Below are 288358 nucleotides of genomic sequence, written 5' to 3' on the forward strand. Positions count from 1 at the left end.
CCAGGACAGACAGTGCAGGTGTGGTTTGCACTGAAAGTACTGAAGTGCCTTAGTGGGGGTTGGAAAAAGCCAGCAAGTATTCATGCTGTACACCAGCATATTCCTAAATCCCAGCTTTTTGAAAATAAAGTAGTACATCCCTTGATCTTACAGTCCTGATTAAAAAAAAAAAAAAAAAAAAGTCAGCAATGTGAACAAAATGTAATCAAGGCAGAGAGGGAAAAGGGATGTCAGGAAGAACAGCTCTGAAGGACAAGAACTGCAGCAGCCAGCACCTAGCAATGGCTCTGGGGTCCACATTTAATCAGACCCTCTTTTAATGGGGGAAAAAGAAAAAATAAAAAGGGGGATGGATGGGTATATTTTTGTGACAATTTCATTCGTTCACCAAAATGAGGGAGAGGTTCTACTTCACATAGCAATCCCAATTAAAGGCAACCCCACAGAAGTGCACAGAGCCTAAGGGCAAATGAAAGAAATTCAAATTCAGCGACTTCTCCAGATTCCAGGGAGACACTGTCCTGCTTCAAGCACTCTTCCTCGGACTTTACAATCAGAACTTGGGAACCTTTGGGAGAGCACTGCTACTTTTTGTTCCCCTGAGTAGACCCTGCTGATTTCTGTTCTCAACCAGAAATGCAGTCATATCTATCAAGCATTTATTAACTCTTCATAAACCAATAAACGCATTCCTCTCATAATGTGATTTTAATGTATTTATCCTCTGTGTGGGTCTGTAGTTGCAGTGCTTGCATTTCTTGAGGAAGCAGCATCCTGGTTGTGCTTCAGTGGAAGGTGATGGCCACTGCCATGACTTAACCAGCCTGGGGAAGAGCCATGCTGGGCGAGCCCCTGGCACTTGTGGAAATCCTCTGGCTGCCCCTCCTGGAGGCTGGCAGAGCACAAGAACCCATCTGGCTCTGCTCAGGTTTTGGCTCCGCTGTTAAATCAGGAGATGTGGTGCTCAGTGTTCAGGGCTGGGACAGCTGAGCTCAGAATGGAAACAGCACTTTCAGATGGGATGTGAGAACAAGGGGGTGTCTTATGCTACAGCCAGCTCAAGCACTGAACACATTTCGTGAGCAGGAGCCCAGCCCAGCCTGCCAGCACGCCCTATAAAGCCGAGCCCAGGCAGCCCCTGCTCAGATGGCTCTGGGTGGCCTCTCTCAGAGCTGCTAAAGGGGATCTCCTCAAGCTCCCTCTTAGGGTCTTTCAAAGAGACATGGCACAAACTGGACTTAGGATTCTTCTACTCATAAGCTTACTACTGCTGGATCAGACCATCAGCCAGGCCTCCAAATTCAAAGCCAGGAAACACAGCAAACGCAGAGTGAAAGGTACTGGGTCTGAACTGGGAGGGATCAAACCTTATAGACTGTGCAAATTTACTGTGTACTCTAAACAGCACTGCATGAACCAAAACTAACATTACACAAATGTTTATTTATAAAGGACACTTGAGTCTATATTATATCTGTCTTTAAAATATTTTTATGTGAGTTAGCAAAGTCACAAATAAGGTGCGAAAATGAATTATGAAAATAGAGCTGTGTAACAGCTGCAAATATATTGCTTTGTTCTGGCTGTTCACTCTGTCAACATTATTTAGAATTCACAGGTACAGCTGAGAGAGGACTCTGGCTGATCATTCCTAGTTATGTAGCTATATTGAGTAAGATCAGAAAAATGGATATTTATGTATATGGGGGAAACAAGCAGAAGTATTCAGGCTGCAAGGATTACTGTTCAGAATTTTGTACCATTTCCTAATTTTAACAGAAGACCTGTCTACTCTTTGTGGAATATTACTCCACTTGTATGAAAAGCACTGTGAAAAGAGCAAGTCAAACTAATTAGCAGGTCAACATCAATGAATTAGCAGAAGATAAAGCATCAGTTCCCACAGCAAAGCTTAAGAGTAAATACAAAACCACGGAATGTTGTTTAGAAATGTCTGTGTATTCAATTTAAAGACTAATTTATAATAAAAGCAGATATGATGGAGGCTCACTGATGGAGAGTATTTGAACACCTATTTAATTTTAAAAATGGTGGCTTTAATTGTACAAGAAGATTGAGCTGCTCTGGAGCCCCACAGTTTTAAACACTTCCTTCTGCTTTGGGGTCTCTAGGTTTTTAAGCTTAGGTGTCCTAAGGACAGACTGCTTATAAATTTTTTGTGTCAGCACAGAGTAGCACTGATTGGAGAAGAGAGAATTCTGCCTTGGGGAAGCAGGGAGCCCTGAAAGATACTATGATGATTTTTTAAAAAATGGAAAAGAGGACATGAAAATGGAGTTATGTGCAAATTAGCTTCTTTTCTTGTCCTATCAGATTCTTGGTGCTTTTTTAAGTGCTACAAAATGCTGATTCTGAGTGACTATGTGTGACTCAAGTCCCCAGGTCCTCTCTGTACTGAGGGACAGAGGAAGGCTAATCCTGGGGAATAGAGATTGCAGCTCAGCAAGCACATCTGCAACATTCAGGCTGTCAGGTCAGGTTTAATTTGTTGTTACTCCCTGTGCTAAAACAAGAGCTGTGTGAAACTTTCACACTCACAGAAATAACATTTCTTTGAAGAAATACAACTTGTGTCCTGCTATGTTTTGTATGTCATGCCCATTCACCAGAGTGTGCAGTTTCAAAAGAAAAAGGGACTTTTTCTGTAAATTAGATACCAGCTCACTAAGTAATTATTAGCTGCAACAATCTATGATTTTCAAACAGTTTTTAGGGCAACATCCATGATAAAATATGAGAAGGAAAGGTAAAGATGGGTTCCTTGTGTTTTTTATAGAAATTCTAGAGGTATGTTTTCATTAAGAAGAAATCTTTAAAAATAAAAAGCATTACAGCCATGCAGCAATATCAGCATGATATTTTGAAACAGATTTTAATACGTAATTTTAATTTTTTTTACTGTGTACATATTTGTTAATTTCTATATATTCTTTTTGTGTAAGAAAAAGATGACCTGAAGACCCAGATTGACAAATTGTGGCGAGAAGTAAATGCTCTGAAGGAAATACAAGCACTGCAGACAGGTAAAGCAGCTTATGCTGGCCAGTGGATTCCAAAAGTTCCCACTGCCTCTCTTCTTCACTCCTATCCCTCTCTTTAATGGGATTTTATGACTGAAGAGTACAGCTCCATAAAACCATGGTGTGCCATAGCTTTACCAGACAGGCAAATGTTGAAGGAAGCATTCAAGTAAAATCAGGTCTCAACTACTGGGGAATGAGTGGTGATTCTTCACTGAGAGCAAGAATTACTTTTGTCTTTGCTATGCACAACTTCAAGCTCTGAGTTTTGTATCATCAAAGGCAGCAAAATGAGGGCTCCTGGGTCTGAGAGTTCAGGTGGTCAGTGAGTTAAGTGCCCAGCTTTGATATGAACATATATTCAAATGTGAATATTGTCACAAAACTGCAAAGTTATATCCACTGTGAGTTCAGAAATATTCTGGACCAACTGCAGAGTCCTTTAAGTATTTCAATAACCAGATGGAAATTTCCAAACAAAATAAGAAGGGTAAATACACATGCACCTATTAGACAGTTGTGCTTTTTCACAGCTGTTGACATAAAACCTGGCATTTAAACACGTACAAGAGGACATTACAGAGGAAATGACATCATTCTCATGAAACAGAATGTATTTTCCTTAGGGATGGTAATATCTGGGTTGTTCAGTTTTATGTCTTGGGTTACATAGAGCTTTTGGGGCTTTACAAAATATTTTTATTTCAAATGTCTTATAAGAAGGCTTTAGAAGTTTCTTAAAAGAGGGAGCCTGTGCTAGACAAGTAACTCTTGTTTAAAAGTAATTCTTGTATTGCTTCCAGAAGGAGCTTGAGAGGAAGCATACAGTGGCTTAGAAATGAAACCAGAACTGGGAGACTTTCTCTCCTCAAGACTTATTTTGAGCTTTATTCTAAATTTATAACCCACACTGTGCAACTGGAATCCAAATGTGGCAAAAGGACACCTATCAAACCCCTATCTCTGACTGTCTTTGTTAATGTCCTTGTAACAAGTGAAAAAAGGAGCTCCATTTTTAGCTTATGGGTGTTTCCAAGACACACCATAAAAATCTGATTTCTTCTTTTGCTTGAACATCCTGGGCCTCCTTTCTACACAGAGTGAAATGGGAAATGCTGCCACACACCATTTTGCAGCACATACTTCTTCCCTAAAGACATCCAGTCCTTGTCATTGCTGCAACACTGCTGAAGTCTCTCTGATCCTTCCCATGAATATAAATTTGTTAAAGAGTTCCACATTTAATAAACAGGTTCATTTCTTTGGCCATTTGAAGGATTAAAATTTGAAGAGTAAACCCTAATAGAAAATTATGACTCTGAAAATGCAGCTAAGGAATGCAGTGAATACTACAACTGGAAATACTAAAACTTGAGACATAGGATGTGGTCCAAAGTGACTTTGATATCCTATTGATCAAAGACATAATTATTTTTTTACAAGAACAGATGACAGGGATTAAAAACAGATTATAGAAAACATCAGGAGACAGAAGATGTACATAAGTACAAGATGATTTTAAGGCTATAAATGAAATAATCTGCAAGTAATAACATGCAGGATTCTAAAAATAATTTTTACAGGAGTCTATTCCAGGCCTTTGGTACCTTCCTCAGCTCAGAAGAAACACTCCACCAAGGAGGGTTCACCTTGCCATCATTATTTTTCTTGGGAGAATCAGTTTTTCACAAATCTGCATTGGGAGAGCTGGAAGGCAAAGTTTAAGGATTCCCTCCTGTGTTCCTGCCCCCACAGACCTCGGGCTGGAACAACCCCAGCAGCAGCTCTGCAAGGCAATTCCAGTGACAGAGCAGCTGCCAAATTAACCCTCTGGTCCATTCAGACTTTACATCAAGACTTCCCCAGCAGAAGTAAAAGGAAACAGATTTATAAATTCAAATGGTTAGAAGATTTGGTCCAGGTTGTCCTGTAAGCTCAGTAATGTGTGCACTTTTTTAAAGCACTTATAGATTTAAGTCACTTTACCTCATTTGGATTCAGAGTTTGAAGGGGGAGACTTTGCTGGAAAGAAAATAAATTAATACCAAGGGAGGTGAATATGCAATCTTCTACAGGTAGAATTACACTTTTAGTAATCACTCAGAGATTTGTATTACAAATTTCAAATCAATATTTTCCTGGTGAGCAGGACACATTTAAGACAGCGCATTTCTGTCCTGCCTTTGCTTGCTAGAAACTGAGCTTAGATAAAATGCAAAAATTTTCTTTACTTAAATATCACCAATATTAAGACATTTAGATGTCTCCACTATAAAGCCAAATACGGATTTCCCAATAACCAACTTACATCTGGCAACAAAACAAACCTCATTCGTTCCATCAGTTTCAGGACTGCTGAAATAAGGTAGAAAACGTGTGAAAGCAGCACTATTTGGTAAAAGGGGCACTGAGAACAGGCCTGGGTTATATTTCAGCAGTCTGTTTCCAAAGGCACACTGACATGCTGGCTGCACACAGGGTCCTACATGGACCACCAGCAGGTAAGTCTGATCTTACTCCAAATTTCAGGCCCACTCTGTGGAGTCAAGAGCCTTTCACTTGCTGAAGGATTTGCCTGCTCAGGTTTCAAGGTGCTTTTGTTAAATTATCATTTGGAGAGCCATTACTGAAAGCTGAGGCCCACACTCGTGCTGAAGTTGCAAACTCCTGTCTGTTCACAGTGTGTCTTCGTGGGACCAAGGCCCACAAGAAGTGCTACCTCATGTCAGAAGGCACCAAGCATTTCCATGAAGCCAACGAGGACTGCATAGCCAAGGGAGGGACGTTGGCTATCCCGAGGAGCAGCGAGGAAACGAACGTCCTTCGCGATTACGGCAAGCAGAGCGCGCCCGGCGCGGCCGAGTTTTGGCTGGGTGTCACCGACATGGCCCATGAAGGGAGGTTTGTGGATGTCAATGGCATGGCTCTGCAGTACTCCAACTGGGACCGTGCCCAGCCCAATGGGGGCAAGAGGGAAAACTGTGTCCTCCTGTCTCAGCCAGCCCAGGGCAAGTGGGTGGATGAAGTGTGCCGCACTGCCAAGCGGTACGTTTGTGAATTCCTGATCCCGTAATTACATGCACAAAAGAACATGGCCGTGTTTTGGGTTATCAACACACACTTCTGCTTAGTAACCCCTCCCTCTCAGAGGGTGGTGAGTTAAAACTATCCCTCTCCTGCCTTGAACTCACTCTTTCCTGAAACGCAAGTTTTCTCTGTTAATTTATTTTCTACTTGTATGCTAAAAATGTTTAGTGAGTACTCTCATTATGTACAGGGATATATATTATGTTTTGGCCTACGTTGTATCATATTTTGGCATATTACTTCTGTTTGGGTTGCTGGATTTCACCTCCTGTTTCTGTACTTTAATTAGAAAATACTACTGCATGGTAATGCTTTCCAGTACAAGCAGTAGGGATCCTCTCTGTTATGAAGTTTAAGAGGGAATTTGGGATTATGTGAGCTCCTGTGAAAAACAACCATCATCCTTTACAGAGTTTAACTGGAATAATCTGTGGCCAAAAGTTTTACCTATGGGTTAAGAATGCTGAATGAAACAGAAAAATCTGGTGTTAATTATTTAACTACATGCAGTTCGCAGTGATACACTCCTAGAAAAAGGGGGAGTAGCTGGTTTAAAACATCAGTTAGTCTAGACATGTTCGCCTCTAAATGTCTCAATTATGGTTAAATATTAGATGTCATTTGGAACATTCCCATAGAAGAAACCAGCCTGGGACTAGATCAGACTCTGCTGTGTGAGGCTTTGCTAAGCCTTGTCCCCAGCAGGCTCAGACAGGCTCTGCCATTCACAGGGAGCTCCTGAAGCTCTGAGAGGGAGACAGGAGCTCCTTTCTGCCACAGCATTCCTTCCTCTCCCATGGGAAGGGCAGCACACCCCAGGGGAACAGCAGAGTGTGGCCAGAGCACATACAAATGTTCCAATTTAACACCTGGCATTTGAAAACAAAATAAAACATTCTGTTCATGCTTTTGGCTGTTCAGAACTTCACAATAGAGATTTGCCTTCATGTCATAAATAGCAGTTTCTCTCATTTTGCTTAAATATTTAAATATATTGCTACTTGGAGGATAATTCCTATTCCTTCTCTATTAAACCTGAAAGATTTTCTTAAATAATGCAATAAATCTGCAATTACCATTATTTAATTGTTGTAGTATTTTTGACAGCTTATGCACCCATGTGAAGGCCATTCTTTTCTAGGACTTTTCTTGAGGATTCAAAAAGGGTAATTTTTTCTACTATTGTACTTACAGGCCACAGGATAAAATTTGGATCCCTGCTGTAAAATGCAGCCTAGAAGCTCTATAAGATCTAACTACTCAAGGCATCTGCAATGTGCTGTGTTTAAAATAATTTTCCATCACTTAATGTATTTCTAAAATAACCTGATTCTGAATTCTCTTATTTATTCCTGAGTTAAAACAGAGCAGCCGAAAGGACCCGAATATATGCAATTTTCTTTCAAAATCTACCAGCATTTGATATGGTTGGGGTAAAAATTTTTGTTACCTATATTTGTATATGATTAAAAGTCTGTATGGCGCCTTAACCTCTGATTTGTCTGAAGTAAATCAGTATCTCAGCACATCCCTACAGCAACAGTCAAAGTGAAAATTTACCACAAATTCCACATCTTGTGTAACTGGCACAGGACTACTTTTTCACAGGCTGTTTTGCTGGTGTACCCATTATAAAGAATGTGAGCCACTTCATGGAGTTTCCCTACAAGGTGTAAAATTATCACATAAAAATCTCATTTTTAAAAAACACTTTCTGTGTGATCCTGTAAGAAAACATTTATCATCTTCAGACTGGCAATAAAAACAACCCTGTGACAGTGGATGGTTCTCGTGGAGAATCCAGCTGAGTTCTTGGGATCAGCCCTGATTACACTGCAGAATCCTGAAATGCACATGGAGCTCTTGAGATCAGACAGGTAATGAAGAAAACATCTTCAGCTTCCCTTTCTATCCTCTGCTGTAGAAACACTGTGATAAACAGAAGACAATGGGCTCATAGAAATTTTGTAAATATATAAACCTTCTCAGAATTTTATCTGCACCGCATTTTTAGAAATTAAAAAATATTAAATATATTTGCTAACACATGGTAATTAAGTAGCATCCACTGCATCTTGCTAATATACCAGGGGCATTAGGAGACTTGATGTAGTCCTTGCCCACCAGAAATAAGCTTTGATGCCTTTTCTTCACAATTTTAAATCCAGATTTTTCAGTCTTCATTAGATGCCCTATGAAACTCGAATTTCTGCTAGTGTTAAAATAAAATCAGACAGTTTCAGAATGTCAGAACTGTACCTGCTCACACGTGTGTATATGCAGCTGCTCGGTAATATTAATGACTACAGCCTAAGTCCATGAGGGCACTTCTAGGAAGAGTAAATGAAGTTGCTAATAGCACCCTACCTGAGCAGTGCATACCACAAATCACTATACCTCAACCTGAACTCTGATGGTTTGCCAGACACCACCAAGCAGGCTGCAAAATGGTCACTCCCCTTTCAAAAAATCAATCCTATGCACATGACCAAACAATTAAGAAAAAATAAAAAGATATATGTTACTGTTACTATGAATAATAAAAATGTAATAACCTCATATAAAGGATTTTATGGCAATGAGGTACAAAATATTCCAATTCCACAAGACTAGGCAATCAGCATGTTGCTCAGGATAGTAGGTAACCCTTGGTTTTCAGAAAGGTTGAGAAGTACTCTAAGCCCAACAGAAAAGCTTTTTCTAGGTATGAGCAGTTTATTGGTTGGCTGGTCCGTGTAGTAACTGTTTACTAAGGAATACATTAAGCACCCTGTTACCGTTAACAAATTATTTATAAGTGCTAATTAATGAAAAGCATCCTTTTGTTAGCATGCTGTCAGCATGATTAATCTGTTCTCAGTGTCATGGAAGACAGATGCCCCCAATAGACCCATTTGGCTTTCTTGGCAAGTGGGAATAAGTAGGAGTGAATAAATAAGGTTACATAGGAAACACTGATTAGAAGGAAATGATTACCATATGAATTGGGTAATTCTGCTGAAATATTGATGGAAGGTGATCAGAATAGAATGTCCAGGAGACTCCACCAGGTTTCTTTCCCAGGCATTGAGTTTATAGTGCTGCATTGAAAGAAGAGAAAAAGGCCTTTGGTGAATAGGCAGGGAAATGTCAAGCTTTACTCAAGGTACAGATGTTCTTCATTATGCAGGGTACAAAACTTCAGAAAAAGAAGCTCATTAGTAAAGCTGGGTGAAGAATGGATTGTCTGGTTTTGTGGTCAAACCAAAAAAAACAAAAAAGGAAAGAAAATTGATCACAAGTCTACCTTAGCTTCCATGTCAACCACATAGCATTAAAAGGTGAATTTAATACCTTCTTTTTTGTCATGATACAATAAACTTCACTGCAGTTAAGAACCCCTGCTTCTCTTACCTGTGCTTCTTGCCACCCCCCCTGCTTGGCAGAGTATTTACACCCTACAGACATCTCTGCTTCCCTCTTGTGTCAGGAAACAGGGCTGGGTCCTCATTCTTCTGTAAGATCAATACACAGCTGACTTTTACTGAGGAAAAATTAAATAATGCCTTATCAAGTCCTTCACACAGAGGGATGACACTTGATATTAAGAGCTAATGAAACATTCAGGAATATGATCTTTAGCTGAGAGGGCTGAGATCTGCTTTTTAACACTTTTACATGCTACTCCCTGAATATTGTATGCAGTTTAGGGCTACAAAAGTGCGTGTTTGGAGATATTTTATAGCATACTTTGGGAGTTTCTTGTTACCATCAAAGATAGAATAATTGTGAAGAGTTATATGAGTTTGATCAAAGAGTTAAAAGGTTGGATTCTCTCCAACTATGGAACAGGGGTCCAGCATAGAAATGTTTGTGCCAAGAAAAGCAATTTAGAAATGAGTAATGAGAGCACATTGTTAACCATTACTCTTAAAAGAGCTATTTTTCATTTTTAAAGGCTTCACAAGCACAGACTATTTTTGGAAGTAACTCTCCCTTTGGTCCCTCTTAAAACCCAGAGGAAAAAAATAAATATATTCTTATTCAGTAAGGAAAGGTTAACACCTTAAATCAAACATTGTGTGCAGTCAAAGCAAGACTTTCAAGGGAACTCATGACCAGGTTTCAAGGAGTATATTCTGACCCAAGACCCAAGGTCCAACAGTGTTCAACATTCAATAACTGAGCCTTTTGAAAGTTCAGCTACTTGGTGCCAACATGATATTCTAGCCATTAGAAATTGTTTTCTCTGATAATCATACCAGTGCACCGTGTTTTCCAGGTCATTATGTACCAGCTGAAATGAAATCCAATGCAGCCATTAGTTTGTACTTCCATAAGTGCTTTATAAATGCTTTTTTTTTTCTTTTTAGATCATCTTTAAATTAAGTTAGTAGATTAGGCAACTGTGACTGATTTTTTTGTTACTGAATTGCAGGATCAGTAGATATCAGGAATGTAAATGACTGTAATGGTAGCCTCTTACTGAATTCAAACTGATTTTTAGGCAGAACAAGAATTAGCTGGAGGTCCATAAAATAGTCCACTGAATTGTACGTCACATGCATAGGGGAAGAATTCCCACAGTCTTACCAAGGAAACAGAGTTATGACTACAAACCAGATGTGATGTGCTTTACTGGCATCACAGAGAGAGATGGAAAGAAAAACAAGATCAACAGATAAACATGCACAGTGATCCAAAGGGAAACAAGAGAGGGTGTAGAATGACCCATGCAAATGCATTACTTAAATTATTTGAAAATACAAGGTGGATTCAAATCCCTCACAAGTGCAATGTCACCATGTCAATTGTTAATAGCAAAATCAGAATCAGGTCAAGATTTTTCAGAGTATTTAAAAATAAGTTTACTACAGTCCATACTGCACTAACTTCTCTGACTTTAATAAGTCTTGTTTTCCTTGACATAATTCAGCAGCTAGCCTCTGGAAAAATAAAAACTCCAGTAAAGTATTTTTGTAGAATTTATCAGAAATACTGTTTTTCTTTGTAGTAGTAAAAAAAATTCACTGGACTGCTACAAATTCACCAGGATATGGAGCTGACAAGCACATCCCATGCTATGTTACCTGATTTTGTCTCGAGACTGCTCCAGCCTTAGACTTGGCAGGTTTTGTGCTGTCAGTGGGTAGTAAAGCCAAACTCTGAACACACAGATGAGGCTGCTGTGACACTGCTGCCCAGCTGCAAGCTGCACTCTTGAAAGCAGATGGCAAGCAGAAAATGGTCTCAGATAAACCCTGCCAGCTCTTCTAAATGGTTACATGAAAACTTGTAGTCTTGAGTCTGGTTGTGTTAATTGGTAACCCTAAGTGCATTAGGGTCTTTGAGAGAAGAGAAATTCTGATAATATGAAACAAATATTATGACATTTCTTTATTATGTGGTGGGTTTGTAAATGAAGTTGTATTTTTTTTCCCAGAGTATTTTCATATGTACTGTAAACTACCATCTTCAAAGAGAAATGTGTCATAAAGCAAAGCATTCTGCACTGTAGGCTGGGCACCTGCTGAAGGGATTTTGAAAATCAAAATGGATGAAAATGGTTTGTTAAAGAAGTGAAATACAAAGGGCAGAGAGAGGGTGCTGCCAGACTGCTTCTAGTCCTCAGGATCCACACTCTCAAACCAATTTTGCCATGTATGAAATAACTCCTCCAGGAGAGTCTCCAAAGTGTCTGAAGTGTAAAAAAAAAAAAAAAAAAAAAAAAAAAAAAAAAAAAATTACAAACAAGCTACAAGAGGATCCAAGAGCCCAGGCTGTGCCAATTCAGTGCTTGCTGACAGTGAAAGATGAACTGAGGTGAACCCAGGAAATATCTGAGACCTTGCCTGGTGCTACAGCAACTCCACTGCAGAAAACCTCCTGAGTTTCAGCTGCACTTGGAGACGCAAAACAGAAGCAGGATAGAAGTCAGGTCAGTGACTTTCTCAGTGGCTCTGGAAGATCAACAGACCCTCCAAAGAGGGTCTAAGGGCATTGAACTCTGGTCAGAAATGCCTCATTATCTGCTGAGACAGAGCAGACAGTGAGGTGGGCACTAACCCAAGGTACTCCAGGAGTCAAAGACACTATTTCACCTTAGAGCATCCTCAGGGATGGCTGGGGAGCTGGAACACCACCCAGGGAGCACAGCCTGCCCAGCATCTCACAGGATGCACTGGCTGCTGCTCCTGCAGGAACAGGTTTTGCTTCTATTCTGCTTCTAGCCTGCATTTAACAGCTTCCAACCTAGCAGCACCCCAAACCAGACATAACCCTTGGACCTTGGCTGAATCACCTAAATCCAGGAACAAACCCCAAAACCAAACACACCCAAACTCAGCAGCATGCATCTGACCCACAGAGAAACATCTCTAAAACCAAACACACCCAAACTCAGCAGCATGCATCTGACACACAGAGAAACATCCCTAAAACCAAACACACCCAAACTCAGCAGCATGTATCTGACACACAGAGGAACATCCCCAAACCCTGAAGCTCCCCCCATAACTGGCAGCACCCACTACAGTCAGGCACATCCCCAAGACCTGTTGGCAAGATCCAAACCCATAAACACTCGCAAGCCCATGGACACATCATAAACCCACCAACAGTCCTGCATGCCCAGGAAGAACCACCAGAGACATCACTGAACCAGGCACCTTCCCCCAGGCCAGGACGCACCCCAAAGCTGGCAGCACTGCCCAGCAGGCTGAGGCTGTGCCACGTCCCCCAGCCAGGCTCCCCAGTCTGACAGGACAGGGAAGGAAGGCACTGTCAGTCCCAGGGAAGAAGAGAATCCACTGGTGCCATGAGTAATACTGACCTCGAGAAAGGCAGAGGAGGATGACTGACAAATGGGAGTGGGATCACCCAGTGCAGATGAGAAGACTTTATTGTGCTGGGTGAGAGGGGCCCAGCCCTGGGGCTGGCACACGGCTGCTCCTGGGCTGGATTTCTGGACGGCTGTAGGGCTTCTTGTCCCGCCGCGCCTGCCGCAGGACGTGCCGGGTCCGTATGGGCCCAAAGCAGGAGCAGCTCTCCTTCCTCATGGCCCTGGTGCACGGGGAGCACCCCCAGGCAGGGTCCTGCTGCACCATTGCCCAGTGGCCAGGGCGGTGAAGAGAGCTTGGAGAGCCTCTGAGGACAGCAGCACACAGGCAAGGCCTCAGAGCCCCTGCTCTCAGCAGCCCTCTTCCCTCAGCAGCTCTGGGGAAGCTCCTTCCAGGCTCCCATCACCTCTGCAGGGACACTGACACCAGCATCCTTTTAGCACTGCCTTGGGTAATGATGTCACAGTGGCCACTCTGACATCACCGCTGCCCACCGGGGTGCACACAGTGCCCCCAGTTTGGGACACAGCTGTACTTCAAATCTATTGATTCCTTTTTAATTGGTTTGTTCTGTTGTACTCCCACGTTCTCCCCAAACTTATTCACCCCTGATTGTACCCTCCCTCAAAGCTGTCCCTCAGGCTGATCCCCAGCCTCAGTTCTAGCTCCTTCCCTGCCTGTCAAGGCAACCCAGCCCCTTTTGCTCCCAAATCTTCCCTGCCACTCTCACCTTGGGCCAATCCCTGATCGTGCCACCCCTCTGGAGTTCCCCTATTCCTCGATGCCCCATGGGCCCATGTGAGCCATCCTCTCCACCCTCCTACCCCAGCTGGCCCCAGACGCTGGATGTCATCCCCTCACTCCTCCGCTGAGGATTCCCTCTTGGCTCCCACCCCCGCGTTTGTTGCTGTGTGAAATCCTGTGCACAGAGGTGCTCGGGACTCTTCTGCCTTGCTCCCTTCTCCTGGCATAAACCTGTCCCTGTGGAGACTCAAGACAGAGAGCCTCCATCTTTCTCCTCTGCTTGGTCCCTGTTGCTGCTTCTGTATCTGGCACCATAGAGCAAGCAGCTCAAAGGTTCTGCCTCTGGTAAATCCCCATCCTGAGGCCGTTCCCCACATGGTGCCGAGTTCCAGGAGCTGGCCCAGCTCCGGTGGGTGCGTCAGGGCAGGAGGCTGTGCATGCACTGGCAGGGACCGTGGCACGGTTCAGTGGGGAGCACAGGGACAGGGACAGCTCTGGGGGATATGCGGGCTCCTAGAGGGGAACCGGGATGTACCAAGCAAGGAAGCGAGAACCTTGAAAAACTGGGGCTTGGTGATGTCAGGAAAATCCACAAATGCCAGAGGTTTACGTCCAAAAAGGAAACAGAGGAGTCCTTTTTTTGAATAAAGGAAGAGAGTCTATCAGGCCGCATGCATGAGTCGTTTCCCCTGTCCAGGTTTCAGAGCACACCACCTTCCTTTGTCCCAAACTCCTGGCCACATGTTACTCTCTTCCTTTCCCCACTGGCCAAGGTACTAGGAAGGTACCCCATATTCCTCCTTGAACTTACTGTTCTACCCCAAAATTCAGAAGTTCAGGCTTGTACAGACCCCCTTTACCTACTCTAGGAGCCAAACTGCCAGTGCCTGATAACAAACCCGATGCCCAAAGTCAGGAAGACATTAAGACCCATTTCAAAGACGTTAACACCCATACCTTCACCCATCTAATTATTTGTAAAGATATTAGGAAAGGTGTGTGCTGTCGGAGACACGCAGGTGCCATGAGACCATACAGCAAGCAAGGGACCATGCAGGCAAATACATTCCCCGTGCTTGGTGAGCTTAGGGGTCAGCATCTCTGCGAGTCGGGAGCTGGTGGCTGCTCTCTGCAGCAGAGGCGACAGGCAATGGCGACAGTCGCGGAGGGGGCAGGGCGGAACGCGGTGGGGCAGGGGCAGGCACTCGGCAGCACCGTGCTGGCGGGGCCGTGCGGACACCCGCGGGCAGGAGGGACAGCGCGTCCGCCCGCCGCCCGGGGAACGCCGGCCCGAGGAACGCGAGCGGCGACACGCCGCGGTCGCGACAGGGCTGCAGCAGGCGAGGCTCGGGGAGCGCCGGCCCCGGGGCTGAGGTCCCCGCCCGGCCCGGGATGCCCGGAGCCCTGAACCGTGCCCTGCCCCAGCCCCGCAGGCTCTGCCCCAGGGTCGGCGCTCCCGGCCCGGGCCGCCCCCAGCCCCGAACCCCGCCCGGAGCACCCTGCGGGCGCCGCCGCAGTACCGGACAGCACCACACGGGGGCAGCACCGCCTACGAGACACCTGACGCTTAGGCCGTAGGCGACTCCAAAAACTCACCGAAGTTATGTAATTAACCCAGAGGGATCTTTTCTTATGTTTCAAAGCAGATTTTTGGTTCATGTGTATGTAGAAAATTTGTACTTGTATTTTGGATCTAAGAAGCACTGACTATTTTAAACCCATGTATATAATAATGTATGGGGGGCTACTTTGAAATCAATTTATATATAAAAATGCAAGTTTATGGTTTTATTTTTTTTTTTTTTTACACCTCTGTCAGGGATCACAACCTCCCTTTTTTTAACAGACTCTGCATGACACCCCTTCCTCTCCTCTCACCTGCTCCTCCACCCTCTCATTCCCTCCCACTGACATTGGGGTGCCCTCCCTGCCCTCATCAGGGAAGGCTTAGAAAACTATTTCACTGAATTCCTTAGTGCAGGAGAATGGTAAAACTCACATATGTTCCAAAATGGATAACTGCACTTACGCAAGGCCCCAGGAAAGCTCTTCCTCATGAAAACCCTGATCAAAACATGCTTGAGGGCAGATCAATGTTCTTGGACAGAAATGGTGTTATTTTTTACACTCTTCTTTACAGACTAGTGCTTTGCATGTATGTATGCTAAACCTAGTTTTTGCTTCTACTTCAACAGAAGAGGCCTTGGTTTTTGAACAAAAACTAGAGGTAACTTAGACCTCTTAAATAACCCACTAGAACCTAATCTACCAGCCTGAAAAAACCCAAACACCTTACATTGTTTAGTTATTAAACAAGTCAAAGAAGAACAGAATAAGCGAAGGAAAACATCTGCTCCACAGCTGATTTTTTCAAGTAGGTAATTTCTATTATCATCAGGATGCAGAGCAAGACTAAAATACAGATTACATCAGCTCTGAAGTGTTCTTACACGAGGTACAGCTTTGCCAGTACCTGCTCTCAGGTGAAGGTTATAATTAAGCACAGTTGCTGTCAGGTTCTAAAGTCACTAATGTTTTTAATTAACAATTACAAGAACAAGCCAAAATTACATCAACTATCAACTCAAAAATCAACAATTACATCAACTATTTAACAACAGTACAATTCTCATCAGAGAGGAATTTCTCCTCTCCCTTATTCATCACTTTCTGTATCACTGTCTTCTGAGGACTCAAACCAGTCCTCAGATCCCGCAGGAGGGTAGCTCACTTTTGCAGAACCTGGAAGTGATTAACAAGGTTAATTGAGCTTGGAACAAATACATGGTACCATTAAATGACCCAACTCAGCAAGCCCCAGTGCTTTTGACTACAAACTAGACCACAACACTCAGAATCACTTCTATCTGCCCTTAGTCTGTGCTGAGCTGATAGCAAAGTGCTCTGCTGCCTCTACTTTGCTCTAGAGATCCCCTCAGCTCTTTTCAGAGAATCTGAGCAACGTGCTAGAATAAATTAGTATTTCAGATAAAGCCAATGCAAAGAGAGAATGCAGATCATTTTATGTATTATGAACACAGACTTATTCAATCCTTACCAACTGTAAAAGGCCTTTCATCTTCAGACTCTTCCCAGTGTTCAAAATCTAAGGACACGTGAGGATTCTGTTGACAAAAACACTGTTTGAAATACCTGCTCTGATGCACAGCAAATGTGTTCAGAACATTCAGTAGCTGTCAAATTAATTTTCACTTCACCTTGTTCTTCAGTAATTTGCACCATGCTCCTTTTTTCTCTTTTACCAGTAAAATTACAGCCTCTGTATCCTTAATCACACATGTGGACTTCTCTGCAATTACTGACTGATACAGCTCCAGGTCAGCCACATAAAGTTTGCCTTCTGAATAAGCACTGCAATATAAATTAAGTTTAAATACAGTAAATCCAAACAAAGCCATTTTGCTGATTATACTGAAGTGTCTTAAACCTACCTGAAAGTTACCTTTTCTCTAGAGAACTCGCATTTACTGTCAGTTGCCTTCAGTATTTGTACCTTCAGTGACACACTCACATCATCTTGAAACCACTTGATTGGTGGATGACAGCTGAAAGAAAGTTCACTTAATGGTATTTTCCAAAGCAGAAAACCACTGAGGTTTAGCCAGGCTGTCTCACACTGTGGGAATCAGAGCTGAAGGTAACAGAACAGGGATGCCTTGTGGGAATACTCCTATGTTAACTTAGGGAAATAAAGTGTAAAAACTTCCCAAGGTCCTTCCCTCCCAGATGCAAATTGATCCATGTCAATCACCCAGAGTTTACACCCTCAGTCTGGAAAGTTCTGTACCCCAGCCTCATTGGTCTGTTCACTACAGACCAGTGTAGTTTATTGGTTGTTCATGCATCATACCTCCCCTGGCCCCTCCTACCTTCCCCCGGTTGATAAACGCTGAACCCACCCCAGTCGGGGCTGTTTCTCGCTACTTGCTTTGTCCCTGGCTCCCTTCAACAGTGGTTGAGCTCCTGCCCCATCACCTCCCTGCCCTCCCACCTTCCTCGTTCCTCTCTGGACCCTCAATAAACCCTGCTGGCTGCTACAGGCTGCACTCTGGTCATTTCTGGTGAGGTGGAAGATCGCAACACCCAGGCATGGGTGTCTGGCTGCCTGGGGGAGCTGCTCACAGAGCCTGAGGTGAGCTGCTCTCGGGTCAGCGGGCACCCCAACAGGACCTGCCCGGGGCACACAGAGCCAGACTTTGCCCATCAAGTCACAACTCAGCCAAGGAGCCTGGGCCATGCAGACCTGACACTAGCAGCAGTGCCAGTGAAGCAGGTGATGGGACACCTTTCAAGCTTCCTACAACAGCATCATACTTCAAATTTCTGGAGGAGCACATCTACAAGTTCCATGGGGAGACACACTCCACTGACTTGGATATCCACAAGAATCACACCTGCTGCCTCATTTCAGGATGCCACCATAATCTGCCCTCCAAGTGCCAAAGGAAAAACTAACAACAAAACTGACCTCTGACAGACAAAAAGAACTTTTCAGCTGACCACAGGAGACAGAACAATCCTGTCTGGTAGTTCACATCAAAGATGGGAACGAATCACTATTTTCTTACCTTTTCTGCTGATGCACAGTAGAGTCTTCTGCTTCTTTTGTTTGAACTGCATCATCTGAAAAGAAGACATCCAGAAGTATCTTTTTTACTTCCCAATACTACAGAAACCAGGTATTCCCAGAATTTCCCTATACCATCACAAAAATAACTTGCTAGCAACCATATTACTGTCTTTGTCCTTTATACTGTGTACTTCCTATCCTGAAAGATTTCATGAAGTTAGTAATTCAACTAAAAATGTTAATTATCAAAAATACTGTAGTTGATGTTAGAAGATTTTAAAAAACCTAGCCAAACATGCTGTTTTCCAGGTCAGGTAAAGGTTTTCTCCAGTTTCAAAATGTTATTTATTTGACACCTGAAACAAAATTTTGTGAATTAGTGGGGAGGTGCAAGAAATGAAATGACTAATAGTGGTGTTAGCACCACAGCTTGAAACATGGCGTAAATGTGACTATTAACGGGGAAAAAAGCCATTCTACAATAAGCACTCCAGCCTTTTTATCTGCTAGAACTTCTTTACCTTCCACTGCTCTAAACTCATGTGTCAGCTGCTAGCAGGTAATCTGGTCGCCCTGCTATGCCCAAAGCATTTCTAAGGCTCTACTGACAGAAAAGTGAACACGTCCTTGAGATTAGATGAAAAAGAAATGGGAGCGGGGGAAGCACTATTTTCTGCCATCCTTGGTCTTGGGGAAAAAAAATTACCCTGTGCAATGAACAGCAAAGGTGTTGCCCACTCTACAGCAGAGATATCCTGCTCACATGTTCCACTCACAGCCAAAGAATTCCAGTGTCTCAAGGACAGAGCATCCCCCAGCCAGCCCCACAGTCATAGTAGCAAGAGTCACTCTCTCAGCATCTCCTGACTGCTCACTGGAAGGCAGCTCTGGCTGCCTGCAAACATCAGCCACACAGTGCTGCTCTGTATACCCTGAGCAGTCTGCAGCTGCCAGGGTGACTGTTAGGTGCTTCATACCAACCTAACTTGAATTCACATTTGAAAACTTCTGGAAAGGATTGAAAGCTTACTGCTTGGAGGAGTCACAGGACTGTTAAAGCTTTCAGCAGTGTTTTCTTGTATTGATGGAGCCTGTGGACTGGATGCTTCCTCTAGACCAGCTGTATCCTCTTTTGTGCTTCTGAACACAGGACAAAGCAGTTTTAAAAGAAAACCCACAAATGACAGTCAGCTTTACCTTACTTTGCCTCCCCCTACTTTAACCTGTACCTTACTAACAAAGCCTCTACTGAAGTTCCAAATTTTTCAACAGTAGTCTCAGGCTTAGCAGGTCTGTAAAAAAAAATGATCCAAACAGTTGCATTACACACATTTCAGCACACAGCACAATCATAAAGTTGTCTGATACCTAGCATTATGTGCTTTCACAATGACATGGAGGTTCCCAACCTTCCTTTCCCAGGAGAAAGGAATAAATGTAAACATGTTGTGCCTGAGATACCAGATGTTTACTGACTGGTAAGCATCTAAACCAGCTAATGAGCATCATGAACTGTAACAGAATCTGAATTCAGACTCCATACTAACTACAGTTAGTAAGTTACGAGTTATGGAGTTAGGCAAGTTACTAACTTGCCTGTCTGCATCAAATTCTAGGTTAACATTTCCTAGATTTAGAATTTTCTTTTCCTTGGTGTTATGGGGCTAAAGAGCAGTTAATGGAAAGTAGACACAGTACAAACACAACTGTTTCTGCATTTCAATGAACATCACTGTCAGCAGTATCATTCATATTCAGTTAAACAGAATTTTTCTCTTAATAAAGTATATGCTGAAAAAAATTTGCAAACACTTACAAACACTCCAAGCTCTCTGCATGATCCAAAACTGGCATCTGTCTGCATAGCTTCTGAATTGCTCCTACATGTTCAGGATTGTCGGTTCCCAAACCCGTCGACAAAATCTCAGACCGAATGTTGTACTCATTGATCCACATCTTGATTGAGGGAAGACTGGTAACCCCAATCTTGAATTACACAACAATAATAAAGGGAAAGCACAGCTCTTCAATGGTCTCTCTCCAATTCAATGCTGCTCTTTTAGTCAAACTTCAAGTGTAGCCCTACTGACTTATGCCTGCAGGCAATTTAGTTTTCCTGATTTTCAGACAGGAACCTCTTAATGTTTAATAGTTTTCCAAGTATCACCATTATTTACGTTGTAATAATGGCTCAAGTAACTGGCTGTTTGCACTAACAGAACCAGGATGGCAATTAAGTAAACAGTGCCAAACCTGATCATGTAAGTGACACCCATAATATACCTCATGCAGTAAAGAACTTTGAGTCCCAAACAACCCAAGAACAACTGAGGGGGGTGGGGGGCACAATAAAAAACCCCAAAGCCTAGAAATCGATGAAAGGTTGAGCTACACCATATGAGAACAGAAACTACTAAAAAGAGTAACTTCCAGATCATTTTCTCTTTCGAATCCATTTTTCACTTGACTTGCTCCACAAAATCAAGGAGTCTGCTGGATGCTAATGGATGTGAAACAAAAATAAAAAACTCCCAAAATCAAGAGCATCCGTTTTTCATGTTCTGATCAAGACAATGAAGGAGAAAAGCTCTGATGTTTTTTAATTTGCAGAAAAATTTATATTAAAACTGACTGCAAACTAGTGTAAGGGCTGTAAGCCTGAACTGAGAATTTATAAACAAAATAAATTAAATCTACTTTAGGAGCTCTTGGATATCAGCAAACCATCTTGGAGGATCCAAGTTTCATTCTTTCAGTGGAATGTGACAAACTGCAGAACTGATTTCACAATACGAACTATTGAACACTAGTACTTCACAAATACACTTTTATGACTAACTTTGTAGAATAGTCTTGGACCATGTGCAAATATATTAGCACTTCCCAGTGCTGCCATGCTATACCTACCATTGGGTCAACCCAAACTGTCTTTCCCAAGGCATGTATCACTTTTGCATGATGAAGTTTTCCTTTAATTTTGCTACTAATGTGATCAGTCACCTAGGAAAAACAAGTTATCACTGCACTTGAGATGTATGGATACCAACACAGCTTTACAGTCACTTTCACTACAATAAAACATTACCTTCTGAGCTTAACAAGGAAACATGTATTCAACAAATAAATACAGTTTATTGGAGTAAATCAGTGGAACACTAACTTAAGTTAGAACAGTACTAGCCTTCAAGGATAATGAAAGATGACTCAAACACAGGTCAATTCAGAGAGGCTACACTTCCCCTGTTCCTCCCCCAGAATCCAAAACAGTGAGAACCTATTCTAAAAAGACATTTAAATAAGAGGAAAAAAAAATCCCATTAACTTCCCTGTATTATTTCATAGAAAAACAAAAAAAGAAAACTGACCTTCTTAGAATCTGCCCCAATTACAGGTATTTAGTGTCAATACCAGTAAGCAATGCAATTTGGTACTCAAGTTTACAGTTTATAACTGATTTCTTGTAGAAAACAGAAAGAGAAGGTAAAGAATGTGAAGGAAATACCATGCAAAACCTGCTTGTTACCTTTGGATTCCATTCAGCTTCATTCTCTACGGGTTTTACTCTACAAACTATAATTTCCACAGCCTGAGGTGGCAGACTCTGGAACTTCAGAGGTAAGTGAAGCAGCTGATCACTATTCACTTGACTTGTCCTGCCTTCATCTATGTATTTAACTGTGACCTTGTAGACATTTTCTTCATCTTTTGCTGGATTCTCTACCACCTGAACCCTTCATATAGCAGGAAAAGAAACACAAAATTATTACTCATGTAACCAGTTGTGCAGGGTATTTTTTTAAAACTGCTCTCCTTTTAAGACTGGTATTTTCACAGCCCACTCAGTAACCGAGTGCATGTGTGAGGAGTCATCTTGTTTGCCCTTTAGGAACCCATTGTAGTCAAGAACTTTTTAAAAGCATTATTGGCATAGCAGTGGTTTTTTTGCTGCTTTTGAGGATGGGCTAACTTTTTTCTTTATCAAACAGTAAATACATGCACATTAATAAAATAAAAAGCCAACAAAATTTTACCTGTGGCAAATGGCTCCCTCACGTAACCCATAGAACACTGACTTCTCCATGGTGTTAACAGAAATCCTATGTCCTGGTACCTTGAAATAATCATTCATTTCTTTAGCAAGAACTGCATATTGGTCCTTTTGTTTCTTGACTATTCGACCAAAGTAGTTTGTTGCATGTACAATGAAGAGAGGCAGGATCTGAAATGATCAAATAAATCAGCAGAAAGGAGGGGTGGATGATTCCTCAAACCAATGACATTTAAGTCCTTTATATATAAGTCACATGCCTATTTCCAGACCCAAAAGGTGACAGATGTTGCTGTACATAGATTTTTCAGAAAACAATGAGTTGTTATTATTCTCAATCCTAACTGCCCATCGTTCAGTCAGCAGTGGACAGCAGTGTATGGAACAGGAGTTGCTGCATGTCAGGGGATGATATTCTACCTCAGTAAACACCAGTGAGTTCTGCCAATTACCTCCTAGGCTATTAACCACTCACACATTCTGCACAACTCCAGCTCTACTGTGAATGTTCCCCAGCCTTACAGGGAAAACTGACTGCTTTTTTACATCAAAAGGACTTAAAAAAAGGACTACAAACACGCAGCTGTGCACATCAGTGCACAAAATGCTGCTCTGAGAGCACCTCAGATAAAAGCCCAAGTCTCAAAGGGAGCTGGAGACACAAAGTCAAACTCTTCATAAGGGATATGAAGAATCACTGCAGCAAAGTCAACCTTACAGCAATGAAGGTTTCATGGATGTGAACTACGAAGTCTAACTAAAACAGCACTCTGTAGCAGAAGTCTTCCAAAGCACTGGTATTTTTGAAGGAAATGTTCTACCTACAAGAGAGGACCTCCCCATTTCTTGGGCATACTATAAATGAAAATACATTCTCTAATCCCAAGGCCAGAAAATGCTCAGTTTTTTAGCAAGTTTGCATGAACATGTCAGCTAAGAAAAAATCCTTCCACTTCAACTTCTCTTCACTCCCACAGATTACTGTGTTTCCTTCACAAGAAGTATAAGTTTCTATAAACCTCCATCTTTGTTAATTTTGATATATAGTATCCAATTATAAAAGGAATGAATACACAGAACACAAGTCCTCTTCCCACAAAATGTGAATCTTCAAAACAGAAAAAAAAAAATGAGGTAAACTCGGAATTACCTACAAAACAAAACACAAATAACATCTGGCACATTAATCCTACGGCAGTAGGGTTAATGGAATAAAAAAAAATTAAGTAGCTGTTTAAGATCTGTCCTCTTGGTAAACAAGCCCAAGGAAAAATAACTTACTGTCACACATTCCAGTGTTTCTATCATTTCATCTGCAATATTCTGGGCCATGTCTATTGATAAATTAATTTGATGACGATCTGGACACTCTGTTCTGTTCCTACATTAAAAAAAAAAATCACAGTAAGTTTAGAAAAAAGCTCCTTGCTTTCAGCTGTAAACTACTGTTAAGTGACTTGCAACAGGCAACAGAAAAAAAAAACACAAGCAAAACATGTTTTATGTAAAAGCATCCAACAAGAAAATTTGTCAAGGAATCAGCAGCAATCATTCAGGGCACAAAAACCTGACATCTCCTTACCTGCAAATCCCAAATGTTTTAAGAGAAGCACAAAGGGGTCTTGAAAATTTCTCGTCTTCCTCAGATTCTTGCACCCTGGCAGTCAAATCATAGAGTTCTTCTGGAATTTCAGCTTCTGCACGCTTTAAATAGTAGAGAATCTCAGGTGCATGACAGGAACTGTTCTCTGTCAGCAGAATGACTGACTTGGCCTTCATATCTTCCTGATCTACAGCAGAATCCTAGAAGTAATGAGAAATATTTTGGGAAAATGTTTATGTATCCACCAGTAATAACCCAACGAAGCATTACCCAGTCAAGGTTCACCCAAACCTTTATGCCAGTGCAGAAGTTGTCACTCATGCTTTGCAGGCGCTGCCCAAAGACTGCTGGAGATGGGAAATTGAAATGGATCACCCAAGTTGCATCTGTGATTCCCAAGGACTGCAGGCAGTCATCTGTTAAAACTAAGCACACGTTTCACACAGATATGTAACTGTAATAAATCAAACATGGGAAGTATCACATCACACACACAGCCGATTTTCTTTTCCCGACTGGAAGATGAAGATGGATTTTTTCCCAATACGTTCCTGTAAGGCTTTTTATTTCTCCAATCAATAAATTCATTAGCATACGGCAGACACAGCATTTCACGCCAAGCTCACAGAATTCTCCAGTTCCTGTCAGCACCACAGAATACACAGAATTGAGCACCACTCAGTAATTCACAGGAGAAAGACAGGAGACAGCTGAAATAGTGCAGAAATTTCCACAGCTCTGTGCAGAGCTAAGTCTTCTTGTTTTTATAGAACATGAAGAACAAATTGAGTTTGAAAATGAATGAAGTCCTTTTTTACTAAAAAAAAAAATTGAAAAACAGCCCTAATGGAACTTACAGAAAATTATGACAATAAATCTTTGTAGTCTGGTAATTATTTCAGACTTAGTATATCCTCTGTACAAGAGACAATTGTGAAATGATGGAAAATCTTTGAAAACACTGGTAATTCTTAAAATTAAGCAGGGAAAAATAGTAACAGGAGAAAAAAGAAGAAAAAAACTAAAGGGCTGTAGCATTAATAAGTAAACAGAGAACTGGAAATGGTTCATAGGGATCTGCCCCTGTGGAAGGGGTGAGATAACCCAGTTTAAGTGCTTGGTGCAGATCTTAGCTCTGCATTAAGATACAATCCCAACCAGAGAATCCTCACCTAACACAGCAGGAGTGCCAGAACTGTACATTTTTCTCCACCTCTCCAAGACACATGCAGCATTACACCTGCTCTCTCTATGCTTTTTCATGGAAACTATTGAGTGGCTCTTCAGTGCCTGCATGGCGAAGTGGAAAGTTACACATTCCTGCAATGCTGCAGTACCTCTTCTCCCATCAAGTCTAATAGGCAGCATCTCTTACTAGAATTTAACACATCTTACTGCAGAGATACAATGGAAGAGCTAATTAAATTTAGGTTGCTTGTATGAAAAAAAATTGTATTAATAGAGATAAGGTTCATTAATTTCCCACATAACAAGAAAACTACAAGCTCATGTACTCATATTTTAATAAATTAAGACATTTAAGAAAATAAAAATGTCAAGCTTTTCCTCTTGTTGATGTTCCCTCTCTGATTCCATGATCTAACAACACACAGATTTATGTTTCAGTCTCTCAGAACAAGTACTCTTCACCACTTGAACCCTTGAAATATTTTCAAAGGCCATGTAAAATATTTGAAGTTGGTGTTCAAAGAATTCTTGTTCAACAAGAATTACTATAAACAGATTCAATCCTACTTTAACATCAACAAGCACTTTTTTAAAGTGGTGGCGGAGCTGGTTTTGGTACGCTTGAACCCTCAAATATTCAAGGGAAATGTGTTAGAAAGATACAATCCCAAACCAGATTTGCTCCTATTAATACTCATTAAAGAATAAACATTCCAGATGCACTAATATTTACATCAGAAATTAATTCATTAAGTATCAGATAATCTATGCCAGCTATTTGCTGACAGTCAGTCTGGAGTTACTTTCAGCAGGAACTACTAACTTCCAAATTCATATTCCTCCTTTATTCTCAGAAGCCAAGATATTTTAGTTTGTTATTACTTTAAAATTAAAAAAAACCCTGCTTATTTAAATTTAAACTCTTTCATACCTTATGAATCATCTCTACTTCAGTTATTGAGTCAGTGAAGATCAGCACTTTCTGAAAATTCTTCTGGGTAAAATCTAGGATTTTGAGCAACTCGGCAGTTCTGTTGCTGTTCATGCAGGGTTGCACCACCTAAAAGCAAATACAGAACAGAGCTGGTAATTCATATAACGCATAGGTATTTTACTGTTTAAATCTTCCTAATCCTAGCCTTAATGCATCCACATGGACACTTTCAGTTTTGCTTAATCATTAAGGCTTCTCACAACTTTTATTTTCAGTTTCCTTACATGCTCAGAGTATCTACTTTTGGAGATTTTCCAACATCTAAAATCCACATACAACACCATACTGAGACACACTGTAATTCAAACCAAACTTAAACCATTTTGTGTTATTCCTCAGGGCTATACCACATTGACTGAAAACTAAGTGAAAAGATACCTGAAAATATGTAGCAGGCCATCTAGAAATTTGAGGTCTAAAGTTTGGTATTGTGTGAAAGCAGCAAACCAAATGCTTTACTTCATTTGCCTTGGCAGTGCTTACCTTGTAGTTCTGCTAGTCACAGCTAACAACTACAAAAACATTTTGGTAACATTCTGGTCAGAAACTGTACTGTTTGCAAATGTATCTCATCAAATTTAGACTAACTTGCACTAACCATGAAACAGTCAAAGGACTGTCTTCATCTCAGTCCTATAAAAGTTAAGAGACTTCCAGCTCATTTAGTGACTTGGCTGCACATGATTTCTAACAGACACTTCAGCTCACACTGGGAGGCAGCACTACCTGCTTCCAATAAACCAGCAGCAGCCACATATCCAAGCAGTGAGGTAGTTTCCTAAGTTTTACCTGTTGCACATTTCCAAAGATGGCAGCTTCTTCGATAACAGTTATCACAATGTAAGGATCAGTCAGGAACTCCTTTATCAAGGGTGTGATATGCTTATTCCACTGAGTTCCCACAGCAATGATCTGATGTGGTAGATTCCCCTGCGCCTGAGCAGTGGCTTTCTTGTAACAAGTCAGTATAGTAAACATCTAGGAAGAAAAGAGGTTTTTCTCTCTCATCATATTCCAGCAAGCTCATGACAGCCCAGAAAAATACAGTTTGAGAACACTGTTTTCTCCAGTTACAAAGCCACTACCACAGCAAACTACAAGTTTCACCCCCAGTTTGGGATGTACACTTTTACCCTATCCTTTCTATGACTTCAGAAGCAAGAGAAAGCAACAGGACAGCATATGCTTGTGCATGCAGGATTCTGTCCAGAGAAGATGGAAATCTCAAGAAAAAAATCTGTTCAACTCTGCAATATACAAAAAGCCTAGACAAAACAGACCTGAGAGGGCAGAGGCATTCAGCAAAAACTAGGTGGTAACTAGGAGACAAGCCCAACCCACCAACACAGTAATCTACAAAAAAAAAAAAAAAAAAACCCAACACGGAAATAAAGAAAAAAAAAAAAAGGAGGGAGTTCACCATAAACCCACTTCCAGTGTTTGTTTCCTCAGTGTGTGCCACTGTTTCATACACATGCACAACTAGAACAGCACTTTACCAAGCAACTGCATAAGTCACTTACCTGTTCAAAAGTGTCAGAGAACAACACCTCAGTCTCATCAAGAACAAGATGGCAAACCCTGTACAACAACCTAGTGTTATGTTCCAGCAGTCTCTGGAGGTTGTATGGTGTAGTCACTACTACTTCACCTACAAGTTGGAAGGAAAGACTGTTACCATTACTACTTGGAAGAGTATTGCTGTGACAACAAAGGACATGGTAGCTTTATTAAAAAGGGTCACACATGTATTTCAGATTTATCATCTCAAAGCTGAGGAGTTTGTATTTTTCTACCCCTGCAAGTTTTCCAACTCATGAGTGGGTGAGGCTCTGATATTTTGAAATCCAATGAAATTTCTGAAGGTTACCAAGTTTACAAAGCAGGAAGTCATCTCATTTTCCAGCAAGCTTCTGGAAGTAGAGGTAATAAATAATTATAAAATAAATATAAAATTATTAAATAAATAAATAAAATAAATAGACAAAAGGGAAATATTTGTAAATATATGCAAGAGCCATTTCAGGAAAGCTTGGTTTCAACAGTGGAATAAAGCACACATTATAGCTTAGGAATTTACATAGATGTGTGTGCATGTGTATCTATCTACACACAGAAATAAAACCACACCAATCTTCACTGGTGCAAATACACCGAAACAGCTCTGCTGCTTGAAAGTCTGCATTCACCCACCAGGCTCAATCTTGAATGATAGATGAAAAAATACCAACTGCTGAAATGAGTTTTACACAATTCCTCGTAGTTTTATCCATAGCTCTTATTCCCCTGGCACAACAAAAGCCACTTTTGAAAATGCAGGTATCTACAAGAGCTCAACAAAGGCACCAAACCAGAACACACCTAAATGTTTTAACTACATATATTAAGCAGGGCAAGCGTCCCAACAGCGTTTTTATCACTTCTATGCTGCTTCTCTGTGGAGCACCCTCTACATGCTGCTGAGTTAGATGCACAAAGTACTGAGCATTTATTTTAACAGAAACTGTAAACCACCATTTAAACAAACAAAACCCCCCAACTTTATTTTATAAACCAAGACCTTGAGAAGCAGAAATTGTTCTTTCACATGCTTCTGCAATTAAGGCAACCCACACCACCTTTAAGCATAACTAAGATGACAAAATTTTCTTACAGCCTTGCATTTCCATTTGGCTGGCTGCCTCCTTGTTCTGCCCAAGAATTATCAGCATCGGATGAAGGGGTCTGCAGCCTTTCCCGAATGTGTTCAGCAGGTCAAAAACAAGTTGTGCCTTCTTCCATCCAGGACATACAATCAGTGCTAGTGGCTACATATACAGGTACAAAAATTGACAACACAATATTAAATAGAAGTACAGAACCTTAAGAATCTTGTCTTACTAGGGTTGCACTGGGACACTTCCAGAGGTTCCTTACAACCTCAGCAATTCTATTTCTATGATCTAATACAAGCTAGAAAATGCATTATAATATTTAAAACAGCTAATACCCATTTTAGTTTAGTAAGTATATACTAATGCAGAAACAAAGCTCCATTGTGTATGTAAATGCCAGGGCATGAGCCATTTGTTGGGGATTGCTTTAAAATTAAATTTGGGACTCGCTCCATTCACAGAGTCCATCCAAGTCCTCTAAGAGGCCTTACAGAAACTGGCAGGCATCAAAAACATACACTAAGATGACATTAATGTATACTTTCCAAACATTCAGAGTAGTAACAGGTTCTCTGGTCCAAGATATACATACCCCACTCATGTTGCGCAAGGCTTGGTAATCCTTTTCCTGCAAAAGTGTAAGAACTGGTGGAATATATAATAAGGGATCATTTCCCTGATGGGAGATGGCAACAACATCACATCCCCAAGCTATTGCTGGCCAACAGTAGGACTGTGTGAAGGTAGGGCCTGAAAACTTGCTGCAAGCAAGTTCCTACAGAAAGAGAAATTAAGAGTTTCCATTAAATCTCTGTACTTAAACACCAACGAAAGACAAAGCATAGTAATGAGTGATTTAAAAACTTTTGACCCACTACATAACAAATATCCTTAACAGGTAATATGAAAAACCATCTTCTGGGCTGAGCTGTTCAATAACTGTATCAAAATTCAAATCCACTTGTAGTAGTGGCTAATATACTAGAAAGAAAATGTGTAGAATTCTTACAGCATTTCTCCAAAGCTTCATTTACTCAATCACATGAACAATCTTGTACACATTCCTCAAACTGAAGTACTACTGTAATTACTATGGTGATTTGAGGCATGAAACTTAAAAAGATAATCAATGTAGTATCATCACTGCTACCTTTTTCAGACCATCAAAAAGTGGTGCTGTTTCCAAAAATGATGATGGTTCAATTTTCTTGCTCAGGAACACAAAATTTTTTTCTTTCCCAACATTTTGAAAACTCTGAAACCATGAGACAAAGAGATGACAATGGCAACACTTAACAAAAGGTGTTTAGCTTACATAAAACTCAGAAGCACTCACTGTATGGCATTTTTATGTAGATGAATCAAATTCTAAATTCACTTTAAATATGATTCATTCATACTGATAAGTTACACAGACCAAGGCAGAGATAAAAACTTGTTATTCCTGAAGAAAGACTTTCAAAGATGGCCTTAAGTGTCTTAAATCCCCCAAGAGATGCAATGGATCTCTGCATACAGCTGGCCCTCAGTCCCACAAGGAGCAGCATGAGGCAGGGACAGCAGTCACCATGCAGATGGAAATTTCTCTCCATCACTCCTTCTCTCATCTCTGCTCCAGTGCAGGTCCTCCACAGACTGCAGCCCCTTCAGAGACATCTGCATGGAGCTCCTCCTAGTCCTCTGACCCTGGCATTGCCTGCTTCTCACTTTTTTTTTTGGTCCCTTCCCTCTGTTTTTGCCTTTTCTTAAATTCAGAGAGGCATCCCCAACTTGGCTGGCTGGCACAGCTTTAGCCTGCAGAGGCCAAGGTAGGTGCAGTCAGCCCCTGACCTCCTTCCACAAAGACCCAATGCTACCAAAATGCTTACACAAGAGAAGTTAAATGTTTGAAATACCTGTTGGTCATCTTCAACTATGTGTGTCTGAAGGGAAATGGAATTTAAGAACTGTGGAAGCCTGAGAAACAGAGATATTAAATCCAACATAAATGCAACAGAAAAACATGATTTATAAACACCACCAGTATTTCCCAAGTGTCATGAAGCAATTCACTTTAAGTATTTCTGACATATCTATCCCAATGAAAAAAAACCCTCAATACAAGAGGAGATATCAAAACTCACCACCTGAAAAGCAAAGTTTAGTGAAAATCATCTTTCAGAATCTTTTTCAAAGTGAGCTGGTAAGTTCCCTGACATTAGAAGAAAAATAGATTGTACTGTAGAAAAAAAGGCATCTTAATGTTCCAAAATATAAAACATCTTTCCATTAGTTTGAAACCAAAAGAAGACATACTTGTGAAGTTTACTACATATGCATCAACTGATCTGCAGCACAGTGAGAGCATTGCACTAATTGGCCCAGTCATATTTCATTAAATCTGAAAACTTTACAAATCACACTAAAAATAAAATAAAGTAACACACTTATTGTGCAGAAGAATACCTCCCCACCACACCCCTGCTGTCAAGCTTCTGTTTAGAAATATCTAGTATTCTTCCAGAGTAACTATCAGCAGCTTTGAAGTCCCTTCTTCCCCAAAAGCACGTGTATGAACCTTCCCTTTCCTTCTGCCCTTTAGAGGCCTAAGAACAGTAACTGCAACCATACTACAGCTTCCAACTGTCTGAATATGGAATCATTCTGAACATTTAACATGCTGCAGCACACCTCTCTGTCCAAACTGCTTTATCTTCCTTGGAAGGCAAACCTGGCACCATGCTGGCCACCTAGAAAGAAAACACATTTTATGCAGCAGCACGGCAGAAGCTGCTGAGATCCCTGCCTTGGGGAAAGGCAGACAGCTCAGGACGAGCACCAGCTCGTGCTGCTGGCTGCAGAGTCCAGCTCAGCGAGTGACAGAGGCAGGAGGGGTTCCTCCTATGAGGTTCCAGTGGCAGTTTAGTGACTGCACACCAAAGGGGTTCAGGGACGGAAGAACCAGGACAAAGGAAGGGCCCAGGGGTTATATATGGAATGGGAGAGGCAGAGCATCAAGTCTCAGGGCCAATGAGCAGAGGGACCAGTGGTGGGGCAAAGGTGGGGCCAGGGGAAAACAGGGATACACAAGAGGCGTTGCATGGAATGGGAACCAATGGGAAAGTGGGAACAGGGAACATTCTAGAACTGGGAAGAACAGGGGTGATGTAACTGGGGCCATTAACATAAGCAATCAAGGAAGTGTGGGAGAGTGTCACACTGCGTCACCCAATCTCAAAAGTAAGCATCCTCTCAAGGCATCCCAGTATCTGCATCTCCCCCGCCAACCTGGGATGCAACAATTTTAAGCACTAAAATACTGTTCAAAAACAGTATTTAAAATACAAGTGGTTTTCTTACTCAACTGTGGGATTCTCCAAATATTTCGCAGCATTCTTGCACAAATTCTAAATTTCTTTGACTAAGGCAACAATTTTGATGAAACAAACTTCAGAAAACTAAGAATAAGAAGCTGGGTGACTACAGCACTCCTGATCTAGCTTATGTATGTTTACATTAGTTTGTATTTCACAATTTAATACAAAATTTAATACTTACAGGCATGATACTGTCATTTAGATCTGTGTGAGACCTTTGGGATGGCTTTTCAAGAACAGAATTACAACCAGCAAGACCTAAAAAGGTAAATGAAATGGAGATACCAATTTCTGATTATCTGAACATATAAAAAGCCAGAGATGCACACCACATGTCCCAATCACTGGGATCCAAACCAAGACAGGACATTCCATTCCACACTTCCAACTAAACACACGAAGTGCTGCATGTAGGACTGTCTCCCCACTTGTGGGTCCCACCTGGCCCAAGATGCGATGACATCTCTTCCCCAAAGGGCAGTTTTGGCCTGGCAAGAAACGTAGGACCAACAAACTCCACTGGAACACACTCAGGATCTAACAACACTTCATCATCAGAAACATCTGAAGAACTCTTGGCAGGCCCTTCACCTTCCTTGTAATGAGCAAAGTGCTTTGCAACCAGATCATCATTAACACAGATCTATAAAAAAAACCCAAACAAGGTATTTTCTGATCAGTGTCAACAAGCAATAAGCTACACCAGCACATCCTTGTTTAGGATTTATGTGAAGCTTTAAACAAAAGCAGTGCTTTTATAAATGAGAAAAAACCTCCCAAAATCCAACTAAGCAGAACCCCACATATATAAGAAGTATCAGTGAATGCTTTGTGTCAAATATGAATTCTAAAAAACGCAAATTCCTATCTTCCTCTATGTTCTTTCAACAGGTGTTAATTAGTAAGTTTCATGTGTCTGGCCAAAATTCTGTACTGAATTAACTGTTTCAATGAGCTCTACACATCTAAAAGAACCCTCTAATCCAGCAAAGCCTGTTTATTTCTTTTGGATTCAGCATACATCAAAATTTGGCAGGAAAAAAAGAGTAGTATTAGGCCTAAGACTTCTTGTGTGTACCATACAGCTGCTTAAATCTGGCAGAAGCTACAGCAGAAATTTAACACACATTACACATTTTGGCAAGTGGAACTAGACTGGATGTTTATCCCAGCTGCTTAAGGACTCATCTGTATGCAAGAGTGTGAAGTTTTAGTTATTTTTAGTGTTATGCAGCTGCCTTACTGAAACATCTTCAAATATGATACCACAAGAAGTACACCAAATAATGCATACAGTTATCCACTTAAATACTGTCTGGACTTCAGTTGCTTGTCAATAATGAAAAAGAAAAAAGGTTCATGCAGAGAAAAATACAAGTTCTGCCTCTTGGAATGTCTCTAGAGGTTTACAATGAACAGCACTGTAACAAAAACCTCTAATAAGTGATTTAGCTTCTAATGTATCTAATTGAAACTACAAAACTCACAACGCATGCTTTCTAGCCTTAAACTAATAGCAAAGTACACCAGAGTTGAAAATATGAAAGTATCTCACCTTTTCATCTCTTATAGTCACAAAAAGAAACACCTCTAACACTTTATCTTCTACTGTCTGTATTGTGGCTTTAACCTCGGTAGCCTCTAAATGTAGTAATAAACACAAGAAAAAAGATTAAACCCTTATCACACTACAGCATTCTTCACTTGTACTTTCTGAGACAGACAAAAATAGGCATCACATTAAAAACATGTAACACTTATTATTTCACCTAGTTAAATGAGGAAATTTAACAATAAAAACTTAAAAGCTCCAAAAAGGAAATTGTCCTTAGTCTTTGGAGGAGGATTGTGAGTTGAAACAGATTAACAACTCCTGAGACAAATCACTCTTAGTTCTACACCGAAAGTCTTGGCTCTCTCTTGGGCTCTGACAATCTGGAGCACCACCAGCACGTGCTAAGTGCGACATTTCTTTTTCTAGAAAGAAGTTGTAGTTGCACATCTCTACAGCTTTGTCACACTTTTCACTCAAACACAGCCAATAAAGTCCTGAAGCACCTCTGCTAATGCAGGACAGCTGTGATGCTGATTCAGAGTCTCATGTTGAATACAGAATGGTTCCAATGTTCAAAACAAAGGTGACATGAAAGCTCCCTCAGTTAGCCTAATCTAGCCTAAACACAATCTATTTAATTACCAAAACTTATGCAGCATGGAAGTCCAGAGTGCTCAAAGTACAGCTCCACAAATACTTGTGCCTTAGTCACTCCATACTTAGGCAGATCCTTTCTCATTGTTTTTAACTAACAGCACTTATAAATATTATCAGGTATACTCATATATAAAGAACTTGTACACAAGTACTACATTTCTCTAATAACTGTTTTTTCCCAAAACAAGTGCTATTTACCTTCAAGAAGCTTTCGAAAATGATCGACAGCAGCAGTATCCCATCTTTTGGCTGGTCTAGGAATATGAACACAACCAGTTTTTCCACATTATCAAACATGAAAGTGGTAATTTAAAAAAAATTCTATACAAGCACAAAGCTCTATATCATGGAAATTCTTACAAAGTGCACAGCTACACAAATCAGCAGAATCTGTATACTTGGCACATTACTTTAGTCTTGTATTGTTCCAGCTCATCAATATCATGAATTCACCAAAACGAAAAGATACTGTTTTGTCAAGGTATCACAGCTTGCACCCAATATAAAATATTAAGAAATCATAGAATCATTTAGGTTGGAAAAAAAAAAACAGGATCATTGAGTCCACCCACTAACTCAGTGCTGCCAAGGCCACCACTCAACCACGTCCCTTAGTGCCACACCTTTTAAATCCCTCCAGGGATGGGGACTCCACCAGTTCCCTGGGGAGCTTTGTCCTCTCAGCTGGAAGAGAGTTGATGCTCCTCTTAGTAGCTGGTACAGCTCAGTGTTCACTATGAGGATACTGTAGGTTTCTACTTGAAATATAATCCCTTCTAAAAAAATTCTGCACAAAACTCTCACACTTCAGAAATGCACACACAGAATGTATTTACTAGCTCTCCTTACCCTATTTTGGCAGTGTTTTCACAGTAGTCAATATGCAGTGTCAGTGGCTTTGTGCAGTGCAGCCGACACTTCTTTGCCCTATGTGAGATCTTTGCAAATGCTCCTACTAAAACTCGAATGCTGCAAAACAAAATGGAAATTATTTCACTTTACAGGGCAGAATTTCTTCTCCAGAAGTCACTGGTCTCACAAACCATCTCCTGACAACACAATTCTTCCTGGAGTTTGGATTCCATTGGCTCCCACCTTGAAACTACCATCTTACTCTAAGAGATGCCATCAGGACCAACTGGTGAACAGGACTGATGTCTGTGCATTTAGTAACAATACACATCCTCGTTACCTGGAATCTTTCTGATCCTTTGCCACTGCAGTTTCAAGTCTTCTTGCTATTCATCATCTAAATATCTTCATGGTATTTAACCCACTGTCAAGTGGTTTCCAACAAAGTAACAGTCAACTTAAAAACATAGTTTATGTTAAAATACTTTAAATAAATTCTAATTTTGTGGAATATTATCAAAACAATTTGGTGAAGTTTCTTGTGCTCCGAGTTGCATACTTTAAAAGAGAAACAAACTTTTAAGAGCCAGACTAGCTTGCTCAAAAATATTTTTCAATATTTTAAAAACACAGGGTTTTATGTTCATTTCATCAAGTACTCAGAACCTCTGAAAAATCACCTTTTTTGGCACCATGAGAAGACAAATTGTCAGCTCTTAGTAAACAATTGGTCAACTCTAGTGGGAAAACCCCCACATATTTATGTTTAGACCTCAAGAGCTGTTGCAGCAAGTGAAACCCTGCTTCTATAGTGTTTGCTCCTGAACTTCACTGGCCATAATTTTTTTTTAGTATACACCAAATTATTAAAGAAGAAAAGAATATAAAGGTAAGTTTTAACTGGCAAGCACACATCTCAGTCACAACAGACTGACATTATTTCTATTCTGAATCTTTAAAAAAGCAAAACCTAAATTGGAAAGCATCTTTGAAGTATGACAAATTAAGGACTGGTTTGCACTTAGGTTCTTTAAAGTGTATAATATTGTTAGCAGCTTCTTGTGGACACAATCTACACCTCAATTAAACCAAAGCACTGACTAAATAAATATCAATAGCATCTGTATCTATTAACAAATTTATTGTATGTGATGTTTTAACAAATACATCACAGTGACAGAAACACATACTTCTCTGATGCAACATAGCAGTACTTGGCATAATCCACGAGGAAACACACAAGCTGGAAACCATCTATATGGCACCGGACTGACTTGACCAGAGCCCTACACCAGCACTTCAGCTCCTCACTGAAAACCACATAAACCTGAGGAAGAGAGAAAAAACAAAACAGCAGGTTCTTTCAAATGGCCCCAATTATATTCAAAGGTTTTTGAAAGGCAAGGACATGGTATTTATTACACAGTCTTCCATTTTCTTTGCAAAATGCAAGCCTTATTGCTTATACAGTTAGGAGCCTTACAGATGAGAAACCACAACTCACACAGATGCTATTTCTGTGTAAAATAAAAAAAAAAGAAAACAACATATATTTGATACCTCACCTCCGAAAAGATTCAAATAATAGATTATTTCAATGCAGAGCAATGACCTTACCTGGCCTTTTTCTATCTCCTCTTGTTTTACTTCATCTGCATCTTTGGAACTATTATAAAACTGTTCCATTTCAGCATTCAGGTTTTCATACACAGTTTCACTGGCTATGCCGGGCGCATATTCTTTCACAGCAATCCAAAAGCAACTTGGATCCTCAATCTGGGACAAAGAGAATAAATACTACTGAATTTTAAGAGTATCTGAGCAGCAGATGTAAAAATTAAACTTGATTTTTACAGGGCAACTTCAAAATTATGGTGACTGACACCGAGATACAGAATGTTAAGTAAAACATCTTTCACCTTTACAGCATTAGTTCATTAAATGGCTTCTCAGCTTCCAAGTTTCTTTAGCACTGCAACAAACATCATGGGGTCTACACGGGAGCAGCATGATCTAAAAAGCTGGTTAAACCATACAGTGTGAAAATGCAAAGACAAAGCTTTTTCCTTCCATATAAAGTCCTCAGGAAGTACATAAAAAACCCTGAAAACATTATAGACTTCACCAAGGGGCTTTCTGCTCAGAGTGTCAGCATCACAGCCCATTTCTTTAGAACAGGGTGACAGCTTTCTGCCAAGCCTTTGTAAACTGTCACATTCCAGTGCTCCAGCTGATGTGGGTCCCCAGCTGTTGTGGCTTAATCCCAGTGGGCAGCTGAACCCCACACAGCTGCTCTCTCTTACATCCCTGCAGCAGGATGACCAGACAATCTGAAGGATAAAAGTGAGAAAACTCACAGGCTGACTTTAGAACAGCTGACTAAGCAAAGCAAGAGCTGCACGTGCAACCAAGGCAACACAAGGAGTGAACTGAATTCACTGTTCCCCACTGGTAGAACACAGAGCTTCATCACACACAGGGCTGCTGGCTTGGACAGGTAATCTGATGACCATAGATATTACATACTTACAGCTTTTATTGCTCAGCATAACATCATGTAGTAGGGACTATCCCCTCAGTCATCTGTCCTGGCTGTATTCTGCATTTTCTACACTCTCCTGTGAAATTCAGGATAATCTAGCACTGTATTACACATTTTTTAACATTGTGTTGCATACCCTCTACTTTAGATTTTAGCTGCATCCCTACTGCTGGGAAGAAAGAACTATAAGTGTAGAAATAGTGAGGAAGGTGGTACAATAGCTCAAGAGACACTGCAGCTGGGAATGCCAAGGCCTGGAGAATATCAGGGTGGGAAAGCCTATCTATTATGCCTACTGCTGTTGATACTCTGTTTTGAGACATAGAATTTCTGTGTAGAGGTAATACATGTGTTTGGAGAGGCTTGGAGGCACTCTCATGGACATGCTGAGCTCTGTGTTGGGAGAAAGATCAAAACCTCAGATCATAAAAAGCACAGGGGAGCTCACAGGGTTCTTGATGAATCCTGCTGGGATGGGCTGAGCCTGCCACTGTCCACCTGGGTGTGCCCCAGATCCTCCAGTTAGACAGGCAACTAAATAAATTTACTCCCTCTATTTCAGCCTGTGGTTTTTCTGGCTGACAGCCTGTGTTAATTCACACACCTACTTTACAATAAAAACAAAAAAATAAAACCTAAAACAAATGACAATATATATATAACCCGAATATGACTCCACAAGTGCAAAGAAATGCTGGTGAATGGAAATACACAGGCAACATCTTTTTTGTAAATGCGACCTCTAGTCACATAGAAATAGACATCAATCCTTCAGATAAAAAAAAAAGCAGCATACCTTTAATATCGTGACTTCCATGTTTATCTCCTGTGTCTCCCTTATCACTACTGTAAAAGAGAAACATTTCATGAACCATTTTGATCACCACCATTTTTTTGAAGCCCATTTGAAGAGCATACACCTAAAGTAAGCCTATACATTTTTACTACTCATGTCAGAAGTACCAGTTTAAGCAATTTATTTCTTATGATTTACGTTTCAAATGGTTCAAACCAGCTTTCTTAATGAGGGACTATGCCAAAGCCTAATTAGGATTTACCATCCATGCTGCACCTTTTCCATTCAAAGGCCAGCAGAAATAGGCTGATCACAGACAAGGGCTGCTACAACTTACCTGCATGATCAAATGAACAGAAACACTAGAGGAGAATATTTACAACTTTTAAAAAATCCCTCAGCCTAATGCAAAAGAGGAATCCCAAACTTAGCAGACAAGTTTCACATCACAGATTTTTATTAGTATTTCACATTACATCTATCTGCAACGGTACATACCAGATCTACAAGTTACAACAGAATAATCAAACTTCCATCGAGTAACTGGTATTTCATTTTGGCACAAACCAAAACGAAATCACATCGTGGTATCATCACCGCAAGGTCTAGCTTACAACTTAAAGAATAAACAATTGAAGTAGGTGCCTAATTAAGTATTTCAGAATTTTTCTTTCGACGAGGAAAATTAAGACGTTGTCCTTCCATTTCCAAAGGTACTGCTTAACAAGCCAGAATTCAGCAGCAACAGAGCTACCCTGAGGCGACAGACGGCGACGAGCCCTAAGGACAGCACCGAGCATTCCCGGTTTAACATGACAATGGAACAGCTGGAACAACTGCAGAAGCTTCCCCAGAGATCATCCAACAAACAAAGCTCCTGAGTTACTCGTTTCTTACCTTGCACCCTTCTACTGCAACAAGAGATACGCAGTGCTGCCTCGGACTCTTAAAGGAGAAAATTATTTACTTTCAGCAGTAACACGTGAGGGGCATAACTTCAGCTGAAGTCTCAGGTTAATTAGTGCAAACCCACTAAATGGCCCATCAATGTGGCGGGGATGAGGCACACTCACGGAAAGGACCAGCTCTCCCAACTCACTCCGCTTTGTTAAGAACGGGCTAGAAAACAAACGCTTGCTCAAATCCCGCACTTACCACTAGACAGAATTTAACCCATAAAAATGCTGCACGCCACCGAAACCCTCGCCCCAAGCCGCTGCACTAGCACAGACACAGCAGGCGGCTCCGCAGCCACGGCGGCGCGCAGGGAAGCGAACGCGGAGCTCGCCGTCCCTCTGCCCCGCTCCCCCGGCGCGGCCGAGCGAGGGAACGGCGGCACGGAGCAGGGCCGTCAAAAAACACTTTCTTCCCCTTACTCCCTCTCCCCAAACCCCGTTTCCCCCTGTGCTGCCACAGTTCCACGCGGTACCCGTAGGAACGGACCTGGTTCGGCAGCTCCACAAGCCGGCGGGCGCTCCCCGCAGAACCCTCCGGAGCGGCCCGGGCGGTGAAGCCTCTGTGGCAGGGGCGGGCCCGGCCCCAGCGCAGCCCGCTGCTCCCGCCACTGAAAACGGCGGGAACCTGCGCGACGGCTGGCCGAGCTTCTGGTACAACATGGAAAACAAACTCATAGTGAAAGAATAAAAGCCTTGCTGCAAACAACTTGAAATCAAGAATATTCTTCTGGGACTTGAGGGAGTTATGACAATAAGCCGTTGGGATTTGGAATTTATTTCAGGTTTAAAGTAGCAGAGGCAATGGCAGAATAGTTCTTTGGACACACTGGTAGTTCTTAACTAACCCAGGGACAACAACCACAGGAAAAAAGAAAAACACAAAACAGCTGTAGCAGGAAGAAGTAAATGGACAAGTGGAAAGCGTTCACAGGGATCTGTCCCTGTGGAAGTGGTGAAATAACTTAGTGTAAGTCCTTGGAGTAGTTCTTCGCTCTGCAGGCAGATACAACCTCAGCCAGACAGAGGGAGAACCCTCACCTAACACAAGTGCCAAAACTGCATTTTTCCACACACCTGGCATCACCCCTGCACTCCTCCCCTGCCCACATTCCCATACCCACAGTCCTACTGTGCCCAGGTGCTAAACAATTTATCAAAAAAATTCTCTCATAATACTTACTTTCTACCATAAAAGTAAACTGGTAAGAGGCAGAACAATAAAAGAAATCTTTTGTGTATTTGAATTTGTGATCTCGAGGTATATGGTCCAGATGGATAAAGTGAAGGTTCTAGGAGAGCACACTGTCACTTGTTGAAGGAATTACTAGATGAGAACTCCTGGAAACGGCTCTCAGAGATAAAGGAGCAGGAGGGAATAGAGCTGTCAGCTCTTTAAACATCTTTTCCTTGAAGTACAAAAACTCTCGATTCTCATGTGTGATGAATCAGACAAGGTGGGCAGGAGACCAACGAAGCTGAGCAAGATCCTTCCTTCCAGTCTGAATGGAGTGCAAGAAAGAAATGCACAGGCACTGGAAGCAGGAATATGTATCCATATATTCTTTCTGGAATAGGAAGGGGAGGCTATAGGGATGGTGCTAGGGGGTATAGGAATGGAATCAGGAGAGCTAAGGCACAGCTGGAGCTGAATGTGACAAGGGATCTGGGGGAAAAGGTATATTGTTTAGAATATACCTATTATATAATTATATATAATTTTCTGGGAGAAAAGAGGTATACTGATTAGAAAAGGAGAACTTAAGCAACTGTACACCCCCACCCCCAATACTTCAGTGATAATGCACATAGAGAGGACTGCCAGGGTTTCTTTGACATTTGAAATTTTTTTTGGCTCAGTTTTTGCTGCAGTCATACTTCCCACATTTCCCATGTCCCTGAACTTCAAGGTGAGGAAATAAAGTACTTTTTTGTTGGAGAAAACCAAGATCTGAGAAGCCTGAACATAGACAAGTCCTTGGGACTTGGTGAGATTCATCCTGGGACTGAATCTTGCTGAGGGAGCTAGCAAGGGTGGGTCCTATTATTTGAAAAGTCAGGGCAGGCAGGTAAAGTCTCCAGTGACCAGAGAAAAGGGAATGTTACACCCAGCAGAATATTCAGAAGGTGTTCTACTGCACAATACACAGTGTTCTGCTTACGTGGTCACTGTTCAGCACAGGTTTACAAACCTCAACAGGTTTACAAAACTAGCACCCGCCTCGGTGTGTTCTGAGGGACAAGAGAATGATACATCTTTTTTTCAGTATTTTTTTTAATCCAAATGAATGCTACAAATCAAATTTAGCTAATTGTAGCAACAGGTTTTAATTGAAACAGAACAAAAGCTGGAACAAAGTTTTCTGAACAACTTTACTGATTAAGCTGAAGTTATCATTCATTCTCCTTCCAGATAAAAAATTTACAAAACTGCTCCACCGACTCCACTTATTCCACAAAAGAAAAGGCAAATCCAATCAAACAAAAATTCAACCCAAAAATTAAGCAACCATCTTTCCTCTGAAGTTCTTAAATCTCAGTTATATTAGTAAAGTAGTTAAGAAACAAAAAGTGGCATGTTAAAATATAAAAGTGGATATATCAAGGAGGAATATTATTCCCTTAAGTTGTTGATAATCTTTTTGGAGCTAAAAAATTAAACTTTTTTTTTTTAATTGCTTACAAGTTGAAGATAAAAAATATATTGATAAAAAGAATGCACTCGATTCCATAGAAGACTTCCTCTAAATTAGGTCTACCTTTGAAAATTATATTTTTGAATTATTACCATTAGTAGAAATAATTTAAGTATATCAAATATAAAAATTTACTTTATAATATTATTTTAAAAAGTGCATTATAGTTAATTTATGTACACATCTATATTTATATCTATACATCCATTTCTTGTCCCCAAATTAAAAAAGAGAATAGAGTGGAAAATGTCAACAAATATGTAATGGGAGATTTTATCCATTTCTAGACACACATTGCAGTTACCTAGCAGGTAACTTTGGGAAGCATAGTAAAGGAATCCTTCAACTCTTCTCTGTTCTGAACATAACATATATTTAAATTTTCAGTGAGAAGAGGATCTCTGTGACCCAAAGCAGCGCAACTGCTCTTTTTAAAGACTCAAGAGATTAGATACACAAGGATGTGACACCACACATACATACAGACATAATACTTTGGTAGGACAGAGAAATATTTTCATTACTATTTGGCAACAGTTAAAAAGCACTTAAAACCACAGTGAGCATATATGCAATTAAAAATATTCTAGATTTAAACCAAAGACATATTATAATCTACTATTGTAATTTGAATTATCACACTTTATCATCAGTGGATTTATATGCTTATATTTTGCTTGAATATTAACATAGACAGCAAGATTGTTGATGTCTTTTATTACTATCCTGTGAAATATCCCACCCTCTTTCATGAGATCTTCAACCTTCTTATCTGTTGACATAACAATTTTCTTTTCTCCAGTATAATCTGGATCTTCCGGATATAACTCATCTCCTGCGGGTAGGAAAAAAGATTTAGTTATAGATTGCCAACACTATTGTTCAGCCTTTTCATTCAGTGACACTGGCAATTTCTTAACATTTATCAGACATGTAAATCAGTGGAAATGTGTTTTGCAATGCAAAAGTAAACTGACTCTAAAAATCTTCATATTTAAAGATAGAGCCATACATTTGTGAAATACATCAGTGATGCTGCAGTGCACACTGAATGTTCCAGAGCTCCTGATAATATGCTATTAATATGCTGTAATGACAGCCTGGGCAGACAGGAGTGTATATAATAGGAGGAGCACAGGACAAGCACTTCTTCACATCTATAAAGACAGACTAAGAAAAGAAATGTATTTTGATCTATTTTGTTGAAGGAAATAAACACTTTGCAATGTTAAGGCATTATACTCTTGTGCAAGACTGACAATAAAACACAAATATAGAAATCCTAGAGGTCAATTGTGACCAAAAGAAAAAAAAAGGAAAGCATAATGAACAACAAACTTAGAAACCAGAAAATAATAAATAGTATATGCAGTTTTTCTTAACACTGCATGTACATGATTATGAAATGGGGGAGACTTAAGTAGAAGAAAGGGAAGGAGGAAGATGGCTCAGTGTATAGTTTTAGTCCAGTGCTTTATCACTGCAGCTGGGAGTTGTGATACTGCAGCTGTGCTTCTCACAAAATAACACCTGAAGTAAAGGAGAATTCCCACTGAAAAGGACTAAACAGAAGGAGTTTTTAAACATTCTTCAGGTTACACAAAGCTGAAATGTACAGAGGAGTACAATTTCTTCACAAATACACATATGATGACAATGGTGAAACAATGAGATAATGAGTAACTAAGAAATAACTGTGCTGTGTAATGTCCTGGCTTGTCTCTGACTGCAGCCACTGTCACAACTGTAGCAAACAAGGTGGAAACAGCGTGCACGAACTTGACTTAGAGGAGTATTTTCCTTACAGTTAAGGATGGTTTATGTCATATGGCTTCAGCACACAGCATTCAGGAGACGCTGTGTATTTAAGGGAAACCTCCAGTGTGTCCTTACCCGGCAGCAGCTGGATGAATCCATCTGCAGCATTCAGCATCACGGGCATCCAGCGCTCACAGCCCTCCAGAGCACGTGCGGAGCTGAACTGCTGCAGCTCTTTGAGGGAAGGGAAGTTGCACAGCCTGCAGAATTCATAAAACTGAGGTGGGGGAAACCAGATCTCTTGAGACTTAAACCGTTCAATGGCTTCGGGAGGTGACGACCACTGGAAGATGAAAACAAGTCTTGAAATAATAGTTTCAGTAGCAGATAGAAAGTCTGAATAACCTGAAAAGTCATTTAGCAAGGAAGTCTATGCAGCAAAGGAGCTTGCAACAGAGAGTATCTTCTGAACACAATAAAAACCATGTATAAACTGCACCAAAGTAATAACAAAGATTCTTAAAATTGAAAAACAAGCGATAAAAATTACTCTTTTTTTTCCCAATTAAAAAAAAAAAATATTTTACATACAGACATGCCAGGATTAAAAACTGGCATTTGTTTTAGGGGCATGACAGAATAGTTTACTGAAACCAACAGAAAACATTAAACTTACTATTACCAGAGGTTGCCACTGATGCTTTGAGCTTTAGAAGTACCTCTAAACATCTGCTTCTTAGAAGCATTGTTTTCAGAGCATGAACACCCAGCTATTCATCATAATTCTGCATGTTTAAACTATTGGTAATCTTGATTTTATCTCACATTGTGACTTTAATAATATGTACATAATTGTTTGCAGTAGATTTATACTGTTATTGACAAAATTACAACATGAACTCTTGAAAGTCAGGTTTCAGGTTGAAACCTGAAATTTAAATTTCTGTAGCAAAATTTCTTAAAACAAATAAATATAGCAACATCAGTAATGCCAACATTGTTAGGTAGGCTTTTACAGAACTGTCTGGTTTCTCATCCACTTCTAACTTGTAATCAAACTTCAGAATCCCTAGAAAAACTCAAGGACCCTAATGTACCTGACCTTGAGCTCTCTTAAGAGTTTCTTCATGAAGTTTGTTACTTTTACACTCTCATATTAAAAAAAAAAAAAAAAAAGTTATAACTTCAACATTTTTACTAGACTATTTCAACAAGTTTGCATATTACTTACAATCTTCCAAGTAAATCTGAAAGAAAAACTACGAGCATCTCATGCAGTCCTGGAATATACCTGGATATACCACATGCATGTCTCCCAGAATAATGAGGAAATGTGACAACCCTGCACTATACTGCAGGAATGAATGTAAAAAAAATGGTATTTGTCAACTGCCTTTGAAAGAGACAGTAATTCACGGTGAGAAGGGTCTGATGTGACACGGATCATGTACAATCACCTCACAAAAATCCCTCTCCCGACAGCTGCTGCAGCTGCACCTGTGGCGATGGTGACAGCTCCAGGTGCCCAGGCGAAAGGGGCACCGTGCAGGTAAAACCTCCCTCCCCTTTCCTCACGTCTCAAGGAGCTTTATCGGGAGGGCTTGGATTGCTCTGGAGAAGAGACAGTTGTGTGGAGACCTCACAGCACCGTCCAGTGTCTGAGGGGACTGCAGGGAAGCTGGAAAGGGATTCTTTGTCAGGAACTGCAGTAACAGGACAAGGAGTACAATGGGTACAAATCGAAAGAGGGGACTTTTAGATTAGATATTAGAAGGCAGTTTTTTTAATGTAAGGGTGGTGGGACCCTGGTGCAGGTTGCCCAAAGCTGTGGATACCCCTGGATCTCTGGAAGTGTGCAAGGCCAGGTCGCAGGACACTTGGAGCTTGGAGCAACCTGCTCTGGGTGGAGGGTGTCCTGCCCATGGCAGGGGTGGGACACGATTTTCTTCAAGGTCCATTCCAAGCCCTCCCATTCTATGATTTTACCCCTGTTCGAAGTGCAAGGGCACAGTCTCGACAGAGCCAGGGGCCGTGGGAGAAGGGCTCGGGCAGGAGCTGCCGCTCCCATCGCAACACCCGCCCGGCCGGGCTGTGCTGCATCGCGGCACGCCGGCGCCTCTTACCAGGACGGCTGTCACCTCCTGGTCGTCCTGCGAGACGTGCGGCGGCCGCTCCGGCAGGCAGCACAGGTAGAAAGCCGTGTCATAGCGGCGGCCGCCGCGGCCGGCCCTGCCCACGGGCGTCAGCCAGTTGCTCCACTCATGCAGCGCCCAGATGTTGGGCGCGCAGCCCAGGCGCCGGCACAGCCGCAGGAAGCAGGACGCGTCCTCCCGCACCCGGCGCCGCCACTCCCCGAGCTCGGCGGCGGGCGGCAGGCGCCCGGCGGGCAGCGGCGGGGCCGGCCCGCGCCCCGGCACCAGCAGCAGGATCCCCGCCTCCTCGAAGGTCTCCCTGAGAGCGCAGATGCGGAAGGCGACTTCACCCGGCAGCGGCGAGCCCAGGCTCTCCCGGTCGGCGGCGAAGAGCGGGGCGCGGCTGCCGCCGGGCGGCGGCGGCTTCACGGCGCCCAGCCCGCAGTGCGGCGAGGCGGGCAGCAGCCCCAGCCACTCGGCGGAGAAATCCGCCGGCTCCGCCAGCCCGCCCGGGAACACGTGGGCGCCGGGCATGAAGCCGCTGCGGGAGCTCCGGCGCAGCAGCAGCAGCTCGTAGTCGAAGGGGCCGAGCGGCGAGCGCGGCGGCCGGCCCGGGCCCGGCGTGCCCGCCGCCAGCAGCAGCGTGGCCGCCTCCCGCCAGTGCCGCAGCCGCGGGTTCATCTTGGCGAGGCGGAGGGCGCCGGGGCAGCCGCGCTCCCGGGGTGCCGCGCTCCCGGGGTGCCGCGCTCGGCCGGGCGGCACCGCCGCCTGCGCCCCCGGAGGAGCCACTGCAGCCCGCAGCGGGGCGGGCCGCGCCGGGGGAGGCCCGCGGGAGGCGGGACAGCGCCGGGATGCCTCAGCCCCCCTCTGCCCTAAGCCGGTGAGTCGCGGGTGTCCTCAGGGGGCGAAAGCTTAGGGAAATACAGAGGGTTTAAGGCAGCGATGGCCGGGAGAAACGAGGCGATGGCTTTAAGTGGCTTGGGAAGCGGTGGCTTGGGCTGGCTGGCGTTTCCCGGGGGCTCGCAGCACGGAGTGTATTTACAGCACCACAAGGTGTAAGTGGCCAGGAGCTTCCTCGGGGCGCAGGGGAAGGGTCTGTAATTCCAGCCCCGGGAGCCAGCTCGGGCTCAGCAGCCGAGGACTCGGATTTGTGCGCCTAATGCTGCTGCTGACCCGCCAGCTGGCCCCACAGAAATCTCCTTATCTCAATTCCACAGCAGGCCATGCTGACAGCAAAAGTCATTTTAGGTCTGTAGTTAAACGTGATGTTTGCCAAGTTGTTTGAATGTTTTAGTACATTCCAAACAGGAGGAGTATGTAGAGTTTGAGTTAATCGTTACAGAGCTCTTCTGTTTTGAGGTTTTTAAGTACCTTGTTACCTGAAAAAAAAAAATATTCAGCAAGGTACCAAAACCTGGAAAGGTTCTTTGAACCTTTAGGAAGCACTTAATTTTGTTAATTGATATTGATTCCTCAATTTTCCTTAATCTGTAAGAAATTTAAACAGAAAGAAGTTGATGACACAGGCTGGGAAGTTTGTGGCAATGGTATTTACATGTAACATGGGAAAATCCTTCTCCCATCCATAATCCTTCTCTTGCCAGACTGCATTTGGCAAATACCCTCATACCTGTACGTGCCTCTGACAACATCTCAATTTGATGTTATATTTGAGCTTGTACTTGATGCCTATGACATGTGTGTCACTGGAACTGAAATGAAGTTTAGAAGCAGCTGAAGCAGTGGGATGCTGGCTCATGTCAACTGACAAATCCAAAAGTGACCTTGAGGTGTGCCCAGACACAGCTGGGCCATAAGCTTACCCTGGTGCCTGGCTGCAGTGGGCAGAGCAGATCAGCCAAGCCAGCTGATGCTGCTAAAATGCATGGCCAGACAATAGACAAGCCTGCCTCCCTCTTCTTCCCTTGCTTATCACCAAATATACAAGCAAAACCAATGATATCTTGTAACTTGAGCAGCCCTTTTCCTCACTAATTTAATAATTTTTGCTCATCAGTAATTACCACGTTAGGCAGTTGAAGCACAAGGCTCATTAATTTGTTGTTTTCTACTAAGGTACTTTGAATCTAAAATCATGTCATTCATCTTGATATTTGTTTTCGTTTTTCAGTCTTTGTGTAGTTAACTATTTCACTGCATTAAGCATACATCTTGTTAGGAATGTGCTTTGCCCAAAAGCTGCTTTACTGGTGAAATATTAATAAACTACTGAGGTTTTTTAAGACTTAACATCCAATGAACTTGATGGCTGATCAAAAAGATATAGGGTCTATTATGTCAGATAATTTTAGCATAAAGGCATTTTAAGTAGAAAGTGCTCATGTACCAATAATGAATGGTGTCACTTTCAAATCATATATAATACCCACACATATACAAAACTGTCTTAGGATGACAAAAATGCTGTGTCTGATAGCCCTGGAACATAATTTCAGAACATATCTAGGAAAATCTAGCGTCAGAGAATAGCAATGATTATAGTGTTATCTTAAGTTTCTAACTGTAATATTAATTTGTTTTTGTTTTTTTTTATCTTGGACAGTGTAAAGGCTCACAAGTGCTAGTATGTAAAGCAGGGATAACTTGGCAAACAAAGCATAGGATCATAAAATGGTCTGGGTTGGGAGAGACCTTAAAGATCACCTGGTTCCCCCTCTGCCATGGGCAGGGATACCTTCCACTATCCCAACTTGCTCCAAGCCCTGTCCAACCTGGCCTTGGACACTTCCAGGGATCCAGGGGCAGCCACAGCTGCTCTGGGCACCTGTGCCAATGCCTCATTACCTTCATGGGGAAAGATTTCTTCCCAATATTCATCTAAACCTATTCTCTGTCAGTATGAAGCCATTCCCCTCTGTCACTCCAGGCCCTTGTAAATAGTTTCTCTTCATCTTTCTGGCAGGTTCCCTTCAGGCACTGGAAGGGCACAAGCAGGTCACCCCAAAGCTGTCTCTTCTCCAGCTGAACAATCCCAATTCTTTCAGCCTTTCCTCATGGCAGAGCTGCTTTATCCTTCTGATCACAACTCCCCTGGTTTCACTGGCACCCACTGGTATTAAACTCTGTAGGCATTCCTGCAGGGCAGTGGAAATGGGATGTGTGGCTGTCATGGTGCTGTGGCCTCAGCCACCCAGAGAATGCCAGGGCTGGGGTTACAGTTCTGTTTAGAACTGAGCTCAGCATCCAGAGCAGTTCTTTGGGCCCAAAGACAGCCACCTGCAAGCTAAGGTAAACTTTCTTTCACCTACTCCATTTGCACTATATGTCACCTGTTAAGAAGGTGCCATTCCTTAGCTAGGGGTCAGCAGATTCACCCTATTGCTGGCAGTTTTTTTGACTGGTTTTCAGAATTGTCTTAGAGCAGTTCAGTATCCATTCACTGCAAAGCTGAAGTCATCTCACATGAAATTCCAGGAGTGTGTGAGTCTTTACCTGACCCAGTTAACAGGACTGGAGGTTGCAGGAGGTTCTGAGAATGAGCACTCAGAAACTCTGTGAGCAAAGATAAAGGATGCAAAGTGATGTTTTGCCCCTTCCAGGTTCCTGCTAAGAAATGCAAAAGATCAGCTCTTAGAGTGTGTATCTGCCTCCTCAAAGCTATAGTTGATCTGCTGGAGGTAGCTCACATGAATATAGAAAAAGTGTTAAAGGCAAATTAGATGTAAGGTTATCTATAGAGCATGTTTCTTCATCTCCAACTTAGATGATTTTTTTCTTCAATATATTCTGATAGAATGCAGAGCTTATCTTACTTGTACTTACATATTCTATAGCTCTATGAGTGATTTCAGAAAAAAAAGATAAAATCTATCACTAATCCTAAACCAAGCACACCAGTTGTTTGCATTACTGTGTGGAAGGATTCCAGCACAAGGACATGATGCTTCAAGGGCCAGTTGTGGGCTGGGAATACAGGGCACTTCAGTGTGGAGAGAAGTCTTCCCATAGATAGATACATGTGTGACACTCAGTCAAATGTAACAGAAGGCTGAAGAGTCAGAGGTCCTCTCCAAATTAAATGATTAAAAAAAAGAAAAAAAAGGTGTTTTTGCTAAAACTAAAGAATTCAGCTGTCTTTCATGCTTCTTGTATGCCAGAACATTAAATTTATTTAATGGACTCCTAATACTTCTGTATTTCAGGTTGTTTTCAAAACCAGATTGTGTTGTATTGAAAAATAAACCCTTCTGAGTGATGCAAAAGTTACATCAAATAAAATACCATAAGATTATTGCACTGATAATAATTCTTTCAGGAATCACATTTCAGCAATGCAGAGATTACTTTAACATTTTTCTCTACAGTTCAGTTACTGCTTACAAGAAAAAAACATGTTTGTTTTAAAAAAAAAGTTTAGTGAAGTCACTAAATATGTAGAAATTATTCTCAAATTAATTTTCTGTTGGGTTTTTTTTTTTTTTTGTATGTGATTAGCCTACTTAGCAATCTCACGACTGTAATCATTAATTTCAGATGAAAAACAAGGTCCACCAATATTTCATCATTTAGTTTACATGGTATCCTGTGAGTTGGAGATGATTATACTAAGTCAGTTCTTGGTTTAACTTAGATGCATCTTTGTCCCCATGCAGATGCAATGTCTACAATAATAATTTGTGACAACTGCAAGTATCAAAAAATGCAGAGATTTCACTAGGTTTGCCTACTGCTTCTTGATCTGGCTTATTGTACAGTATTGTAGAATCTCAGAGTTATTTAGGTTGGAAAAAAACCCCAAGATCATTGAGTCCAACCACGAGCCCAGCACTGCCAAGTCCACAACTAAACCATGTCCCCACGTGCCCCATCTACACATCTTTTAATTGCCTCCAGCTATTTCAAATGGTATGTCAAATATCTCCAGGTCACTTCGAAATGACATGCTAAAGCTTTTAGATTGTTTAGCTCGTATAATAGCAACAAATAGGCAGACTTAATAATTCATATGAAAAGTAAATAGATTATTCACTGTATATGTTTTCAAGTATCATTTCCAAATTGTGAATAAATGTTACATCTAGGAAATGCAGGTTTATGATAACACCATTATATAGATTGACTAAAAAGAAAAATAAAAACCACAAAACAGTTAACTTCATACAAAATGATATTCCAACAAATTAGGCAGATGAGAAAACTAGGTTACGGATAGTATTAACAACTGGAACTGTTCTACTTCCAACTGACACAAAATGGATTACAGTCTTATGGAAGTGGAAATTATTCTAATTCTGCACCTTTTAGTTATGTGACTAGTTTTCACACATGTATTTTCTTGCCAGACTGAGCGCTGGTGTCTTGTTTGAGGAATCATTTGGAGCACACCTTCCAGGACTCAGAATTCAAATGTGTATCTCTTAAGTTACACCTGCAATTAGCACATTAGATTAAGTTGCTAAGGGAGTATCATGTTTGCTGTCTCTGGCAGTCGTCAGTCATTTTATATGGTATAAATAGTTAAGTATTTTCTTTTGTCTTTTTTTTTTTATTTCCCCTTTCTTGTGGTTTTTTTTTTTCCCCAAAGTTTATGCTATTTTTGTATAAATTTTTCTGGATCACACAGAGGAATTGCATTTAATTTTTTTTTTCCCAAGACAATTGTAGATGACTGTAAGATACAAGGTTTATTATTATTTCAAAAGTCCCATGATTTTTAAAGTAATTTTTTTTTCGCTGTGTGTTTTTTCAGTGCTGTGGCACATCTGTGAGTTCAACTGTGTGTGTTATTTCAACATTTGTATGTGAGAGACATACTTGACTGGTCAAGTGACTCCAGTGACAATTTCACACACAGTGGAAATGATCAAGATAACAGACCACATTTATACCACAGCTGTTCAATCCATTTCTGTGCAGCTGAATTACACCTAGCTTTCAGAGGATTTGTTTAATTTGGTGGAGATTTAAGTAGATGATAAATAATGTCATGCAATACAGTGTAAATAAAACATACAATTCAAGGAAAGAACAAAACAAAAACCCACCTGTGGAGGGCTGAGAAGTCAGTTTCTGTCACTCTGGTAAATCACAGTAAATAGTCTCACAAATGACTGGAAGTGAGCAATGAACATCATTGCATTTGGAAAGTGGCCTGTGTGGGTGGCAGTTTCAGAGGGGTTGTGGATTTGTGTTTGCAGTCACATTGCTTCCAGCAATGGAACACTCGTGCTTGCCTGGCTGAGAGGATCTACCAGAGCCCTGGTGCTGGTTCAGTGCCCTGTGACTTTTCACCTTTGCACAGGTTCTGCAGTGGCAGCTGCTAAAGCTACATCCCAGCTGCACCCAGTACCACAGCAGCCAGCTGTGAGGATGGGTGATGGGATCCAGCCACGTGGGACTGCCTTCTTCCAGGAGAAAGTCACTTGTAGTGTGCAACCGAGGGAGACAAGGATTGTCTTCTGTAAAATGGATAACAACATGCAGCAAATCAAACTATTTTTATTGTTACTCTGTAAGAGGTAATAAGAGAATAGAGTCAGTTCCCCTCAGGAATATTTTATATCCTCTGTCCCATTGGGTGTAAGATATTCTCTTCTTTTATAGAGAAGCTGTTGTTTAGCATTGGGATGCTGTTGCATATAACAAAAAGCAAACTTTGGTATTTTCTACATACATCCATCTCCTTTCCTTTTTTTGAAACAAGTGGATAATTTTATATGAAAGACATTATTTTCTAATCCCACTTTTATTGTACACTTACTGTAGCAAATGCTGCTCACGTGTGAACTATTTTGTCCAGATCTCTTCCTGCATTAAAAGACTTACATAATCGTATTGAGAGAAAGCACTTAGAGATCTGTAATCCACTGGTCTTACTGAATGACTTTTTACATAATGAAAATCTGTGAAGGGTAAATATGTTGACTAGGAATTCCATTAGCACTTAAATAGAAGGTATTTGTGGAAAGCAAACAAACAACACAAACCTTCCAGAGAAGGAAAAACAAGCCTGTAACCAATCCTCTCTATGAACAATAAGCACATGTTTAATTTTTAATCTGAAAGCTAATTACATCAGTTATTTGGTCCAGTTTTAAATAATTGCATTACTGTAAAAATATTTTCATACTTACATGAAGAATTTTGAAACTAATTTTATTTTATATTTATAGTGCTAAAGTTTCATGTTACATTGTTTGCAACACCAGAAGAATCACATTAATTACGATCCTGTGTTCCTAAACTATAAATGTGTAATGGGTTTTTATGGTGATAGGCTGGAAATCCTGGAATGAAATTACATATTGCTGTGTTTAACAGACTCAGTTCTGGTGGTTTGATACAACTGTTGATCATTGTTGCTACCAATACCACAGGACTAAGTTTCACACTCCTTAGATTGTGTAAATCTTTTACTAAAGTAAATGCCAGCTTTGCTGGCTGAAAGAGGCAGAGTTTGGATCCTAACACAAGGAGAATCCAATTGTTAGTCCAGTCTAGTCTGGTTTTCAGGTTGTCCAAACCAATGGTTCTGTACTTGCCACCAGTGCTGAAGGCAGAATCACCTGTTTGTAGCTGTTTCCCAAGGCAGATATTTCCTGGCTTTTCAGACTGTGGCTTCCCTGGCAGTGTATGCTACATCACTATTCAATTTTGGGAGTTTGAGAGGGCTGTGTTTAACAATGCTAACAAAATAAGAGAGCTTAGCACATTACTTTTATTACTGTGTTTGAAACAGGAACTTTAGCTTAGAAGAGCCTACTACAGATAAGCCATATTAATACTCTAGCTTTTCAAAGAGTCATAGAATGGTTCGAGTTGGAAGAGACCTTAAAGATCATCTGGTTTCAATCCCTGCCATGGGCAGGGACACCTTCCACCAGACCAGATTGTACCAAGCCCTGTCCAACCTAGCCTTGGAACATTTCCAGGGATGGGGCAGCCACAGCTGCTCTGGGCAACTTGTGCCAGGGCCTCACCATCCTAACAGGGAACAATTTCTTCCAGTATCTCATCAGAACCAGCTGTGTCAGTGTGAAGCCATTTCCCTTTGTGGCTCCATCCCTTGTGAACAGGCTCTCTTCATCTTTCTGGCAGGCTCCCTTCAGGCACTGGAAGGGCACAACTAGGTCACCCCAAAGTTTGTCTTTTCCAGGCTGAACAATCCCAATTCTCCCAGCCTTTCCTCGCAGCAGAGGTGCTTTATCCCTCTGATCAACTTTGTGGCCTCCTCTGGACTTGCTCTGGCAGATTTTGTTTGGTTTAAATTACTGCTGCAAGCAAACCAGTAAGTTATAAGGAAGTACTTTATTTTAAGTTAAATAAATAGTGACAGTAACAGGTTTGCATTATTCAAAGTGTAGAAAATACAACCCATGCACAGGCAAAACCAGTGTAATTCAAGTCAGGAGTAAGATTTTAGTATACAGCAAATTTAATATGTGTATTCTGTGACTAAAGACAAAAGAGCTGAAGTAGATCAACACTGATATTAATTAAGCAATGACCATCTTCTTTTGTACTATAATTACATTCTCACCAATCAACATGAGAGTATGTGCTTTTTCATCATGCTGTTTCAATACAGAGTATTTTGAAGTATGAATTCCCATTTTTCACTTACAAAGCAGCACTTCCAGTCTCCTTCCAGTTGCATTCCAGTAGGGGGAAAAAATGAAGACTACAAATGTGTATCTCTATTTCTTAATTTAAAGGAAGCCTCTGTACTTTTGGGCAATGGTGGTTTCATTTAGTTTTGGTTTTGTGCAGTGTTGTGCCAAACTCTGTCACATGGAATAAACACGTGTAGGAGACGAATGGCAGCACTTTATCCATGTAGACAGTGCCAATCCTCTGTTAGAATTCTGCTTAATCTATTAATTTTAGATAGCCTAAATATTAGGTGATACAGATTTTTAGGAACATACTAATGATGAATGAATTTGCAGCCAGCTTTGTCTTAAGATTTGAAAATTCTTTTCCCAAGGCAAATCCTTTAAATAGTAATTGTGTGCATATTCATAATAAAGCAAGACTTACATACTTAGAAGCTATTTATATGAATTCTTTGAATTTATTAAAAAATCCAAATAAAAACCCAAAACTGTATTGGACTGAAAAGTTACAATTTACCAACCCACTGAGGCTTGCTTTCAAAGATGACCTATTCTTAAAAATTCTTCTACACTAAGCATGGATAAACTATTTATCTATGGTTAGGTATGTGGAAGATACCAAGATAAAAGATAATGAATGTGGTCATTGTTACCATTTACGTATCCACCAGAAAACAGACTTGCATTCATGACTTGGGGGTTTGAGAACATGTGGTTAAATGGTCTGATTTCACAAGGTATATGGAGTTTTCAGGAAGGACAGAATAAAGCCCAATGGCTTCTCTACCCTCCTGTGAACTGAGCATGCAAAAAGTGAAAACATTCACAGGTCCTTAATGACAACAGGTGGCAATCCAAATAGGTACAGTCTTCTGCAGCTTTTACTGTATTTTCCTTAAATATGTTTACTTATTGTGATTGTGAAGCGGATCATCGAATTTAAATGAACACTCAGCAATTACACCTTGTCTAGGCAGGCTGGAACTGTAGCACCGATAAATACAGACCAGGCTTTGTTAGACAGCTGTCAGGGATCTCTACAGACACAGATTAACTGCATGAAAAACATACTCTATGGAATGAGTGAAATACAACAGAAAGGAATGTGGAGTTGTCTTGAAACACTCTGAATTCCTGAGAGAATGGAGTTAGACTGGACCAATGTGCAGAGCTCACATTATCCTTCAATGTAAGGATAATCTATAGCTTTGAATTCAGGCCTCTGCTTACTATTTTTTTTTCCTCACCTACAAGTGACCATATTCAAATACATTTCCCCTCCCAATAAATCCAGTTAAGTTTTAAAGAATAAACTGTTTGCTGCAGTTTTTTGAAGTATGTTTAGTTCTTAACTCAAAAATACTAAAAAATATTAGGTGTTTATGCATGTTGTCAATTTTATTTAACAAGCATGAAGACTGTCCACAAAAAATGTCTGATTATTACTTTGGATAATGTTCCCGTAATAATCAATGAAGAAAAATTATTTCTTAAACTCCCAGCATTTTGGGGTCTTTATATTTGGCTGTGGAGTGCCCCATACACCTATGGCACTGTAGCACATGTACCAAGCATTCCTGAAAGGACAGTGTGTGTTCACAGCACTAAAAGGTATTTCCAGAAGTAAATAATAAATACTATAACACATAAATACTTTTTACAAAACATTGTAAAGCTTCTCTGCTAAGTAAGTGTCTGTTCCCACAGTTTTATATTTAAATGTTGACAATTCCACAGGGAAGCACTTGAAAGTTTTATGCTGTTGCATTTCCCTTCTAGATTTGTAGCGTTATCAAATGGGACCAATCCTAAAGGCTTCCTGTTTCCCAGATGATTAATCAGACATGACTGAGATATGAAACTGAGACACATTTTTAGCTTTGTCTGAATTTCTGCCATTTGGGAGCTTGCAGAAATGTGGCTGTACATATACAAGCATCAGTCCCTGCCTGTCAACAGGAGAGGGGATCCCATTGGGAAAGTCTGCTTTAACTTAACATCATTTCTCTTTGCTAAAATCTATTTTCCCATGTTACTGCATCTGCTGTGGGTAGATTGATTGCTGCTGTTTTCATCGTTTATCACGGAGTACAAATTGCTGCTTCAGAGGCAGGGAAAGATAACATCGTGGTAAACGTGAATGAAAACCATGAGGCTTCCTAGTATTTTTCTAAATATGCAACTTTTCCTTTTTGCTCTTTGGATTTGGAAAGCGATTAGTCATTTACATACACTGTGCCAATTCATGCAACTGGGTTCTGTACAATCCAGTTTAAATTAACAAACAGTACTTGGTATCAAACGTTGTTCCATTTTCTGCCCCCTCCCCAACCATAACTTATTTAAAATAGAGGCTGGTTACATTCTTTAATTGGGGTTTTCATCCTTACCCCTTTCCTCTGCTCAAGAAATATATTTTGTATTTGATGGAAAAAAAGAAGTATTCTATTCATTTGGTCAGACAAAACACCCATGTTAGCCATCACATTTATGTTACCCTCCAATACTGTAAACAGTGACCAGCAGCAAACACCAGAGCTAGTGAAGAACAAAAACCACAGGCTTCTGAGAATAGTGACCTATTAATAGCAGGCAAATCCCTGTTACAGCCAGTAGTGATAATACCCTGATACTTCTCTTAACTGTTACAAGTCCAGTAAACGAAGACATTCTATTCTGTGCATCTCTTTTCTTCAAAAAGCATGAAGAAACAAATAGTGCATTTTAGAATATTCAGAGGCAAAAGTTCTGCTTTGTTCTTTCAAGTGCTCGTTTAAAATTCTCAGCTCATCCAAGTGACACACTTTGGAAGTGAAGGTGAGGCATGAAACACTCCAGAGACAGGCTTGAGAGGGGTCGCTCGTGTCAGAGCTTGCACCACCCTAAGACAGTTTTACCACACACACCGCCAGGACAATAGCGATGATGAGCACAGCAGTGAAAATAATCCCAGCTAAAACCTTGCTGATATCGCAGAAGGATTTATTTTCCTCCACAGAGATCATGCCAATAGAGGAAGCACCCACACTGATGGTGGATTTCAGTTCAGCCCCTGGGTCTTGCTTAGCCTCTACTGTCCACTGGGGGACATTGACCTTCATCTCCATCTCGTACATCATCTCTCCTACCTGGTTGATCTCGTTCTCGAGGTCTTTCAAATCCACCACGTCTATGTTGTGCTCAGCCTCGTACTTCATGTTCTGGACGCTCATGGCGCGGGCGGCCACGCCGGAGGTTCCCCCGCTCATGCCCGTCTGGATCAGGTGTTTTTTGGGGACGTTCAGCGGGAACTCGTGGCCCAGCTCCAGGGCCCTCCTCATATCGATCTCCAGGATCTCTAGGCACGTGGAGAAAATCACCCATAGCCTCTCGAACTCGGCTTTATCTTCCTTACTCACGGTTTTGTCCTTCAGGACCGTGGTGAGCTTGTTCCTGTTGGCCACCGCCAGCTCCTGAGCTTTCTGCCGGGTTTTCTTGAGCTCCTCCCGCAGGTTCTGGGAGTCCGAGGTGCCGCCGATGGTCAGCACCATGTGCCGGTAGCAGGCGGTCACCTTGTTGAGCGCGTCCAGCAGCGCCTTGCACTCCTCCTTCACCATGGTGGCGGCGGGGGCCGTGCCCGGAGCCGCCCTGCCCGGTGCCGCCCCGACCTACCCGGAGCCGGGCCGCGGGCGCTGCCACAGCCGGGCGCTACCAGCACACATGGCAAGCGCTGCCTCCGGGTCGCGCCCGCATCCAGCACCGCTCAGGCGGCTCCGGGAGCCCGGGCGGGCGGCGGCGAGCCCGGGCGGGCAGGCAGCATCGCTCCCGGCACCACCGCCGCCTGCAGCGCCACCGGGGCGGCTCGGTCCGCGCCGCGCTCAGCGGGGCGCTGCTGTTTGAAAAGTGCCAAGCGCCGAGGATGGAGGAGGAAAAAAAAAGAAATCAAAAAAGCCGAGGCTAAAGCTCTGGGGAGCGGCAGGCGGGCAGCCGGCGGTCCCCGCCGCCGCCACTTGACTCGCCCCAGCTGGGCGCCCGCGCGGTCACATGGGGGGAGCGCCCGGCCCGGCCCTATAAGCCCTCGCAGGCTCCGCCTCCGCAGGCAGCGATCCCGCGGTGCTCCCGGCTCTTCGCCGCTCCCTCCCGTCTCTGCCCGGCCATTGGCTTCGTGCGGCCGCGCCGGGCCCGCCCTGGACCCCGGTAGGGCTTGGCTGGGGCGCGGAGCGGCGGGCGGCAGCGGCTGTGCGGCCGGGGAGCAGGGGGGCGATGGTGTCGGTGTGAGTGGCGCTCCCGCCCCGGGCAGCCTGCGGCTCCCGCCGGGACCGTCCCGCCGAGGCGGGAGCAGGGAGCGCTCCCGGCCCGCCGTGCCGTGCCCCGGGGCCGCTCGGCGCGGCCTGGGCGGCGGCGGGGCCGTGCCCGCTCGGCCTTCGGCGGGGTCGCGCCGTGCGGACCGCGGCCGGGCCGCTCCTCGCCCCAGTGAACGCCACGATGCGTGGCGGGTCGGGCTTGCCCGGGCCCGGCTGTCCCGTGTGTTCAGACGCGCCGGCACCCGGCTGGGGAGGGAGCTCGCTGCTGCTGTCACCCGGAGGAAGGGCCGGCGTGCGGGCCGGGGCACCCGCACTTGGCTCAGTCAGGCCGTGGCACATCAGGAGGGCAGGAAACACGCTGTCAGAAGCCGTGCTCCAGCGGCTGCCCTCGGCACGGTGCTGGGTACAGCACGTGAGCGCCGACGGGCACCAGGCCGTGCTCGTGTGTGCGGCCAGCGGGATGGAGGTGATGCGAGTGCCGCTCGGTGACCTGAGCTCTGCTGCCTCTAGCACCTGGTGTTTCTGCTGAAGTGGGCTTCTGGAGAGCTTGCTTGTCACAACATACACTACCACTCATGGCCCAGCGTTTGTGGGGAGCTGAGTGGTTTTTGTGATGCTACAGTAGCCTGAAAAAGCTGTGAAGCCACAGGAGTCCCACAAGAGGAGCGTGACCCATTCTCTTATCTTTTATCACTGCCTTTGCAGGGCAGTGTGTGTTATGAGCAAGATAATTTACTAAGAGGAACAGAGTCCAGGCAGACTGGCTTTCTGCTGCTGAGCCCAGCTTGAAGAGTCTTGTCTAGCCTATGTTCCTCTTTCTAGATTTTGGTAGCTTGGACTCCACTGACCGGGTTTTTTTTGTTTATGTTTTATCTTGCTTTTTGGCCCTAGTTCCAAAACCTGTGCAGCTTCTGCTGCAGGCTGCTTGCTACCTGTGGAAGAAATGGTCTCTTAACTTTGTGTAGGTTATCAAATTACTGCCAGCTAAGATGAGTAGCTCTGTTAATTTGCATGTTGGTAGCCTAGAAGAAGCAAATCAGTCATGCCTGTTTCTTTGTAGGAATAAAGAAACACAGGATGATTTTGATCTGATTGTAAGTGAAGTCTTGTAATTGCCTAATCATTGTCAGGTGGAAAAAGGATTAGCTCTGGGTTTGAAGCTGGAGTACTATGTGACATAAGTGTTAAGCTTATTGCTGACTAAATTATGCATATTTGTGTGTCTGTTTTAGCTATTTTTAAATTTTGCCACAGAGTACTGAAGTTATGCGAGAATCTAGAAACCACTTCTGCAAATGTGTCTGGGAAGGAGAGGTAGGGAGGATCGATTCAGAAGTGTGACTATTTAAACCTGAAGGTAGCAGCAATCATAATCTGTATCAGGTAATGCCTAAATACATCTTTAGGTGTGTCGTATGGGAAGAGCCTGTTATTTAGATTACTTCTAATTTAAGTTCAGCTGCATGCAGTTATACAACTTGCTTAGATTATGGGAACTCTTAAAATTCAGTTGTTTGTCAGTCAGGTACGATGTTGTGAAAATTCATATCTTGATACTGCTTTCAAACAAGATGCTGTCTAGCCAAAATACTGTCCTGGGAAAACTATTAGGATGGAGGTAAAAATCCTTAGAACTGACTTAGGAAGCAGCATAAAGAGTAGTAGAAAAAATATATTTCCTGGTTCTGTGGCAAGACTTTCTTGCAGTAGATGTTAACGATTGTATTCTTCCTGTGCAGTACTCTTAACAGTGTTTGCAAAGTATTCTATGATGTATCTTGAACATCACTAATTAAATGTTATAGCCTCATTTTAATACTTTAAAGTAGCATATAGGCAAATGCAGTTTTGTTTTGCTTTAATAATTGGTAAGCCTTGTCTGAGGGACTTGCTTTTAGAGTAAGCTCATGTACTAAGTTTGGTCTGTACACTGCTATGGCTTGGCAAAGTTTGAAGCCACTAAGAGATGAAGAAGTAAGGATGAAATACAGTGAAACTGAAATGTGACATCAACTCCTTCCCTCTCCCTGATCACTGATAAATTGTGAATTCTTTGACTTCTGTGATTTGGTTTTTGCTTGTATGTAGTGGTGAGAGCATTTAATCCATAGGAAGAATCTAAATTTATATTGTAGGGGAATATTAGACTGATATTTCTGTATCATGATGTTTACTTCCAGAAAGCTCTTAATTAGTTTTGGCTGTTACATGTTGCATTGGGTGGTAATTGTAACACCAGTAGTAGTTAAAATAATTTATTTTGCCTTAGAGCTTACCTGCTGAATTGTTTTCCAGCCTTCTTACCCTTGCGCTGCTGCCTAAATGAATGAAAAGATTTGGCTTCAGGAAACCTCTGTGTATTTCAACTCCGTAAGAATTTTAACCCCCTGCTCCCCTCCAAAGAAGGGGTGTGAAGTACCAAAGTGCAGAAACCTCTGAGAGCCTGAGGGGGAGGTGACCTTAAATACAGCTCCCTGGTATTTGAAGGAAGCATCCTTGTTTGATGCTGTTGAGAAGCTGTTGTGGGAACTTTGTGTTTGCTGTTAATGGTCTCCCTCTAAATGTTCCTTGTAACTGTCGATGGTTCACTGAACAGCACTTACACTTTCTGGGGGCTTGCTTGGAGTAACTCAGGGCTGCCCATCAGAGAGTGTAATGCAGCTTCAGTAGTGGCAAGCCAAGGAGTGAAACTTCTTTGAAGCCATTCTGGTGGATTTCTAAACCTGTGAGAATTGGAAATCTTGTGTCTACCCGGTTGTGAAAAGAGAATGCAGTTTGTTCCTGATGCTTGGCTGATGACAAGCAAGATGTGTTTGAATATGTTGAAGTAACTGGGTAGAGGTGGGAAGCTTGGCTGTTGAAGGATCCACATGTATGGAAATGTGCTTCCTCTGGAGGAAAGGAACAAGTGATGGGGGAGACTCAAGCCCCCAAGTCTAGGACATGTAAGGATGTGCTCACATCAAACAATAGTGTAAATGCACTGCTAAAATATAAAAGGTGAACCTTCTCACCATTTCTCCTGAGTGAGCTGAGCTCTGGAGTTGGAGGTGGGGCTCATAAGAAGCTGCACAAAGATCTGGTACAGCCCTGTGTGCTCACTACTGCTGCAGGCTCTGGGGGATGCCTGTCCAAGGATATGGAGCAATGGTAGCAGGGCCAGAGCTGCCAGGCTTGGAAAAGGCTTGGGAGGTGTTGGGTAGAGGCAAAACCCAAGCCGTGAGATTTTGTGTCAGCCCTTAACCCTTCATTGGAAGAAATGTGTGCCTGGAAGGGAGATGCTGAGAGAAATTAGTATCTTCCTGGAGTGATCATGACCCCAGACTCTGTTCTATTGCTGTCAGGCTGATGTTCTGGGATGGTAAAGCTTAGTTTTTTACTGGTTGCTTGTAAGCCTTGAGCTGACTGATGTGAATTTACCACTCACCACTCTATAATCTGATAATTCAAGGTGCTACTCTTGCATACTTCCATTTCACAGAAGTCAGTACAAGGTGAATCTGAATCTAGAAGGGGTAGTAATAGATGTACTTATTTATTCCCTCATGGTGAGTGAGGTGTACTGGAATATGTCAGGTGTTTTTCATAGGATGCTCAACACTCATCCTTTAGAGTTTTTAAATGCTCAGAAAAAGAAATAATCTTCTGTTTTTACTTTGAAGTGAGTTCTGATGTAGGGCTAAAGTTCAGATTGTAACTTTTGCCCAGAAGCAGAGTAACCAATGAGTAATAGTGCTGTAAAACAAGAACTGGAGTGGTAACTTGAGATTTTGGACTGAGTCTGTTTAAATTCCACTGTTAGATTCCTGTTTGCTTGTAAAGAGCTCTAAGATATGCTTACCTTTGGCTGTTCCTCCTAACAAGTGGTGCTCTTAAGGTGTGTGCAGAAAGCACACCTATTAAAAAAAGCCCCTTAACTTAGAATTGCTTCCTTTTACTTTTTTTTTTTGTGTGTGGAGCTGTGCAGTTTGCTAGAATGATACATTTCTGATAAAGTTTGTATGTGTATTTATCTGGTACTCTGAGATAAAAATCCTTTAGTTGAGTAATGAGGTGTTCCTCACTTATTATTTTGAGCACTTCAGCAAATATCAGGTTACTAAGCCTTAGTGTTCCTGTTGTAGCTATTGGGAGCTAAAGTGAAGCTGATATTATCCCATGAAACTTGACAATATTGGTAAAATAAAATTGAGTGAATTTATGCTTCTTGTCACGCTAATGGATCTGGTGCTGAAGGATTTGGGGAACTTGGCATTCTGCTCCCTTGAAGCTGGATTTGTGTGGGGAGCACACTGAGGTAATTGCTGTTAGTATCCCAGTGTAACATTCTAACTTGCCATCCTGGAGACAACTGAGGTTACTGAACTTGGCTAATAATTTTTACTGACTTTGGTAGCTGTTTTTACTTTGTTCTGCTAAATTATTATTAAAATGCCATGGTGAAAACACAGAATGTTATGCTGCTCAGCATTGACTATGTAGTGTTTGTATACACCATCTCTCATGATGTTCTGAAAGATGTTTTCTCTGCAGAATGTTTTGATTAGTCTTTAGTAGAGATGTAGCAGGATGTTCAGAAGATGATGAGGCTAAGGTTTGAGTAAGTAGTTGTACAAGTTGAATGTGGACAGGAGGTAACTGCTAAGTAACAATGCAAATGCAATGTCATCATGCACTTTCATGGCTGTTTGTCCAAATTTCAAAGTATTTCCTAAAAGGAACTGAAACCTGCAAGCTGTGGAAAAGGTTCCTCATTTGTCCATCTCTAAAGGAAAATGCCATCAATGAGAAAATGAACTGTCAGGATTTATTCCTATTCACTGTTTTCACTACCAATTGTAATTAGGCCTTGTTTCCAGTGTCTTACAGAAAACAGTGACATGCTTAGGTTCCATGTTTTTCACTTGAGCTGTCCTTTGTACCATAGTTATATTGTTAGAATTATCACTCTGCTTTTGATATAGACAGGATTAGTCTGTTGTAAGATTATGAATATAGTTTTTTGTTTTTTTTTAAACTGTAACATAATGCTTATTAGATTGTCTGATCCAGCTAGCTTCTGTTCTTCCAGCAATTTGAGCTATTTTTGTGTTTACAGGCATGAAGCCATACACTGAAGTGATTATGTTTAAACCTTTTACATAACATTAGTGCTTGAGAATTGCTTTACTGCTAAGCATGATAGAATTTGGTAAACTTCATAGTGAATATAGCTGATGATAGTTTTTAATGAGCATTCTGTTAGGCATTAATCAGTTGTGGTAATGTATATAAGGCTTTGTGCATTTTCTGTTTTCACTGTAAAGCTAAAGCTTTACAAGCTAAAGCTGTCCAAGGTGCAGCTAGAAGAACAAGTCTGTGTCACCCCCAAGTTAAATTAGGTTGAAGCTGGATGTTGTGTTCTGCCAACAGACTCTTAATGGAGAATTCTAATGTGTCCCTAGAATTATAGCAATGTATTAGCCAATATTTTCAGATGCATTTAACTTCTGGGGTGGAAAGAAATTGACTTAATCTCAAAAATGCCTGAGCTTTGGGGAAGCTTTAATGTCTTCTCTAGAATCTGTAGACTAAATTCCTTTGGTTTGTTTTTTTTTTTGATAACTTAAATTGCTTCTACATCCACACTTCTAGTGCTCTGGAGAATGCTATGGGAAAGTGATGGAGAGCTAAGTGAATGCAGTAGCTAAACTGTTTTAGGTAATAAGTATTCCACCTGTTGTTTCTCATGTCTTCCTTTTAATCAGATGTGATACCTAATGCCTAACGAGACACTGAACAGCTGCAGGGGTAAGGGAGAGGGAAAGGGAAGGAAATTGAGAGTTGTGATTCTCAAAACAGTACCAGTGTGGCCAGTGGGGGTTGTTTCCTGCTGTGCAGGAACATGCATTTGGGGAGCCATGCAGAGCTCCCATCTGCTGTGCTCAGGGAGGGTGACAAACACCCGTGTGAACTAGAAATTTACCTTCCTTCCTGGGGTGGAGCACCTCTGTGGCACCTTAGGTGCATTACAGTAACTGAAATACCAGGATTCAATGTCTGAATGCAGTTTATTTTCACTCCTTGCTGGCGTTCCCACTGTGATTCAGCCCTATCAGTTTTGCAGTGAAAGAATCAGTAGCTGCAGCTAAGAATGTGTGGCTGCACATAGTTACTTGTGGTGTGTAACTCATGAACTGGACACTGAAGATTATACTTTCAAGTGCTCCCTATGATGGTCCATCAGTAATGATTCTTAAAATACTCCAATTGCTCATACTGTTTTTTCAGGTGCAGATAGTATTTTAAGAGGTCTGTCAGACAGACAGCAAGCTTTCTGTGGGAGCTTCTCCTCCCTCCTCCTCAGATAAATTTTTTATACCTTTTATGCCAGGGAATGAAGTGTTACTTTAAATTTCAGTTGGTTGTGGTTTTTTTTTTTTTGTTTTTTTTTTTTTTTGTTTTTTTTTTTTTATGAGGAGGATTTATGATATGTGTTATCTTCCCCTCCTGTTATGGAAAGAAGTTTTTGGACTTGAAGATTCATTAAGCTGAAAGACTGGCAATAAAGCTGTTGGAGACATTTGTGCTCTGCAGTTTTAGCACTACAGTCTGATGCTTGGTTGCCTCCTTGTGTCAATGTGCTTTTTCACCCTGACAGTGTGTGGTGTGTTAACAGCTTCTCCATCGCTGTCTTGGGGAAGATCTCAGCAGTCAGATCCTCTGCTGCTTGGACAGATACATGAATTCACCAAACTCAAGGCAGATGAAACTGCCTCAGTGGGACAACTGCATTAATGAAATCTTGATCTGGAAAGTGTCTCAAAAGACCATGTCATCCACCCTCCCAGCTTTGCTATGTCCACTGTCACTTCTAGTGGAGGTTTGTCTGACACGTTCTTGGAGATTTACAACATGAGAGATTTGATAGCTGTGCCAAGCAATCTAAACCATGTGCTTCCTGTTCCTTTTGGAAAGTGTTCCTGACCTGTAACCTGAGCCTGTTTTCTTCAGTTAAGGCCTACTTCTTAGATGTGGGAAAAAATGCCCTTGACTGAAAGCTTGATCCACCTGTGGGGAAAAAAAAAATCATTGCCTGCTTCATGCAGTTTCTTGGTTATAAACATCACTGCCTTCCATGGATTGGATTCTGCTTACAGGGCTCCTTTTCCTTTCTTACTTCAGTCTCTGCTCCAGTCAGTTTATCTGCTGTGATGAGGACAGGAACATCCAAAGCCATAAAAAAAAAACAAAACAAAACATGTAGGACTCTCAAGTCTTGCTGTGGCAAATTATTTTGCAGGTTACATGTATATGTTCTTACAGCCCTGCTTGGTGCTTGACTTACACTAAATTGTTTTTAGTTATATATACTAATTTGTCACTGAATCATGTTTGGACTGCAAGCTGCTGTCATTATGACTTACTTGGAATTGTGGCCTAGCCAGGTGTTCAGGCAGGGTTTTCTGCAGCTAACTAGTCCTGCCCGTGGAGGTGTGTCTCAGCCCCGCTGTTGCGTGGATCAGCAGAGATACCTGTGCTCCTGCAGCAGACCTGCCACAGGGCTTGTGCTACCTCTTCTCTTCCCTCTGCACTGGCTGAAGAAGGAGCCCACAGCTTGGACTTGGATTGCAGCTACCTGCCAAGAGATCTTTATAGTTCTCATCTGGTGGAATTACTGGTGATCATCCAGATGTTGTGGTAGGACAGATCAGGGATTATAGAATTGGTTAGCCTGGGTTGGAAGGTGCTTTGAAGCACATTTCGTTCCACCCCTGGCTGTGGGCAAGGACACTTTGTGCCAGAGCTGTCCAGCCTAGCCTTGGACACTTCCAGGGATGGGGCAGCCACAGCTTCTGTGCCAGGGCCTCAGCACCCTCCCAGGGAAGAATTTCTTCTGTATGTTTAGTACAAATCCATCTTTTTTTAGTGGGAATCTCTTTCCCTTGTCCTGTCACTTGAGGTCCTTGTCTGAAGTGTCTCTGCAGCCTGTTTAGGTACTTGAGTGTGTAATAAGGTCACCCTGGAGCCTTTTCTCCTCCAGGCTGAACCCCCCACCTTTCTCAGCCTGTCTCTAGAGCAGAGGGCCTCCAGCCCTTGGAGCATCTTTGTGCCCCTCCTCTGGACTTGCTGCAGCAGCTCCATGTCCTTGTGCTCAGACCCCAGGCCTGGAGGCAGCTCTGCTGAGGGGTCTCACCTGAGTGGGGCAGAGGGACAGATCCCCCTCCCTTGACCTGCTGCCCACGCAGATAAGCCCAGGACATGGTTGATTTTGGGGCTTCAAATGCAGATGGCTGGCTCATGTTGAGTCCATGTTAAGCTGGACTTTTTCTAGGTTCAAAGTCTTTAATTACTCAACTTGGTTGGTGTTGTGAAGGTGACAATGAGCAAACATTTTCTTCCTCACTGTGTTAGCAAACTGCATAGCTGTGCTGGTATGGGAGCACTGGCTAAGTAGTCTTTCATAGAAGCTCTTGGTGTTACTGGATGCTTTGAATGCAGAGGGACCATTTTGTCTGGAATTGTGCAGGAAAGCTGCTTGAGGCACATACATGCCACTGCCAGACTTCAGTGCTTCAGGCTGGGATTGTCCAAGCTGTAGGTAACTGGTGATACCTTTATAGTGGAAATTATGTGTACTTTAACTGGTTGTGTTTAACTCCCTAAGGAAGCTCTGCTTGTGCCTGATCAGGGGAGGGACCAGAGCCCAGCTTGGTCAGGCTGTAGATCAGCTAATAACATGGCTGAAACTCAAAGGCTATCTGGAATCCATGGGAATTTGGTGTATGTTTTTCCACCCCCTTGAACTGCCATACTGTGAGCTCACACTGAGCAAATGATGTGCTAGGAATAATTCTGCATTTGAGGAAACAGGGGGATACTGATTGTGTAAGGGTGGTGTGCTCAAATTAAAGTCTATAGCTGTGCTCATCTTTTCTTGCTGAAATCCTACAACTTCTGTTGAGTACTAAGGAAACCTGCATGACGGGATAGATAGAATAAGCTTGTTATTTAAGCATTTGTATGCCTGTTAATCTCTATTCTTGTTTAAAAAAATAATTCTGAAATTATTCCAGGAGGGACCTGTTAGAGTTTTTTCTGCCCTTGTGTATGATGTGTTACAGAGAATTGGAATTGAGGAAGCAAGTAGGTAAAGGTCTGATTCCTTAGGGATCATTTTCTCCAGGGCACTGTGACACCTAGTGATAGCATTTCCAATGTTTACAGGCTGGACTTTGACTCTCCAGTTGCTCTTTTGCTCTGTTTAGCCAAATGTTTCTTAGCAGCCTGACCTCAAATCACTGAGACTCTTTTCATGGGAGTAGAGATGACCACAAATTATGATAAATTTCATGGTGGCTTTTTAATTATATCACGGATATTCATATCTCCTTCGTGTACCTCCCTGGAAAGTTGAGGATTGCCTTACACGGGGGTTTCTGTTACACTGTCTGGGTGTCTCATTGGTGTGTGTGAGTAATCCTTTTACAGGTGAGTTTTAAGACTTACATGAGCTCAGTACAAAAGCGTCTATGTCCCATGGTGCAGTAGAATCTGCTGTGGAAAAGCTGTTAATTTGTCTCTTGGCTTTAGATCTCAACAGAAGTTAGTTTGTATATCAAAGTGGTAATAATTTTGATCTTAACTTCTCCTCTCTAATATTCATAGTTAGACCCCAACACCTGGAAGGCCTAAGGAAACATTGAGGATAACTGTGTGATTGGAAATGTATAATAATGAAAAATATTCTGTCTGAATAACTTCTAGGTAACTGTAGTTAGTAATTAAGCAGTGCCATTGGCTACTTACATCAAGACCTGAAATTACTTTTTCTGTTTGGATAAGGAGAATCAGACTGCCCCTAGGCATTCCCAAATATTGTCTTTTAACGGATACAAGTGTGATACATCAACCATTCTCCATATGTATTTTAGAACATATCTTTGGAATATCTGAAGTCCATATGGCTATGTATGATGAAGATATCTTGAAAAATCCCTTTTATTTGGCCATTCAGAAGCGACGTCCTGATCTATGCAGCAAAGTTGCAGAACTCCATGGTATTGTAAGTATGAAAAAGTAATATTTAAAAGCTGCTTAGTAAATAGTAGCTATTTGAATTTATATCACGTCTGCTATGAAACATGTAAAGATTATTTCAAGCTTACAAAATTTGGAAATGAAGCAGAACAATTTTTAGTTGAAGTTGCACGCTACTTACTAATATGGACCTCTTGATATATCACAAGGTAGTAAAAAGCTAGGTTTGGTGTTTCTAAACTCTACAGGAATTTATTTTCTTTTCTATGAGCTGAAGTTAGATATTCTCTCACAAGTTTATAACTTAAATGGGATTGACCTTTTGAGATGCCTGGTGGACAAGCAGTTACTCATTTGACAGCATTTTACGTAGCAAAATAAAGCTATTAAACTGACCTGGAATAAAAACTCCAGTCCTTAATATTTACTAATCTGAGTATTTTGCAATTAATTGTAATTCACAATTAAGTGCATAGAGACTCCATTAAACATGGAGGTTATTGTCACCTGATGATAAAATTTGTTTCTTTCTAATTAAGAATTTGTCCCAAATTGCTCATCTGTTGGTCTAAACCCAAGATATTTATCTTAGAGCTTTTTCTTTCTGATGGATTTTTGAGTTTGAATATAAACTTCACTTTTTTATTAGCTGTCTTATTTTAAGTCATCTGTTGTAATTTTAAGTTATTTGTTACTGGTGCCACGTAACTAAAGATTTAATTTACTTAGTGCTGTTTGCTTCAGTTGCATCTGTCAGCCTTTTTCAGATAAGTTACTAAGTGAAATTTCTGGGTTAATTATCAGACTGTGTGTCTAGTTATAACCTCTCCTTTTTTAAATAAAAGCACCTATAATTCCTGTATGTTTACTGTAAATATTTAAAAGCCCAATTTAATTGCTTGCCTCATAAGGATGAAAGGTATTGATATATAGCTGGCAATACACAGCATTTCTCTCTTAAGCATGATTTAACTTTTTTTAGGTGCTAGTTCCATGCAAAGGAAGCCTTTCAAGCAACAGTCTTTCTACCTGCCAGTTTGAATCTTATGTTCTGAAGCCACTGGAAGAAAATTTTCAAACCTTAAATGGAAAGGTATTTCTGTTTGATATCTGAATGTAGCTTGGGGACACTCCAGTAAGTGATTCACTGCTGCTGCTGACTGATTGTGTGAACTAATGGTTACAGACAGGGCAAGTAGGGCTGACACTGCATAGGATCCCAGGTTTTTCATTTGTAATTTTGCAGTACAGTCTGACAGCTAGGGCATACAGCTTGCACTAGAGATAGTTTGTAGGCTGTCATCAGGATTTTCCTGCTCCAGATGTCCTCACTGGAGTTGCTGGGAAAAGAAAACCCAGATGTGAGAAATACACACAAGGTGTGGGGTATTTTTCTGAGACTGGGATTAAGTACTGATCTTAAGCTGTTGGGTTTTTTAAATTTTCTTTCTACTAAAAGTTCTCTAAAATCTGCAAACAAGACCTTGGTTATTGTCTGAAACCTCGTCCAGCAGTAGACTTGTAAAAGAAGTGGCTGTAAGCAAGGTTCAGCCAGCTACTACACAATGAAGGAGCCTTTGTTTCAGTGTCAACACAGCGTGAAAATGTGAAATTTCACCAATTTGGCTCTTTCTTGCCTTGCAAGTTTCTCTTCTTCCCCATGGAAATGTAACTATGCGAGGCAGAAGCCAGAGAACCTTTTTTTCTGGCAGAGTTTCATACCTGATCTGCTCTGTGTTGTTTCAGGAGATCTTCATCCAAGGAAACCTCATCATTCTAGGAGCTGGTTTTAATTGCACTCTCTCTGTACCTGTTCTCTTTGAGGAAACATTTTACAATGAAAAAGAAGAAAGCTTTAGTATATTGTGCATAGCTCATCCTCTGGAAAAAACAGAAAGCTCAAGTATGTATTGGTGTCAGTTTGGTGGCTGCGTTTGCACAGTGAGCAATTTGGTGTTTGATGTGCTGAATAAATGTGTTCATTCTGGAAAGTGTTGGCTTGGTTAGAAGCTATTGGCATTCATGAATTTGCTGGGACAAATATTGGTGTGCTGCTGCAGAGAAACACCAAGTTGCTCCCAGCAAAACTAGTGCTGAGACTGGGATATAAATCCTGTAGTATTAAGAATTATCTGTGGAATACTCAGTTTAGTGCTGACTGCTTAAAAAAGGGATTTAATCATAAATGTGATCATGTGTGTCTTGAGATGCAAGGTGGATGCATCGATAACTGGAGAGGTACATTCTTTCATGATCTTTACATTCTTTCATGATCACTTTATAGAGGGATAGAGATTGGGTGGCAGAGTTAGGTACCAACCTCCTGATGGCCCAACTTATGAAGTTGAATGTCTCAATTTTTGTCCTGCACTGAAAGTGCTCCTGAAGGCTGTAACACTCTTTTCAAAACTACAGTCAATACTGTGAATGTTAACAGCATGTTCTTGTGAACTTGTATGACAATCTATGTTTACTAATTAAGAACAGAAGCTCCTTAAGAAGCTTAGAAGCTTCAGCTTTTTCTGAAGTAAAAACATTAGTCTTCCTAAATAAATAAAAATATTTGAAACAAGTGAATGCAAAGAGAAGTTAGTACTAGGGTAGTGTGAAAGTAGTACTGTGAGGGAAGTATGGAAGGCTTTAGAAAAAAAAAAAACAGCTGCCATTCATATAGCCTTAAATTCTGTAAGTATTAATGTATATCTTAAAAATTATTCATGTGATATTCTTTATAGACATTACTGAATATAGTCATATCATAGTCTTTCAGAAGTGTAGGAGTTTCTAATTTCAAAAATAATTTGAAAATAATTATTTAAGCTTCTTATCAGCTGCCTGCCTTTGGCTGAAGATGAAAGATTTGCCTAGAAATAATTTTTGGAAAAACAGCATCCTTTCTAATTGAGGGTTTCAGTTGTTTTAGTCAGAAGAAAAGTGGCTTTGCTTTATTGTTCCTTCATTTAACTTTGCTCTCCCATTCAGAGAAAGCATGTCTAAATAAAGAATAGCTTATGTAAAAGTCCATGATGGGATTTTTGCAGTTCACTGAAAGCACCCTGACTTCCTGCATGGTCACTCTGTCAACACTGTAAGATGCTTTTCTTCTGCTTTGAGCTTGACTTACACAACTCATAAGCTGAGTGCATGTGGTAATAAATTATCCCAGTGTAAAAAAATAAGTGAAATCTGATTTAGCTATTCCAAATAAACACTTGACATAAAAAGCAGAGGAGCCTGCTCAAATGTGATGCATTGAAGTCTTTTAATTAAAGGCAATACCTCTAGTTAAAGGTGCAGTGAGCTGAGTTCATGTTTCAGTGCACACAAGCTGGCTGTATATGTAAGGAGAAAATGTATTTTACCATGCATACTATATAGTAAGTCTATGTGTTAATTCTTGGCTTTTATTTTAGGTGAATCTACAGCTTCATCAAACTCCTATTCTCTTAAAAACATCGAAGATGTTAGAGAGTTCTTGGGAAGGCACTGTGAGAGATTTGATAAATACATAGGATCTTTCTATAGAACATTTAAAGAACATGAAAGGAAAAGCCTCCGCCACTACATAGTCAGTATCCTCCTTCCTGATGTCTAATTTGCTAAATATAATTAGCCTCACTGGTGCTGTTATCTTTGCCTTACTGAGCTTTTCTGTGTCAGAGTAGCCTAGAGTTGTGAAAGGGGAGGAGGGAGAAGTGGTAATTCACATTTAAGAATTTCACTCTCTTAACTGTTTAGTAAATGCAATTATTATTGCTAAAACTCTTACCAAACTGTACACTTTTGAGACAGGGAAGACTTAAATTACTTATTTAAGCTTTGTTTCTTCAAGTCCCATTAACCTGAATCTGATGGCTTTTATCTTTTATCTCTCCTAGGATTCTGTCAATGCACTTTATACCAAATGTCTGCAGTATCTTTTGAGAGATTCGCACTTGGTAAAGACTTACTCCCCTAAATACATAGCACAGTGTTACTTAAGCAATAAATTATCTGACTTTCTCTTGCTGTTTATGGCTTTGCTTTTCTAGAAGATGCTTGCAAAGCAAGAAGAGCAGATGAATCTGATCAAACAAGCAGTTGAAGTAAGCATCTGAAATGAAGGAAAATAAATAGCAAGCTTTTTAATTCTCCTTTTCATGCCTAAAATACTCTTTTTTTTTTCCCTACAGATGTATATCCATCATGCTATTTATGACCTAGTCTTCAAATATGTGGGGACAATTGAGGCAAGTGAGGTAAGTTTCCTTGATTGCTCTATACTAGTGATGTTTATCTAAGGCATTTAAAAAACCTGTTGCCTTTCTATTAATTAGGATGCTGATTTTAATAAAATCACGAGGAGCCTTCAAGACCTGCAGCAAAAAGACATTGGAGTGAAGCCCGAGTTCAGGTGAGAGAGATGACTGGATTCTTGAAGAGTCACCAAGATCCTGTTTGAAATAGGATAATGCCAGCCAAAAAGTGTTTTCCTTCTGACACTAGCAAATTTTTTTATACTTTAATTTGAGATGTAGAGTCAAAGCTTTGCAAGTGTCATATGAGGACAATCTTTGTCTTGATGGTTGATTCCTTTACTTTTTTGTTTTTAAGCCATCTACAGGATACAGAAATGCAGGTGTACTTGTAGTAGAAGTGGGAATATTTTGGAACCATTTTTCAATTCAGCTCTGAATAAGTTAAAACTTGGGCTTTGGATATCCTGCAGAGGAACTCTGTATGCTAATCATTCCTTTCTAATTATTTTGAAGTTTTAATATACCACGTGCAAAGCGGGAACTGGGTCAGTTGAACAAATGCACTTCCCCTCAACAGAAGCTACTTTGTCTGCGTAAAGTTGTACAAATTATTATGCAGTCTCCAAGCCAAAGAGGTCAGTAATTAGTCAATTTATAATTTTCAACTTAAGCAGCACACACGAAGCACTTCAGTGTATATGGATAGCTCTTGGGGATCAAACACAGTTGAGCTGGGGTCTATAAGGTCTCTGAACAGAGCAGAAGGGAAGGGGGAATAAGGTAGATGTGTCAGCACTGGTTCCTGTGGGCTGAGGTGGGGCACTGGGTTAGCTTGTGTATGTTTTAGCTTGGACATGTAGGAAGCTCACATCTGCCAGGACCCTGAGGGTGATCCATTTGAAACCCTGGAGATTGCTGCTGGTTTGTTCTTGTGTATTTGTCCATGCTCCCCTTGACATCTTGAAATTGGTAACTCTTGAGATGCATCTTCTGCAAAATGCAAAAGATGCCTGGGGCCAAACAAAGGTGCTGCAGATTCTGCTGATTCTGCTGCAAAGGTGGATTGCAGATTCTGTGATACCAAAGCACAGTCCTCTTAACCTGGCACTTATTTTATCTAGCTTGAAAAGACAAAATACTTCTACAAGACAAATAGAGTTGCACAGCTGAACTTATGCTTTCCCTACTTCATCTCTTCTTTTCTCTAGGAAGACTGCTGGCTTGTGGAAAAATGGGGTACCAACTTTGAGACTAGTCTTTGCCCTCAAGAATTTCAGAAATCTTGAGCTACTGCCCTGGCTCTTGCTGCATGGGAAGGGAGGGATGCTAGTCAAATATTGCAGTGTGTACTGCACAGACTGCATCTGTGTGTTGGCTCCTGGCAGACTATTTCAGTGAGAGATGGAGAACATTTGGCTGCCTGCCCTGGTCTCTCCATGCATTCTCTACTAATAGCTGGCCCTTAGTCTTAAGAGGCAGAACTTTATAGAGTTATTGCTCTTGATTTGAGCCATTGCGTGACTAATACTAAATGTGAATTGTTTTTTTAGTTAACATGGAAACCATGTGTGCAGATGATCTTCTCTCTGTGTTGCTGTATCTGCTTGTAAAAACAGAAATCCCAAACTGGTATGTAACTGTTTTAGCTATATAGAACTCCCTCCTACCATCTTGTGTAGTGCTGCTATAGGGACACATGTTTCTGAACATACAGTTATAACTTTCTGAAAGTGTAAGAGGGCCTGTTGAAATGCAGAAAATGTTTTACAGGACAAATAGCAAAGCTGTGTTATATGTGTAACTAAACAAAGGAGCTATCAGGACCATGCCTTTGTTTTGATTCTCAGCCTAGAAAAAGGTTGTAATAGGAGGCCATCTCTCAACGAAATCTGTGTGTCATTACAGCCTTCACAGAGTGGTTCTCTTCTACGCCAGGAGCTGTGACACCTTTATGTATTTTTATCAAGATTTGGTTCATTTCTTACACAGAATCTAGATGTGAATATTTAATTACTTCCTGCTAGCTTGTGCTATTGTGTCTCCTCATTTTCAGTAAAAGTCTATATAAACCTTTCAGCTGTACATGAACTGATTCTCAGTTCTGTTCTATCCTGGATATGTAAGATCAGCATTTGGTCTTTAACTTGTAGCTGTCACTGTGGTGCTTATGGTGCTGGAAACACTGCTTCACTCACTTCAAAGATGTTGATCTCCCATTATTGTCCTTATCTCATCCTTCTATTCCTTCTGTCCAATTGATAACTCTTCATTGAATATATGAGATAAGTAGAGATCTGATCACTCTACAAGCACAGAACAGCCATGTTGCTGGCCTAACAGGTTTTTTAGAAGTTTTTTCCCAGCTCACCCTTTTGTCTGCCTGGATTGCCTAAGATGAGCTGCAATATGCCATGCTAGTGTCTTATTTTCAGTGGTTCATAACTTTAACTTTTTTCTTTCCAGGATGGCCAACTTGAGTTACATAAAGAACTTCAGGCTCTGCAGCTCAGTGAAGGATGAGCTGGGCTACTGCCTGACCTCCATTGAGGCTGCAATAGAATACATCCGGCAAGGCAACCTCTCTGACAGATCAACAGTAAGCTACTCTTAAACTCTGTCAAATGCCTACTTGTAGTACCACTGTGGGTGCAAATCCAGCCAGAGGATACAAATAACTACCATAAGAATTTCCTTTTTTTCACTTAAAAAAATGAGTAGCGGTAACTACCTGAAGCAAACACTAAATTTACATAATTTATTAGAATGAAGTCCTAACTATGTGCCAGTATTTTTGTTCATTGCATACTTCTTGAGGAAGTACTTAAATGTCAAATCTGCCTCTGTGTATGGTTGGAGGAAAAATGACAGCACCATTTTCTACAGCCGAGTCTCCAGTATGTTTATCTCCTGTTTGTACTCTACCATGATTGTGAAAGCAGTGCAGTACTTGGGAGCAGGCACAGCTTAAATTTTTGTGTAATTATAAAAGCTTAGCTGTGTTAGCAGAATGGAGATAGCAGTGTCATTTAGAATTATTCAGTGAATCTTCATACTGGAAGAATTCCATGTGTTTGCAGTGTGGGTTACAGTGCTGCACTGAGTTGATGGCTTACTGAAGGGGGGTGCAGGGCTGTAATAAGGTGCTCTTGAAGGTCAGTGTGGCTCTTGGGATCTCTGACCTAGCAGGGGCAGGAAATCTGTGGCTACATGAGAGATTTCCTACTGGGCAACTAGACCTGCTGTCAGTCTGGTCACATCCCTGCAGGCCAGTCAAGGGCAATGCTGATGTGACTTTAGAGACTTCTATAATTTAAGAACTTTGTAGATTATTTAGTCAAGAAATCTAATCTTACCACTTCTGTAAAATTTTCTACTATTGTAAAACTAGGTTTTCCTGAGCTGATGCGGACATCAAAAGGAGTGAACATGGAACCAGTGTGAATTCAATGTGTCTCAGTCTGCCCAACTGCAAAGCCCTGGAGTCTAACTGCAGGGGCCAGAACAATGGTTCAGTGTGCAGGGCTTGGGATGGGACAACCTGGGGCACAGTCTTAAGGAGCACTTAATGCAACATTCTGGCCTCTTGCTATTTTTGGTTTGGTCTTTTTCTGGGATTTTTCCTTGAACTTGTGCAAGTTTGTTTTGTACACACAACAAAAAAAAAAAAAAAAAAAAAAAAAAAAACCACAAAAAAGTAACCAACACTTTCATATTGTGCAAAAAAGAGTGGTATTTCTTGCCTGTAATTGAATTAAATTAAAAAAAAAATAAAAATCTTAGTTTAAAAGAAACAACCTGCTATATGACTTTAATTCCTGCAGTCACTTGGATGTCCTCCACAATCGATATACAAAGAGCAATTCTGGGGCTCTGAAAGAAAACTGAAACCAAAGTAGAATTGTCTTCTACAACAATGCCAGCAAACTATGATAGAATATTCTGCTCTTACATTTCTAGAATAAAGACCATTTCCTATTAAATGCCTGATCCTACCTGTCTTGGTGTAGTTAAGGACAGCAGCTATTATACTGGGATTGCATTCAAATGTTGTAACTTAAGTGCCACTTCCATTAAGGTAATATAGTTCTTTGGGAGGCACCTGTCTTAAAAGATAAACTATATATTTGAGAAGTCTAAATGAGAAATTCAGTGTTTTCACCATGAGAAGAGCAACCCATTAGTCTTTCTGCCCATACTTCAGCTGGATCAGCTCCAGACCTAGAGAACTTTATCTCTTTAGGGTGAATGTGTAACACAAAGTCCTCTTGCATTGCCTTTCCTTGGAGTCAGCCTGGCTGGAAGGCAGCAGAACCCTGAGGATGAAGTGAGGGACAACTTGCCCTTAACACAGCTGGAAAGGAAACAGCCAGATCACCCTTTTCTCCTGGGCAGGAGAAGGTGGCACACTATGAAAAGAGACTGAAGTGGAAATGGAAAAAGGATAGTGAGGAGGTGGAGGAGCATAGTTTTCACTTCAGAAAGTTGCCAGTTGAGATATTTGCTTTAATCTCTGGTAAAGGGGATGAACTTTGAAGCAGCAGCAGCTGTCATATTGCTGCCCTATGATTTCCTTCTCCAGATTGTACTGGAAGTGGGTGTGGGATTGAAATGAGCAGGAGCATTGTTGTGCCCTAGGGCTTCATTCAGCCCCTTATGTGGTTATGCTTAATTTTATAGCTGGCTTCAGATGGAGCTTCTGGCAGCTGAGTAATGCTGCTGTCCAATCCCTAATGAAGATTACTCCAGAAAGAAACTCAGGAGGGGACTAATGTACCCTGAGGGATAATGGGCACATTCTCACCCTTCTGTCAGTAAGTGAATTGCACGCAGGACATTCTTGCCAAATCCCTCCACCCAAGGTCATGCAAGTCCTTGTGAGACACTTTGTGGGGAAGAGAGGAGCCTGTAAGGTATGAGAGAGTCAATTTTATTTTCTGAACGGTCAACATGACTCAAGTAGAATTCCTGTTAATAAGTGCTGGATACTAGCTCATTCCTATGCACAGCTACTGTGTAGTAAAGCTCTGAAGTTCAGAGGGTTCAGGTGAGGTATAAGAAAACAGGGAGTCAGAGCCAGCCATGAGGGAATAGGCAGCATTTTGTTTCATGTGTGGGAAGAGCTTGAGATGGGGAAATGATCCCTGCTCCCCCTTCCTCACCAAACACTTTATTAGCCTTAGTTTGTGTTCAAGAGTTCCTTTCTTGGCTTCTGCCACCTGTGTTTCCTCCAAGTCCTCAGCTGTAATCTGTGAGAATCACTTGGGGTAGATCATTACAAAGGTACACTCTCATAAGTATAACTACTTTCTTTTTCTATACACTGTTGTATTAGATAAAAAGGCCATTAATGTTTGGGTGTGTATTTTCTAAACAACATACTCTTAACATACTTGGAAGTCTCACTCCAAGCAATCTCTTTTTAAAAGAAGTAGAAGTTCTTGGGCTTTAAGTAAAGCTGGTACAAGTAATTTCTGACTTTGAAGGCCCAAACTTGCTTAATCCTTCAGTGACTATCTTATTCTCATCATTCCATATTTCACTATTAAAGATACATGGTTTCACCTGGGCTTTTTTTATTCTGATTTGTATAATAAATATATAATATTGCTACATTAGGGTTTCTGTCTCATGTGACTCTCTTAAAAGAATGATTCCAGTTGGAGAACACTTCTCTTGAAGACACACACTGTGGAAGGAGCAGTTCTAAAACTACATTAGTTCTTGCTAATGGTTACTTAGATTCTCCACAGTGCAAGTATAAAGCTGTCTGTGAGCATCTACACTAGAAATTCTGATTAGACATTAGGAACTTGTACTAGCAGTTAATTTTTTGATCAAATATTTCTTAGGGAAGTTATTCCTGTTCCTAGTGAAGAATCTATCCAAGGAGACTAGTGTTTTATGTCTTGTAATTCTGAGAATATATGCTTGGGTATTGTTAGCTAAAGTACAGAGATTTGAAAAGATTGGTGAATATTTGTCACCTTCGTGTATCTAAATCCTGTGAAGTACAGAGAAGAGCTTTCATCTCCAGATCTCACAAACATGTTTTTAATGACCTTATTTGCTGCACTCTTAAGGGTTTTTTGGACAGCTTTATGAAAGGCATCTGTATTGATTTTGAAACATGAATAGTCTTAATTTCTAGAAAGTCTGAATCAACCAATGTTGTTCATTTGCAGTTAATGGGGCTCAAATTTCATGCTGATTTACTAATGTAAGAGTGGAGTCAGACTGGTTTTACTCATTTACATCTGGTCTTGACAGACTTTAATTGCAAAAGCCATAGCCCAGATCCTAAACTGTTGAAGTTTGCCTGATACATGGGTGTGTGTCTTTAATGCAGTGGTTTTCTGTTTCATGGATGCTGAAGTCTTTCCATTTCTGGAGAGCCATTATCCTACAACAGCACCACTGCCAGCCATAAGCAGCTGTGGATCAGAACCAACCACATGCAAAAGTTTCCATTTGCATTCTTAGAAAGTGTTTTCCGTAGGTTTTTGTTTTATTTCATGGGAGGGTCAGTGCTGCTGTCTCAGAATCTAACTCCACTTAATAATTTTCACCTGGCTTTGGAGGCATTTATATTCTTTAGTGCTTCCTGAAGTGTATCTTCAGCTGTCTCTAAGTGCTGATGGAAGGGTTGGAGCTGTATCTGCTTAGCTCAAACCAAGTAGGAAATCTACACAGATAGATCTGCTGCAGAGCAATGCTTTGCCTGGTGCAATCTTCTATTTTTCAGCCAGCAGCAGAGCATTCAGAATTCTTTGAGTCAGAGTTGTATCTGGGTCATCTTTTATAGTGGTCATCGGTAGATGTGTTTTATGTGAATTTGCCTTAATTTCTCCTCTTGAGAAAGCTGTGTTGTACCTCTTACAGTTCATTCTGTCTTTGATACATATTTTCTAGTTTTGCTGTTTTATTTTTTAGATGGTACCGCCATAATTTCATTAATGTTAATTAACAGTGAATTTCAGTAAAGGAATTTTCTGGTGAACATCTAATTATTTCTATGGGTGCCCAGTTTTTTATGGCTCAAAATCTTAAAAGTGAAACTGATTCAGATTTCCCGTGTGTCTGATAATTCATACACAGTAAATAAGTGTTTAGTATTCTTTAAAGTTAATTCCACTGTTAGGGTTCTGCACTTTTGTCTGTAGATGACTGTATAAATAATCAATCTATCTGCTTTATTTTCAGGAATCTGAGAGTCTGTGTGACAAGCTGCTCTTAAGACAAAGGATGAACTTGTTGTCCCAGATGTCTGCTGCACCAATAGACTGCTTGTTTAAGGTTAATAACTCTTATGGCAGAATATGTATGTATTTGCACATTTCAAGTTTATATGCCTCTTTTCTGAAGTTTTCTGGAAAGTAATGAAGGGTGAATTACATTACTACTGTGAAATGTGTTTTAGTAGATGCTAAAATCTACTCTGTCTTTTCAATCGAGTACATTTCTGTGCCAAAGCCTTGCTAACATAATATAATCTTATGAATTTCAGTACATGTTATATGACATATAGAAGCAAATGAGGATGAAATGCTACTGCTGTTGGTATTGTGTGGCCCATTTAAATCACAGATGTGATACTGCTTATGTCTCACAACTTTTAGTACTTGAAATTGGAAGAGTTTTTGGAAATTATTTAAATGTAGTCACCTGACAGCTACTTCATATTATCTGTTAATCTCATACTGTCATTCTAAAAGAATTTTGCCTATACAAGGACACAAAGCAGAGCTCCTAATTATATGTGTTCACAGCTTATGGCTGGAGACTTAGTAATTTTATAGACACGTCTTTGCACAGAGGGAGCTCAATTTCATGATTGAGTCTAAAGAGGACAATAGGAATTGTTTTAATTTTTTTATAGAAAGTGAAGTAAGCCAAGAACAGTTTCTTTTTAATACTGAATGCCCATTAGGGGGTTTTGTGCTGTGACATTGTTCATTTCTGCTTTCTAATGCTTGACTACGTCTTTCATTATAGATTATTTTTATTTTGTGCTTCAGTAAATTACTCTTGGCTTTTTTGTCTTAAAAGGAGGTCTTTTATATTGGTTTCTCATTCTCTCCTGTTTTTTTGTAGCATATTGCTTCAGGTGATCAGGAGGAAGTGGAGCGGCTGCTGAGTCAAGGTGACAGTGATAAGGACACTGTACAGAAAATGTGTCACCCGCTGTGTTACTGTGACAAATGCGAGAAGCTGGTTTCTGGGTGAGCACTCTTCACCCCACAAATGCAGACAAAGCTGTATAGAAGCCTTTATCTAAGATTTGCTTCAGGAAGTATGCTGCTTTTTGTTCTAGGGGAATTTGGGTGCACTTTGGAATATAGTAGAGAGAGTGTGGGTGTGTGTGGTTGGAAAAACAGAAGAAATATTGGGAACATACAGAATCCTTTGGAACCCACCCTTCTGTGATGGAGCCTGTGTGAGCTTTGGTAAACATGGTGCTTGTTCTCTTGAATCAAACTTAAAGATCTGGGACTAACTCACTTCTCTTAACAAAATGTAAAGTTCTGTATGGAATAATTTGTCAATGTAAAAGGATAAAAAGTTCCAAAATCAGTTTTTTGCCATCCTTGGCAGCTTTTCCTTTTCTCCTCCTTCCTACCACCACCTGGGTAATTAAGCTGTTTTCAAACATTGTGTTTTAAAGGAAACTGAATGACCCTTCCATTATCACCCCCTTTTCCCGAGATGACCGTGGATATACTCCTCTTCATATAGCTGCTATTTGTGGTGAGTGGGCTTCACTGGTGTTTCCTCCTCCTTTTGCTTTTGTGTCTTTATGTCAGCCTGTTTCCCATCTTTTATTGAAGTTTGAATTCTGCATTAAGTTGTTGTATTGCTTTTTTGCTATTGAAACTTTGCTGTTTCTATCTGAGCACAGACTGAAGTTGTTGTATATTCTTTTAAGCTCAGTTTCTTATGGCTGAGTTAATCTTTGGTTGTTGACTCTACGTTTGCCATAGTGGTTACCACAGCGGTGCTTTCTTCAGCTTTGAAAAAATAAAGATATATCCTTAGAAATCAGTCTTTTTTTAAAGGACTGGCAGATTGAGAAACAACTTTTCTCTTTCCTGCAGCTGGTTATGCATTGTAGATCTGTGACACCTGCATTGTAACGTTCATTATGCAATTAATTTTCCTTTTATTAGAAGTTGTATTATTTTCTTAGTGGGTGGTTTCGTATTTATAATTTCCTTTTTTATTATATTTAATCCAAATATTTTCTTTTATTACTTGTAGGATACAAATCTAGCTTGCTTTTAGCTGGAGGTTATTTTATGGGGCTTTGACCTTGAAATATCTGCCACAAAAAAACCCCAAATACTAAGGCTGTGAATATGCAGTATATGGAAACATAGTGTGCAGAAATGCAGGGTATCTTGGTTTATAGTCACTGTTTGAATTTGAAAAGTAGCAGTGTTCTTGTGCAAAGTTTACACCTTTCTTTGAATGCTTATTTTCCAAGGTCAGACTTCATTAGTGGATTTACTGGTAGCCAAAGGAGCCATTGTCAATGCCACAGATTACCACGGTTCAACTCCCCTTCACCTCGCCTGTCAGAAGGGATATCAGAATGTTACAGTAAGCACAACACCTAACCTAAATAATAAATACATGCTTCTTACTAAGCTCTTCTACTGTTGCTGTCATTTAGATCTTCTGGGGAACTTCTACCAAAACTGTGTAAGCTGTCAGAATGGAGGATCTTTCATCATTGTAGTCTCCAAGACAGTTTATTTTTTCTTCTACTGCAAGGTTTTCAGCCATTGGAAATAACCAGCTGGCAGCTCTGCATACCTAATAATTCATCCACTTTATTAACACAGATGTCCAATACATAGTACAAATACCACTGCAGTCACTGGGCTGAGTTAAATGCTTCACACTGTGTTTAAGATAGATTGTGTAACTACAGTAATTATTGTCTACTTGAATTTAATATATGTGATATTTTCAGTTAGCATTTTTGAAATAAAGTTGTGTCTTCACTTGCATAGGCTCTTGAAATGTGAGGTAGATCATGTAGTGAATGTACTGCAGTGTTTGCTGCAGTAGAGAATTCATTTTTTTCAATTAAATTCTGAATATGTAATAAGAGACTTTTTGATTCTCAGGGTAGGGCACAAGCAGTGCTGCACTGCCAAGAAGGTGGTGTCTGAAATGGGAGGCAGAGCTAATGTCTTATGAAGTGCTTCATCATCATGCCAGAACCCTAAAGGAATCTGCAGAGCAATAATTGTTTGTACATTAATTTTTTAGCTACTTAAATGTCTACTTTTGTTTTTCTTTTAAGCTGCTCTTATTGCACTACAAGGCAAGTACTGATGTTCAGGACAATAATGGAAATACTCCACTTCATTTAGCCTGCACTTACGGTCATGAGGATGTAAGTAATTGTTTTGTAACAAACCAAATGGGCATTCTAATGCAATGGAATTAAACTGATGCAAATCAGCACTAGACTTACATATTTTTAAAAGTAAATAAAAATATTTGAAGGCTAAATTGTTTAATGCTCTAAATGAGGACTTTATTTGGTAGTTCACAGCAATTTTTAATATGACTTCACATTAAAGATAGCAGTGCTTTGCAATGTAGTTGTTTAACTCTTTATTTAATGACACTGAACCACTAAAGCCTTATCTTTAGGTAATGGGTTACATAAGTAGCAATAAAAACAAACCTTTTAGGATTGTGCCTGTTGTCTGAACTGAGACCCAACACTATAATTTATTGATAGCTTTCCTTTTCTTCCCAGTGTGTCAAGGCTTTGGTGTACTATGATGTGCATTCCTGCAGACTGGATCTTGGCAATGAGAAGGGAGACACTCCTCTCCACATCGCTGCTCGCTGGGGCTATCAAGGGATCATTGAAGTGCTCTTGCAAAATGGGGCAAACCCAGAAATTCAGAACCGGATGAAAGAGACTTCCCTACAGTGTGCATTGAATTCCAAGGTATTCCTCTTTGTCTTCCAGCCTGATTTCCTTCTGATGCAACACCACAGAGGTGGAGATTTTCATTGCTAAGGGGGTTTCACTATTAAAGAGAAAATGTGTGTTTTACTCTGAGGAAGAAAAGTCCCATTTTAACTCCAGCAGCAGGAATACACTCTGTGGGATAGAGCATGAACTTGTAAATGGGTACTTCTAATCTGCTCAGTCATATTCTGTCACTAATTATAAGGTTGTCAGCTAATTTGTGTTTCAGTCAGTAGATTCCTCTATAAGTGGAGTTACATTGGTTCTCTCTAATTTTTTTGTCCAGATTTTGTCGTTGATGGAAGTAAACTACCTAACATTTGAAAGAGGACAGAGTGCTTCTGAGGTAACAGCCCATGCAAGTTGTTAAATTGTTTCTTGCCTATGCTTAACCTCCTTTATTTGATATTTAACTTTTTATGGTTGTTTGTTTGATTTTTATATGTTTTTTTCCAACTGTAAGTCACCGCTTAGGTCTCCTCAGCACTCAACAGAAACTTTCAGCAGAGGATCATCTGTCTCAAGCCTATCATCAGCATCAACTGATATAAGGCAAGAAGAAGCAAAAAACAGTTATAAAGAGGTAAGACTGAGGTACAGGTTTTGACAGTAAGCAAAGTGAAGGAAGCTATAAGAGTAATAATTTGCCACAGAGTTTTCAACTGCTTCTTCAGGAATAGCCTTTTGTCTGGTTTGGAAAATAGTAACTTCTGTCCTCTGAGGCTTGTCATCTCAGTACTTATTTTTGTGTGGTTTCAAGTGCTCTGTTGGTTATTGCTGGGGGAAAATTGACACCATCTCTGAAGTAGTTGTTCATATTTATTGAAGTTAACTACGTAATTTGAGAATTTGTTGAGGTTTACCAAAGTACAGTGCCCCAAGAACCTAGCTGTCCCATCCAGGAATTAAGTGCCACTGTTAGCTTAGAAAATCTGTCAGAGAAAAAAGACTAGTACAGGCATGCTGGCAAACAACAAACTGGAATGTTAAGACATGCTTTCAAATAGGCATGGGAATCAATTTGTAACAAGTGAAGAAGTACAGACTATATATTAAATATCTTGCATGTATGTGTTTGCTGATTTTACTCTGTCCTCACCAGATGGCATCCTCTGAATTTTTTCCTGTGGGATTTCAGATCCACACTTTGTTGCCCCTTCCCAAGACTGTCATATCACCACTCATTCTGATGAGTCTTTTTATTTTTCCTAGTCTACCTATTAATTTTTTTTTCCAAATTGACCTCCCTAAGTATGTGTGTTTCTCTCAGTATCACCATTACATTCAACTTCTTCCTTTTCCTGGTATTAGAAGATTTTATTTCTTCAGTGTTTAAAGAGAACTGAAACTTCTAGCAAAAAAACAAAGATGCAAATTTTGAGTGGACAATATGATTTCACACTTGAGTTGCTCTAGGAGAGCTCAGTGTAGGGCTGTACCTCCCTGTTTGTACAGAGTTAAACTCTCTAAATAAGTTCTCCTTGTAGACTGAGGATTTACTTTTTCTTTGAAGGAATAAATTTATCACACCCAACTACTAAGACTGTAGTTCACACCAGGGAAAAAGATTACAAACTGCTTACACCTGAGGTCCTTGGGGTTAATGACCTTCTCTGTAATCCAGCTTTAGTTGATTTCTGTTTGCCAAGTTTCACCTGGGCTCCCTGCTCAAAGAGGCAAGAGCCTGGTACTGAGAGAGCTCCAGGAAGGAAACACCACTGGAATAATGGGAAACTGATACTGTCAGTTTTCCAGATTTCAAGGTTTGCATCTTGGATTAAGGGGATCCACTCAGACCTTGATTAATCAATACTGAATTAAACTCTTAAGTGAGCCAGTCAATAGTGGCTTGTTTATTATGACTTAGAAAAGAGAGAGTGAAAGAGCCAGGATTGTAAATTTGGGACTTGTTCTGTTGGAACTAATATATCCATGCTTAGTTTCTCTTCAGCAGCTGAAAAACTGGCTATGCAGGTGAATTGCAATAGATTTGTTTATTCTATTTTTACATTTAAAGGAAGGTTCTGTTCCATGGAAGAGTGTGGAAACAAACTGGAAATATGGGGAAATGCATGGAGCAGACATTTTGCCCTAAGTACTCTTAATAAATTATCTATAAGCTGCCTAACAAATGTACCACTGCTGGGGCCTGAGGCAGCTTTTAGTACTTTAAGAAAGTACTAAAGAAATTACTTAACAAAGTTGTTATTTTTGGAAAGAAATTATCAGGGCTTATATGTCTCTGCTATTACTGTTAGGCATCTTGTATGGCATAAGGTGACTCCTGAAAAATCCTGAAGACATTTACATTCTCCAGTGACAATATTCTGTATGATTAGGGGAAATTTAGGGGAGGCACAGACCTCCCTTGGGTATATAGTCCATTTTAGCTGTGTATGTGGAGAGATTGGGATTCAGCTCACTCAGCTTCTGGAAGACAGTTGTCTTCACTTCAGACATCTATTTCCCCTCCTCAGTCAGTGGAAGGAAATTTACTTCAGAGAGCAGTTCATCTCAGACATGTTTAGTTTGACCTGAGTTGCACTCAGGTGTTATTTGTTGACTGCCTTCTGTTTTGTAGAGGGAATTTAAAAATAAAATGTCTGGTTGAGGGTTAGACAGCTGACTTTTAGACATTCAAAGTTAGGAAATTAAAATCAAAAGAATCATAGATTCTGCCCAGAGTGACCAGTGCATTACTTCAAGGACCTTCATCCTGTATTAGAAAGGTAGTAATCAACCCAAACTTAACAGTGTTCCTAAGAAGAGATAAAAATGGAGAGATTTAATCTTGCTTCTGATCTTTCAGCTGTTTGTGTCCTGTTCTTCATCTAAAACCCTGAAGAAAGAGATCAGAGCAATAAAACACAAACTTCAGTCTCATTCTTCCTTGTTTGCCTTGCCAAACACCACTGTCACACTAAGCAAGGTGGCAATTTCCATATGAAGATTGAAATGTGACTGAAGCTGTCACTCCATGACGTCTCCACCTTGCAAGGTGTTCCTTGCTATAGAAACAAGTGTGTTTACCCATTAGCATCTTCAGTGGTTCTAGCACAGCGCTGCAATAATTTGCTATAATGCCAAAACAGACTTTCACAAAGCTTATTAAATGATTCTTGACACTCTGCACAGCCAGGCGAATTGTGGGAGGACTGATGGACTCTCCCTACCCTTTGGCTGGCACCTTTCCCTTTCTTGTCAGGCTGGATCTCGACTCCTTCACGTGAGAGTAGAGAATTAGAGAAGTGAAGGGACAAGTTAATCTCCTCCTCCTGCTTTCCCAAGCAGCCTGAGGGCTCAGGGCAATGGCACCAGTGCTCTGCAGAGCATCTTCAGCTCTTCTTCCCTCACATGTCTGCTCCCCCTGCAGAGCTCCTGAGCAGGCCGTGGCCTCACCTTATGCTAAAATGGGCTAATGCTGCTGCTTGTCCTAATGCACACCCTTTGGTATTTATATCTTCCCAGATTTTAACTAAGAAAACAAATTTCATACTTGCAGTCAAGTTAGATATGTAAATGTTTGGGTTTTAACACAGGATTAAACCAGTTATCTGCAGATGTAAAAGTCACAATTGGAAAGCGTCTTTTTCATCTTAAACTGTTGTTTCTCAAATAGCTTTGTGTTCCTGTAATTATACTGTACACTGGAATTATAAAGAGATGGGCACAGGAGTAGTGTGTTCAGGTTTTTGGGAGACACTGGTATCAATATATTTGAAGCTGTGTGCTGGATAATTAGAGTAGCATAGCTCTGCAAGAGTCCAACCAGTGTTAGTGTGTATTAGGGAAGGAATTGGCCTTGAGCAGGGATTTTTAACATTAGGTTCACACAGAAATGCACAGGGCAGCTCTTGCTGGAGCAGCATAATAATATATATCAGCTTGCATGGCTTTGTTTATGGGTAGGCCACATATCCTCTATTTAGATAAATACTGCTTAACTAAACAAGTCAGAGATCATCAAATGGCCACAGGCCTTGTGCAGATTCTGTTTCATAAAGTGGCCAGCAGTAATCATACAGCATGAGCGTAGGAAGTTAGCAAAGGACACAGGATTTTCTGTGTTCTGCTTCATACTAACAAAGCAAATAAATAATTTTCTTCATACACAGGTAGAAAAACTCCTGAGAGCAGTTGCTGATGGAGATCTGGAAATGGTGAGTGTTAATGTGGCTGTTGAATATTACTGAATTCCTTTTTATCCTATTCAAATTGAGGAAGTTATTTGTAAACAGTATCAAGTTGGAGAATGTTTTGTGTAATAATCTCATGTAAAGAGGAAATTCAGGTTACACTAGTCAGCAGAGAGATGCTATTTGTGGGGCACCTGTCTTCTTTTATTTATTATTGTTCTTCTTTAATTTATTATTGCCTTTATTCCTTAAAAAATAAGATACTTCCAATGTCATTCTACTGAAACATTGAAGATGACACAGGAATCTTTAGGAGTTTTGCTTTTGGGAATGTGTGCAAGGTTGTAGATTTCTTGATTTTATTGTAGTTCACAGAACAAAACAATAAAGCTGTGTGAGAATGCAGGTTTGCTCCATTGGGTGCATGTTCTGTAAAACCAGTTTGGGTTGGTTTTTACCAGGAGTTACAAATGCCAATGAAGCCTCATAGAGTCATCAGAAGATAGAAAACCCATGTTGCAAAATATGTGCCACGTTAATTCTGTGTCTCTTCTGTTTTATTCCACTGAGATGATAGAAACAATTTATTAACTGATAGAGCAAAGAACTGTTCAGTTGTTGAGTAGGTATCATTGTCCTAGTTTACAATGTGACTTAATGTAAGTAATTATTTCCAAGCGAGCCCTTAAGTCATTTCAAGAAGCAGTAACATATACAATAGTGATATTTTCCATTTTCCTGGCCAGTAGTAAATGTACATGTATTGCAGTTAACTTTTCACCCACTTTGTGAAAATCTAAACTTCATCAAGAAAATTAAGTACAGTGCTCTAATTTGCTGGGAAATCAGTATCTAGCACTGCTCAATAGATACCAGCAATGAAAAGCATATAGAAATCCAGTCTGTGCATTCAGATGACAGAATCACCTTCTCTTTTGTGGCTTTACTTTCCTCATTACTGAAGTTCATGTGAAGCTGTTCATACAAGGAGAATCATCCAGCTGGATGGCAAAGGTTACAGATTGCATGTCTATTAAAAAGCCACAAGTATTTAAGAACTCTGACCTTGTTCTGACAGCCTGAGGTCTGTCTCCATAGGAACAGCCACAGCAACCTGGTCATTAGGGCTGCTGTAGATGTTTGCTGTGACAGCCAACTGAGCTTTGCGAAAGGAGGCATTATAAAAGTGCTGTGAAACTGGAAGACTTAAGAAAAAGAAACATTATTATGTCATTGGTGTTGTCTCAGCATAGCTACTGGATTTGGAGCTTTCCTTGTATCCAGCCTGTTCAGTGGGAAGGATATGTGCAAATCTACCACACTAAAAAAGCAAATCTCTGTCTGAAATCAGTGCTGTGGAGCAGCTGAAAGGTTGGAGTGAGGGAACAGAGACCCAGGGTGATCAGCTGAGTATTCCAAAGTAACCCAGCAGTGTAAAGAACCTTTCAGGTGACAAATTACCTGGCAAATGAGACTGGGCAATCTCCTGAGGTGGTTCAGTGTGTGTCTGCTTGAAAGTACAGTTAGTATTTTGACCAAAAATACCTTTACACCAGGAAGAATGGCTGCTGCAGTGTAATTATAAAGAGGTGAGCACTGGAGTAGTGTGTTCAGGTTTTTGGGAGACACTGGTATCTGTATGTTGGGAGCTGTGCACTGGATGATGCAAGCAGCAGGATTGGGCTGTCCCAGGAGGAGGAAGAAATCAATTGTAAGAGTCTTCAAGGAAAGAGGGAAGTGAAGTGACAGTTCTGCTTATTTTAGACATGTACAAATGTAGCAATTAGTAAAGCTTTGCTGAGCTGGCCTTCTATAAACAGGCAGGCTTGAGAGATTTTCTTTACTGCAGAGAACAACATGGAGTTTGCAGGGAAAGCAATAATCTGTAAAAAACATCCCTTTTCAGGCTCAAATATGTTATAATTCAGAATCAGGTATAGGGCCCTTCCTGGCTTTTAGGGTTTGTTGTAGCTGCATGTGTTTTAGTGGCTAGGACATGGATGTGTTGTTTTCCCAGAGCTCAGTGGTGAGGAGCAGAACCTGTGACAAGTGAGAGTAAACAGAGTGGGAGGGATGTCTCAGAATTCCTACTGTCCCCATTCCCTTGGACTAGCAACTGTAGAGCTCTTGGCTTGGTCCAGTAGTAATGGAGACTTAATGCAATCACTGCTAATTCTAAAATGTCTTTAGTGAAATGTAGATTAATGAATTTCAAGGTAAAAATGTACTGCTTAAACAGTACATTGTTGAATGTAATGTCAAATGTAAATGCCCTAAGCATCACTGTTTGCAAGTTGCACATGAATGCCCTGAGCCCTAAGACTTCACTGAAGGGCCTCTCTCTCAAAAATGAGGCATTGCACATTGAGAAAAAAGTGAAATTGTCCAACTCCTAAGTGACAGACCTAAGGAAAGTCAGTGCCACTACGAAGTTTTGGGTATCAGTTAAATGTTGTCATCCTTGTCTTCCCTTATGTTCTTTAAATCAAAAGATGAAGCAGAATTCACATTGATATGAGCTAGCACAAATCGTCTGAGCTAAAAGGATGTGGAGTGTTTGGGAGTGGGTGAGCACTGCAGTTGTGATTAGGCAGCAGGAAGTCATTTATAATTCACTTCACTGTACTTGGAGAACTTCCCAGCTGCTTTGTCAACAATAACACTTGATTTTTTAATTTGGCCTGTGGGCAGGTGATGGCAGGAGGTAGCTGTGTGCTCCCCCTGAGAGACTCACAAGTGTGTGTTTGTCAATTCTGACTTGTCTACGTGTGCACATCTGTTAGGACAGGGAACTTTTGGACTTTATAAAGAAGGAATTGCTTTTTATGCCAGGTCCGTTACCTCTTGGAGTGGGTGGAAGAAGACTTGGAAGATGAGGATGACACAGCCAGTATATCGAAACCAGAATTCTGCCATCCATTATGCCAGTGCTCAAAATGTGGGCCAGCACAAAAGGTTGGAATATTCATTCTGTAAAAAGAGTAATTTATATGCTTGCAATGTGTTAGCTCCAGGGAAATAGAATTCATATTGCCCAGCATGTCTGTTTCTCTGTCTAAAAATAAATTAACTATATACAGATTTTCACACTTTATCTGATAGTATGAAATTGTTATTTTTTTAATGGAATTGTTGAACATTTTGGATACAGGAATGGTGTTCATGGACTTGCACAATGTCTAATGGATTGAGAAAGAGTCACAGTTTGCTTTTAGGATATGTGGAGTGCTGTCCGGAAGGTTTGGGCCACTTTGAATAAACATTCTTTTCTAAGCCTCTGATTCTCTTTAGTGTACACTGCTAGTGGCACAGCATATCTACTTACCTGTTAGTAATCAGTTCAGCAAGGAATACCTGCTAATCCCAGAATCCATGTAATGCTGATGAAGTCTTTTTTTTAATTGCATGGCATCTTTTCTACAAGCCATATCTAAAGCCTCTTCAGAGATCTCATATAAATACAAAGACTTTCTTTTCAGTTGCTAAGATTTCCTTCCCCCTAAATTACCACACTGTAAAATAGAACAAGGCTTTACAATGCACTCTTTCTATGGTTTTTTTGGTTTGTTGGTTTTTGGGGGTTTTCTGGGGGTTTTTTTTTTGTTGGTTTTTTTTTTTTTTTTTTGTGTGTGTGTGTATGTGGTTCTGGTTTGGGTTTTTTGTTGTTGTTGTTTTACATAAGGAACAATCCCAGCTTTTTGGAAATGGAAATTCTATAACTTGCCTTCCAGGAGGTGTCTGAAGGGGTACATGACTGGATAAGTCATTGCAAAATAAACCTAAGTACAAATTTTCAGTTTATTGGCTGCTTTGGGGTTAACAGCACTGTGAGATGGTTTAGCTTCTGAATTCCCCACTGCCACCACAGGTTTATTTTGTGCAGGCTTAAAGTGTGCTGTTGTCCTTGAATGCTTCACATTTACACCGTGCTTTCTTCTCTGGTAAGGGGTGTCCCCGTGCCCTCAGGACAGAGATCAGGTGCTAAAGATGCCAGAATCCATAAAGCTCATTTTATTGCTGATGGGGAGGGGAATGGCATCTGCTGTGGCATTTACTTGCCTGCTGAATGAGAAGAAGGAACTTGTTAGTTAATCCTAACCCCTGTGTTAGGCAGGCACACGTGAAAGCACAGGATGAAAGGTTGTGCACCACTGTAAATGTCATGCAGGCACAGTTTGCAAGAGGAGTGACAGAGGATGTTCTGTACAGCTGGGTAAACTGTCCTCCAGTTGCTTTCCTTATCCTGATTCCCCCAGGGAGTCTTCTTTCTGGGCTGCTCTTGGCTTCCAGGTGAATTAAATTAATTTTAGTTTGTATCCTTATTACCCCAAGCTTCATGTAGCAATAAGAGGTGTTTAATGTCTGTCTCAAAGAGCATAAATATCTGTATAAATGAAAGTAACTTATTAACACTGCCTCATATCCAGTATGAGCATCCTAACAGCTATATAAAAACTTTCAGTTTTACTTATGTCTCAACCTGTGCTGCTTTAGCCACTTTTTAATGTCATGAATACTTTGCCTAGGATTGCTCTCCATGAAGTTATCACATTGGAAGAAAAGAGATAACAATAAAATTAATTTACTGTTGAAAAATACCACCAAACTGCTCTGCTTCACTGACTTTTTCTGAAGGCCTCAAATTAGACTCTAGCAGAATTTCTTGTAATGCACATCTGCCCAACTTAGCAGATATTTGGCTATTTCACGAATTAAAAATAAAGCATGATTATAGTTTTATTGTGTGTTTTCCTCACCAGAAGTTTTCCAAGGTCTGTGCCAACGGGCTGGGGGTGAATGTTTCAAACCAGGAGGGCTTCACCCCGCTGCACATGGCTGCTCTGCACGGGCACACTGAGCTGGTGTCGCTGCTGCTGCGCCACGGCGCCGGCGCCAGCGCCGAGAACTCGCAGCTGGCAGCTCCCCTGCACCTGGCCTGCCAGAGGGGACACGCCCAGGTAACCCTGCCCTGCCACAAACCCCGCTGCCCCCTGGCACCCACCCCAACCTGCCTGGGGAAACCAGCAACCCCGAGCAGAGAAAATGAGTTCGGTGGTTCTGGCTTTTGTTTTCGGTGTCTAAAATCCCCAGAGGGAAAGGGGAACTTTGAGCTGAAATCATTTCATAGACACCTTTTCTTTATAAAAGCATATATGACTTATAGAAACATATATGACTTATGTATATAACCATATATGACTTAAAATACTGGTTTAATGCACATGATTCAAAAACCTTCTGTCATATTTCAAATGCTTTAAACATTCCTTGTGCACCTGAATCTTCTGTGTTCATTCCTCTGTACCTTCTCTGGGTTGTGTGTCTTGGTATCTTCAGTAGCGACAGTACTGAATAATTACTGTATTTTCAACTTCTTAATTAGATCATGTGTGGAGTGCAGCTTTGAGGCAGCAGATAACTCATCCCTCACTTTGAGTCAGGGAAGTAAAAGCACTGAAGGAGAAGCATAAGCCTATTGGAAGAGGGTTGTCAATACAGAAGGGAGAGTAAATGAGACAGGAAAATAATAAATATGAAAAAGCAGGGGCAAAAAGATAAATGGAAAGATGCAGAAAAGCAGAAAATTAGGATTTTAAAAATAAGGAGCTGAAAATTTCAGGAGGGGAAAAAAAAGAATTTTGAAAATGATGGGAAGACAAAGCACTAGGAAAGCAAGGAAAACCAAGGCACTAGGGAAGCAAGGAATACAACTCAGAGTTGTAGGTTAATTCATGGGATAGTTGTAGATTAGTTCATGGGGTAATTACAGTATAAAGAACTTCCAAGTATTGTGATGACTTTGGAAAAGGATGCTGCTGCTGTGGTGGTTTTGTTTTGTTAAGTTACTGGTTCTATTTATTTTTCACGCACCTTGAGTTTTATTTTCTGGCCTTTTTTGTAGTTGCTTAATTTTTCTTTTTTAAAAGTGGGTGTTAAAGTATGAAAATTAGTGTCATACTCAATAACTCAGTACTCCTACTCAGTAAGAGTAAAGCTGTTACTTCTTTCAATAGGTGGTAAAGTGTCTGATGGATTACAATGCTAAACTAAATAAAAAGGATGTATATGGAAATACTCCCTTAATTTATGCATGCTTGAATGGTCACTATGAGACTGCTGCCCTGTTGTTGCAGGTAAGATCACTGAAGACAGTGTTTTGCTGGTATTTCTTATGTGATATCTGTATTTATCCAGTACTCAGGATCAGTATTTTTAGTTAAGCATTTCTCTGTCAAAAATACTTGGGGAAAGAAATAGGAGTTTTTCTAAATTTATTCCTTTCAATCCCATCCCTTCACAGATGTTAATTGGATAAATATTACCTTGCTATTGTACAGGTAGCTGTTTTTATGGAACTTTTATGTGTCAGGTGCAGGTTTTCTTGCCTGGGATTCTATCACATAGGGTTGGGGGTTTCTCTAAAGCTTGGAATATGTAACAGATACGTGCGAAACCGAAATGAGCTGATCCCTGAAGCTGTGGCAATGAGATGGGGCGGGAACGTGGCCGGGTGGGTTCTTGTGGCTCCTTGCTCACGGCGGTTTCCTCCGTGCAGCGCGGAGCCTCCGCCAACCCCTCGGACGGCGCGGGCAGCGCGGCGCTGCTGCGGCACGGAGCCCTGCGGGACCGGGGCGCGGCCGACTGCGCCCAGCCCGTGAGTGCTGCCTCTCTGGAATGAGTTATCCTAGGCTAAAAGGATGAGTCTAGGAAGAGTGGGAGCACAGAGCTAAATAAAATTAATGTTAAAGTCTCTGTAGTGGCAGAGAGAGCAGAAGCAATGTTGGATGTAGGCAAATGAACACGTTGCACTGGTCACTTGCACTGGTAGCAACGTTCCTTGTCTCACCCACCATCTTCTGCCCTGCAGGCCTTTTGATTCCTTTTATCTTGCAATAGATCGCTCTGACCTTCCTCTTTATTAATAGCAATAACATTATATGTAATACTAAATGATACAGAATTATTTCACTCTTTAAAGGATTTGACACATAACTCCTATCTTAATGTGCTTAAATGGCCTCTGAGATGTAGCTTAATGACCACAAAACTCTGTACTGAATCAATTTTGGTATGGATGTTACCATTTGAACTGAAATTGGCTTACCCATAAGTAATACAGCTTAAAATAAGAGATCACAACTCCAACACTTTACTCACTGCTTTAAAGTGTATTTTGTGGAACATTGATTTTGTCCCTACTCAGAATTATAGAATTTCAAGTTTGTTTTTATGAATTATTTTATATGTGTTGTATTGATTCATACAAGCATTATTAGCATACTCTGCACAGACTGAATACTAAATTGTACTGTTGTTTTTCTTTAATAATGGTGAAAATGGAAACTCTTAAAATCAAGAATTCAAACATCATGAATTTGCTGGAAGCAGCACCAAGCTGTGTCCCCACATCAGCAGAGGGAGAGAAGGAGAGTGAGCAGCACATTACTGGCAAGATAAGGAAAAAAGGTACCTGTGATATTTCCATTGGTATGAATAAAAAGGGATTTAGGAATTAATGGGTGATTGTATAAAGCATTTTATGTAATTGCTATACATATAATAATAGAACAGTCAATTGTTTTACATATTTATGATAGCTAACACCTAAAATACTGTAACTAAATGCAGCAGACTTTGTATTCTACTCATGCCACTGCTTCAAACTTAGTTTTCACCTACTTTGGGGTACATGTATAAGTTTTACCTACAAAACCATTTAAAGGTAAAAACACACTACATTTGAGATTATATAATTAGCCATGTAGGAACTGTGCATTTCAGTGAAAAGCAAAACAGATTTAAATGACTTTTGGGTGTCATTTATACTGCCCTAAAACAGGTCAGGGAGTGACTCTTTGTTAGTTACTGTCTCTCATGTTTTGGGACAGAAATGAGAGCTACAGAGGTGACTGTGAACCTTCCAGCACAGCTTGCAGAGGACTTTGAGCAAGTGGCAGGAGGTGGCACAGTGTGGCCACAAGGTGCAGTGCCAGCACAGCTGGGCTGCGGCAGGGCCCCAGTGCCTGGGGAAGGATGAGTAACCATCCTTTTAATACCTTTTATCTTGCAGTGCTAACTCTGACATTCCCCTTTTTAATAGCAATAACATTATGTGTTATATTCAATGATGCAAAGTTATTTCACTCCTTAAAGGATTTGACACATGGCCCTATCTTAATGTGCCTAAGCAACCCCTGAGATGGAGCTTAAGGACCACAGATTCCTCCTCACCTCTCACCCCCAGCTTCTGATCTGCCTTATCCACTGCTTCCATTATGCTGGCTCAGAAGTTTATCAGGTGAATTTTCAAGTTCACTACCCTGGGGATGTAAGAAAAGCTGTGTCCCCTGCAAAGGACACGATGCCACCAGGACTGTAGAAAGAAAACAGGGAGGCTGCAAAGCAGGAATCAGAGAAGATGAGGAGCAGGAGTGCCCATTTCAGCATCCATGAGTTTTCAAAGTAACTCTTGCTTCCTTCTCTCAGAAAGATTGCAAATGTCTGGTTAATAGGAAATCACAATTAATCACAGTGTGCTGACATCTAAAATTGAGAATAGTTATTTCAAATATTTTGAATAGTTCTAAAAGAGCAATAGAAGATATGAGTGAGTAATACTAATGAATATGTGGTTTAGCATCTCTGTTTAAATTCAGGTTGGTAAAAACTGGAATTCGGGGCCTCAAAGTCCAGAATTACAGTCTTTTCAGAAGCTTGGCCAGTTGTAATAATCTGAGAAAGAATGGCTACTTCTGCAACTTAAAAGTTTTAAAATTTCAAAAGACAAATCACCACTCTAATTCAAGTTTAGCACTGTTACAATTTTACGTTCAATTTAAAATCACAACTGTGTTTTTTAATTCCTAAGTGACACCCAGTTATAATTTTAGCTGCCTGTTCTTTTAAACCCCCAGTGCACCCTAAGCCCTGTGAGGAAGCCGATGATCCCATAAGCAGACAACTTCAACTGGTCGAATCAATTAACAGATTTAACAAGTAAGCAGAGAAGCCTGCTCAGAGTGTGTTTGTTGTTTCCCATAAGCAAAAGGTGAAGTGCAGCTGCTAACGAAGTCCCAAAATGGGTCCGGGGTGGTTACCCATGACATGGTGATGTGCCAGTGGATGTTAATCCTGCAGGGCTGGCATTGTCACATCCCCAGGCAGATATTCTGGGCATGACAAGCTCACTGGGGTGGTGAGGGAGGGAAAATGTATCTAAAACTGGGATTGCACTAATACTTGTGTACCATTAGTTAAGCATATTGTAGTGGTGTTCACTCATTGCTTGGGTTTTGCTCAATATATTTTTAAGCCCTAATATATATTCCATAGTAAAATACAGGGAATACAAATAGGCTGTAATTCTGGGAAGGTGTTGTCAGGGAGATGCCTGTCTCTGGTGAGACAGTTCCACCTTGTGGAGCTTCTGAGAGAGAGTCCTTTATAAAAGGCTTATGTGAAGACATTTTAATTTGATTTCTTTAAAATCTTTTTCAGAGAAAAACACTTACGGAGAACAATAACAAGAGATAAAAGTGTCCCTAATTTTGACTGTCACTTACTGCACCAGGTAAGTGGAAACACTTGCTCAGACTATTCTTATATTACAGCAGTTATGTTTGTTGCTCTGCTATTATGCTGGGTACATGTTAGAGAAAATTTACTAGTGATGGTAATTGAATCACACAAGTTCTGACCTGTTTGCCAAATTGCTCATTTCATCATTGTTCAAACTTCAGTGGTGTTTCTATGACACCTCTTGAACACTTCATTCTTTTCAATTTCTTAAGTGTCTTACTGCAGGCTGAAGAGAAACTTGTCTTGTTTTCTGTGTCCTGTCCAGCAAAACCTAGAACTGAAAAACTCTGCAGCTTCTTGGAGCTATAGCTTGCTTTGGCAAGGGAGACATTTTTCAGTAGGTTGAAATTAGAGTTTGCTTTAAGTCTGCTTGTAAGAGGAGGCTGTTTGCAAGAGTGACAGCAAACTGCATGTTGCACTGTCAGCTGTGACACAGATATATGTAATAGATTCACCTCTGCTAGGGGTGCAGTGACACCCACCCACACCAGCTGCTAGATGCTGCCTTCCCCAGAGCTTGTGCTCATTCTGCCTCCTTTACACTGGCTTTGACTCTCTTTGCATCTTCTGCTGGGCCATTTCAGAGCACTGAATCAAGAGAAAAATGATCTGTCCAAAACAAAACAGTTTGTACCAGGTTAGTCCAGCAGCTGACCATCTGACACAGCTTTGGAAATGCAGACTCTGCAGCTCATATCCTTCTGGAAAATGAGATACTCTTCCTTTTTCTACAGCCCTTAGAAGACTATTTGCCAAAAGCCTTGAGAATATTAATTCTATAAAGCTGTAATATTTTAATAATTCTTTCTAAATGATCATATTCCACTATATAACTTGGGATTTACATTTTATAACTGTGGCTCACAGAAGGCAGTATGTCATTTCAGTACACAGGTGTCAGAAAACTAGTATGTGACACTGATACAGAGCACTCCAGCCCTGTTCTGTGGTTGTGAGTTCATACAGCTGTGGCTGAACTAATTCATGAGTCCATACAGCTCTGAATTGTTAGTGGATTTAAATGTGGATTTAAATAACCTCTGTCTGCAGCTTTTTAGAGATTATTACCATTATTTCAGTAAAAAAGCTACTTTCTCCTTTCATTCTTGTCTTAGATCTGTCATTATCATGCTTGCATTATCTTTATTTCTTCTGGTTATTTTAACATTTGCAGAGTGGCCAGTAATCCAGGCCAGGCACCCACTCTGTACAGAAGAAACAGGAGCAGGTGTAGAAATGGAAGATACGAATATTTGGAACAACGAGAAAGAGGAACTAAGGGGTGGGGAGGGTGGGTGTCTCTTCCCTGACAGGTGACCTCTGGAAGCAGGGAAAACTGCCTTTGCCTTCAGCAGTCCCCGGGTGACCCTGTCTGTTACTACTTCCACTTTTCTTAATAGTAAAAGAAATGGCTGTTAATTTCAAGTGCATTGAGACTTGCACTACAAATGGTATTTAGAACTAGAGTTGGGATGCTGCTGGGATAGTGAGGTGAAGATAAGTTTTGGAATGTCTGTTGTTCTCAGGTCTGGTACTGATGTGTGTGTAGCCTGGGGCAGGCTGGCTTCTTGTTTTCTCGTTGTAGCCCAAATATAATTACTCTCTTACAAAGTATGCTATTTTAAATCTTGACTGTGTTCTCAGTGTCATGAAATTAATGTGATAATAATGTTCAAGAAATAATATATTAATTTTCCTTCTTAATGAAGAGATATATAATATAATAGATAATGCTTTTAACGTACCATGTCTCTCCCCTCACAGATGGCTATTAAAAGCTTTGATAAAAGCAAACTCAAATCGGTTGGAACGCTGGAGCAGAGCACAGGTGAGGTGGCTGGCTGGGGGTGCAGCGGCGAGTTTGTGGAAGATGATGCTGGCACGGCAGCTCCTCAGAGGAGCACGCTGACGCAGCGCAGACACATGGTCGCGGTGCCGCTGCCAGCGCAGGGCAGCGAGGGAGGCTCCGGCAGCCCGGCCGGGCCCGGCGCGCCGCGCTCCCGCGACTGGCACGGGGCAGGCTCGGATCTCTGAAGGGAAGCGCGGCCCGGAAGGCCGAGGCTGAGGTCGGTGCTGTGAATTTCAGCAGCCCTTGCTGCGCTCAGATGTCACACACCCAGTTCAGGGCAGACACAGGCTCTGTAGCACAGCTGGAATGTTCTGGCACCCTGGGGCCCGACTCCTCTGTTCATGCAGGAGGTGACCACACAGCCAGATCATTACTGATCTCACTAACAGGGACGTAAGGGAGATGAAGACAGCAAAATTACTTTCCTATTCTATTCAGCACTTATTAAAAAGTTCTATGTAACAGTAAACCAAATGAAACCCTGTATTGTATTTTTCAGCCACCCACTTTGTTTTAAAAGTCTTTGAATAATTTTTGCGTTTTCAGTTTTTATCACTACATTGAGAATTAAATATAAATATATTTATATATATAAAAAGATATATTGGATAACAAGGTATTTATTGCCAGAGGTAATTGAAATGTCTCTATTTTTATTGTAATGTTACAAACCATTATAGTATATATTTCTGTATAGTTCAGTAGCTGGACAAACAATAGTCCGTAACATCTGCATTACTAATGTGAAGGGATGCAATCTAATATCTCAGCAATGCTCCCCTGTACCGGAGCTGCAACATCAAGTTCTTTCAGGGGAGCCAAGATACTGGGGAAAAAGTGGGGAGCCCTTGACAAAACTAAACTTTGGACTTGCTGTTCACAGCCTAATAAAAAAGCAGAAGCAAGCACAAGGTGCTTGCTTGTGTTTTATTGTAGCATGCATCTGAGTTGCTTTTTCCTTCCTCTAAAGGAAGTAATGCAAAAATGCACAAGTATTCATGATTCTGATCCTGGGCAACATCCACAGACAGAACAGCTTCAGAGCCTGCTCTGGACTATTAAAAAGGTGAAATTTCCACTATGAAAGGTACTTCTCACGTCAGTGAGCGCTGGCTGGAATAGGCCAAATCTTGCCCCATTCCCAGGGGTGATCACTGAAGAACTGAAAGCTCACAGGGAACTACCAAGTGGCTGCTTAGTTTGGAAGTTCATTTTCTACTGTTTGGTTATGGGAGGACAAACTGTAAATAGCACAAGCCAGGTTTTTCACTGCAGAATCTTTTTATTCTTGGCTCATCACATCCAGCTTGCATTTTATTTCATGAACTATTTGTATAGATAATTATCTTTCTTTTAACTGTGGTATTAGTAAACTACCTGGCAAAATACAAAGCTGCAAGATAAGCATGCTGGGTTTTTCAGATAACTTTTTAATCTAAGAAGTAAAATGTCAAGTGGCATTTGGATTTGAGGGTAATGTGTTTATTTTTCTAATAATTTATGAGTTAATCTGATTTTCTGATGTGCCTTGGATTTGTGCCAAATGATGGAAAGAAAAAACGAGTAAAAGAACTCTTGAACATGCTGTTTTCTTTAAGTGCTTTTGTCCAAGCATTGAGTCTATTACAGATTTTCTTGTCTCGTAGGCATTTGGAGACTTTACCTTGTGTTTACTCTTGGACTTTCCTTCTTCCTACATTTACAGATAACTTTATTAGGTTGTGTGGTTTTAGATTTATACACAGAGGTGTATAAAACAGAACTGTTAATGAAACTGAGCATCTTTACATAACCTCCTTTTCTAGCTCTACATTCACATTATAAATAAAAGGATGTTCAGTTACTACAAGTCAAAAGACACAAAAGAGGTAAAACAGGTTTTTTCTTCTTGTGATACTATAAAAATGACTCAAAGTAATTGGTCTTTACCTGTAGCAAGAATAATCCAGATATCAAGATCTGATTTCCAAATTACAGTGAGAATTCTGCTTGTGTTTTATTGTAGCATGCATTTAACTAAATTATTCTTAAGATTTTTTCAACCATATAGATAAGAAAAGTCAGTTCACCAAACTTTGGCTTCAAACTCGGTAAGGGTGGTAAATCTGAAGAAATTTGGCACACTCAGTGTATCACTAAAGCTAAGGCATCCTAATTACAAACACAGAGAAGCAAAATGCACAGTCTAAACCAAAGGAAACAAAAATAACAACTGTTTAATATTTTTACCTATATTCAGACAAGATGAAAAACACACCCACTGCTGCTCACTTAAGTTTATTCTGTTCCAAAAAACACTGCAGTTGGAATCATACACAATCCTGTTAAATTATGTCAGATAAGGGGGTTGTGGTGGGAGAATTTATCAGCACATTACAGTATTTATCCTACTGATTTCCATAACCATATTCTTGAATAAAGGTACAGCACAAGTTCAGTTTTACTTTATGCATGCAGGAGTTGCAGAGTTTAGGAAAATGGTCTTTTTCTTCCAGGTAAGAAACACTCCAGCCATTGGATAAAAGTGGAGGTAGTTGTAAGAATACACAATGCCAAGTGTCTGAACAGTGCTGTGTATGACACAGTTAACTTGCTTTGTTTGAAAGCCCAGGAACTCATAGGGGAACAGTTCAGCTGTTTGCTGGTAACATTTCTTTACACAGACTGCCTGATAGGAATCCCCTGATCCAAACTCTATTTAGATACCTTAATTTTTAAATTTCCGGTAAGGACTTGAGAGCCAGTGACTGGCTGGACAGGCATCCTTCAGGGGCTCAGGGAATCTCCTTTCTAACACTTCTGTGACAGTCTGGACAGACTATAATTCTGAGTGGCTGTTCCCTGTCTCACTTGGCTCCTGTGCTTGCTGTCTCCAATAACAGCAAGTGAAGTGTGTGCAGTGGCTGAAAGCAGAGCTTACAATGAGGAAAGGGCAACAAAACATTCATGCTAATGAAGCCACGGGGAACCCCACACTGCTCAGGCCTTATACTACAAAACTTTTAAGTTATAAAATCCCCCTTCTCAGATTTATTTTACAAGTTATTTGTTGGCCTTATTATAATAATACAAAAAAGTCAAGAAGCGTAAACATTTTCAGATCTTGCATTCTGCCTGCTAACAGCATTTTTCCAGGCTATTGTTTGGCAGCCTTACAGTAGTATTAATAATCATCCTCTTCATCCGAATCCAATACTTTCCTTCTGTTGAACTAAAATGAAATACATAAAGTGAAAGTTGAAGGGTCATGTAAATGCAGGATGGCACAAGCCTTTCCCAGTCCATGCCCGTGGCAGTGAAGGCACTGCCTGGGCAGAACACCCGCCCCAGGCCCTGTCAGTGCACAGACAGGGCTGGGCCAGGCTGCCCCACACCACGCTGGCCCCAGGAGCTGTGCAGGGCTGCTCTGATGGAACCCCAGCACTCAGCAGGGCAAGGACAAAGTTCCAGCCTGAACTGGTCCCACACGTGCAATTCTGCTGCTCTGCCTCATACAACATTACATCTAGGAAAGAAAACTCACCTTCACTGTTGTTTTCTTTTCTGTTTGCTGACTCACTTTTTCAAGAATTTCTATCAAACCTTGTTCTGATACCTAGCAGAGTCAAACAAAGTGTGGATTAATACACTCTGAAAGATGCTTAGTATCAAACAACTGCATCACAATTTCCTTTTTTACAAAAGGGTTTTGATGGAATTTAGGAGCTATTTACAGCTAATTTAACTTGCATCTATTATAAACATCTTTTTTTAGAGTGAATTGGGTTTAGAAATAAATATAGGTGAGAAAGAATTAGGAAATATACGAACCTTTCCAGCTAGCTGTCCAAATCTTGCCATCTGTATAAGATAATTCTCTACTGCTTTTGCTTTGTCTGGCTTCACAAGTGCTAAATTGCTTACTGCAACAAAAACAGGCTCTGTTCATTTGTGTTTAGAACATTCTGCAATACCCTCACTAGTAACAAAAAAGTGAGAAGTGTCCCTAGGGAACAATCTTATTCATGCCAGGGTCATGAAATAAATTGAAAAAGGCATTTTCATTTATGCCAGGTACAAGACAGTTATATTTCTTACTTTTAAATATTTGCTTCCGATTAAACAACTTTGACTATCCATATAACTCCTTCTACTAATTAAAATAGAATCCAAAACATTAACATAATTCAGATACTCATTAGCTTCTCCCTTCTAATCACTGATATTGCCAGCTGAAAAGCTGCAAGTTTTATCTTCTCAGCAACAACAGTACTTTTCTAGTATGGCCTCTGTACAACACACTTTTGAGGAGTCTCTTAGATGAGTATTTTTTATTAGGAAGTTACTTGGATACTCACATCTTGCACGAGCTGCTTGATCAAGAACTTGAGCTAAAATAGTATTTCTTATCTCTGCTTCCCTGTAAGGAAAAGTGAACCACGCATTAAAAGTGGGATTTCAAGCACCTAAAATAACATGCACAGAACAGCAAACTATGGAAGACTTTTGATTTGTGTAAGTGGCTTCTTGAGGTCACTTCAAACCTTACATTTACATTTACAGCATTTCCTGTCCTGCGAATGTCCATTTCCCATTGCTGAAGTTACGTAGCTGGCAACATCTTCCAAGAAATCAAGGTGGTGTTTCATACCTACACCTTCTCACTTCTCATAATTACATTTTAGGAGAAAAAAGCTATGCTACCGTTTAGAGCCTACACTTATCCATGTGGAATTCACCCCAAGGCAGTATGGTAGAGCAGGCACAAGGAAATGTCCATGCAATTCCAAAAAGCAAACCAAAGCTCATTTATGTATTTAGAACTTTTCACTAAGTCTCCATGTGTTTAAAATATTTGATATAAGTATCTGCAAAACTGGACCTTTAGTTTATGAAACTTCTGTTGATACAGAATTGGACTGTGCAAAGTCAGCTCTTCAAACACTTGTTTACAATTTTCCAAATTAGCACAAATACTGAACACTGCTCCCCCAACTGAGCTTCGACAACAATAATGTTGCATCAACTTTTTAACTGGAATAGGTCTCCCAGAAAAATCAAATCAACTGGGAAAGGCTCTTCCCACTGCAATAACAGCCAAATCCAACCCAAAAGTACCGGTTTGGGAGGAGTTCTGCCAGCATTCAAGACTTGGATCATAAACTCCTAGCATCCCCAAGGAGCCAAGGATTCTGTGACAGTGGGAGGGACGATGCTTCCCCAGAGCACCCGACTGTATCACTGCAGCTCTCGAGGTTACTGAACTCAGACAAATCCCCAGGGAAAATCAGCTGCTGCTGCTTTCTCCTCATGCCCTCCCACCCGGCAGGGCTCAGGCAGTATGGTCATGGCAAGGAAGCCACACCCGCATCCAATCTTTGATCCATTTCCATCCCTTTGTTGGTGGTTTTCCCAGCAACAAAACAAATGTGGGGCAACATTCTAAAGAAATTAAATATTAAAAAAAAAACACAAAAAAAACCAAAAAAACAAAAAGAGTAAATGGTTAAAAATTATTAGATGCAAGGCCAAAATTCAATAGTCTCATTTATACCTCTGCTTTGCTTCCTGTTGCGACGGATCAGCGGAAGGATCCTGAAGAAGGAAACCAGAGCAAATATCACAATCCAGAATCATTCAACACAGGACAGAAAGTTAAAATATTCCAGCAGCATTGATGGAAGATAAACCTGCCTGCTAAACCTGCCTGCCCATGGATGAGGTCCTGGAAATGGGAATCTGCTGCCCTAGCAATAAATGTGCCGCCCTCTGCTCTCACAGCGCAGCCATGCCAACAGTGGGTGAGCTGCTCCTGGTCCATCCACAGATTCCTGTGGCTGGGGGCAGGAAGAGGCCTTCTCCTTAGGTCTAGGATAATGGGCTTCTCCAAAGCCCAGAAAACTGACAAAGCATTATAAATCCATTTGAGCAAGTTAAAGATGAGTGAAATGAAATGTAACACATTCTCAGCATGGCAGCTGAAATCCCAGAATCATGGAATAATCTGAGCTGGAAGGAACCCACAGGGATCATCAAGTCTAAGTCGTGAAACCAATGAAAAGTTAATAAGGGATGTTCTACAAGAGTTAAGTGCATTAAACACTAATACATATGAAAAACAAAAGGGCGCGAAGTTCCAAGTCACTATTACTGGTGACTATTCAGAAACAAGTAACAAAACCCCAAAATAACCTTGAACTTTATATGGAATCAACATCTCAGATTTTACAGGTAACAATTAAAGGTGTGAAAGCAGAATGGAAAACCAGAGACAGGAGATACTGCTGGCTGGAGGTAGGTTAGATCCTTCACAGGAACAACAAAACTGATACTTCATATAAATCCACATATGGACTGTGTCAGAGGATGGTGTCCAGCTCTTTTTAGTGGTGCCCAGTGCACGACAAGGAGCAATGGCCATAAACTAAAACACGAGTTTCACCTCAACATGGGGAAGAACTTCTTTCCACGGAGGGTGGCAGAGCACTGGAGCAGCTGCCCAGGGAGGGAGTGGTCTCCGTCTCTGGAGACATTCCAAACCCACCTGCATACCTCCTGTGTCAGCCGCTCCAGGTCACCCTGCCCTGGAAAGAAGCTCGACTGGATAATTTCCTGAAGTTCCTTCCAGCCCTAACAATTCTGAAATTCTGAATTCTAACATTTCAGCTCTGAAAACTAGGATGGCTGGAAAGGCGAGGAAGGCAATCCATGGAATAGTGATCGCTCGGGGCAGGAACGCTCGTGTGCCGAACGTCCCAGGGCAGGAGCGGAGGGAGGCGGCGGCGGGGCCGGGGCTGCGCTCGGCGCTGTTCGCAGGCAAAGGCCCGGCACGGCCGGGCTTCTTCCCGCTTTCCCCCGGTCTCGGTCGCACACACTCCAATCCTCTTCCCCTCCAGGCCCCGAGCGGCGCCGAAAGCGCTTCGGGCGGAGGGTCGGCCGCTGCCTCAGCCCGTGCTCGGCCCCGATGCCCCCGTCCCTCACCCCGTGCTCGGCCCCGATGCCCCCGTCCCTCAGCCCGTGCCCGGCCCCGATGCCCCGTCCCTCACCCCGTGCTCGGCCCTGATCTCGCCCCCGTCCCTCAGCCCGTGCTCGGCCCTGATCTCGCCCCCGTCCCTCAGCCCGTGCCCGGCCCCGATGCCCCGTCCCTCACCCCGTGCTCGGCCCTGATCTCGCCCAGCCGCCGCTGCCGCAGCGCCTCCAGCTCCTCGTCCGCCATGGCTGAGTCCGCCCGCGCCAGGCGCTGCCAATCCACCGCCGAGCTCTGCCCCGCCCCTCCGCGCCGCGCCAGGCGAGGTCAATCCACCGCCGATGCCCCCGCCCCCCGAGCAGGGCAGGGTCAGCGGAGCAGGGGGCGCCTGGACGTGTGTCCAGAGAGGGGGATCCACACCCCTCTGGCAGCTCTGCCACCCCAGTGCAAAGAATATCTTCCGCATATCGATGTGGAATCTGTGTTTCAGATCACGGCTATAGCTTCTCGCCCTCTCGCTAGGCACCGCTGAACAGTCTGGCACCGTCCTCTGGAGACTCTGGTATGGGCTGATGAGATCCCTCTCACTCTTCTCCAAACGCAAATCTCACAGTCCCTCTCCATCACAGAGATGCTCCAGAACCCTCCTCATCTTTGTGGTGTCTGCTGGACCCTCTCCAGCAGCTCCTTGTCTTTCCTGAGCTGCCCCTCTTTTGGGAGCTGCCGGCGTGAGGAGCGGGGGACGGTGCGAGCCCGGAGCGCGCTGTGTGTGAGAGCAGAGCGGGACAGGACCGGAGCGCGCTGTGTGTGAGAGCACGGCGGGACCGGCCCGGAGCGCGCTGTGTGTGAGAGCAGAGCGGGACAGGACCGGAGCGCGCTGTGTGTGAGGGCACAGCGGGACAGGACCGGCCCGGAGCGCGCTGTGTGTGAGAGCACAGCGGGACAGGACCGGCCCGGAGCGCGCTGTGTGTGAGGGCACAGCGGGACAGGACCGGCCCGGAGCGCGCTGTGTGTGAGGGCAGAGCGGGACAGGACCGGCCCGGAGCGCGCTGTGTGTGAGGGCAGAGCGGGACCGGCCCGGAGCGCGCTGTGTGTGAGGGCACAGCGGGACCGGCCCGGAGCGCGCTGTGTGTGAGAGCACAGCGGGACCGGCCCGGAGCGCGCTGTGGGTGAGGGCACAGCGGGACAGGACCGGAGCGCGCTGTGTGTGAGAGCAGAGCGGGACAGGACCGGCCCGGAGCGCGCTGTGTGTGAGGGCACAGCGGGACAGGACCGGCCCGGAGCGCGCTGTGGGTGAGGGCACAGCGGGACAGGACCGGCCCGGAGCGCGCTGTGGGTGAGGGCACAGCGGGACCGGTCCGGAGCGCGCTGTGTGTGAGAGCAGAGCGGGACCGGCCCGGAGCGCGCTGTGTGTGAGAGCAGAGCGGGACCGGCCCGGAGCGCGCTGTGTGTGAGAGCAGAGCGGGACCGGCCCGGAGCGCGCTGTGTGTGAGGGCAGAGCGGGACGGGACCGGTCCGGAGCGCGCTGTGTGTGAGAGCACAGCGGGACCGGCCCGGAGCGCGCTGTGTGTGAGAGCAGAGCGGGACCGGCCCGGAGCGCGCTGTGTGTGAGAGCAGAGCGGGACCGGCCCGGAGCGCGCTGTGTGTGAGGGCAGAGCGGGACGGGACCGGCCCGGAGCGCGCTGTGCGTGAGAGCAGAGCGGGACCGGCCCGGAGCGCGCTGTGTGTGAGAGCAGAGCGGGACAGGACCGGCCCGGAGCGTGCTGTGTGTGAGAGCAGAGCGGGACCGGCCCGGAGCGCGCTGTGTGTGAGAGCAGAGCGGGACCGGCCCGGAGCGCGCTGTGTGTGAGGGCACGGCGGGACCGGCCCGGAGCGCGCTGTGTGTGAGAGCACAGCGGGACGGGACCGGCCCGGAGCGCGCTGTGTGTGAGAGCACAGCGGGACGGGACCGGCCCGGAGCGCGCTGTGTGTGAGAGCAGAGCGGGACCGGCCCGGAGCGCGCTGTGTGTGAGAGCACAGCGGGACAGGACCGGAGCGCGCTGTGTGTGAGAGCACAGCGGGACCGGCCCGGAGCGCGCTGTGTGTGAGGGCACAGCGGGACCGGCCCGGAGCGCGCTGTGCGTGAGAGCACAGCGGGACCGGCCCGGAGCGCGCTGTGCGTGAGAGCAGAGCGGGACCGGCCCGGAGCGCGCTGTGCGTGAGAGCAGAGCGGGACAGGACCGGCCCGGAGCGCGCTGTGTGTGAGAGCAGAGCGGGACCGGCCCGGAGCGCGCTGTGTGTGAGAGCACAGCGGGACGGGACCGGCCCGGAGCGCGCTGTGTGTGAGAGCAGAGCGGGACAGGACCGGAGCGCGCTGTGTGTGAGAGCAGAGCGGGACAGGACCGGCCCGGAGCGCGCTGTGTGTGAGGGCACAGCGGGACCGGCCCGGAGCGCGCTGTGTGTGAGGGCACAGCGGGACAGGACCGGAGCGCGCTGTGCGTGAGAGCAGAGCGGGACAGGACCGGAGCGCGCTGTGTGTGAGAGCAGAGCGGGACAGGACCGGCCCGGAGCGCGCTGTGTGTGAGAGCACAGCGAGACCGGCCCGGAGCGCGGTGTGTGTGAGGGCACGGGATGGTGCCAGTCACTGCTACAAATGTCACCATGGACTGGTGACCTGGGCTCTGTGTCTGCCACGGGCCCTCCGATTTCCTCGAAAAAGCAGCCCTGGAGACGCGATTCGGTGATCATCCCACGGGAGCAGCAGGGAGCGGCACCGCCCTCAGGTCTGCTCTGCTTCTGGGGCTCCCCAAAAGTGCCTACCTGTGCTGGGTGCCCTGCTTCCGCACTTCAGTGCACAGTCCGCGATGGGGACTAAAAGACATACTGACCTTCAGCCACGGCCCTGTCGCTGAAATCAACGAGAAAAAAAACCCACTCTCCCCCAAAAAATTGACAAAGGTAACGGCCTTCATCAGACTGGCTACAAAGACACTGTAATAGCGTCAAAATAGCAATACAGGTGTTACTGGCACTCTCACTTAATAGCTTCAATCACGTTAAAAATCTAACTTTCAAACCTCCAATTTCAGTGTTGGTCACTCATAGTCTTATTACAGTCTATAGGTTTCCCACTGGTACTTTAAGATTTAATTTAACTGAAGAACCAACCCCAAAAGCTGCTCTGCCAGGACGAATAAGCCACAGCACCCTTAAAACAGGGATAATAAAGATGTGTTCACCAAATATTTCTGGTCTAGTTTTAAACAGTAACAAAATGTGTCAAGTGCTTGTTCATTTAACAACCGTTGCAGCAAATGCAGACAAAATTAGTTCAGTTAATTCTCTTTGGATCTTTCCATGTTGCACCCTACAGATGGATCACAGGAGCCCATCCGTCCTGCCTGAAAACTTCGCAACTCCTGAGAAGTATGTTCAGACCGATTGAAAATCAGGGCTATTTCGGGATTACGTTTTTAGTGGTTCAGAAGGCAGGATTTGGTTTGTCCTTCCCCGTGGGCAGCAGAGGGAGCCCTCGTTCTACACAACGGCATTCGGTGCTCATCATGGTTAAACAAGAAAATAAAACAAAAAATTGTTTGGGTTTTTTGGAGGTGTTTTGTTAATTTGTTTTTTTTTGTTTTGTTTTTGGTTTTATTTTTGTTTTTGTTTTTTTGCCGCGCAGTATGTTCTCCCAGATGAAGCTTTAATCTATATCGTACATCTCTGCTGCTGTAAATTCATGCTCCATTATACCACCATATGCTTGGCTTCGCTCAGAGAAAGCTGCAGTAATCCTAATACTTCATCTCACTTTATAGATATTTGTGTTGCGGCTTTCACTGCATATTGTTTGCTCACACACTTAAAGGTTATGTCTTAATAAGTTGTTCTGGATGAGTTTATTAGCAGGGAGCTGGCAGTTGATGAGTTTTTGTGTTTTGAGAAGGTGTTGTAGTTATTGCCAATTATGATATGAGGCTCAGGAAGCAAAAAGGAAGACTTTGGTTCATTAAAGAAATCTGGAGACAACAGCGCTTTAGGTTGTGTATCATTTTTGACTTGTCAGATGCCTGGTTTATTTTTCAGCTGCTTCCAGGTATACATAATTTCCTCTGCAGTTCTAAATGCAAAAGCATGAAAGGGTGGGCCAAGGTTCTTCAGAATCAGTTGAGCTGTTTGTAGTGCTCAGAACCTTTAGTTGTGATGCAGAAATAGTGGATTCCTGAAAATTCTAGACACTTTTGATATATCCACAGAATTCTGTGTGTCATTTATATTGATGAAGGATGGTAAACAGAAAAGACATGCTTCTAAAAGACTGCTTTTTCTATTTTTTTAACTTATACTCTGTATTATTTTGGAATGTCAGCTGCCAGAAATGCTCAGTATGTGTTGATTTGCAAGTAATTATGCACTATGTGTACATTAGGAATTCAGCAGAGTTCTCAGGACTACCTGAGATATGTAAAAATCTCCAGGAGATCACTTTCAATAAGCAGGATCCTTCACAAGCCCTTTGAGACTCAATTTCAAACACTAGAGGGATCAAGAAAAGCTGCTGATTTTTTCCACAAGGTTTTTATCACTATAAATGGTGTTTTTCTCTAAGTAATGCTCACATTGGCCTCGTAATCACCCTTAGAATGACAACACATTAGAGTCATAACAGAATGCATGAAAAAATTCATGAACTAAACATCTCATTCCTCAAGCAATTGTAAATAAAGAAAAATACTGATGGTTGTGACAACACTGTAAACTCTGTCTTTAGCACTTCTGATTGGAAGATACACTGGAAATCCTTGGTTGATGAAATCCTTGCTTAGTTATCTCTGGCCTAAATTAAAAGTTTAATAAAAATTAATCACAGAACCATTGTTATAAAAATTGGCAAACATTGCAACACCTTCAAGATAAACATTACAAGATTTTTCCACCTTACAGAAACTGAAGATACTTTAAGAAAAGTAATATAAAAAAAAACAAACTGAATTGTGTTTGATGAGAAAGAAATTTAGAAAAAATTACAGCAAGAGTAGAAACAACAATTATCAGTAATTAACAGTGATTTTTAAGCATCTAATTAGTAATCATACCATAACATTGTGCCTGTTCTAAAGCTTACTGAAGGCATAGAAGATTTCCCCCTTAATTTCCACTGTTCCATAAAAAAACACACCAATGCAGCCAAAGATTATTTGCAATGCAACCCTCTGAATGGTGCCTCAGCAGTGGGCTCTAATAAATAAATACATAAATGTGTCATGAGAATCATTGTGGCCTGGCTGGAGCATGGCTTTGCAAAGATTTGTATGCAATAATAGCAAAATATAGTAGAATAGATTTGGAAATGGAATTATGTCCATGTGTGAGGAGATCTCAGATTGTAAAAGTCAGGAGCGAGAAAAGAAAAAAAATATTACTCTTTACAGTTTCGTTGACAGACTTTTTAATTACATTTAATTTCAAAGACTAGGAGCAAATGTTTTGTAGGAACACAATCCATGTAGTCCCATCAGATGTGAGGAGCATATTCAGGTGTTTCCTTATGCTATATATATATATCTATTTATATATTTATTTATTTATTTATTTACTTATTTATTTAAAGTGGGGTACAGCATCTGTGATTGTATCTTACAGATTTCAGTAGGAATTGAATTGGGGTTTAAGTTCAACCTGCAAACTACTTGAGTTCATGCATAATTTTCAGTAATCTGAAATAACTATACCTCTCTCTCTCTCTCTCTCTCTCCCTATATATATATATATATATATGTATGTATGTATGCATGCACATTTCCTATTTTAGGATTGCCATCACTCATGGATTTTCTCTGTTACACAGGTGTCCACAGTTATTTTAACCTGTCTGAAGCCATTAATGGTATTTTTATTATTATATATATATATAAAGACTCTTACACCTTAATTTTTAAGAAACATTTGTTTTGGGGTTTTGTTGCATTATCAAGAAATAGAGCATAGAAGCCTTTGAGTTTTTTTATTAAAATCTTATACTTCAGGTTGTTCATTCTGCTTCTGGGTATTGTACTTGTCCCATGGGAAGCAGCTGTGTGTAATGAGCTGGAGCACAGCAAAGCCAATAGAACAGGAACTCTGCATTATCAGCACATACATGAAGTGAGAGTGGACTGTGGCTTAAACCAGTTCCTGTTTTTCTTTTGGAACGGTAATATTTTCCTCTGTTAATATTTACTGTATTGTCAAATTTCTACAGGATTAAGCACTTAGTCACTTGTTTGTTGGTTTAGTTAATGAGGAATGTTGTTTTACTGTCCCTTCTTGAAGACTTTTTCCCCATATTTCAGATTCAGAGTGGGAATTAACTTGAATGAGACATCTGTATTGACAGTTTAGAACCATTGCATTCAGCTGAGCAGATTAAACACTACCTGTAAGAGAGGATTAGAATTGTCCTTCTTCCTTAGCTTCTTGCAACTGAACATTGCTTGTTCTGAAACACATCTCCCAGCTCCCCCCCAAAAAAATGAACTATGAATTACAGGGAGTAGACAATTTAGAAATATCACTCTAAGTTAAAATGAAAGCTGTTGCTGTTGCCAGTAGTATTATTTTATTTAGAATATTTAGATACTCTCACTTTTATAGAAGTGTTCATTTAGGAGTTTTATAGCAGTTGCTATGTATAGATGTGGAAGTTTACCCTTGTTTTCCACCTGAAGTATTTTTGCTTTTAAAAAAAAATCAAAATAACCTGAAATTAACCCTTCCATGTTCTTTGAACTTCATAAACTTGAAGCATGTCTCTATTAAAAGATAGTACTGTGTAAAAAAGAGATGCACTAAGCCACCAGTTCTCTCCTAGTAGTGAGTATGTACTTGCTTTAATAACAGACATGAACTAGTGCTGTTTTTTTACTTATTTTTGGAAATAACACAGGTATAAGATGCACTAGATTTCTTTTTTTTTCATTATTAAGTATTTATTGCATTCCAACTATTAAATTTTGCCTATGGAAAATATCTACTTTAAATTCTCTGGAACACTATTGGTTCCAATTATTTATTTAAGAGCCCATGAAATAAAAGATGCTCATTAAAGATATTGAAGTTACCCACTTTATCTCATTGTCAGTTTCCCCTTTTGGCTGCTGTTTCACTGAGATGAAAAGAGAGACAGAGGAGTAAATGGAGGGCCGATTTCACAGAAAGATGGAGTGGGGGTGATGGAAAGACTCCAGCTGGGAGAGGCAAGGTGAGACTGGGGTAAAAAGCAGGGCTTGCTCATGTTTTACTTTTGTCATTTGCCTTTGCTTAGGTCAAGGTGTGCTGAGAAGGCCTGAGCTGACCCCGCAGAGCTTTGGCTGTTCCACACCCCCGGGAGCTGTTCTGGGAGAGAGGAGTGGAGCAGGACAGAAGGGAATATGGTAACTGTATTATGAGGAAAGCAGGGGACCTGCTGCCTGAGCCCTGCTTTACCTGCAGTTATTTCCAACAGAATTAAACAAGAGGTACACTGACTGCCTTCAGCTTGTCTCACCACACATTCATATCACATGAAAGATGAATCTTCACAGAGGCATCATTCCTCACTGGTTCCTTGAGCTGTACAAACAATATTTTCTCTGTATCCCCTTTACAGCAGCCATAAGCTTGGTTTCCAAATTTCCAGCATTAATATGCTTGAGTATTTTTAACATGTAAGAGCACAAAATGTAAGTTAGATAAATCAAAATATTAGTTTAGGTTTGTATCACTGTCAAGCTTCTTTAATTTTCAAAAAGATGAAGGTGAGATAATTACTTTAAAGGTGGTTTCTGCCCTTGTTGGTAGTATATTATTCCTTATCACTGACTAAACCAGAATATTTCTTATAATAACTGTTCTGATTGACACCCTTGCTAATTGTGATGTACAGTATAAGATACCTCAAATGAACCAGACGCCAGTGCATGGTACTGTCATACTGTTTGGAGTTATTTAAACAAATGTTATTTTCAAAGGATTGTTTATAGAAACCTCTTGTAAGTACCTTTCTGTTAAATGTGTTGATGTGTGATACTTCAAACTTTGCTTTCTTTTACCTGGGAGCAAACCCGTCTCAAACCCAGGAACCCTATGTGGAGGAGAGTTGCACCAGACACTGGATCTAGGTCAGTTCATCTGTGGCTTTCAGAGCTACAGCCCTTGGCAGATGTGGGCTCCCTGATTTTGTAGCTGTTGTCTGCTCCAGACCCTGGAAGCCTTCACATCCCAAGCCATAGGGCTGCAGTCCAGTGATGTCCTTCCCAGAATTGGGGAATCTGGGAGATCAGGTTCCTCAGCAGCCCTTTAGGCCAGATGCTGAGCAGCTCACCAGAAGCCTGCCTAGCTTCTTCTGGAATGCAGATACATTTTCTTTGCCAAATCTGCACATTCTGACAATGTAATTCGTTCTTTTGATTTGTTATGCTGAGGTAAAAATAGTTTGGGTTTCACACCTGGAGAAATGTGATGACCAAAACAAAAGATACTGAAGTTATGGAGATTTACACATGTCAATAGAAAAGACAAGAAAGAATTAATGGGTTCTTTATGTTTATTGCATGTATACAAGTAATTGAAAAAAATTGGAACAATATTTACTCAGATCTAGTGTTGGGCATGTGTATTCGTTGTGTTTTATGTATTGAATGTGAAAACAGTCTGCTTCTCACAGACACTTCATTAAAGCAGTATGGGGATGCAACACAGTTTTGAGAAAAATGAACATTTAGAGAATAGGATAAAGTCATGCAAAAATAATTATTTTAAAAAAATGTTTTTTTTAATATATTTTCTGTGTTAGTCTCAAGTCAAAAAAAATTGATCATGTGATGACTTAGGGGCTTAAGAGAAGCTTTTCTGTAAAGGTTTTCAAACTGTTAAAGGAACATTATTAATGATATGTTTCTACTGGTAAGCAGTAAAGCACCAGCCAGGGAAAACAGAGTATACCTTTAGAGTGTGATTCGAGCAAAAATTGATGATGACGATGTTGTCTGATTTCAACATATCTCAGGTTTCCCTTTTTGATGGCTGTATAGATGATTTAATTTGATTATAAGTCATGTAGGAGGTGTTTCCAGCTGCATACATATGTCAATTTAGGAACATTATTGTAATTAAAATATTTTCCTTAACCTTGGACTTGTATATAGCACACCATGCTTAACAGCAGAAAGGGTCTTCCGGCTGGTTGAGATAAACTGGAAAGTAATTGTTATAAAATAATGAAAGATACTAAATATGTCACTATCTTTTCCCTTTTGGAGGAAGAATTCTGCTTTGAGTATGACAGAAGGTGTTTCTTGCACTCATTTCAGCACTAGATTCCAAGAAAAAATTGTGATTTATAAAGAGAAAGCTGCATAAAGAACTAGCAAGGATTAGACAACAACAGCTGTACTTCTGAATAATTTAGGTTTAATTTGCAAAATTATACAGGAAAGGATTATCACTTGTACTTGCATTTGAGAAAATGGAGCTACAAGTGTTGTTATAAAAAGTGGCAATGTACAAACCATCTCAAATCGCACGGGGGCTGTTGTGTCACTCTGGGCTGGATCCTGCAGAGCTGCTTGCCAAGACACTTGTAGAATGCTGAGTGGGGAGTAAATAGTGTAGGAAGAGCTTCCTTTGGCTGGATATGCAGCAGAGCAGAGCTCTTCTGAAGGTTTAAACTTGTGCTTGAGAGGAATGTCTGCAGGTGCACCTGGTGACACATACAACATCTTGCTCCGGAGGGGTCAATTAATTCTGTTATGATTATATATTTACAGTTATTTATAGTAAAATATCTTAGGGGACTTCCAGCTCCTTTCTTCTCCTGGGAAGCCAGATATTGAGTATGTGGGAATCAAGAGCACTCGCTGCTTCAGGCATATTTGCCTTTTGATCAAAAGCAAAGTTGATTGTCCCACTTTTCCCTAAGCCATCCTGCTCTTCAGCTACAAGGTGTATGCAAACCAGGAAGAATGTCTTGTTCTTCTCTCCTGCCTCAATATTGACACTGCAGTCCCATAAAGTTAAGGCAAGATTTTCCTCAGAATGTTTTCTGCTCATGTTTCTGAGGAATTCTGATTTGCAAACTGCAAATTCTGCATCAAATGCTTGTCATGTTTCTATAAAAAAATGTTTCTTTATAAATCACTAAGTTACAGACTGTTACAATTCAGTAATTTCCAAAGATTAATTCATAACATTGACAGAGATTATGATTTTGTCTTGGCCTTGCCATCACCTGGTCACACAGGTGAACCTCAGTAACCAGCAGGTTGGTTTAGCCTGATGCTGTGTGTGACCAGGAGAGATCTGTGGTCATGTGAGATCTCTGGAAGTGATGCTCACCTGCACTCCAGGCTTACAAGAATCTGTGCAGCCTATGAGCCTGAGCAGGAGATTTACTCTCAGGCATGTAGGTATACCCTGAGGGTTGTAAATCCTGGATTTTGCAGAGTGAAAATAGGGAAACTTCAAGTTACTGTAGTAAAAGATGCACACATGTAATTAATTCAAGGCATGACCAAAAAAAAAAAAAAAAAAATTCTTGCTTTAGTGCAAGAATTGGTGCATCTCGACAAATCCAAATTTAGAGGTAACAGAAATTAAAGTTTTTGTAAAAGGGAGGATGGTTTGGAACATTCAGAGAACCCTGATGGGATCTCAGAGAGTGGTGTTCAACAGACAGGAGAAGGAAACAAATTATGTGTAAAGTTTATTACATTTGAGAACTCAATGAACTTGTGAAGTAGAAGACCTGAGGAACTTGCAGTGTAAAGCCACCATGGTCAGGATTTCTGGAGGTGGGCTGAAGTCAGAAGGATTCTGACTATACAATATCCAGGGCACCAGCTCAGATTCTCACTGGTTTGCAGAGTTGGTAATAGGATTGGGGAGTCTCAAGTATTTCTCTAAGATTACCATAGAGCAGTGAAGTATAAAACAACATCCTTTTATTTTTTGATAAACAATGGTATAAGGTCTCTATTTTTTCTAAAAAAACCTTGTGCAGTCTCCCAGTTTCGTGTCTACATGCTGATTAGGATAATGTGGGTAGAGTTCTGCATTTGAAATCATGAATGAGGCTCATCTTTAGTCTGTTAAAACCACATGTGTGTTTAAATTACTTATCTGTTGAACTTCTGATGCAGAAGGGAAAGACCTTGCAAAATATAGTACTGTTCCTGGTATGTTTTTATAGAGGGAAATCCTAGTGGATGTAGAAAACAGAACTCACTAAAATGCTCTCACAAAATGGTTTAATCAAAATTTGATCAAATTCTACTTGTAGATTCCTTGTAGTATCATACTAGTTAGGAAACTCTTGGAAAAAAATCCTTTTATCTTGAAGCCATGTAAATCTTTGTCACCAAGTTATGGGTTCTTCCTATCTCATTCCATTCATTATTGCCCATTGCTCTGTACACATCCACATGTGTAAAATTTTCTATTTTAAGGCCAAAAAAGAGCCCCCACAAAAGCACTGAAGATAACATCCTGTATAGGAGGGTGCTTTTATAGAGACATTTCAATGTGAGGCATAAATGGAGAGACTATATTAATGTGTGAAGCTGATGCTTTGTGTCTCCTTAATTGCTTGCAGGATGCCAAGTCTCTCAGAGGCTTCCTACTTGATCCTGGCCTGCCAATTCCCCAAAAAGACAACCAGTTTCTCCAAAAGGCTTGCAGGAAAACACAATTTTACGTCTATGAACTTTACCACAGTCTTCAGTGGCACACATAAGGGAAATGCACTATTTTATGAGAAATGTAAACATTATTCAGTCTCATGAAATTTGAGTAATGTGACCAATATGGAGTATCTTTTATTATTTTGCTGTTCTTTAATCTCAGAATGATTCTTAATCTTAAATGATTCATGCACTACATAAACACAGCAAACTCCCATTTTATATTGTGTTGGACTTTATTCTTGAAAGGACTGATCTGTTTTGAAAAGGAATTGCATAATCTAGTAACTTTTTCTACAACATCCCTGATTTATGTAGTCATAACATGGTGAAATTTAGTTTTATTGGGTTTTTAGTTTTACTCCAAAAATCCAAACAAGCAAATAAATGTTGGATTATATTTCTCTCTGGTTATCACCAGAAACATTCTTTAGTCAAGCTACATTTCATCAAGAATTTTTTTACCTTCACAAATCGGGAGACATAAGGGAGATTATTAATTATAACTAAAGATGTGACTTTAGGTCAGTGACAGCACTCAAGCACACGCTGAGAGCAAAAGTGGCATTTTAGAGTAGGTTGCTGTCTAGAAATCAACAATTAAATATTTTCAGGGGACACCGGAGTGCTGGGAGAGTCTGCCTGACATGTGACAGGCTGCAGGACATCACCTGTGCACTGATGCCCGCGGCGCGTGGAGGAAGAACTCGGCTCCGGAGGAGGAGAAGCGAGCGGCAGGTGTCTACATCAGCGGGATCATTTGGGCAGTTCGCCCAGCGGGGACATCCTGTGGCAGGCGCACGGGACGGTTCGCTCCCCGCGCTCTCGGACCGGGGGAGGGCAGGGCGGGGGCGGCCCCGCGTGCCCCGGCCCCTCCCCGCCCGCCCACTGCGGGCAGCGGCGGGCAGCGCCGCGCACCATCCCGCAGCCGCCTCCGCTCGCAGCCGGCATGGGTCCCCGCGGAGCGCGGCGCGGAGCCCGGCGCGCCGCCGGCTGCCTGCTGCTGTGCTGGGCTCTGGCCGCCGCCCGCGCCGCCCCGCGCCGGACACCCTCGTTCGACGGCCACGTCGCGGAGAACCGGCCGGCGGGCACGCGGGTGCGCGGGCTCAGCATCCCCCTGACGCGGCTGGGGCCCGAGCCCTGGTGCGCCAAGGTGCAGGGGCGCCGCTGGCACCTGCAGCTGCTGGGCGAGGGACACTCGCACTTCCAGGTGTCGCTGGACGCGCGCACGGCCCGCGTGTGGCTGCGCACCCGCCGCCCGCTGGACCGCGAGGCGCGGGCGCTGTACTCGCTCCGCCTGGGGCTGTGCTGCAAGCGCTGCGCGCCCCAGGGCGCCGCGCCCGCGGAGCTGGCCGCGCTCACCGTGCGCGTCCTGGACGACAACGACAACGCGCCGCGCTTCGTGGGGCCCGGCTCCGCGCAGCTCCGCGTGGAGGAGACGCTGGCGCTCAAGTCCCAGGTGTGGCAGGCGCGGGCCGAGGACGCGGACGCGGGCGCCAACGCGGAGCTGCGCTACTTCGCCCTCCCGCGCAGCGCGCACTTCTTCGTGGTGCCGCGCAGCGGACGCGTGGTGCTGGTGAGCTCCCTGCTCCACCTGCGAGCTCCCATCCCGCTGCGCCTCTACGCGCGGGACCGCGGCCGGCCCGCGCTGCTCAGCGAGCCCCTGGAGCTGGAGGTGCTGCCGCAGCCCAAGCGCCTCCCGCCGCCGCCACCCCGCCGCCGCCGGGCTGCGCTGCCGCCCGCCGCGCCCCTGGCTCTGGCCCTGCCCGAGGACGCTCGCCCGGGCACCCGCCTGGCCACCCTGGCCCCCTCGCGCTTCGCCTCCGCGTGGTTCGAGCTGCTGTCGCCGCCCGTCGAGGAGTCGCCGGTGAGCGTGGAGCGAGAGAGCGGCGAGGTGACGCTGCGGGCGGCTCTGGACAGGGAGGCGGTGGCCGCGTGGGAGCTCGTCGTCCGCGTCCAGGAGCGCCGAGGTGGGTGTTAGGCAAAGGCTTACGCCAAGTAGTCGTCCCATCACGGAGAACGAGGACAGTTTGTCTCCAGGTGACAACAAGCACCTAGCGGTGGTTTAGCATCAGGTGTCATGTGCAGTTTTATGGAAAGTACTTTTGGTCTTTTAAATCTATAAACTATTAGCATTAAAAACACTGGAAGTGACAAGAGGCACTAATGTAGCTTAGGAAAAGTGGGCTGTACAGCTGTGTAAAAATGTTTGGAGCAGTAAGGCGTTTAGCAGAATTTAAGTGTTTCACTGGTTAGACCTCTTAGTGAGTGGTTGAGGCACAGCACAGGTGTTTGTTATTAAAATATTCTCTACAGCGCTCATCCTGTAAGTGCCTAATTTGAAGCATGCAGCTGAAGCCATTGAGTTTTGAGTCATTATTAAAGTTGAGTGTGTTTGACTCGCATGCATGATGTGGGGTTTTACAGGACTGGAGCCAAACAGGTGCTGTTCTTTTTAAAAATATCTCAGGAGTTCAACGTACACCATTAAAATGGCATGTCTGTGACTTATCATTTTTCACAAGCTCTTACTCAAGTTAAATGTAATAGCTAATTTCATTTACTGATTACACATGTTGATTTTTAGAATTCTCTTTTTCTTTTTAATTATCATATTGGTTACTGTTTTTTGCCTATGAAAATATAAATTAGTTTAAGCATATTTTAAAATTTATGAATGGTGGATATCTCTGCCCATTCACCACGTCGCTTTTTTAATTTTTATGTTACTTGTGATTGTAACGTGGTTGCAGAAATTGCCCAGAATGAGTATTCTGGAGAAAGTCTTATCAGAAGACATGAGTTGGTTGGCCTGATTTCATCTTGGAAGGGTTCAGGATGGGTTTGGCACGATAAGACTTTCAGTGGCTGTGAAAGCGATTAACTGCTCAGCAGTGCAGCTGCTCAGGGTGATTTCCCTCAGCCACAGAGCCGCGCAGGCGGGAGAGATGAAAAGCTTCCCACGCGATTCCGCTCCCTTATCTCGCCTGCTCTGTGACTGAGGGGCAGCCCATAGGAGTGAGAGGCAGTTTATTCCTCGGTGTCTGAGCGATCCCTGAGGATGCCTGCAGGGCTCTAATTAGCGCAGACAGTTTCGCTGACACGGATACTTCCCCCTGTGAAGCAGGGCTACACCAGCAGCTCCTTTCGCCCGGGTCCTGAGGAGCAGCTCTCAGATCCTCCTCTCCTTCTCTCTGGGGTTTCGTCGCGCCTGTCGCGGTCGCGTGTTGGTGTCAGACACTTGCACTGGCTTTGTGCTGTATTCCAGCCTTAGCTTTGGCTGCAGACCAAGAGCTTGACAGACCAATTTCCAAAACACAGCACTTTGTGTGTCCTACCCCCGCTAGTCAGTCTTGAGCAAGGCTGCCTGCCGAGGGGAATGTCATTGCTCCGAGGCAGTGACAGAGCCCATCGGGTCAATCCGAGTGTGCTGCTGGGATGTTCACCCGCTGTCATGTAGCTCAAGTTCCAGCCCTTTGCTGGTGTCAGTTCCCTCTTGTCAGGATCAAGAAGATGTTAGAGAAGCGGTAGCTAACCTTGCCCCGGGTTACTTCTGGTCTCACCTTTGAGCTCGTTTTTTCCCGTACCTAGTCTGAATATAGAAATCTGAGATTGCCTGGAACAAAGCTTGTCATTCTGTCATGCCCGAGATTTCACTTCCAAGGCAATACTTGCTAATGCAGTTTAAAAAAATCTGAAACAAGTTTTAACTTAATTTCAGGGATTTTTTTTTACCATCATGTAGTTTCACTAAGTAGTTTGGAGCATTTTCCACTAGCCTAATATATTACTGCTGGTAGTATGTAGTAATAAGAGAATAAATCTCTAAGAAATATGTAGGACTAAGTTCTGACTCTGAGATTAGGTAGAAAACAACTAATTGTGGACACTCCAAATGCCATACTTTAGGTAGTGGTGATTTTAAGTTCCTCGGTTTAAAGGAGACCAAATTCAAAATGCATCTTAATAATTTTGTTTTCATCAGTTAAAGGTTAATAAGTGACTTGATACTTTCAAAACTCTTTCAAGTTGCAGAATGCTTTCTTACTCCTTTTATAGTATTTAAAATACATTTAACATAATACTTTGAAACAGATTTAGAAAGTTCTCTCTGCTTACTCACAGTCCAAACTGCAGTAATCTGAAAAAAGAAAACCAAAAGGAAGGGGTAGGAGAAAAATGCTTAGTATAACTATGTTTTACTTAGTCTGAAATAGGTGCAGAATATTGAAAAAGCTGCAGGAGAAAACAGTATTTACAGAAGTTAACTTTCAGGATGAATTAAAGTGTAGAGATGGCTGCACTGAATTTTGTTGTGAATAAAAGTGCAAGTTCAGGTTCATTCTCCAGTTCATTTACTTTGCTTTTTTGCTTTTAACATTTGTGGTCACTTATGTTTATGGTTATGTGTAATGTAAAATTTCAGTAGCTGTGGGTGTCTAGTATTAGAGTTTATGATATCAGGTGTCTATTTATTTTCAAGTGGTATAAAGTTGTATTAATTTCTTCAAATTTTTTTTTCCACTTTCCACGCTTCTTGCTGCCTGGTAACTGTGAACTGAAAATGAACCAATGATTAATTCAGTCGTTACTCTCTTCTTCAACCCAGGCAATGATGTTGAGGATAAGACAAGATGTTTAAATACTTTAGCATATAAAGTCTACCCTCTTTTCCTTTGTCTTTTCAGTGTAGTTTATTGTGAGTTATTTGTAATGTGCACTTCATTACCTAGAGCAGTAAAAAGTGCTAAAAAGCATTGTGCCACAAGTGATCCTAATGCATCTCTGGGCACAATAACTAATTTTTTTTTTTTTTTTGTCTGACAGAACATTCTCAAAATAGTAGCAAGAAGATGGGTGTATGCTAATAAAGCAACATCGAGCAGTTTCTTCCTAGTCTGTGACAGGCCCCACTCTTTGGTTCATAAATGGGACTGTGTAGGAGATGTCCTTTGCCTGAATTAGCTTTTCTTCAAGTGGCATGTAACAGGCTGAAAGTTTTTTTATTTCCCCCCTTTAGCTAAAATAGAAATTGGAATTTTTTTTGTTTACTTCCTCTCAATTCTGTCCTGGATAACCAGCACAGCAGTATGTGCAGGGCTGGTATTCCAGATGCAACCAGACCTTTGGTATCTCAATATCCAGGTATTTCCCACCTGTTGGTGACAAGGACGGGTTTTCTCTCTCTGAGTTGCATTTTGCTGAAGGTATGAGTTAAGGGAGCTCACTCCACTTGGCCTGGCAAGTACCTACCAGTGTAACACACTCCCTCATCACTGCCTGGAGTATTTCTTGGTGGACCACAGGCTTTGTGCTGGTGTATGTTTGCCTGTGTCAGGGGTAGATTTGAAGGGCTTTTGCAGTATGAAGAACTTTTCAGCATTCAGGGTAGAGTTTTTTTTTGGCAAAGCTGCAGTTGAGCTCTTGTTGGTCATGTGCACAAATCACCATTCATTATCATTACCAGGGTGTGGTTGCTTTGTGACTGAACATAGTTTTTGGTTATCAATGTCATGGTTTTATTTTAATCTAGATGCCCAAAAAAATCCTTTTTTTATTCTTTGAAATAACAATTTGGTGTATTTTACTGCTATAGTAAATGAACTGCAATCTGTAGAGGAAGTACTATGTTACAAGTTCTGTTTATTCATTGTGCATAGCTCTTGCTTTTTGATACTTTGTAGGCTTAGTTTTATCATAGTTTTTTTGTTTTTTTTTCTGGAGGCAGTAATTAGTAGAAAGTAGCAACAACAACAAAAAAAAAAAAACTGGATCTGCAATGCTGAGTGCTTTTTTTAATGGAATGGATTTTTTTTTTTTTTTAATGGAATGGGTTCTCCTGTGTCTGTGGAGGAGTTTCAGGGCCTGGACAAGAGTGGACATTATGCTTTGGTTTGTATTTCAGCTTCAGGTGAGCTCTTATCCAACCTGCACTTGAACACTGGCAGACTGGGATCATCCACAACCTCCCTGAGACACCAGTTCCAGTTTCTCACCACCCTCACAGTAAAAAATTTCTTCCTAACATCCTAACCTAAATTTCCCCTCTTTCAATTTGTACCCATGACTCCTTTTCTTGTCACTGCAATTCCTGACAAAGGGTGTCCTCTGGCTTCCCTGCAGGCTCTTCAGATACTGGAAATTGCTGTGAGGTTCTGCCTTGACACTGGACAGAAAAATCAATCTTGAGAGCTGAAGACACTTGAAATTGAAGAGTGGCCTGGCAATCTTTGTTTTTTGTAATTAGCAAACATTTTATTCAAAAGAAAATAATGCAAAACACAAACTTTACAACCCCAAACCAAAGGGAAACTTCAGGAAAACACTATGCATTAGTTTAGTTTGTGCCATGAAATGCTAAAGAGAATGCCATAATTTCAGGGCTTAACATGTTTTTTGGCACATGGTCCTTGACGAGGAGTTTCCTCTGGTGACCTCACTGATCAGTCAGCCCTGGGTTATATTCTTCAGTTAACCTTGCCTGGAAGGACATGGTTATGCTCACATGTTTTTTTGTGGCATTTCAGGATTTTATCCCATTCAATTTATTAGGACACCATTTATGCTTTGCAAAAGCATAATGCTATTTTAAGTTTTTACTCAGTGAGCAGAAGGTAAAATTTCTTAGACTGTCATACACATTAATATTTCAACATGGGGTAGCATTTAATTTGAGAAGGAGCCATTATTATTCCATTAGTGCTTGGGGGAAGTGCATTAAAGATCCCACCTCTCTAATCCTGCTGTCTCAAGCTCCCTTGACCTTACTTGATCCATGGGCATTAGCTTTGTAATCTGCTGTCATTCATTTTTTCTCATCAGGGGATTCACTGAGAGTGATGTTTGACATGCCTTCCAACAGTTAACAGCATCACTTGTATTTTAAATATATTTATCCTGTTGAAATCAACACAGAGAGTGGAGATCTCAATTTTAGTAATATTTTCACCTCGAAGGATTTTGTGCTTGGAAGTCAAGGATCATCTGTTTTAATTTTATCTGAGGTCTTAGTCCCTTACTAGCTGTATTGATTCTGGGGGGATCATCCCTAAGAATTAAGTAGCTTCTGGGTGATGTTTTGCCTTTTACATTTCTTATTACCTCTTTCATGAATTACAGCTGTCAGCAGTTACACTTCAAGCTGAGCTTAAGTTGAAATCATCATCTATTAAACAGCAGATGGGTTTCATTAAACAGCAGTGGGTTTCATGCACTTAAGTAAAAAAAAAAAAAAGTGTGTTCTGTGTGCATTCAGGACAGCTATGGGTGTTTACAGGCTTGCAATGTTACTGATTTATGGCAGAAAGGAATGTCTGAGGAAACTGTGGAACACCATCTTGATGTTTGATCTGTCTGAATAATTAGAAAATTTCTGCTTTCTATTCCAAGCAGTCAGATTAAAAATATCTTTGAGACTGCTATGACTTGAACACCAAAGCTGTTTAGATCTTCTGGCTGTTTATAATCTTAAATATTCAGTTTCTACAAAAGAAATTAACTTCTCTTTTTCTCAAAATCTGACTAAATTTCAGCACAAATTTGACAATTTGATAGAACTAATAAATTATAGAACATTCAGGCCAGGTTGGATGGGGCTTGGAGAAGCCTGGTCTAGTGGAATGAGATGAGCTTTTAGATCCTTTCCAACTCAAATCATTCTAGGATTCCACAATGATCCAAGGTCATACAGCAGCCTCTCTGGTGAGGCTGGTGATTGTAGTGACATTTTTACCTTTTTATTTTTTTTTTTCCTATTTTTTTCTTCCTTGCACAGGAAAGACTCCTAAAAAACAAGCTGGATTTCCCCAATAAATTGTAAGGAAAATTTCATGAGAACTTCCCATCTTACAGTGGTACAGTAGCTGCTCCTGCTTTAGCCAAGTTCTCTATTGGCAATCAGTAGTAATTCATTAAAACACATTTTGTTATTTAAGGATGTCTGTTGTGATTATTAATCTGCAGTCATTTTTTCACATCTGGGCATTCTTGGTTTCCCTGACTGATACCCTCAGAAGATTGATGACTTCAGTTACTGAAAATCCCTGATAACTTGGTGATCACCTTAATGTCTTTTAATTGGTTATTTATGCTAATTTCCTTTCTGTCATGATCATTGAGATCCTCTGACGCTCTCTTTACTTTTGTTTTCTCGTTTGCTTTAACTTCTATTTTAAAAGCTGTATGATGGTAAGGAGCAGAGACATGCCAGGCTGTCATTATTCTGTCTGCAAAAAAGATGAGGCATATTAGGAGAGAACATGGGCTGTCCCCAGCTTGAGCCCATCAAAGTTATCTCTTTAGAAGGTTAATGTTTTATGAATGAGCAAACTACTGTACTTAAAAGTAGCCTATCATATACCTCAGGAATTTTCAGAAATGACAGTAGAGAAATGTTTGTGCATAATTGTCCTATTTTTTGAAGGATATATAGTAAGACTGGGTACAATAACCAGTAGCTTTTATCTCATGGTATGCTACAAAAATGGGAAAACAGATTTCTCCTGATTGCAGCTAGAGGCTTAGGGCATTAAGATTTTTTTTTTCTGAAAACATCTTCCCAAACCATGTTCACTAGGTATTTTCCAGGAACACATATAATAGAGTTAGGTTTTAAAATAGCACAGTATGATATTTGCAGAGAGCCTTCAAAACTTCAATATCCTCTCAACCGACTCCAAATATATAACTTGGAGTAACCCAAATAAAAACCCCAAGTTTTCAAAAAACATTTGTCTATTTAAGGTAAAAATTGGGAGCAACCTAAAAAACCCACAAGCCATAAAGAAAAATTCCAGCATGAATACTTAATTTGCTGATGGATTTAGGGCAGTATGTAATAGCAATAGTAACCTCAAGGCTTGCAAGACTTTTAACATTCTCATAATCTCCTTTTAAAAATAAATTGTAATGACCTGAAAATGCCAAGAGCAGTCTAGCTTCTCACCCATTGTGGTTTAATCATGATAATATAATACCTCTTCCCTCAGAACATTCAAGGAATATATAATGTTTGTCCACAATTGCAGAGACATGTTCAGCCAACTGCATAGTCTCTATTGTCAGATTTTTAAAAATCAGAATGTTGGGAATTGTCAGTTTTATCAATTACACTGATGCAGAGAAACCTACATTTTTCATGAATATAAGGATTTTATTTCCCAAGTTTTGTCTTATAGAATTATCCATTGGATTTTTGAGAGAAAAGACAGTCATATAATCCTAATGCAATCAGAAGTCTGAGAATATGATGGATTTCACAGATTGACAGCATCTTTTAAAATGACATGGTGGAAAGAGATGGGTTTAGAGGCAGCTCTGACCTACAATATTTGAAACTGCAGTCACCAGGCATGATTTTCAAGGCTTGGTTTAACCAGAAGAGCCTTCAGAAGTTGCTGTTAACTGAATGATTAAATATTAAATCCTTTGCTTTCTTCCTTCCACCTTTGGTATAACTTTATTGGTAGGTGCGGGAATATTTTTTTCTAGTTGCTGTCTGAAATGACAGGATGTATCGGTTTGCACTATCTCTCTGCAATCCAATGAACCTTTATAACCAGCTGCAATAGCTGGTTCATGCTACTTTATATTAAAATCCCTTCCCAGAAAATTAATGGTGAATATAATAGAAAAGAGTCTTCAAATAAGCCTGGATTCAGTAAAGCTGTAAAAAACTAAAGCGGAAGAGAACCATTATCCCATCAAGACACCTGGTTGCTTTTTGTAATTTTTAGTCCCAAGAAGTTTGCAATTTTGAGAGGGTTTTCCCTTTCTAAATTCCTCTGTATATCTTAAATTTGATATGGGAAGTGTAACCCAGTCTTCATAGTATGTGAGTGTTAAGGCTTTTTCCTGTTTTGTTTGGTTGTTGTTGTTATTGCTGTTTAAATGTTTTAGAGACTTTCCCTATTTTTTACTGACTCATCGCCATTTATTTCCATTTTTACTATGATTAAACTTCCCAGCAAGTTACTTAATTTTTTGTTCATTCTTCTTTTTTTTCCAAGGGACGAAAATGATGAGTGATGACATATATCTCCTGTGAGCAGAAACGTGGCCAGCTAGTGTATTACCTTACCTAATGTGGTTGGATTTCAGAGCAAGGCAGTATAATAAATCCTTCTGTTTATCAGTTTTCAACCACAGATAGGCATGAAAAATAAGCAATTATAGATAGATACCTATGATGAGATTTCAGCAGTGGATCATGAAGATTGATTTTGGTGATAGAGAATGAATTTCTGTGCTACAGCTTTTGTCAGTAATATTAAGTTAAAAGGAAGTAATTCCAACTGGAAGGGAGTATGAGAGAGAAAAAAAAGCAGACTTCAGGATGAGCTGCCCTAAGAAGGATTTTTGATGATACACAAATTGACTCTAATAGGGAATTAAGCAGCTAAAGTAGGAAAAACCTCTGGACTAGAGTTTATGATTTTAGTTTTAGTTTTCTGTATAAATTGAAAAGAGCTGTGAAGGGGGCTTAGATTTGATACTGCGAGGGGCAAATAAGTGGTGTTTGCAAATATGTAGGAAAAGCAATCTGCTTATAGAACCTGTTTTCATTAGTTTCCATGCTGAAGAAAAATAAGACGAAATATACTTTCTGATTAAATAAAAAGATGTTTTTTACCCTTTTCAATTGGAAGTATTATTTTCTATATGACTTTTAAAAATACTCATTTTTGGCATAAGATATTCCAGTGTTATGTTAATGTCATGTTCATGATCAGCAAGGGCCATTTTGTGTTTTATCTCCTCTTGCTCAGTATCTGTGAGAAAGCAATTTCAATTTTTCTTTTGTCTGAAAGTAGAGAAGAAAATCTGTCAAATGCAAAATCCGTGTGTGTGCCAACAATCTAATTAGCAGAACTATTTTTTGAGTAGGTTTGCTTTTGAATGGATGACATTGTGTAAGATATCTGTGGTGTGCCTGGCTTGAAAGTCAAACATCTAGCATTTAATACTGAGACATTTGTAATTGCTATTGTGTTACACAACAGTTTGAAAATTCTTTTTGGAAAATGAAGCCTGGGTCAGATTCCTGACTTAGGGGGTGTCAGCAGTGGTCGACTTGCACTGCTGGATGTAGTGGCAGGTATCTCCACTGCTTGTCAGGGCCTGGTATTGGGAACAGATACTTTCAGTAGAACCTTTCTGTGTGTTTGCAGGACTTAACCCAAATCCACAGAGGATTATCAGTTTTAAGCTGTTTCTGCTAAGATTTGAGTGGAATTGTAACATATTATTTTCTTCTATAATGTAGCAATATTACTGCATATATACTACTAATAAACTACTATAAATCATAACATATGAATGCAGATTCATGATCATGTACTGTTGCTATTATATACTGATGTACATATATTAATATATCTGTAAGGTAATGGACAGAGGCATTGAGACACCTGAACTATAGGGATGTGTATATTTCTAAAATTTCTATTCATCCACTCTCTTAAAGCACAAAAAATTTTCATAAGGGTGAAAATTAATTTTATGTACCTTATTCAAAATCAGTTTTGAAAATCTGGTTTAAGGTCTGTTCTGCAGGTAAGCAGCTGTGTCAGTTGGAAAACACCAGAGACTGCCTTTTGTGTGTGTCGTGGTAATTATAGTCAAGCAAAAACTTGGAAATACTTGCTGTGCTAATTAGAATGTGGAGTTATGCTTAAAAAAAAATAATGTACAGGAACATGTACTTTGAAATCCTTAGTACATTGTCCTGCTAGACATCCATATATTACACAGACATTATTGTTGCTGTCAGTCTCTTCATCACATTCGTTGTCCTCTGGCAAGTCCTTGTCCAATCATGCTTTGCTGGACACCCTGATGTTGTTCCCACAAGTTGTCAGGTCACATTTGTAGGTCTCTGCAGAGAACTCCAGTCCTGGCCGGTGTTTCTGCTTTAGTTATTCCTTTGATATATGGTATTCAGTCAAGGGAAAACTTACTTGCAGTAATTTTCCTCCAGACTGCCTTTATCTGGGAAATCATGATGATTTATTCAGCATGTTTTCGTATGAATCAGATTGTCTGGGGTTGATGGACGAAGACAATATACCAATAAGATCTGTAGAGTCATATGCAGTGGAAATGGATGCTGGTCAAGAGAGGCATTTAAATGCTATCTTTTCCATTACCTGCACTGCAATTCCTACTGACTGTCTTGACTGTCCTAACAAAATTCTTAAGGTTATTCACATGTTTCAGAAGTAACCAACATATTGCTGAAAGCTTTGGTCTTGCCAAAATGTCAGAGTGACACCAAGGTCTGTTAAATGCTAAAATACAAGTACCTGGAGGAATGTGCCCAAGTCCTTTGAGTTTTTGAGCAATAAAGTTTGCTAGAGCATGTGAGGATTAAGCTTGGTCCTTATGCACTTTCGCAATTTTTTTACTTGTAATTGTTTCTCAGTTACAAGTATGTTCCAAGTAACAGCATATTAATTTTCAGTGAATTGGCATTGGTTGAATGACAGAAGTGGGATTTGTAACCAGACTTATTACTACTTCAATAAAAATGAATTATTCTTAAATTGAGACTTACTTTTTGACAGAGGAATACATAATACATGTATTACATGTATTACATGTAATACATGTTAGGAACTCTAGCAGGACTTGAACCAGAGTGAGTTCAGGGGTTGATTAGTGATTTCCAGACACCAGAGAGACAAACATCAGTAACCTTTCTACTCCTAGCAGGGTTACCAAGGTAGAATTCAAATCCTCAATAGGTCTTGCTATTATAGGGGCAGATTTTCAAAGGTTCTTAACCCAGATTCTAATTTAGTACTGCTAATTTAAGCCCACAGCATGCCCAGGCAAACTAGGCTAATAGTGGGTATTTACACACTTGGGGCAGCTTCCACCAGAGCTGTTCTTTTGAGAAGAGACAGGCAACTTTTAACTTCTCCCTTTTGCAGCTACTCTATTTGGACACCTTTTAGTTGACATCTTAGAAGTGTTCAAGCAGTCACTGGTTGTGTTCGGCACTTCTCATTTAGAGCTCACCCTGATGTGTGCTGCTGTGGTGTATTTTAACCTTGGATCAATGTCCAGCATGTTCCCTCCTCTCTATTTTCTTCAGGTATCTTGGACTGGCTGACCTGGGGCTTTTGGGACACATATTCTGACATGAGAACACATCTATTTAAAACACATCTGGTACTATTTAGTATAGTAGTGAGAAGTAATATACATGTTGCTGCTTTTGACATATTTGGGGTTTTTAAAGGTTTTTCAGCTTTTTGTAACTTTTTTTTTGTGCTACACACAGGAGAAAGCAAAGCAGCTGCTGAGTCTGTGTGAATGCTGAGGGGAATGACACCTGGGTGACTACAAGGGAAGTGCAACATCAGAGCAGGCAACTGTGCTCTCACCTCAGTGCCAGCCGTGTTTTGTGGTGAGGCAGTTTGAGTTTGCCTTTGGAAACTTTGGCTTCACAGACACTGTTTTAAGGAACATCTGTCTACAGAAGCTGAATTGAGCATCCTTACACTGGGCCTCCCAACACTTCTGTCTGCAGAGGTGCAGTAATACATAACACACAGGGGGTCTGACAGTCAGGAAGGTTTTGTAAGACTTGGATACACATGGTAACTGGGAATTTTGCCACAAAAATGTCAGGACACATGTTGCACGTATCCATGTTCTAAAGTGGTACAAAGCATGTTTAACGGGCAAACCCAATACAGGTTCTTTTTCAGGAAACTGATCACTTGTGTAATTTACTGTGTGATAAATTAGATATTGGGTTTTGCTGTAGGCACTGTTCTTTCATATGTGCTATTGTAAAACTGATACTATATTCCCTGGAACATTAGATTCTCAGAATAGGGTGTAATTACAAATAAATTAATTTGGATTTAACAAGTTACTGTCAATACAATTTTCGTTGCTCTTTAGAGAAACAAAAAAATGCCATGTACTCATTTACAGATTTAAAATACACATGAATTAATACAGTTTTACAAGTTGAGCTCAAGAGAGCCTCAGTGATTATCCTGGGTGACTGCTGATTTTTTCTGTTAAGAGAATTTTCTGGGTAAAAATAGAATGTACTCAAAGGTCATGATGGATTAAGTCTCAGGAATCTAAACTAAGAAACTTCTGTTTGACTTTGCCAGTCACAGCACCAAGGAGTTTTCTTTACAACAGCCCACGAGCTGGTTGTTCACAGATGGCAGATTCTGATGTGCTGTGCTAAACTTGCCACCTGCCAGCAGACAGGAACTTCTGAGTTTGGAAAGCTGAAGCTGCAGGTGGTGGTGTTTCTGTGGGAGTGAAGGGAGAAGGTCTGTAAACGCACACCCCACACAAAGGAACAGATTTTAGATGGAGTAGGGATGTTTTTTGTAGAGGGATGTCATGCTGCAGTAGAGAGGGAGAATGGGTACAGCAGTCCAGCCTAAGTGAACTTCCTGGGAGAACAGGCTTCCTTGGCAACATAACACTGTCTACAAGATTAAGTATTTTGGCAGCATTTTCTACTTCAATATATACTTAAATATTAAAGTCTTTGTCTTATTAATTAGATTTAAATGAAAACTGGTAGTTTTAGATGTTCTTTTTTGCATGTTGTTTCAATTGCTGTAGAACTATTTTGAAAATAAATGCTTGTCTGTATGTTTTCATGTATGTTTAAATAACAAATCAACACTGAAATCAAGTATTAACACCATTAACTTTAAAAATTCTGACTTCACATCCACTATTAAGCTTGTGGCTAAGTCATGCTGTAAGTGAAGATGGCTGTTTTGGCCTGGGCCACATTCCAGGCTGGAGCACAGTGCAGTGCCAGTGCAGCTGTGCTGCCTTTGGAGCCACATGGGGCTCTCACCCTTCTGGAGCCAGAGGCATTAAATATGGCCTGCAGGAACATCAGCTTGTCTTCTGTCCAGAACTATGTACAAGGCCAGTGCCAGTCTGCTGGAAGCCAGACTGGCCCACAGGCCCAAGTTTTATCCATACTGTGCTCCCTGATATTAGTGATAATTACCAGTTAAAAAAAACCCCTTTGCTCCATCAATGTCTCAAGTGTCCTTTCTGCTACCTTTTCAGCAATACCTGGCTGAAACTTGTTAGGCGGTCTACTATTTCATGGGTTAATTTAATATTGGTAAAAGTATAATAAATAAAGAGGAAATAATTTTTTCCTCAATTTTTAAGAATCTTATGCTACTGATTTTTGGAAAATTTTAAAGTTCTATTTTGTGGTAGTTTATTTTTCTGGATTTTGATTGTATGTATTTAATATTATTTCAGTTTAAATAGGAGTGAAGACTATATTAGGATTTCAGTGAACTTTATATAAGGGCAAATAATTGATTACAGCAGATTAGAATTTTTTGGCAACAAGTATTTAACTTTCAAAATTCAGAGTTGCTGTTACTTTGCATAAACAAAACATTTAATTTTTTTCTTTCTTCAGAAAAACAAAACACTTTTAGAAAAAAGGTATTTAAAACTTGAAAATATAAGAATAGGTGATTTTTCTTAAGAAGAGATCTCAGAAGAATGTGATTAGGATGGCCCCGGTCTTACAGCTCAGCAGTGCTTGTGCTGGTTATTTCCTCCCCACATTGTGCCTGGATGCTCTTCATTCCAGAAGAACTTCAGACTCCACGTTTTTCTGGATTATGTGCCAGCAGTATTGCAGGAAGTGCACACTCAGTCCTGATAGGCTTCTGTTAGTCTCAGTGCCATGAAGTAGCTGTCTAATGATTTCTTCCTTTTGCTGTGTCCTTTAGGGAAGGATTGGTACCTGGTGCACGTGTCACTTACTGTGACAGATGTGAATGACAACGTTCCTGAGTGGGCCATGGAGCCCTTCCCCTTCCTGGCTGTGGTTTCTCCTGAGGCTGCAGGAGGGACTGAAGTGTACAAGCTGCTTGCTGTGGATGCAGATGAAGGGATCCATGGAACTGTAGAATATTTTCTCTTGGAAGGTAAATTTTAACCCTCCCATTCCCTGAGTATTATGCCTCACTATTGTGACTTTTTTAGCCTCAGCTTTATTTTTCCTTCCTCCTGCAAAAGGCTGATAAATCTTCAGCTCCATGTGTGAGAAAAATCAGCTTTTATTTATGTATGGATAGATTTCTTTGCAAAGTTCAGTTCTTGCCAAAATATATCCCTGGAGATGATGGGGACTGGAGCAGTCAGTAATCCCAAGGCTTTGGGAAGGAGTGGCAATGGGGACTGTATTTATGAGACAGTCTGTGGAGAAGTAGTTTGTTGGGTGGAAAGGAGAGTTAATGTTCCTGTCCCTTCTGGGAGTCATGCTTCTGGTTCATTTGTAAAAAACTTTCAAACTCAGTGATAATTTTCTGTAAAGTTAAGAAACTTTAGTAATAGTTCAAAAGTGTCTGAGCAGATGAGGAGCAACAATACCTCTCCAGTGGAGTATTTTCTGGTAAGGGATACTTGGGGTCAAACAACAGCAAAATTTTGGAGGATGAAAGAAGGAGACTATTCAGAAGGACCTGGAATGACACGATAAGGGGGAATGGCTGTAAACTGACAGAGAGTAGGTTTAGGTGGGATATTGGGAAGAAATTCCTCCCTGGGAGGGTGGGGAGACCCTTTAACAGGTTGGCCACAAAAGCTGTGGCTGCCCCTGGATCCCTGGATGTGTCCAAGGCCACATTGGACAGGGCTTAGAGTAAACTGATCTCATAGGAGGTGTCCCTGCCCATGGCAGGGGGTAGAATGAGCTGGACTTTAAGGTCCCTTCCAGTCCAAACTATTTTATAATTCAGTGATAAAGAAGAATGATAATTGTCCAGAGAGTGAAATGGAATTTTGAAATGCAGTAATGAATGATGAATGTAATAACTGATTTCTAAGTTTCTTTTGATCTTTAGTGTGCATGCTGATCGTAAGCCAAACTTGGGAATTGACACTGTAGTTTCCTCCTAATTTTAATCAAATAAAAATGTTCTCACTGATGACAATTTGTGGATGTGTTCCTTTCAGGTGGTGAAGACAGATTTGAAGTGGAGAAGGACACTGGCTGGATTAAAACAACAGGTTTGCCATTGGTGAGGGACAAGGAGTATTTGCTGACTGTACTAGCAGCAGATAAACTTGGAAGCAGAGGGTCCCCAGCCTCTGTTTCTGTAATTGCTGGATTTCGACCACCACAGTTCACCAACATCTCATACTTTGTGTATGTTCCTGAGAACACCCCGCAAGGAGAACCGTAAGTAACAGCTCACAATAATGCAGTGAGGTTGTGGTCCTGCTTTTGACTTCTGTTTGATCTCCCAGAGCCTTGGCATTGTTTGTGAATCATAAATAAATACTGTGAGATGCAATTTAGGTCTCTTAATAGAAGTGAACAAGACACAGTTTGGTGATATATTTTTTTAGTAGCCCTTTTACAGGGAGAAGTGCTATTGAATAGTTGTGTTTTCTTACTTTTTGAAATGATATGAAAAGGATTAGATGTTGATTGTTTCTTAACTTTCAAACAAAATGCAGAATACAAATTAGTACTGTTACATCATGAAGAAAGGTATCCTGTGTGAAAGAACACATTCATTTTATGTGTCAAATTTGGAGAAGTGCCTTCTCCACCAGGTGAAAATTGGAAAAATCAAGATTCTTTCTCCTGTCTTCATCACAATGACAAACTGAGCTAAAATGAAGATGCCACAGAACTTGTAATTTTATTTCTCCATTCTTTGTATAATCATGATAGTTGAAATATCACAGAAAATGTAAGTAACATAAGTCCATCTGAATACTCAGTCCCTTCTTTTCCAAACTGTTTTTATCTTACAACAAATATTTTCTCTTCTTCTTCAATCAAGAATACTTTTGGCCAGTCAATGTGTTCCTTCTGTGGCAGTTCAACTATTATTCATATTATATTATCTGTGGTGCTAATGTTTAGTCTGGAACATTGTTTTACAGTGTCTGCATAACTAAGGACTGTTAAGATTTAAAAACAATATTAGTAGATAACAAGGTTTTTCTTTAAAACTGCAATAAAATTAAATTGCACAGGCATAAAAGAAATTGAATAATTTCAAAATACTATAGTGTCCAAAATACTATAATGTCCAACAGTCTTAGGTTCAATAATGTTTAGAATTAAAAATAAAATTATTCATAACTTTTTAATCACTATTAAAAATATGTTTGCACACCTTAGATAATAGTAGACTAGTTAGCTGATCAAATGATTTGGTCATATCCAAAAGGAATGAAGTATTTTGTGTGGTTATTATATCTGAAAAGGTTTGAACATACATAATGAAAGTGTGAAAGTTGTTTCTGTAATGTGTTGGCCAGAAATAGCCATCAAAGTCCATTTAGAATCCTAAAATTGTCATACTTGAATTGGACCAATTACCCAAGTATGCAGGTGTAGTGGTTTTGGTTTGCTAAAGCAGAACAGAGTTGCTGTCATGCACTGAATTTCTGGGTTTAGGATTAGTTAGAACCTGATTTCAGGCTGCTGCTGAGCAGAGGATCATTACCAAATCTTTCCCTTCCTTTGGTCTGCCTGTCACACCATTGAGCTACAGCTGCATGGGCAGCCTGAGCTGGGGAGGTACAAAGACAAAAAAGGCAAAAAAAAATTTCAGTTGGACTGTTAAATGTGCTTCCAGCATGGCCTTGAGATTTTCAGTGCTGGCAGGAGAGCAGAGGTGGCTTGAACATGCAGACAGGGCAAGGAGCTGGAAGGAGAACAAAATAATTCCTGTTGGAAGGAATGCAGTCATGCACCGGCTGAAACTGCCTGTGAGACCTCAGCACAGGAAAATAGAGGAGAAACTCAAGTGAGATAATGACCTACAGCAGTGTTGCCCATTGGTTCAGTAGTGCACCAGAGGGACATGAGACACAGCAGCATGGCAATGCAAGGGGGAAAAAAGGAGTTTGCACAAAAGGAGTTTGTGTTTTTTTGACTGTAATTGCCACAGAATCGTGTTGGTGTGTTCTCCTGGGAGATGGAATTTTTTTTCCTAAACAACTTAAAGCAAGTGAACTTGAAGAACTAGTTTTCCTGTTTAAATCCTTTAAAAATATTTAGTTAAAAATTTCTTCTTTTGCTTCTTATTGTGGGTGTTTCCTCTTGAAGGCTTTAAACAAATTGCACTTCAGTGGAAAAAAGATAGTGTCAGATGAGCTAACAATATATGTCCAGTATAAGCTGTAACACTCACTGCTATTAGGGCCTGGCTTTTATCTTTTTGCTGTTATCTGTTGGAACTTTAGGATGGTATGACTGCAGCAAACTTATTGTGTTGTTATTAAAACAAATCTTTTTCATCTTGCTTTATCTTTAGTTTTCTGCCTGAAAACCATCACAACCACAGAAGGAAGTTGAAGTAGGCAAATTCAGTTGCAGCAAAATTTAAATCCTCTGTTCCTGCATTTTTAATCCTTACTGTGTTCTGCTTCCAAGAATCTTTATCTGTTTAACCCCAAGGTGATAGAAGCACTGTGTAACAAAATGCTCAAATTTGGTGTTTAGATACAGCTGTCACTGACTTCATTGAGGATACCTCTGAGCAGACCTGCAGGGTTGCACCATCATTTCTGATATGCATCGCTTTTGTCATATTTTTCACAATGTTGTGTTATGTCCTTGAGTCCTCTCTTTTTATTTCTTTTAATGCAGCTTTCTTACAGTCACTGCTGTGTCATATCAGAAGAAATCCCTGAGCTACAGTCTGCTCACTAATCCTGGGGGTCTGTTCAGCATTGATCAGGCAACAGGAGAGCTCAGTCTAACTCGGAGTGTGGATTATGAAGGTGACCCCCACCAGTACCTCCTTTTGGTCAGGGCTGAGGAGAATGAGGAGCAGTTCAGCACTGCAGCTGAGGTAGGTGTTTCTCTCCAGCAGCCTGGGTGCACTTCCATTTTCCTTCATCTTTTTGAATCTGGACAGATTCACCAGGAGCTCCCATTTTCCCATGCTGGCCATTCTGCTGTCCATTTCAAAAGTCTTTCTGTCTGTGGGGAGATGTTGGATTAGGGACTCTTGGATTTCACTCTTGCAGATGCTCTAAAACCTGTTTCTGAGGGATCGATATGCTGTCCCATCATAGATCCCAAGCCTTATCTGATAACACATGGAAATGGATGTGGCCAAGCCAGGCATGAGGTTTTGTCTTATTCTATTTCATTGAGTGTGAGGTACATTTCAGATTATTCCATTCTAAAACAAAGGCAGGACAAAGAATTACTTGTTTTGTATCAAGAGCACAAAGTGAACTCGTAAAACAAGAAAGTAATAAAAATTCACTGATATTAAAAGGTGATGGGTTGTGGTATTTTAGAAAGCTGTTTGACAGCAAAAATATTTCTTAATATAGTTATTACAGTTATTTGAATTCAGAGATTCACTGAACTAGGAAAAGCATACTATATGAGTTTGTTCATGCTGCAGGAAATAAGATAGGGAGCTGGAGACAGAATTATTAGGATCAAGTGTGAGGACAGAGAGATATAGGAAGCAGTATGCCAGTGTTTTGAGTAATACAAGATGAAGAATAGTAAAATATGACTCAAAAGAGGATTATGAGATGATTTTACAAATATGTTTAGCCTAGAGGTAGTTTAACTTGTACCTGCTTTACACTGATGCAACCTCAATAGTTGTGAGAGCAGCTCTAGTTCATGCATATCTGCTCTGCAAGGCTCATGGAATGCAGCTCTGCCTGGTGCTCTGTAATGCAGAATGCCTTCACTAACTGCAGGAGGTGCAGCAGCATGAGCACCAGAAAGACTCCTTTACACACTCCTTGCTGTTGGGAGTGTTAACTGTGGGCTCATATTGGACACAGGACTAAGAAAGCATTTGTAAAGATGCTAGAGGCAAAATTGTATCTCTTACTTTACCAGAACCATAGAATATCCAGAGTTGGAAGGGACCCACAGGGATTGAGTCCTACTCCTGGCCCTGCACAGACACCCCAACAATCCCACCCTGTGCCTCAGTACTCCTTGTCCAAATACTCCTTGAGCCCTGTCAGAACTGGGGCTGTGATCACTTCCCTGGAGATCAGTTCCACTTATATCTGATTTGTACTGCTGTAATTAAATTCAGAACTAGGTCTTAGAGATTTATAATGCTAAAATGTAATATGCTTGGCAGTAGAGTTTTTAGTGTTACAAATCACAGAAGTGTTGCAAGATAAGATAATGGAAAAAGGGTGCTTGGCAAGCAGATGGTCCATTTTCCTTTAAACTAGTAATAAGGAATAATCAATGGAGATGAAAGGTGAGTGGAAAACATTGCTGCAGGGTCAGAGACTTGGAAATTTCTAGTATCTTGGAATGTAATATTTCAGTGGCACTCAGCAGACAAAGAGCAATCTAAGAAAAATGTCTTACCCTATAGCTGCTGAAGACTTCAATGATGTTTTTGGGAAATTCTTCCATGTGGTATTTCCAGAGCAGTGAGGTCATTCCCTTGATTCACTTTGCTGTTTAACATTCCCCTCTTCTCCATTAAGGTTTTGGTTGTAATCACAGATGTGAATGATTGTGCCCCCACATTTCATCAGTCGATTTACAGCAAAGTTGGTGTTCCTGAAACAGTTCCCATGACAACTGCACTTCTCCAAGGTTAGTGCTCCTGAAGCCATTTATTATGTTCACTGTATTTTTCTCCCTTGTACTATTTAGAATTCAGTTCAGAAAACAAAATTACCTGTCCCAGCATGGGTAGTTGCAGCTCTCTGAAAGCAAATGACACCTTGTAGATTAATGTCAGAGTTACTTACTGGTGCCACAGCCCAAACAATTTTAGGGGACAGGAAGGCAAAGGAAACAGATTTTCTTTGTGGAATTTTGATGTAACAGAACTTTGTTGTGGTTGGTATTACAGCAGCAGGCTCACAGTAACAGTCTTGCTACATTTCTTGAAGGAGAGTGATCCTGGATCAGAAGTTATGGACACCTCAGCTCACCTTCTTTGCCTGTCTCTGGGCGTCCTGTGTGGGCTTGCTGTAGGAATTCTGCTCTCTTGCATTAACAGCCTCTTGTACACTTTAACTGTTCAATGTGAGGTTTTGTTTGGATGCCTGACAAGAAGACTTTGCTTCTTCCCAGGGAGACCAAGAACTTGAGCTTCAAGTGGTGGTGCTCTGTAAAGTGTAGCAAGAAAAAAAACTGAGTCTATTAAGCATTTGTTCAAGGGCCTTGTATTAATCTTTAACCCTTACACAAACTTTCTCTAAATCTGGAGGGAGGAAAAGGAAATTCAGCTGCTGGAAAATTGCTTTTCCTTAGTAAATAGGCTTTTATAACCTCCTATTGTTCTGCTTAGTGATTTGTCCTGTACTAATGGTAGTTTGTTAGTTTCTGGTCTGGTAACTGTGCTTTTAGCATAGATTTTTGTAGGTTATGAATAGGAACTGACAAACACATAATGAACATCAGTTAAATAATATATGTAAATATCCCATATTTAATTGCACATTGATCTGAGTGATTTTGAGTCAGCAGTGTAGGTCAGGTGGACATGAGAATATACTTCTCTGTGTGGGAATATATTCTTGATGGTACAGGACTCTAGCAAGCATCTTTAACAAGACTAACTAGCATCAAATTCTCCCAGGGACTTAACTTTTGGTTTTTTATATTACTTATTTTTGACTAAGGGTTAGTTTACTAAAAAGCACAAGGCACAGCAGAGTTTTCTGACTGATTTCAAGCACCACATGCCAAGGCAAGTCCTACTGCAGTAGTAGTAATTGCACTTACCATTCCAATTCACCAACTTTGATCTATACAATGTCTTTCTCTTCTAACAGTGACAGCCACTGACTGTGACTCAAAGGAGAATGCCCAGTTGCTGTATTACACTCTGAGCCAAGACTTCAGCATTACTTCTCATGGCACTATTTTTCCAGCCACACGGTTGGACTATGAGCGCCCTGACCACCTCTATGAGTTCATCATTATGGCTGTTGATCAAGGGGAAGAGCCCAGGACTGGCACAGCAACTGTTAGGATCCATGTCTCCAATGTGAATGATGAAGCACCTGAGTTTTCTCAGACAATGTAAATACATATTCTTCAGGCTCCATTGTCTTTTACTGTTGCTTTTTGTATTTTGGTTGAATGGCTTATCACAGAATGGCAATTGGTTTTGGTTCAATCAAAGCTGAGAGCTTGTCTGACAAATGTGGGGTGATATTTTGACTCTGAAACTCTCAGTAAAAAAAAGGTAGTATATAGACAATATATTTTATTACATATTTATTTATTATTATTTATTTTATCTCTTTTATGCATTTTTATTTTTTCCAGTATGTACTGAAAGATATGGTGCAAAAATTTCAGATTACACAGTTCAGGCACACCACTCCACCACCAAAGGAAATCAGGCAGAAAAAAACAGGCAATAGAGTTGTTGCCATCAGCCCTCATCTAGAGACATGGGGGAATTTTGCCTTTTAATTAGGCAGTTTAAACTTAGAGTCAGCAGTCTTCATCCCTGGTTTGTAGCTGTCAAAGAAAAATGCTTAGATGACACAATCTTAAGTGGCAACTGAATTACAAAACCCACAAGATAAATGCCATTAAGTGGAGTTCACTTAATTTCACTTTCCATCCCCTACAAATTGTATGTATATATTTTTTTCTTCTAAATACTTGTAAGCACTTTTCTTCCATAGCTGGGACCCAGCAGCGTCTGAAGCAATGCCAGAAGTACTGTAAACTTGCACTGATGTTAGAGGCTTAGTAATGGAATTTCCAGTCAGCTTCTGTACCAGCCTTCTACTCTCAAAAGTAGAAGTTGACCAGAACAAAACTGAGGCAAAGATTTCAGTGATGTTAAGCTTGGGGTTTAGCTGAACAAAACATCAAAGCTTTCTGACAGTCCTTGTTTTATGTGCAGATAACCTCTGGCTTCAAAATCTTGTGCCTTTCTTTCTTTTCTAAACATTGCTGAGGAGATATGGCTTGGAAATTTTGATCTTTTGTAATTTAATGTTGGATTTCTCTATATTTTCAAATACTAATCCAGGTTATGTTTCTCATTCTTCCACTGATGCCTGTTTTAAATTTATTTTCTTTTACTGTTCAGCGATATTGAATACTTATCTGCATCTGTTTCTAATATTTTAATCAGAAGTAAGTGATACTATTTAAGATGCTGTAAACATCTCTAACAAATTTGAAACAGAAAACATAGTTTAAAAAAAAATCCTTGCCAGGTCTTGTACCTAAAAGTTACTGAAGAAAATTATTAAAATAATGTTATTTTAAGTTACCAAACCTTCACAAATGCTTTTCTGTTGTCTGTGCAATGGCAGGGAAACTGCTGTTGTGTGTATGTGTAGACAGGCATTGGAATTGAATTAATTTCCTGGAATACAAATTATCTCAAGTTTTTGGTGAACTAGGCTTTGATTTTGCTTTATCTTTCCTGTTATGAAAAAAATCTTGAACCCAGAGGTATATTTCAGACAGAACTTAGTTGAAATTTTCCATGAAATAGAATCATTGTGAACACATGTAAATTGGGGCCTGTTGAGAGACTATTTGCAGTTTAATGTTGTGCTCTGTGGCAGTCTAATACAAATCTTGGTGATGATGTTGTCCTTCTAGCTGTTTGTTGAAACAGATTTACAGTCCAATATGAACTCAAGATTCCTTGCCATGAGCTCTCTTTCATCACTGTTATTCTGTATCTCAGTTATGAAATGCTAAAGGCTACCACTCTCTTTCATGTTGTCAGTTTTTACTTTCTCTTTTTTAAGAGATCTCTTCTAAACTCTGCTCTCCCTGTATTTTATGTAAAAAAATATCAGAATTACTGTTCATTTGCTTTTGAGATGCAGAGTTAACACAGTGTCTTGAGGTTTGTGACTGAACTAAGCCAGTATGATTTACTTCTCTTACTTCATTGCATATAAAACTGGGGGAAGAAAAGCTTTTTCTATGGAAGTTTCATAGAAAGCACAGGAAAAGTGAAGGAAATGGTTTTGTGTGCATTTTTTTTTTCTGTCAATTTTTTGCTAGTCTCAGCATCTGGCCAGTGTGTCCGTAAGCACTCTAACCCAGTGGTGCATCTGGGTTATGCTGGATACAGCCAGCTGCAGTTCATTCTTACAGCTGAGCTTTGGGATATCTCCTGTGGACAGGCCTGGTGGGTGCTTAGTCTGACACATGCTCAATGCAGTCAGATAAAATAATAAATATTTGGGACTTTCCTAAAGCAGGGGGCTTTTCTACTCCAGAGAGTATTACACTTAGGCTGATAATGCCTCTTAAGAGCTTACAATGTCAGTGATGTGTCTGAACTTGAGCAGAGATTTTTGTAAAACTGACATTATGCACATATCCTTCACGTCTCACTCTCATCTTAGTCTTTTTGGGGCAAGGACTGCACTGAAAGTCTTTTGAGGGCTTGTGTCAGAAAGTGCTGTGATGGGAACTGCTTTAACTTACCAAATGTTTGCTTGGAGTCTGTGAATCAGGAAGCTCATTTTTTTTAATTTAAAAAAACAAGTGAATTCTGCATTTAGCACAAGTCTTATTGCACAGCTCATCTTCAAGGCTGTGGTACTGCTGAAAGTTTGGAGGGAAATGTGGGGGTAACAACAGAAGGATGTGGATGGCTGGATAGATCATCCATGCTATCATTTCACTGCTTAACAAAAAACTATTGTATCAGTACGATTGTATTGGAAAATTACAAATTACGAATCCTAGTTAAATTCATGAATGTGTGTTGTCTGGGGTTTTTAACAGCTACAGGAGCTTTGTTTCTGAAGATGCAGGTCCAAACACACTGATTGCCACAGTTAATGCTGTTGATCCTGATGGAGATGGTGTGACCTATGATATTCTGTCTGGGAATCAGAAAGGGAACTTTGTTATCGACCCTAAGAAAGGTAATTGTATATTAGCTCTTTGCTGCTATGGTCATAATGTTGGTTCTGTTGGGATGCACCTTGAATTTGATCTTATTAGCAAACTGAATAGCATGCACTATCCTTTAAGCTTAATTTTAAAAAGTGCAGGGAAAGAATGCATGTACTTTCTTATAATGATTAAAAAATTGTATAATTTCCTAAAATCTGTGTATAATTGACCTCTCTTACCTGTTCACTGTTTGCTTTCAATCAGTAACTTAATAGAGGGCATTATTATAAATAACAAGTAGCTTAAGAGATAGTAACTTAATAGAGAATGTTATTATTGATAACAGGGTGACATTCCAAAATGTCAGACAAGTATCTGAATAGAATTTAATATAAGAAACTGGACATCTGTGATTTTAAATGTGGCTTTTCCCTGATGTCAATGTCCTGATCATGCTGGTGAGAGAAAACATTTCTTGGCTGGACTTATCTCTGCTATGCTGACACAGACTAATGTGTTTGTAGGTGAAATGAGACTACCACTGTTTTATTTCAGTGAAGGTAAAAGTATATAAAATCTGAATTAACGAAGTATATTTTTCATTTAAGGCTAAAGTCATTCACATGACCAGTGTTGTTTAGCCAATACTGCATGCATGAGAAAAAAAGATAAGTGCACAAACACCAGCATCTGAGTAGGTTGGCATATCCTTTTAAATTAATTGGATTTATTTGCTGTTGATTGCTTGAAAAAACAGAAGAGGATGTTTTGAGATTGAAACAGGCAAACAAATTGAAATCCCATTGAAGGATTGAAGTAACTTAATTAACTTCAGTTAAAGTACTTTGTATTTTGAACTGCAATCAAAATCTGAACTTAGATTTTCCAAAGCAGAAGCATTGAATATATAGGAAGGAGCAAGCTACCTTAGTTATTCCTTCACTTTATTTAATAGATTTCAAAATTTCACTTAACATGAAATTTTAATTTCAATGCAATCATGGTTTTGCAATATTAATGTTAGATGCTGAAACGTTCCCAAAAATATGGTCTGCAGGTAACTTGCAAGCATTGAATCATGACCCTGAGTTTAGTATAAGCTCCTTTACTTCCCTTCTGACTTAAAAATAGAGTTCCAGGTTCCAAGAGTTAAATTTCTACAGATGCTTTGGCATCTGAAGAGGAACAAAGGTTTTGAAAGTGGCTAAAAGCTACAGCATTAATATACATGACACTTCTGAAGATCTTTTTTGTGAGAAACAGATTTTTTTTTTTGGTCAAAGCATCTCAACATTTGATTGATAGCATCTCCTGGGATTAGCTCTATAGTTTTAATATAGAAAATCATGTATAGTATATTTATGCTTTTTTGTCAATTAATTCTGTACTATTTGAAACTTAATTTTAGGAACATTAGCATTTTTTCCAAAACACTTTTAGGCTTTGTTGCTGAATAAAAAGGTAGGAGTTTATAGAGTGACTTACAGCAGTTTATTTTCAGAAGTGTTGTCAGGGGAAGTCTGTACCCTCTTGTAGTAGATATGTGGAGGTACAGTGGAGAAGTGTCCAAGTTAAGAGCTGCAGCTAAAATAATACATTTTCAAGTAAATTTAGTGACACTGATGCTGCGAAAATACTCTGTTGTGATGACAATTGTGATTATTCCTGATGAATAACAGATGTGATGGATGGTGGAGCAAAAGAATGACAGCCCCTTTCTGCAGGATTTCAGGCAGCTGTGGTGCCTTCTGTGTTTGTAGCACCTTTCTTTTCTGCCAGTGCCTCTGTGTCCCACTCAGCAGGGTGTCCTGTGGGGAATTCTGAGAGTAGCAGAACAGAGGTTTCTCAGCCTGTGCCTCTGTAGCTCAGTGCTGCTGTGACTGAGCTGCAGGAAGGTAAACTTGAAGTAAGTTCAGCTGAGCTGTCCATGGCAGCTGCAGATTTATGTGCAGGTCAGCTGAGTTGTGGCTGTTGGCTCAGTTTGCTCCGTAGACAAACCTGTTGTGATGTTTTACTTTTGTTTTGATGTGGGACTGCAATTAAACACTGCACTTAAATTAAACAGCATAGCCTTATGGTTTATTGGTGAATAGGTAAGCTGGAATGCTTTGTTGTCATGATTACTAGTGAGAAGAATAGTGGGAATGGGTTAATACAGCAAAACCCCACAACTTGTTGTTTTTACAGGGCTAGTTAGACTTCGTGCAAGCCCATTTCCTGAGCTGCAGGGGACAGAATATGTTCTGAATGTCACAGCTACTGATGATAATGCCTCTGGAGGGCCCCATCCTCTCACAAGTACTGCCCAGGTTGTAGTGAAAATTGATGATGTCAACAATAACAAACCTGTCTTTCAGAAGGTAAATATATAAACCCCTATAATTTGTACTGGACTGTTTAAAAATGTTTTAGCACTGTTGGCACTGCAGGTGTGCAGCAGATGAGCTGGTCAAGAGGTGCTCTGCTTCCCTCTGGGTCCTGTCTTCTCCTCCTTCTCCATCCCTCCTAAGGCTTTCAGGGTTTGTTCTGCTCTTGTGGCAGAACAGCTCCTGTGAGCTCCTGTCTGTTCCTTCAACCACACCTCATTTCTGGCATTTCAGAGGATGAGGCCAAGTGAAACACTTCTGGAGATCCCATGTGACACATGTGAGCAGGAATTCACAGGGATAGCTGTCTGTGCAGTGGGCTTGTCCCACGGTACTCCAGAATACCTCTCTAAATTACATAGTCTTCCTTTGATGATTGTGTGTCTGGAGCTAATGAAGGAGAGAAGAATGAGTGTTTTAGCTTAAATTTTAGTGAAGTACTGTAATACAAGAAAAGCTTGAATTTGGTTTCAGAATGTTAATTCATGTTAAAGATCTGTTGTCCTAAAATTTCAGGTGTGGGTGGTACTGATGGCTCAGATGTTGAGCAATGTTGCATATTTTGAAAAGTCAACAACTATTTATGTCAGTCTTAGAAATTCTCAGTAATTTCTCCTTGACAAAATGACTTTGTGTAGAAATCGCTTTTTGATCAAAACAATTCTGTGGTTTGGGCAAGTGTATGCCCTCTTTTTTATTAGACCTTTGCTAATATAGAAAAATATTTGCATTTGGAAGCAACTTTAACTTTTTCTCCAAATATTGCTTTAGCTGGAGATACTCAGTGGCCTCATGTTTTATGTTGTTTGTATAACCACAAAATAGCAAGAGAAATGTAAATTAATTACGGTACAGATAAACCTTTAACAGCAGAGCATGGCAATGCAAGTGTAGCTAAAGAATCCTTCTTTCCCCCTGATAGTATACCTCTAAATCAAAGGGCAAAGAAGTCCTTAATTTTTCTCTTTTTAAAATTGTTCGCTATTTCTTTTTCTCCCCTCTCTTAGTGCCAGTATTATCGGGAACATGCTTCTGTCCTGGAAAACCAGCCTTCAGGGACTGTTGTTCTGCAGGTTGAAGCCACTGATGCTGATGAAGGGGCCAATGGAATAGTGAAATATGGCTTGATGCACAGAGATGGTGTCCTACCAGCATTTAGCATTCATCCTGACACAGGTAAAGCAAATGTCAGTACTGATAATGGCATAGAGAAACCACCTTGTGACACTGTTGGAGAAAAGGCTTAGATAAAATCAGACTTCATGCTTTTTCATTTAGTGTTTTGACAGCAGACCAAATATAAACTGTATCAACTGCATGAACAAGTCTTCCATGAAACTAAGTTTCATACATGTCCAGCAGTGAACTAAAACTGATGTTTTTCTTGAAACGTGGAAGTTTTGCTTTGTGACTTTGTAACTTGTGTGCTTTTGTAACTGGATTTAAAAACCCAAACAAACCTATTTTAAGTGTACATTATCTTGCAACATTGCTAATGGCATATAAGTGATTTATCCAAATGACAGCAGTCTTACACACAGCAAAGGAGCTAAATCTCAGGAGGCCAAAATTAAATTCAGGCTGAATTTCTGGAGGATAAAAGATATGAAACGTTCCTTTATCCTGTACTTAGAGCTCTTCAAAAGAAATATTTTTTGAGAAATGCATTTCCTTAGTTTGTACTTACCTCCATTTTCTAAAATTTAATTACACATTCATTCTAATTCCAATTCTTCTGTGTGTGGATGTAAGTGTAACTAAAGTTTGAGTCTGTCTGAGCAATACAATGTCAGCTGTTGCAATTGTTAAATCTCATGTTTGGATCCTTGAACTTGAAGCTGATGTTATAGGTGTGCTTAACCTACTGCATTATATCCCAATGTATTGACAGAAAAATAAACATCTGCATGAAGAACATTGCCAGTTGCACAGAATTTTAACTCTTATGTATTTAATTTGTTTTCAGGCGTTCTGACAACTCTTCAAGTATTTGATCGAGAAAAACAGAGGGAATATCCCATCACTGTGACAGCAACAGATCAGGCATCGGAGCCGCTCATTGGAATATGTCAGATCAATATTGTCATCCTGGACCAAAATGACAACGACCCCAGATTTGAAAACACCCACTATGAATGTAATTGAGAGTCATTGGATAGAGTTTCAGTGCCCTGAGTGTGAGCGTACCCCATGTCTCAGATTTTTGGGTTTTTGCCTATCCTGGCAGTAGAACATGTGGCAAATTTTGATGCATCCAGAGATGTACTTTGCTTATTTTTGCAGAGCTGTTACTCTATGAAATGTGTGATGTAACATGTACAGCCTTGGCTCAGCTCATAGGCCTGCCTTGTGGGAAAGTTCCTTGAAACAATAGCCATGTCATTCATAAAGAGCAATTATTCTCTGGGTTAAAATACAGTTAAAAGAAGTACCTTATAAGAAATAAGAATTCCAGGTTATGAATGAGGTAATATGAAGTTCAGATATGATCTGTAGCTCTGGAGTGATAGCAGCCCTTTGGAATACTCAGTGTGTGGCCACTGTTACAAGGAACAAAAAATTATACTAATGATGTATGGCAGTTATTTCTTTATGGCTTACTAAAATGTCCATGGTAGTTTAGCAAATTAATGATCATTTTATCAAAGGAAATATCCTTTCCTTCTCTTAGATTTCCTCCGAGAGGACACAAGAGTTGGGACCAGCTTCCTGCGTGTTGCAGCCCGGGATGATGACTACAGCTCAAATGCTGCCATTACATACTCCATAGCAAGTGATGAACCAAATTATTTACAGATTCATCCTACCACAGGCTGGGTGTTTGTAAACCAACCCATATCTCAGGTATGGTGCTTGCTTTCTTTTTAAAGCTGACTATTTAAATATATCATAGGAGGGACTGAGGTCGTGAGTTTGGCTTACCCCCTCAGGTTAAAGGATCAATACATCTATTTAAATTAAACATGAGTCTAAGGCTTTTAGCTGCTGAGTTAATGGACTGTGAATTGCATATGAGCAAGCCCTGCTTTCAGCTGGGAAGTAGCAGCCACAGCACTGCCTCTGAGACTTGCTCTTCCCATTTCCCTGGCTCTGGCATGCTGATTCCAAGGGCTGGAGGACTGAGGTCATAAGCAGGGAGAGCAAGAACCCAAGTGTAGCACTTCATTGTGTTCACAGGCAATGAGTCAAGACACAAACCTGAATAAGAACAAATGTGAAATTTTGGTCCTGATACAGATTCCCAATTTGATATATGTCAGTTCTGGTGCATTAAGCATAGCTGTCCCTCAGGAAGGTGAAAGCATAATTCATGTAGTTATCTAAAATTGACTAGTTTCAGCTATTTCTAAATACCTACACAAACAGTCCTATATTTTCATGTTTTAAAGTAATTTGTTTTGAAATTGAACTCTTGTTGTTGATGCCAGTCTTTAAATAGGTACTTTTAATACTGACATTGAACTTCTAAATAACTGACACACAAAAGTTTGGTGAAAGTGTATCTTTTTCATGTATTTTCTTTAATGAATCTAAGAACCCTACAGACCTAGTAACAAGAACTGCTAATAGGTAAGCTTAAGAACTCAGGTCCTCGACAAAGTGGTTTTTTGGTTCTGTTTGGTTTTAAATTTTGTGTAACATTTGCTTAGGTTTATTGAGACATATAGCAAAATTTTCCAACCCTCTTAAGTAAAGTAAATAGAATTTTTATCAAATTTGCACTTAGTTCATATTTTGAGTTCATCTTCAGATCTTTTTCTCCTGTGAAGGTTATTTTTAAGTGTACTTTTAATTTTATGTATTAATTTATTTTGGAGGCCTACTCAAAACCTTCTGTAATTAAACCTTTTTTACTGTTCAGAAGACATCTATAATTCGAGAGATTACTGCTACAGATGGAGGTAACAGGAGCAGTAAAGTTGAACTTGCTGTAACTGTAACCAGTGCAGAAAACCAGCCTCCACAGTGGGAAAGAGACAGCTATGAAGTTGTTATTCCAGAGAATACAACAAGGGATGCCTCAATTTTGGTAAGGTTGTTTGTCTGTCTGTAGTTCTCAGGCTGCAGAGTAACTGAACATAGTATATTTGCTTAAATACTGAGCTTTTATAAGATTTTTGTGCTTTTTAGCTGAATATCTGGGAGAATGAAAACACAAAAGCATTTAGAAATGTTGCTATACTTGCAGAAGGGTTGATTACACACACTTTTTGAACTGTGCAGACAATCAAAGCAACTTCTCCCCTTGGAGATCCTCGTGTCACTTACAACCTGGAAGAGGGGCTTGTCCCAGAGGCCAACATGCCAGTGCGTTTCTACCTGACTCCAAACAGACATGATGGTTCTGCTTCAATCCTGGTGGCTGAGCCCCTGGATTATGAAACAACAAAGAGCTTTCAGCTTCGGGTGCGAGCACAGAACGTGGCTGCAGTTCCTCTGGCAGCGTTCACCACAGTCCATGTTAATGTCACAGGTGTGTGAGCTGCTCAGTGATGTCACAGTATAATCCTGCTCTGTTTTCCTTTAAAGTTTTACAGTTTTCTCTCTGTGTGCTCTTTTTGACGTTCTAGATGTCAATGACAATGTCCCATTCTTCACTTCATCCATTTATGAAGCCTCAGTAACAGAGGGAGCTGATGTGGGGACATTTGTCACTCAGGTGTCTGCCACTGACCTTGATGTTGGTCAGCATGGTGAGGTAAGAAAGTGGGAACCTTCATCTCCCCTGATGAAAGCTGTGGAATAACTTCTGCAGGAGCAATGGCTAAATAGTCTGGAAATCTTCAGCCTAGAAAAGGGATGACTAATAGGGAAATGTAGAATGATATAAAGTAGTTAATTACATGCTTCTCTGTGTTTCCAGGTGAAAAATGCAACTAAAACTAGTAGGTGTGAGGCAGAAAACAAAGAGGAAATATTTACACAGCCTGCAGCTTAGTTGAAATGCTTCCTGAAGAATTCCTTTGTGTGGAAAGTTCTACATAGACCTAAAATTAGATTGGATAAATGAGTGGAAGAAAAGCTGTGTTAAAAGCTTCTTGGAGTTGGAAATCATTGGCAGTACTGCCAACTGAGTCCTTACAAAATATGGCAAGTTAACACCCGAAGAGGATGTATTCCTTGCTGATTAAACAAATCAAAAATAGATACATCCTCAGAACAAGAGTGCAAACTGAAGTCAAGTCACAAAACCATGCATATAATAGAGGGCAGAACATGGTCTGTGATCCTGAGCAGATTCAAGTGCAGCTCACTTGATCACTTGGGATCTTTAGCTGAGTTTGAGTGCTGCAGCACAAGCAGTGTACAAACATATGCTAGTGAAATGAGGAGCTGATTAGACAAATTATTTTCCTTTACAGATCAGCAATCAAGGAAGTTAATTGGTTTTAGACCAGATTGCTGAGGCTGCAGTTTTATCCAACTTCCTTGGCCTGATCAAGTACTAGGACATGGGACAATTCTTCCTCTCTTCAAGTATAATTCTAGCTGTGAACTATTCAACAAAAGGAAAGTATATATTAACTTTCCTGTGCTTTTTAATCCTGTAGATAACTTACTCCCTGTTACATGACAGTGGCAGAGACTACACCTGTTTTCGCTTGGACCCCCAGACAGGCTCCATTTACACCACCTCGGTGTTTGACAGAGAGGAGAAGGGCTCCTACCTTCTGGAAGTCAAGTCAATGGATGGCTCTGAATCAGCTCGGCCTGGAAAGCATGGGAAGCCAAACTCTGGTAAGAGACAGATGGCTGTGTGAAGTGTGACGTTACTTGGATTGTGTCTGAAAACAGAATCTCTGAAGTACATGATTAAATGTTAATTTCCTTTTTTTTTCCTATGTCTTTTTGGGACAGTGTCTATTGTTCTGGTTTAGTGGTGGCTCTTTTACTGTTTATTTGTGCAGCAGTTGTGTCAGAGCTGGAAGATAAGCTTTACATGATGATCAACCAAGTTTTTTGTTCTGAAATGAAAAGTAAACCTGTAGACCTTCATATTTAGAGTTTAGAGAGTGTTTTCTAGCAGGCAAAGATGTGCCTATTATCTGCAGGATGCAAATCTTTGGGCAGTGCAAGTGTTTCTCAAAGTACTGCATATGTATGGTGTTCAGTCAAAAGTAATTATGAAGCAGGAATATGCAAGATAGAAAATCCTTTTCTCAATTGACCGCCCTGCTTAAATAAAAACTTAAAATTTTGTGGCTTCAGAACAAAAAGTTACGACTAAGCACTGTACAACTGCCATATTAGGCATCAGTTGCTCAATTATTCATGTAGTATGTGTTTAAACAAATTGGATGTGACATTTATTTGATACCCGAGTGCCTTTGAGTAATGTCGGTATATAGGCGGTCCACAGCCCTAAGGGTTTGGTTCTATATTGTCTGCATATTTGCCTCCATTGAATGCGCAGGCAGACAGGTGAAGGGGCTGTAGCTGTCAGAAGTGGCACAGCTGGGGTGGGAACCGTGGCTCCCTGTCTCTGCAGACACGGCGTACGTGCGCGTGTCCGTCAGCGACGTGAACGACAACCAGCCCGTCTTCGCCCAGAGCGTCTACGAGGTGAGCGTGGACGAGGACCAGGATGTGGGATCCACCATCCTTACAGTCAGTGCTAACGATGAGGATGAAGGTAAGGCGCTGCAATCCCCCACAGCTCTGTCCAAAATACGAATCAGTTTCATTAATCTTAGCACTCCTAGGTATATTTGGTGGTGTGAGAAAAGGAAATGTCTTTCTATTCCCAGATTTTAAAACTTCTTTAAGTGTGCACTGCTCAGGCATGAACATTAGTTCATAACTGTGAGCTGTGGCACAGTCTCTTATTTCAGGAGACATGCACTAATGTGAGATGATAGATCATTTCTATGCCCATGGATACAAATTTTTTATAGATCAGATCATTTTCTTACAAGTGGGTGCCAATAAAAATGTCCTGGTTAACTAGAATAAGTCAGACTTGATTTCAGTGAGATTCATTTGCTTTCTCTGTGATGGACAGTATAGTTTTGCTTTGTTTGTTTGTTTTATTAGAATCTAGACCTCTTAAATGCATATGATGAACTTTAGCTACACTGTTTTATCCACAAATCAGCCAGAAATTCAGCCACTAATCATGTAAAAGTACATAACCAGTGCTCATAAAAGAGAAAGGGATCAGTACATGCTTGCATCTTTTGACCATGGAGCACTGCTAATTCATCTGCACTGTATGGTGAAACTGTTTTTTTTTTTTTTTTTTTGTTGTTGTTGCACCAGTCCCAAGGACTGCTCTCTGTGTGTTTGTGAAATGCAAGGAAATCCTGACTTCACTGGGTTGCTCCCACTCTGTAGGAGGCTGAGGCAAATGTGGTGAAGACTTACTGCAAAAGGATTTACCTACTCAAGGAACTTTTAGTTTGGGACTTAGGCTGCCTGTCAATCTGCTCTATAGTGTTGGGCAGGGGACCTGATGTGATAGATATATGGCACTTAATTTCTGCCCACTAAATAAAATTAAAACAGAATTATTTCTTCATTGCATAGACATATTTTTTAGAGACAAACTGCAGTTGGACACATTAGAATTGAAAATGCTGCTAAGTAGTCTGACATAGCTGCATGTTTTAAAAGACCACAAAAATGATAAAATTATAATACCACTAATCAGTTATTGTGTGATTTGTACTTCATCTTGCCATCAGTCTACTTCAAGAAATGTGTGTTTTCTGACACTGTTGGTAATTGACAGGAACAAATGCTAAACTACGGTATCAGATCACAGCTGGAAACACAGGAGGAGTGCTGGATGTAGATCCAGAAACAGGAGCCATTGTCATTGCCCAACCACTGGACTATGAAGAAACAAAAATGTATGAGATCCACCTGTTGGCCTCTGATGGGAAATGGGAGGATTATGCAGTTATCATCATCAACATCATGAATAAAAATGACGAGGCTCCAGTTTTTTCTATCAATGAATACTATGGAAGTATAATTGAGGAACTGGATTTGTTGCCAGTCTTTGTACTTCAGGTAGTGTATGCAGTTTCACAGATTATAATATTTCAGTGAAAGAGCTCAGATTATTGTGGTACAATTATGTTAAAAATAACTCAGCACATATATATTAATTGAATTTATTTTGACTAAGTTTTTTTATCACTGAAGAGAAGAAATTAACGTTTGTGGAAAAAAATATAAATTACAGGGATAGTAAGTAGGATGAACAGTATGGATTTTTTAATCCTGAAAAGCAAATAATGGACAATTTAAAGTAGTTATCAGAATGTAATATTTCAATTACCTGTATGAATATGAAAAATATAATATTATTTTAGTACTAAAATTGTTAAATTGTTAACATCGTTAAAAATGCACATTTGCCTGCCCTGAATTGTCCCTGGATTTGCTATTCCCTGGCATGCACATGTTAATACCATGTAATACACTTTTGCTTGGACTCCTTTAGACTGGAGCAGCATATAGGGTGTGATGCAACCACTGCATATTTAAAGCTTTCTATGTTTGGTTTTTTTTTCAAAACTATTGTAGGTTATGGCCAGTGATCCTGATAGTGGTGTTGATGGAGGAGATTTGAGATATTCCTTGCATGGGTATGGTGCAGCTGACATTTTCACAATAGATGAGAAAACAGGCAGCATTTATTCCCACAAGAGGCTGGACCGGGAAGAGAGAGCACTGTGGAGATTCATTGTGTTGGCTACTGATGAAGGTGGAGGAGGACTTACAGGGTTTGCAGATGTGATCATCAACGTGTGGGATATAAACGACAACGCACCCACGTTCACATGCATGCCTGATGACTGCAATGGGAATGTCTTTGAAAACTCTCCTGCAGACACCTTGGTCATGGAAATGGCTGCAGTCGATCGTGATGACCCAAACGTTGGTCTGAATGCTGTCCTGACGTACAGGATAACACAGAACGTGAAGAACGAGTTTGGTACTGACATGTTTAATATCAATCCCAGTACCGGGACCATCCACGTGGCAGGGGGACTGCTGGACCGGGAGAGGACTGAAAGTTATTTTCTTACTGTTGAAGCAAGAGATGGGGGAGGGCTAATGGGAACTGCCACTGCCACTGTGTGGGTTGCAGATGTCAATGATAATGTTCCCAAATTCACAAAGAAGCTGTGGCAGGCAGCAATTCCTGAGAACAGCGCCATAGACTCAGAAGTCCTGCAGGTGTGTGCTACGGATGCAGACGTTGGGGAAAACGCAGACTTAATGTTCAGTATCATCGGAGGGGACCCAGATGAGAAGTTTTATATTGAGAATGACAAAGAACGGCAATGTGGCACGGTTCGACTGAAAAAAAAGTTGGATTTTGAGAATGCCCGTGAAAGGCAGTTTAATCTTACTATTACTGTGGAAGATCTGGATTTTTCTAGTGTTGCAGTGTGCCTGATTGAAGTTGAAGACTCAAATGACCACAGCCCAGCTTTCCTTTCTCAGTTTATTCAGACAAACCCTGTATTTGAAGACGTGCCTGTAGGTACTACCGTAACCACAGTGAGGGCTACAGACAAGGACTCTGATTTGAATGGGAAGATTATCTATTCTATAAAGTCAGATTCAGACCCTATGAGACAGTTTGTGGTTGACCAGTTTGGTCACGTGGTTGTGGCAAGTGCACTTGATCGTGAAGCCATTCAGAAATATGCTTTAATTGTACAAGCTGCAGATCAGGGGACACCTGCCCGCACTGGAAGTGTTACAGTTTTAATTAACTTGCTTGACATTAATGACAATGGACCAAGGTTTGAAGCACCATACATGCCTGTAGTTTGGGAGAATACATTGAAGCCTGAAATAGTGCATATGAACCATACCTCAAAGCTGCTTCATGCCTTTGATCCAGATGCTGAGGAAAACGGGCCACCCTTTACCTATTCATTGCCACCAAATTATCAGAATTCCTTGGACTTTTCTCTTACTGACAACAGAAATAACACAGCAACTATAACAGCTTTGAGGTCTTTTGACAGAGAAAAGCAGAAGGTGTTTCACCTGCCAATAGTTATAACAGATAGTGGGATTCCAGCTATGAGCTCCACGACCACCCTGACTATAACAGTTGGTGATGAGAACGACAACTGTCATGAGTCTGGCCACAAGGAGGTCTATGTGTACAGCTACAAAGGTAAGTGCTAGCTGGATGTAAGATCAGATTCTGGATATTAGATCAGACTAATGAAATAGCAGAGTTTTACATTTTCTTTCTTGCAATCTGGTAATCTATTTTGTTAATGGTTTACATACATCAAAACTGCAGCTCCTGTTCTGTAAACTACTAAGTAAAGTGGAATAAGTGAAAACTATTTCTTAAACTCAGACCTTAGTGTGTAAAAGGTTATCTACTAAAGAACTGTTAGCTGCAAACAGATATATATTGAACTTGCAGAAAAAGCATCATTTTTATAAACCCGTAAAATATATTTTCCATTAATGAGTGTTCACCTACAGAAGGAATTTTGCAGTTACATTTTCTGAGTTTAGTATGCCTAAATTACAAAAAAATGTGACCAGATCATACTGTAGAAATGAGAGAATGAAGCATACAGGCTGGCTTGCCTCCAGATTTGAATCTTAAAAATCTCCCATGTTGCTGAACCTGGACTGTGAATTTCAAAAGTATCCTTCCCTGGATTTGTTCCTCCTTCTGTTTTAGAAAAATTGATTGGATGTTCCACTTCTGTGCCAGCTCCCAAGGGCCTGTAAAAATCACCAAGATTTGGCCCAGCTTGGTGTCTTCTTGCCATTTTCCTTTTCTTAATCAGCTCCTTCTCTCCCAGCTGTACCCCGTAAAAAGCTCTCCCTCTTTTGCTGTGTTTCACTTGTGTGCTCTTCAAAATAATAGAGTAGCAATGAAACATTTGGAATTAACTCCTGATGTGATGATTTTTAATTTTTGTTTTCTTCTTTCATGTGGCATCTCCACTGTGCTCACATTGCCAGAACTGGCAGAAATCATACGACAAGCTATGCATTGTTTTAAGAATCTTGGATCATAACCATCACTAAATTGAGCAGGAGTCTGAAAATAATAAATGCAGTAATGAATGTCACAGAATATAAAGTGCACTGAAAAGCAAAAATTAAATGCAGATTTATTGTAATTTATCTCAACAGGAAAATGGTCAACAACAGTGCTTGGGGAAGTGTTTGCACCAGATCAGGATGACTGGGACAATAAAACATTTCTCTCTGAAGGAAAACTGCTCAAGTGAGGATTGTATTTCTGTCAAAATGAGTAATATTTATGCTTCTGTAATTATTTTCTCACCACGTATTTCTCTGTGTTCAGGATGTGCATAAAGCCAGGGTTATTGAGTGTATTAAGGGATGTACCTTTCGAATGCTCTTTTTCACTTGGGCTACTAGGTATTAAAAAATCATTGCATGAAATATTTTTTGCAAGACAATGCAAAATCGCACCATGATGTTCATTTTTAGTCAGATGTCATAGTTAATTTACTTTAAAATATGCATTCTGTAAGCTTCAGTTTAAAAATAGACAGAGTCCAAAGTCATGCTCTCAGTTGTTAGGGTTGATGGAATACAAATCCTGAATTTAAAAGCAAAGTAGGGAGTAATTTCATCAAAAGCGGAGGGGAATTTGGTGCTCTCCTTTGATGGCTAAATTTACAATTTCATGTGAAAACCATGACTCAGATTAGTGGAGGTTTTTTTTGTTAATTGAAATGTTGAATTGGACCCTTAATTCCTACTTAGACTTTATTTGTTCATATCATAAAATGAGACGGCTTATGGCATAACTATATGCTGTCTGAAAGGGAAAAAATGGATGCGAAAGTGAATTTTAGTCTGTTCTATGACTAAAAGTTTAAAAGCTTTATGTAGCCCAGAATTAAAGATTTTCTGTCCATCAGCAGCCCCTCTGCCTGTTTCTTTGCTAAGAGGTCACTGTTCCATAATAATGGTCATGGGAAGATTTTCATAATTGCAAATTACTGGCCCTTTGAGTTGTCCAATGAAGATCGTGTGAGAGATTTTATACAGACTTACCCTGTTCTAGATAGAGATGTGAGAACCTGGAATGATCAGTGTGAGTTTTTCATTCCCTATTCTGACCTCAGAGGCTTGCCCATGATGACTGTTGACCCACCTAGTTCAACTGCACAAATTCAAATTGCAAGTTCAAATTGCTTTTGTTCAACTCTGGGAAAGGTTGAGTGGAAGGAACATCTCTTTATAATATCTGCAGATTGCAATTTCTCAGTTAAGGTGGCTGAAATGCTTTTCTGAGGTTGTTGGATAATTCCCATAAGTTTTGGCCCTATAACCTTCACAGTAACATTTAAAGCCTTCTGAATGGTGTTAATGAATAAAGTGAGTCCTCAACTTTGATTTGTTAAGATTTTCTAATTGAAGGTTTCTGTCTAGATCTTTCAGATTAAATCAGAGGACTGGGTCTTTGCTGATGGTGGATTACACTCCTCAGGGAATATACAATTTAAGAGTCAGAGTTTCTGATGGAGTTTGTCCCGATGTTATATCTACAGTACAGGTCCATGTCAGAGACCTGGAAAATGAAGCCGTACAAAACTCAGCCACTGTGCGTTTCTCAGGTTGGTTTCATTTGCTGGTGAGAGTTTAGATCAGATGCTTCTTTAACTGAATGTTTACGTGGTGTAGATATTACTACATCAATACTTGATTTGCTTAGCACTGTAGGCTACTTTCTGGCATGTTTCCATATTGTTAAATAAGAGATAAATTGAGAAATTAACCTGTGAGCTCTCAGGTGTTCAGGTTTATCTATTTTTTAATCCCCTGACCAGATGTCACAGCAGAGGAGTTCATAAGGAGAGACGAACATGGCAAAACGAGGCATGGCGAGCTCAAGGAGTTCCTTGCAAAACTGTTACCTGCAAAGCTGAGTGATGTGATTGTCTTCAGTGTGATGAGCAGGGATGGCAGACAGACAGATGTGAGATTTGCAGTCCGTGCTGGCTCGGCCTATTACAGACCTGAGAAACTGCATGCGGAGATGGCAGCGTTCAAAACTGAGGTTGGTTCTCCTCTGTGGAACTCGGCCAAACACTGAGTTTGCAGGGTGTGTATCCCAAACCTCAGTGGAAAACTATACTGCATCTGCAGATAAGGGTTTTATTGCTTCCCACAGGATAAAAACAAGTGTTTAATTCAAGCTTTCTCCCTTCTTTTTAGTGCCATACATGCTGGTATGGTGGTTGTACTAACTTCTGGTTCGATGGATAGTCACTGGAGAGCTGCAGAAAAATGGGTCTGCAGTGCTGCCATGGGGTAGATACCTGTGTTTTCTCCAGTCAGTGTTTCACTGTGTCATCCCCAAATCCCCACATCAGCTTTTGCTTAGACACTTAGAGTGGAGGCTCGATGTCACCTTAACAGAAATTCTACAGTACAAAGAGGTGGCACTTCAGAGGAAAAGTCCTGCTGGAAGGAATGTGTGGCTTAGGGAACAGTTGCAACAGGTAAGTGAGATGGAGACAACCAGTCCTGTGGTTGCATTTATCTCACCAAAGGACAGCTTCAAATACAAAGTGACACCTTCCCCCAGTTTTTACTGTTGTCAGGGGAAAATACTTTTTTGGATGGAAGATGTTTTCCTCCCCTTCTTGGTGTTCCCTAGCTCTCCTGCTCTCTGACTCAGTTACAGACACAGCCTGTCTTAGCCACAGCTGGATTTTTCTGTAGCCCTGCACAAAGGCAAAGTGACACTGCTCAGCTTTTCACTTGCCCTGGCCATGTTTGGGTTTAATATATGGTACATCATATGGATGATTTTTCCAAAGAGAAATCAGAACTTTCCATTTGTGTGAATATGGTGGAGTCTGCCTGAGTCTGGGAACCAAACAGGGCTGTCTTAACTTAGTCCCTGCCTCCTTCTTGGTGTATCTTGAATGGCTCTGTGGATTTTGAGATTCTTCAGAGTGACCAAATAGGGAATGCCAGAGACAGAGAGTATTCATGAAGGGTAATGACTGCTTCTTTTACATATTTATTGAATTACTGCTACGATAAGATAGAAAATCCTATAGATTTCAAATATTCTCTGCCATAATGCATGACACCTGAATTCATCAAATGGTAACAAGGGGATTACTCACTTATTTTAATGAAAATATATGTTTTTATGAATTATATGCCACCTTTTGATATTTAATTAATAGCTCTGGTGAGTAATCACCAATAGTTTACAGAAAACCAATCATAGCTGGAGAATTCCTCCAGTTATTTTTCTATGCGTATAACTATAAATATAGAAAATAAGTAATTAGCACTGGAATTATTCATTGAATTTCTACATAAATAATATATTTGCATTACCCTCTGTGGATATAGTTTTACAACAGCAACTTTTATTTAGCAGAAAAATAATCCATCCTGATACTTTTTAAAGGGAGCCAAGGTTGTTTTTATACAGTTGTTCAATAACAGGATTACCTAGATGTCTAAATGTGCATTACAGACCCTCCACTGATGGTGACAAACATGGGCATCAGACAGAGACCTGCATTGACAGGATGCATCATGTCATTACAAAGTATACTCTGTGCCTTTGGGGGCGTGGGCAGCAATATATGTTATGATATTTAAGAATATAGAGACAAAGGATTATAAAGAACAAAGTTCTGACAGTGGTGAACTGAGATGACTACACAAATGAGAAAAAAAATAGAAGCACTTTAATATTTATGTTTTTTATGTTTTTGGGTTTTTTTTTTTTAATATATTTTCAAAGCTTATGTTTAAGATATCTGCCATGTGTTTTACCATTTGGGAAAAAAACTCCATATTAAATACCTAAAGCTCTAGTGCTGTTAGTTTAACATTTGTATACCTTGTTTATTTGTGTACCATTGTGAGAGTAGTGAGGTCTCTTGCCTCACTCACCCAAACTCAGGTTTGGGTACTAAATACACATTTCAGTGTATTTGAATCACCAAATACTGATCGCATTCTGAAGCTTTATAACAGACACCTGTGCAAAATTCCCAAATAAGTGGAAGGAACAAACTGTGATAATTTAGGGGTGCAGGCTGAAGGAGAAAAAGCCAGGACCAATGGCAGCTCTGTTCTTGTCTCACACGGTAAGCAGCTCCCTTCCATCCCTCCCTCCCAGCTTCCTTGCTCCATTTAGAATGGAAGTTGTGGTCTCAGAGTCACTATTCCTACATTACCAGAGCTGAGGTTATACTGAGGCTCTTTTTATTTGGTACTTGGGCTTTCAGGTGCAACCCTAATTAACAATAAACACAGTGAACTAGCAAAGGTTAACGCAGCATAGAATACAGCATCCAGTATGCTGAACTGACTGTGTTTTGTTGCAGACAGCTTGACATGAAATGTAAATTTATGGGGCACAAATCATTAGACTGAATCCAAGTTACTACAAAGTTGTCTTGTCAGGTGACTGTCTGTGGACATGATTATTGAAAGCAGTTCAGCTATGCATTTTGCTGTGTCTGCATCATTTTGTGTGAGAGAATGTAAGCAATAGTATCTGGGTGTTACTGCTGAGGAAGGATTTACCCAGTCTTGAGCTGAAACATTCCTGTTGCTGTTGACATGCAGAGAGGTGTAATGCAGATGCTGCAGTTCTGAGGAGTGTCACTGCTCTCAGAGCTTTGGTCCTTGGAAATAATGCTATTAGACCCGTACAGATTCAACATGTTCACAATCAATCATGTCAATGATCAAGTTTCTACGAAATGCTGCTGCTGTAATTTTTTAATTAAACGTTTCCTGAGTTTTTCAAATAACTTTTCTTGCCTGTATAACCAGGGATGTTTCTAAGTTATTCTCAAGAAACTAAACACTGCATTAAGTCTCTGATGGCTCTGAGGTAAAAGCCTTCATTGGATGGCAGTGGTACTGTCTTTTCTCTTAGATGCAGTCAGCTCTACAACTGAACATTTCCCAGATCGATGTTGACGAGTGCAGGAGCGCCAACTGCAGTGAGGGCTGTACAAACCACCTGAGCGTGAGCGACGTCCCCACGGTGATGGACACGGGGAGCGTGTCCTTCGTGTCCCTGAGCGCCTCCAGCCACGGGCTCTGCTCCTGCTCCGCCCGCGAGCGCCTGCACCAGCCCTGCTCCTCCTACCCCCGCAGCCCCTGCCTCAACGGGGGCCTTTGTGTCGACACTCTGAACGGCTACAGGTGAGCAAAGCTGCACTGCACATGATTGCTGCCCTCTCTTCTTAAAGTGTTGAGTGGTGCTTATGAAGTACCCGCCTGAAATAACCACAAATGCACTTCTGACTGGAGGAGAAACAGAAAAACCCCACAAGTGCACTGGGGTGTAAAGCTAATGGCAGCAGGGGCTTCCTGATGGCCTCGATAGGGCTGTGGTCCCAAAAAGTGCAAGACTAACAAAGAAAACCTTGGGGAACACATAATTAACACTTGTCATTTGTTAAGAGCACCTAATTCAGGATGAAGGCATGTGTGCCTTGTTTTTTTTTTTCCAGGAGAGGTGAATAATAATAACAATAATAAAGGTGAATATCAGTGGTAGCAGTAGGGATGTAGGAGTGACATACAGTTCAAACAATGGGTAATAAGGAGCCTAAAAAGCATTAGATTGTAAACTTGCTTTATTATAACATCACCTGGTGTGCAGCAGTATTTCCTGAGTGAAATTAATTCCAGCTAGGAATTAACCTCCCTGAATTCACTCTGGAATAAATTGATATTTGATGTTCTGTGTTATTTAGGAAAAAAAGTTCATTGTTCTCAAAAACATGGCCTCAAAAATACTTTTTTTTTTTTGAGGGGGTTAGTATAAGGAACAAAAAGACTTTGTATTCTTAGAGCATTTTAATAATTGCCAAACACACCTAAGATTCTGCTAAAATCTGAGTTTTGCTGATTTTTAAACTGTGATTTAAGTTCTGCATTTGCTGCATGCAAAACAAAAAAAAGGCTGAACATGGGTGAATTTTGACTGTTTCTTTTTTTTATGGTCTTTCAGATGTCTTTGTCCTGCTTCCTTTCATGGACCAGACTGCCAGCAGACTAAGCACAGTTTCCATGGAAATGGTTATGCATGGTTTCGTCCCATCAGACCTTGTTTTGAAAGCTCTCTCTCTCTAGAGTTTATTACTGTGGTTCCAGATGGACTTTTACTATACAGTGGCCCTTTATCGAATCCAGAACCAGGGAGTACAGAAAACTTCATTGCAATAGGTACATCTGCAAAAGGGTGTGGAAAAATTAAATGTCTTTTTGGAATGGATTGTTTGTGACCAGTGTAACAATTAGACTATGGATTCTGTCTTTCTATTTAATGAGGTAATTTATTTTGTGGTGTAAAAATATTTTGAAGCATTTCCTAACAAGTCTTTCTCCTTTGATGTCTATTTTTGGAGCCTGCCCCTCTGGCTTTGGGTTCATCACAGAGTTGTAGAAATGAAGGGGACAGCAAAACATATATATATATATATATATATATATATATATACACACACACACACACACAATCTGCCTAGAAATCTGTAGTGCTATAAAGGAATTTAGGTGCTTTGAAGATAGGTATTACATGAGTAGTGCAGTCTTAGTTGCATGTCATTCTTACCTAGTTTAGTGAGAAAAGAAATCCACTTAAACTCCCTTTGGTCTTGGGGCAATTTTGCAGATTTTTTTAAACTGGCAATGATGTGATGGATGAATCCAGCCCCACGTGCCATTGTGGGAAGATTAATCTACAAGTAGAACTTAATGCTTTACGTTGACACATATTTAAAAGGTTACTGCTGCTTATTTTTTGTAAATTAACGTACAAGATGAAAAGTATGGTTGGCATTTTATATAGTCCTGATTAATTGAAAGGTAACGTGGTTGTATAGTTAATAATTTACCTCTTTTTTTCCTTGCTTTGCAGTTGCTTGTAAATTTGACTAGAAGATGAGAAAGAAGAAACATACATATATTAATTGTTTTAGAGCATCATAAAATTGCAGATTGCTTCTCAGGAATTAGTTTCAGTGTTTTGACAGAGAAGTAGAATAATGAAAAGTGTATAAGTAAATAATATACTGAATGAGTACTTCTGCTTAATAGAAGACATACGGTATAATTCTAGTTATTTCTGTAGTGACCCCCCTGTATGTGACTAGCAATAACCATTAAATCAACACAGTCACTAACTGCTGAGATACCCAAAAGTGACATTTTGTAGCTGATGTGGAATTTCTTGTTCATGTTGTATTAGAACTCTCTGGTGGTATTCCTGTGCTGAAGATGAGCCATGGCTCAGGTTCTGTGGTCCTGCAGTTTCCAAGTCACCTGAATGTAGCTGACAAGAAGTGGCATCGACTGGAAGTCAGAACCAATGGTCAGGTCAGTTACTGGATTTTTTTTCTTTCAGGATATTAATATTTCTAAAAATATTTCCCTGTGCAGAGAAAGGAGGGTAGAAAGAACAGCCTTTCAATAAAGAACAGACAATAGGTATTGTCCTAACTGGTTGTGTAGATTTGATGAGTAATAGAAATTTTGGGATGACTTTATTGTGAATTCCACATCCACTGATGTTGTAATCCATATTCTGCAATCTTTACCTTTTCTAAGCTCTGCTGCAGCACATGTGGAATGTGGCCACTGGAATCCATTACTTATGCACAAAAAGCAGATATTTATTTACTTGCAAATGCAGTTATAGGTCTTGTGTAAGTAGTTAAAATACTCAGAAGCACAAACAAAGTTGAGAAGTGCCTACTTTTGCTAAATGGCTCCATTTTAGCTCTAATGGTTAAACAGAAGAGGGAACACCCCAGCCCTTTTTGCTGGATAGTGTGCAGGAGGTAGAAGCTGAGGCTGTGGTGCAGCAGGAGGCAGCTGGGTGTGCTGTGTGTGGCGCAGGCTGTCCGCTTCACCCTGGATGGCTGCAGCGCCGCCGCGCTGTCCGAGATCGAAGGCGTTGGCCGCTGGCTGTCCACTGAAGATCGCACAAACTGCGAAGTCTTGGGGTCTGTCCCACGGAGAGCAAGGTACGTTCCTGGAACTTCCCCGACAGGCAGTTCTTTCTAAGCCTGTGAACATTTGACCTGTTAGACTGAAGCCGAGTTATTGATGGTTAGGAGCATAAAAAGCATTTCCTCTTTTCTCACCAAGCCTGGACCTCAAAGAACTAAACAAATTTTAAGGAACCAATCTTCCACTGAGTAGTGCTGCAGTACTAATTGTCAACCCCAAAACTCTGTGGCTATTACTGGAGCTTTTATGGGATTTCTCTCTGTTTATCAAGTCACTGTGAGCCTGCTCTTTAAAATCTCACAAATTTAGGCCAGTTGACTGATTGGTGCCCCACAGTGCAGGGTGGACAAGGAGCAGCTGGGTACAGTCCAGAGCAGAGCAGTGACTGATCAACTCACCCTGAGAGTAAGAATCAAGAATGAAGGAATTGAGGTCAGTTAACAGAAAGAAAGGAAAACTAAGGAGAGAGATAAGTCTCTGTGTGTATAAAAGAATGGTACAAAGAGGATTTAGACAATCTCTTCTGTATAGGGCCTAAAGTTACAGTAAGGAATAGTCAGGTTATATTTTAGGGAAATGTTTGTACTAACAAAGATACTTCAGCTGTGGAATAGATAATCCAAGCAAGCATTCTGATGAGCATTGGGATTAAGCCTTGTCCACAGCTGCATGGAGCTCTCCTGGTCATGAAAGGAGCACAAAGAAAGGGAAAAATATAAGGACAAATGAAAGCAAAATAAATTAATTGATAACTCTGGGAAAAAGAAAGTATGAGGTCTAAAATGCATGGAGTTCTTTGGCTTGGAGAGATGAAGTGCAGAACTTGGACATGTTTACCATGCCTTTTAGACCACATGGACCCAACTTTTATATTTCTGAGTTTTGTCATACACAGAACAGCCTTTTTTGTAGTATTCCTACAGCATAGGATGTCTATGTACACACAGAGCACTTGAAGGAGAATATGGTGTGTAGAATATCACAGCTGTTTCTGATTTGAATGCAAACGTATCCAAAATGTAATAGTGTCTTCCAGCAGGTTTCACTGTCATGTTTAAAAAGTACCCTTTAAAATAAAGGGCTTTATTTCAGAGAGAGAAGATAAAATAGTTGTGTTCTACTGTTATGTTATAAAGCCTTTGTTATTTGGAAAAGCGGTGTATTTATTTTTTTATTTATCTGCCTATGCTTGAAGGTAGATGCACATCTATTTTTATTATTGATATGATTTTTAAAGGTATTTGAATGTGAACCCTGTTCTCCAGCTGGGTGGTGTGAAAGAGTCATTACCATATTCCTATCCACAGTTGCTACACAAACATTTTTCTGGTTGCTTGCGCAATTTCATCCTGGATACTCAGGTAAGAGCAGAGTAATGTTTGCTTTAGCAGAGAAAAAACTTCTTTATTCAGCTTTTGGGAGATTTGTTCGTATTATACATGAAACATCTGCTTCTATTAATATATCCAATGCCTACACAGATCAGTGTAAAATACAAGAAAATTCTGGGTTTTTCTGTGATAATTAGAATTAGTACCTTAAAAAGTTATTTCTCAATAGAAGGAGATGTATGAATGAGGCAGGAGCTGTGTGTTTGCTTATCCCCTGTTTAATGCATCTGTTTTCCAAGCTTCTTTGTGCATTCAGGGAACTTCTGAATGCCAGTTGTATAACAGTATATTTATGCCAGCTGTCTGCCTTGTTAGGAAGTATTAGGGTTTTTTTTGTTTTCATAGTCAGTTGACTTTATTCAAAGGCAAAATATGCTCATGATAAAATCAGCTGAAGTCTGAATGTCAAAAAGCAAACTTAGTAACTTAAGCAATGCAGATGAGGAACAGACAGTGAAGTGGTGCAGCTATTTCTGTTTAAAAATATGTTTCTCAAATAACATTTTGCATCGCAAATTGTCTCTTGAAGGTGTATGACCTTCAGTTTCCCGCAGAGTCCCTGAACAGCTTCCCGGGCTGCACCCTGACGGATGGGAGCTGTGAGACCATGGGATCTTCCTCCTGTGGTGCCCATGGGAGGTGCCTTGGGGACTGGGGCTCCTTTGCGTGTCACTGTTTGCCAGGCTACCACGGCTATCGATGTGATAAAGGTGAACCCTGCTTTTCTGTTTCGTTAGTGTAGGCTGCTAAATTTTACAGTACAGGAAACTTCAAATATTTGCAGGTAATGATTGTTGAGATGGTTTTATATTACATTTTGTAAAGCCATGTTGCAGTGTAGTTGCCTGTGATTGTCAACAATTTCTTTTCTAATTCCCTTTGAGAAATTGCTTTCTCAGTACAGGATAATTTCTTTAATCCTGAGGGTGTTTGTGCAATGACTGTATAATGACATGGCTGCCTGACAAGAAATTGTGAAAAAAGTGGTTTTTTTATTACATTTGTTTGATTTGCATCTGTTTACACTTTCAGAAATATCTAATAACCTAAAAAATATGAGTGTGCCAGTACCACTTTCTGTGAAGAACTAGAACCATGCAACTGGAATTAGAAATCACTGCTCTCTTGGTGTCAGGAGGAGATTCTGCTGGCTTAAGGATCTATGCTTTGGAAATAGTAGGATTTTTAACTCTCATGGAGCCAAAGTTTGCAGCAGAAATACAATTATAAAATAGCAGGTTCTGAAATTTCATTGTGGTACTTGGTCCACAGGCTCTTGTCTTGGCCCAGAGATGCTGCTTCCCAGCTGTCACCCCTTGTGAGCACTGTAAGGAGGAGCTATTAGCAGGATCAAGTTGGGTGGGAGAATGCCTCTTTACAGAGGGAAATAAAGCATGAGAGTGACTGGAGAAGCTGTGGAAATAAATACAGGAGTATGTCCCAAAGGACAAATTGTCTCACGGATCCATGCTGTGCATCGCAATTGTTTCCTTTTACTTTCAACACTTATTATTCTGACATTAAGGGCAATAACAAGGAGATGGTTTAAAGATTTCTCTCCCTTGCAGTGGCCAAGGAGTACAGGTTTGAGGCAGGCAGCCACATCCGCTACCAGCTGCCTGTCAGTGTGTCTGCCCGCAGGACGCTGCTGCAGGCCCTGGTGCGCACGCGGCAGCCGCACGGCGTCATCGCCACCGTGCTGTCCCGGGCCAGGGACGAGCACATCACCCTGCAGGTGAGGCCACCCTCACAGACAGTGACACCAGAGCCACGGACAGCTCAGAGGAACACTCGCTTAAGAGATGGAAACAGAGCAAAACCTTATGCTAAGCACCGAAGAGTCTGGAATTAGTTTTGTGGCTATATACATCTGATCTTTACTTGAGATACTGACCACTCAGCTGTGGTATCCCGTTGATGCCAGATGCAGAGAAATGCAGATCCTATACAGAATTGGATGAATAGGGTGTGTACCTGGTGTCCTTTTGAACCATGTAGCCCATTCTGTGTAGTGCAGACTCTGCCAAGCAAGGTGCCTGTGGCAGTTCTAATGATGTCAGGCTCTCAAAGTGACAACCTTCTCATTTTATACACACCACTGAGTGAGTCAGTTCTTCAGCCATGTTGGTTTGAGCTGTCACTGTAGCTATGATACACCAGACTCTATTAGAAGAACCTCATAAATTTGTGCAAGAGAGATCAGGGTAAAATTACTCCTAAGGTGACTTACATATACTACTAGCAATATACTACTGTGAGTGTATTGCTACCACATTCAGGTTGCTTAATTCAGTAGCACCTGCAGTATTTTTATATTATACCTATGTGCAGTGTAAACATACCCTAAATTTAAATAAATGCTTTAAAGTTGAAGTTACAGGTCAATACAAAATGCCAGGCAATGACTTTTCTTTCTTGCTATTTGTTAATTATCCACAAGGTTGTTCAAGGACTCCTAGTGGTCTCATACAATCTGGGCGATGGAAACTATTCTGTAAGCCTTCCCTCCTACCACATTGATAATGGTGAATGGCATCACATCACACTGGAGAGAAATGAAAATGAATTTACTCTTCGCCTTTATGAGGGAGGTGGAAAGAGAGAGATTACTAAAGCAGCAGGAATATACAAAGAGATTGTCATTGACCCCAGCAGCTTGGTCCTTGGAAACACCTACCCATTCAATCAAAACAGGAGTTTTCAAGGTAGGAATTCTCAATCCCACTGTTCATAATATGGACCTGTAAAAATAAAGACAGAGTACAGGAAACTTTCTTGTTTATGTAGAGCCCAAAGTACATAGATTGCCTGTGTGACACTTTGCAACAGGGATGGATAAGCTGTTCTGACCAGGAGAAGGTACAGCCTGCAAATACACTTGGCTACTGGACCTGGAATAATGATGGTCACCTCTTGCCTTGGCTGCAGAGATTTTGTACCTGGAGATCTAGAAGTTTCTCCCAGACAGACTGTGCATGGCTCCCTCCCTTAGAGCTGGTTCAGTGCATGGTTCTGCTCAGTCCATTTGGCAGTTCTCCTTCCCTCCCAAACACATCTGTTCCTATGCTAAAAGGAATTTTTCCGTTTTATATGTGCATTGCATAGCACCCACTTACCTTGGTATTACTGGATTTTGCACTCAGTCAAAACATTAACTAAAATTAGAAATGGTTTCTTGAATTAGAGCTAAAAGTCTGAATTTTTAGCAACTGAGTGGATAAGGTCACAGTGTCTGTTAAAAGCAAATCAGTTTCCAGCCTGGAAGATTAGTAGTTCGAGAAATATAAAGAACTGGAAGTTTGGGATATCCATGGCAGCTCTTTATGCTGGGCTCAACTGGAAATTTGGCCTTTGCCTAAACCCACAGTGTAAATAAAGCAAATTGGCACAGGTTTTATTGCTAAGGATCACACATCACTGCTGGTTAAACCTGCCTGGTGTCTATAGGTCACCACTCTCCCATGCCCTTCACCTCTTTAACCAGGTCCTAGTAAATCCATTCAAAGCAAGCTGGTCATCTTTTCACTACACAAAAGTACTTCAGTTAGTAATATAAAAGGGAGCGGAGAGAAATTAAATAGAGTAATAATTTACAACTTAAGTGTATCACAAATTATTTAGAAAAAGATTGTTTTCTATTGCTTTACTAGAAGTATTCCAATAAATAAATTTTATGATATGAATTAGGGAGCATATTTTGAATTTTTTATTTATGGGAGTAATAGTGTTTGTTTTCAAGTAAATAAAGAAGTCAAATGGTTGCATGAAGATAATTTTAATTAGGGCTATTAATGTTGCTGCTAAGTAGCTGAAACTTTAAGGACTTCAAAGTCATAAAATGTACTTAATTAATCAAAGTATATGTTTTCATGCTGAGGCATCTCGTGCATACAAAGTTAATGTCAGTTAATGTCACACATCTTCAGTACAAATTTTCTGTCCCTGATTGAAGACTCTCCCACCATTATTTGTGGTTTGCTCTTCATACTATAAAGGTAAGTCATAAGCTACAATTTAAAATCAGACAAACAGTTTTTACTGGTACACTGAAGAACAGAACAGCTTATCCACACGTAACAGATTCTCCACAATATTTGGAATTTTATATGGAAATCACAGTGGAGGGGTACATATTCCACTGACTACCTTAGGCTGTCATGATTTAACCCCAGCCAGCCTCCAGCCCCTCAAAGCCTCTCACTCACTCCTACCAGCAGGATCAGGGAAGGAGTCATGAGGGTAGAAGCTGGAAAACCCCTGGGTTGAGATAAAGACAGTTAATAGGGAAAGCAAAAGCCATGCACACAACCACAGCAAAACATGGAATGAATTCCCTGCAGGAATTCCAGGCAGGTGTTCAGCACCTCCAGGAGAGCAGGGCCACATCCCATGGAATGTTACCTGGTTGCCTGGGATGGCAAACACATTCTCTCCAAACATCTCCCCTTCCTCCTTCTTGCCCTCACTGCATATCCTGAGCATGATCCTACATGGTCTGGAACATCCCTTGGGTCACTTGGGGTCACCTGTCCTGGCTGTGTCCCTTCCAAGCCCACCAGGCAGCCCCAGCCCCCTCCCCAGCATGGCCCCACAAAAAGTATGAAAGGCCTTGGCTCTGTGTGAGCCCTGCTCAGCAACGACAGAAACACAGAAACAGCTCCCTGTCATCAACCCTGTGTTCAGCACAGATCCAAACACAGCCCCACACCAGCCCCTGGAAAGACAATTAAGTCTGTCCCAGCCAAAACCAGCACAGACCTGCAGCAGCACTAGATTCTTGTGGAAACCGTTGGGAATCTTGATCTAAAACCTCAGCAAATTCAGTCCAAGAATTAAGGACTGAATGAAGGAATGAAAATGCTATGAGAGTTTAAGTTAATTCAGTCATGGATTTAAGCTTTGATAGCCTGTGTCCTTTGTTAAGTATAAACTGCCAAATCATACAGCTGCTTCAAATGATTCTTGCTGAATGGTTTTTAAAACTGTCTCTTTATGTCTTACTGTAGGATGTATGAAGGATGTCAGATTTAACAACTACAGAATCCCTCTGGACACTCATGGGAAAGAGCTGGTGTCAGTATTGAGTGCCCAAGGCATCAAAGAAGGCTGTTCTTCGGAGGCCTGTAGGAATAACCCTTGCAACCAGGAATTTATTTGTATTGATTTGTGGATGATGCATGAATGCAGGTAATTGGTGGAAATAGAAGCACAAAACCCTTCAGAGTGAGGTGGGAAAGGGTGGAAGTTGAAGTATGCAGCTTGAAGGCTGGCACTGGCAATCTCATCAAATCCCTAGAGCCACAGTGGCACACAAAGCTGGACACCTGCACAGGGAGCAGGTTACTGTGTCCTTAGAGACACCACTGCAGCTGATAAATCAGCTAAATCAGCTTGGCTCCAGGGATTATGGAGCAAGTTCAGCTGCCTGTCTAATGGAACCCATTTAAAGAGCAGCACCAAATCCAGAATGCTTGTAAACCCTGGAACAAGGACAGGAGGGTGTGTGAGCTGAAGTGACACAGTTCCCTGGCTGTGCTGTGAAACCTGTGCTTACAGTGTCAATGCTTTCTCTTGTGAGGGTCTGATTTCTTGCGCTGCCCCAGGCTATTGAGTCTGTTCCCTCCCAGGCTCCTCCAGCTGCTTTAGGAACACCACACTATTGAGCTCAGATTCTTGTATTTGTGGCTGGAGTCAGGACAACACTAATTCCTGTTGCTTGTGGTGTGCAAATGAACACTTTACTTACACACACCTTAATGTTTGCACACACTCCTGACTGCCACTGTCCACACAAATGGAGTTCTCTAACTCTGGAAACTCAAAGAACATAGCGCAGCATGTCCTGCCTAGCCAGAACTGCAGAGGCCAACCCGGCTGGTTGTCACAAGGATAATCTTGCAGAAGGCAGTGGAACTACTCAAGTTCTGAAAGCCCCAGACTTTCAGAGCCTGGGTCTGAAGTTGTGGAGCTCCTGCTATGGCCACCTCAGGAAAGGTTACGACCTGTCATGATTTCACATAACTTACTCCTAGTAGCTGCTTTGGAAACCGTGCAAAAAGCATCACCAAAGTGTGTTTTAAAATCTTCAGTGCTGCCTGTCACGGCTGCTTTCTCCCAGACTAACGGTGCCGTTCTGCCCTGGTGTGTGCAGCTGCCCTGCAGGACACATGATCCTGGAGAACGCCTCAGGCCAGCAGTGCGTGTACACGGCGTGCGCCGAGCGGCCCTGCAACTACGGCACCTGCGTGTCCCTGTCCCCCAGCACCTTCCAGTGCCACTGCCCCGACGGCTACACCGGCCGCCACTGCGAGATCACCCTGGCCATCTTCCACAAGGACACGGGCCTCAGCTTCACCTCCCTCTTCGCCATCTGCGTCTGCTTCCTGGCGCTCCTAGGTAGCTACGGCAACTACATCTTGTATTACCTGTGGTGAGCGCACGTGCCCACCTGTCCTGAGCAACCATCGCCTCATCTCCTGCCGAAAACTCCCGAGGGAGACCCAGCTCTGCCTTTGTTCCTTTACTGTGGTCCCATCACTGATTTCTCATCCCTCTGTGCATCCATGCCTAAGTGAATCAACATTTGTGAGCTACGGAAGGTGTCTGCAGTTTTGTTTTCTTCACATTTTCACATCATTGTTGAGAAACTGTTCAGATGCATAATTAGAAGCAAATACAACTGAACAGCAAGAGTGGAAACTGCTACCACATAAGCATTGTTTAAAATACTGCTGAGTATGAAACAGATTTTTCAGTCTAGGAGAAATTTCCTGTCTGATAGGAATACAGTGGTCAGGCAGGAGCAGGCTTTGTGTCTTGCCAGTTGTGTCCCAGCTCCTAAGCAGCTGATTTTGTCTTCCTCTGCCATTTTCAGGCTTAGGTATTGGATCTTAAAGAGGAAAACCAAAGGGATTACTAGTGAGGAAAGATCACATTTTAGGGTGTTCCTTGTTTATTCAAATGCTATGGAAGTTTGCCTGAGTAAAGACATAGGATTTTTCTCCTGGCTGTTAGTGTTAATGCAGTTTTGTTCAGAAGTTGTAGTAAGTAAGAGTATGAAAATACCATAGTTTTCCCCAACTCTGCTAGATACTATGTTTGCCATGCAAATATGAGCAGCAAATTCGTGGGAAGCTAAGTGGTATTACAGCTCTTGGCATCCCAGATAGATGAGGTAGATAGTAGATCTTTGTTAGAGGAGTGCAGGGCATGAATTCTGTGTACCCCAGTTTCAGTCCCAAGGTATTCAGATACTGCTCCACAGAACTGCTGACACGTAGATATTCTGTAAGAGATTCTAGTTTCTTTAGCTCATTGCATTGCTAATTTATGGTATTCAATGCTTTGAGGTCTTACTCTGAGCTTTTATTGATTTTTATAGAGTTGGTGATGCACCAGTTTCTATTTACAGAATGTTCAGTATCTGATGTTGAAGCTTGTTAATTTTGTAAATGCACTTCAGCATTTAAGAAAAATGTTTAATGAATGCTAAGGCAAAATGTGCCTGATTCTTGTTTTCTAGTAAAACATCTAAAAGTAATTTCCTCTTCTGTCTTGTGTCTTCCTGTATTTCATTTGTGTGTAATTGTGTATGTTACTGTCAACATGTTATTTCTTCTTTGTACCCTTCTGTAATGCATTTTCTGTGACAAAGTTCAACTCCATACAGGACAGAGACAGATCGGAGACACCACTTGGTCTTTGACCAACTTTGAGTTGGGCTTTAAAGGGTGTTTCAAAACACTCTTTAAAGGCTTTTCTTCTTCCGTGTTTGATGTTCACCACACTGGACAGTGCAAACCCCAGACACTTGCTGAGATGCCCAGAGTGCAGCACTGGGGTTTACTGGTGCCTGCATGACTCTGCTCTGTGTCCCCACAGCTCTGCTCAGCGCCGCCTTCCTCTGGGCTCACTGGAAGACGCGCAAGGGTCTGCACGGAGGTGTCTACCACGGATCTGCTCATCCTGAGGATCTGGAGGACATCAGGGAAAACATCCTCAACTACAATGAAGAAGGGGGTGGGGAGCAAGATGAAGTAAGGATCGTTGTTATGTTACAATTAAGAGGGGACTGTTGCCTTATGATGCTAAGGAAAATGCATTTTGTGCTTTGTCCTCAGTGTTCGTTCTGCTGATTCAGCCCTGCAGTTGGCAAATGAATTATTTGGATGAGGGTGCATGTTTCCTAAGCAGAGATAAGTGCCTATCCATTTTTAATTTGTCTTAAAGGCAGTGCATGTTGATAGGAGCCTGTAGGGTGGGTTTAGCAGTAGAGAACAGCTGCTGGGTTTGGTTTTGGGGCTCAGGAGACACTGAGGTTCTCAGGGCTCATTTCTGCTGGAGCTCCAAGGGCTTGGAAGAGCCTGGTGTGACTGTTCCTCATGGCCAAGGCTTTACCAGAGACTGCTCCCAACAGCAGGTGTTCACACCTCCCTTGTTGGGAAGGGGAGGTGCTGAATTGGCTCCTCTGAGGCCCTGGAGCATGTGGTGGTTGTGGAAGAACCTTTCTGCATTTTTGTGTTTTGGAGATAAATACACCACTGAACACAAGCTGTTCATACTTAGAGTAGAGCAGATTATACCCAAAGCAGGTATTATTAACATTCCTGCTGGCTGTTCTAAAGTTTTCATGTGTCAGTGAAAGGCAGAGCTTGGAAGGAAAATAGTGAATATTATTTATAAGTACTCTTAATAGATTATTTATTGACCTATAGATGCGTTCTGTGTTTATAAAAGGTAAGAAACTTCATTGCTAATTGTTCATTTCACGGATTCAAGGGGTGTTGTGACTCTGCAGAGGTAATAATAGTCATGCTGCCAGTGTGAAGGTGAAAAAAAGCCAGTGATTTAAAAATATCCTTACTTGTAGAGTATCCTTATTTTCTTGGTGAATTAGTGGGAATGTAATAAACACAGACAATTCCCATGTGATAACATAGACAGCTATAAAGCCTGTTTTCCTTAATCAGATTAACTTCCTCTGCAATATTTTGCAATTTTACACCCAGAAGGTCTCTTTGAGGAAATCTACAGTTACTGTATGACATGTTTAATTACTTTTGGAGAGTTCTTAAAATGCACTCCTTATTTTAAGCAGTAGAACCAAATTAGTGACTTGATGATCTCCATCTGAGGTTATTACTCTGCCTGAAGAAACAGTGCTTGGAGTGAAGCCTCTCTGGGTTCTGTGTACTCTTCCTAAATTACTCAGATTTAACAGTTGCTGGGATTGCAGCTGAAACTTTTTAAGCTAAAACCTAGTTGTTTGTCTAGATTTAAAAAACCCGAACAAACAAACCAGTCCCGAAAATACCTAGAATTACACCACCTTAGTTGTATTCTAATGTTACCTCAACCAAAGGATTGTAAGGCTGCTTGGATAAGAGAGATTCATTTTTGTAATGCTTGTGGATGGTAGGGATCTGAGGACAAGGAGTTGTCACATGAAGGAGTTCCTGCATCTGAAATAAATGAAATTTTCTCCCAGAGAAATTAGGAGCTCATAAAAATTGCAGGAGGTCAACGCATTGTCGATTACACACTGAACTCAGCTGACCACCAGATGTTGTTAAAAGTCAGCTCTGGACACAGAGGCAGGGCTTGAGTTGGGTTTGTGGATGGCCAGCCAAGAAAGGTTTATTATCAGAAGAAATGTGTCATTTTAATAAACAATTAGTAGCAGTGAAGGATGCTTTTATTATCACTCAGTTCAGTGAAGGGATGATCCTCAAGTCTGTATTGGAACAAGCTCCCATTTAACTTGTGCACAATGGAAAGTTGCTCCATGTCACGGATTCTCCTGGTATCCATGCTCAGAGTGGGGCTGGACTGGGGCTTGCACTAACTTAGGACATGCCTAAGGCAGGGGTTTGGGCTGCAGGTCTCAGTGTTCATCACCAGCACTCCTGAGTCTCTAGAGGAATGGGAATAAGCAGCTCCTGTTCCAAACCCCATCCTGCCACTTTGGCAGCTTCTTGATTGCAGGTGGGGGAAATTTAAGTTGTTCTCAGCCTCCAGGGGAAATTCAGCAAAGCTCACTGACATTACCTGGGTTAATCTCTTACAACATGGTTATGCACAATGCCACATGCTGGAAAGCTAAAGAAATCTTTGGGAAAGTGCTGATTCCACACCTCTGTCACTGATGGCTCCTGTTACCATGAACAGTATTAGCAATACAAATAGTTATGTTTGCTCTGATGAACTCTGCCCCCCTCTACCTGTCTGCGTTCTACTTTGCCCTGTCAATCAGTCCAGGGACACAACCTTTGGGTTGTAGGGAGCTGAAGGATGCTGGGGTCAGGTGGCACAAAGATTCTGATCAGTGAATGCCATTAACCATTGGCATTGGCAGCTTTGTGCCAGAGGTTGTGGCACAATTCCCAGAAAGCATTTACTGTGGATGAGCAAGGAGGGAATTGGTGACTTTTTTGGGAGTAGGTAGTTTTACTTGGCTTTTACAATTGTGCCACTGCCATGTAACATAATTAGGCATTATTCCAGGGACTGGTATCATTTTATCAGATATCACAGTACATTTTTGAACTACTTCTGCAGAAAGATCTCTTAAGCGTGCTGTTTGTGAATAGCCTTTCTCACCTCTTCTGCCACACTTCTGGGATCAGTGTCATGATAAGACAGTTTGGATCTGAATTTCAGAACAAAAGTTGGGGTGTTTCTGTCGCATTTATTTAGCTTTTGGATGAAATCAGACGTGATTCTGACCCTGAGCGCAGCAGCGCAGCGTGCACAGGGGTTCCTCACAGGCTCTCAGGTGCGCTGCAGCTGGCAGAGCACCCAGCCCTCCAGGTGCTCCCCGCAGACAGACTCGCGATCATTCCTCTTTATTCCCAGCAGAGCACGAAGCCGCGGGCCCGACGGAGAGCACTAATTCCCTGTGCCCGATTTCTCCCCGCAGGACGCGTACGACATGGCGGAGCTGCAGGTGTCGGTGCAGGGCAGCCCGGCGCTCCGGAGGCAGCAGCAGCTCCCGCCCGCGCGGCTGGGCCGGGCGCTGCTGAGGGCGGCCGAGCGCGCGCCGGGCCCGCCGCCCGACTCGCTGCGCCGGTTCTGCACCGAGGGCGGCGGCTCCAGCGCCGGCAGCCTCAGCTCCCTCAGCTCCATCGGCTCCCGCGGCTCCCTCAGCTCCATCGGCTCCATCGGCTCCATCGGCTCCATCGGCTCCCGCGGCTCCGCGGGGCTGCGCGGCGGCGCCGGCGAGGACATCCACGAGTGGGGACCCAAGTTCGAGAAACTAAGGCAGCTGTACTCGCACAGAGAGGCAGCAGACCTGTAGCGCCCCAAGGCTGCTCTTTTCAGTTCTGGAAGCAAAGGTGAGGCACAGTTTTTTATACTCCTGCTCTGTATTAGCCCCACCCGGCCTTTTCTCCTTGTTTCCTCAGGGATTCAGATTCCCGTAAGGAGGCACATTGGGCAGCAAAGGTGGGTAGGAGCTCAACTGAGGACACGCTGGATACTTGCATTTTGGTATATAAACCTCGTGGGAGGAATAAAGAGAGAATCTGGTGTATGCAGTCATTCATGTACTGTGGTTAAGAAGTACGGGTGTTTTTTTATCACTGAAGTAATGCAGGACTCTTGAGGGATCCATGTGCACGGCCCGAGGTGTGCTGGGGCTGAGGGAAGCATGCTGGATGTGCTGTTTCTGGTGCTTTGACAGTCATTTGAAGAAAAAAGCACCTTGTCTTTTTCTCATATAATGAAGTCCGTGGTGTATTATATCCCTCCTGTTTCCCACAGTGCCCACTGACAGCCCTGCTCACTGATCACAGTGCAGGTGCCACTGCAGGGGTACAGGAAAAGGAAAGAAGCAGAAGGATGAACTGAACTTCACTTACAAGGTGATAAAATCCCTTTATTCCGCCATGCAAGGGCAGAAACTGGATTTAGGCATAACACATGAACCAAGCTGCTTACAACTACGTAATTTTCCAAAGGAAAAGGCCAGGTATGCTGGCTACATGCCTCAAAGGTCAGGAAGTTCAGTAGCAAACACCACAGTTCACCACAATCTCTCCCTCCTAATGAGCCGCCAAACTAAACCTAAACCAGCCTGAACTGTGCCATTTGCATCTACAACTGTGCCGCTCATGTTTTGTTAAATCTCCTATGATAGAATCATTGCAGGACATATCTGGACACAGAGACACATAGGGAAAAACTAACAGCAGTAGCAGGGGGTGGAAAATTATGCTCTAAATCAATCAGTCCCTTTTTGAAACCATTTAATGTCCAGCTAGTATGCTGGATTTTTCTTAAACTTGACAATATTTGGAAGAGAGAAAGTGCCACTAAATTAATTTTGATTATTTTTAAATTGGGACCACATGTACAGATAAATGGAGTACAATGCAGCAAACCATAAATCTTAAGCTGTGCTGTTTCTTTTATGAATATGTAAATTAAATCTATTATAATATGTAAACTATATGTAATATGTACATTATACATTACCAGCTAATAATATGAATATATCCTAGTTTCTAATAATGTTTAATTAAAACAAAGCATGAAACAATGTATTGTAATAGACACTGAAACTACTTTTGCTCACAGTAGCTTGTTTTGGGTGGTCTGGCTTTTATTTTTATACATCTGTTAAAACTCATAAGTAGGTGAAAGCTGTCTGCAGGCCAGCTCAGTTTGCATGTTTCCCAAATGAGAAATGTTCATAAAGTACCTTGTTCTCATGTGCACTTGTGCCACTCTGGAAAACCCTGAGTGTACCATTAAACACTCTTACACACTGCAGGTGGTGGGCATTGTCCTCTGGAAAACCTAAATCCAGTTTTTACTCACACCCAATGGTTTTGGTTCACAGGCAGTACAGTCTGTGATTTTGTAATTTTACTGACACATTTATTTGCCTGGGAGGAAACCTTGGCTGAAACATCTTGCAGCGTTCACCAGTCCAGTCTGCCAACTCCTGTATTCCATCATCTCAGCAGCCACAAACAGGGTATGGAAAATGAACTAAATATATATTGTGCACAAAAATCTATTCCTTCCTGAAACAGCAATAATTTTGTCTACATACCTTGTGTTCTTCCCATACCTATGGACATGCTGTTGCTTTGGCTGGTTTAATTTAATTTAGCCTATAAGCTCCTTGGGGCCAACACTGTCTTTATTTGCCTGTGAAGTGTCCTGCCTATGTCAGGCACTGTATAAATAATAAACCAGCCTTCTGTTCCGGGTGTCTCTGCCTTGTTTGTGTTTAAGGATGACTGAAGGGTGGACTGTGTTAAATTATTTCTCTCTCAGTTTTGATCAGATGCTTCCACAGATGTGAGTCATGGGTGCTGTGCTGCCTGAAAAGCTTCTGCTGGTGGGCTCAGAATCGTTACCCACCCAAAAACCACTTTGGGTTTCCCCAGGGGAACAAGACCTCGTCAAAACTCTTCCTCCATCCCTGAGGAACTGGTCCCTGTTAGAGTAACAACAAGCACAAATGGTGCCCAGGAACCCTAAAGGTGACAAAGGTGTCCCTCAGAGCAGCACAGAGCTGCTGATGTTCAGATGTCTCAGTGCTGTTCCAAGTGTTGCTGCCCTGCTGCTGCTTCCTTCCTACAGCTGTGGCCCTACTCTGTAACCAAATATGAAAACAACACCCCAGAACCTCTGCACTGACAGTGAGCCCCACCTTGTACAGAACATACAGACTAAAACAAAAGGGCAGGAAACATTTCCAAACTCCTCCAGGAACTTGTGTAGATACAATCTCAGTAATAGGACACACTCATTTGCAGCTGTCATGCCCTATTAAAGCCTACTCTTCCTCTTTCCAGAGATAACTAATTAGTTCACTTAATTTATCTGTTTTAATTTACATGCTGCTCTTTTATTTACTGTGCAATTGCTGAAATCATATCCTCGCTTGTTCTGCATTCGCACAGGCACACACAAATATTTCAGTGCCACTGCAGAAAGGCTTATCCCAGCACTGCCATGGCTCCCATGGAGAACAGCTGGCTTTCCACAGGAAGCTTTGGGTTGGGGAGAAGGAGAAATATTGAATAAAAAACCCCATTGGGTCCCTAGGTAGTGGGATTTGCAATAATCTAGTATTTTTATTAATCTTCTTCCATGTTCTTTACAGACTTAAAACATATAGTAAGAACATTTTATTTAGCATAAAATGTTTGTAAAGGTCGGAAATTTAAATAATCATGTGGATATTAGTATTTAATCTGGCTGCCTGTCAACTACATTAATCTTTGTGGTCTTCGCCTGTTAAAATAGCATTCCAAGTACATAACATGGAGCCAAGCTATAGGAAAGCTGATGGTCCTTAGGACTGACCTACTGACCAGCAGGTTTAGGAGGAAAAACAGGGCTGTAAAGAAGCAGGATTAGGTGGGCAGAAAAAAGTTGAACATTTTCTTAATTGCAAGAATGTTAAAACCCATGGCCATCTCCTGAGGACTGAAAGGAGGAGGTTCCCTGGAGCCCAGAATCCCCTCCATGCAAAAACACCGTGAGTGGCTGACATCCCATCAATTATATTAATCCCTAATTAATGCTGGTGACAAATTCCCCCCAGCCCCCTTCAGACCAGTCCTACACATGGGCAGTTTTATCTCCAGCCCTGCACATACAGGTCTTGAAATGTGCTTCTTCACTCCCAAAAAATGCACCTTTCTGTTCATTAAAAATAACAAACTTGAGCTACAATGTGGAAACAAGCAGGTCCCTGGTGCTCAAAGCATTTAATATATGATTTTGTATCTATGTAATACACTTAATAAAGAAAGTAGTAATATTTCTTTAGATGGATATACTGCCTCAGTTTACTGACCTTACTGGAGTTGACATGCATGGGGTGATGACTGATAAAAGTCACGGCTATTACCTGTAGCTTCTAACAAAGGAAGCCCAGCTGTTAAAACACAAAGGTGATTCCAAAAGTCAGTGCTATGCACAATATAACGAGCTTGAGAAGACAAAACTTGCTTGAGAAAAATAATTTGCTTTTCTTCATATGGACTGAAACAAAGCTGATTCCCAAACCAGGTCTTTCTCAGCCCATCCCAACATATAAACAAGCAAAAAAAAGTGACTTTCAAATTACACAATTTATTTAGTATACAATAGTCATTACATCTCTTTACAACAACATATTATAAAATAACTATGTTAGATCCCACCAGCAGAACACTGAAACAAGAAATGAAAATACACTTATGGATCTCAAAGGCTTTTCTGTCCTAAAAGAGTCCTGGCTCCTTGATAGCATTTTGTCTCTGTAATCTAAAAAAAAGTAATTTATATCACAATCCCACTGATCACATGCAGCACAAAGTCCTTTTGGGCACCAAGGAGCACACAGGAGGAGCCCTGTCCCTGCCATTCCCACTGCTGGTTCTCAGAGTTGGCACCTCAGGAATGGGAGGTGCAGCCCTTCCTCCCAGCCCCAGTCTCAAACGGGGGCAGGGAGGAGCTGCTCCCTTGGAGCTGGGAAATGCTTTCGGCCCTTGGCACTTGGATTTACTGTTTGAAGCAGGTTGGTGTCTGAATGCTGCACTACAGTCCCTGGAATAACCCTTAGTGTTAAACCTTTCTGATAATCTCTCTTAATACATCTTTCTGGATAAAAAACCCCACACAAACCAGATTGCACTTGGTAGTTTCTATGAAAAGGTTAAACTTCTCCATTGGCAATATTAGAAACTGCGTTTTTAAAATAAGTCTGTTTAAAAATAATTACTGTTTCAGTCAGGATTTCTTAGTCTCAGCTGTTACGTACAAGTAAATTCTGAAGACAACAGGTTGTCAATCACTGGGCCTGGGAATCCCTCCCCTCCACCAAAGGAAAGTCACTGCCCCTCTCCAGAAAGATGCAATTGCATTCTAGAACCAGCCATACAGCCCAGACATCTTTTACCTTTTGTGTGCTTGTTTTCAGTTACTGAAGGCACTCACTGAGGGATTCACTGACCCAGGCTTGCTGCAAGAACCACCATGCATCATTACAAGCCTAATTAAAGTTTTAATACTGATTAAAATGTTTTATTATTATGTTAAACTGCAGTGGTCTCCAACCTCATTAAAGGATACAGGCTAGGAATTACTCAGGAGTTTCATCTGCTCAATGTAACAACCCAGCTCCTGTCAGCATATGATTTAACACAGCCTGGCTACAGCACAGCCTTCTGTGCCACAGAGAAAGGCAGAAGGATGTTGAACATTGTTAAATGAGTATTTAGTGAATATAAAATTGTTTAAGCATGTGACATAACCATCTCCATCTCTTTGGTAATTTACTTTTGTACAACTGAAAGGGAAAACACATCATTTGGAATTGGAGCCCAGCTCAGTTGTGACAGCTAATCTCATTACACATCTTGATTAAATTAAATGTAGAGTTTGCTATCTGTAGCATTTTAAGTTTCCCATCATTAGAAATTAATTGCAGTGGTAATTACTATAACTGAGTTATTTGCACAGGCCACAGTCTTATATAGGTATTCAAATGTTAATTCAACCTGGGCCTAGAGGCACTTGATTATTACAAGTCTGTTTTTCGTAACAAACAAATGAGCCTAGTGGATGTCTAATTCAAGATGGAGAGTACTGTGAGGCTTCCAAATTTGATTTTTGATTTCAATCTAAAACCAAAGCAGTGCTAAAAACACAGCAAAAGTCATGTGGTACCTTCATAACATTTAGAAATCCGATACAAATCACAAAGTTCAGGCTGGTAAAAAGACAAAGGGTACAAACAAATCACAAAATTCTCAGCATTGAGGTCTGGCTTCACTTAATCTTCCATGTCATTTTAAAATACTGGTAGTCTCTGTTTTAGGCTAACGAACAAGGACACAACAATTTTGTGCTAAAATATAGAGCTTTGTGTCTGAAATAATACAAAACAAAGCTCTACTATCTGAATGTATTTGAAATACTGGTTTCCTGCTGCTTTTGAGATTAGTTTTTGTTTTGTCCAATTTTGCTATCCTAGTGGGATTCACACGAGGAGAAAAAGGATCCCCTGTAGTTCAGAAAGTATATACAGGAAAGTGTTCTGAGAATCCAAACTGAGAAATTTGGATTTTTGTTTGTTCTGAACATTTTACAAGGATACAAACATGCAACATGTATCAAGCATGCTCCAGCCTTTTTTCTCACTAAAAATACGTAACACTCCATCATTAAACACTTAATGTTATAAAGCAGTTTGTTTCTGATCACTAAAAATGCTGGACCAAAGATAATTTTTCTTAAAAATTGTTTGCTTAATCCACACTCACTGATTCTGCAATCACACTCACAAAATTGGAAACTCATATCTGCATACATTCCCAAAGAATTCAAGAAAGAGGCACTGAAAGAGCACAAGATCTGTCAAAAAGGATCAGACTGTAAGACAAAACTGTTTTGTGACTATTTTTAGGATTCACAAAGGCAATGCTTTCTCAGGGCAGGAGCAGCATGGGCTGCTTTCACTGAATTTCTACCATTTGAGAGGAAAATCTGAACTGCTGAGCAAATATTTACAGGCTGCTGCCCTTGTCTTCCAATCAGTTGAAACTGGAAAACAATTACAGCCTTAGTATTCTGAGGGTCAGAATTTAAATCAAAATGGTCCCTGCTAGCATTTATTTTATGAAAATTTTAGCAACATCAATAATGTTATCAAAATTAGACTGTCTAAAAAAAGAATCACAGTAATAAACAAAAACCCATTGGTGTAAAATGTCTTACAAATGTAACTTGTTTGTAAACTTCATCTGCATTTCCTAATGTGGGTCCTAGCAGTGAAATACTGAACCTGAACTCATGGTTGGATATGTTACTTATGCTTGGCAAGTTTGTAAACATGGAATGTTTTGTTCTGAAACACCCTGGTGAAGTGCATGGTGTAAGAAGGAAGGTTTTTTTTGATTTCCTCACAGAAGCGAGGATACAAGGAAGGTTTCAAATCAGGTTCATTCTCTCCCAAGCCATCCATGATCTGCAATGAAATGGAACAGATGGGTGAAATTTCTTTAGCCAATTCACAGTTATAGGCAATAACAAGTTCATAACAACCTCCACAATACATTCACTGGGTCAGGCTGGCCAGGTTTGTTCACAGTATGAAACAAGTGGGAGGAAGAAAACAACTTTGAAGCAGTAACACTTAGAGTATTGACTCTAAATGGATAAAGGTGCTTTGTCAGAGGTCCGTATCTGCTTGGGCTTGTGCAGCCTGCTCTGGCTCCAGCTCAGCCTCAGAAATGCCTGAGAGCTCCCCTGACACAGAGTGGTGATGGAATCACACCTCAGGGAACTGAGGCTCTGAAGTGATTTACACCTGGGAGGGAACTCTGCTTGTGTGCTCCTAACCTGGAGCTCGTCAGGGAGAGATTACTTATCCTGCCCAGGCTGAAATTCCCCCTTTTTTGTTCTCAAATACCCTTAAAGAGCAAGAAGTGTTAATCTGGCCATTTTGAGAATGTCTAAAGGCTCCAAGCAGGTTTTCATTCCCACAGTGCAAATACACTGAGCTACCTCAGCTCTCAGTGACCGGGTTTCAGAGCCAAGTCAAGCAAAATGTATTTAGTTCCTTGCAGTGGTCTGTAACACTCACGTGTCCATTGGCCACATCCAGCAGGTCGCGCAGGCGGCAGCCCCTGCTGTGCCTCCTCTCGTAGCAAATGCTGTCCTCCAGGATCACGTAGTCCGTGCCAAAGGAGCGCAGGATGCCGTACACGTCACCGGGAGAGCGCTTGGCATAGATCTGGTAGATCTGCAGGACAAGGGAACGGAGCTCCAACACACACATCACCACTCACTGTTGCTTTGTTTGCTCTGTCATGACTCCTCTATCTTCAGCCAAACAAAGAACTGGGAAACCATGTGAATCAATTATTGTAGAAACAATCTATAAATGCTTTATTCAGTAAAATCTCCACGTGGAGATGTGTGTTATGACAAGGATGCTGCTGGCTACACAATACTGGATGGTGCTGTCAGGCTTTGAGAATGTCCCAAGTCCAGAGAAGGGTAGGTGAAAACAGTCTCCCAGCTGCGTGTGCAGTTTCTCAGGGTGGTTTCTGTATCAAATGCTGTGTGATGCTCTGGGAACCGAAGGGAGTATCACAGAATGCTCCATGTGGGTTTAACAGCCCAAGTGGGCATGAGGATCTACTGATGCCACAGTAGCCAAAGCAGTGTCCTTGGGACTAGCTGGGTGTTCAGGCACAGAGCTGCTGAGACACTCACCAGCTGCCAGAAGTGAGTCAGGAGATCTCAAAGCAGTTGCCTGGGCAACTGACAGTAAGTTACTCCATGAGTAATGGAGTGATGCCTTTTGCAGTGTGCCATTAGGACATTATTGTTTTCTGGAGTGGAGTCAGTGACGTGGGCAAGGATTACTATAAAAAATCAGAAATCTCTTACCTGCTTTGTTCTCTCTCTCAGATTCTTATCCTCATAGTGGGGATGGTTGGTTAGGGTCCGTCCAGTGCACAATTTGACTCCTGCCAACAGCTGCATGCTCCCAGCAAACACTGCTGTGTTTGGAGTGTTTGACCTAAACAAACGTTGATAAGTCTGAGGAAGTCTCTGCAGGGACATTTTTGCAATGCTTGTGACAGATCAGAAGGAAAAAAAAGACTGCAAAAATATTTTTCTGCTTCTCCTCTATTCAGGGAGCAAACTGTTCAAGCAACTGTGTTTTCTTCAATGACAAGTGGATAAATTATGATAATACTCAACTGCAAATAAAAAATTTACTAAGCACTATAAGGAAAACTAAGAAAAACACGATCCTGACAATTTCAAACTATTTCTATATTTCATACATTTCTCAGGTTCATAAAGCCCATGAATATTTATAGGTTTCTATATTCTGATTATTTAAGTATTTCGGGAAACTTAATGTGACTTAGGTTTGTGTATGATACACATTAGGTAAAACCTTCTGTTCCTGTCCTAGCATTCACCATTTACTTGGAACAAAAACTTTATTCCAAGAGACATTACTCTTCCTATTCTGACAACTGTGGGAGAGAAACTATGAAAAAAGACATCCCACTTGCAAAAAGCTGGGGCAGGGGGATGCAGAAGATGCCAGAATAATACTGTCATTTTTGTTACTGTGACCTTTGAAATTCCAAATAGTAGTCCTGGTATTGCAAGATCACTCAAGTACCAATAATGAGAAAAATTATTTTTGCTCACCATCTTCCCAACAAGTTTAAAATCTAAAATATTTGCAAAGACACAATATATGGGCAGAGCAAAAAGAAAGAGTAAAAATGCCAGGCAATGTACACTCCTGTAATCAGGCTAATTGAAACTGGCCATAGTATGCTGAAGTGTCTTCTAGTTCTTAGTAGGCACATAACCTGTGAAGACTAAACAAACAGAAAGCAGCACACATTCAATCAACTAAAATGAAATTAGAATGGGAATAGGTGCCTAACATCCCCATGAACACGCTAAAGTACTCCAGTAACTGTGCCACTTTGAGGTGCACTTTTTGGAGCCTTTGGAAACTGCAGCTACACACTCAGGCATCTTTAAGCTCCATGATCAGCTTGAAAATGTTGCGACAAGTATTAAATTTTATTATCGCCTTTCAAGAGATTATGCTTAGCAAATGAATTAATAATTATAAACCCTTCCTAAAAAATCTTGAACTGGTATATTAATCTCATCTAGGAAGGCCAGAGATCGTATTTTTAATAGGCCAGTTTAGCTTTCCTGATAGACTATTCCTTCAGCACCTTATAAAACCAGTTTCATTTTAAAGTCTGAAAATATTTAATCTCTTAAGAAATTATTTATTACTTAAAATATTCAAAGCCACAAGTGTTCTGAAGCACATGTTCCATTAAAATAAATTAATTCCTGTTAGAATTTAGTACTATGTAAATGGGATGGCCCTGACAGGCTGTCAGGCAGGACTCATCCCTGGGGCTGTGGGAAAGCACAAGTCTGTAGGACTAAGCTGCAAAGGACATGGGCTGGACTCACAGAGGGACTGGGGAGAGCTTAGACACCCAAATAAAAATGATGATTCTTAAAGCATCTTCAACATACTTCTCTGTTTATGCCTGGGCCAGGCAACTTCTAATGTGACAAAGTAGGTTTCTGCAGTTGTTCAAGATTAAGTTTGAATGTCAAAACCTGACTGGCTTTACCAAGGCAACCCTGCTCTTCTGATTGCAGATTTGCATTATAATGGGCTCTGTAGCAGACTCAAACTTTCTTAAACCCACTCATGCAGCCCCTCCCAACAAGTACCAAAGGCAAAACCACAGGAAAAAAAGCAAACAAACAAAAAAGCCAAACCAGCCTGTAGGTTCTTTTCTTTAAAAAGAAAGCTAAAGGGTGATAGCGCCCTTTATGAATAACCTCCTGGTAAAAATTCTTGTCAAAAATCTAGAATCACAGAAGATGCTGAGTTGGAAAAGACACATCAGGATCACCCAGTGCAGCCCCTGTCCCTGCACAGACCCCCCCAGCAACCCCCCCACCATCCATCCCTGGTGTCCAAATGCTCCTGGAGCTGCGGCAGCCTCGGGGCTGTGCCCATTCCCTGGGCAGCCTGGGCAGTGCCAGCACCTCTGGGGAAGCAGAACCTTCCCTGATCTCCAGCCTGAGCCTGCTCTGGTCACAGGAAGCAGAGACTGGAGCTGCAGCTCCCCGTGAATCTTCCCTCAGAAAATGGACCATGCAGAAGATTCAGGGTTTCCTTCCTCCCCTTTCCAAAAGCATTCACTCCTGCCCAGAAGGGGTGAAATACAGCTGAGTTGCATTCTTTACTAGACAGAAAGAGTTTTGCCAGCACTTCCTGCTCTCCCTATCCCTTGAAGTCCATCTACTGACCCTTGCCTGCTTTTCGAGCAACTGCCTGAAGTGCTTTGGTGTGGGGTGGAGTTTAATATCTGGTGTTCCAAGGCAGACGTTTCCCTGAGATTTACAGGTTTGAAGTCCCATGGAATGATACTCCTTCAGCTACATCACTGTCCATGTTTACTGGCCAGCTCAGATGTTGCTACTGGAAGCCCTCTTTCCCTGTGCTGCACTGACAGTGCCAGGAGCACAAGTGCTGGATTTCAGTGCCCTGGGCAGAGAACTGGGAGGTGACACCGGGAGGTGACACCGAACCCCCTGCGGTGTTGCCCTCTCCAGTTCCCTGCCCATGAGCTCTTGTGGGTGCCATTGCTGAGTTCTGGGGCCACAGGAGCCCCGAGGAGCATTCCCAGGGCCAGCAAGGCTCCTGCACCCCAGGGACGCTCCTGCCCGCGCCCTGCCTGAGCCAGGCACCGCTGCAGGGCTCTGCAACCAGGGCACCTCCTGTGCTGCAAACCCTGAATGACACTTCTCTATTACACTAAAACCAAGCCATTTTTACAACTGTCTGAGCAAATGATGTATAAAATGAAAGGATAATTTGTTTTTATAGCTCTCTGCCAAGCTCCATACCACACTACCCAACCTGCAAACAATTTATTCTCTAGGAAATGTCACTAAATAATGACAAGGACTTACAGGTCAAACTGATTTACATTATATAATTTAAATGCCATTCCAAGCAGACCTGATGGCATTTTGAACAAATAATCTCATTTATTTTTGAAGCTCTAAGCTTTCAACAAGTTAATTACAGCTGAGCTAATGGGTAAACTAAGCACTATATTACAGTGTAGGAACCTTTTCTTTACCTTACACTTAAGAATTTAGAGAATTATATAAATACTAAAGAATAACTCATTAAAAATAAAAGGGTTTTACAGGAAGTATTTGCACAGACTCTGAAAATGGTAGTAATCCTTAAACTAATGAATTATTGTGAGCTAGTTTTAGGAAGCACTAAGGAAAAAATGGCCAACATTGCAATTAGAGGTTACATCATTAAAAATAAATACTAGCTATTTCTAGTAGAAGTCCTCCAGACTTGAACCCTGAAGTTGGCTTTCAAAGCCATAAAATCTGAAAAGTCTCAGATTACTCCTTTACTAGTGCCTGAGTGTGGTATGAATCAACAAAGTGAAAGGATTTGAGAAAAGGAGATTCTGAGGAATATGCCATGATAGATTTTTCTTTTTCTTTAAAAGAAAATATTTTTATTTGCAGAATGCAATATTAAAATACCACATATTTAGCTGCACATGATAGGCAGTAAAGCGTATTCAGTCACACGGTCATGGTTCTTTTTTTTCCCTCTGGTTTGGAAAGACTGAAAATTGCAAAAATGGAAAATGACAGCCACAAAGAAAGAACAACAAGATGCATTTTTGTGAGTCCCAGCTTCAATTTCATGCATGCAGATTATGCTCACATAAAGGAGTGCACCTACACAGTCGGTGTAAACCTACTTCTAAGGCACTCTCAAGTTCATGCCTGAAACTTATTCACATGTCTGTCCAACAAAAGCCCAAGAATTTAAGAACAATAATTTTAAAAAAAGTGTAATATTGCCTTTAAAGTCTGGAACATGTGTTGATTTCAGTGTTATTACCCTTGAGAATCAGGAATGTAAGTAATAAACTTTAAAGCTGGCTTGAAAATAAAATATAGCCATTAATATAAATTAGTATATATTACAAAAAGAAAGAATCACCATTGAAACATGAGTGTTTCATTTGCATAACCTTGGGAGCTTTTTGGAAAATTGTGGGGTTTCCACTAATATACAAATTTGCCTGCTTGTCCCCACATCTGGTTCAGGTACATTTAACATCCAACAATGCTCTGTGAATCTCAGTGTCAGTTAACTTTTCCATTGTTTTAGCTGTTGCCCAAGATTTTAAAGAACTTTTTCTGTGAGTTTTGGCAACTGCTATTGAAATATTCCACAACTGTAGACAGATTTCCCCTTTAAAGGCAGAAGACATTGCTTCTTTAACACTTACCAGGAGTAAACAGAGTAGGGAAGTTCACGCTATTGATTTGCTCATTCTACTGATATTCTTCCCCATCTCACAAATGAGCATGTTGTTCCTGTTGTCTTAGGGAGAAAGACCAAAACTAAGAATTTTAATATACCTTCCAGCTGGGAACAGAACTGTGAACTATCCCTGGAGCATTGGATTCTTGACTTTTTTGTGGGGAAAAGGCTAAGAAAATGGGATGGTGGGTAGGAAAAAAAGCAGAAGATTGGGCTATGCAAGATCATTATGCAAAAAATTGTGCTCTGCAATTGTACAGATACAAACCAGTAGATTTCCTGAAAATGCTATGGCAATTTTAGTGAGGGGAAGAGTAAGGAATGCATCTGCAGACACTTCACAGGGGACAGACTAATAGTTGGCCATTATTCAGATTGTATATTTGGACAAGTTAATATGCATTTAGAGCTAAGCGGACAGAAAGGTTTTCTTCTTGTGGAGAGATTGCAAGACAGATGAGTTATTCCTAATTCACTGCTATACATGACAAATTAGAGCTTTTCATACTGAGTTTTAATAATGAATGATTAGTTCCTGACACCATCCTTGACAGGTCATTAACTACACCACAACTATCAAGTGTTAGTAAAGAAAAAGTGTTCTCTTACACATCAAACTTAACAAAATCCGTCCCACTTTGAGAAACTTACCATAAATTTTTCTGACTGGTATTTAAAGCATAGATAATTAACTCTTCTTTACAGGAATAATATTTCTAAATACAATAAATTCTAAGTAAAAAAATGCCCCTCTGTAATGGTCTGTCATGACTTGGAATGAAGAGATGACAAGCACCAGTTTAGCATTCTCAGCACTAAGAACACATGAAAAATTATTCTCATTGGAGCCAGTCAAATCCAGTTCATGGCTGGGAATAACTCCACATGCATATTTTATGTATAAATCTATATATAACTCTATATATTGCACACAGGAGACCTAACTATCAGACATTTACCATCTTTTAATAAAACAGTAGTGCTAAATGGAACTGGCTGGTAAACATTAGTCACAAAAATATGTCAATAAGGCTGCAAAGATTATAAACGATGGAAAAAAATCATAGCCTGCTTTCAAAATAAGTCAGTGAAGACTTGTAATATATTTTACTTCTAAATTACTTCTTCTAGTTTATGGATTAAAGAAATACAACATTATGGAGTGTAAATATGTTGCCATGGGGAGAACAGGCTGGGTGACTGGTTTCACTGAAGTTCATTGCATATGAAGGAAATACTCCAAGGAAATACTTCAAACAGTTCAATATTTAATGTTGTATATTCAGATTTACTTTTAGAATGTTTTCCTCTGTAGCATGAAACCAATTTTCTTTTTTTTTAAATCATTGTCAGAGTTGCAAATAAATACAAGTACCAGGAATCTCCCTGTTCAGAAACTTAACCCGAAAGTTTTTAGTGGCTGCTCTATGTTAATAGAGAACATATCCCTTCAGTTCTCCAGAGAACTTAGCCCTCCAGAGAACATCCTGCCTGGCCTTTTTCCTCAGCATCTTCTACATGAAGTATTCCAAACTGTTTCCACCTAAAAAATACCTTCCTATGCTCTGTGAGAAAACAGAAATTATAAGGTGGAGTTGGGAATGATTAACTCACACTCCTGAAAGACTGCACCTATGCTTAGCTGTAACAAGTTCAAGTTCAATTAAAAATATTTTGCTTGCAGTTTGGATCAGCTGTTGGGATTAATTATAACAAGCAGAAACAACTTAGATTGTTTTCAAGTCCAACAAACAGACTGCAGAATACAGATTTTCCAGCACTACATCCAAACTTTTTAACATTTAAAGAGTTGAGAATGACATTAGGTGGGGGGGCGTGGGGAATGAAATTAATTCACTGCAGAAGTCTACTAATGTAAAGTAGCTATAATATGAGGAGAGAAGTTTGACATCTCCAAATTTTCCTCTTCTGGCTGGGAAAACTGTGTGCTTATGGGAGCAAAGGGACCAGCTGGTTCCCTGGTGCACATGGAACACAGCAGGGATACTGAACCTGAGCATGGAGCTGCTCTCCACAGCTGCTCATACCCAACCTCCTGATAACCCACTCACCCTAACTATCCTCACGGGTCACCAGAGTTCACTGCTGAGCTGTGACAAATAAAGAGAACACTATAACTAAGAACATTAGATCTACACAAATAGCATTTAACTGAAATAGATAAAAAATCCTCTTACTTAATCCAGTTCATCAGCTCCACAGTGTCTGGGTCATAGAATTCTCTCAGCTCTGACAGTTCATCCATTATTCCTGGCCAGAACTAAAATGGAAACAAAATAGAACAACCTGAAGACAGAATGAACCAAACAAGTTTTGGATGCTGAAATGTATTACTTCCTCTTAGCTGGCAAATAATCTTGTCCAGCTCATGGGAAAATTGCAATACACAAGTGTATCTATCTGCTCTTCCCAGGAAGGAGAGGTGGCTGTCACTACAGGATGAAAACACAGTTTCAGAGTTTGAGACCTGCAGCTCTTGCTACATGATGAACAGGACCAGAAATACCCATTGTCAGTGATGACAAGAGAAGGCAAGGCCGCAGGAATTAACATTAAGTTTGGAAAGAAAATATAAAACTACAAACAATACATAAATCAAATCCAGAGGAGAGAAAAAAGGATAGAAACTGATTCTGAAAAGCTTAACTCTCCTGTCCAAAAAGCTAAGGGAACAATGATTTATTTAAGGGTTTACTGTTTAAACCAGTGAATATTTCAGGACAGAAGGGAGCAATTAAGGAAGATAATGACAATGCTAATGACAGATTGCTGTGCATCAGTCTTTACTACAGAGGATGTTACGGTGAAACCTATTCCAAACCTGCTTTCTTCAGATAAGGAGGACTGCTGGTTTGAAAATTGAGATGCTACAAGAGAAAGTCTAAGAAAACCCACCTGATAATCTAAAAAGCCATTATTCATCCCATTTTAATGCTCATCCAAGAGTTCAGAAGGAATTTGAATGTGGTGCTGCTGAGTCCCTTAGCAAACACAGGCATTCCTTCACTAAAACTGTAGTTACATGGCAGGCCTGGGGGCAGGAGGTATAACTGGGCCAATTAAGATTCTCACTAGTGTAACTGCTTCCTTAAAACACTTGTTCAAGTACTCCTGGCATCTCCCAGGTGGAGCCATGGCAGCATCACAACCCTGGGAAAGCTCTGGGAAGTATAACAGATATATTTCTGCTCTTCAGAAGCTCTCCTAGAGATTAGTAAATTCAGCTGTTGTGAAAGGAGATTGTGGAGTCTCATAATGAATCAAAATTTCCTCTCTTCATTACTAAACTGCCCTGGACAGCCACACATTCTGAGAGCTTGGAGTCCTTCAGGGTGAAGACAGAAGGAATGGGCTCTGCTTTGCTTTTCAGTCAGTGCACACTGCCCTGTAACCTCCTGAAGAACCAGTGGCACAGCTCCCTGCTCAGTGCTGGGGCTATTCCATGGCATTCACTCTGTACAGGTTTTTTAAGTCACAGTACTTCAAGTTTTGAGTGACTACAAGCAGTTTCTACTGGAGAAAAACTTTGGTCATGGGGCTTGCTATTACTGAATTAAAAAATTTCCAGGTAGCACAACATTTGATTAGTAGAACCAAGACAAAACTAAGGTACTTCAGGAGTTCCAGATACAAGAGAATGGCAAATAAAAAGTAAAGCATATGAAAATATGGACCAATAATACTAACAGAACTTTGTCTTGTAAATCAAATATATGTCAGATTGAAAAAAAGTCTGGTGACACCAAGAGAGGATAAAAACAACAGATGGAGCACATAAGGGATGTAACAAACTGCTCAGAAGAGAGAGGGAAATGTGAAAGATGTTTCCAACTTGTAACAGTGCTTGTCTCTGGGGTCAAAGTCTTCAGGAAAAGAAAGCAGTTGTCAAGTGGCTTAAGTTAGCCCTGAACTGAAGCTGTTCAGTACACCCAAAGACTGCTCAGATCATGGGTATATGTTGCATAAATGTCCATGTTTGGAGCAAAAGGACTTGGCTGGGGTGAAGATAAAAATGCAGCTGCAGAAGTAATAGGAATAGAGAGTTTACGCTTAGAGAGAAATCAAGATTATTTGGCAATCCTTGGAATTAGAATGCTCAAGCTCAGGATCTCACCTTAAGTATCAATAATTTATTCAGAAATTATTGACATGCAAACAAAAATTGATGAGCAGTACTGTGAAGTTAAAATACAATGAACACAGATAAAGGTGAAGCCTACCTAAAAAGTGCAGGAAATGAAACATAAATGCTACTTGGTACTGCTTTATGCATGTGTTGTGTTATCTGCAGCACAGATGAAGTAGCATGAAAATACTTCAGCTTTTCACTTTATATGAAAGATGTTTGCATATATATATAATGAAAATCACACATAAACAGGAATACAGATGTCTTACAGGTCTCAAAACATCCTGTACCTGAAATCTGAAAGAAAGCCAGCACTGTAGCTGCAGCTGCATCTCAATAAATTTTCGTTCAAGTGATGTATTTGGGGCTGTAGTAGTAACCACATGCCTCAAAAGAGGCTTTCATTGGCTTATTCAGGATTAGGTTAATAATCCCATGAAAGTCCTATTTTGAGGAACTGCACTGTGGAATAGTTCTTCTGACAAATATAAAAGATAATGAAACACCAAGCTGACCTCCTACAAATTCAAGAAAACCAGCCCTGATGGCCAGTTAACACTTTGTCGTGTACAGAGAAACTGCCCTTGCAATCTGAGCAGTGATTTGAACAGATAAATTTTGTCTGGAAAAGAGAAAGAGAACTAAGTCTGTGTTCCAAAAATCTCCTTCCACTGTCTGTTTATAAGGTTTTAGAGAGAGAATATAAAACCACACTCTCAAAGGAGCAATGGGTACTTTCTGGATGTCTCTCCAAGTATTCTTGTCTGACCACTGCCAAGGCACCTGGGACAAGAGCCTTGTGGGTCCCTTCCAGCTCAGAATATTCTGTGATTCCCTCAGGCTTCTCATCAACTCTAGCAGCTTTGCAGAAAAGATCCACAGAGAGCCACTCTGCTGGCAGCTCAACTGCAAGAACTGACTCAGGACAAAAAACGACTGAGAGGTGACAAATTTCACATTCCTACTAAGAAATTTGAAATATAGTATTTTTAATGTCAATAAAAATTATTTCATCTATTTAAAAGAAACATGAAAATGATGCTTTTCAAGCAGACTGAGCACAACTAATGACTGCTCAAAAGCCCATGAAATCAGTGGTTTCTGTTGACTTCAGAATTGAATCTGACAGAATTTACATCTGCTTATGAAGAGTGAGAGGAAAATCATTCCTAGTGATGTCACATTAGACTATCAGAATGTCATGCTCTTGGTTATCCCCCCTGTCAGAAGAAATGGCATTGTTTCTGTCATATCAGAGATGGTGAAAATGGCAAATGACTTCCTAACAGTCACATCAGTGGACAAAAAGAGTTCTCTAACAGAACAATAAGACAATTTAAGTTTAAAACAGTATTTTTTTACTTTCTATTTCAGTTTTAGAGGGGAACACAATACTGGAGTGAACTCTGTTAGCAGCTTTCTTAACTGCTTCACTACAGCCTTTCAAACTAACAATGAAATGAATCTTTTTTTTGAAGGGAATTATTTAACGGATGTATTTTCATCTCAGACTAGTTATTGCAGAAACAATTACTCCATCAAAGCAGACTCTGAATTTTTTGTCTTTGTGACTACAGATTAGAAGAATGGTTTCCTCATTAAATCAGTGCTCTAAATCTCACTACTATGACTGATAATCTTGTACATGTTACTGATTTAGGTATGTTTTATGCAGTTACAGTTAAGTGTTTGACAATAATAATATTCTGTTTCTGTAACAGACAAGACAAACCAGGTACTTGACTATTTAATAATTCTGAACTTTAGAACATATGAGATGAGGCACAGTAGTAGAGATTATGATTATTTCTGCTCCTGCAAATCATGACACAATGTGACAATCTGCAATTTATACACAACTTAGTTAAAACCAAAAGAGACAACTCCCATTTCCATAAAATCATGCATTTAAATAACACCTGCTACTTACACATACAATCAGATAAACACTTGTATCTATTATCTTATGTGGATCAAATAAGCCCAACTGATCCTTCACAGGCAATTCCATATGCACAGCTATCCTCATTTTTAAAATTCAGTTGCAATTCTTGTATGTGGTTCTAATAAGACAAACCTTCTAGGAGAAAGAAAAAATTTAATGCAACTAAAATATGCCAAAACACTGAGAAAAAAAATTCTTACCTTAAATGAAATGTACAGTAATGTAATTATTGGTATAGAATACTTAATCACCTGTGTCTATGAGAAATTGAAAAAAAAAAGGTTATTTTGATGATACATTTAATAGACTTAATTTTTAATGTATTGATATCTGAAATATTTAATGTAGTGGAATTTAAGAGACTGAATTTTAATCCCATATTCTGATTTTATTTTCAAGTAAAACCCTAACTACAGACCCATCACAAAAGATGGACATATCTTTAAATCTGTATTCTACAAGGTGGAAAATATTGTCACTCAATATAATTGACTGCAATGGTCGTCTCAGACTGTTGACGATTTCTTAATATGGAGACTTTTTTAGTAAAATTATAGTTATTTTTCACAGCCACATCTATATTGCCATCTAGTGTATTCCATCGGAATTGTTGAATATAGAAACCAGCAGAAAATCCATTTCACTTACTAAATCTATACAAACATCCAGCAGAGATACCTGGTTTGAGAGAACTAAAGCAATATTCAACCCTGAGCCTTGACTTGGTTCAGATGCAGCCCAAAGCCCAGTGGATGAAAGGCAGTGCTCACCCTCTGGGACGTGTAGAGATGGAGACACTTGAGGATGAGTTTCCAAACCTCTGTACTGCACAGGCCAAAGGATGCAAATACACACATGTGGGATGTCCAGAGGTACTTCATCCTGAAAGAACACAAGCATTTGGAGCTCTGCAAAGCTGCTTGTGAGAGCAGTTAATGTCTAGAGAAATTCTGAATGCAGTTTTCTTGGACTTTCATGCTTCTGAAAAAACTGAGCACAGGACTGACACTGCACTTTGCTATGCATGCTTCAGAACATCTCTGTTCCCAAACTTCCATTCTTTCTGGCAGAATTTGGGAAATGCCTCAGTCTACAAGCAGAAACACACTAGGGAGATAAAGAAGGTTCATGATCCTATCAATTTGTGGTCAACATATTTTACACTCTTATAAAAATAGACTCAATCATCTGAACAAGCCCTTAGTAGAATCAAAAAAATATACCTCATTGTGCTTAATGCCAGACATCCAAAAAGAACTGTGTGAACTAAGCTGTAGGCAGCATCAGGCTTCAGTGTCACTGTATATTCTTCCTTTTTTCCCTTAAAATGGACTTGATCTGAACCACTAATTGAAGAAAAAAAGTGTTATATTAGGTTGTGTAATATATTTCATATAATTATCTGCATTTTAAAAAGCTCTGGATCTTTCTGAGGCCAGAAACAACAACCATTGCTATGAGCCCACAACCTTCTATTGTATCTATGATCTAATTTAGCCTGATGCCATCAACTTGATGCAGCATCAGGTATTTCTTTTCATGTGCAGATTTCTGGAAATGCAATTTTACATCAACTTCATTAGAATAATGAGATTAGGCAAGCTTGGCTTCTTTTTTGAAGCAGCTACTCCCATTTTCAGAGGGCTTTTGATGAGAGTGAAGAATTTAACTGTGATTTGTGGGGTTGTGCTGGTATGTCTGAATGTTACTAAAGCCAAAGACTGGAAGCAGAGTTTGGGAAAATGAGCCCTGAAGGGAGTGGCTATTGCTTGAGGTGTCTAGCCTTGTCAATATATGTGGAGGGCCCTTCCAAAAAAAAAAAAAAAAGAAAAAAAAAAAAAAGAAATAAAAAAGAAGCTGCTTCAGTTTGTGGGGTTTTCTTTTTTAAGAGCAGGGGATAAGTGAGATAAATGCATTAAAAATTAGGGACATGTTTGGGATTACATCTAGGCTTACAGAAAATAAGAGCTGCAGAATCTTTATTTTGAAAATTGACTGATCCAGTAAGTTCCTGAAGAGGCTGGTTGAATACTACCAAAACTATTTACATATTACTGACATCTGACAATTACTACTGTAATATGTAATTGTCATAACATAGTTTTGGAATATCTTGGATAATCTCCTTTCTCTTGTTCTCTCTCCTTTTTATCCAGTCTTCCCTAAAATCTCTGATAGTGACACTAGTCAGGTGACACTCCTTGAATTTTTGCTTTATCAAGTTTTATATGATCCCTTCTACCTTTTGCCCAGGTTGTACAAGTAAACTGAGAGCTCTATAATTAAGCCTTTTTTAAAAAATAACATTTCTGTCTGATTTTCTTCTGTGCTCTGTAGATACCTCAAAATCCCACAGATTAGCTGGGAACTGCCAGCAGTGATGCAGTTACAGCTCCTGCCCCTTCACACAGATCACGAAGTGCAGCACAGAATATTCCAGCTAATTTCTGGGCAGTTTGAGGCTAACACCTGGGAAATCTGTGATTTGGAGTGCTTTGCACAGGGAAGATGGGATGAACTAAACAAACTAACATTGTTTTAGATAAAAACACCCTTCTCCTGCTTCTCCTCATCCCAAAAAACCCAACCAACATTATACATACTGCAAAACTTCAGCAGCAAAGAGCTTGACTGAATCTAGGGAAGGATGTTCCTTTGGTTACATTTTTAGCTTCAATTGGAAGTTATTTATTCTGCCTGATTTCACTCTCATACACCCCACCCCTCAGTAGCTGTGCAAAGCAATGCTGTGTTTGCTGCTGTGTTCACCTGTCAGTTCCTCAGTCAGCTGAAGAAAATTGATAAAAATGTGAATTTTCTTAAAACTGTATTTACCTGAGGTTCCGAAAGGCAACAATTACAGCTGCTACTGTCAGAAGGAAGAGAACAAATCCATAGACATAAAAAAGTAATGTACTGGAGAGTCTTGAGAAAGTATTTAAAGGTAGCAAACCAAAGGCTTCTTCACAAAGATACAGGTTAGCATCAAAATCTCTAAAAAAAAAACCAAAACACCTTTGTCCATCATGTATTTCATAACTTGATGTCAAAAATGATCAAAGTTTCCTTTCTTCTCAAGAAATTATAAAGCCACAGTTGTGCAGATTATTTTTAAGGCAAGTATAACACAAACATGAGGTAAAAGTTTGATTTATTGCACACATTTGAAATAGGAACAACCTGAAAGCAATTAAAGAAGTCACACCAAAAAGCAAAACTGCAGCTAAATCATACCTTGTTGCTCCAAATCCAAATTTTGCTTTCAGGAATTTGAATATATGCTCATCTGACTCAAGATTAAGAATTTTCTACAAGGGGGGAAGAGAAAGGAAATTATATTTAAAATATAAAAAATGTGGCACAATAAACAGCTTTTTTCATTTAAATGAAACTGTAAAGCAACAGAGGCTTACTAAGATGGGTGTTTTGCAATCAAAGAAGCATTCAGTTTTAACTGCATTAATTGAAAACTCAGTGAAAATCTTTGCAAATGCTCAACAGTATAGATCTACAACTGATATAAAATTACAGGTGAGCTTCAAGTTAACACCAATTACCTGGTGTTAACCAAGGATTAGCAGAATGATCTTTAATTTCTAAAATGCAGTTTCTGAGATGCAGAAAAATTTCACTGCAGTTTTTGTTTAATGATATTCCTGTAGGTGGTTAACAAATAGCTTTTAACATAATACAATGTGTAATTTTTGATATTAAAAATTATTTGCCTACCTTAATGAATTTATTTATTAGAAGAGTCAAGCACAGGACTAGTAGAACATGGAGGATAAGCTTCCCAAACCTATTAAGCAAGCCACCCTTTTTTAGGTTTTTCTACAAAGAAGAAAATATCAGTATTTCAGTCCTTTTTTTTTTTTTAATGCATTTGAAACAAAAGCATACAGGGTATTTTAAACAACTGTGATCTGCTAGTCTTGAGCAGCACCAAATTTGCATTAGGGTAATTTAAGCAAAAATGCACACAGAAGCAAGCAGCCAGAATAAAAATATACTTCTTGCACAAAACTGAAGAGACAGTATCTTAAAAGCTTTGATCTGGCAGAGTTTTGGAAGCAACCAAAAAGTCTTTCTTTGGCAGCAGCCCTAGCATACTTACAGAACTTATTCCCTAATTTCCACAATCTTGTGTGCCTTTTGAAATACCTACTCATTATACCTTCCACTAAACATGAGAAAGGATTTTCTGGCTCCATCAGTTGATAGGGTTTTGAGCAATTTTCCAGTTACAAGCTCCAGATCCAGATAAGCTGTCCACAGGTGACTGGGAATAGGTGCACACAATAGGAATGGCCCTGTAAACTCCTTTCTTGTGGTCAGGGACTGTCACCAATGTCAGAATCAGAAAGAAAAAGAACTGTAACTACAGTAAAAAACCCCTAAACTTTGAAAGAAACAATGGATTTCAGGAAGCTGAACTCGACATGAGCCTAGCTGTCCTAGTTGTTACAGATTATTTTGTTGGAGGCAGATCCATAAATGCAAGCCAAGTCCTGCTGAAACAGGTGTAAAGTCCATTTATGCATTTTTTTTTTTTTCAGGATCCAAACTGCAGCTTGCACAATCATTAATGTTAATAGCAATCATGGAATTATGATGTCTGATGTGCTTGGTTAAGCTGCAGTTAATGTAATGGAAATCATTATTTGATCAGGCAATGTTTTGGTTGCTGTATGCTATAGTAATTCCTCTAATTATTATTACTAAATGAAAATTATAATGCATCTAAATTACTCATTCACACACACACACATATAAAAATGCTCTTTATTTAGTACTAAAGAAGTATTTTGGTACCTACCTGGATTGTTCTTGCTATTAAGACAGAAACATTAAAACTTATAAGTAATGATCCAAGAATCATAGAATTGAAGAACTGTAGGACACAGACCAGCAGTAACCCAGAAATCTGAATGATATAGAGCCATGTAACCTGTAACAATAATGAGATTTTTATGTCTACAAAACTATACAGTCATAGGTGCTTTTCTCTGAATATGCTTTAGAATTTATTTCAACATCAATTATTTTTGCAAATAATGTATCATCTTGCAGTAAATCATTACATTTAAAGCCATTACTGTATCCTTTTTATATTTATGTTCTGAACTACTTAGGTTAATATTTTATGTCCATTTTATACTTAAGGAAGCCTGATCCTATACTCAAGCAGATTAACTACTGATTATAGGTGATTGTAACTGCAGTGTGAGGAAAATATTAGTTACTTAATATTTGGAAGATGTTTTTATTTTCTTTAGTCCAAGAAATGTTTCTGTAGCCTCTGTGATGTCTTTATGACTGAAGAGTTATGGCTCAGTGCAGTTCACCACAGAAACATCACCTGCCTTCTCAAATTTTTCAGAAATAGTTGAGTATAATCCCTTTTGGATTATGCTAAACTCTGATCAATGTTCAGCTCAATGTAAAACCTAAACCCCAGCTGATTTTCTGACACAGTGGTACCAAAATATATATTTTACCTCCGAAGTGCAGTCTAGTGTTACAGCAGTGGTGTAAATCAGTATCTAAAAGCCCAATAAACTCCAAGAATTCTACGTAGTGCTTTTTTGAAAATGAGTACAGACATAGTCTGGTGAGTCTGTTTTGGAATAACTCAGGATGAAGCTGGTAATTTGCTGACTTTTAAGGCAGCTGACCAGTCACATTAAATGTTGACTTCAGCTTGCAGCTGCTCATATAATGAAGAGTTCAGAAACTTAAGTAAGTCACATTTATCTTGATATGCAGGCACCATACTAATTTTCAGTTAAATTAATACAATCTGTAAAGTTCAAGTCTGCTTCAAATTTAAAATGAATTTACATTAATTACTCTTCATCCTCCTGTAACCTTTCCTAAAGTTAGAACCTTTTTCAAACACTGCAAACTTTCACCATGCCTAAAATGATCTTGGCAGAATTTCACAGCAATGTTTATGTCAAAGACAGTGTTTTCATCTTCTACAGTACATTTCTGTTTTGTAAGATTGACTGTCAATGATCCCTGACCTTCTTAGTAAGACTTGTTTTATTTTCTGGCTTATCCTGCTCAGCAACACAGCAGGGGCAATGCTGTTATTCTGTGGTGAATGTCAATGCAGGCAAGACAACTGCTTCTCCCCAGCAACCTGGTGTTCTGCATCTTCTTCCTGTGCACACAGCTTGGCCCTGACTGGCAAATAAGAATGTGCAATGCTTGAGGCAAAATTCATACACTGCTTTGACTTCAGCTTACACAAAGATTTCCTGTGGTACTTTCTTCTTCTGGCAGCTTTGAGAGGCCATACTAAAGCTGGCCATGCTAAAGTGGTATCAGATCAACTGTTAGGATGATGTTTGGAAGAGTCAAATAGTGTCTAAACAAAAGTAGACAAAAATTAAATAGACATGAACTAGGTTCGAGTGAACAAAAACCAGAAATGGCATTGTTTCCATCATGCACATTTACACTTGCAGGGTTTATACACTGAGATTACTTCAAAGCACAAGGCACACAGCATTATCTGTATTCTTCTGGGCATTCAGGCCACTGCTTAGGAAAACAACTTCAAAACTGTTAGCTTTATGAAGACAAAGAAACAAAAGTAGGTTCTTTCAAAGAGAAAGTTACCTTTGCTGTGGGAAGCATGTCCAAGCAGTCCAGTATGAACAATGCCAATGCTTGTATCAGCATCATAAACTGGTTAAACTGCCAAGTCAGGCTAAAGAGAAATGTTGCTATGAATACAGCCATGAGTGTGAGCCTCTGGAAGGAGGGAACAAAGTTTTATCATTTTCTTTGTTAAAACACAAAAAATCAAGGAAAAAAAAAAAAAAACCCAAAAAAAAAAAACCCCAAAGAAACCAAACCAAAGCTCATCTCAATCTGGTTTTATTTTAAACCACTTTTAAAACACCAAATCTTCTAACTGCAATAACAGCTTGGAGGATAACAAACATTTTATTAGAGTTACAAATTCTTGACTTATGCCTGTGTTTTATTACTGTAATACCATCTGCAATCAAACAGTGAGATCTCAGATAGTTCCATCCCCCAGATTAAAATGCAATACTTGTTTTACTGTGGTATAAATAGCAGTTACTTGATCAAAATGAGGAATGGTAACTCAACTGTGGGTCAAAGAAACTGTATCACCCTTTTGCTTTATTCTTGCAGATCAGGCCAGTTCTCTGTTACTGAGTTTATTATGTCATACTTGTCAGAAATACTCACTTGTTGAGCAGGCTGTAGATGATTTCTGAATAGGTATGTGATGGCTGCTATCTGAACAGCAAAGAATGGCAGTGCCCAGTTCTCCCTTAAAGGAATGGTGAATTCTACCCTTGTAGTATCTACTCTGTACAAAACAAGAGAGTTTCTCAAATTTAAAATCAAGCAAACACTTGGTGACAGACAGCTTGCAATGACAAACATCTTTGTGCTATTTTAACTCCTTTTTTATAAAAATGGAGGCTCTACAATCCAATTCCTTCAACACACCTGGTCCTGAAAATAAATCACTACAAAGGTTCTGCAAGTTATCCATTGTTTCTGCATCTCAAATGATGTACTTCAGTTTCACTAACTGTAAAAAACATACACTATGGATTACATAGCTTGGGTAATTTAGAAATGACAAATACACCCCAAACTAAAAGCACTCACAAAATACAGCTTGTGGATTTCCACACGAAAAGTCACATTACTTCATTTTTTGCTTTGCAAATGCACATATAAGAATAAAACAGGACATAATTTTTACTGTGATCCCAATAACTTGAACATGAAGACAGTTTAATTGATTATGAGGTTTTGGTCATTTTTTGAAGTTTTTGAACATATGAAGTATGTTATGGAAAAATTCCCCAAAGGATGGTCATTTGCAAAACCTGATTTAAAAGCTAAAAACAAAGGATTCTCTTTTTCCTGGTGTAGAGGAAATATTTGCTAAAAAGGCAAGTAGGCGACATATCTGAGACATGCCTAGCTGGAGAAAGAACGTGTCTAAATGGAATTATTCAGTAGTCTCAGATGTAATTACTCTGAACAGAAAGGCTTTATCCAAATCCATTCTATGCACTTATTATATTGCATAAAGGAAACAAGCTCTCACTCTTCACCAATTATCAGAAAGATGGACAAATTTGCTCCAGATATTCTGTAAATGGAAGAGATGACCTCATGAAAGAAATGTGTGAAATACTGTACATTGCATGTGGCTTTTAATTACTTTTATATTTGGAGAAAGAAACATCTTGCCTCCATACACCAGTAATTATTCTGTAGTGTCAGTGCTTGCAGAAAAATTCCTTCAGAGCTGTTCATTAACATATCAAACATTTCTGGTAGAACCAAGACTGTACTTTTATTTTCTTGAGCAATTTCCAGGTAACAGCCAATGTCACCAGTCTTAGCTTCATGCCAGCAGCTTAATTCTGGCATAAAGCCACTTCTTAGGTTTCTATCTCCAAACTGGTAATTCTCCAAGTGATAAAGCACTAGAACAGTTCAATTACCATGTTTTTTCCCTGAGGCTTAGAGCAGGAAGTGGCTACAGGAATAAGGGGAAAGAGAAGCTGAACTTCAGATGAGCTGAGGTTGTGGAAGGAACCCCTGGAGGCAGGTGTGGGCCAGTGAGGAGACACCTGAAGGGCTTCCATGCAGGTGTTTTAACACCTGAGAGATCCTAGGCTGGATAAGACATGGTACATCACCTGGAGCTCCAGACACATCTGAAAGATGTAGTCCATTTTCAGAGACTACTTTAAGACAAAATTTTCTACTCAAACTTCCAGCATCTTTAAAAACCCAGTCTGATACACCAGCTCATTTCTGATTATTTTCTAATTATTTTTTGTTATTTAAATATGCTTTCCATTTTCTGTCCAATTGGAAAGAGGCCTTATAGTTTCATGTTTTGTCCAATTAATCATGCAGTTAAAGCTTTAATGCCTTACCTTTGAAACTAGGTAAAATTTTAGAAAGATTAAATGTTTCATCTGACTTACCTGTTTGTAATATACCAGCAAGCTGCCAACAACCCTGAAAGCCATGTTCCACTAAGAAGCCAGCTTGTTACATACAGAGCAATGACATAAACTGCCTGAAGTCCAAACAAAGTGTAGATATAAAAATAAACAGGCTCTAGGTATTGCTGTAAAACACAAGAATACTGATGTTGACATTAAAACACTCACGGGGGGGATTATACTTAGTATGAATTAGGTTTTGCTTTTACAAATTAAAAAGGTATCAGGAATATTTCTAATTAGAAAATATCTACAAAGGGGAGCTATGATGCACTGCGCAATCTTCATAATGCACTTACAATCTAAAGCCATAAATAAATGCCTACCTGAATTGGAAGAATCCTATACAGAATGCTGAGAAACACCTCCTGGTAAACATTCATTCTTTCAAGTATGTTAATTGTCCTCACAGATTCAGTTTTATTGTCATATACTAAACCATGTAAACCTTAATGATAAAGAGAAATTGAAATAGGAGATTGTCATTTTCCCTCTCCATCTTCATTTGAACAGTGAATAACTTTTTCAAAGGTATTTTAGGATTTCTCATCAGACACTGCAAACTTTCAGTCAATGATTCAGAACATATTACCTCTGAATCAACATGACCTTCTGAGGTCTTCAGCTTCCCTGCTTCAAGTGTGACTCACAGTGCTAATTCAAGTACTATATATTTAGTAGTGTATAAAACATTTATTTTTATACTTCCATCCCCAGCATAGAATCTGTGGTACCTTCTGGATCCTGAGAACTGTTATTGGCACTACTTTAATCACAGGTGAAGTTATTATTGAAAAATGTGTAGTATAAGCAAAATTGCTAAGGAGAAACAGTTAAATATCTAGAAAACTTGAGACTGTCAGAGAAAGCCCCATCACTGTATATGACTTCCTTGGAAGCTGCTCCTTGTGTCACTTACTGTCCAGGAATACAGCAAAAAACATTGCCCCTTCCCATGCCTCAAATTAAACAAGAGAAGAATAAAAATGAAAGTAATAAACTGAATAAACCAGCCAGCTGAAACTTGAACAGATATGAAAGTTCTCCCTCAAAGTGACTGCCTTCATCAGCATGTGAAGGTGTGGCACAGAAATCAATGCACCACGGTGAAATTTATTATATCCATAAGTTAGTGGCTCCCTGGCGCAGGAACAGAATAAATCTGTCTCCAGTACAATTGCTACACTATCTTTCATAGTTATGGTATGCCCTGTTCTCAATTATATTTGGAAAAAAAAAACCCCAATCAAACCTACAAATAGATAGCTGCAAAACTTACTTTACAGTTTACAATACCTTGCTGTATGGAAGCAGCCTGAATCATCTGTTTGTAGTAGGAATAATAAAGTCCACACTCAGTTCTGAATGAAATTTCTCTTTCGACCTCCTGCAAGTGAAGTTCAACAGTAAATTCACTTTCCATTTGCTTTTCAGCATCATCCAAAGCTGCCTTCAACTCCAATTGCTGCTGCACCAGGGAAACTGACCTCCGGAGAGCCTCCAGGCCTTGGGTTTCACATTCTAAGCAATTTACTTCAAATAAAGGTAAACATACATGGACAACTTAGGGTGAGAGGCAGACAGCTGGGGTGTAGATGACTCTTTTAACTGGGGAAATGTACAAGCTTTTTGTGATTCTGATATGCTGCCTGGAAATATTTTAGACCTTTCACTACTTTTTTGCAATTTGACAAGCTTAGATTAGCACAGTGGCCCACAGCTGGGCTGTAAAGCTGCATATCCCTGCTTTGTGCATTTAACCTTTTCTCCCAGATGTAGTTATCCCTTTGTGTTCCATGGCTTTGCCAGCCCAAGGCTCAATTAATTCAGTGTGGGGGCTGCACCATGGTGCCAGGGATTTTTCAGCTGGCAGGGCATGCTGCTGCCCACTTGTTCAACACTGCTTTTTGCAGGAAGGCAGCTGGCATCGCTCTCATTCTTAAATTACAGGTGAAAGGAAAAGGGACTCTCTACTTGGCTTTAGGGCGCGGTGAACTAATTTCTAATTTAAAATGTTCAAATTATTTAAACTAGATACACTTCAAACCAGTTACATTTCAAGCTATGCCTTTTTCTTGGCTGATAGTGCAGCTGATGGGGTCTAGTAAGATCTGAAAGCTCTTTGCTTTGGAATGCACTTAATTTTGTTACCTCATTAGTTGTGAAGATCCACGGCTTTGGACAACCACATTAAAACAAAGATGGCACAAACAACCAATCTGATGAGAACTAACAATTGTCTTATACAGAATTATTCTATTATTAGTGATCTTTTTGGTAATTTGTATAATAACATCCCAGCAAATGTATCTCCTAAGCAGTAAGTTAGAAAAGATCTCTATCCCCTTAGAAAAAGTTCATACCGAGGTTTGAAAATCCAGTGAAATCCCTATATGTGGTATATGCAAGTCACTAAAAAATTTGTGTGATTTATAAAAATAACCTTATGAATTCATCTTTCTGTACAAAAGAATGTTACTGAAATAGCAGAGTATTACTTTTTCAGACTTGTATGAATGCCATTCTTGTTATGCAACCTTGCACAGAACCCCAAGACTTTCAACTTTCTCATACAGTCCCAACATCTATGCTGGAGCAGAATCAATTCTATTTCAGAGCTAACATAAAGCTTGACAAAAAAAATAATGTTCTTCTTTCCTCTGTTGCCCAGTAGAGGTTCTTATCTCAAATCATGTGTTTTATTGGAGTCAATTGTTGACAAACCAATATTAGTTCCGGTCTGAGAAGCCAATAGATAAAACCACAACTGATTCAATCTAAATTCAGAATTAAACTCTCACAGCTGCCCTGTGACATATAAATCATCGTCATACCAAAAGCCACACACTTAGCAAATTGAGAGTGCTGGATTTTAAACAAGCTCTAGTTTCAAATTCATCACTGCTGGAAAGTTTTCTGATACCAAAAAGTGGCTGACTCTTAAATGCTCATAAAGAAAAAAACAAAAGAGAATGCTAACATTTGGAATTTATTAGGGGGGAAAGAGAAGACACAGAGGGGGATCTAATTAGCAAAAATGCATTCAAACATGATTAATTTGTAATCCTGGCACCAGCTGTATTCAACCAAATGCTATACTTTATGAGACAAACACTAGTGCGTTTTACATCTGTTTCATGCTAAGATAACATCTGTTTTATTCACTGAAAATACTTTTCCACTTCTACAGCAATTTATACTTTTCCTAGCATTCCATGTCAATAAAAACATACAGACTTATGGGTAAATATTGTGAGAGCACGTGCTTATCTGTCTGTATATTTCCTTTGTGAGGTTCTAACAAAGAAGTTATCATTGTTCCAAGGGAAAAATAAAGAACACATTCCTCTGGGACACACAGAGAGCTGCTTATTATTTCAATTCATGCAATTGTATCCTAATAATATTAAGCTTTCACGACCAAATACAAAGGACTTTCTCTCAAGGGCAGTGCAAAATTTTGGAGCTTATGATTCCTCAAACTCCTTAAGCAAGTCCTTCAGAATGCTGAGCAAGCAGCCAAAGTATGAGTTGAGTTTTTCTATAAATAATGAGCATAAATAAAGCTCCAATTACTTTTCTTTTTTTGAGATAGCTAAAACGAAATTTGTGTAATTGAAACTATTTATTACTTTTCAATTTAAGACCAGGAAGATTTGAAGATTTTCTCAACACACAGCTGCTGTCAATGGTCCCAGTTTAGAACAAGCCTTCAGCAAATGTATTTAATCCTTTGAAAGCTTTCCTGGCCGTTTAACCTCAAGCCCATCTGTTTGAGGGCATGTTCCAGATCAGATGTGATCCAGAGTAAAAGTACCCCTAACACCTCGACAGGCACTTCTGGGCTAAAGAACTGCCAAAGTCCTGCATGCCCTCCTTCCCTTCATGGTGAGCAATCACTTTGTGCAGTTCTCATTACTTCTTTCCTGCTTTTCTTCATAGAGTCATTTTGTTTGGGGCTGGAAGGGACCTGAAAGCCCATCCAGTGCCACCCCCTGCACTATCCCAGGCTGCTCCAAGCCCCAGTGTCCAACCTGGACATTTCCAGGGACCCAGGGGCAGCCACAGCTTCTCTGGGTTTGCATTCAAAATGTAAAAAGGGAAAATATGAGCACTTCACAGACTAAATTCTAGTATTCCTATCCTGAAAGACTTACAATTTTGCATTTTCATCCCTAACTTCCCGCAAGCAGCAATTTTATTCAAAGGAAAAATCAATAACAGTATCTAAATGCTTACTCAGAAGGCATGAAGAAGAAATGAATGCTCTGAAGTTTATCTGTTTTTCTTACAGTATTAATTTGCTCTGTGGCCTTGGCTTATTCCTGTTCAAAGTGTCTTCAGAATTTGCATTTGGACAAGCAATGGCTGACAGGAGAGGTGGCCCCCCATACTGTTATTTGAATAGCAGATTTTGTTCCCAAAAGATGATATACTGGAGGGGCAGCCACTAAACTGCTACTGAAAATCACTTAAAATAGACAAGCCATTTCAGATGCGTTATGCCAGAACATTTACAGAAAACTGAGAAAGATTTTTGGATAAGAAATCTGTTTTGATTTCCACTATCACAAACAGAAATGTTTGTTGGTTTAATGTATATGAGAAGGGACTCAAATTTTTTTCTTCAAAATTAGTTGATCAATTTAAGTGATTATAACCTGTGAACCCTGCTGGAAGGGGACACAAACACAGCTCCTGACTAGGTGTCATGATATGCTGAATCTTTTCTGGTTTGGTTTTTTTGGTCATTCTTTCAGGGAGTCTTGAAATAAAAAAAAAAAAAGGAGCAATTGTGTACTTCCTTCATTGCATAAACCGCTCTTCAAGCTGTGCTTTTTCAGTTTTTGTGGTAAGAAAACAATTGTACATCTTTCTCCTGTGACCATGGCTAATGGATAATAGCAGGCACATTTACCAGCAAACAAGAACAAGACACACACACAGAGCAGCAGCTGAAATCAATGCACTGTTGAAAGCCATATTCAAAATACAGCAAAACAGTTTAACAACGACCAGACAGTTTTTCTACTTGGGTGAACCATTGCTGGAAGACACCCAAAACTGAACTGGCTTTCGATGAATTGCAATTGAAATTACAGAAAGGCAATCACTGCAAGTGTGTGTGCAAGTCCTGACTCCAATTATTTAGGAGTTAGGAATCATGACTTTGCATAATAAACTCTTTTTACTTCAAATTTTTAGGGTTGAGTACAACTGTCTACTTTTTAAATACACAGTTGTGGTGTTCATGTATCAGTAGGGTCTTCAGAAACAAAATTCCACCTTTTGCACCTAAAAGGTGCAGATACAAACATCTGCCTGGTGCAAAAGTGTCAGAAAAACACTGCAGACCTTCCTCAAATAGAAAAGTACCTTCATATAAAAGAAAATAAAACAAAACAGGTCTCCCACTACATCTCTGTATTAATTAAGTTACTACACAAATCATTCTGGGCATGAATTCTTATCTGACTAATTGTAGCTTATTGGATGAAAGGAACAAAGTTAAGGGGAATAATACACTGTTATATAATTTTTGTATCAGATTTCAGCAACATAAATCCTCAAATTTTCCCCATTTACAGCCAATTTAGGGTGATTGAAGTCAGGAGTTTAAAATACATGGAAATAGAACTGATTTAGATTTTTTATTTTATATATTGCAGAGCAGTGGTGATATTCAACTGTATTTCACAGGCATGGGGGTTAATAAAACATTGGATGTGCATTTGGAATGTATCCATTTATTCTAGGTTATGTTTAATGAAAATATAATGAAATGAGACTACCTCTGCATTTCACTAAGCAAGGCATGCAATAATTGTGGGGCAAGGATTAGACTACAGTTCTCCCTTCCCAGAATCTGGGCAGGGGTATGAACTAAAATAGAACTTACACTTTTCAAACTTTTGCAAAGTTCAGTTAATACCTGCAAAAATACATGCTTTGGCTAAACTATAAAGTGTTAGAGAAGAAAGCACCTTGTCCACTTATTTTCTATGTGATTTTTGAGGGTCTGATCATTCTTAATATATAGAATGTGCTGTAATGACAAGATTAGCCAGTTGAGAAGTGCTGGAAATCATGTGCATACCCCTGCAGAGACCACAGGCACAGACACAGCTGTGGATTTACAGATATAGGGATGAGCCTTCCTGCCTCAGCTTTGCAGGAAATTTCAGACTCTTCATATGCACTCTTCCCTGCTACTCCTAAAGCAGTATTTTGTTTAAAATGTGCACTGTGTAGTCTGCACATGCATGCTCTGGTGGAGATCACATCCCTCTGAAGAAGAGACAGTGAGACCAGAGAGTGTCTGCAGCTCTTCCTCCTTTACCCTGCTGCTAAATGAACTTACTGCTTTTTAGAATCTTTCCTTGAAATTGGCTGAAATTGCTCTTGTTGCAGTGTTACCAGCTATCCATCACCTCCATGGGATGAAATAACAGCTACATAGATAATAGAATCCAGAGTACAAAAAACGAGAGGGGTTTATTTCAGTTTTGATATCTAGTGGCATTCTAGTGTACTTCAAATGAAAACAGTAATTATCAAATAAAACAACTGTTTCACCTATTGAGGGGACAACTTAATTACAACTACAGAACTGCTTATTTCAGTCAGCTCTGTGCTCCTCTGGGTCAGTTGACAGAATAAAAAAGATGTATCCATTATGTTCATACATTGCCACAAGCCCATGCCTGCTTGTACTTGGAAATACACAACACCTTGAATTTATTCACTGCTTGCTTTTGGAAACAAAAGGCAAACCCAAGGTGCACCTTCAATAAATTGAGTACAATCTTTCTATATAATCAATGGAAGATAAGTGTGGGCACAACACAGTATTACATGTATAATACAACAGCAACTGTTGCAGGAAATGCAAATTATTTGTATTAGGGGAATACAAATATTTCTGGGCCACAAAAAGTGTGTAGCATAGAAAAGACATATTGCAAGGCAAGTATTCCAGTTAAATATACGTAATCTTCCAACAAAACAATACACAGATCTAAGAGAATGGATCTTAGGCATTTGAAAGGGAAATGACTCACCTGTTCTTTTCTCTGGTTAAATTTAACTGCAGGTACAGCTGCATTATTTTCTCTGCAGTGATTCTATGATAAAACTAAGTCAGTCCTGGATCTTGGGAATAGTTGGGTTGACATTAGTGAATGGCAGAAACGTGTTTTGATGTTTGCACATTAAGGATGACATTATATAACAATAATTTTGAATACCAAGAGACTGTCCCTAAACTATATTACAAAATAATATTACAACGGTGGAAATACAATTCAGGAACTGTGTGCCAGGATTTTGCAAATCTTTTCTTTTAACTGTCGGTTTTTATTTTAATTTTAGATTGCTTTCGATAAAATTAAGATGATTATAGAAAAACATACAGTAAAATGTTGAAATTCTACTGTAGATAAAGATCAATTTTTGGAAGAACCATAGCTACAAATCAGAAAGAAGCTCTCTAGAAATATTTTTAGAGAAAAAATTGGGGACAGGTATTTATAGAACTGATGAAGTACAGTGGGAAGGGAAGCACAGCAGCACAGCTTTTTTTAAATTGAATTTTTAAAAATTAAATATTCTTGTATTGTGCAGCTTGCAAGACAAATTAAAAAAAGAAATTTCAACTAATGCTCATATTAACACTCCACAAAACCACTGATGAAACTAGGAAAATTATTATTACCTTGATATTGGAAAACCACAGGTCATTTTCATGCAGTGTAGCCACATAAACAGAAGTAAGAAGTCCAAGAGAGATGGCAACAATTCCACCAACAGTTATTGAGAGTATGTTCCACACCTTTCCACCTGGAGGATCTTGAAAGCAAAATATTTCAGTCTGTAACTGTGAAACATATTGTTGAAACTACAGGGATTTTGGAAAGCCATTTATCCATTGCCTATGCTAATACAGTTTACATTCTGCAGGTAACAGAACACCTGGTTTTAACACATATTTTGTTATTATTTTCTCAAATAGGAAAATCAGAGTATTTTAATTACATACAAAGGGAAATAAAGTGTGCTTTAGTTGGTATACTTTAAATTTAAGAACACGATGATCCTACACAATTTAGCTCAATGCCATAACTAATTTTTAAATCTGAACTGAAATATCTTCCAGAACTTTTGAAATTCAAGCAATACAGCAGGACTGATGACAAAGCAAGAAATTCACAAGAAAGGTCTAAAAATAGCCGCCTTTGGGGGGGTGGGGGGTTGCTCAGTTTTTGTAAAAAACAACAGTGAAGGTTCAGTAGCCTCACTAAATAGCCACACAGAGACTGAAGAGCAGCCAAAGCAGCCTTTGATGGTGGGGTCATGCTCTGAATTACAGATGAGCTCCTCTGTCCTCTGACACAGGAGCAAGGGCAGGGATGGGATGATGGCAAAGAAAGGATGTGTCTGACCTCCAGCCTCACTGTGCACTTCCATTCCTGGGGTATGGTCAATGTTGATGTCAGGTTCAATATGGATTATTGATCTGGAAATGTGTCTTTGAAATGGCTGTTTTATACTGCGTGTGACATCTGCTGAAGGGTTCCAGCTCTGCAATTCCATGGAACTGAGGGCTGGGCTGCAGGACAACTATGACCACTTGCCCTTTTTATATATGTGTTTGTGCAGAAACATCAATCCATTCACATTCCCAAATTCAGAGAAATATTTAGTATTTAAATCAAAATATCCCTTAAAATAAGTTAATCTAAAAATCTCCCAAAAACCAAGGAACTTTGTCAGCTCTAAAGCTTTCATTCCATATATAAAAATGTCAGATTTTCATTATGTAAACAGATCCTGGAATTAAGACACTTAATGACTGTCTTTAAAATTTACCCAACTGGTATGCTATAAATTAAAAAGCAGAAGTTTGCAAATCAATTCAGATTTTAAATGCAACCTGCCTATTTTTACGTACATTCCATCAGTTATCTTCAAATCCTTTTATGTTACCAATGATTTGGACAGGGATTCTTCGAAGAACAATGGCTACATACAAGCTGATAGTGTGTCACCAATAATAAATTTGAAAAAACTGTTCTCACCAATTTAAATTAAGATTTTAAAACAGAGATAAGATTGACATGCAGCAATCTGCATGAGACCCTCTGTCTCATCCAATTAATTTTGGTGACATTTGAGTATGGAAATGCATTTGGCACACGCCTAGCTCTGAACTGTGCTTAGGACAGATCAAAACCAAAACGCTAATAAAAAGCCATAATGTCACTTTGGTTTTTGTTACCCACCAGGCAGAATTTTCCCATCAGGCTTCACATTTGTCTCCTCTGAAGGCTGATCTTCAGCTGCTTCTGTGCCTTTTCCAACCCTTCTCTGTCTTACGGTTGTCATGATGTCAGTCACTTTAATTCATTATTCTCCAGCCTGACTCCTAAATGGACACACACAAGCAATGCATCTTCCTACCCAAGCAGTCACTTGATACTGCATGAAATATGTGAAAATAAAACCACATCTTACTGATATCAAAGACTTTGATTTCTAGAACTCTACTGTACATAAAGTCTATCTTATCAAAATGCAAGGTTTTTCTTTATATCTCACTCAGCAAATTATGGAAAACATTATCTTAGAATTATAAAGACTAATGTTTGCTATTTTACATACTCTTGAACAGGTTTTCAGAAAGATTCGTTGTTTTGACTGTCCTCAGTTTTCCAGCCCTTAATTCAAAACGTACACCAGGCTCCCTTTTAAAAAAGTCTAATGCCATTAAAGAAAAATTCGTTTTTTCAGCCAATCTTAACTGGGTGCCTAAAACATGAAGCCAGTCATTTAAACCCTAACTTTCGGGAAACACCAAAAAAGGGGATCAAAATATGCAGAAATGATGCCAGAGAACACTCGGGTTATAAAAAACCGGAGGCAGCACTAAGAGCGGTCGATGCTGGGCAGCCCCTGCCCTGCGCGCGGCCGGGGCTCCGCGCTCGGGGCCGCTGCCACCCCTGGGTGCCGCCCATCCCTGCCCGGGGCACCGCCCGCTCCGGCCCGGGGCGACAGCCGCTCCCGCCGCTCCCGCCGCTCCCGGGGACACGCGGGGACGCGGCCTCAGCCGCGCAACTTCGCGCGAAGCTCCCGCAGCGGGCCAGCCTCGCCTCCTCCCCGCGCACCGGCAACACGCGTCCTGCGAGAGCGGCTTTGCACGCACCTGACAATTCACTAGCAAAGGCAAGACGCTCACCCCCGCCCCGCCGGCCGTGCCAGCGCTCCTCGCAGCCGCTGCCCCGGCCCCGCCGCCGCGGGGAGCCGGGCCCGGGGCCGGGCGGGGCGGGCCCGCCGCCCCCGCGGCCCGCGCGGCCCCAGCGCCCCGCCGCGCCCCGCCCGCGCCCCGCTACCTGCGGCCGCGGCTGCTGCGGAACCGCCCGGGCCGAGCGGGCACGGCGGGCGAGCGACGGGAAACGGGGAAGGGAAAGGGGAAGGGGCGGGCGCGGCGCTCGGCCCTGCCGGGCGGAGACCGAGCGCCGGGGCGGGCACAGCCGCCCGTCACAGGCCCGGCCCCCCCCGGCTGCCTCCCGGTTTGAACGGGCCGCGGCGGGCGAGCGGCGGAAATCCGGCACGGGCGGCACAGGCGGCACAGCCCCGGCACAGGCGGCATAACCCCGGCACAGGCGGCACAACCCCGGCACAGGCGGCATAACCCCGGCACAACCCCGGCACAGCCCCGGCACGGCCCCGGCACGGCCCCGGCACGGCCCCGGCACAGGCGGCATAACCCCGGCACAACCCCGGCACAACCCCGGCACAGGCGGCATAACCCCGGCACGGCCCCGGCACGGCCCCGGCACAGGCGGCATAACCCCGGCACAACCCCGGCACAGGCGGCACAACCCCGGCACAGGCGGCACAACCCCGGCACAGGCGGCACAACCCCGGCACGGCCCCGGCACGGCCCCGGCACGGCCCCGGCCCCGCCCCGGCCCCGCTCCGCGCCGCCCCAGGGGCTGAGGCGCTGCGGACCCTCCCCACGAGGGTCCCGCCTCGGAGGCTGCTTTACTGCCCTGGAACTCATTTGTAGTGTTCTTTTAAATGTATTCCTCACCACTCCTCTGCCCCCGGCATAGTACCGTATATGTGTGACTTTAAAATTGAAATTAGGGCTGCGTGTTCTGTTCAACGCGTTATAGGCTCCACTGTATTTCTTGCTTAACTGCACCATAAACGTTTAAAGGGGGAAAAGACCTTTTGTAGCTGGAAGATGAAGGCAATGCCAGACTTTGTTCTACTTAATGGGTACGACCTACCCCTGCAGTAAGTCTCGATTTTAAGTTTTACTTGCGCTGTCTTTAGTAATTGTAGAAGAAGCCATGCCCCATGAAGCTGTAACCAACAAACCGACTCCAGGTCCCATCACGGAATGCTGATTTCCCAGTACTCCATACAAATTCTGTGGAATTGTCGGGGAGAGAGTTCACTTCTTCAGGACAATATTTAGTTGATTTTCCATCACACTTTTATAGCACAGCGGTACTTTTTTTTTTTTTTTTTTTTCCTCTCTCATTGCACAACCTTGGTTCATTGAAAAACTTAGTCCATTAAATTCATAGAAGGTATGCTCAGAGACAGCAAGAAAATGATGTAGCAATCATCCTGATCATTCTGAAGTTTGAAGCCATTGACACTAGAAATCAGGAAATTTTTCAGTATCTGCTCTTCATGCTTATTTTGTTTTGTAAGTATTTTTTAGAACCAACAGAATTGTCTCACTTCCTCTGATCAAGTTCTCCAAATATTTAAACATTTCTACTGTAAGTCAATTTATGGCCATGCTACTTTTGGTTTTGGGTTTGGTTTTTCTGAGCAATAAGGCAGGTCATACATTTGTGGGGAATGCTCAAAATAAGAATGAAAACTAAATAAATATGTGCCTTACCATGGGCAATAGATTTACCTTCTTTTTGTCACTGCCGCATCCTAGATGTCATGGGCTTGTTGAAATGAACACGTTGCATATGTACAATAAATTTTACAGTGTAGATAAACACCTTGAGTCCATGCAGGTTTTTGTGTAAAGTAGATAACTTATTTACATTTCTAAGAAAGGGGATGCTGTGGAAGATATTTCCTGGAATAACAGTTCTACTTCTCCACTACTTGTAAAGAGGCCAATGCAAAGTACATTTTACAACAAGCAGTTACAGAAATGGTTTAGAAAGCATAATCAGTGAAGAGCTTAAGGAATCCCTGATAAGGGAGGAGTTATCTTAATTCTCCTGTGTTTTATGACCCCGTGCATGGATGTTATGGATTTGTATGTGGTAAGTCACTGTACTCAGCTGAAGTTTTCTATTTTGTGGAGTGATGCACAGGACCAACAGTACAAATCTCACTGACATTTCTGAATACTAACACAATATACACTGCAGAATAGTGTTATTAGAACTAAAAAGTTTCTGTAATATAAAAGTGCTACACAGCTTTACACAGTTGTTAATGTATCTAAATGCTCAGCTATCACCTTCTGTCTGAAATACTAATACTTACTGTTCAAATTTCAAATAGCAGTAGATTAGATACTAGAGGAAATAAAAAATGCATTTTTCCTCATTTCTGTATATTTTAACAAGTAATTTCCTGTTGCAATAAGTAGTGTTTAAGTGCAGCACTAGGAAAAAAAGTTATTATTTAACATATTCTCGCTAAAACAATTGATTATTTCAGCAACATCTGTTGATAAAAATTTAATGTTTCAAGTGTGAGAATACAGAAGAACTAAAGAGCTTCCAGATGGTTGTTAATATCTAAAAGTTGTATTATAAAATGTAAATTAAAAGTCACCAAACTGTAGCTTGCAATTAATAATACTGATGATTATATCATAACTGTACTGTTATAATACTGTTGCATTGCTGGCTTCTTACTTGCCAAAACAGGAAAAGAATATTTAACAATATTCTGTTTGCTCATTCTGTTCCAACAAGATCGAAGTAGCAGAGTGTTCATGTTGGCACCAAGTTATCCACAATCCCAGCAAATGCCAAACATCTACAAACAGGAAACGGTTGGAAGAAACTTTAAATTCAGTTTATTTGTGTTTTCTCTTGGATTGCACTGTAGGAAGCTACCATGAACTAGAAAAGCAGAGGACTGAAGTTCTGCCCCAGTAAATTTTAAGTCTAAACCTGCTGTTTTGAGCTGCTGTTCAGCAGCCTTGTGGTAGGTGGCAAATATGGCAAATTTCTGGGTTCTCACTTTTCTCAACTTTTAAAGGTTGTCAGGGTCCTGAAGTTCTTACTTTTGGGCAAAAAAATCTTGTCTTGACCAATTGTGAATTTCATTAGCTAGCTAATCTTACATCAGTTCTAATGGTGTGTCCCTTGCTGGTGTGACAGCTCTTCTCCAAACAGGCCTCAAGCGATTCAGAACAAAGGCTCCCCGTGGTCCATCAGCTTTCTGCAGCAATTCCAACCCTGAACACTTGCCAGAGATCTGGGACAGAGTGATTGAATCCCAGTGCTGTGTGCCAGAGTTCTGGCTCCTTTTTTCCCAATTCCCAGGGCTGTTCCAACCATCACGGGACCCTCGGTGCTGTGTCCCAGCCCGCCCCGTGTCCAGCCCTACCTGTGATCACACATGGCCAGGTCATTTATGGGGGCAAGAAACTTCTGAGGAGGCTCTTGTGCTTTGTCCAGCTGAAGTGAGGAAGGTGTTTTAGCCCAGTGAACAGGATAATAGGACCTGGATGGCACATCCTACTGCAAATTCCTTTTTTCCCAGGTTTTGCATTAGAGATGTGAAAAAGCTGCATGACACAGCATTCTGTAGTGTTGCATCTAAAGCCATTTGTAGTTCCAGCCTTTATTTCAATATATTTGGCCCAGGGCCCTAATAATAACAACAAGAAAATGGCAAAAGATTGCTTGTTTATGTAACTGTAAACCATGCTGAAACCAGCAGTGGGAATCCTGGCCATACTCTCCCTTTTCTCCCCAGCAACACCAACTGACTTTATTTTTTCCTGAGAAAGATGGGAAGAAAAGCTCTAGCAAGGCCAAGAAATATGCTGTGTATTTAAAAATAGGATTCAAGATATAGTTTAGCTATGTGTTGGAAAAGCAAAAGTCAATCACCTGAAAAAAAAGCTGTGTAAGGCTTTCACTCTTATTTAAATTAGGGAAAAAATTCCTAGTAGTTTCATTATGAATTTTGAATTTGCAGTTCTTTCCTTCAGCATGGTGCCACCCTAACTGCATACAGGCTTACAAATATTTTGACTTAATGGTTTCCTATTTCTTCACCACAGTTACTTTGATAAAACTTGTATTAGCAGTATTTAAACTATTAATAACTAATACTAATAATTTCATACAAGAGTAAGAAATGGCAGTAAAGTATTTTAAATACTTTGCGGCTCAAACAGATTTCCCTCTTTCTAAACACTGGTTTAGTCTTTGGATTTTCCAGATTCATATTTCATAGAGGCCAAATAAAAATGACTAAAGCATTTAACAAAAAAAGTTTATTACCAAAATACAATATTAAAGTCAATACGTGACAAACTCCTGTAAAGCAAAATAAATTATTCTACCATTGTACAGTATTCCAGAAGGTAGTTAAAGTAGTACTACAGACTTTGCTTCATCCTTCCAAAGAGTTGCCTATCAGGAACACAATCCTAGAGAGAGCTTAAGGCATGCAGCTTAATGTGCTGGATAACTTTATAAAACAAAACTCATCCTATTTAATAAGATACAGTATCAGAATTAACTGCAGTCTTTACATGTCAGTTTTCTAAATTTTTTTATACTTTGGCTATAAAAGCAGTGCCATAGTGTTACAATACCTTTTCTTAAAAAAATACATGTACCCATGTCCATGAATATCAAATGCAAATGTAAATTTCTATTAAATATATCTTAACAAATGTTACTTTGAGCACCAACTGTACATTTCTTCAAATGATTAAATAAGTGCTTATGAAAAAGGAAAATACAATAACTCCAACTGAATCCCACTCTATTTTTGCGGGTCAAGCATACATTGGGAAGATGAAATATGCACCCATTTTTCAGTACAGCCAAGTATGAATGAAGTTTGCTCTTTAGTGGAAGTACAGGCATTGCAAACAAAGCTGCAAGGTAGAGTTTGTATCACAGAATAAAATCTAATTTAAACAAACAGCAAGTGAATAGCTGATCACCTGCTAGTGCTGTGACCTAAGAGACAAAAATAGTTTAAAGGCTTAAAGAAATGGGAAATTTGCAGTGTTAGTGACTTTGAAATGTGCTTAAAACCCCTTACAAAACATGCAACCAGGCTAGCCATACACTTTTGAAAGCAGATAACCTGAGAAACAAATTGCTTTCAGAAAAACAAAATCTATAATTATTTCACATGCAGGACTTCTGACAAAGTCCATGGGAATTGTGAGTGGGTAACTAATTGCAAGCAGCATGGAGACAGCTAAAAAAAGTAAATCTCTGTGCATATGGGAAAGAATTCTTTGTCGGCATTTGTCAGGACTGATAATGGTTTTTAAAGGGAAGTAGCTTTCTGGTTTACAGAAACACATGGTCAAAAAGAACAGAGCAACAAGATGGCAAAGAACAACTGTGAACAGACACATCCTGCTTAGGAATGCTGTGCCACTGATTCCTGGTGCACCTGTGGCTTCCACACACACCACACCTCTTCATCTGGATTCAAGGTTATTGGCTTCTGAAATTTTGGTTCACTGCCATCTTCTTAGCTTATGAGTGCAAGTTTTTCCTTTTTTATCTTTCATTAGCTGAGCAACTTTAACAGAATTACACAAAAATAACAGTGTGGTAAATATTGTTTCTGTGAATACTGACTGGTAGTTTAGCATTACTAGGGATCTCACTGTCCTTTGATTTTTCAAACAAATGGAAAGTTGAGCTATATTCCAGATGATGCAGTATTTTCACATTAATTCTATACTGAAGGTAAAATAGCAGTGTCAGTAAGACAAGATGAATATCCCATTAAAATATCCCACTATCTCTAGACTTTGGGATCATGTAAATAAATAATGTATTTTTCAAATTTATATTCCATCTGTAGGAATATGAAAAATAACTATTAACTGAAAATAATGTATAATTAACTTAAAATATGTAAAGTATTTCAAAAATTCAACACAAAAATGTTTTGACCTTATATCCTGACTAATTCTTCAAGTCAAATGTGTACTTTCTGCTATTTCATAAACAAAATAATACCTGTTTAACCCAAAAGAAGAAGTCAAATTGAGGAAATCTCTTGAAAACAAATACTGAAGTCTTAGTGCTTTTACACTGGCCTCTACATTTTGTGCTGCTTCATGAAGCTGTGACTTCTGTCACTGTTTTCTTTTCCTGGTTGCCACTTCCAGGCAGTGCTAGCACAATACAGACACTCCATGTGCCAGCCTCTCACATTTACAGCTGCAGCTGACTGCTGCTGCCAGAAGGGTGTAAATAAAGGAAGCAGAAACCACTGTCTTCCTGAGAGTAAGGAACTTTGTAAGTACTGAGCTACTAAAAATCAGGTCACTGCATGCCCATGTCAGCACTAGGCAAGCTGCTGTGCATCTGCCACTCATTAGAAGCAGCAATACAGTTCCTGTATTCAGGAATGCCTGAACTAGGAAGTTTCAATCTGGCTGCCAAAGGGCTTCTTGGAAGTGATACTACACTTAATGAATCTTTCAAAAAATTAAGTAGCCAACTTAATCAATAACCTCAACAAAGTTGCCAGGAAACTAGCCAGTGAAATAGCATTCCACATTGATATACAGATGAGTATCTTTTTCTTCCAACTCCTGTAACTGTAAAAACAGCAAACAAAAAAAACCCCACACTGTAATTTTAGAAGCTGAAGGTTTTAAAAGGGCGAGATTCCTGGTTTTTTTATACAACAAAGTAATCTCTAATTCCCTTTATCAATCCATACTATAGGCACTAGTAAAATTTACTCGGTAAGTGACTGGATACAGTTTTGGCTTAAGACATTGTTTGCAATTTCTTTTTTTTTTAACTATGATTTTCTACAGGAAGATTATCTTTCAGCTCATTATTTCTACAGTTACAGCTCTGACAGACAAGTGGGAAATTTGGCCAGCCAGTGGCATTTCAACGATTGCCAAAGCACGTAGGCGTTTCTGAAAATCCCAATTTGAGCTCACCTACATCTTTTGGAATCTACATAGATTTCATCTACATCATTTTGTGGCAATTATTGTTAATATCTTGTTCTCATTAAAAACACTGCTCATCCATAATGCAAAGTAATCACCACAAATGAAAAGTGACATGATAAGCTTTTCTTTTTTAAAATAATTCATCTGAACGCGTCAAGAAAACCATAAACAACAGGTTATTGTTATAAAAAATAATCTGTTACACATGATGAGTTGAAAAGATAGTTTCATAGTTAGGATCCAATCAAACAAATAGTTATTAACAAAATGTTTCTAGGCCCTTCACCTCCTGCTGCTGTAAATTGAGGGAAAGGATGGCAGTCTTTGTTGGAAAATGACTTGAGAGTTTGTAAAGCCTTAAAAATAGACTGGGAAAAATGGAACTCCTGTGTGTGAATGCAACACACACATGCCCTGGCCCACCTCCCCTCACCCCACCTTCCAGGCAGGGGGGTTTACCAGATCATATTGTAACAGTTCTACCTGATCTGTTGCCAGATCATCTTTAAAAAGAGAGGGTAAAAACCTTCTTTGCTGAATTACTTGGAAAACAACAAAGAGGGAGGAAGAAAAAAGCTTTTCAAGTGATTGAAAACTTCCACACCTTTGTGTTTTAAAGTACTGTGCTAATGCATTATTATTGACTAGTACCTGACAGGAAATGAAAAAAACCCAACAATCCTACATTCTTGGCACCATATAAAGAAGTAACAGGTTAAAATGGATCGTTCTCTTCTCCACACCTTATATTTATCTCTTAAATGATTCATCAGTCCCTGGTGCAAACACTGGACTCCTACTGAAACAAGAACTCAGGATGGGAAATCAAGTTTTGCTTGCAATTCTTCTCTTTAGCAAGTTTCTCAGGCAAAAATTAGCAAAAAAAGAAAATATGCACTCTAGGAAATCCTCTCTTAACTTACTGCTTCACCTAGTTTGTATTCTGAGCCGTGCTGTGGTCTTTGTTTAGAATGATGTTTATGATTTCACCCTCATGTTCTTTCATATGATCCAGCAGATTTTCTTTGTTGGTAGACTCAAAACCACAAATGCAGCAGCAGAAGAGAAGAACACAGTATTCTGTGCCAAGATGGGGTAGAGTGGAGTTCTTTTCTAAGCTGCATGAGGTATTCATCAAAGTGGGTTTTTCATTTTCATCAGAACCTGAAATTTCATTTGTAGTCTGGTTAATGGACTCTGTAAAAGACACCAAGTTGTCTGTACTTCCTAGTATAGGTACTGTACTTTCATCTGTGCCTTCTAGTAAGGTTTTGTCAGTGAGCTGTCCTTGAAACCTGAAAAAATAATAAAAACAAAAATATTAAAATATACAGCTGTTGCTTTTTGATGGGAACTTTATTTTGAGTCAGGGTTGGATCTTTTGAAAGATAACAGGACTTGACAGAAAATCAGACATACCTACTGCTTTGTGAAATTGCATCATTAATAGCCTTGTTCACTTGTTCATAGTTATAATTTTGGTCACTTGCATGTTTCCACATGTGGGACTTCAGGGATGGAGGATGGCTACATACATATCCACAGAGAGAACATCTGGGGGAAAAATGAGAAGGAAAAAGAGAAACATTTAGAAATTAAATTTTATTAGTTTAGTAATGGTTTAGTTCTTCCAAAAAGATGAATAAGCAGAGGAATCCATGTGAACCTTCTTGGTCCCATTTTCAGTTTCATAACTGGGTCATGATAGTTTGCAAGTTTCATCTTGAAATGTAAGACTATTTTTAGGGTCTGAGAAGTTTCTAATATTTTATTTTAAATTTCCTAAGCAAGTGAATTTAAATCTTATCTGTTTTGGCCTGATAAAACTGTTCAAACACTGCAGAAATGCAATACTTCTGCTGAGTGCAGAAACATGGCAGGGAGGTGCTGAGCTTTCTGCCATTGCTCTGAACCAAGCAGGAACCGTGTAATTAGCACTAATTATGTCAATTGAGCTAAATAAGTATTTTAAGGTATAGCAGGTATTAGTTTATGAAGGATCACAGATTTGTTGAAGTTGGAAGGGACCCCTTGAGGTCACACAGTCCAATCCAGCCCCTCAAGCAGGATCAGCAGGTTGCTGAGGGCAGTGTCAGATTCTGAATATATTCACAGATCAGGATTCAGACAGGTGATCATTTTCTCCATAGAGTTTTCCATCAGCTCTGGTACCACAAGACTAAATTTTCTACTTCCCTGTAAAACACCATCTTATGCAGTAAGGAGTAAAACCTTGAAGAATAAATCCTATTGACAGGGAGATGTAGTGTGTATTTATGGACAGAAATAACCCAAGACTGATCAAATCCTGTATAACCCTTTTCATGCATGAATATACATCAGAGGAGGTTTTTTAATATGTTTTTTAAGATGATAAATTAGTCACCTCAGCATGAAGGAGATGAGTGATACTGCATGACATCACTTCAGAGCAGGATCTGTCTTTTTAAGTCTTTTGGATAAAAAAGCTCTATTGCTCAGCTGCCTTCTAATTGGGAAGGCTTCAGTTCCCCAAATCCCATGGAAAATATCAGAATCAATCGAAGGTGACCTTGTACTAATAAATTATAACCAGGAATACAGCTCTGCTCAAGCAGCGTGATCTCAGTGTGTTACTAGGAGAATCTGTTAAAATTACCACAGTGCAAGTCAGTTTTTGTACATTTTTAAGACCTTTTCAGAAATGTAACCTGGAAACACAAGAAGGCCTACATAAAACCACATTATACACTACAATTCAGTAAGGTTTTATGACTTTTCTTAATGACAGTGGGGCATAGTCCTTAAATGCCCTGCAAATAATCATACACAGAAACTATTTCTGCTCAGCAGAAGATTGCAGAGAACAGCAAAAACCTCCCAAGTGAGGTGAAAGTACAGTACATTACCTTGCTTATGGAGCAAGGTAATTCTGTCCTGCTGGGGAACAACGGGTGTGTCCTTCTAGCTCACTCTTCTCTGGTATCCTATTTCTCTCTTTTCCTTCTAATTTGGAGCCTTACAAAGAAAATGGATGCTTTCAAAGACAGGTGAGTGTATTCTCAGATTGGGAATCCTACTATCTCTAATAAGGCTGTTATTAAAATACATCATTAGAAAAAAGGCAGACCTTATAGTTAATTTATAGATAAAATTAAACCAAAATAGTTTTTTTGTAAAACACAAAGATCAACAAATAATCTTAATTTCATTTAATGTGCCCACTAGTCTTACCATATATATGATTTTCTGTGCCACTAACATTGCTTGGTCAGTGATTTGGGAACACAATCAGTGACGCCACAGCCCAGTGTCCATTTTTAGTCCCTTTTAAATACTCTCATTTTTTGAAGCTCATTAATTTAGTCTAGTGATTTACTAATAAAATTTACTTTGCTGAGAACAGCACCTTTTGAGCCATATACTGTTGACTATTTAGCATACAGTTCAAATCAGACACATAAACTCCAACAGCTTTTAGTATGCTGCACTACAGTTAATGATCATATGCTTACAGGATATTCAGCTATCTCAGAGAAACAAAATTATTTACCACTGAGTTTAGTAGTAGAAGCCTTTCAATTCCATAGCACGACCTGCCCTATTGCTTGATTTGTGCTAAATTATTAAACTTCACTGTTCAGGTGTATTCTACATTGATACACTGAGGAAACAATTCTCTTGCAGCTTTGGATAGACTAATTCCTTGGGGATCAGAGACCAAAGTGTGGAGGTTTCCAGTAATCCGTGGTAATACCAAGAGCAATACTGTGGGAAGTATGACAGCTGAGCAAATACAACTTAATTCTTCTAGCAACATTTTGGGAAAAATGCACTGGAAGTACTTTTAAATTGTAGAAGCAGCTTTTCTTGAGAAGAAACCTCTATATGAGTGTGCTTTATTTAGACCTTTCATATTGCCCTTAAAATCTTCCACTAAGAAATATTCAGAATACTCCTCATTTTCTTTCCTTTCCCTTCCCAACTTCTATTTTTGGTTAAAAATTAGTAGTAGACAATTACACATATTTGTACCAACTTTCTCATGTATCTATAATCCACCCAAATCTATGGACAGACTATAAGGGACACTCATCCCTTAATGGTTATTCATACTAAATCTCAACTAGGTGATGCCAACCTGCATTCCAACACGTACATGCAAAGGCTGTGCCTAGACTGGGATATTAAAGAAAGCCACAGAACATTCCTAGATCCTGGAATTTACCTGTCTATAATGTTGAATGCTAGAAGTGCCACGGCATGGTTTTGGCTCATACAATCTCCTAAACAATTCCAGGCATGCTTAGGTAACTAACAGGAATCAGAAACTACTTGCAATAGGCAGTTTGTGTGCAACCACCACATTCTGAACAGTGTCCCAGAGGGAAGTCATGGACATGTTTTATCAGGCAGCAGAAGCACAGCCTGGGAATGCCATGGCAAAGCCATCAAAAAACCCCACACAACCCCAAACAACTCTGGACCAAAGAATGACTCTAGGAGGGAAGGGAACAGGATCTGAACACTGCTGGAATGTAACAAGAACCCCGGTGCCAGAGCTTTTGCCACATGAGCCCCGTTACATACTTGAACTGTTCCAAGAGCTGCACTGCCTGATGCTCCTGGGGGTGCTGCCTCATGTGGCACTTCAAGCTATTCATATTTGTGGTGGCGAAGTCACACACGCGACATCTGAAGAGACAACAACAAGTGACTGATCTGACAATTCACTGCTGGCACTGCTCCAAACCCCACAGCTACCAGAATGCAAAGGTGCCTACAAAGGCCACAGCTGAGGGAGGACTAACCAGATCAAGTTACGACGTTAAGATGCTGCTGGGCAGTGAGAATCTCTGCAGCCCAAAAAAGCCTCCACCTTTCAGCAAGCATCACAAGGCTTACAGATTATGTTTCTTCCCGAAATCTCTCTCGTGCCCCTCTCCTGATGTGGGTAAGCATCACTAAGTGCAAGGGAGGTGAGGACGGATGTGGCTGCGTGCATCCCTTCCAAAGGCACAACGTGACCCTAAGAACTGCAGGGGAGAGTATATGCTCTACTTAATGCATCAGCAATGTTCTCACGACATTCTAAAAGCCAAACCAGTAACAAAACACCAAGTTTCAGGGCTTTATTGCTGAAAACGAAGTCAGTGACACGGTCAACATGTTAAGTGCCCTAAGTGTGTCACTTTTTTTTGCCATTCAGTTTTTTTTCTTTTTACTTCTGTCACAATATCTTTGTACAAAACCAACACAAAAAACAGTCTTGATCTAAATTCAGTTCCATGGATTTAGATGCCAAAGTATTACACAAATTCCTTATTATTCATAAATATCAATATACTACCACACAACCTTCTTGTATCTACCATATTAAAACAGAAACCACAAAGCTCAGCTAATATTCTTATGTATTTGTTTGAACTTTAGGTGTTCATTTTTTCCTGAAATGGTAAAACGTCCAGTTATAAAGTCTGTTCTATAGTGTGAAACAGTTTGAGACTGCAGCATACTTAGCCTGAGAATACTCACTATATTTTTGAAAGGATTTAATTGTGCAGTATTAAAATCCAGAACATATCAAATCTACAAAAACATATAATTTAAGGCTCAACAGCTTAGTTTCTAGCAAGTTTTGTCAAACAAATAATAAAGTATGTTTACAGCTCTCAAAAAGGCAGCAATATAGTATGTTGCTGTTTGAAGCTATGGAAGGATTGAGGAATTCATGATTCAGAAGGAGAAATACCATAAATACTGGATCATTATGGTTTTCAGACTGTGGCTCAAGTATCCTGCCAGGTTTTCAGATTTGTCTAAGGGGTTTATGAAAAAATAGTACGAGAAGCAAGGCAGATGGGTCGGTTTGTATTTAGCATGCAGCAGTCTGTATCACCAGTGGAAAATTTCCACGGGTTCCTAAATCAAAACAGGCTGCTAACACCAATTTGAAAACTACCACGTACAAGATACTCTACAGTATCTGCTGCTCCAACCTCACTAAGTAATAAATAATGGTAATAGTGAAGGTTCTGAGGAGAAAATCTATTTGTATTCCACGCTTGCTCTCTGAGTAAATACCTTGTGAATTTTTGCTAGCATTATGGGATATCATTGTAATGCACAAATGAAAATACAACATGTCTTCAGGTTTTATTTATCCAAAAGAGAAAGTCCCTGGCTTGGCTCAGCATTTCAAGGTGTTGAGTTTCTAGAATTTACACTAAAAACTGAAGGTTACATCGCAGATCAGCTCAAAAAATCTATTGACTCAGATCTATTTTCTAGCCACTAGAGAGGGACAGAGATCCACACTGAATAAGCACAGGTTGAATTTGGGGGAATTTATGCAGCAACCAATAGGAATATGCAGGATTTATTTTTTTTGCTGGGGACCTCAGCAGTAGCATTACACGTGATTTTAGATACCCAAGTTCCGATATAAATCCATATAATACCCTTGTAGAAAACTTTTAAAATATGACCCTAAGTGATTATGTTGCTATTGTTAGAAACCAGTGAAAAAGATGAGGCTCTTGTTGACAAGGGCAGGCTGTCACACTCTGTAGCAGCTGATGTATAAAGCAGTAATATGACAATGGAGAACATTTTTCAATAAAGCAAATCCAAAATTAAGTTAGGCGTGCAAGTGTTTTGAGAAATATATTATTACTGTTGGCCAAAGTCCAGTATTATAACAGAATTATCTTCCTCTCCACATGTGAATGCTTCAAACTGAAAACAAGCAGAAGACAGCCACAGCAAAAGATGTATTCTGGAAAAATGACCAAATCTTAATTACATAGTTTGAGTCAGCCAGCAAGTGTGTCTCCTTCAGTAATTTGCATTAAATAGTGTAATTGCAGTTTTTTACCACCACCTCTGCCAAGTGCCTGAGCAGTTCAGAGCCCTGGCAGGTGAGGCAGCCAGGCACTGACCTGTACGGCTTATCCGAGCTGTGGATGCGGCGGTGGTTCCGCACTCCCACGTAGGTTGTGCTCGTGTAGTCACAGACATCACACCTGAACAGCTTCTGGGCTGAAGACTTGCTTCCTATGGAAACAAAATCCATTACTGCAGAGAGCTGCACTCACCCTTGTAAGGAATTCTCAGATTATTATTTCATCGCAAGTGAACTATGAAACATGAATTTACATTTTAAAGCAAGAGTTTTGAATGTCGATAAAGATTTAATACTTTTGAAGTAATAAATAAGACAGCAGACACAGAGGTATTAAAGGAGTAGAAACCACATTAACAGAATGGTTTATTTTACTATACTGTTCTGCATTTGCCCTGCCATTTACAGGAATTACTAAAACTTTAGGAAAACACATTATTTTTCGCTATGTGGACATTTTCCTTCTCCCTGCAGTTGGGTAAAGTCCCTGTGTTACAGCAAAAGGTGATAATATGTGGGACTGCTGAACCCAGCAATTTCAGTGCTTTGCAGAATGCATCGAATCAAAGGAAAAGACTGGGATTGAGAATGGATGAGTTTCAAACTGGCAAACACAGAAAAGAAAAGCAAAAGACCTCCCAAAGCCTCTAAATCCTCTTTCTCATCCAACATATACTCACACTTTTTGAACGATATGAGATGATAAAAAAAAATAGATATTGACCAGATGTCTTAATAAATAATTTGGAATTTATCCAAATTACTAAAAAGCAATTGAAACAAAAGTAATTTTTTCCTTCCAGAATGAAAAAGAACTCTTGAAAAATTAATGGTTGCATAGACAAAAGCTAATGACTCCTAACAGAGGAAAATGTGTGCCCACCAGTGCACAGCTGGGTATTGTTGAGATATAAGTGTGTACACTTTAACAGCCCTGTTCCTGTTCCCCCACTGAATAACGGGACTGATCTGGGTTAAGATATTAACATTTGGAAAGAGGGATGGCAATTTTTATACAGGTAATTTTCTCATTCCAGCCTATCATGCTGTACCTCATGCACTTTTTTTTAGGCTGAACTTTTTCATTATCAAAACAATTAAGAGTCATGATGGTAAAACTCTTTTAAGGAGACATTTCTTTTCCCATAGGCAGGCACTGAATTATGCTAAAAAGGGTTTTCTAGGTATATTATTCTGATGAATACAGTCACACAGCTTCAACAGTAAGGGAAAATTACAACTAATTAAACTTTCACTCCAAAATTCAGCACTTTTGGTTCAAGATGCAAAGTAATTAGGTAAGGTTGATAACCCCAGAGGGTTATTGTGAAGAATATATATAATATAACATAAAATAAAATAGTAGTCTGAATGCAAAGACAGTGAAATAAAATTGGAATATTTCTGTGTGTACCAAGATAACTGAAAATATATTTCCTATATTTCATTTTAAAACATGACACAGTGCTCACTCTTCAGCATTCTTATAAGAAATAATATGGAAGTAATACACAACAGGCACTCTTTCCAAGTCAATCTTAAAGCAAAATATATTAGAATTTTTCCTACAATATGCTCATAGAGTAAGATTTATTAGATTTGTTTTTCCTTTAATGTAAAAATTATCAGAACAATCCTAATTATTTACTTGGAGACTTTGGAATTTATATTTCTGCATTATTCTTTTATAAAAACATATTAATATAGGAGACTTCAAGTGGATCAAGGACACTCACTGGGCTGCAGATCCATCCATGGGAGAGCAGGGGCTATGCTCTGCTTGAAGGGGTTTTCCATCTTAAATTCTGCAGCTTTGGAATTAACTGCTTTCAAATGTATTTTCTGTTATGAATTTGGTATTTCAGTGGGCAGGCATTTTAAAACCAACAGTATCTAATGAGATTTTTAAAGCATTATGCAAACATATTAGCTACAGCATAATTCTAAGATGCCCACACCCAGCAGCACACACTTAGGAACAATTATTTATACCAATCACTACTTTATATTTATTCCTTCTAGAAAATGCACATAAATTATAATACATCACATAATCTCTTGCTGTTACAAAATAGCACTTGTGTCCCTCACTCCCTCCACAGGCTTATTTCTTGTGGGTTTGGGGCCTGTTTTGCTTTCTGGATGGAGATTATCAGGTCTCCTACAAGTGAATATGGAAATGTCAGATCTTTGTTGCAGCAGCAGTAACAGGTGCTCCTGTAATGCTGCTTATTACCCTATTCCTTCATTATTAGACATTTACAATCTGATCATATCCAGTGTCATAATGCTCCTTTTAATTTATTGTACAACCGTGATGAATAAAGAGACTTTTAGGACTAACCATTTCATAGACAAGAAATGAAACTGTTCCAGCTCAGGCATCTTTCACATAAACAGATGCTATGCCATAAACTTCTTTGTTTTGTGTTGCTTTATAGGGATGACATCTGTTTGACAAGAGATTGCTGTACTGCAGTGGTGCTGCAATTTGATTATAAATTGGTTCTGAAATAATTTAAGCATTCCACAGTATGAGTTAATAAAAGTTTAAAAGGAGAACTGTTTTAATTCAAGCCACATTACTAAATTTCATGTGGGGTAAACAATTAAAGTGCATGGCTGGAACACTTATATATGGTAATAATAAGAAAAAATATTTATAAAAACATTTCAAAATTAATTGAAAGCAGGCAGATTTCTTGAACAGGGGCTTCCCTTTCATGGAAGTCAAATTACAAAATCAGGATACAAACTGTAAAACAACCTCATTAAACATACTAATTTCAAAAGCAGACAGGACTATTGATTTTCACATTACCAGTCACGTTACCAGGAGTTGAGCTCAAAAAGTACAGTATTTCTCCAAACCTGACACATTTCAGGCATTGCAAGGTAGTTATTCCTGTCTCACAACATGTTTAGGAACATTGGTTTTCAGCACACAAAGAGCATTGTCAGAAGTAACAGTCCAAGCTGTGCTTGTAGATATTTGTAACTTGCTGAAGTATCAATGTTTTATTTCCTAACACTGCCATTAAAGCACCTGGGCTACTGCTCCTACAGAAAACTCCCACTATGTAATAGGGAACATTCCTACTCCCAGCAGACCCTCCCTGGCTATTTCCCTGTCTCCCCTGGCTTTGAATGGCTCTCTCAGGATTAGGTCCTGGGGATGTACTGAGCAGTACACATCAATTTCCTGAATTTAAATGCCTTCTGCATTGATGAGAGCAAAAAGGAGCTGGAAAGGGTCATTCTACCTGAGGTTGACAAGGTAATTAACTTTTAACTTGTATACCGAAAGCCAAAAAAGGAGGCAGTGTGAGCTGCAGAAGGCAAAGCTGGGAACTCATTCTGGGCTGACATGTACCAAGTTGTTTTGGGCAAACCATTGCCCATCCACCCTGGGTTCTGCTGGTCAGAGCCTTTTTTCACAAGAAATTGCCTCAATTTCAACAACTTTTTCACTCACTGAGCAGCTGTGGAGGAAAGAACAGAATCCAGAAATTTCCACAGCAACCTAAGTACTATTAGAGTGCACATTTTGCTGTCTAAACAAATGAGAGAGCACAGATAGGACAGAAAATAGCTTTGTGCACAAAATGGGAATACTTCAGCTCACAGTTGTTCAGAGACTATCTAATTACTAGTATTTATCCATAATGCTCTAAAATTGCAAAATGCTAATAATTACAGTGTTGCCTTCAAAATAAAAAGGCTGTAAATATTTTTAGTAGCTGTAACTCGCCAGAGAAGAGGATGCATTCACGCTGCAATGATACATAGTGGCTCTCCAGGACACACAAGGGATTTTAAGGCTGCATTTTCTCCTAAACATCAGAATTTGGTTAGTTTTCCCCCTATTTGATCACCTTAATGCCTCGAGAGTTTGCTGGGTTTGTTTTTGTTTTGTTCTTTTGTTTCTGTTTTGCAAACAAACCCTATTAAATTAGAAGCAGATAGACAATTAAACAAACATGAGGCTCTAAGCAACCAGGTCTAGTGGGAGCTGTCCCTGCCCATGGCAGGGCTTGGAAAGAGGAGCTTTGAAGTCCCTTCCAGCTCAAACCATTCTATGTCTCTATGAAAACGCAGACCTACTGTTGCCCAGGCAACTCTTACAGATACAGGTTGCATATTTAGAATGTCTTACATTTGCCTCACTAGGGCTAAAATAAATTACTCACTTTGGACATTACCATAATTAAACAGAAATTTCTAAACTCAGAAGGGATGGCATTGTATGCATATGCTGACAGTAAACTACATTACCATGGTGACTTAAAAAAAAGGCTTTCTTTTGTTTAGGTCATTTGGAAAATACTATAGCTGCTGAAGAAAGGAAGGAATGAAAAAAAGATTTTCTTCTTAAAAATCCAGAATAATATTGGACATAAGTTGTTTGTCATAAGAAGGGTTTAATTTCTGGGGCTAAAAATATATCACCTAACAATAAATGCCACCTCAAGACTGACTGTGGTAAATTCTGCCCTCTGGAAAGAACATACATTTAAGGTTATGAACAGGCATGAAAACATTTTAGCACAAGTGATCTTAAAAGCAGTTACACAAATACAGCAAACAAGTAATGTTATGAGTGACTTTCAAATGTAAATATATAAACAGTACCTTCTCTATCATCTCCTTCGTTGGAAACTATTAGTTTGTTAGCTGTGGCTGTAGAGAACAGATCTGGAAGACTGTGTTGTTCTCTTTCATGATTTCGCAGTTGGCTCTGGAAAAAAACAGTTCCTAATGTTTAAGTATATACTACAAACATACAGTGATCACTTGGAATACTGCAGTCATCTGTGACATTGCTACTCAAGCTTTAATGACAACTGATATGAAATGCATGTCAACATATACAGATTATCCCTTAGGTAATTTTACTGCAAACAAAACAAATATCATGGATTAGTAACATAAAAGGACTGATGAGAGTGACGGAGAGGATTCTATGATTTGTGTTTATTTGGAAAATAGATTTCCTTCTTTCCCCATTGCCACAGACAAGTGGACACAGTTCTTTCTCTAAAATTACAGTACTCCAAAAGCAGTATGAGATTAGGGACTTGTGTGAAAATTAACTCAATTTTCATATTGCCTACTGACTTAAGAATACACCAGTCCTGTTTCTACTTGTTTGGGGAGGAGAAAGAGAAGAGAGCCTTTTGCTACCCTACCTGTATATTTTTTCAAACTAGGACTAAATAAATGTGGGAAAATTTGCACGACCACTGCTTCCAAGAGGTTCAGCTGTACAGGTGGGTACTGATGCAATCTGTTCTCTATTCCTCAATACTGAGCTGAGTGCATAGGAACTCACTAATTTCTTAAAATAGCAATTAGGAAAATGACAGAAATGTATTATCCTGCTCTGGTATGTAATCTTTCAAATCTAAGTTCTACAGAACATCCAGAGCTACAAAACAGCAGAAAAAAAAAATCTGCTTCAATGTTACCCCCAAGTGCCACACTCACAAGAGGAAGGCATGTTTGAGTATTCCTTTAAAATTTCAGCTATGTTTCTTTGATGTTTCCATTTCTTCTTGCAGTTGCTATGTGTGGGCAGAAAAACAACATGATATTATGTCTGTAAGATAATTCTCAGGGAAAAACGTTATGTAAAGAAGCCAGGTTATTTCAGTGGGTAAAGCAGAATAATTACAGTTGAACTGTATATTCAGCACGTGCTGCTGGCAATATTCCCTAATGGTAATTACAACGAAGCCAGGATGTCAGACTGAAATAAGTTAGAAAGAGGGATCATCAGTTATGAGAAAAGCAGCAATAGGTAATTTAGGAATTCTAGAGAGGCACGGGGAAGAGCTTCACCTTGTAGTGGAAGGACTCCTCGCACTGCTTGCACTGGTACATGCGAGCTTTGCAGTGGTTGATCATGTGGCTCTCCAGGCCCTTGCTGTCGCCGGCGATGTGCTCGCAGATGGGGCACTGGTAGGGCTGGCGCTGGCGGTGCACCCGCAGGTGCTGCTTGATGTAGCCCTTGTTGCCGCTGCTGTAGTGGCACAGGCGGCAGCGGTACGGCCGCTCGGCGCTGGGGATGAACTCCACCAGGCTGCTCCCGGCCGCCGCGGCAGCGCCCGCGCTGTGGCACTGCGCGTTGTCCTGCAGCTCCTTCAGGATGTCGTCGTCAGAAGCGTTCTGGTCTGTCCTCTCCTTCAGTTTTTCAATGACAGTGAGCAGTGACATACTGATGCCCATTTTAATTGGTGCTTCTGATAACTCCGGTCTGTCTTTCTTTATCTCAACTATTGCACATTCACTTTGGTTTAAGCCGCCGAACTCCTCTGAAGGATCCTTAAGTGAGGACACCACCTTAGAATGAGCCATGCACGGGCCATCAGCTCCTCCCTGCCCTGCACCCGCATCCACAGCATCTTCTCCAGTCAGAGCCCTGAGACTGGACCGTGTCAGCTCCGCAGCTCTAATTGGCATTGTAACAAGAGCTTCTGCTGCTAAGGAGTGCAGTCGCAAGGACTCTGAATTTGTCCTCCTTCGTGCAGGGGGCACATTTTCATCAGCTGTTACATTTTTATTAGCGCTTAATTCGTTATCTTTCTTTTCGGTGTTATTCCATTCTATTATTACTTCTTGAATTGTGTCTGAATGATAAACTTCAGCAGGTTCTTCACAGGTAACAGAGGACTCCTCTGAGATCAATTTTTTTTCGGTTTCAATGTCAGTGTTCATTAAGAATGGCTTTTGTAAAACATTTTCTTCAGCACCTGGCAAACGCTCTACTATGACATTAATGTGACCCTTTTTATTTGGACTACAACTGATGATTTTCTGTGCTGATGAAAGCAGGCTGTCAGTTATCAAATTGTCTGGTTCTGTATCTGATACAGTCTCCTCTACAACCTCTGTAGTAGGAGAATGCACCACAGACTCACTTAATATCTCTTCCTCTTTCACATTTGTTCCTAGGGGCGATTTACACGACAGCTGCTCAGAATTGCAAATCTGAAGCTGAAGAGAAGGCTCACTATGGATATCAAGTTCACTGTTTTCCACAGAAAGGACAACCGTATCCACACTCTGAGGTGTGTGAGTTACAACTGTCTCTGACAAGCTGGTGTTTTCATTTTCTTCCTCAAAGATGGGGTAGGAGCAATCAACCTCCCCCGCATGTTTCCAAGCGTGCGTTTTCAACATCCTCTGCTGACCACAGGTGTACCTGCAAATTAAACACCTGTACATGCCATACTGCTCGTAGGTGTACCATTTCCTCCTACCCATTTCAGGCACAGGAGCAGACTGAGCTGTATCCTTACATTCCACATTTCCTGTCTGATCAGTCCCTGTTTTGACACTTCCTTCCACTGGCCCTTGCAGAAATGAACTTGTGACATTGACACACCGCTGTGCTTTTGTCTGGATGCTGTTTTTACCACCATTCTCATGGTGACTTTGGAAGTGGGATTCAAGTTCTTCTTGGCTTTTGGAGGCAAAATGACATTCTGAGCACATTAATATCACTTCATTTTTCTGCCCATGTTGTTTTATATGTTCTTGTAGAGTTAAGAGTGAAGGTGATAGAAAATTACAGAGACCACATTGGTAGCATGTCACCTTTTTTTTGCTTGGTGGAAGACATTCAGTTACAAAATAATCTGCTTGTAACTCTTCAGTCTTTTTAGCAGCAATCACCGAGAGCTCAATGGTTTTAGCTGGGATTTCACAGAGCTCAGCTGTGTCCAAGGACTGCGCAGAAGCCTCGGCATGGGAACGTTTCTTCCCTATTAAAAGGCACCTTTGTGACTTCTCACTTTCAACTATTTTGCTCAGCTTCTGGATAACGTGGATCAGGGGGTCAGTTTTGCATTTCCTCTGGTCTTCGCTGCTCTGCAGTGCTGGGCCAATGACTGTTTCAGAAATCAGCACAGCCTCCTGCTCCCCAATATTTGGCATCAATACTGCAATGCTGCTTCCTTCTTCCATAATACCTAGGAAAATGGGGGTTATAAAAATAAAGATTTATACCTGCACAATAATGAAAACACAGCCCACAGCCCAGTACTATTTACATGTCTCTCTCCACCAAACACAGAAGCCCAATTCCACTAAACTAATAAAAATTTTCAGAATGGCGACAGAAATAGCCAAAGATACTGGGGACATTTAGTGGATGCTTTTCAATACAGCTGCAGAGAATAATTCCAAGAGAGCCTCCAAGAGGCTGCCTCCAAGCTGTACAAGGGTAAGAAAAGTATTTTCAACTGTAAGCTGAAGAACAGTGTTACAGCTATTCTCTTTTTCTTTACAAGCACTACACATTTGAATGCTAAACATTAAAATATCATTTGACAGTAACTGGCATACTGATGTTGAAAAGCATGGTAGTATATGAAAACATATTCCTAATGTACTTTGATGCATCAATGGTCCTAAAGCAAACGACAATTTGCAACAATATAATTTTCAAAAATAAGCAGTTTTTTTCCTTGAAATGCTAGAAGAAAGTAATTCTGGCATTTATATGCATTACTCATTTCACTATGACTATTTTAAAGACCATTCAAATGTCAAATCATACTTCTCATTATAAATTTAATTTTCTAGAAAACTTATTAATTGCAGCTACAATTTCTTAATTGTAGGGAAAATCAAGCAGTACTGAAGTTATAAAGAGCAATTGTTCTCTGTTTTGAGGGGAAGCTACAGGCAGTTACTATTTTCAATTACCCCTCCTTTAAAAATATCAAACCATAAACCACAGTGTTGGAGGTCCAATTATAAGCCAATATACAAAAACGTACATGAAAACAAACTCTGTGATGTGGGCAGAACTGTGGGCTGGGAGGTGAAGGAGCTGGACAAAAGGTCTTACATTTAAATTTACTTCTCTAAAAATGTCTAGAAATAACCAACTAAGTGCCACTACATACACACACATTTTTATGCAAAGTTTTTATATACTACATATAAAACTGAGAACATAAAGAGATGAAGGATCAGTCTCCTTGAAAAATAATGCCAAGTACACTTATGGTTTTTTTTTTTTTTGCAAGAAAGATATAACAGCCAAATAAGAACTTACAGAACTAGTCCCAAAAACCCATGAAATCCACTAATTTATACTTGTGGATTTAGTATACAACATTATAATCCACAGACACATGAGAGCAAGGTCTGTGCTGCCCCTTTCCCAATTCAGAAAAATTCTGGGCATTACTACCTAAATTACCTTCATCTGCCATTCCGCTTACAATTCACATTATTATCAGAGCTATCAATATAAGCAATGTTAATTTTTTAGTATCATCTGCACCTCATGTTACATACTTCAAGTTGGAAACTATTATTTGAAAACCACCCTAATTCAGTTGTATAAAACACTTTGGTCTTCATTTCAAACTATCTGTAACATGTTTTGAAACCATTGTGAAAAGTCAACAAACCTGCTTTTTCCCCTGAAAGCAGATTTAATGAAACACTCAAAGGAGTAATGTCTACTTGAAATATTTTCCATTTGAAAATGAGTTAAGGAAAATTGGTGCTACCTTAAATTACCTTCAGTACTTTTAAAACTTTTTAAAGTAATGCTAAATAGGCAAACATTTTCTCTACCTGAAAACACCTGAAAGCAGCATAACAGCTAAGATAAAAAATCCTTGACATAAGATCATAAAAGAAATATGCTGTTGCTATGTCAAAAAGGCAAACAGAGAGAGGACCTGGACCTCTGTTTGGGATGCGTGGAGCTGATCCCCGTTACCAGATGCATAACTATGGTGTATATGTGTTATGTCACTCCTTGCTTGGAGTTTAATTCCTACTGTTGCAGACTTCGGTTTTTAGAGGGATGGTAGAACCGTGCACAAATTATCAGAAAGTTGGAAGGAACCCACAAGGATCACCGAGTCCAGCTCATGCCCCTGCACAAGACCAGCCCCAGAGCGCTGTCCCCACGGCCCGCACGGGAACGGGAACGCCAGTGATGCCAAAGGGACGCGGAGGGGAGGATGAAGCCCCGGGAAAGCGCCGCTGCAGCCCAGCCCAGCCCAGCAGCGAGGCCGGGCGAGCGCCTGCGGGGCAGGAAGGGCCGAGGAAATGCAAACCTGGCTCCGAGGGCGGCGCGGCCCGAGCCGCCGCTCTCCGGCAGCCCCGAGCAGCGAGGAGCCGGCCCGCCGGGCGGGGACAGGGCTGAGGGAAGGCGGGGAGGGGAAAGGAGGGAGCGGAGGCAGCCCCGGGCCCGGGAAGGCTCAGCCGGGAGCCGCTGCCGCCCGCGGCTCCGCACATGGGCTGCGGCGCGGCGCGGCGCCCCGGGGCCGGCCCTCCGCCGCCGCGCCTGGCGCCCTGCCTGGCGCCCGGCCGCCTGCTGCTGCTGCCGCTGCTGCTGCTGCCGCTGCTGCCGCCGCCGCCCGCCGCTGCCCCCGGGCCCCGGGCGGGCCCGGCCGCCGGCCCGCAATAAACGGAGAGAGCCCGGCCGGCCTCACCTCCGGCAAGATGGCGACGGTGGAGCCCGTGTCACGTGAGCCGCGGGCCCGTCAGGTGACCGGCGGGGGGCGCCGGCGCCGCGTCAGCGCCGCCTCCCGCTGCCATGGAGACCAGGGGAGGGACCGGGACACGAGTGTGTGTGTGAGTGTGTGTGAGTGTGAGTGTGAGTGTGAGTGTGTGTGAGTGTGTGTGTGTGTGTGTGTGTGTGTGACAGTGACAGTGACAGTGACACAGGGCCGTGGTTCACAGCCCAGAGGCTGGGGCAGGGCTGTGTCGGCGGGGGAAGGCGGCAGCCCCGCAGGGTCCCGGGGCCGCCCGTGGCGGTGCCGCCGATCCCGTTTCCCGGCTCCGATCCCGTTTCCCGGCTCCGATCCCGTTTCCCGGCTCCGATCCCGTTTCCCGGCTCCGATCCCGTTTCCCGGCTCCGATCCCGTTTCCCGGCTCCGATCCCGTTTCCCGGCTCCGATCCCGGCTCCCGGCTCCGATCCCGTTTCCCGGCTCCGATCCCGTTTCCCGGCTCCGATCCCGTTTCCCGGCTCCGATCCCGGCTCCGATCCCGTTTCCCGGCTCCGATCCCGGCTCCGATCCCGTTTCCCGGCTCCGATCCCGGCTCCGATCCCGTTTCCCGGCTCCGATCCCGTTTCCCGGCTCCGATCCCGTTTCCCGGCTCCGATCCCGTTTCCCGGCTCCGATCCCGGCTCCGATCCCGGCTCCCGGCTCCGATCCCGGCTCCCGGCGCTGTCCCGGGTCCCGTCACTGATCCCGTTTCCCGGCTCCGATCCCGAATACCGGCTCCGATCCCGTTTCCCGGCTCCGATCCCGTTTCCCGGCTCCGATCCCGGATCCCGGCTCCGATCCCGAATCCCGGCTCCGATCCCGTTTCCCGGCTCCGATCCCGTTTCCCGGCTCCGATCCCGGCTCCGGCTCCCGGCCCGGACCCTCCGCGTTCCACAGCCAGGGCCGCGCTGGCAGCACCGCGCGCCCCACAAACACTACAGAGTCTCCCAAAAAGTGATTTTTTCCAGCAAGGTTTTCGATCATAAACACCTGTAGTTAAAAACTCACTGACCCCCACTTTTTGAGTGTAATGCTGTCAAAAGGTTTAGCATTTTTAAGTGGGCAGAAATTCAGTTTTACACACACACTGCATGTCAGGGGCTACCAGGTACATTCACATGTGGTGAATTTGCGAGATATTTCATATAGACTGAAAAGTCAGGGGAATCATGAGCTTCAAAAATGATTTCACAAGTGGCTGGGTGATGGCAAGTAAAATCCAATCTTCATTTCCGGAATAGAGATTAAAGTGTATTGATGTGGAGATTTGGATTTGGAGGGATCTGGTAAAATTGTAGGAAGTTTTTGCAATGACTGAACTTTTTGTTAACGATTGTATGTTGTTTCATAGACATATGGTCTTTTTGAAGTATACGATATTGTAAATGCAGGCAAACCCAATGGGAAGAAATGACGATGTCTGACTCAATTCAGAAGGCTGAATTATTTCTTTATTACAACTATGCTAAAATACTATAAAATATAAAATACTATATAAAAGGAGGATACTAAAACTACATACTACTTTCTCTTAACTCTAACACAACTCCTGACCCTCTCCCTCAAGTCCAGCCCCAGGTGGGTTGGATTGGCCATCAGGCTCAAACAATCCTCACCAGAATCCAATCAAGCACTCACTCTGGGTAAACAATTCTCCAAACACATTCAACAGAGGAAAAACAAGGAGCAGAAATAGAAATTGTTTTCTCTTTCGTTTCTCTCTGTGCACCTCTGTGAAAATCTTGAGAGGGAGAGACATGTGCTTGCCACATATGACCTTTCAAAAATACTGTCAAATCTGGTATCATTCAAGAGATGGATTTGACCATGCTTTCAATAGCTATGTCTAATTTTACTTTTTCTCTTTGACTCCTTGAGTTATGAAGCTCTTTTTAATTATATAAAGTTTTAAGACAATTCAAGTCGTATCTTACAATCTCTGACTTGGTAAAAAAATTTGGTAAGCCTTTGATAAGAATTTTTAAAAAAATAAATTGCTGTCAGGAAAATGCAAGGATACAACCTATCTTCTTAACACCTAATAAATGCATTTAATTAAAAAAATAAGAGTAAAACTTCAAGCTGTATAGTATTCACAGTGTCAAAGGTAGTAGTAATAATAATGGCAACTTGTTTCAGTTTTTTCTGCCATATTAAGTAGAGCCTTTTCATAGAAAATGATTACTTTTCATGTACCCTGTTCCTTTAAAAGCTTTGTTTCCATGTGTGTATATGTCGCAGGTTAATTAATCAGTTACCTGAATTGAATCACTCCTGTAGATAGAGGACTCTCACCCTCCTTTTTCCAATCAAAATATGCTAGGATCTGATAGATCTGAATTAAAAATACTGGGTTGATAATGAGTAATCATCTCCATACACTCTGTTATTCTTTGTTGTAATTAAACCTGGACTAAGTTAAAGATTTCATTCTCTGTGCAGGTATGATTGTACAAAAAGACAGATTTAGATTTTGTGCTTTTACATTAATTTGAAAGGCTTCGTAATTCACAAAGCTGTTTTCCTATTTTTCATTTTCATTGCTTTGAAGTTGAAGGAGACATGAAGCCAAATGAAATCTGGATGAGGCACCTCTCCCTGAGCAGTAGAGATGAAGCTCTTGATTTGGGGATAATATGTTCAGAATGTTGATGTTTTTGTAAAAGTTTATACCAAATTGCTTCCTAAGTACTGTAAATATGTACAGAATGTCGGTGGCATGAGTTTTATGGTAAACATTATAAGCTTAATTTAAAAGAGTAACACATAGTCTAGAAACACCAGGTGAATTTCGAGCTGCATCAGCAAAGATGCAATCTTGAAGTGAAAACATGGAAAGTGTGCACAGGTTTTTGTGTACACTTTTAAAATAACAGAAATATACAGGTGGTAGCTTTCCTATAAGGTCCTGTTTATTCTTTGTGGCCTCAGTCTTGAAACTCTTTTCAGTCATCAAATGAACAATTAGGCTTGTTTTCATTAATGATTTGTACCAGCAATGAGTTATATAATTGTCAATAAAAAAATCCAATTTAGCACATAAGTTTTCTACATTTTCCTGCCTGGCAGTTCCCAAACCACTCCAAAAGCTTTATAATTTTCACATTATTATAATGTATTATATAACTGGAGTCCCTGACTGTACTGAGTTGTAGCTCTGTGTACAAGAGAAGTGAACCTTGCATGGAGCCCTGGTGGGAAGAGAAGCTTTGGCTGGTGCATCCCTTCCTGGGTGAACAGTGCCATGAGTGCTGTGTGAGCACTTGGAGTGGCACGAGAAGAAGGAGAATTTTAATTTAATATTTCACCTAAGTTTCAGTTCTTGGTAGGCTGGAGTTGACCTTTATTGTGAGGTAGATCCACTATAAAAAGATGGAATTTGCCATTGCATTACAATACGATTGGCAAGTAGGGAATTTTCTGCTATCTGTATAGACTAACTACATCACAGAAGCCTGGATTTGGTTTTTTAAATTCTTTTTGGCAGACAGAATGTGTTTCATATTTTCTGTACCTGCTCATAGCTGTATTGTTTCTGGGTTAAAAAAAAAAAAAAAAGTTCAGAGTGCATAAAATCCAGCTCAATATCACATGAAAAATGATATGTTTGGTTCCTCAGAAAATTTGGAAGAATATGCACATTTTCACATAGGACTACAAGTATTGCACAAGTACTTTGATTTATCAGACTAGCATCATGGGAACCCTTACTGTGAAATGGAGCCTTAGGGGACATTTTGACTCTCTAAATACAGAAGTTTGCAAATGTGATGCATGATCTAGGAAAATGCAGAGAGTGAGAGAAGCATGGTAAGAAAATAGAATAGGAGAAATGATATTTTGTTATTTGTTTATGAAATAGGACTACATTGTATTCTGAGAGAAAATCCTGCAGGTGGATTGAGAATTGTTAGGAGTACTGAGAAATTATGCATGGAAGAATAAACACTGTGTCTCTGCATTTAGACAATACAATAGAACATGGTAGGTATATATGGATAATAAATAGTATAAAGGAAATAAATTGCACTTTAAATACACTTCTCCTACCATTAGATTAATTAGTTATTCAATGAAGTTGAATAACTTTCAAAACAGGTACAGGAAGTTTTAGATTACATTTTCTTCTTCTATAAGTGTAATCAACCTCTGGAACTCATTGCTACAATAGATGGTAGATAACAAAACTTTGCAATAATTAAAATGAGTATTTTAAACTCAAGTTTTTGTATATAATGAGAGAACATGTACAATTGTTCCAGATAGAAACAGAGATGTAAATATTGAAATAACATTTCAATATTATTCAATAGATTTAGATTGTTATATGAAATAACATTTTTAGTAATGAGGCCAGCGTTGATAGGAGTTAGGAAGGACCTTCCCTTGGGACGGGTGTGGGATGTTTTGTGCAGAAGGTTTGGGGTGCAATTCCCTTTGGGGTGGTTGTGCTTCTCTGCTGCCAGAACCCAAACCTCACACACAACCCTTTTGTGTAGTTGGACTTAGTTATCTTTTTGTTACAGCCTCAGAGCTCCTTGTGCTTTGGCAGTGAGGCATTAAAGCTGAGCAGAATTTATATTACTTAGATGTTTTATTTTGCTTTACACAGCCTTTTCTGCTAGAGAATTAGGAAAGTTCTGTATTAAGTGATATTTCAGCTGCAACAATGACATCTAGGGGCTGATTTATATTAATTTAATTTAGATACGTATCTCCTGGGTTTGAGAAGATGGTTACTAATATGTTTACTAAATCTAAATTATTAGTATTTGCTAAAAAGCTGTGAATCTGATATATGTCATATATTTGGAGAATAACCATGATATTTTTAACTTCTTATCATTTTGTCTTTTGTTTCCCCTTGATCTGTCTTTTAATTATTTTAGTACTGCTACCACTGCAAATCAGTGAATCTCTTATTACTTTAGACCTTGTATTTTTCCATGACAGGTTATCAAATGATGAGGTTTATTCACTCTGTACTTTAGGTATACTTTTCTGTGAATTAAAGGGAAAACACTTTGCTTCTGCTTTCCTACATGACTTATTCTGTCTCCTAGAATCACATCTACTTGATTTTGTACAGGAAATGAGACAAAAAAATCCCCTGCTTCCCCCAGCTTTATGGGAGTGCAAACATAGGATTGACTACAGATTTAAACCCTGTGATTCAGGGCTACCTCTAAGCTCTACGTAAATCTAATTTTATGTGTGCAAGTAAGTGTATATGTAAAATACGTAATTGCAATTTAGAGATGATTTAACAGCATCTGTCCTATTATTTGCAAACTTACTCTCATTCCCTTGAATCTTAGTTATTCGACCATAAGTCACTTATTTGGAATTGCTTTTTACAGAAAAAAATTTCTATATTTCTTTCTCATCTGCTTCTTCACTTATATTTACAACTTTTTATCAGGAATAAGAGAATATAATTTTTTTCCAAAATTCCCCTCATGCTATTCTATGGAATATTGTTATTATCTTCAACATACTCACTTCTTATTGGTCTTGATCTGAAGAGGCAACCAGGTGAACTGAAAAGAGTGAGACATCGTGGAAAGCTTCACATTGGCTCAAGGCAAAGTGCTAAAATGTTGTCTGCAATAACTAAGGTTTTGTTTGTTTGTTTGTTTGTTTGTTTTAAATACAGCTATACCAACAGCAACTTATATAACTTATAATTTATATAGAAGTTACACTGGTACAGTAGGGCTTTTCACAGTTGCTGTATCTGTTAGTTTCATCCATGAAGGAAGTGAAAGCTTATTTCTGCCAGTGATGTTGGCAAAACATAACTAGAACTGCATTCTATGTTAAGTCTTACATTAAAATGTCACCCAGAATCACGCCCCTAACTGCTCTGACTGTGTTGGGAGGTGATTTTTATGGACTTGGTCAAAGTACTGCTGTGGCACATTTGTCTCTTGTTGGAAGGTCTGCAGTGAGTGCAAAGCAGGATAAACCTGGGCTGTAGCTGAGTGTGAGGGAGCAAGGACCTTACTGCCACCTTTTTCCTTTTTTTTTGGAAGGGGAAATGATAAACTTGCAGATTCTTAAGTGATGTTTTGCCATTATCTTCACCTCTCAGGGCTTCTCACAGCCTTCAGAACAGGCAGTTCCCTTACACCCGGGTTAATATAAAGTGTGGTCTGTGTGCATGTACTGAGAACAGATCTGTTTTAAATTAGTAAAATCATAGATTTTGTGGGGGATTTTACTGCTGAATTGGCCATGGGGAAACTCCACTTAGAATAGGGACAAAAATTATTTATCTATAGAGAAAATATCAAGGCAGTCCGCAGAGACTTGCCACATGGTGTACTATATTGTAATATCCAGTATTTTTTCCTTTTTTATCACTTTGCATAGATACTGATATTTTTTGCCAGCTCTTACTCCAAACAGTGCTTTAGGTCTGTAGTCCAACCCAGGGAGTGCAGAATGGGATTTATTACTGTCAGTTGTAGCAGGGGGAGTCATATGCACAAAAGACTCTAACAGCAATGACAGCAAAGTACCACTCGTTTTGTCTTATTATAGTCAGAGAAAATACAGAAGTGCCTTTTGCATTCTTAAGAGAAATTATCTGTATGTGAAGTGTTGCATTAGAGCAGGTACATACTGATCCCAGTTGTTACATTTACCATTCAGAAATGCCCCAGTGGCTGTCCTCAGTGTGTATTTACACATCCAGGAGAATTCAGATGTGAATGATAAGCTGCAGTAAGCCTGGAATCAGATCATGCATTACATAAATTAATATTTCACCTGTAAAAGGAGATCCCCTAAAAAGAATTGGACTCCCTGGAGTTCTAATATAGCTAATAGTCCTATAATTGAGTCAATTGGTAATTTTTTTTTTTTTTACAGTTGTAGTTAAAAGGCATTACTTTTCCCTCCTTGTTAAACTGCTCTGTGTGGACTAAAATACCCTAATTTCTGGTCCAAGCAAGAACCTCTAGAGTATGTACTACACGCTAGCGTCCAAAAGACAAAATAGCCCCAAAAATTTGGAAATCCACTCAAGTGTGAAACTGTGGTATATCCATGACAATTTCATAATTAATTACCAATGCTGGCCAGAATAAAAGTATTAAAACTTTCTGCTCAGCATGGAAATTGGATAGCTTAAATCAAGAAATAAGGAGTGCCTTTGGATACTTCTCATGTCATTAAAGGGAATCATGGACCAGTCCTCTGCCCTTCAGTGAGTGGTTCTGGCAACTTTCCTTAAATTCCGTAGGCTGGTCTCCTGCAGACTTTTATACTTGAAATTCAATCTGTGTTTTGCCAAATGGGATTAGATAGAGTTTTTAAATCAAGCACAGAGCTGCTTGATGTGGATTTTAAGCAGTAGATTGTGTTTTTTGAGTGTGACATTTTTCAGATAACTTCAGGGTAAGAGTCACATTACCCTAACTACAATAAATTTTATGAAATTTATTGAACTGACCACATATTTGTCATGTGGATGATGTTCTGAGGCTCTTACTATGCTCCTATAGAACTTTTAGGAGTACAAACTTATATTATTTCTGAGCATCCATAGAAACACAGAGTACTGTAGATATTTTACAGTAAAGACATTGTTTTTCATTGAAATATTCATTTTCTCTACAGAATCTTAAATAGGAAAATTTGCACAAGTTTTCTATGTGGGCTACAGAACTTACTGTGTATCTATCCCCTCAAAATCTCTGTTAAGAGATTGACATAAATGTGACAAGCTGGAATTGTTCATACTATTGTGGTTTTTATCTGAAAACTTAAAAAAGCAACAAACAAACAAACATAAACCCTGAGAAGGTAATGGACTGAAATTCTGTTGCAATTTTACTAAGTTCAGATTCTCATTCAGGTGTAAAATCAGGACTGCACAGTTTGGCTCACTTTGTGAACATTCCTTGGCATCCCAAGTTTGTTTTTTCCCTCTAACCCTCAGCACTGTGCTTGCCTGCAGGTCTGCAGGTCCTGTGTCTGCCTGTGTGTCTGTGTCTGTACTTCCATGTACACAGAGGCAGAAAATCAGTTTTTCATTGCAAATATGCACATGGAATCTGCACATAGTGAGCATCAAATAACTTTATGAAAACAAAGGAGTCTGTTCATTCTTAGTTTTTCAATCTTCCTAATCTTTATTAGATAGGAGGAGACCGGAATGAACTGTCAGAGTTTTCTGTAGTGACCTTGAGGTGGCAGCAGCATTACATTCAATTCTGCTGTGCACCAAGTCCATTAAAGGTGAAAGTAAAATTTGCAATAAATCAAAATAATACTGATTGTTATAATTTTATTACCAGAGCATTAAGTCAATAAAACTTATCTGAAATGTCATTTGCATTGTATACAATTTTTACTAGTTATCAAGTATGTTTAAAAAGCATGTTTAAAGCAACCAAATGAAGAAATTGGTGATAAATTGTTGAAAATCTGGGACGTGTCTAATGATGTAGTAAAACTAAAGTCTGTTTTGATCTCTTGTATTGTAAAAGACTGTTTCTGAAAGCATTTGTTAGTACAATAATGTCTTGTGTTTTGACTAACTATATTTAATGTCCTAATGTCTGATTAAATATTTTTATGCAACTTGTCAGGTCTTTTTTCATTCATGATTTTATGTAAGAAGGTCATCTAATTATATGACACCCTTTCAGTGAAGGAGAATGTGTTTGTTTCTTTTAATAATGAGGAATAATGAAACTTATTTATGTTGGAAGTCAGGGAAATTTATTGGAGAATTACAACATGAGAAACATGAAAATTAAAAAACCCTTTTAATAGCATATTCATTACTGAGAAGCTTACAGGTAATGAAATAGTTGTGTGAAAGCCAGGATGCTGGGTGACATAACTCTGCTTATGGCAGCTTTCAAGCCAGGGTTGTTTTGCATTTCTATGCTGTCAATTACTGTTAGGTTACCAAATTATGATTAGGTAATTAGTCAAATAGGAGGCACTGGAAGAAAAGGAATCGACAAACTTGTAAGGCAGCTTTGGGCTGGGAAGACAGCTGGGGTGTTGGGATGTTGGAGTGTTGGGGTGTTGGGATGTCGGGAGGATGTTGGAGTGTTGGGGTGTTGGGATGTTGGAGTGTTGGGGTGTTGGGATGTTGGGATGTTGGGATGTTGGAGTGTTGGGATGTTGGGATTTTGGAGTGTTGGAGTGTTGGGATGTTGGGATTTTGAAGTGTTGGGGTGTTGGGATGTTGGGGTGTTGGGGTGTTGTGATGATGGAGTGTTGGGATGTTGGAGTGTTGGGATGTTGGAGTGTTTGGGTGTTGTGATGATGGAGTGTTGGGATGTTGGAGTGTTGGGATGTTGGAGTGTTGGAGTGTTGGGGTGTTGGGATGTTAGGGTGTTGGGGTGTTGGGGTGTTGGGATGTTGGGGTGTTGGGATGTTGGGGTGTTGGGGTGTTGGGGTGTTGTGATGATGGAGTGTTGGGATGTTGGGGTGTTGGGGTGTTGGGGTGTTGGGATGTTGGGGTGTTGGGGTGTTGGGGTGTTGGAGTGTTAGGATGCTGGGATGTTGGGATGTTGGGGTGTTGGAGTGTTGGGTTGTTGGGGTGTTGGGGTGTTGGGATGTTGGAGTGTTGGGATGTTGGAGTTTTGGGATGTTGGGGTGTTGGGGTGTTGGGGTGTTGGGGTGTTGGGATGCTGCCTGTGCTATGGCTCTGTGAGGGCATTGCTGCTCAGTAGCTGCTGCTCTGCAAGACCAGCCCAGGCCTAGACTAAAATCCAAATTAGATTTCTGTTATCTAGTGGAATGATGGGGAAGCAGCAACACTCTAACAACATTTCCCTAACAAATGCAGAAAAATAATGATAGTGGTGTGTTTACATCAGTTAAAATCTGATGTGAAGGAGTCTCTTTATGTAACAGATGCTAAAGGAGTACAAATAACTGCTTAAAGATAGCTTGTGTAGCTAATAAGATAAATAAGATAAAATAATTCTGTGTAATTAAATGAAAAATAAGATTAACTTATTAATTGAATTTTAAATTTATTCAGTCTTTAAGTTTTAAGATTTGACATTTAGGCCTGTTTAACCTAGTATTAATTTTGTCCACTTCTTTTGTTTGTTGACAACTTTTTCAACTAAGGAAATATAACTATTAAATATAAACAAGTATAGAAGTATGTAAACAAAAATGTAAGTTGAATTCCAGTTCCACAATAAGGTGTTATTAAGTTTAAAAAACAGAGAATCACAAACCACAAGGCAACAGAGATTACAAAACACAAATGCTGTTTGGGCTGTGCCAGAGGTTGCTGGAGCCAATACAAATACTGTTACTTCTCTAAGACACAAATCTGGTCTTTCACCTCTGGTCTGTGCTGTCATCTTCTCTTTGTCACACTTCACTGTTTCTTGAACTAACTTCTGTGATTCCAGTGCCTGAAAAAGATGGAGAGAGACTTTTTATGAGGGCATGAAGTGATAGCACAAGAGGGAATGGTTTTAAACTGCCAGGGGCAGGGCTGGGTGGGATGTTGGGAATGAGGAATTGTTCCCTGGCAGGGTGGGCAGCCCTGGCCCAGGTGCCCAGAGCAGCTGTGGCTGCCCCTGGATCCCTGGCAGTGCCCAAGGCACATTTGGATGGGGCTTGGAGCAGCCTGGGACAATGGAAGTTGTCCCTGCCCAAGGCAGGGGTGGGATGGGCTTTAAGGTCCCTTCCAGCCCAAACCATTTTGGGATTGTGGTTTTTCAAAATTTCCAAAGATGTGAACACAGCGAGTACCAAAAAGGCAGATAGCAGTACTCCTGGGAGGAATGTATTTCACCCTGAACCTATTTCTTCTGTCTTTCTGATTTTAACCTTATGGCTCTTTATCATCAAAATATATTTACCTCATAAATAAAAGTAAGGCTGTAAATGTGTATGAGCTGAACATAGTTAACTTGGAAACTAAATTAGTGATTTCACAGAACTATATAGAAAAGATGTTTAGAGGGTACCCCTTATCTCTGTTGGTCAGGAACCTTGGTTGTCAGTATTCCAAAAGGGAGATGTACTTTTCATGTGTCTTTAGAGCAACATAAACACATTTTGTTGGAGAAATGTAATACTTGTCACAGTGGGGCTTCTTTATAAGTATACAAAGTTCACATAAACAGGTTGCCCTCAACTTCAGTTGGAGAACAATCTACTATAGATGTGGTGGGATATTCCAGAGATTTTGACCTGGAACCAGTATTTTAGGTTTTATTCAAATGTTAGTGTAACATTTGCCTAATGCTCTGCACTATTGTTAAGCAAGACCTTATTGTCCTGAGATCACGACATTGTTGTCTTAACAGTACCACTGTTAAACTAAAGTGGAAGGTACCTGGTGTGATCCATCTCTTTGGTTAAGCTGTGCAGTATCTGATAAAGGGTATTTTATTATTTTGTGGAGTAATTTGTATAGCAAAGAATAAATTGTAAGCTGTTCAGCAAGCAATACTACCATTCAGCAAAATCCCATTACCTAGAACATTAAAACAATCATTCTAAAACGTGATCTATAATGATTTGAACATGTTTGTAAAAAATAGATGACCACTGTACATTTACAGTTGACACAGAGGTCCCTAATGTCAAGAAAGCACTCTTGACCTTGATGGGTGGTTGCAATTCCATTTAAATCAATTGCCAATACAAGTCAAATGAAGTTCTTATGGCTGTCTAGTGTGCACTTCACTGTTCTTCTGACATTATTGTTCTACTCCAAGTCATTCTTCAATCTTAACAGCTGAGAGGGACCTGCATTCTGCAGCTTTATGGGGAAAGAGCACTAAGTTCTACTTCTCTGTGTTTTGAAAGCTTCTGCTCTTTTTCACAGTTTCCAAGCTAAGCAAACCACATTGTGTTCTGCATTAAACACAGGACTTGGTCTGTTGCTGGCAAAGCCAGGTGTTGCAGTGAGTACAAAATGCATCTTCCCTGCCCACCATCTTACTGTCCTTGATTTAACTTGATATCCTTGAAAGCTGGATATTTTGTTAATTTAACTTTATTAGAAGCTCTCACTATATTGCACATTTAGAACAGGATATGCTCTAAACATTATAATGGTTAATGATGGGGATTACAGCTTTTGAGGTATTTTGTGGTGTGGAAGAGAAAGAGGCACAGTATCCTAGAAAAAATAAGTTGAACACTTATCCTGTGTTTGTGCCTGTCTGGATACTTATTTTTTCAAAGAATTTTGTTAAAATTGGAGATATATATAAGAAAAGTGTTATGAACTTGTTAAACATTTTGCTTAGGAAAGAAAATCCTTGGCTGTACAGAACTTTCTAAAAATACCTGGGTCAGTGTTATTAACTTGTAATTTATTTGCTCTTCTAAATGAATTTAAGTGTCTACCTTTTAACAAGTGGGAGTATTAAAATCTGACATCATGGCCCAGAGTTTACATGACTTTCAAAACCCAAGCACAGATATTTTCTCTACAACAGATAATATAAACAATGGCTAATCCACTCCAGCCCCCACCCTCAATCACTTTAATGAGTAGTCCAAACTTCAAAAGATCCCATATTAATGAGAATAATGGAAAAACTCAACTCATATGCTAGCATTAGATACATATAACAGCTAATAAGAATTGGTAATGAAAAAAGTGATTCTGGTTGCCAGTGAAACCTGGCTGGGACAGTATTAAGAGGATGCTGCAATTAATGTAAAACTAATCACCAGTCTTCCATGGGGAAATGCAAATTGCAAGTTGTTAGAAGGCCTGTTTTGTTCCATAGGACTTGTATTGCTGCTAATCCACTTAGCAGCACACATGTTCCTCATTGAGGTGTGTTTAAATGAAAGTTTTGAAGAATTATTCCTATTTTAGAGATTCTATAGATTTATTTAGAGTCTGTATTTTGAGTCTTCTGGTTTTACTAAGTATGTAAGTATGTTTCCCTGCTCTTTCTTTGCCAGACTTATGGGCTGAGGTCAAAGTAAGTGGCTCTATTTTGTTCATTCTAAGCTCCTGGAAACTGTACTGTACAAAGCTATTGAAGTAACCACTTGACATACAGTGAATTTGGTACATATTCTGATCCTGTCTGTGCAGTTGAAATTCCAGGATTCTGCTGCATCTGATGCTCTTTCCTTCTGCTGGTGAGCAGGAATAGCTGCACAAACCCTGCATTGTTACCTGTCATTTTCAGGGTTGAACAAAACGTGAGACAAACTTTTGTGCTTGGTTTCATTAATTCATTTAAAGGTAGCCATAGGCAATGACTCCTTGCAGTGCCTGTGCGTTCTGGCAGGCAGCAGGAGGAAAAGTGTCAGCCTTGGCTGGGCTGTTCCTCAGCACAGGGACTTGTCCCCAAGCCTGGGTGTTCAAAGCCTTCTGTTCTGAAGAGCAGCTGTGCTGAATAAAGAGGTGCAGATGTCCTTATAACATTGGGAGTATCGTGGGAAGATGTGCTTGAAGAAATACCCTGAGGCACATTTACCTGAATTCACATTTACATCTGAAACAAATAACTCCTAACATTTGTCTTTAATCCACTGGGGAAGCAAGTTCAGGTTGAGTGCAGAAAGGAAGAACATTGGAGTAGTTGTGCTTGCACTTACAAATCCAAGATTGATACCAGAGTAAATACCTTTGCTTTCAATTAATTATGAAGGAATAATTTCTTTCAGGCAAGTTTAGCACGTGGCATAAGTAATTCTGGTGTATAAAAGACAATGTTATTAAAATCAAATGTTTGGCAAATATTTTGTCCAAAATTAAACACAATTTGGTCAGTGTTTGTTTCTTCACCAGATACTGTGGTTTGTTGCACTTTGAAGCTAAAGAGCAAAAACACAGAAGCTTATGAACCCTCTTGTCTTCTCTATGCCATTGAAGTTTTGACCTTTGATCATACAATGTAGTCCTTTCAGACAGTGAAGATTTTGACTCAGGTATGAAACCAACAAGAACAATTTCCAGAAAAAGAAATAATTTTGGTTTGTGTAGCCCTTTACTCTGACATAAAAGCCATTTCTGAAAAAAAAAAAAAAAAAGCCATCTGCTACTTTATTGTTTGGTATCAGCAGCAGAATAATGTCCGATTTTAATATCAGACTGTTGGCTATGTACTGCACTAATTTGTTCTGTGACATCAATGAATCAAAGTAGAGCTCCCGATAGAAGAACATCAAAAGGAAATTAATTTCTCTGTGATAGTACTAATAATTCCAGAATGCACGTGTTTTGCTCAGTTCTGGTAACCACTGAGAGCTGTGTTTTGTTAGATCAATATCACAACTGCTACACAGACCGAGGGTGTAAGGGTGAGCCTGGTGCTCCTCAGTAGCCACGAGTGTCATGGCTAATGGACAAAACCCTAACTACATTCTTGGTAGAATTTTATGGTTACCTAAGGAAAGGAGATGTAAAAGTGTGAACTCAATGGGGAAGGGTAAAAACTAGAAAAAACCCCATCATTTCTCCATATGTTGGGCTGGATGGTGGGCCTGGCATTAAAGACAGCATTTACAGAGTTTGTATCTAGCTGTGCGATTCTGAAAACATTTAGTGGGAATGGTAATTGTGTAGCAGACAGGAGGTGTCATAAGGTTATTCAGCATATATCTCCTGAAAATATGGTTTTGAAGTATTTTATTAGCTTCTTTTTTTGGTTGTTTTTATATAAACCCTGTCAGATTAATACGAGGTTTATTAAAAAGCATGTTTCTTTATTTATAGCCAGTTTATACAGTTTCACATCTTTCCCTACAAATAGGTATATACAGGATTTGACACAATAAAAGAAATTGAACATTTTTAGATATAGATCCTTCCAAGTGCTTAGTCAATTCAAGGGTAGAAGAAAGGGTTACTGCAGTAAAGCATGCTTGTTGTAGCTGCACAGCATGATACCCACAGACAGACTGGGACTATATTTAGGGTTCTGGTTGTGTGCTGAGAATAGAACTAAGTGAGTACAGAGGCCCAAATGTGTCACTGAAATAAATATTGGCAGTATGGATGTGTGATCAAAATATCCAAATATACCAGGGACTGACTGCAGAACTTAGAGTCAAGAATAGCCCAGGTAGGGATAAGATTTCAAATAAATCTAGTATTCCCTCTTCTTTATATTTACCAGCTTTACCCTTCCCCCCTTTTTTGTTGTGTTCTCCCCTCAGCTGGCAGTCAGGGGTGTTGTTCATCAGCCTGGGGATGTGCAGGGCTGACTTTGTCCTGCTGCCAGCCTTGGGGGTCATGGCAAGGACTGGGAGACCTGTCACTGTCCTGGGCAGATCAGGCCTGACTTGGGGAAAATTAATTTTATTTATTGCCAAATGAAACAGATTTGAATGGTGAGAAACACAGACAAAATGAAAATAACACCTGCCTCTGCATCCCTCCTCTCCTTCCTAGGCTCAGCTTCACTCCTCCCAAACTCCTGTGCCCACCCCAGCCCCAGCCAGGGGCTCCTCCGGGCTCGGTGCTCTCAGGGCTGCTCTGGTTTTCACTCTTCCCTCCATCCTGCCTTTCCTGCCCCCTCCCCTCACTGCCAGGCAGTTTTCCCTTTCCCAGATGTGTTCCCACAGCTGTGCCCTGGGCTGGGGCAGCGTGGCCGGAGCCCTGGCAGTGCCAGCCTGGCATGGAGCACTGAGCAGCTTTATCCTGACAGCTCTTAATGGCTTTATTGCTGCAGGACTGCTGCTGGCATGAGCGAGCTTGGGCTCTGCCTACAAGGATGCAGTGACTTCTTTTTGGGATTCTTCACCAGACTGACATTCCTTGCTCTAGATCAGCACTGTGAGAGTGAGGACTTTTCCTGCAGTAACTCAGACAACATCAGATGCTTTTCCAGTCTCTCTTTCCATATGACATGCTGCAATAATATCTTGTATTAAAGACAGCAGATGAATAATTAGACAGTACCATGGAAAAGCTTCCACTGAGCAGGAACCTTGGGAGGACAAATACAAATCCAGACATCAGCATCACCTCTCTGGTCTCCTCTTCACCACCTATTTTGCTTTCTATTCTGCCCAAGCTGGAGTTTTCAAAGGGAAACCAACTTAAACAGGATTTTATAATGTGGCATTTGAAGGAACTCTTCACAACAGTCAGAGATTCACAGCAGATGTGCTGTTGGGATTGCCCTTGCCTGGTTCTAGTAATGAAGAAAGCAATGACAGGAAAACAGAGGGGATCCCCCTGTAGTATTGAACAAGGGCTATTTCCCAACTGCTGTCATGGAAATTAAGGAAAGCTTCACAGTTTTTCTGGAAGATATTAGGGGATAGAAAAATTTCTCACTCTGATTTTGCACATAAGTCCCAAGAATCTACTTTACCTGGAAAATTCAGATTTTTTTTTTTCTCTTTCTTCACATGCATAAATGTTCTAAATAGCATAGACCTAAATAGCAAAGACTGTCAGCAAACTATTAGAATGAGAGATGCTGTCCCACAGCAGTCTTGGGAAGCCATTCACATACCATATTCTTTTGTTTCTCTCCTCCAGGCTGATAATGTGCTTTTGGAGAATAAACTCACCCACTTCCCCTAGAAATGTAGTTCAGAAAACTTTCCTCTTCTCCAACGTTTATATAAATTCAAATCTGGAAAGAAATGAACTCTAAATATGCCTTCAAGTGAAGAAATACTTAGGCAGTATTTGTGAGCATGGAAATAGTATCTGCCATTTGGGCTAATAAATTATCTTTATAAGAGCAGGTAAAGATAGCACTCCATATAAGCATGTGGAGTTTCTGTCCATTCAGGTTCACTAAAAATCTGCACTGTCAACTGAAAAATTTAGGTTATTAAATACATAATGCATTGTAACTATATGTGCAATGGTTATCTGTTTACTAGCTCTCTGCTTTTCCAAAGTCCTTCTACAAAATATTTTTTATAGAGATACAACATGCCGTGTTTGGATGGAGTCCTGCAGGGAGAGATGCAATTAAGAATGTTATGAAATAATACATTGTTTTTCTTACACATAATGTATTTGTGAGCTTTATACATGCAGGCAAGAGTGCTGAGCTCAGTAATTCAGGTCTTTGCATCTTGGTACCATACTGGCTGCTTCTGCAGTTTTAGCACAAAAGAAGTAGTCCCAAAACCAGTATTAATGATGGGAAATTGAAAATAATTCAGGAATTTTTTTGTAGAAAAATATTGAGAATATTTCTATCTAAAAGTTTACTGGATATTAGTTACATTTTCCCTTTTTAATAGAGATGGCTTATTTCAGAATAAAATCTCTAAAAGACTGGTGATGAAGCAGCAATAAACTTGATTTTTGACACTGAAATGCAATAGTGTTGTCAGTTAATACTTCTTCATAAACTATGAAAACTAATGATGATAAAACCCTATCTGGTTACCTGTTGTTTTCCTTTTGTTACAGTTGGATTTCACATTTTTTTTGTCATTTTTCCTTTTTTTTTTTTGAGTTTCCCAAATGCTGGACTTCCTAAACAATTTTTTTTTTTTTTTTGTGCACTTCTGCAGTTGCATATATTTAAGATGAAGGATATATTTTAAAAAATATACCCTAGATTTTTGTTTTTCTAATGATAACACAACTTCTATTTTCTTCTTACTAATATTCAGAAGAATTCCATTTAACTTGCTCCAAAACTGGATCACCTAATTAAACTGAAAAGGCGAAATCCTTGCTTTATAATACTAAATTCAGTAGTTCAGTAGCAAAAAAAAAAAAAAAAAAAAAAAAAGAAAAAGAATCCAGTGAATGAGATTTTAATACTCTGATAAATCATAGCAATACCTTTTATTGCTCAATTAATTAAATACTATGTACTATAAGTAATAATTAATAGCAGTGCAGTCTCCCTACCATGTCTGCTGTTACCTTCATGACCCTTGGTAATGCTGCAGAAACATTTTAAACCTTTTGAACTCTAAATGTGTGTGGATGTCTTTCATGGGAAGTAACACAAAGTTTCAGAAGCTAAATTATTGATGTTTTGTGCATGAAACTTGTACCTGTTAGGTAGCAGTTAAAACTTTATAAAGAAATGTCTGATCATTGAGAAAAGACATTTTGTTGTGTATGTAAGTTTGTACTGTTTTTTTAAGAAAAAAAATGAAAGAGCAGAATGTATTCAGTTGTAGAAATTTCTGTCGTATGCAAAAATGCTCTGCAAACCTGTCTCAATTAAGATTTTGTGGAAATGAAATATAGTAATTTTCCCCTTGGAAAATAAACCTTTTGTAATTTACCAGGGATCAGACTAATTCACAGGGTACCTGCAAAATATTTTCCTCTTACAGACAACTTGGGTATCTGCGTTGATGAATTCTTGAGTGCTCACTGACACATTTGTTTGAATTCTGGGTGGGCTTTTGCTTTCTTTGCTTTAAAGCAAGAAAAAAACCCTAGAATACACTTTGCAGCTAATCCAGCTGTTAAGGGTAACCCTGATTTTTTAGATTCTCTCTTTTGTCAGTGCCAGACAGGGCCCCAAATCAGCAGTTTTTGTTATGTCACTACAGGTGTAGTCACATAATGTATGACTGCTGAAACACTTGCTTGTGATTGCAAAATAAATATGTAACTAAAATGAATTTTAAACACCTGTAATCTCCTTACAGTGTTGTGAAAGTCAGATTTAGTGGGATGGTTGACAAATTGATTTTCATGTAAGCCTTTTAAAACAGAAGGTTTTGGTCACTGTGGCGAGTACTCGCAGAACTCCAGGAGTTCAGCTACTTGTAATCTGCATTTCGTTTGCCTTCTGCTTGTCTTTTTGTGATATCTGTAGTTTGTGAGCCAGGATTTTACTCCTGTGCAGCCATTGCAGTAAGTTCAGTGGTATGTTGTTAATTGATGAATTAATTATAGCTCATGTTGATCTCAAGTTGCATTTTCAAGCTGTGTGACAGGAACCTGCTCATTTCCTGGGGACACCTGCCTGTGAAGAACATGTGACCATGAGTTATCTGCTTTTCTTACCACTGCTCCTTGTGTGCTGTACTCTTGGATATTAATTTGCACTAGATCTAGCTTTAGTAGCAAGCTCTTATTCCAGAGCTGCAGTTCCCTGATAAGCAGAGGTGAAATCGCCTCTCGGGAAGAGGGAACAGTAATCTCAGTTTGTGAAGGCTGCCTCTACTTTTGTGGAAATTTCACTGAGCTGAAGGTTGTGGCTGCAAAGATACTAATTAGGATGACAGAAGCATATATATCACTCGTGATATATTCTAGAAAAATTTATCATAAACTACTGGAGTTTCACCTAAGACAATTGTAAGATCCTGTGTGGAATCAGGGCCTCAAAATTCTGAATAACTTGCAATTTCTATTGTGGTTATTAACATTTAGGTGGTTGAAAGCTACCATAGCTCTAGGAACATGGCAGGATAGTGTGTGTGGGGAGGATCTTCATAAGGAAACAGTGATGCTGTCTTCTGGCTAAAATGAGAAATGGAAGAATTTTTGATTGAGGTAGAAAATACTAAAGGATGTCTCAGAATTAGCATTCAGAAAATGATATGCAGATGCCAGTAGCAAATGAATACTCCATTAGTTCCTGTATCATTAACTTTTCTTTTTGACTGCAACAAGTTTCATATGCTAAAGAATATTGTAAGTACATCTTGAAAAAGACATCTTTATTACATTCACATTATATACGACAAGCTGGTTCAAATAATTTTTGAGAGCAATGATGTTATCTTGAAAACAATGTAGAAATTTTGTTGGTGCTGTGGATTATTGATTGACAACAGATGGCAGTATAGCAGGTGTATTTACCTTGTAATGAACAAATGCCAGTGTATGAGACATGGCTAAAATTTATAAAAAGGCAGTTAGGAGCCTAGTTCACTTCTTTTAGATTATTTAGTCACTCCAGAAATTGTAATCCTTTTGCTAGGGATTGGCTTGTATCAGGAAGATGTGGGGTAATAAAATTACCCCACATCTGCAGGTCAATTCCTCACTCAACTGCTGCAGAGGCTGAAGAAGTCTCCAGCCCACCTGAGATGATCTGACCTGTCCTTTCCATTTCCTCCTCATCTCTGTGTTCAGTCCAGCCTTATCACAGAGAGGAAATGTCCCAGTTTATTTTGTCACGTTCTAATTTTAATATGTTCACTGGAAATGCCTATATCACCTTGTGGAGGCATGAGATAAAGTAGAGAGTTTTCTCTAAATTGTTTCTACTCTGGATTTTTACACACATCTCAAGGAGACACCTCTTTCAAGCTGTACTTGCTTCATGTGCTTGAGAATATCAACACTGTTGATCTCAACATCACAAAATATTTGAAGAAACTATGAAAACGCTAAATAGGCAAAGACAGACTTTCTTCAGACTTTCTTTTAGACTTTCTTTTATAGATATAATTTTGCAAATAATTTTTCATATTGGTTCACATCCATTTTTAAGGGAATTTGGATGTCTGTAGCAAAGTAAACCCACTCAATGCATTCTAGCTGTATACCACTTTCAATGGATCTAAAATATGACAGTAAATATTATTTGTATGAATTCAGTTTTATATAGGTGTCTAAACAATAATCCTATTTTGAGTGTCTTGTAACCTATATGTACAGTTGGCTAAACAGTTAAAGTATTCATGTGCATTATTTTTGTCTGATGGAGTGCAGCACAGTAAGTACCCCCAAAAGGACAATACTGCTCACTCCTCTTGTGCTGGGGAGAGCAGCAGGGACTGGCCATTTAGGGCTGTGAGCAAACCAAAGCTGTGCTAGGGTGAAAGGAAGCATATGAATCATAAATGTAGCATGCTTCACCTGTTTTGTTGCTAGCTTTATGATTTCATGCTGCTTAAGCATTATGATTTTGTGATTGAACTGTCTGTTTTCCTCCCTTGCAGAATAATAAGATGACATTGAAGAAAACCCTCCTATTTGGGTTGTAGCATGTGCAAATATATCAACATTGGATCTGAATCCCTGAATTAGCCCTGATTTGCCCTCTATTCTTTTCAGTCTGTGAGTTTGCACTGTCTTCTAAATTACTGCACGGATAGTTCAAAGAGTAACAATAGTCAAGAAGTTTTTATTCAGTTTGAGAGGGTTTGACTCCCATTTTATTGTTTGTACACCACAGTTTATAAGTTAATTGGTTGTTGAAACTCTATTTAATTTTTTTCTTACCATTTTGTTTCTGCTTATTACATGAGCCAAGGAAGTGATAAATCTGATTTTTTTTTTCAGCAGAAGATATCATTGTGTTTCAGAAGATATTTCTGTGCTTTCTCAAAGAAAAAATGGAAGTTTTGTTTTGAATTTAGAGAAAGCAAGATCAAACTCTCAGTCAGTTTAGACAAAAGAAATGAACAAAGGGACTTGACACAATAACATGTCATTTAGGTTGTTCAGGTTACACTTTTATTTGAGAGTATTCTCCTCTTCTTCTGAATAATTTTTTTTTTTTTAATCAATGTAATGGTCTGTGCCTTGGATTTTTATAATGAATTTGCACTTCTGATGCTGCTATGAGACAGGAGTAATAGAGCTTGATAACAGTAGAGAGGTTGGACAGAAACATGTTAGAAAGAGAAGGGATGAAAGTTCTGTTGGGACTGTAGCTTTAGAGCCATTACTTACAGGAATATTCCAGAAAAATGACCACTGCATTTTTGATAAAAAACCCAATTATATTGGTTCAAAGCATTTTTCAAAAAAACAATGCATTTTTTTTTCTTTTCGTTTCCCTTTATATTCTGAAACTTTTGGCTTGGAACAGGCAGTGTGTTCTTGTAATTACTGGATGTTAGAAACATAATTTAGAAAGAGAAAATGAGATTTTTAAAATATAATAATACAGCTACAGGAGTGGTTAGATGAGAAGAAATACCAAGTAATAGGAGACTTGTGAAAAATCGTAAGTGTTGCCAACACAGTAACAAGTAAGAGAGATATAAATCAAAATAAGCATTCATTGTGTTCTGCTTAGTTTCCCATTCACCTTCTTGGAAAATAATGCTATTATGTTTCCATTATGGTGGATTCTTCCATATGCATTGCTAACTGAGCTGAAAGCAGAATACTGGAGCAAACACAGCAGTTCTTAAGTTCTCAGAACTCAGCTGTCTTAATCAGTGGTAGCTTTCTCTGTGTTTTGCCCTGAAATGGGAAGGTCCTGCGTATTATTTCTTCAGTAACCTTGACAGTAATTACTTCTGAAAGAATACTCATATCATTAACTGGTAAGTCTACCAAACCAGTGAACAGCTGTAATCAGCAGAACGAAGGTCACAGGGGAGGATCCCTTAGGTTCAGTTCCCCTCACACTTTGAGATGTTGGGTCTCTGCATCTCTGCACACTTCAGCAGCTGCTGCCTGAAAGACAGATATGCTCAGGAACATGAAATGTGCAGAAGTTTGTGAAAAAAGCTGCCAGACGCAAAAAAAAAAATTTGAAAAAAAAAAATCAAAGCATTTGAACATCCACCTTCCCTCCAAATGTCAGAAGATGATGAATGAATTCTACAAAGACCTTAAACCATGAGGACATTGTATTTATTTTTAAAATTGTATTTTAAATAATCTGAAGGCTCCTGTTAAGTCCTCTCAACTTTGATCTATATATCCTCATATGGTATAGCTAATTCTCTCTGCTGAAGGCTGAAGACAATGCTGTTCCAGTCCTCTGCTCAGGAACACCACACAGATATTCCATAGGTCAGGGTGTTGTGTTTTCCATGGATCAGTAACTGTCACCTGTCCCCTGAAGAAGCTTTACCCTGTGGCTAGAAAAGAGCTGTCTGTGGGGAAACTGAGGAAGCACAGGTTTTAGGGATGTGTTCATCTATGAGAAGTTTGTAGCAGAACTCAGAATGAACTCCAGAGCTCCTGCTCTCTGCTCTTCACCTAAAAGTCTCTTTTCTCTTTCGCAAACCCTCTTTTGGTTCTGCTCATTGCTCACTTCATCCATCTGGGCATCTTAGTACTTTCTTTAAAATTATTAAGCTTTGGAAGATGAAAATAGTGTAAAAAAAAAAAATGTCTTGCATGGTGATGGCCCCTGTGCAAAATACATTTCGAAGTAGATGTTTAATTCAAGGGAACTCCTTGAAATCTTGAATTAAGATAGGACCACATATAACAGTTTGCATGGTATAATAATAGAAATTAAGGATTAGAAAATGAAAAAGATATTATAAAACAAGATGTTTCATGTAGAACTGCAGACTTACAGGTGAAATAATCCTAATTTTTTTTTTTGTCATGGTAAAACCTAGAAGTCCTATTGTTCCCTGCATATGTGAGCTGCTAATCCAAATGTCCACACCTGCCTGTATGAGCAAGGGAATCTAAATACCCAAGCACTGCAATAGTTCTGGTTGTTGAAAGATTCTGTTCACAAAGAAGCTGTAATGCTAAAAAAGCCAAAAAGATCAACAACAAAACCCCCACACAATTAGACCAGGTACAGAGAAAATCAGTTCTATAGGCTTGAGACTTTCATGAGCTGAATGCTATTGGCTATCTATGCTATTAGATAATTTCAACCATTCCTTTAGTCCTTCAATTGCTACTAAAATCAGTTTATAAGGTAATGAGACACAAATGATGCTTTCTGTATATGCTATGCTTTGTTGAGATAAAATAATGGTATGTTAATTATATATTTCAATAGAAGTAACCATGTCTGTGTAAGTACTGCATAGATGCACATTTGAAATAGAAATGGCAGGGGAAAAAAAGAAAGAATAGAAAAGAAAGGAGACATCAACAACATCATAAAAAGGCAAAATAGCAAAGCAGCTGCTTTCAACTACCTGAAGGAAAGATTATCTCTTATCCTAGTTTTCTCTTACTGAGGGAAATGTGATGTGATCAGGTCACTGCATGTAAAATGCTGTAAGAATGTGATCTGCACTTCATCATTATAAAATTCAAACATTCTTGAACCTTTTATTCCACCCTGTTCATATTTATCTTTTTGGTCCTGCCTTCATTGGGTACCACATTTGTATTGATAAATTGTAGGTACTTGGAGATGTATTGATGGGCTGAAGACAGTTCAAAATGCAGAGTGCTGTAGCTTTGCATATCATTACACCTAGCTCGGTCTTTGCCTCTTGAAAGCTGTCGATTTGTGCATTATTGCTATTCAGGCTGATAAATGACAGTAATTGTTCTTAAGTTGAAGAGCTGGCTTAATGTGCTGACTTGCTTGGGAATTCTGAGCACCAGGGTTAAACTAGTGCTCCACTGCTTCTAACAAAATGGTCTTTTCCAGCTCAGAATAGATACTTAATTGAATTACTTTAGCCTTCATGCATTTTGCAGCTTTGCATTTGAAGAAAAAATATTCATAACGAGATCAGGGAATTTAGAGCTGTTCATAGGGAGGTCAGGCTTGGTATGTGCCCCCACTTCATGGCACCTGCTCCCAGTGGTGCTACCACAATTAAAAAGAAAAAAAGTTGAGAGGGAGAATATGTTAGTCCTATAATAACACCGAGAAAGACATAAACAATTAGATGGAGATGTATCACTATTATTTTTTTCTACTGTCCCAGTGGTGGAACTTAGTAAGGCACATTTATAAAGATGAAATACAGCTCATTTAGTATGATTTTTAAAAAATAGTGTTTATTCATGTGTAGTAGCACTGATTTTTCAGGTAACAGTTTAGGAGAAGTGTCTTAAAGCCTCTCTTAATTTTTTTCAAGAGAAGTTTTTTTTCAGGGATAAATCAAAAAGAATTCCTCATGAAATATGGATATGTTCTCTTAAATAATGCTCACAGAATTCACACTAGAATTCAAGATTTTCAGAAATTGAGTGTGACTTGTGTTGACTTGTTCACATTTGGCATTGTTTATGTGTGATGCAGTACAAATTAAGGTTCACAATCCAAACAATTCAGTGTCTCCGTGATTCAGTACTTAGGCCAATTTGTTTTAAACAGTTTCTCTACAGTTCTTTTAGGTGACAGCTCTGCATTTCCACATTGACACACAAAAATTCAAATCAGATTGAAAAAATCGAACTGTTAAAAAAGAAAACTTAAAGATTCAAAGTGAAGTTTATTTACTGCATTGTGATTCTCTATAGTGACTTATTTGTTTCACATACAAACTTTGAATGGAATCAACCCCTTTCATGTGAGCTATACAAAATGTTTCCTTTTACCTACAAAGATAATACAGTTATTAAAGGTTTTCTACAGTTCCAGGTGTTGCATTTGAGGTCTCCTTGGTCAGCATTGTAAAGATACAGATTATTCATTCAGGGAGAGTTTTAGTCACAAGGCTATTGCAAGATTCTTGTCTTCATGTTTATAACTGCTGGAGCTTCAATGTCTAATGTGTATTTTCAAACAAAATTTATGAAAACACTGGAAAATAATTCATTATTTGTTTAGTCATCCTAGCAAACAGGAGTCCTTTTCTGCAGTCTTAAAAAGGGAGATTATATTCTGACATTATCAGAAAAGCATATCTTTTTCTTTTACAAAGACACTTGGCAGTTGCCTGATGTAGTTCAAGGTTATTTTTCATTCAGATACTTTCCTCAGAGCTCTGTTTTTAAATCAGTCACCTACATCTACCAAGGAATCATGGACAAAGTGCCATGAGTTGATGTTTGGGGCCACTGTAGACTTTTCCTGGGCATGCAGAAGTGCTCAGCAAACACCTTTAGTTGATCCCAGAGAATTCCTAAAGCTGACAATTGAGCAGGGAGGCAGGGAGGATTATACAACTAATTTATTACCTACCATTTTGTATTACCAGCTCTTTGGAGAACATTTATTCTGTTTATACTCATTGAATGTTGGGGTTCATCTACTGAATGTAAAAGAAATACTCATTTATATAAGCTGTAAAAATTTCCAGGTTTTTCCCTTCCTACTCCTTTGTTGCGTCTACAGATACTTGTGTGTGTACTGAACTAGAATTCACTGAAGGTACCACTTAATTTCATTTCATCCATTCCATGCCTGAAATACATTTCCCAATAAGGACATACTTGTTACCTGACTATAATAGTCTGGAAAGTGCAAATTTTCCTCATTTATCTGCTTTCAAATTGAACAAATTCCTTACTTTTCTAATAGGAAAACAGCATTAACTAAGTTCACAGGAAGGTGGATTTTGTGGGCCTAGTGTGGATACTGTATTTAGTCTCAGTTTTATTCAACCACTTTTCCTGACTGAGCTCATTTTGTTGTTATTCATGAACCCTAAAGCCATTGCAGCATAAACCTTAATGGATGCTATCTTTCACATGCTGATCTTCACATGCCCAGTTTTCTTGCAAGGTCTCTGATTGAAGGTTAAAGAATATTGTGACTCCAGCATGCATTTTATTTTTCTTAATCTACTTTTTTCCAGTTCTTTAAATCTTTGCTATTCAAGTCAGGACGAAAAAGATAATAGGAAAGTTCAGCTCACAGAAGAACTTTGGAAATACATAATTCAGAAATGTTGTGCTAGTGAGCATATTTAATATTTGTCTACTAATTTTACATAAATGCTAATATATCTGTCCCCTCTCCACCCCCAGGAATTAATTTTTATTTTGAAGAAAAATTCCTAATCTTCTTAGTTCCATGATAACTTTTAAAACCTAGACCTGCTGTTATAGATTAGTTTCTGTCAGTGTTATTAGTGCACTCTATATATTGACCTTTTAAACCACAGAATGCTTCTCTGTTGAAGACCAGCAGATGCCATCTTTCAGAATCTATGGACTGAAGTAACATTTGTGAACTGTTTTACTCAGCCAGTAGGGATCATGGCTATTCTAAATTTAGAAATCTGTGAGTGATAACTTTTAAGTAACTTTTTATTTCTCTTGATTTAGAGTCTAAGTCAGGCACTGTGTAATCCAGACTCCATCTCTAATTCCAATACAACATGGAGAAAAGAGCTTGTTTGTTTTAAGGTTCTGAGCATCTGCAGGTTCCACTGAAGTAAAATCCTGAAGAGATGGGCAGTTATGAAAATTTGAAGCTTTAAATATTTTGGGCAGTTCACTGATTCCTTTGCTGGATGTGAATTCCTTACAATTTTGTTTACAATGAAATTTAATTTTTCTTAATTGAAGTGTTAGAGTGATGTGCTATAGGAAAGGTAATACTGAGAAGAAAAAGTGAGTATTTTGAACAAGAAGGAGAATTTGTATTTATCTCTCCATTCTCTCATCATTCTTTTTATAGGATAATTAAAAGAGCTGCAAGAATATGGTCTTGCATCATGCTGAATGTATAATTATCCTCTCCAGCTGGTTGACTGTCAGCTGACCTGATGGAAATTCCCTGTAGTGACTTCATTCCCTTTGTTCTGACTTCGTTCAGCTCCTCAGGTGCTTGGGCTGGAAGTTTGGACTAACCATGGTTGGTTCTGTACTTGCCATGGAACTGGGCTGCTCATGCCTGGGCTTGGTTCTTTTCTCCTTCTGGCCACAACTTCTCTTTGCACATGTTAATGGCATCCAGCAGGAGATGGCTAATGCTGATATTTCATGGTTGAAAAGGATGCACAGGGTTTTGCTGCCTGTTTTTTACTTCCCTGTGTTCATGGGTATGCTGTATATGGATGTGCCAGTATTAATTTCTGTTATGTATCCAGTGCTCTCTCCAAATCAGAGCTCCACAACTTTAATTGGCAAGGTAAAGCCATTTCATGTGAAGGTGCCCACACCAGAAATCTTACCACAATTGACCAACTTCTTCTTCCAGGAAGGAAAAGGAAGGCAAGTTAATTGTTACACAGAATAAAAAACATATTCTTCATAAAAAACATCTACCAGAAGCTGGAGTGAAGTAGATCTTGAGGCAAAATTCCTATTTAAAGCTGATTTAAATTTTATACCCTGTGTGATATACTCTGTGGAGCAATGTTTTCTTCTAAAAGGATAGAGTCTTGTGCTGTAGACATGCAACTATTATTAGAGCAATATATACATCACCCTTAATTTAAACTTGCTAACCTGTCCAATTTAATAAAAATGGTTTTTCGTGTCTTGAAAATTTGTCAAATATCACTTATTTTTATGGGCAAAAAGTTGCAAGTTCATGAAATTACTGTTTAAACTAATATGTTTTAGTTTTTAACTCAAGTGTTTTTGAGAACTAAATTACAGAAAATGTAGTATTGGCTAATGTTCAATATTCTTGCAGCTGTTTTTTGGAAGCTTTGACTTTTTTTGCTATAGATCCATAGCAGGAGGGCACATTTGTTTATTTTGCATTTTGGTGACCACATTAAAAAAACCCAAATCATCACTTGGATATGGTAACAGGTGTTCATTGGAAAGTTTTCACTTGAGGGGTGAGTTTGTCAGGCTTAAGATTTCTGCTTTGGAAAGTGCTACATTAAATTAAAATTACAACTTGACAGTGCTCTCCAGCAATTTTAATACTTGTTCATGAGGCATCGTGGCTGATACACTGGTAGGAACAAGTTCAGTGTTGTGAAAGCATTAATGATTAATTAGTATTTTGGAAGTTGTCCCAGCACGTGTGCAGGATTTGGCTCCAGGTCCCTTTTTGGCTGAGTGGTTGCAGGAGCTCTGGGACTCTGCCCTGGGCTTCACCTGCAGGGCCAGTCTGGCTGGTGGGACCCTGCTGGGTGGGAGGGCACAGCAGAGAGGCTTCAGGTGAAACCACAGTGACCCAGGTGCAACCTCACACAATCCTAATACTAAAACAAAAGCATCAACCTTCAAATCCCCCTTTTCCCTTTCCCATCTGTCCCACACCTGCTACAGAACCTTGTTAGGCTGAGTGGGTGCAACTGGTGCCCAGCCCCAAAGCACCTGGGGACAGGATTTATAAGGGGCTGTGTCAGCCCTGGGCACCTCTTTGTGCTTCTGTCCTTCCGCCTGTCTGTGGAAAGCATCCAGTCCTTCCTGACAGAAAAGGTATGTGCACGGAGTTCATAAATATGTGTGGCTGATATAGGAATAATTCACTTTGTGTGAGAGATTTAGAGAGGAGTGTTTGATACAATGGTGTTTATTTGGTGATGAGTTAGACTTTTGCTTGTCTTGAAAATTTCTGTGGAAGCTATGGCAGAGTGATCTGCAGTTTTCAGAACGCAGTACTTTTAAAGAGACAAACTGGTAGAAATGTCATTTCTTAGCTAGAAAGGCCTGGTTAAAACATGTTATATATTTGGATGAAGAAACCAAAAGAAATTAGAGAGGAATTTGCAGCCTTTTGAAATAGATTGCATATTTTAAGCAGAAGAATTCAGGTAAATGTAAAAGTGTGCAAACATTTCTTGGTTGCTGTTTTTAAGAGGAATATCAGTATGTATTCCACAAAGGGATGTCTTAAAAAATTTTCCTGTTGCATACTTAGTCTGTAAGAATGTTTTATGCTTTACAGAAATTAGCTAGCAATTTGAAATGTTATAGAAGCATCATCTCATCCCTCAGCATCCCTTTAGAAATTGGAAAAATACAAAACTGATGATCTGGAATAGCTGCTGGAAGAATAATTTAGTTAAGATAAACTAAAATCTTAAAATTTTAAAACTCTTTTCTTACTTCATGTTATAAAGATTCTACAAATCTTTTAGATTAATTTCTGTGGAATCTCTGATAGTGCAAATAAAACAAGTAAATCTCTCACTTTAAAATACCTTTTCATAAACTTTGAAATCCATCCTAACTGCATTGGGTGGTTTTTTTTTTCTTTTTCTTTTTTTTTTTTTCCCTTTTTTTTTTTCCTAAAGTACTCAGAAGCTGTTTTTGTGGACTTAAATTTTTTTGTATATTGGGCATGTTTTGTTTTTTGTTCTGAGTGATTATCATGCAATTTTTCTGTGTATCCTTCTAAAAAAAGTTAATCCAAGCAAGAGTTACCAATAGTAACACAGATATAAGAGTTTTTAAGGAAGTGGATTTTTAAAAATAATGTCTTGCCTTTCAATATTTATTTTCTCACTGGGAAGGAAAGTAGATATATATGTTTCCTTTTGTGTCCTCGCAGAACTCCTGCATTGAATGTGAGCTTTTGTGTTTTTGAATGGTGCAGAAAAGTGATACATGGCTTTCTACAGCAACTCACTTGGATTTTGAATGTATAATGGCTATTGTGTAAGAAAACAAAGCTGGAGAAAGTTTTGTGTGTGTTCCTATATTTTTTCCCTTGATTTGTAAATGAAATTGGGGAGTAAAAGAAATACTCAAAATCCACTCCTGAGCAGTGCCCTGGCCCCTCAAACACCTGGTGTCTTGTTAACTGCTCTGTCTCTGGGAGAGATGTTTCTTTCTGACTGTGGGCAAATGAAAGAACTAGGAAAGAAAATATTCTCCTTCTGTAGAATACTATGTGAGGAATGATTCTATGAAAGGAAATCTTCACTACTTAGGCCATGAATGCACTTGCATTTAAATCCTGAATTTCTTAATTTGGCAACATAGAGTGTTTTCTCCCTTTCATCCTAAGGCAGAAATATAATTTGTGCCAATTTCCCATTAATGGGAGAATGAGCTATATTGGCTTTAGTTGGTCAATTGATTTCTTTTGACAGAAAAGGGAAATATTAAGGATGCAATGAATAGTCATGTTTGAATCTACCAAACAGATGTTTGCTCCTGGAGGCCTTACTGTATACAAAACTAGAGGATTAAAGTAACAAACTGATAAATCTGTAAGTGTTTTCAGAATGAGGACTTTAAAATTTATCTTCTTGTCTGCAAGATTTCTGCCTACACCAGCTTGTACTCAAGGATACCAGCTCATTTCCTGTACTTTGGTCTTGGAGTTGTTTCTGCATTCAACTTTGTTTCCAGGAAAACACAACAAATCTGTGATCATTACAGCATGTCATAGTAATTAATAACCTTTGGTTTCTCTTTGTGGAGCAGACCTGATTGTTTTAAAGGATATTTTAATCTAAAATCAAGGAGTAGAGAGATAAGGGAGCATTAGTTTGTTTTGCTGTAACAGATGTGTTTCTTGCCAAGACTGACCAAGTGGCTGAAATAGCTTCATTATTTTAGATGGATAGCTAATTACTGTCCTTTTTTTATTATTCCTATTTCTGTCCTTCATGTGGTTGTGAATTAGCTTTGTGCCATTTTCTAAAGTATCAGGCATTTTTATACATTTGGTATATTGAATGGCAAATGCTTGATGTAAAGTCTGCAGTTTTACTCCATAACCAGATTGTAAAATATGAACTGAATTAATCATAACTGCAAAGAGTAATGGCACATTTTCTCTTATTTTATCTTTACTGCCTTTCAGATCATGGTTTAAAACCTTCTACATCTGGTGCACAGAATGAGGCAGCAGCTTTGGTAGTGGATAGCAAGAGGCAAAGGTCAAACCAGAGGCTGCACAAATATTGTGCACTGGATTTATTGTTTTAATTAAGAGTGTGGCAGTTCATCATAAACTGTTTATGGTGTTTTTGCACAGTGCAGCATTTTGAAATCAACTGTTTTAATGAAAACATAATGTCATATCTGTCAAAGTTCTAAATATTTTGAAAGTGAAATATGAAAACAAGAACTTTAATTCTGGGTTTACTGGGATTAGCTCTTAGAATTGTTTTAAAATCCCTTATGTGTCATATCACAGGTAGCATAGTTCTATGTTAGAAAGGAAATGGAAAATACTGTGTGGAGCTTATTTAATTGTGAAAAAACCTGGTGAGGGTTAATATATTGAAAGACAAAGCTGTTAAGATTTGCATTGGAATACCAGAATTAAGACAAAACCAGAGATAAAGTATTTCCTTTTCCCTAAGAAATATGTTAATGCTGTATCCTGATTGTGTGTTAAAAAAACAAACCAAAGATGACCCAACAAATAACCCCCAAACTGAGTGAATTCTTAACCTGAAAAGAAAGAAATATGCTGTGGGTCATATGATGCTGTAATGTATTATCATCAGGGTCCTTGTAACTAATTATTTACAAGACCTAATGCCTTTCTGTGGAATTTTAAGTCTGAACTTTCATAGTCTAACAAATTTCTGCTGCTGTTCTGTATTCATGTAGCTATGTAAGGCAATTTTTTGTTACATTTTTTGTGTCATCTGATAAAATATTTGTATAATCTGAAAATTATATTTTTGTAGTACTCTCCTTGGAAAATAGAAATTAAGTCTGTCATTAGATGCTAGGCCACAGTAGTTGACTGAGCAGGGTAATGTATGTTACATTTTGTGCTATACTTGGTCAAGTTTCATATATATATCGTATTCCACGTTATTTTATTAAATTTAATATCTGCACTTCCTATTACCAGACATGCCTCTCATTCAAAGCACAGAGGCACAGTTCTCTAATCAGAAGTGACAAGCTATATACTTTCTTTCAGCCATTATTCGGTAGCCTAGAGCAAGGAGCTATGTTTCCTTGAAAATGTTTTGAATTGGGTTATTTTTATTGAAGTATTAAAGTAATTCTTCAGATTTTAGGCTATTATTTAAGTACTTTTGGGAGAATGCAATAACCTCTGGATTCTGTAGCCTTTGTTATGTTAACAGCTGTAGCTGCTAAATGTATCTTTTTAATGCTTGTTATGTAAGTGTCTGGAAAAATCATCGGACTGATAGAAACTAACAATATTTAGGAAATAAACAAGATTAGTTGACTAATTTAGTTTACTTTTGAAGTATAATATCAAAGTGACTTGCTATTTAAATATACCAATAGATTCTGGTCACCATACCTTCACCAAGAAACGGTGCAACATAAAGTTCATATTTGGCAGATTTATTCTGAGATTATGAAAATTATCCTTTCCTATGTGAAGGCAATATGTTGCTTTGGATGATGTTGCTTAAAGCCCTCTGCAGAAATTCCTGATGTTTAGGTTTGGTGAATATCTTTGCTGAAAGGACTTCTGGAACCTTTGCAGAATTTGTACGTCCTGTACAGACAGGAAAAGGAGTGAAAGTGCCAGAATAGGTGGGGATGGTTTTGTACTGGAGGAGGAAGGAGCAGGGTGCCTTTGTACCCTTCTGAAATAGGATATATCAGGGAGAATCAGGGCAAAAGAGCTTTCCTGGGGGCACAGGAGCTGAGGTCCAGATGTTTTCTGGAAGGTGATCTCAATGCATCACACACCCCTCCCATGTGGTGTGTGCATCCACAGGGGTGGGTGAAGTTCCAGAGGGGCTGGAGGTGTTGGTTGCATCAGCTGAACAATGTGGAGAGATCCAGAGTGTTGGTAGAGGATCTCCCTGACATCAAAAGAAAATTCCAGCCTTTGATATATGCAGGCAGTGAGCCTTGCAGAGATTTGTGGTGGTGTAGATGTACATGCGAGAGAATGATAATGCTGAGAATATAGCCCCAGTCTTGAATAAAGTTCTTGTTCTTACTTGAAAACATTATGGGCACAATTCAAAATATTTTCCTAGAATCAATTTAATAAAAAAACCTGCCAGTTGTAGGCATTATTCATAGCTTGTTCCTGCTGTAGTGTTTCTGGTTGTTTTTTTTTTTTAAAGTATGTTTTAACTTTTGAGAGCTTTCTTTTGTTAATATGCTGAATTGATAGTGCTTGTCATGGTATTAAACATTAACTTTGTTTATCAGCATTCTGTACAGTTGTGGTCTGTTTATACATGCAGTGGGACTTAATCACAATTTTTGACCAGGACTATCCTAGATCTAAACACAGCTTCATGTGCATATTATCAATTCAAAGGATTGTGTTACTGTCTAATTCAGATGAATGAAAGTGTGGGAGATCCACAGGCAGTGTAGCCCACGCTAAGCATGGAAAAAGAAAAACAAAGTGCTCATGAGCTTGTTAAGGGGAAACCAGGGAGACTTGCAGGCAATGTGAGGAATACCTATGCTGAAAACAGGATTAAGCTCCATTATATTACCGGACCCAGTGGCTGTGTATGTAGTTTTGATTAAATAATTACATGCACACTGTTATTTGATTTGCAAATGCAAACTGTATCACAATCACAAAAGTTAGGGACATTTCTGTGGAAAATATGGCCCTGAATAGACTTTCAGAATAACATTTCTTACACTTTAGTGGAATTAGAATTAAAAATCAACTATACAATGAATTTTTGAAATGAATTTATCACAAGGTTGAAATATAAAAAGGAGTAATATTATGGTTAATATTAAAATAAATGAAGTAGGTAAGAACTGATGTGAATCAGTTGAGTAAAAACCCATCAGAGATGGCTGAAACATGTTAGAAATTAAAATATGAATTCTAATAATAACCAGCACTGCACACAGTGAAAGCATCAACAGAGTAATGACATTACATGCCTTAAATATTTCAAAAGATGCCTAGCAATACTTGGAAAAGATACAGAGTGGCAGTAGAGGGCTTCAGTAGAAATGCAGATATACAGGAAATTCTGACTGGGAGAAGATGAGAGGGAAGTATCTCATCCTGGCCCTGTTTTACCTGTGCCTTACACCCAGGGTTGGACACAGGACACAAAGTTAAATCACCCATAGATATGACCCTGTGAGTTCAGCTTGGTCTGGCCCATCTTTTAGGGATGGAACTGGGATGTGGCCACGGGGTATGGCTGTACAAGCAGCTGGAGGATGATTCTGGGTCCCTCCTCTGTGGCTGCACTTTGCTTGGTACCTCTGGAGCCAGGTGCTGTATTTAGCATTTGATGGCTGATTTTATCTGGTTTTCTTCATTGCTTGAAGTGATTCAGCCAGCTGGATGTGGCCTGGGAATTGCTTGGTGAAGTGTTGTGACACTGGAATAGGTAGAAAAGGAGATTCCTTTGGCCTTGAAATATGGATCCTCTTTAGATATGTGGTCTGTAAGACCACTAATGTCAGAATTCATTTGGTTCTCTGTTAAAATGACATGATACAGAATTCACTTAAAGATGTAGAAAATGTCCTTAGTATATACAACTTGACTATGTTTAATTTTCAGAACCTTTATTTTAAAATCACAGGTATGTAAAATTTAGAAATATGGCAGTTACTTGCTAGGGCACCACAGGAATAGTGCAGTATTTCAGTGATGTTGTATGAATACTAGCAACACTTAATATTTCAACATGTAAGTCCTGAATTTTAAAAACCCCATACTTCTGCAGATAAAGTACATGCTGTCCCTAATGTGCCCTAATGAGCAGAAAAACCAAAAAATCTTCATATTCCCTTTAACTTCTTCCTCCTGCTTTCTGAGACGCACAAGTTTTTATAACCTGCTCATCACTGATGCAGTTTCACTTGTAGGAAAAAACCTGTTAATGTTAATCTGGATGTGAAGGTAGAAATGACAAGAGGATATGTAAATGGGATCAAATGTTCAGAGTTTTCACAAAAGACTCTTGTCCCCTGGGACAAGTATTTAACCCAAAATGGGACAAGTAAATAGTATTTCAGGATCTTTTGTTTAAATGTTAGTAGAAAAACAGGTGAATGGAAGAAACAGTGAACAAAATTGCATTGAAAACAATGCAAACGTTCCCCCCTTAATTTTTCTTAAATGAGTATCTGTTTATTATTGAATGGTATTGAGTACTTACTATTCAATTTTATTTTGTTAAATAGTGCTGTCATGTGGCAATTTAAATGCCGCATTTCTAACAAATGTATAATTAGCACTCTTAATGAAAAGCCATAGCTTGATAGGCCAATTTCTATAGTCTTAAGGCAAACCTCCCCCCCCCCCCCATATTTATTGCAATAATCTACAGCAAGATAAAATGAATAGAAATATCTGAAAATATATTGAGATATATATTTTTACATTGTACGTTAGTGCTATATACAAAATATATTGGAAATGTGTTTCAAAATATTTCAAACATTGTTGACCTTTCTTATATAATACCAGGCTCAGGGAAATATATTTGCATAGATTTAGTAATATATTGTAAATAACTACATGGGACAGTGCACATTTTTCCTTAAGATGCAGCATTATAAGCAAGACATTAAATTATGCCTATCAGACAAAGCAGCAGAATTTCAACATTTTTTTATAGCACATTCTATTGGGAAGACATCTCTGCTTCTAAAAAGCACATGCATTAACTGCCTGATTCATGTGGTGACATGTGGCATATCCAAATGTGTTATGGATCTCCCAGGAATAAAAACAACATAGCAAAATCATCACCTTGGGATGTTCATTGAGTGAATATTTTACAGACATACTCCTTTTATATTTATATAATAATTTAGTGTTATGACAATTTTTTTAGCAGTGTTGGCAGTTTTTCTTTTTTATAATGGTATTATATTTGTGAGCCTATTAAGTGCACATGGGCTAAACTAGAGAAAAAAGTATTTTTCATAATTCCTTAGGGTGCTTGTAGCACAAGAACCATATTGGTATAGAAAAATGTTAATAAAAGGTCAAGCAGAACTTTCCAGTGTTTATCATGATAGCAATAGCAATTTGGGGCTTTTTTGAATTGTATATTGAAGAAGCAGATTTATGGAGTGTATAGGGAAGAAGCTGGACCTGCTATACTGGGTACTTGAAGTCCTTATTAAGGACGTCTACCTTCTAAAAGTGATAAAAGCAAATACTTTCTACCATTTGTCCCTTTAAATATCTGGAAATTGGTGTGAAATTGTGCAAAATGAGCTGTAGCAGTTGTTTTTTTGCTGTTTCAGTGTTACAATTCTGAGCTCTGGAGTTAAGAACAGTGCTCACATTGTGCAGTCACTTTTGCTGCTCCAGAGAGTTGGAATCCAAAATAGGAGCACGGCTTCTGGTAGAGTGTATCCAAGTCCAAGAGATAGGAAATGCTGGCTTCTAATTCAGGGATTTGCCTGTCCTGCTGCACCTCAGATTTCTATTTGCACTGCAACAAGGACCTGGCCAGGCTGTTGTCCATCATCAGCTCAAATTCTGATTTAATGAGTCTTGTACAGCATTTCTTCTTGCAGAGACACAGTGATTTGTTTAGTTTTAGAACAGATAATGTCTATTTAGAGTGTGCAGTTTATATAATGCCTGTCCATGTTTATCCAAGAAAGCTGAAATAGTAAAAGGTGTATGATTTGACTGACTGTGAACAGGGTGAAAGGTGGCTGAATTAAATTTCATTGGTATCTTGTCTGGTATTTTTTCAAACTGAAATGGGTCTTCTCTTGCACCCTTGAAGTCTATTGGATTTTAGTTATTTTTTATAAAGGATATTTAAATGCAAGCTGCGATGAGATAAACTCTGGTGTGAATGTATACATGTGCCTTTACACTCTTGCTGTGAGATTACAGCCCATCAGTTATTACCAACTCTCCAGTGAAGGAGGAGTAAGTAAATTTGTGTGCTGCTGCTTTGCACATTAATTTGCTTGGGTGTCTGTGTCCCAAAACAAATGAAGTGATTTCTTTTGTTGTCTTCCTGCTGACAAGGGTGGGCTGTAGCCTTCTATTGTCACACCTGGTAGCTGGGTTAGGATTAACTGCAACAGCTCCAAATCCTGACCAGCTCCAAAGATTTTGGGTGATCTACAAGTTGGTGCAAACATCTTCAGGCACGACAATACTAATTTTCAGAAAACTTTTAGTTTCTCCTTCAGCAGGTAAAACTTTACTACATGTATGTACAGGTCTATGTATAGTGCATAAATCTTATTAAATATTCTGAACTAGATACTTCTCTACCTGTTTTATATAATGCAAAAATAATTTTCCTCAATTACTTTGTAAATCTTTCTCTGATAGTATGGGATACTTTAATTATATGGAAACTACAACAATGTTATTCTGCAGATTAAAATACTGACCAAAGACAAACATTGCATCGCCTGAAAACTGAAATGTGTTTTCTGTGCAAAAGTATAGATAAAGGCTATTTTCTTGAAATTGATCCAAGCTGGCTCCACAGGAACAGAAGCATGAGCATCCAAAATAGCTGTAACAGCAGGAAATTCACTTTTCATTGCCATTTTGCTCTATCCCTTGTGAAAAGGGTTGAAAATAGTGCAGGAAAACTACAGGAAATCTATATCAAATTTTCTTAGAGACCCATGTTATTGTTTAGCAATTTTCCTTTGTATCATATTAGCACTGTATTTAGTATTTTCTTTGGCAAAGTAAGTAGTGTTTTTTTTATTATATCAAAATGATATTAAGAATTAATAAAGAACTGTTAATGAAGAGAAAATGATGTTGGTAAAATAAGGCATATAAAAGATATAAACAGTATCAGGTTTGCCAATACAAACTGATCCATAATATGCTGCTTAATATCTGGTTATTCATGGTTTCCATTTTTATCATATGGTCTAGAAAAAAATCTTATGTGTCCATACAGCATTAAAAGAAAAAAAAAAAATCTTTCTTTCAAAAAAAATTTCCTTTCTTTGTGTAATAGCAAGGCTTCCCTGGGAGCTTTTCTGTGCAGTAAAATTGTGATGCTTTTCACATGTATAGAAATCCTTTTGTAGGTAGACCTGAAATAGCTGGGGAGTTGGTGAACTAAACTGTGTGAAACCCACAGAGTGGGAAGATGAAACATCCTGAACATGGGTAGGATAATAAAGCATTTTGATTACTATGATCTGGGGGAAGAGGAACTTCTGTAACTACAGATGTCTTAGAGCAATGTGGACAGAGATTGGCACTCACATTTTGCTTGCCTCCAGAATAAATATTTTTGAAATTGTCAGTTCATTTTCTAATTCTGAAATATTTCTGTTTGACACTGTAGTTTGGAATTTCACTGTAGGTGCTGGTTCCCAGCTGTAGGGGAGGTGTTGAGGGCATGGCTAAATTAATAAACTGCTTCAGGATTTTTAGGCTGGGCACTGTGCTGGCACTGCCAGCTTGGGCAGCTGGGCCAGGGGAGCAAAGGGTGGGAGATAGGGAGGTGAACAGGAAAGAGGTAGGATGTGAGGAGGAGGTGCAGGTGATGAAGCACATTTCAAAACTCATGAGCAAGGAGCAGCTTTACTCAATAGAACACGCAACATGAGACCTGACGTGAGTTACTTCTTAGCTAAACTAGGTAATTCTTCTAAAATTCAACTCTTGGGGTTTCACATCTAGAATTTGTCTGCTTTCACTGTTGTTACGTGCAAGCCCTGTTTAATTTTTTTATTGTTAGCTCTGGAGGCAGGACAGAAGTGAACGAGCCCAAAGGAACCCCCTGTAGTCTGTGCACTGTAGCTCAGCACCTGAGCGGGCTGGGAGGATGGTCCAAAATGTCCCATTTCTCCACAGTCTTAATTGACTGCTGCTAATTGACCTTCTTCTCTGCAGTCCATCCCCCAGCCCTTCTCCAGGCAGCCTGGCTGGAAGGGAGGGGGGAGAGAGGCCAGAGCAGAGCTTGGTCTGCAGTGATTGTGTTAGAACAGACCCCCCAGAGCCAGCGCAGTGGGATTCCTGTCTCTGCTTCGTGCCTTCGTGATGAGGGGAGCAAGAGTTCTGACAGCTCCTCTGAAGACGTTTTCTTTGTTCATCAAACCCAGGAAGAGCAATAATTTGGACATAGGCATCTCTGTAATAGGCAGTGAGGTTTTTGTGATAAAACTTAAGGTGTTGTCAGTCACTTTTCCTGTAATATCACCTTAATTGAAGATCTTTTTCACTTTTCAAGAATCTGTGTACTCCTGCCTCTTCTACTTGCTTCTGTTTGAATTTTGAGTGCATGAGATTGCTTCCACCTTTTGTTGGCTACCTTGCCAGAAATAGCCAATGTATTCTGTGAGCTTGAGGTTTAAAAAAGTGGCATAGAAGCAAGTTTGGGAACTTTGTAACATGCATGATTTGGGTTTCTTTTAAGACATAGTTGCCAAGTTTTGAGAAGGTCCCAGAGATGGTGCCATGAGCTGACCAAACAGATGAAAATGTCCAATACTATATCAATGGCACTGTGTGTTAATGTTCCATTTATGTTCCTGTAACTATCCAGGATGAGCTTCCTGCGCAATTTTGGGGACACAGGGAAATTGCTATTGCTGACTCAGGAACAGTTATTCCAAGCTGAGGAGTCTGTGTCATCCATATGAACTAAAAATGAGAACATTGCCTTGTTATTGACAAAGAGCTGCAAGTGGGCTCTTATGAAAAACATAAATGAGCATTGGACATCTGTGACCTGTTCAGTTACTTGGAGGTACCTCACTGCCATTTCTTTGACCACTTCTAGGGTGTATGTCTTGGACATGAATGAGAATTGTAAGGTATTTTATTAAACAAGAAAATGGGTGGATGAAACATCTAAGCATTATAGGAGACATGTTCAGATTTCTGAAATTCTGCTCATATTTTGGTTTTCACCCAACACGGTTTTATATTTATTACAGCATTTTCCTTTTAAAAACCATAATAATAACAGGTAACTTTTTCTATTAAAAAACCAAACAACCTGTTCATGGAGTTTCATGCTAATAACTACCCAGCTAATATTCTTATAATATTATAAAATTATATTTGTAACATGAAACTAATTGTCCAAAAGTTGACCTTGACCTTCATTTGAATAGCAGTTTTTAGCTCTTTGTTTTTACCAAATCTCTTCTATCTGATGGTAAAACACGTGGGTTTTTTTTTTTTTTATTAAACGCCCCTTTTGCTAACACAGTTAACAATACTGTTGAGCAATTGGTTATAGGAGTAGAAATTTTGGGCAGGTATCCAAAACCGTGCCGAGATGAACTGCACCAAAACCTTTTCTGTTTATATGGCAATACCGGGCGAGGACTGAATAGAGTTATTCCATAAATTTATTAGTTTTCAGAGAGTTGCTGTATGGGTTTGTGGAGCGCAGCTCCTGTAGCTGTTGCTGAAGGCAACTCCAGGAGAGCAGGCGGCGATGCCAGCACCTGGGGGAAGAGCCCTTAGCGGGTGTGGAGGCGCACCCGGGCCCGATTTTAGCTGCGGTTGCTGCCGGCAGCGCCGGGAAATTGGGAATTTGGCAATGTCCCGGGGCACGGGTGCCGGGATGCCAGGGCGCGGGGGCCGGTCCGGAGCCGGGGTGCGGGTGCCGGGGCACAGAGCCGGGGTGCGGAGCCAAGGCCGGTGCCGGGTGCGGGTGCCGGGGCACGGGGCCGAGGCCGGTGCCGGGCACGGAGCCGGGTGCGGGGCCGGTGCTGGGTGCCGGGGCCGGTGCCGGGGCACAGAGCCAGAGCCGGGTGCGGGGCCGGGCACGGGGCCGGCGCCGGGTGCGGGTGCCGGGCACGGTGCCGGGTGCGGGGAGGGTGCCGGGAGCCGGGCGCCGGGGCCGGGGCACAGAGCCGGGGCCGGGTGCCGGGCACGGAGCCGGGTGCCGGGGCCGGTGCCGGGGCACAGAGCCAGAGCCGGGTGGCGGGTGCCGGGCGCGGGGTCGGTGCCGGGTGCGGGGCCGGTGCCGGGTGCCGGAGCCGGGCGCGGGGCCGGGTGCCGGGCACGGTGCCGGGTGCGGGGCCGGTGCCGGGTGCGGGGCCGGTGCCGGGTGCGGGGCCGGGGCCGGTGCCGGAGCCGGGTGCCGGGCACGGAGCCGGGTGCCGGGCACGGAGCCGGGTGCCGGGTGCCGGGCACGGAGCCGGGTGCCGGGTGCCGGGCACGGAGCCGGGTGCCGGGCACGGAGCCGGGTGCCGGGCGCGGAGCCGGGTGCCGGGCGCGGAGCCGGGTGCCGGGCGCGGAGCCGGGTGCCGGGCGCGGAGCCGGGTGCCGGGCGCGGAGCCGGGTGCCGGGCGCGGAGCCGGGTGCCGGGCGCGGAGCCGGGTGCCGGGCGCGGAGCCGGGTGCCGGGCGCGGAGCCGGGTGCCGGGCGCGGGGCCGGTGCCGGGTGCGGGTGCGGGGCCGGGTGCGGTGCCGGGTGCGGGGTCGGTGCCGGGTGCCGGGCACGGAGCCGGGTGCGGGGCCGGTGCCGGGTGCGGGGCCGGTGCCGGGTGCCGGGTGCGGTGCCGGGCGCGGCCGGGCGGTGGCAGCAGAGCCCCGCGCAGCCCCGCGCGCGCGCCCGGCCGCGGGGGCGCGCAGCGGCCGCGGGATCCGGCGGCGCGGGAGGGAAATGAAAACAATTGTTCATGGGGGAAATTTATGTGCTTCATCTGGCTGTGTGATTTCCACAGTTGTACCAGTGCCACTTAGGGACTGGTATTGCGTTTTACATCTTTAGGCTACAACAAAGTAGCTTTTCCATCTGCTGTGAAGCCTCTAATAATGCTCGTCTCGCTGTGTTTTTGTAGTACAGTGCTTCATTTGAATAGCAGACTTCTTCAGCTCTTTGTTTAACAAATGCTTTTCATCTGATGTAAAAACCCCAGTTTTGTTTTAAAGATATTTTTCCTTTATCTTTGGTGAACAGAGGATTTCGATTCTTTTCTCCTGTTATGTGCTGGGTACAAATTCATTTAAGTACCTGAAGTAGTCGTATCCAGTTGAGTTGTACATGAAAATGTTGCCTGGATGTTATGCAAAGGGTCTCTGAGTTTCTGAATTTATTCCGTCATAGGTCTGACACTGCTCATCCTGTTCTCTTCCATGTTTTATTTATTCATGTAGTCCCATTAAAATCAATGGGATTATTTGTGTAAGGCAAGTTGGGAGTAAGGTTTTAATTTGAGTGATTTTTTTTTTTTTTTTCCTCACTGTGACTGTTTTTGTCATGTTTCAACTTCTGTAATGATTAAGCTTATAATATTTTCTGATTTTAACACCTTGTTTCTAATTTTTTTTTAGCTTAAAATCTTTACATACCAGTACACTTGTGCAAATCTACCTACAAATAAATTCTTCTTTCACCACTGTTTTACGGGATCTTAGCATTGGCAGTTTTATCAAACTGCATTCTAATGTTCAGTACCTTAGCATTTATTTCAGTTAAAAATTCTAGAAAGATAAATTATTTGTTTCATCTTTGCACATTACAGTGGAGATGTATACACACATACCAGATTCTGATCAATCAATGAGAAGTTTCTCTCCTTATCTCAGCAAGTTCTGGTGGTTTGCTGATAATTTTTAGATGATGTTTAAACAAAATGCAAGCAATTTGTTTACATAAGTGAACTAGGTGAATAGGTAGGGCGACTATTACAGTGTTAGAGTGTTTGGAATTTGCATGTCATAAAACTCAGAAATGCATGACTCCTCTTAATAGTAAATGGCATTTCTTTACAAATACTGGTGGTTGTAGCAATATTTATCAGTAGATGATTTTCAGAGATACTCATAGGTATGTGTGTAGTAACTTTGGTAATAAACATTCTGAAGTACTGTGGCCTCCATGGATTTTATTTTTCTGCTGTACTGACTGCATTTGCAATGCTTTACAGTTTGGAAACAGAGCCAGATAAGAGTTCACAAAAAGCTTTACCTTTTATTTTTGTATATATTTTACAGGCAGACTTGATTTCTCTGTTTATCTGTATGTAAGCAAAAATAAAAAGTGTACAAAATCCTGTTGCATAAAAATGTAAAATATAGCCTGTTTTTAATGCCCAACACAAGCACCTTGGGGTTTGAGATCCTATATTTAATTTTTTTAACTGCCCTTTTGTTTCTGTAGAAGGGATGTGTTTGAAACGCCTTAACTGTAGTTTTTTGCCTAATTTGAAAGAACATTTATTTGCTAAAAAGCAAACTTTTGAAGTTACTGAAAATAAGCACCAGTCTCCTTCTGGGGCTGCTTGGTTCTTGCTCAGTTAATTAGGATTTACCTTTTTCCCAGCAGTCTTGCAATTGAATTATTCAAAATTGCATTTCTTTATTGCAAGTTACCAAATTCCAAAGTGAGAAAATACTAAGATAATGAACAAATATTTCTGACAAATTATTACCAGTTCTGTATAAGAGAAACAATATTAAGATCAGTAAATATAAGCATGTGTGTTATACTGGAACTGGACAGAAGATGGTTTGATACTGAAATATTATTTGCTTTTGAGCAGGTAAGTATTGATGGTGGGAGACAAATTTGTGGGTTGTGCCAAAAATCACAAGAGGCTGAAATGCTTCTCTGGTTTCTGTTGCTCTTTTCAGTGAACACAAAATGATAATAGAAGTAAAGAATGTGAAATATTTTACTAATTTTATTTGCATTTAACTTTTAAAAAATCTTATTGCTTGAAACTGAAGTTAACTTTTTAAATTATTTATGCTAGCAATAATGCATGTTTCTGTTATTGAACTATATCTCTATGGTTCATCTAGTGAACAAAATCCTCCCTCAGCTAATTATAACTTACAGTATTTTCCCAGCAGTCTTACAATCAAATTATTCAAAATTGCATTTCTTTATTGCATATTGCTAAAACCCAAGACAAGCAGACATCAAGATAATAAACAATTATTTATTGCAAATTATTACCTAATATATAAGATTAACAGCTTGTAACTATTAAGATTAATACATGTGGTAAACTGTATTTATTATACTTATTTTGTAGCAAATATCTTTGTATAAAACATATGTTTATGTATTGCAATTAATGAGAAAAAGTGTAAGATTAACAATTTAAGCTGTGTTTTGTTCTTAGATTTATGCACACTGTAAAATTTATTTATTGCACTTATTAAAAGTATTTAATGATGGACTTCTCAAGCTATATTTTTAATGTGCAAATATGAACTAAAGGAGTGTTAAATTACAAAATGGAAAATTATAACTGAAGTAAAAGTATCTAACTATTTTATGCTATAAATCTACTTTAAAATGATCATCGTTGGAGTTACAGAATTTTTAAATTGTGGCCTTTATCGTATATAATGAGTTGCGATGAGTTTTCCTTTTTATAGGCTTTTTTCGTCATTAGAGCTAAATTCAACATCTTGCTCCTAAAGATAAATAGTATAAACATTGGAATCATATCTTTTTATGGCGAGAAGTTAAAATAACATTTTGGAGGGGAGAGAGGGCAGGCAGAGCCCCTCGTGCTGTGCTGCAGGAGGGAGGCGAGCTCCGAGCGAGGCTCTGCTCCGTGCTGGGAGCTGCTGCTGCACTGCCCCGTCCCACCTCTCTCCTTCTCAGGAGGCTGCTTTGCTCCCAGCCCTTCCAAACTCATTTTTCCCTTTGCAGAATTCTGATCTTTCTCAGCATCTTTTATGCTTTCTTCATTTTGCCAGGAATTTTTTACTGCTTCCACCTGTCCTAGATTAGGGTCTGGTGCAATATATTGCTTTTGCATTTTGTTGTTGAAAATACTGATGTATTACAAATATATTCAGATATGAGTTTCTTTATATAGTGGTTGTTTTCTTGGAAAGAAATTGTTTTTCGGGGAAGGGATCTTGCAGCTGAAATTTATTTCTAATTCTGCTTTTTCCTGTGTGTGCCTATGCTTAGTATCAGGCATTTTAAAGTGTGCTTAATGATGGAATTGCCAGAAACGAGTGATGTGATTTTATCAGGATTTTATACTTAAACAAGCAAATATGTATATGAACAAGTTGGATGGGAAAAACACATTATGTGTTTTTAAAATTTTGCATGAATAGGATTGATTCTCATTAAAGACTGTACACACAGTATTTAAAAATATATTAAACACAGTTTGTATTTCACTGATTGTAGATTTGTATTGTAGATTTTTTTTGTTAAAAAGCTTTCCAAAAACATTGCAATATAAAGAGAAGGATTAGTAGGAATGGCAAGCTGTGTTTTTGAATTTTTTTTTTAGATATTCTAAGCAGTTAGTTTTAGCTTTCTATATTGGGTTATACAACAGGTGAAAATGTAGTTAAGTTTCCTAATGTTAACTAATAATTTGATAGCATGAGAATCAAGTAAAATTATTTTGTTAAAAGTAGTGGGAACTTTGAACTGAAAATAAGGTGTGTAGGGAGTTTGTTAAGCTTTCTGGAACATAAGAAAAAATTCTTACCTTTTGCTTACAAAATGAATTTTGCATTTTGTTCTAAATGCATTAAACCACTGATGTAGTGAGTTCTCCTTATTGCTGTAGGTGTTACTCTGCTTAAAAAAAATCGGTCAGTTTTTATCTAAATGCAATTTATTATTATAGCGTCAATAAGATTTTTCAACCAAGTGCTAGTAGGATGAGCTGATTCTGTTTCTGTTGAAGTCAAATGCTCTGAGGTTTTCTTTTAGTTTCTTATTTTTAATAGAGAGAAGTGAGTCTGGAAATGCCTATCAAGACACGTAACTACACCGAGGGTGTTTTAAAGGTTTATGTACTTAGTGTGGTGCTTCAGATCAAACCCAGTGACCTCAGTTTGCTAATTTTGGTGTGCGGCCAGCTGAAATTTCCTGAAGTGGGAACCAGTTGTGCCGTGCTCCCTCACACCTTTGGATTTACGATCGCTAGAACAAGTATTGCACAGCAGAACGAAAGCCTTCCAGGACGCTGTCCTTTTTGTGACATTGGCCACTGAAGGATTTACAGGGAAGAAGTGGATGCTGCAGAGCACATGTAGGGTTATGTTTTCCCAAATTTGTGCTCCCTGTTTCTGGAAGCTGGCAATTTATGAGCTGTACTTTTATTCTTCTGATGATCCTGGTTTCTTGTCTCCAGTGCCCTTTTTAGTTCCGTTACTCTCCTTGGAGAAATGCGGTCGGGTTTAAAGCAGGCGGCGTTGGGAATCTCTGCTGAGGGCTGGGGAGCAGAGCTCAGGCCTGTCCTGGTGGAAATTCCCCCAGCTGCCATCTGCCTGGTGCTCTGGAGGGAAGCACCCTGGCTGATGAGATTCTGGGGCCGCAATTCCTGAGCTGCAATTACACCATGATGCTCCTTTTCGTGTTCTCCTTTGCGGGGCAGAACCTGGATTGGGTGGAGATGCTGAGCTTATGGGCTGTTGTCAGAAGAGATGTTCCCAGGGGGGGTTTCTGTGTGTGTGTCTTGGCTTGGTCCTGCCTTTGGCTGGAGTAGCTGCACAGCGTGAGGTTTGGTGGCTGCAGAGCTGAATGGAGCATTTCCACTGAAGTCACAGTTTTCGCAAGTCCCCCGATTCTGTGTTCATTATATCTGTTTTCTTTGAGATTAACTTGACTGTGGCATTTCTGGAATTTTACTTAACTGAAGTGAGAACAAAACAACCAACTTTTGCAGCTGATCTGTGAAAAGCCATTATCATTAGGCCATCTGGAAAAAAGGCATTTTTAGCTCTTCAAGAGTGGCTAAGAGCTCGTTCTTGAAGAATAGATTTCCTGTGATTGCCACATGATAGTGACAGTGCAGTACAAAAAAAAAAAGTGCTGAAACAAGTAGGGTTTTATAGCACCATTTATATTCTAGGTTTATTTCTGCAATAATTTAAACTTTTTCCTGCTTTGCAATTTCTTTGTGCTAGTAAAGGTTTTTACAGCTTTGAAGACAGTGCTACCTGCAATGTTAACTGTGACTGGATCACCCCAAAAACACAACAGCAGAAAAAACCTGGATGCTTAAAATAGTATGAAGCTGAATGAATGGAACTTGCAGTTCATAGGAAACTTGAATTTTTTGTGACATCAGAAGAGACAAAATAGAGTTGAGGGTGTTTTCCTGGAAGATGGTGGTGTTGTATTTTCATATGTTTGAATGTTTATTGCAATAGTCCCTAGGGATTTATTTCTAACATAAAAATGGGTTTGTTTTTCATTGTGTGCTTTTAATTTGTTTCTGTGTTTTTGATTTTCTTTTTTTTCTCTGCATATCTTTTCCCTGCTGTCGAAGTACAATGTTCTTTCAGAGTTGAGTCTATGACAACAGGGGATGTATTTGGAAAATGTTTTACAAGTTCTCATGAGAGAATGTTTATTGATCAGGCTTTTTCATTGTATTGTTTAAAAAATCCAGGCAAAAAGTATGGCTCAGAAGCATTTGGTTTCCTTAAAACCAGAAATTGTTTTTAAAAAAAAATCCCCAAACAGATTGTGCTTGATTTAAAACCCTTTGGGAGAGAGTTCTCTTCAGTATTCCATAGATGTGGTAACTGGGAAATTGTGTGTTGATGGAACAAATTTTATCAAAGATGCTTTATTTGCGCAGAGT

At 40.3% G+C, this 288358-nt stretch overlaps 9 protein-coding genes across 20 annotated transcripts; 3 read left to right on the forward strand and 6 right to left on the reverse strand.

Moving 5' to 3' along the window:
* The first annotated feature begins 1161 nt into the window (after nucleotides 1-1161).
* CLEC3A (C-type lectin domain family 3 member A) lies at nucleotides 1162-6114 on the forward strand. The gene is made up of 3 exons (XM_021541118.1): nucleotides 1162-1337; nucleotides 2964-3044; nucleotides 5723-6114. The coding sequence occupies exons 1-3, from the start codon at nucleotides 1223-1225 to the stop codon at nucleotides 6112-6114; spliced, it is 588 nt and encodes a 195-aa protein (XP_021396793.1). The 5' UTR covers nucleotides 1162-1222.
* Nucleotides 6115-16346: 10232 nt separating this feature from the next.
* Nucleotides 16347-38547, reverse strand: TDRD12 (tudor domain containing 12). Its single transcript, XM_077786221.1, has 31 exons — nucleotides 38527-38547; nucleotides 36806-36964; nucleotides 36379-36515; nucleotides 35186-35305; nucleotides 34535-34590; nucleotides 33680-33765; nucleotides 32566-32767; nucleotides 32306-32382; nucleotides 31439-31497; nucleotides 30664-30724; nucleotides 29919-30023; nucleotides 29361-29543; nucleotides 28768-28921; nucleotides 27638-27765; nucleotides 26904-27092; nucleotides 26052-26180; nucleotides 25105-25222; nucleotides 24224-24357; nucleotides 23912-24132; nucleotides 23611-23710; nucleotides 22313-22500; nucleotides 21805-22012; nucleotides 21189-21281; nucleotides 20098-20267; nucleotides 19511-19573; nucleotides 19312-19421; nucleotides 18280-18334; nucleotides 17143-17256; nucleotides 16909-17062; nucleotides 16749-16815; nucleotides 16347-16432 (listed from the first exon to the last, which is right to left on the reverse strand). Exons 1-31 carry the CDS (start codon nucleotides 38545-38547, stop codon nucleotides 16347-16349), a joined length of 3747 nt encoding a protein of 1248 aa, XP_077642347.1.
* Nucleotides 38548-41788: 3241 nt separating this feature from the next.
* On the reverse strand, nucleotides 41789-46746 carry NUDT19 (nudix hydrolase 19). The gene is made up of 3 exons (XM_021541104.3): nucleotides 46057-46746; nucleotides 44069-44276; nucleotides 41789-43010 (listed from the first exon to the last, which is right to left on the reverse strand). Exons 1-3 carry the CDS (start codon nucleotides 46744-46746, stop codon nucleotides 42784-42786), a joined length of 1125 nt encoding a protein of 374 aa, XP_021396779.2. The 3' UTR covers nucleotides 41789-42783.
* Nucleotides 46747-46830: 84 nt separating this feature from the next.
* On the forward strand, nucleotides 46831-101324 carry ANKRD27 (ankyrin repeat domain 27). 5 transcript variants are annotated; one of them, XM_021540895.2, is made up of 29 exons: nucleotides 46831-46945; nucleotides 68839-68969; nucleotides 69927-70037; nucleotides 70691-70847; nucleotides 72358-72512; nucleotides 72823-72882; nucleotides 72976-73029; nucleotides 73117-73182; nucleotides 73261-73337; nucleotides 73696-73817; nucleotides 74733-74811; nucleotides 75646-75778; nucleotides 80383-80475; nucleotides 81274-81401; nucleotides 81845-81927; nucleotides 82664-82779; nucleotides 83492-83584; nucleotides 83957-84154; nucleotides 84465-84524; nucleotides 84642-84761; nucleotides 88294-88338; nucleotides 91147-91269; nucleotides 93075-93272; nucleotides 94329-94448; nucleotides 94871-94969; nucleotides 95673-95781; nucleotides 97230-97311; nucleotides 97813-97885; nucleotides 99658-101324. In XM_021540895.2, the coding sequence occupies exons 2-29, from the start codon at nucleotides 68868-68870 to the stop codon at nucleotides 99925-99927; spliced, it is 3126 nt and encodes a 1041-aa protein (XP_021396570.2). In that variant the 5' UTR covers nucleotides 46831-46945; nucleotides 68839-68867; the 3' UTR covers nucleotides 99928-101324. The 5 variants fall into 5 exon arrangements, with proteins under 5 accessions (XP_021396570.2, XP_021396591.2, XP_077642421.1 ...); XM_021540904.2 differs by lacking the exon at nucleotides 46831-46945 and adding an exon at nucleotides 58723-58817; XM_021540916.2 differs by lacking the exon at nucleotides 94871-94969.
* Nucleotides 54319-58353, reverse strand: RGS9BP (regulator of G protein signaling 9 binding protein). Its single transcript, XM_021540936.3, has one exon. It carries the CDS (start codon nucleotides 58235-58237, stop codon nucleotides 57524-57526), a length of 714 nt encoding a protein of 237 aa, XP_021396611.1. The 5' UTR covers nucleotides 58238-58353; the 3' UTR covers nucleotides 54319-57523.
* Nucleotides 101325-102003: 679 nt separating the features above from the next.
* Nucleotides 102004-106999, reverse strand: PDCD5 (programmed cell death 5). The gene is made up of 6 exons (XM_021540949.2): nucleotides 106872-106999; nucleotides 105276-105316; nucleotides 104080-104141; nucleotides 103553-103644; nucleotides 103266-103337; nucleotides 102004-102953 (listed from the first exon to the last, which is right to left on the reverse strand). Exons 1-6 carry the CDS (start codon nucleotides 106935-106937, stop codon nucleotides 102906-102908), a joined length of 381 nt encoding a protein of 126 aa, XP_021396624.2. The 5' UTR covers nucleotides 106938-106999; the 3' UTR covers nucleotides 102004-102905.
* Nucleotides 107000-119312: 12313 nt separating this feature from the next.
* Nucleotides 119313-180185, forward strand: LOC110476213 (neural-cadherin-like). Its single transcript, XM_077786296.1, has 33 exons — nucleotides 119313-120333; nucleotides 134122-134319; nucleotides 135350-135575; nucleotides 138009-138213; nucleotides 139850-139961; nucleotides 141152-141401; nucleotides 144102-144244; nucleotides 146403-146575; nucleotides 147589-147757; nucleotides 148548-148718; nucleotides 149253-149425; nucleotides 150444-150611; nucleotides 150806-151055; nucleotides 151153-151280; nucleotides 152134-152320; nucleotides 153072-153215; nucleotides 154314-154597; nucleotides 155117-156731; nucleotides 157721-157814; nucleotides 158996-159180; nucleotides 159394-159623; nucleotides 162489-162760; nucleotides 163575-163789; nucleotides 164814-164941; nucleotides 165464-165591; nucleotides 166815-166938; nucleotides 167498-167678; nucleotides 168537-168703; nucleotides 169409-169673; nucleotides 171975-172155; nucleotides 173120-173364; nucleotides 174850-175004; nucleotides 177887-180185. Exons 1-33 carry the CDS (start codon nucleotides 119313-119315, stop codon nucleotides 178262-178264), a joined length of 8565 nt encoding a protein of 2854 aa, XP_077642422.1. The 3' UTR covers nucleotides 178265-180185.
* A 1859-nt stretch (nucleotides 180186-182044) lies between these two features.
* On the reverse strand, nucleotides 182045-216478 carry DPY19L3 (dpy-19 like C-mannosyltransferase 3). 6 transcript variants are annotated; one of them, XM_021540845.1, is made up of 19 exons: nucleotides 216383-216478; nucleotides 215276-215418; nucleotides 213709-213842; nucleotides 207291-207381; nucleotides 206321-206442; nucleotides 205974-206119; nucleotides 204199-204322; nucleotides 203596-203730; nucleotides 201785-201916; nucleotides 200698-200799; nucleotides 200203-200276; nucleotides 199804-199962; nucleotides 198192-198314; nucleotides 197739-197850; nucleotides 197169-197225; nucleotides 193072-193154; nucleotides 186373-186505; nucleotides 185561-185719; nucleotides 182045-184942 (listed from the first exon to the last, which is right to left on the reverse strand). In XM_021540845.1, the coding sequence occupies exons 2-19, from the start codon at nucleotides 215376-215378 to the stop codon at nucleotides 184781-184783; spliced, it is 2151 nt and encodes a 716-aa protein (XP_021396520.1). In that variant the 5' UTR covers nucleotides 215379-215418; nucleotides 216383-216478; the 3' UTR covers nucleotides 182045-184780. The 6 variants fall into 6 exon arrangements, 5 of the variants coding, with proteins under 5 accessions (XP_021396520.1, XP_021396528.1, XP_021396512.1 ...); XM_021540853.2 differs by lacking the exon at nucleotides 216383-216478 and adding an exon at nucleotides 216229-216311; XM_021540837.2 differs by lacking the exon at nucleotides 216383-216478 and adding an exon at nucleotides 216196-216304.
* A 4010-nt stretch (nucleotides 216479-220488) lies between these two features.
* On the reverse strand, nucleotides 220489-240589 carry ZNF507 (zinc finger protein 507). Of its 3 annotated transcripts, none has more exons than XM_021540808.3 (7): nucleotides 240535-240589; nucleotides 235910-238041; nucleotides 234701-234806; nucleotides 230106-230220; nucleotides 227755-227859; nucleotides 224605-224739; nucleotides 220489-224480 (listed from the first exon to the last, which is right to left on the reverse strand). In XM_021540808.3, exons 2-7 carry the CDS (start codon nucleotides 238034-238036, stop codon nucleotides 224117-224119), a joined length of 2952 nt encoding a protein of 983 aa, XP_021396483.1. In that variant the 5' UTR covers nucleotides 238037-238041; nucleotides 240535-240589; the 3' UTR covers nucleotides 220489-224116. The 3 variants fall into 3 exon arrangements, with proteins under 3 accessions (XP_021396483.1, XP_021396492.1, XP_021396500.1); XM_021540817.3 differs by lacking the exon at nucleotides 240535-240589 and adding an exon at nucleotides 240157-240267; XM_021540825.3 differs by lacking the exon at nucleotides 227755-227859.
* Between the last annotated feature and the right edge of the window lie 47769 nt (nucleotides 240590-288358).

This window comes from Lonchura striata, chromosome 13 (genome assembly GCF_046129695.1).
Source record: "Lonchura striata isolate bLonStr1 chromosome 13, bLonStr1.mat, whole genome shotgun sequence".
Classification (NCBI taxonomy): Eukaryota; Metazoa; Chordata; class Aves; order Passeriformes; family Estrildidae; genus Lonchura; species Lonchura striata.

What these genes read in the sequence shown, in the direction of transcription:
- LOC110476213 (XM_077786296.1), top strand. Translation starts at nt 119,313, where the DNA reads ATGGGTCCCCGCGGAGCGCGGCGCGGAGCCCGGCGCGCCGCCGGCTGC. An exon ending in CTATGTGTACAGCTACAAAG is followed by an intron (nt 156,732 to 157,720) that starts GTAAGTGCTAGC and finishes TTATCTCAACAG; the next exon opens with GAAAATGGTCAACAACAGTG. An exon ending in ACGAGCACATCACCCTGCAG is followed by an intron (nt 168,704 to 169,408) that starts GTGAGGCCACCC and finishes ATTATCCACAAG; the next exon opens with GTTGTTCAAGGACTCCTAGT.
- NUDT19 (XM_021541104.3), bottom strand. Translation starts at nt 46,746, where the DNA reads ATGAACCCGCGGCTGCGGCACTGGCGGGAGGCGGCCACGCTGCTGCTG. An exon ending in AGGAGGTGACAGCCGTCCTG is followed by an intron (nt 44,277 to 46,056) that starts GTAAGAGGCGCC and finishes TTCATCTTCCAG; the next exon opens with TGGTCGTCACCTCCCGAAGC. An exon ending in ATTCATCCAGCTGCTGCCGG is followed by an intron (nt 43,011 to 44,068) that starts GTAAGGACACAC and finishes TCCTACCCGCAG; the next exon opens with GAGATGAGTTATATCCGGAA.
- PDCD5 (XM_021540949.2), bottom strand. Translation starts at nt 106,937, where the DNA reads ATGGCGGACGAGGAGCTGGAGGCGCTGCGGCAGCGGCGGCTGGGCGAG. An exon ending in AGATCAGGGCCGAGCACGGG is followed by an intron (nt 105,317 to 106,871) that starts GTGAGGGACGGG and finishes TTCCTTCTTCAG; the next exon opens with GATCCTTCCGCTGATCCGTC. An exon ending in CAACAGGAAGCAAAGCAGAG is followed by an intron (nt 104,142 to 105,275) that starts GTATAAATGAGA and finishes TTTTCCTTACAG; the next exon opens with GGAAGCAGAGATAAGAAATA.
- RGS9BP (XM_021540936.3), bottom strand. Translation starts at nt 58,237, where the DNA reads ATGGTGAAGGAGGAGTGCAAGGCGCTGCTGGACGCGCTCAACAAGGTG.
- TDRD12 (XM_077786221.1), bottom strand. Translation starts at nt 38,547, where the DNA reads ATGGAAGTCACGATATTAAAG. An exon ending in GAAAACACTGCCAAAATAGG is followed by an intron (nt 34,591 to 35,185) that starts GTAAGGAGAGCT and finishes TCATATTCCTAG; the next exon opens with ACCAGCCAAAAGATGGGATA. An exon ending in TCCTGTGACTCCTCCAAGCA is followed by an intron (nt 18,335 to 19,311) that starts GTAAGCTTTCAA and finishes TCTTCTTTTCAG; the next exon opens with ATGATGCAGTTCAAACAAAA.
- DPY19L3 (XM_021540845.1), bottom strand. Translation starts at nt 215,378, where the DNA reads ATGACAACCGTAAGACAGAGAAGGGTTGGAAAAGGCACAGAAGCAGCT. An exon ending in ATCTACAGCCTGCTCAACAA is followed by an intron (nt 203,731 to 204,198) that starts GTGAGTATTTCT and finishes CCCTCCTTCCAG; the next exon opens with AGGCTCACACTCATGGCTGT. An exon ending in TAATAAATAAATTCATTAAG is followed by an intron (nt 200,277 to 200,697) that starts GTAGGCAAATAA and finishes CCCCCCTTGTAG; the next exon opens with AAAATTCTTAATCTTGAGTC.
- ANKRD27 (XM_021540895.2), top strand. Translation starts at nt 68,868, where the DNA reads ATGGCTATGTATGATGAAGATATCTTGAAAAATCCCTTTTATTTGGCC. An exon ending in TGATCAAACAAGCAGTTGAA is followed by an intron (nt 73,030 to 73,116) that starts GTAAGCATCTGA and finishes TTTTCCCTACAG; the next exon opens with ATGTATATCCATCATGCTAT. An exon ending in TGCGAGAAGCTGGTTTCTGG is followed by an intron (nt 81,402 to 81,844) that starts GTGAGCACTCTT and finishes TGTGTTTTAAAG; the next exon opens with GAAACTGAATGACCCTTCCA.
- ZNF507 (XM_021540808.3), bottom strand. Translation starts at nt 238,036, where the DNA reads ATGGAAGAAGGAAGCAGCATTGCAGTATTGATGCCAAATATTGGGGAG. An exon ending in CGAAGGAGATGATAGAGAAG is followed by an intron (nt 230,221 to 234,700) that starts GTACTGTTTATA and finishes TTGTTTCCATAG; the next exon opens with GAAGCAAGTCTTCAGCCCAG. An exon ending in GCAATTTCACAAAGCAGTAG is followed by an intron (nt 224,481 to 224,604) that starts GTATGTCTGATT and finishes TTATTTTTTCAG; the next exon opens with GTTTCAAGGACAGCTCACTG.
- CLEC3A (XM_021541118.1), top strand. Translation starts at nt 1,223, where the DNA reads ATGGCACAAACTGGACTTAGGATTCTTCTACTCATAAGCTTACTACTG. An exon ending in CAGCAAACGCAGAGTGAAAG is followed by an intron (nt 1,338 to 2,963) that starts GTACTGGGTCTG and finishes TTTTTGTGTAAG; the next exon opens with AAAAAGATGACCTGAAGACC. An exon ending in AATACAAGCACTGCAGACAG is followed by an intron (nt 3,045 to 5,722) that starts GTAAAGCAGCTT and finishes GTCTGTTCACAG; the next exon opens with TGTGTCTTCGTGGGACCAAG.